Here is a 288,358-nt window from a genome sequence, read left to right on the forward strand (position 1 = left end):
TTAACCTCTACCTAGAACTTCTATGTGTGATTCTCAGAAACTCTGGGATTCTTTTCCACCTCTGTGCTGACAACACTCAAATATACTTGAACACTCTTCCCCGGAAGACGTTGACATGCTTTCAAAACTCTCTTACAGAATCAAAACTGGATGTCCAACCACCATTTAAAACTCAACCCAACTAAAACAGAATTTCTTTTGGTCTCACCTCTGAAAGCAAAAACGCCAGTACAAGAATAGATGGCTAACCTTCCTGCCCTCGATGGTTTCCCCACCATGGTCCAGAGTGCCAGATAACTCAGCATCACCCTTGATAATCATCTCAATCTTCACAGCCACATCGCAGTCATGGCCAACAGCGCATGACTCCAACTTAGGCAGCTTTGAGGCATCAGGCAATTGATTCTCGAACAAGACCTGAAAACAGTGGTGAAGTCACTTAATTCCTCTAGACTAGACTATAGAATTGCCCTTCTTTCATGCATTCTCAAAGTTCACCTAGGCCCAGTGAGAGCAACTTTGCATGCTGCAGCATGCTTCGTTTTGGGTCTCAAGAAATTTGACAACATTTTCCCAGCCCTGCTAACCCTCCACTGGCTCCCCATTTAAGTGTGGGCCCAATTCAAAATCGCTTGCATTACACACAGACCCCTGCACTCCTGCTCGCCCTTCTATCTTTACGAGAAACTGAAAATCTCCAGAGCAAATTGGTTCTAGAAATGGCCAAGCCCTGCTACCGGAACCCCCCCACCTTCAGATGAGAATGATACATGAACAAGTCTTTATCTGGAAGTGCCACTAGAATCTGGAACTCTTTACCTCCCTCCATCTGTCTAACCACCTGCCCAGTAACCTTCATAAAGGACCTCACTCTCCTCCTTTTTGACATACATCTTGGTTAATTTACCCTCGACCAAACTTATGTACTCTCTCCACGACATTCTGACCTGCCTTCGTTAGTCGACCCCACTATCTAAACTGATGCCGTAACTGTGTATTTTCCTCTGCACAATTGCTGTAGAATTTTCTTGTGGGTACTTCTGCATACACCCACTGAATTAATCATGTTAGTTTAATTAACAGTAATGTAACCCGCTGTTACCATTACATCATGCTAGTTGTAAAGTACTCTGATGCCTTCAGGCATGGCCACACTATATATAACTGCAAAAATAAAAATAAATATTACAAAATTCAAAAGTAAAGCAATACAGAGTCAATGCTGTGAAGGTTAACAAATGCATAGTTGGACAGAGAATGCAAAATCAGAAATTATTCCAAGTCTCAAATGGGCAGCTAAATCAGTAGGAAAATGGACAGCATTCCGAGCAGCATCTAAGTCTCCAGAAAAATCTTCTAAATATCTGGCTCAGCCCCAAAATCAAGGGTTTTTATACATTATTCTCCCATATCAAATCGAAATTTATGCAGATTCTCATGGTGTGAGTGACTGTATCTTTTCTTCAGTAAATCAGAGCACATGCAAATTAAACGTCATATTGTCTTAAAACCTAAGCACTAAACCACTACATGAATAATTTATTCAGCTCCTTTTATGCTAATGTCATCCGGAGATGCTCAAACAGACTAAGACACATTAACAACAACATGTATCAATGAATAGACCTCATAAACCAACACAAATAATGAAACCTGTTGCAAATTACAGCTGAACTGAGTGATAGCTTCTCGCGAGCAACAATCAAGCAATGAAGACAAGAGATACATATAAATATCCAAAGTTACACCCATTCAAGCAATTAGTAACTCTAAAAAGATTTTAAAACTGCTGCAAAGAACCCAGGAAGAATGCATGGAAATATCACACATAAGCACCCAAGCCAGAAAGCATGAAAATGCCACACATATGCATCCAGGACAGAAAGCACAGTAATGTCATACATAAGCACCTAAGCCAGAAAGCATAGACATGTCACACATAAGCACCCAGGGCAGAAACAGCATAAATGTCACACATAAGCATCCAGGACAGAAAGCATGGAAATGTCACACATAAGTACCCAGACCAGAAAGCATGAAAGTACCACACATATGCACCCAGGCAAGAATGCATGGAAATGTCTCACATATGCACTCAAACCAGAAAGCATGAAACTATGTCACACATAAGGAGGACACAGGCCACAAAGCATGCCACAGCATGAAAATACCACACATATGCATCCAGGCCAGAAAGCATGGAAATATCACACATAAGCACTCAAGCCAGAAAGATTAGACATGTCACACATAAATGCACAGGGCAGAAACAGCATAAATGTCACACATAAGCAACTAGGCCAGAAAGCATGGAAATGTCACATATAATCACCCAGGCTAGAAAGCATGGAGACGTCACACATAAGCACCCAGGCCAGATACTGTGGAAATGTCACACATAAGGAACCCAGGCCAAAAACTGTGGCCATGTCACACCGACATGATACACAAAGAGTCCGCCCAGGGTCTCCATATGGGACCCGACAAACCAAACTGAAACAGGATGTGAGAAAGGCGTCAGTAAAGATCTGAGCTTGCTAATAAATTATGATAACTACTAGTCACGACAGCCTGATAGACTGACTCAGTGGCTGCTCAGCCGTTCGCACTTTGTTTGCAAATGTATTAATTTGTCAACACTGTGCAATCTGAAATACAGATGTACAATAGTAAAATCAAAACCAAAGGGATTCCTTTGTTATCATTTGGAAAATGGAAATAATTGTATTATGTTTGGAGACTGTGCTTTTTTTTCACCAGACATGTGGACTCTGTTTGGTGATGACGTGATGTTTATGTTCCACCATTTCTGCTCATACCTCAACTGAACAAGAAGTGGGGGCAAGTGGGTTGTGTTTTTCATTCATGTGAGCCCCAGTGAAGGGTTATGCAAGTGTGTAAGTTCATGTTAGTGATCCAGCGCGGAAACCTGGGTATCGAGAATCAAGACAAAACTCCGTACCTAAAATATCCTCCCTTCGTCACATACCAAATATCACATTAACACATTCACTCGTACAATCATTGGTGGGGCCCATAACAACAACATTCACACTGCGCTTCTCATTGGCCTGTTCTTACGGGAGGAATAACTGTTTCCAAGCGCTGACATGAAAGGAATACCTTATAACCTATAGAGAGAAAACTTATTTACACTTCTATACACTAATACCTTTTTTTTTTACTGCACATCATTAAGATACTCCTCCCACGTAAATCGATGGATCAATTTAGTTGGATTGAGTTTGATGATTTAGTCCAGTTTAAACATACTCAAAATTCCTGATCTACTGCCCTTCAATAAACGACTAAACACATTTTCTTGTTAATCAATAATTTGTTTATCTAAATAATACAAGAATTTAGTTCCATCTAGTAAATTTATTAATCATTACGAAAATCACAGAACACCATATTTACCTATTCTGGCTATCGGTCGTCCTCTAAGTCATCAAATGTAGTCGTCAGCAAGCTACAGTCCCAAAGATCGGGTCAAGGACCAGAGACGTGCAAGTATCGATCAGTGCCCATAGAATTTTCAATAGTTCGTAGTTCATCAAGAAATTGGCCAGCAATTCAGTCTGTCAAAGATTCAGGAGCACAGCCGTCACGTAGCGTCACCGTCGTCTCCGTCAGCAAAGTGGAACCGGAACAGCAAGCTTTTTCTCTCTATTCTAACATCATTTTATATAATAAAAATAAGGACCAAAGTAACAATATCGAGAATTTGGGCTAATCTCATTGGTCGGTTGGAATCGTCCGGTGTAGTTTCGCACTGTCCATGATGTCATATTGTCAGGCATGATCCATCCGGTTTCTTGCATAAGTCCTTTGTTTGAACATCTGGCAAGTGTCCCGTCAAGACCTTGCTAAGGCTCATCGTGTTTGGGTTCAGGCTGAGGCTACTGGTACGGGTGCTTGGCGCATGCGCACTTGGTCTGAAACGTCATGGAATGGTAGCCGTCGCATCATGTGTGTCAGGCGGCATCTTGCTTTTAGGCCCAAAGGATAACTTAAGCAAAACAAACACTAAAAGTAATTAAAACATAGAAATAACGAGTAAAATGTTAAACCCTCACTAATTCCCCTATGTGCTTGTAATTATCCAGCATATGGCGACATTTAAAGCGTTCATATTCACCCAGTGATGTCATCTGGTGCAACATACGATAACGTCACGAAAGCAACATATATCATGCGATATTCTATTTCTCTAGTATTAGTATGCGTACATAAGTTAATTACAAATTATTTTAGCCATGCAAAATGCAAATCCCACGTATGTTTCATACATTAATAATGTTGATTACATTTCACACAAACACATTAATAATATTATAATTAATAGATTATTCTAATTAGTATGAACATGCAGAATGGGGGGGTATACAACACTTTGTACTACCCGCTCCATCAATCCCCCCTTTGGTGATTATATCACCACACCATTAAAATTTTGTATTTCTTTTTATGGAATCGGAAGCGATTCCTTGCTTTTATTCATAACTAAGTTTCCCCTGTGTCTTCTCTTTTCGCTGTCTTAAACATATTCTCCTTGAATTCTTCTCATTCTATTTCTTCAAATTCCCTCTCTTGTTTCTTATCTTTTCTCCTTAAATTTTCTCTTCTTAACTTTTTCTGAATTGTATTCTTTTTATGACAAATACACCCTAATATTATTATTAGTACTATGAAAATCACACATGTTAATGGAAATAAGATCTTACCTAAAAAGGTACTACCTAGGTTGACTAAGAAATCCTTAACAGCAGATATCTTCTTTCCAATCTTTTCCCAAACACCTTCAACCTCCAGTGGTGCAATTTCGTCATGCAGTTCAGTTATATTTTTAATATAAATTTTCAAATCTTTACTTTCGTCTGGAATATAAGTACAACAATGTTGAACTTTCAGCATTCCACAGACTCCACTTTTGAATCTTTTCTATATTGGTTTTGTTTTCACTATGTCCTTCTATTGTATCTATTGTAACCTTAAATGAGATCGTGAGAGCAAGTATGCTCCACAGAAGCATTAGTAATCCTGTACAACAACAACACATTTTACACCATCTTTTTAAAAATATACATCTACCTTTTCTACCATCTGTGTTTGCCATTTTGGTTAAAATGGACAGTGTCTTTTGACTTAGCCTCTTCTACTTCACAACTAGTTTGTCTAACCCAAGGCTCTAAGCACCTACTTGGTTCTACCAGTTTTTATCTTTTTCCATATTTTATTGTCTTTCCATTAGCAGCTTTCTTGTCTCATTCAGTTTGGCATCTCATCATCTTTCACTTTTCCTTTGTGATCTGAATGCAGAATGTCCTGAACATCCGCTTCTTCTCCAATATCGGACAAGATAACTCTCAGGATTTCCGATTCTTCGTCCTCCTCAACCACTTCCGGTACAATCACCTCTGGATTTCCTTGGCTATCCGCCTCTTCTTTTACTTCAGGCAGGGCCACATACGTCCATTCTGGCGACTTATACTTCTGGTTAGGTTTCCTCGTTCTTTTGCTTTCTTTAATTACAACTATTTCTTCGTCTTTTGATATCTCCTGACTCGACACTTCATTCACTTGTTCAGCTCTTGGTGAATTTACTCGTGTCAGTCGATATCTCAATCTTTTTATTTTATGTGGCCAAACGTCGTCTTTTGCTGCTCTTTTCAATTTACTTCCTTTATCATTCTTTTCAGTTCTCCAAGCTCTCTTCCTTAGAACTCGACCTTCAGGTACCTCGTATTCGCTTTCCTCTGACTCTGTTTCAACTTGCTTTTTACTTTCAACAGCTTCTTTTTCCACCACTTCTTTTGTTTTCCCTACTTCTGTCCCTCCTTGAATCTCCGGCACGCAATCTTCCTGCTGACTACTTGTCCCTACTTCTAACTGGATGTTGGAATTCCCTACACCTCCTCTGGGGTCTTCCGCAGAAATCTTTCCCTCTCTCTCTGTATCTGGCACCTGTCCATCTAAATGAGTTATTTCAGGTGGAATTTCTCTCAATCTTTCATCCGGAACTTCTCTTTCGGTAATTTCTTTAATTGTCTCTCCACTGTCTTTTTCTTGGTCTTTTCCTAGAACATTGAGTTCCTTGTTCAGTCTCTGAGTCTGAGCTGGTATCAGAAATCTGTAACCTTCTTCTCAGGGAAATACTTCTGGGGACGAAAGTTAGATTTGGCTCTGATTCCCCCCTTTCAGGATTTTCTTTTGTTTTTGTCTCTTCGTCATCAGATTCAGTAGTAGATTCTGAATCGTCAAAATACTCCTTTTCTGTGCTATCCACTGGATTTGAGATTCTGAATGTGTGACTTGCATGAATCCAGTTTTTCAGTCCAGCACACTTCACAGCTGTTGTGGTCAAGATAACTTGTCGTGGTTTTCCCCACCTTGGAACAAAACAGTTTCTTCTTCTGTGTACTTTTATTCTCACCCAGTCTCCTGGGTTCAGATCATGGGCTTGCTTCTTTTCAAGGGTGGTGGCACCCGCTCCAACCTGATGAAACACAGAATGAACTGTGTCAGCCAGGCTTTTACAGTAATCTGAGAAAATAAAAATTAAATGATCGCGTTCCCGGTTCTGTCCCCTCGCACACTTTCCTTTCTCTGCTGCTCCAAAACAATTCTATACAGCATCCATTTTAGATACAGCATCCATTTTAGAATTCACTTCAGCTTGCCCAGGATCAGCCAGTTCACGTATCTCCTCAGGTTGCACAAGTTCTTGGTCAGTTACACCCACACATTTTTGTGGTTAAGCCAATTCTGAAAAAGGGCCCACCAGCCTTCTCTTTTCAGAGAAAAAAGGCTTATCTAGTATCTCTTCGAAGCCAGCTGCCCTAGCATTCACTGAGGCCTGCAGATTGTCACATATTTCAGCTCCCTCCAAGGTTGTCTGTTCATAACCTACGCACCAGCTCCCCCACCCTCTGATAAACAAAAACCCAAGCTGTTTCCTTGAAAAGTACGTGTCTATCTGTGTTTTGCTTATATGCCTTGAGCAATGCTAAATTGCAACATCTTTCTGCTAGGAACTAGGAGGGCTCTTCCCAATGACTTGCAATATATCGTGAAATGTATAATGTGAAATGTATAAAAACTGTATTCAGTGAATAAAGTGTCAGACCACTCCTGAACCTGCTGAGGTGATAGAGCTCTCCCTTAACTCGAGTTAATGAATAAAGGCCCATTTAACTCTTACACCACGGACTCCTCAGTTCATTATTTCATTTATATTGATAATTTATAGAAATTCAGACCTGGTAATTAATTTATTTACCACAAATCCAACACCATGTCATCAGTTATAGGTAACAGCTTGTTGACTGGTATGAACACATGCCGCATCGCTCTTCCCATGATGATTTCATGGGGGCTCAAACCTGTAGTTCTGTCTGGTATTGATCAAATAGTCATGAGTACTAGAGGCAAGACATCAGGCCATGTCATACCTGTGGCTAAACACATTTTCCCTATCCTGTTTTTGACAGCACCATTCATCTGTTCTACCACACCAGAAGCCTCTGGGCGATAGGCACAATGCAGTTTTTGCTGTACATTCAATGCTTCACAAATCAATTTTATGATCTCATTATGGAAATGTCTTCCTCGGTCTGATTCAATTGTTACTGGAAATCCAAATCTAGGGATAAATTCCCTCAAAAGTAATTTTGCCACTGTTATTCCATCATTTCTCCTTGTTGGGAATGCTTCCACCCATCTAGAAAACAAACAGACCATAACTAGAACATACCTCAACTTGTTACAGGGAGGCATCTCAATGAAATCCACTTGCATTCTGGTAAAATACCCTCCTTCTCGACCTATTGTTCCTAAGCTCACCACTGTCTTTCTTCCAGGGTTGTATTGCTGACATATAAGGCATCTTTGACAAAGACTTTCTGCTACAAGTCTAAATGTTGCATTGTACCAGGTCTGCTTAAATTACCTGATCATGGCATCTCTCCCTATGTGTTCCTGACCATGATACATCCGTGCCATGGCAGACATCATGCTATCAGGCATAACTGGTCTTCCATCTCGATAGACCCACACATGATCCTTTTCTCTTGGTGCACATCCTGATTTTACCCACTGTTTCATTTCCTCATCACATGCTTCTTCCTGCAATTGCCTCACTTCCTCCCAGGTACCTACAGTGTTAGTAAACATCAAAGAGCAAGAAATCACCTCTTTCTCCTTTGCCCTGTTTATTGAATTCTGATTACGTGCACAGTATTGAGCCATATCGTTGGCGTACTTATTGCCGATGGCGATGTAATTACCACTCTGACTTTGGGCAGCACACTTCAGAACAGCCAATTGCCTAGGCAGCTGTATCGCCTCAAGCAATTTCCCCACCACCTCAGCATTCTTAATGGGAGTTCCACTCAATGTCAAAAACCCTCTCTGCAGCCATATTTGACCGAAGTCGTGTACAACTCCAAATCCGTACTGGCTGTCAGTTATCACAGTCACTCTCACACTCTTCTCAATCTTGCATGCTCTAGTCAAAGCGACCAGTTCAGCTCCTTGGGCCGATTTTACTCCCTTCAGGTAGGATGCTTCCATTACTGCTGCAACTGTGCATACTGCATAGGCTGCACTCAACATTCCATCATCTGCTCTCAAACAAGACCCATCTACAAACATCACAAAATCACTCTCTGGTAATGGCACATCTTTTATTTCAGGACGTTGTTTGGTACAGAAATCAAGTACATCCAGACAATCATGATCTGCTTCATCTCTGACTTCCACATTCTCAGCATCAGGCAACAACGTTGAAGGTTTCACATTCAAGCATCTTACAAGACTTACATTCGTTGCATCTAATATGACTTTCTCATACTTAGTCAGCCGACTATGTGTCATATACTGAGTGCGACTCCTTGTTAAAAGGATTGCCACGTCATGAGCTACAAACACTTTCACAGGATATCCCATCACAATTCCTTCACTCTGTTCCAAACTCCGACAGGTAGCAGCCACTGCTTTCAAGCACCCAGGTAAGGCTACCGCTACTGGGTCTAACATTGATGAGAAGAAGTATGCAATTGGTCTCCTCAGTTTTCCATGCTTTTGTATTAGAACATAGAGTGCACATCCATTTCTCTCACTGCAATACAACTCAAACTCTTTTTCATAATCAGGCATACCTAATGCAGGTGCTTCACACAACCCATCTCTCAATCGCTTAAAAGCTGCCAATTCCTCTTTGTTCAAAGCAATGGGATCTCTCACATCCCTTCTTGTCAAACGTACCAAAGGCTTTGCAATCAAAGAGAAATTGCTAATCCATTGACGACAGTATCCAACCATTCCAAGAAACATTCTCACCTCTCTTTGGGTCATGGGGGCTCTCATTCCTTTTATGATCCTGATTCTGTCTATTGTTATCTTTCTCAGTCCTTTTTCGATATTATGGCCTAAATATTGTACTTCTTTCTTGCAGAATTGTAATTTTGATGGCGACACTTTAAGTCCTACATCAGCCAGATGATTCAGCAAGGCTATAGTGTCTATTTCACATGCTTCATGGGTTTTCGACGCCACAAGAAGGTCGTCGATGTATTGGACTAACACTAAATTTTCGGGCATTTCTAGACTCTCCAAGGAATTCTTCAATATCTGATTAAATATTGAGGGGCTTTCTGTATACCCCTGTGGAATTCGGCACCATGCCAAAATACGCTCGCCAAAACGAAATGCAAAAATCTGCTGACTGTCATGGTGCAATGGGATGGAAAAGAAAGCATGGCATAGATCAATCACTGTATACCATTCTGCATCATGGGGAATCTGATACAAAATCACAGATGGATTTGGTACAATGGGCCAGCAAGATACAACAATTTTGTTTACCTTTCTCAGATCTTGCACTATCCTGAACTTTCCTTTGGGCTTTTTCAGTCCCATAATCGGGGAATTACATGGACTACTCATTATTTCTCTCAGAATGCCTTGTTTTATCATCTTTTCAATCACAGGAGTAACTCCTTCAATTATTTCAGGTGTCAATTTATATTGAGGGACATTTGGATAGCTTACTCCTTCCTTTACTGTTATTTTTACTGGATCTACATTTCTCATTAGTCCCACATCTTCTCCTGTGAAATCTCAAACTTCTGCTTTCACGGACTGTTTCCATTCTTTAGGTAATTCATCAGGATTAAATACAGCATAAGCATCAGTAACCTCATTCTCTCTGTTTGCCATAGTCATTTTATACAACACATCTTCATCAGGGGTCTCAAATGCTATCCCATTAGGGGTACAGAATATAGTGCAATTCATTTTACACAGCAAATCCCTACCTAACAGATTCACAGGACTTGTATCACACACGACAAAGCGGTGCATTTCTGGAAACTTCCCTATGCTAACTTTCACTGGTTCTGTAAGATAAGTTTTAATCTGTCTGTTGGATACACCAACTACTTGGATCGTTTCATCCGAGAGAGGAAGGTTCTTAACATCAGCTGACCTGACAGTTGATCGAGTAGCACAAGTATCGACTAGAAAAGTAATACTTTCATTGTTTATCTTCCCATCCACAAATGGGCCTGTCTGGTCTACTTCTAGAGTTGCGCCAAGTACGCACTCTTCTTCCTCCCTTCGGCACCGTCAATAACCCTCTTCCGAATCGCTCTCATCGCGTTGTAGCCAATACTGCGAAACAGCGCTAGCATGCGGCAGCTTAGTTACCTGTTCTTCGTTGTAGAATCCTGTCTCATTACTGTATTTCTGTGAGTTTTTGCTCTGTGGAAAGGCGGTTTTGGCACCTGATTCTGTTTGGTAACAACCTGCTGCTGTCGCTGCGGTTGACCACTCACCTCATTCTGCACTTGTGGATTCAATTATGTATTTTCATTCTTAGTACTTGTGGAAATTTACACTCGGATTTCCAATGCCCTACTCTACCGCAATTATGACACAGGAATTTCTTTTTAGCTTCTTCTATATTAAAATTTCCCTTACCTTTCCCAGGAATACATTTTTGTCTAGGGCCTGTATTATTCGCTTGTTCCGCTAACTGAGCTTCCTGCCTCTCTGCTATCTTTACTTGTGCCCACATGGCCTTCTCTTTTAATTTTCGCTGTTTTGCTTCAATCTCATCACCGAAATATTTTGCATGTCTCAATACTTCATCTATTTTCTTATTCTGCCAATCTACAGTATGCTGTTTGATCATCTCACCAATCTCTGGACTTAGACCATATACAAATCTGTATACAAAATGACTTAAATCCTTCTCACTCAAATTTTCATCACCGCTGAACTGTTTAAAGGCCAAAATCAGCCTTTCATAATATGCATGTACCGACTCCTTGCTTTCCTGATGGGTTCTGTCAATTTTCACCCAATCTGTCTCTTTAGGAGGTACTTTATTTTTCAGAAAGGCAATAACCTGTTCATATTTCTTCATTACCTCGGGGTCTGGAGCTCCCGTCTTTGGATCCCTAGGGTATTCTTGTGTAGGCCAATTTATCATTAATTTACACTCTGTCCATAAATCTGCTGGCACTATTATGTCAAACAGGCGGTTTAGGTCAATCCATAATACTTTAGACAATTTCACAAATCTGTCCACTTGCCTATACCACTCGACAGACTTTTCGCATAGTCGAGGGAAATCATTTGTAAATGACAAAATATCTTGTCTAGTCCATGTAACATGTACATATCCTCCTCCTGGAATTTCTCTCATGGGGCACTCTGTCACTACCTTTTCTTTTTCTCTCACCGGAAATGCTGCAAATGTTTTATCTGAGGCATCATCTCGTTTTCGGTACCACCTGCTTCTCCATTTATCTACTTCTCCCCATTTTCTCAAAAAAATAATTATCTCCTTAATCTGACTTATCCGTCCTATGGTGTTCAAATTTTCAATATCTTTTTCAGTGAAATCTATTTGATATGGTTTTTGTAAAGCCTTTACTTTTTCAATATCTATACCCATTTCATTTGCTACTTCTTCTAGTCTTTCATGCAGATCTTTCGCTCTCCATGTTACACTTTTGCACAAAAATAGTAATTCCTCATCCTGATAAGTTTTTAATTTCTCTGTGGGGATAGTTCCTACTATTAACTCTCCCAGTACCATTCATAATTTGGCCACATCTATTGATTGGGATTCTTTGTCTTTTCTCTGCAAGCTTCTCAACCATTCACTCAATTCTTCTGAAGATGGACCTACTGGTTTCTCTACATTACTTTGTTCTAAATCCTTTTGTGTCTCTTGTATTGACTCCATTGTCATTGTATGTCTTTCTGCTATATTTGGGCCTATAAATGGGTTACTCAAAACATTTGGTTCGGTCATACTTATTGTCTGTCTCCATGGATTTTCATTTAGACTGTTTTGGCTTCTCAATCTGTTTATTGCTATTATAAGGAACTGTTAAACAATGTTCACTATCTTTCTGTTTATCAAAAATAGGCATCACAGGGCCTATAGTCACTGGAACAGTTACAGCTTCTAGATTCTTTGTCAATTCTCTTATCTTTTCAGGTAATTCTAAAGTTGTTTTTGCTAGTTCTGCCGAATTTTCACCATTTACCTTATTATCTGATTTTCTCTCTACCTCTCTAATGGAATTATTTTTCTCTAAATCTTGGGACACTGGTTCTGACTTAATGATTCGTAAAGTTTCTCTCATTGGGGCACTTGGTGTCAACATTTCTGATTTTGGTTGATACGGAGGTGGATTTTTATAAAACATGTCATCAAGAACATCATTCTCCGATTCATTCACTCCATACCCTCTTAATTCAACATTATGTCTCTTTTCCGTACATTTTCTACCTCCAACTTCTTCAGCAGTTCTTACAGGAAACAGACCTTCAGTCATACTCGCATTCGGCCACCTTCTCATTCTGTCATCATGAGTGTCATGCCCATATCTTCGAAACATGTACTTATCCCTTCCGCCACTCCTCTGTCTCTCTCTATCATGCATTTCATCTTCCCATTCGGTCAGTGCTTCAAACTGTGTCGGTCTAGGTCTTGGTTCTAGATTCATCATTCTTTCTCTCAAATTTCTCAAAACTGCTAAATTAAATGAACCATGCTCTGGAAATGCTAAAACTCCGTCGTCTCTAGTGTATTTTACCCATTTGTCTAACCAAATACAAGTATGATATCCGTATTTCGCAACCATAAAGGATGCAGGGGTTTTCGGTGGAGGAAGTAACTGTCCTTCCCTAGTCACAATCGGTTTGTCCTTTTTAAACCACTTCTTAATTTTCCCAAACCAGGACTTTTTCTCCTTTTCTGGTGGATCGTAATACATCTTTTCTGTCTTCCGTGTATCGCTAGCCTCTCCTTACGACTGCATTGTTGTTCTTGACCAATCGTAGCGCGACCCACACTAACGCACCAATCCGGAGCGTCTACGTCACTTCTGCAATTCTCCAATCCCAGCGCAACTCACACTAAGGCACCAATCCGGAGTGTCTACGTCACCCTGTAATTCTCCACTCCTAGCGCGGCGTACACTAACGCACGAATCAGGAGCGTCTACGTCTCTAGCTGACTAGCCAATCCCAGTGCGGTCTTTCTGACGTCAGCAGCCGCTGCCGCAGCTCCTGCTCCTGTTGACCCCTCCTTTACAAAACTCTCTCTGTAAGCTTTTTCCGTTTTTCCGTTTCATAAATCTGTTAGTAACAATATAAAAACGCCACCATTGTCCGCTTTGCTAACCAAAGAACAGTCAATGACCTTTCTCACAAGAATTCCGTCTTTCCCGAGAGCAGCGCTTACCTCTGCCCTACTACGGAATCGTTACTTCCGTTGATAAAGTAGCACATCCCTCTACCTTACCCTTCTAACAAGCATCAGCTAACCGTTTCTCCAGAACTAAGACACTTAGTTGGAGACCCAATGCTCCTGAGAAATAAAACCAGAGTTTCACAATTAACCTGAATGCCTTTCCATTCACGTACTTTCACACGGAAAAATGTAGTACATTCACACAGAATTCTGTCTTTCCCGAGAACAGCGAACAGTCTGTCCTACTACAGAATTATGGCAATCGTTAACAAAGTAGCACTTCCCTCTACTTTATCCTTCTAGCAAGCTAAGGGAAACACCTATTACCTTTCCAGTGATAAGCGTTATCAGAGTACCTTCTGGACTCCTGGTACCTAAGACCAAAATTTCACAGGTGACCTTCGCTACCATACATTTCTTTCATACAAGAGATATTTCTGATGGCAACACACGACAATGTCACCGAACCGAATCTAGACAATGCGTCGTGCAACTTCTCTCGTTACACGTTTTCCCCATTTGCCTACAACAACAACAACAATCCCGTCTTTCCCGAGAGCAGCGCATACCTCTGCTCTACTACGGAACCATTAAAAACTTCCGACTTCCTACCTCCCAGAAGCAATGCAAACAACATAGAACGCAACGTGACTCAACATAGAGTGTTAATACATAAACCAATACCAATCAATAATCAATAAGCTATTTACAAGCAATAATCACCAAACCAAAACAATAAAAACCATAACTCTGCTATCAGAAAAACTGATCCAGCGCGGAAACCTGGGTATCGAGAATCAAGACAAAACTCCGTACCTAATATATCCTCCCTTCGTCACAGACCAAATATCACATTAACACATTCACTCATACAATCATTGGTGGGGTCCATAACACCAACATTCACACTTCGCTTCTCACTGGCCTGTTCTTACGGGAGGAATAACTTTTTCCAAGCGCTGACATGAAAGGAATACCTTATAACCTATAGAGAGAAAACTTATTTACACTTCTATACACTAATACCTTTTTTTTTTTTACTGCAAATCATTAAGATACTCCTCCCACGTAAATCGATGGATCAATTTAGTTGGATTGAGTTTGATGATTTAGTCCAGTTTAAACATACTCAAGATTCCTGATCTACTCCCCTTCAATAAACGACGAAACACATTTTCTTGTTAATCAATAATTTGTTTATCTAAATAATGCAAGAATTTAGTTCCATCTAGTAAATTTATTAATCATTACGAAAATCACAGAACACCATATTTACCTATTCTGGCTATCTGTCGTCCTCTAAGTCATCAAATTTAGTCGTCAGCACGCTACAGTCCCAAAGATCGGGTCAAGGACCAGAGACGTGTAAGTATCGATCAGTGCCCATAGAATTTTCAATAGTTCGTAGTTCATCAAGAAATTGAGCAGCAATTCAGTCTGTCAAAGATTTAGGAGCACAGCCGTCACGTAGCGTCACCGTCGTCTCCGTCAGCAAAGTAGAACCGGAACAGCAAGCTTTTTCTCTCTCTTCTAACATCGTTTATATAATAAAAATAAGGACCAAAGTAACAATATTGAGAATTTGGGCTAATCCCATTGGTCGGTTGGAATCATCCGGTGTAGTTTCGCACTGTCCATGATGTCATATTGTCAGGCATGATCCATCCGGTTTCTTGCATAAATCCTTTGTTTGAACATTTGGCATGTGTCCCGTTGTGACCTTGCTAAGGCTCATTGTGTTTGGGGTCAGGCTGAGGCTACTGGTACGGGTGCTTGGCGCATGCACGCTTGGTCTGAAACCTCGTGGAATGGTAGCCGTCGCGTCGTGTGTGTCAGGTGGCCATCTTGCTTTTAGGCCCAAAGGATAACTTAAGCAAAACAAACACAAAAAGTAATTAAAACATAGAAATAACGAATAAAATGTTAAACCCTCACTAATTCCCCTATGTGCTTGTAATTATCTAGCATATGGCGACATTTAAAGCGTTCATATTCACCCAGTGATGTCATCTGGTGCAACATACGATAACGTCACGAAAGCAACATATATCATGCGATATTCTATTTCTCTAGTATTAGTATGCATACATAGGTTAATTACAAATTATTTTAGCCATGCAAAATGCAAATCCCACGTATGTTTTATACATTAATAATGTTGATTAAATTTCATACAAACACATTAATAATATTATCATTAATAGATTATTCTAATTAGTATGAACATGCAGAATGGGGGGGTATACAAAATGTTGTACTACCCGCTCCATCATTAGCACTGACCCCTCCAGGGAACATCAGCAGACCCAGACGGAGCATACCCTGTGTGGTCTTGTTCACATGGGCAGTGCAGGCAGTGTTTACAAACACAGCTCTCTTTCCAAGGCCTCGGCTGAAAAAGTCAAGTAAACTATCAGGTCACAGAAGTTCCATTGAGGTTAAGGTCAGACTTTACAGCATTGTTTTTTAACTAACCTAACTTGAGTTCCTTTTAAAGTTGGACCGGCACTGGGCCTAGTGGCGGCAGCTCACTCAACCCAACATGGCTTAGTGCTGCCATGCAAATGTGTGACTATAGACCACGCTCTAAAACTGCTGAGCAGACAGACATGGCAGTGAGATGAAGAATGATCATGACCGGGTGATAAAAGCAAATTTTATTAAGCATTAGCAGCATTATAAGTAAAACTAGGAAAGTAATCAGTCCAGGCACTTTCTTCTTTGCAGCGAGCGAGGTGACGAGCACCAATTCAGTACGCAACTACTAGTAGCCGGAACAACACTCAGACTCTCTCCCACCACCAGCCCCATGGCAATGGAATGCCTGAAGCCGGAATGATTGATGATTTGAAGGGCTGGTGTGTGCTCCAGGCAGCTCCAGCCGCACTGTGCCAGCTGTGCTGCCAAGATTGCCGCCAACAGCCAGAAGTGAAATATTCTCATGCCACACACTCGTGCCATGGACGACAGGACTGACCCACCTATGATTGCGTGTGTCTGGCAACTCAAATCCTGCAAAACCAAAGGGGATGATGGACGGAGTGTTGAACATTGCAAGCACTCACTCACTCACCAGAAACAAGCATCCTGGGACCAGTTTCAGACCAGTTGACTGGGGATGAGTGCTTGCAATGTTCAACACGCTGTCCATCATCCCCTTTGGTTTTGCTTTCTTCGCCCTAAGTTGGCAGGGTATGCCCAGAGGTGGGTCCCTTTCTCACTTTGCCACTGGATTCATGCTAGCCTGGCTGATGACGGCTGATTAGCCAGAAACCGGTCCCAGGATGCTTGTTTCCGGTCCAGGGAAGACATTGCTTGGCAGTCTGGGCTGGACTGTTCCCATGAGGCACAGGGTCAGACTGATTTGCATATGACCATGTCTGAACTGGGGTGGCGGAGTGCGCTAAAGAATGATGATGGATTAAACCCAGATCAGTTGACTGGGGGTGAGTGCTTGCAATGTTCAACACTTCGTCCGTCATCCCCTTTGGTTTTGCTTTGATCGCCCTAAGTTGGCAGTGTATGCCCAGACGTGTGTCCCTTGCTCACTTTGCCACTGGATTCAAGCTAGCCTGGCTGATGAAGGCTGATTAGCCAGAAACCGCTCCCAGGATGCTTGTTTCCGGTCCAGGGAAGACATTGCTTGGCAGTTCGGGCTGGACTGTTGCCATGAGGCACAGGTTCAAACTGATTTGCATATGGCCATGTCTGAACTGGGGTGGTGGAGTCAGCTAAAGAATGATGATGGATTAAACTCAGATCAGTTGACTGGCAGTGAGTGCTTGCAATGTTCAACACTCTGTCCATCATCCCCTTTGGTTTTGCTTTGTTCGCCCTAAGTTGGCAGGGTATGCCCAGACGTGGGTCCCTTGCTCACTTTTCCACTGGATTCAAGCTAGCCTGGCTGATGATGGCTGATTAGCCAGAAACCGGTCCCAGGATGCTTGTTTCCGGTCCAGGGTTGGCTTGGCAGTTCGGGCTGGACTGTTCCCATGAGGCACAGGGTCAGACTGATTTGCATATGGCCATGTCTGAACTGGGGTGGCAGAGTGAGCTAAAGAATGATGATGGATTAAACCCAGATCAGTTGATTGGGGGTGAGTGCTTGCAATGTTCAACACTCCGTCCATCATCCCCTTTGGTTTAACTCATATCCTGACCACACTGTCTCCGTAGTAGCTATTGGGCACTGACTCCTCTGACATCAGTTGTAATGCTGCGGTGTCAGATTAATCCATTTATCAAGTGGTACATTGTAGCTGCAAGCAGCTGAGCCAGCCTTGAAGCCTGCCGGGACCAGCGCAGCCACCACCCTGACTGTTCACTATCACTCAACAGCTTAAATTCAGTCAGTGAAAGGTGCATTAGCAGCACACTCGCTTTGAAAGCTGAGGAGGCACTATAATGTGTGACTTTGCATTTCAGTGCTGTGATGTGGACCACCATACTGAAATGCGTTACTCTAACAAGCCTGATGCGTGGTACTTGCCAGGGCTGTGCACTGCAGAGCTGGTGCATTTATATAGCGCTTACTACCCCTGACAAGGCATTGAAGCGCTTTTTCGGCTAGTAGCACCCTACTCGGAACCCATAAAGGATTAGTGTTGAATTGGTATAGTGAAATATGAAAGTAATTTGAGTGCTGGAAATGTTAGTCACTTATTTGGATTCAGAAGTATAGCGGAGGGATAGCAGAGAGAAAAAGATTTGCATTTATATAGCGCTTATTACCCCTGATGGGGTGTTGAAGCGCTTTTTTGGCGAATAGCACGCTACTTTGGAACCCATAAAGGATTAGTGGTGAATTAGTATAGTGAAATATGAAAGTAATTTGAGTGGTGGATATTAGTGAGTTATTTGGATTGAGAAGGATAGCGGAGGGATAGAAGAGGGAAAAAGGTTTGCATTTACAGTGCTTGTTACCCCTGGTGGAGTGTTGAATCGCTTTTTCGGCAAGTAGCACACTACTCCAGAACCTATAAAGGATTAGTGTTGAATTAGTATAGTGAAATATGAAAGTAATTTGAGTGGTGGAAATTAGTCAGTTATTTGGATTGAGAAGGATAGTGGCGGGACGGAAGAGAGAAAACAGGTTTGCATTTATATAGGGCTTTTTACCCCTGATGGGGTTTTGAAGCATTTTTTTGGCAAGTAGCACGCTACTCTAGAGCCTATAAAAGATTAGTGGTGAGTTAGTATAGTAAAATATGAAACTCATTTGAGTGGTGGATATGTTAGTCAGTTATTTGGATTGAGAAGGGTAGCGTAGGGAAAGACGAGGGAAAAGGTTTGCATTTATATAGCGCTTGCTACCCCTCATGAGGTGTTGAAGCGCTCTTTCGGCGAGCAGCACCCTACTCTGGAACCTATACAGGATAAGTATAGTGAAATATGGGTGGACATGTTAGTCTGTTATTTGGATTGAAAAGGATAGTGGAGGGATAGAAGGGGAAGGATTTAGACTTTTTTGTTTGTTTTGGAGGTCATAGCAGTAGGAGGAGGCATGGGATGAGTAAAAGGGAAATGGAGGGGAAGAGTCAGATGGAAGGGTTTATAAAGGTTTGTTTTGGGTAATCGGTATAGTAAAAGAGGTATGAGATGCTGCAAGGAGGGGTAGAGTAGGGAAGGGTTATTTTGGGGATCATAGTAGTGGTATGGGGTTTGGGATGAATGAGAGAGTAGAGGTAGAAGATATATTGAGAGAGGTATAGGGTGAGAAATAGGGTAGTGCATTGGATATGCTGAATTTGAAGAAAAGTAATAAATATATAGATCCATAAGTAAATGGAAAGTATATAGATGCATAAAGGAAGTAAGTAGATGTAGATTAAAGATATTGATAGAGGTATAGGGTGAGAAATAGGGTAGTGCCTTGGAAAGAACAGTAGAAAGAGGTTTGAGAGGAGTCACAGAGTTGAGGTAGAGGATATATTGAGAGAGGTATAGGGTGAGAAATAGGGAAGTGCACTGGATATGCTGAATTAGCAGAAAAGTAATAAATATATAGATCCAAATACATGGAAGATATATAGATGCATAAAAGAAGTAGGACATGTAGATTGAAGTTAAAGATGCATTAAATAAATTCCGGCTATCAAGTGAGTAAGTAAGTAAGTAAGTAATGTTTATTATTTAGTTAATTAAAACCATAATAATCTAAAACAGGTAGCAAAAGCACAAAATTACAGTGAAAAGTTAAAAGCAACATTTTAGTATAAAATCATTTTGTTTCTTAAAAGTTCAATGCAGAAAATTAAACATCATTTGCCCAACTTCCGACCCTTTTTAGCAATGCTTTTTGAAGGCTTTAAGAAATTTAATCAGTCTACTATGCAATGGAGGGTCTGAGGGGCTTAGGCATGCCATTATTGCGGCTCTACAGGATCTAAGTCTTCTTTCGTTGAAACTTGTCTTTAGAAAGATTACACGTTCAACCCGCAATTTTTTACATGTGCAGATTATATGAATAAAGTCTTCTTTATGATGATTGCACAGCCGACACAATATAGGGCCTGTGTGCCGCCAAGCTGGCTGTTCAGCCTGAGATGGTAGTGTTCCAAAACGCAGTGCCATAATTTGTTTTTTTATGTTAATTGAGTAAGTTTCACATAAATAAGCTGCCGGTGCGAGGGACTTATAGTGGTTTATCACCATCCAGGCTTGCGACCTTGATCTTAGAATATTTTTGTCCAGTAGCAATGAATGAGTTTTTGAAGCTTTATTTACGACTTGTTTGAACGATTGGTATGGTAAGTTTTTGTTCCATATTTCCGTCGTACATGTGGCCGAAAGGGATTTACAAAGGTATTGATTAAAAGGAGAAGATGTATCTTGATTTAGTTCAGTCCAGATGGCCTTGTTGATTTTTGATGTTACAGCATTTAGCTTGAAGCGGTACCAGGTTTTCACCGTCTCGTACATTCTGCCAAGGACTTCATTTGTGAGACCGAATTCCAGCCGTACCTGAGCTGGGGAAGCTGACCTTGGAATCTGGAATACTTTTTTGTAGATGGAAGCTATTAGTTGGTTTAGGAGCTCTCCATCCTCGCCATGGAACGCCGCGCTGGCATATGTTAGAGTTGGCAGGATTTTTGCCTTCATTACGGTGAGCAAAGGTTTGTAAGAGGGGCCCTTCAGCTTTTTGGCTAATAGGCTAAACGCAAATATTAGTGCACTTGATCTCTGAGACATATATTTTTTGTGCTCCGTAAGATTTCTTGAGTTGTCGATATAAAAGCCTAAGTATTTGTATTTTTTTACCTCCTCGAGTTGGACTCCGTTAAGCCAGATTGTCTGTTTTCTTAACTGTTATTTCCCAATCACCATAGTTTTTGTCTTAGTTGTATTTATTTCAAGTTTGTTTTCTGAAATGTAGACTGACATTTCATTCAGGCATCTTTGCAGGCCGATCTTAGTTTGGCTCATTAGAACCACATCATCCGCGTATGAAAGATGCGAAAGTCTCCGTTCGCCAAGCTTTGGTGGGTGGGAATTGGTACAATCTAGCCTTGGAGAGAGGTCGGATAAAAATAAATTAAAAAGGTGAGAGGCCAGAACACACCCTTGTTTCAAGCCTCTGGTGGTTGTCAGCTTCCTTGAGAGTCTGGACCCACCACCTATCTTAATCCTTAGCCAGGTGTTTGAATAAAATAACAAGATGCCTTTTAAAAGCCTCTCGGGGATACCCCAGGCTCGCAGCTTTTTCCACAGAAGATGGCGCTCAACGCTGTCGAAGGCAGCTTTTAGGTCTATGAAGCAGAGGTAAAGATGCAGTTTCCTCTGCTTACACTTGTTTGTAATTAGCGAGAGACCTAAAATGTTTGTCATCGTACCAAGGCCTTGTCTGAAGCCCGTCTGGTTTCCCGGAATTAGGTTAAGGTCATCAGACCATGCCTTAAGCTCTTCAAGTACCAGGGAGGCATAATATTTGGCCTCTACGTCCAGCAGGGCTATCAATCTGTAGTGCGCTGGGTTTGCTCTGTCTCCTCCTTTAAATATAGGTGTAAAAATCGAACCTTGCCAGTTTACTAGTATGATGTTTAGTTTCTCTATTTCTTGGTATAAGTTGAGAAGGTGTTTGCCCCAAAACGGAATATCATATTTAAAAATTGCTTGGGGGATTCCGTTGGGGCTGGGTGCACCGTCGTTTCTACCTTTCTTAATTATTCTTCTAACTCCTTCAATTGAAGTGGACGAGTAACTTATGGCTGGGATCAGAGAGACATTTTCCTCCAGTGGATTTATGACCACGTTCAGTTGCTCCTTCTGTTTTGAAGTTGCCACGTCAACTGGGCTGGTGCTTTCCAATAACCCAGTGGGCTTTGCATGAACTGCCCCTTGATCGTAGGTGTTTCCCACGGATAGTTCTAACAAGGGAGCTTCCCAAAATCTCCTGGATAGAAATTCCACCCACTCAAATTCTTGTATATTTGAGGATAACACTGTAACTGGTCGATTCAGGGTATTTATGATGGTCCAAAACTGTTTTGAGTTGGATTTGTTTGAGCTACAGAGGAGTTCGGCCCAGAATTTGTCATTGCTCTTTCTTTTTTCTTCCCACATGTCTTTTTTATAACATTTCCTGAGCTGTCTCACACTGTCCCATGCTGCTGTGTCAGGAGTTGTTCTTTTTAGCATCCTTATGCATTTTTTGAGTTTACGTTTCAGGATTCGCAGACCTAACGTTGTCGTTTTTTCCTGGGCGATGGGCTGTTTTTGTCCTGACGCCATTAATGATTTTAGCTCAGCTGTGAAGCTTTCCCATGCTTGTATTTAATCCTGGGCTCCAATTTTGCTAATAATTAACACATTTTTTATTTTTAGCTGTAATGTTTCAATTGTGTCGTTTGACCATTTTAGACGTTTTAGGTCCACTGTGTGTATGTTGCCATCGATAGTTGTATTTACTTGATGTTTGGTAATTTTTGACCTAAAGTGTATCAGCTGGTATGAATGGTCACTCCTGGTTGTAAACTCTATCGAGAAGTGCGATAGGGATGGTATCAGCGAAGCTGAGATTGCTGTATAGTCCAGTCTTGACCTTGTCTTCCCCCCGTGGAATGTAAACTTAGGGGGGAAGTCATCTGGAGTTCTACCGTTCAATACTCTAAGCCCAAGAAACTCTAGGGCATTAACCAACCCTTGACCTATGCGGTCCACTTTTGGCCTCGTTGGCTGGAATTGATGTGGGACGGACCAATATATGTTGTCTGCTGAGATAGATTCGTCCTCGTCCGGGGTATGAATTAGGTTTGAATTAAAGTCCCCTGTGAGTATCAAGTCCCACATGGGAAAGGTGCTCCAGATGTTAGTGATGATTTCGATTAGTTGTTTGTTATGGGCCAATTTTTTCCTGGCCGAAGGATGTGTGTATGTATTTATCAAGAGGACGATTTGTAATCTATTAGCAGGCCCTAATGACAGTTTGATTAATTGAATATTTGGTCCTTCTGAATCCAGTGTTCACTCTCAATCTTTAACTCCGAAGAGATATAGACTGCCAAACCCCTTTAGGACGACCAAAGGTTTTGGTTTTGGTTGCTGGAACTGTATAGTGGATGTAATTTGCCAGTGGAAGTGCTTCTAGAGCCCAGGTTTCCTGCAAGGCTATTATATCATAATTTTCCCATTTTCTTGGGGGTTCTCCATTCTCCAACCATTTTTTTGCCCCCGCGATGTTCCACGAGAGCACCTGTATGTTGCTTGAGTCTTGAGTTGATCATTTATTTTCTGTTGGTCAGGGACATGCTTTCGAAGTTAGCACTCCAGGCAACCATCCCCAGTTGTCCTTAGTCCTGTCCATTCTATTTGCCCGGTCATTTTGTTGCCCCTCTTTCTGTGTTATAGAGAGGTTGCCGCCAATTGCCCCTTTGAGTAATGTTTGAATGTTAGGTGTGTTATCATTTCGCCTTTGAACTTTTCCTTTACTACGGTTAAGAGCGTTGTTTAGGGGGCCGGGATAGCGGGGGGTCGTTGGTTTTAGCAATTTAATTCCCCAAGCTTCAAATTGAACCTTGGAATCCATGATGTGCTGCGCGTCTTCTTCAGTCAGCCAGGTGGTCAGTGTTTGTTCCTTACTCTTTTGGTGTTCCATTCCTATGAATTCTACTGCCAGTAGATTCACTGATGTTAAGTATTTTAATGCCGGAATGTTTGATGTTAACTGCAAGATGTTCCCTCTATTCAATATATCGTGGGGCCCTTTTGAATCGTATTCCGGGATTAGCAACAATTGCCGTTCTGTTGGTGCATTGCAATAGCCTGCCAGGGGCGTTGGGTGTTCTTCCTTATTTCCAAATGTAATTTGCTTTAAGTCACCTGTAATTTTGACTTTTATATTGACCCGGTGGGACTTGAGATCCATCGCCGGTTGCTCAACCAGAGGGTCGTCCACCCAACGTCCGGCGCTCGAGGTGGTTTCTGCTTCCTGTGCCGTACTCCTTAAAATTGTGTCGAATTCTTGTATTGGTTGTGGTCTCTTTTGGTTTACCACCAATCCGTTGGTTCCCCCTAGTCTAAGCATTTGGAACTTTTGAATGACCGTTTTCAGGGTAACTTTCGTGCTGTCACCGTGTTTTTCGTTCCCCATGTTTGGAGTTTCTTGGTTTTCACCATGTTTTTCGTTCCCCATGTTTGGAGTTTCTTGGTTGACAGGGAGTTTCCATGTTTCTCTTTGTCCATCTACAAAATCTCTATTGATGTCATGGACCGATTCTGATTTATGTTGACCTTGATTAATTGCAGCTTTGTTTCTACTGCATTTTTCTTCAGGGCAATTTTGAGCTGACAAGTTACTAATCGTAGCTCGTTGTTCGCCGTCACTTCTCGCATCTTCAATGATGGTTTCCATTCCTTTCCCTTTTTTTTTATTTTTTGAGCTTTTCTTCTTTGTTGTTTGTTGGGTTCCAGTAAAGACTCCAACTCGGGTCTCCTCTTTGTTAGGGCCTTGTTTTTTTTTTTTCCTCCCGTTCCTTCTGCTTGTTTTTCAGTTTCTGCCGGGTCTAAGCAAGCTCGGGTCACCTCTTTATTTGGGCCTTGTTTATTATCACCCATTCCTTCTGCTTGTTTTTCAATTGCTCCCAGATCTAAGCAAATAACACTATCGGTGAGGTCATCTGATGAACTAACCGAGGCTGTTGTTGTAAAACCAATCTCTGGTAAGCGAAACATTGGATAGATCTTTGTTGTATGCTGCTCTAGAGGCAGAGACAATTTGTTCCGTGCTTTCCTGTCGCGTTTTTTTTGTTTGCGTGATAATTTTGGATCTTTGATGCTAGATCTGTCCTGATTGTCTGTCTGTTTGTCTGCTTTTATGTCATTGTGGTGCTCTGGGCTTGAAAGAGCTTTATCGTTTTCTGCTTTTATCTTTGTCAATTCCTTTTCTTTTGTTATGCCCTTCTCGCCCAAGGAGGATTTATTGAATTGAATTATCTGATCTAGGAGTGTTGGCAACAAGCTTAGTTTGTCTATTATTGGACTGCATGCGCACTGAACGGAATATTTTGCCTGGGCTCTGGAAATAAGATTGTTCATACTCTCCAGTTTAGTATTGATCCCTACTATTTGTGTTGCTATAATGTTCATCAGATCTATTTGGATGTCCATCTTATCGTTTTGCATGTTGAACGCTGTTATTGTTGTCTGTAGTGTGTTCAATAAAGATTTAGATGTCTCCGAAAAGAAACTATGGTTATTAGCTGTTTCTCCTTGTTTCAACTGTGATTTTAAATTTTTGGTCTCCTTTGAGTCTTGATCTTGGTTAAGCTGATGAATATTATCGTCCCTGCTGAAGCTATTGTTGGAGTACCTTTGATAGCTATTTGATCCCAGGGCGGTTTCCTGTGGCGTTATATTATTTTGGGAATTAGCATGATGCATTCCGCCCGCTTTAGCAGGCATTTCAGACACAGTTAATTGCATGGTGTCTTTGTTTGGTGGTGACATTCTTAGAATTTGACGGCCGTTGTCAGTACTTTCTTGGTCGTCTTGGTCCGGCTGGTGCACCTGAGCGGCTATATGAAGCCTTGTTGATCTGGCGTTGTTTATTAAAGGCTTCGGGGTGGACGATGACATTTCCCCTCTGGTTGTTTTGAGTGTTGTTATTGGCGAGTAGGATTTTTCACAGAGACTTAGCGCCCTTTGGTCGGAGATTGTTAAGCCTACTGTCTGATTCATGCGGACTGTGGGGTTCATTAGTTCTGTGTTGTATTCAGTGATATTGTGTATGGTGCCCTTGTTGTTTAACCTGTATGCCTGTGCTATGTCAGAGCACAGACTCAAAACTTCTTTAGGTGCCGTTCCAATGCTGGTACCATTCATCAGCTCCTCCCTTTCTGTCGCTGACAGAACGATCTTTTCCTCTTCCAGGCTTGGTTTCCGTAGAAGCCACTGTTTGATGGTACGGGCTGAGTTATGTCCCGCTTCCTTTTGAGGCTTATATTTTCCATTCCAAGGCAAAGAAAGTGTCTGAGGAGCTAGAGGAGTCATAAGGCCTGGGATCTCCGCTGTAGTTGAGAAAATGGCTGCACCAGGATCTTTCAGCAATAGCAGTCTGGCGCCATCCTTTGGGTTTCTAAACATTGTTGGAATCGGTGATATTAAAGGGCTTTTTTGCTTGATGATACAGCTTTCTGCTTCTGTTTTTGAGCCTTGTTTTTTTTTTCTTACTCTGCCTGTCGATCTTAATTTTCTGAGTGGGGGTCTGTCTAACTCTCCGCGATCTCATCTCCCTGAGTTGTCTGACCTCTAGGTTTTTTTCTCGAAAATAGCAGGTTGGAACTTGACTGGTTGACTGCTTATGAAGTTATACAGTCAAACTCCTAGTTGGTGCGCCCTGAATTCTCAGAGTAGCTGATATTGATTGTTTATCAACTCTGTTGGATTAATCAGGCCACTACGATTTTTTGCCGTTTTTCCTGCAGTTTATCTATACTTTTCCTTGCTTTTCTGAGGCTCCTGTTGACTGCAAGGGCAGGATGCACTAAGAAGGGGCGTAGGTGATGAACCTCCGGACAGTGTCTCTGAGGCTGGCCAGAGATGTGAATGTGGCGTGGATGAAAAGGGGGCAGTCTGAAATCCTATACCCCCACAGAGCCTCTGCCTTCGCTTCGCCTCTCGATTCACCTCTCCTCACCCCTCTTTCAACCCGTCATGGTCTCAGGGTTATTCGGCGTCTGACCCTTACAGCGGTGTCTCAGCACGGCTCACTACTCCTCACCCCGTCTTTGGCTGCCGTCAACCCTCCTGCTTGGCTTAAATCACTTAAGTCACTTAAATCACACTTAAATCACACTTACTCTGGCAGGCTGGTAGGTCCTTGTGATTTCACGATATATACAGTGGATTTGCCGCTGCCCCCTTATTCTCAGGGATCACCGTCTTGCGGCTCTCCCAGACCAGGCTTGTCCCCGTGGGCTCTTCACGACGTCCACATCACGACGTCCACGTTCTCTGCTGCTCACTGCTGCTGCAGCTGCTCTGCTGCACTATCAGCAGATCCTGCAGTTCCTGCTGTTTTTTTTGGGGGGGGGAGACTCTCGTGGCTCCTGCTGCTGCGAGGGCACTGGCGCGGCACCTGCCACTGCGGAGGCAAAAACGCGGCTTCCACTGTGAGGGGGAGACTCACGCGGCTCCTACCGCTATGGCACTGACGCGGCTCCTGCCGCTTCTGGGACACTCGTGCGGTTTCAGGGCTCCGAGGAGAGGTCCTCGCACCACAGCGACTCCTCGCAGCCACAGGCAACCCCGCACCACCCCCGCTCCAGTCCCGCTACCACTCGGCGGCGGCAAAGAACCGCGGGCCGGCAACGAAAAGCAGGGAAACCGCAGCGGCACCGGCAGCCACTAACAGCTTCTGGCTCCAACTGGGAACAGCTGACCGGAATTCTCGTGATACCTAGACAAGCCTCTTGCTGAAGGGGGCTATCAAGTGATGTTGTACTTAAACATTTATTTTATTAATTAATTTTAAAACATAATTATTCTACACGTTTACACAGAGCAATACACACATATAAGTACATATCTATAGTACAACTAAATACTTATATACAGAGGGATATGCTGTATTTTTCTGTTTGCGTATGGGGCCTATGTGGGGAAGAGCTAATTATTGAGTAGTTTTCTGAAGATAAGGTAGTTGTCCGTGGATCTTATGTTGGGGGGTTAGGAGTTCCATCGTTTGGCTGCTTGAACAGAAAAGGATGTGACACCCATGGCTTTTATTCTAGTATCTTGAAAATTTGAGGCAAGGTGCCACTCTAGAGCGGAGGTTCCTTTGTGGAATGTGTTTGGTAATTTTATTCCTGATGTATCCATGTATAGCTTTGTGGGTGATACAAAGCAGCTTGAACGTGGATCTTCTGGCAACTGGTAACCAATGCAGGGCGTTCAAGGCAGGGGAGTTGAGGTCTTGCGGTTTGATACGTAGTAGTCTGACACCCGAGTTCTGAATCCGTTTTAGTATTTTCATGGTCATTAAAGGTGATCCATGGTAGAAGCTCTTGGTGTAATTGAGTTTCAACAGAAGAAGGGAGATGGTAGCTTGGACCTTGTGTGGAAATCCCAAATGGGGGAAGATTTGTTGCAGAGTTTTTATAGTAACAAAGCTTGATCTTGCTAGTCTGTCCACTTGGGCATCGATCGATAGCTTGGAGTTCATGGTCCAATGTTTCTCATTTCCTTCGATACTTTAGGCGGTGATCCCAGTTCATCAGGCCAGGCGGCGAGCAAGTCATGTTCCCAATCGCCACACGTGAGTATTTCCATTTTGGAGTCATTCAATTTGAGATGGCTTCACGTCATCCATTGATCAACGGCTCTGAGACAACTGAAAATTGGCTAGTTTCCAATGTCTTTGGGGCATTCCAGTTGAAGGAGTATTTGCTTGTCATCTGCATAGTTATGTGCACTGAATAAGTGACAGAGATGACTTCCATCTTGGGCAAAGTGGCATTTTGCACAGAAATGTGGCCTAGTTAACAAACATTAGAAAAACACACTTTTACTTATACGAAATTTGTTTTAAAACCAATCACAATATATGTCTGTACATATGAAATCGTGTTTTTAAATGCATGCATCATTCTGTTAATATTGCCAAAAAGATACAACTACTAAGAATCTTTAATAACTAGGACTCTCACATGGTATGAAGGCTAGATCGCCATCTGTGATGCTGAAAATATGGTGCTGGAAACCAAAGTTCGAGACTTGGGGTCATGTCCACATCACTTAATCTACCCGTGCCGGAATGTGTCGTAACCGATGCTCATGAAAAGTGCTGCAATACTTAATTAAATGAAAAAAAATCAGCGAGAGATTAATTTCTCAGGCTGAATGAGACCTGTCACCGCTTCTACGAAGTGTAATCACATTTTTTCTATTTGTAAATCGCAGTTTAAAATTAGCAGTCATCACAAGAAGAGAACTGTTTAAAGTTTAAAAAAATATATATATTATTAAGGTTGGATCTTCTTTGAAAGTCATAGTAACCTATGGAACTTTTCCTTTCTAAAATGGTCGCCAGCAGATTATATAGACATATGGACGTTGAGCGGTTCGCTTCAACGCGTGTCCTTCTTCTTTGTTTACTGCACTGTTCACTTCCTACTGTGACTTCCTGAATCCGGCTGCCGCGTCATATACACAGAGAGCTTGTGAATGAGGAAGTGAAACCAACAATAACAACCATAACAAGTCCCAGCAACAGGCGCGTGCACGGCGCTCACAAACCGCAGGGATGCTGCGGGGTCTGGGCAGCTGGCTCGGTCTGGAAGCGGAGGAGCACCCTGCCCAAAGTCAGGGTCAAGTAGAGTCTAATAGTGGGGTAGACATTCCTGAGCAGCGGCGGCAGCAGCCCGAGGAGGAGGGGAGCGGAGACCCTCAGCGGCCGAACGACCCCGATGACCAGGAGGCGCTGCTGAGCCAAGCCAAAGGGCTGGGGAGTAAGTGTCACAGTGTCCTCTGTTATTGTGGTAAACTTCGGGAGCGGCAGATCAGCACGCTTATTTTGGGGGTATATACCGGGGGCCGGTGGGGAGGTGCATTGGATCCGGGGCTTTAAGTGGGCCGGGTCCTGTCGGTGCTAACAGCAGGTGCTTAGACGGGTCGCTATCGGGCTGTCCGTTTTTACCCTTATCCTCAGGATGAAAACAAATAAATATGAATTCTGCAGCAGTACGACCCTTCGCTGCCTTAGATGTAACTTCAAAGAGCCTTCTTATAGTTTTTTTACAATCTAAATATTTCAGTACGAACGTATATTCAATATGCTCTACAACGTAGCCATGGTTGTTGCTTATTTATCTTATCTTATGTAACAAACAACCATTTGCAAAACCAATAGTCCTGGCTTGTTACTTGTATTATATATTTGGGTGCGATAATAGAAGCATCAGAATACCAGTCGGGCTGCACACTATGCTAAGCACAGATTTTCAGTTTACGTATTTCTAAGCCACGTCCTTAATTACATAGGCCACACCCCTGTGAGAGACCCCCCCTCCCCCCACCTTAGTGTATTTCATCCTACTTGAAGCCCTGAACTGGTTCAAACATAGTGGAACCACGCATTTCACGCAACTGACCCCCGGCCCTTTCAGCCGATGTCATCTTCAATTTACTTTTTTGCATCCTCCACATAAGCTAGTTGCTTCCCTTAGATTTAAGCTGGGTACTTTTAGTTGGTTACACGTTTTCCTTCCTCACACTCCCAGAAATGAGTGATCTCCCACTATTTCCAGTAGATTATCTCCCTCAGAAACACTTAACCCCTCTCTCCTTCGAGTCCTAGAAGGTGGAGTGTGAGGGATCTACACGGACGCATTTCGAATCTTCTGTTTGATTGCTGTGATCAGACATTTTTTCTGTTCAGTTGATGCGATCTCTTGTTCGCAAACGTCTTGGACAGGAATAGAAAGAATGCACACACCCTTTCTTTTTGCCGTTGTAGGCGGATCTACTGTCTCTGAGAGGTGTTTTACTGTTTGTGTATCCTAAACATGTACGAGCTTTTCAATGTTATACGACGCAGATTTTACTGTTCCAACGTGCCTCTAGGCTTTTAGTATTCTGTATTGCTTATCTACACGGTTGGTTATGAACAGAGATTATTTAAAGGGCAATCTGCGTACACATTATTCCCTTACCAATTGCATAGGGCGCTCGAATACATAAAGGTCAATTCCAGATTAGGACCTTCTTCCATCAGCACAGCCCATGCTATTTATATTATGCATTGTAGTTGTACAGTTTGTTCCTTTTAGGCCACCGCTGTACTATGAAGTAAAACGTCTTGTAGGGCTTGACGAACCGTCTTGAATGACTGTTTTTACACACATTAAGGACTGACACAAGAAAGAGACAGTTATGAAAACAGAACATTAAATGTACCAAATATTCTTAACCACACACATAATTAGTGTTGGGCTGGGATTTTAAGGTTCACAACACTTATTGCATGCACAATAGTCAGTAGATCTCGCCTACAACAAACTTTAGTTGTTAGTTGTTGCAAATACCTAATGCGTTCTGTACCAGAATTTACAGTGGGCGTCCAGCTAGCACATTGCTTACCATTGGTTGGATTTCTTTTTAATCTCATTGCTTGCTTCTTGTTTGACGGCTTTCTTTCCTCCTGTTGTGCTCATCCTTCCACTGGAGCATAGCCGCTTTACCACATTTTTAGGTCTCGCCTGATCCAGCGCTTGCGCTGATCTGGCCAAGACATTTTGTATACAGGCTTTTCAAAGTGCTGCCGTGGCCTAAAGCTTCAGTGCACGTGAACGTGCACGCGCGCAGCGCCATGTGTCTTTCCTGCGTAGCACGCGATCGTAATCGCGATCACTTTAACTTTCGCGGCCGCGTTGCCAAAGCTTGTGTATGTTAATGCTTTTGTTATTTAAAATGCAATAGGCCTCGCCTTTTATTAAGTTAAAGCCATTTGCTTTGCTAATAGCAAAGGAAATGGCTTTAACTTAATAAAAGGCGAGGCTTATTGCATTTTCAATGCTTGTCTTGTGTTGTTACTCAGTATCTTTTATTTAGTCTGTGAGCACTGTTTTCTTGAATGATTTCTCTTATTCCACCCACAATACGAGATCTGGACCTGGAAATCCTTAGGCAGCATTCTAAATTGGTCGGCTATAAATAGCACAAATCCATGTTTTCATTAAGCTCAGCCACATTCTTTCAGCGCTTTGTATTATACATACATTTCACGTTACTGTTGTCTTACCCGTTTTTACGTCAGCGGAGGCGAGGTCTTTATGTGCAACGTAGAATGTCACTTTCTCTTATTTGATTGTGCCTGAACATATACTACTGGTGGTACCTTAATGCAACACGTTTTCTTCTGAAATCTTCCCACCTGCCCGTCTTAAAAAAGGAGTTACAGAATCCATCTTATGAACACAGACCCGGCAATTTCTATTCTTAAACAGTTTTTTTTATTTACATTAACAACACAGATGCACACAACAATGCCATCTGCCTCCCGCAGCCCCCTCCCGCCTCTGTGCTTTAGGTTTCAGCACGGCACCCTATTTAAATTAACAACCCAGGTGCACACAACAATGGCGAGCTTTAGGTTTCAGCACGGCGCCCGTCTGAACATTTGTTCAAGCAACTCGCATGGTGACTTTCACTTCGCCAAACACGGGCCTGTAACCGGGGCCCGTAACTGAGGCCCACTACTACAGCCCGCAGCTCCTTCTGCTGCTTTGGACTGCTATGGGCCAGAGTGCCGCACAGCACCACTCCACAGCGCCTCAAGTCATCATTATGCACAGCGCTGCTTCCGTTAATGTCTCATGTACTGGCTGGCGTTACCAGTTCTACTATTAGCCTTGCCCATATCCACATTCATACAAGCATTTGCAATGCAGTAGGTCTCGCATTTTGAAAACTTTGACCTACTGGCATTAAAATAACAAGGCTTTTTATCATGTGCACTTTGTACTTATATGCCTGCAGGTTTTCAGAAGACATAAATAAAAGTAAGTCATTTACAATGCCAATAGCTCAAATTTAAGCAAATGCGAGACCTATTGCATTGCAAATGCTTGTTGTTTGTTTGAGTTGTATTCTTCCACTGTTTTAATTCTTGGAAACTACTTGTTTCCTCTTGCCTTTAGCACTCCATGGGGGTGTAAGGGTTTTCTTTCTCCTGCCCCCTCGCTAATGTGTGTTGCTTTCTCCTACTCACCCACACCTCCTGTGTTCTCCCTTTTCTTTTCCTCTCATCAATTTCTTCCTGTTGCTACAGGGACCCTCTTTTCTAAAAGAGTGCTGTTATGCACATTTTATTAATTTTTAAGTCAGACTTGACAAGGCAGGTGTCTGTAAGACCTATTGTTACCAATTATCGAATATACTCCGAGTGGACTTAGGCTGTACCCCAGAAGTGTCCTCTCTCATTTCATGCTTCTAGCTGTTTGGTGCATCATTCCACCTTCTCATCCATCACACATTCCATTCTCTGGGATACATTCATTGTACACATAAAGCCCTCTGTTTCTGTTATTTTATCACTGCAGTAGGCATTTTTAGGTCTGACGTTAGCTAAGACCATGTTATTTTACTAAAATGATATGTATAATATACTTAAATGGGGAGTGCTTTCACCCGAATTTACACATTGAATTAGTGTTATCTTTGTCTGTTTTGAGTTTTATAATTTTGCTCCCCTAGGCCATTTTAGTATCGAAACAAGCATTTGTGATTCAGATCATATAAATCTACACATTCTTAAGTTTGCACTGTTAATTAACACATTGCCTTCTTCTTGATAGTAAGCTCCATGGCCCTGTTTATTGAAATCAAATCCTTTTCTCAAATGTACAGCCAGTATTTGTTCCGGCCTTTGTTGGCATGCAGGCCTGGGACGCTTTAAAGGCATATTTGGCCTCTCACTCGGGTGTGTAATTTAATAAAATATCTACTTGTCCATGGGGTAGGTTGCTTCATAAATCTACTTGTGCTGTAACAAAATTCACTTCCCCCCCCCTTGGTGCCATGTAGTGCAGCGACAAATTATGGCAGCAATATCATTATATAAGAGCTCTGATATAGCCTCTCCGATTATGCCAGGGCTCATACCATAGTAGTGTTTGAATACTTGTAATCCCCTTATGTTGCCACGTTTCCACGAATCTACGTACTGGGGCTGAAGGTAGTGGTAAGCAATAGTTCCAGGGTTAGAATACCCTTTTGAGTCTTTGCAAACCTGCTAACTTGCATGTTTTAAGGGTTTTCAACAACTCTTCTCAAATCTTTTCCCATACTGAGAAGTGTTGGAAATTTACTACTGATAATGGCAGACGTAAACCTTCTTCCAGAGTTGGGGGAAAAAATTGGTTGGAGGGAAAGTGAACTTGCAAACACTCAGGTTTTTGCATGAGCAAATTTACACATTCATATTTGCTCATGTTAAAATGCAGTTCCCAAATATTTTCTAGGAGTACTATTTCTTGTCCTACTTCTGTAACTTCTTGGGAATTCACGAAATCCTTATAGCTGCACTTAATGCAAGGACATATACCATGGGTGCACTGTTTAGACTTTCTTTTATAATTGGGCCCCTAATTTGGTTTGGCGTTGACTTTCACCCGTGTGTGTTTGTTAAAATTATGTGTCTCTCTGTTTTACAAAAACCATGCCAAAACAAGTAACACATTGACAAAAGTAAAAAGCTGACCATCAATTTCAGACCTACTGGCTTTGCCAATGCTTGTTTATTTTTGTTTCCAACCTTATTGAAACTGGTTACACTGATTTTCCATTATGAATATTTTGGGGCAATACTAGCATGCATCAACACGTTACTAAATGATGCTGCAAAGAAATGGTACCTGAAATTTTACAGCAGTTTAGCAAAATGTTTTTTTTTTCCTGCTTTCATTTTTTTAAATTATCATTTTATTTTGAAAGCAAAGAATCATCAGTCTTGCTTCCACGTTTCTGCAAATATTTGCATCAAATCAGAGCATTCTGTTAGCATTATACATAGCCTCATATTGCTAAATTTTGAAAACGTGTGTACACATTTTTATATTGGAACCACTGGCAGTAGTGCAGTCGGAGCTTACATTTACTTAGAGCACTCACTCTAATAAATAAGCATTGAAAATGCAATAGGTCTCGCCCTCGTTTATGTTAAAGCAGTCCTGTTTGTAATTAGGCGGCTTTTTAGATTCGCTTTTATTAGTGTTTTTCAAACGTTCATGTACATAACATGCATATGTATGCATATATGTATATGTATGCATGCAAATATTTGTATTTATGAGAGGTAGAGATAGTAGAGAGTGAGCAGAAGTAGAGAGTGAGCAGAAGTAGAGTGAGCAGTAGTAGAGAGTGAGTAGTAGAGAGTGAGTAGAGAGCATAGATATGTATGTTTGTATATGTATATTTGCATCTTTATAGATATTAAGATGTATATTTATGTTTATATCAATAAACAGTAGCTGAATTTGTAGTTCAAAATTTGTTTATTACAATTGCATGTGTAGCATTTTTATTTATTGTAGTATCTTTCCAGCGCCAGTCGAACGTAATACGGTTCTTTCACGCTGAACTGGAACTTTGACTTTCATAGAGGGGAAAGGTGTGTCTAAAGCGTGAAGTATAAACGACGTGGAGTTTGTTTCCTGTGCCAGGAGCAAGCAGTTGAGAGATCTTTAGAGCTGCGCCGAGATTTCCCAGTAGACTAGAGTTTTGAAAGCCCGAGAGGATTGGGGAAGCCTCAACTCAAGCCTGGCCGGAGTATCTCTTTAAAATGTCTGTCTGCACGTTTTGTTTCTGAAGAGAAGTTGGTTATTTTTTTGTGGATTGGTAGATCATAACGTTTTTCAAATTATTGTGCCCTTTTGAAACAGTCTTGGGCAATGTGCTTAAGAAACACTCAGGGAAGCTCTTCACAGAAAGGGCGGTGAAGAGTTGAAGGAAGCCGGCGTGAGAGAGTAAATTGTCCACATCAACAAACGTCCCCAAAACCTACAAGCAGGGGATGTGAAGCCCCATCCCACATACACACAGTGCAAACAACCCCACACCCGATACACACAGTGCACACAACCCCACACCCTGCATACACACAGTGCACTGAACCCCACACCACGCATACACCCAGTGCATTGAACCCCACATACACACAGTGCATAGAACCCCACAGCCCGGATACACACAGAGCACACCTCACTGTCAGCGTACATGCTGTGTAGACATGAAAGAACACACGCAAAAGTATTCGATCTACCCATGTGTCCCTCATCTATGCACTCAGACTGCCTTTCGCATTATCTACGTATCTGTCTGTCGGCCTGCGTGGCGGCTTCCTGCCCACTATCGTGCCGGTGTAACACTTTGCAAAGGGAAGGCCGCGGGCTGGAAGTATGACTTCAGGGGCCAGTGATTTAGGGCCCTGCGTCGTGGAAGCATTAATAACCCTATTTGCAAGGAGCCTCAACAAAGACTGAAGCCCTGACCCCATGCAGCTAAGTGAAGGTCTCATTAGCAAAACAATGCACAGCTGATGCGAGCGCCTCTTCCCCCCGCGGACATCTGAGGTAATGCTGGACACGAGCAGGCGTCGAGGAGGCCAAGAACTGCAGGGGTAACGCAGAGTTCAAGTCCGAGGCTTGAAAACTGGGGTCACCTTTCCACAAGCTAGTATGCGTGGTTTAATATCGGACACAACATTCAGCCACATAATACCATCAGACATATGTACACTCGAGGGCCACGTGTTCAGCTTTATAATTTAAATAACCATAAACCAATTTACAGTTCCCGTTAATATTTGTAATCAGATGTGCACGTAAAGTATTGCATTTCGTACAGACATCTAGGCTGTAAATTGTTGCGCGCCGGCTTCCTTCAACTCTGGGTTGCACTGTTTAAAGTGAAAGCACGCCGGAGCCAGAGTTGAAGGAAGCCGGCATGAAAAAGATGGCGGTGGACTGTCCACTGTCCCAAGGACCCGCGCATGCTGTCTGCTTTGGACAGATGGCGAGAGCAACCATCTTTGTCCATGCAGGCGCGTGCATGAGCACACGGGGAGAACTAATTAGAAAAGGTCCTCTCTGGCGAGGGCAGCGCTTGCGCTGCTTTTGCCAGGCGAGACCTAAAAAGGACATTTACTTGCAAGCAGGTTAGGCCATGAAAGGTACAGGCTGTGCAGAGATTTACTGTCAGCCCTTCAGGTAAATAGTATTGATCTTTTACAGCCTGGGTTGCGTCATGGATTTCCCTCACGTCATCAAACCATTCTCTAAACTGTAAACAAGGGGGGTGGGAAAGCTGAAAGGAGCAATGGCAGGGTGTCTGTGGAATCTATGAGCAGCACATCACAAAAATCTTCATAGTGGCCAGAGCGGAAAAGCCAGGGACTCCTGGCAACACAGTGGGCTCTTTCGTCCCTCCTAACCTACTGACAGAGGTGAACAGGGCTATCATATTATTAACAGACTCTGTGGTACCTATGTTATCTACCTCAAAACGATGAAAGCAGGGCACAAGTCCTAAAAAAAGAAGTGGGGGGACGCTGATGTCACAACAGGAAGTGATGTCACGAAAGGTGGCTTGCACCATCCGACTCATTGCTTCCCATCGCTCACTCCTTAGATGCGATTGCATCAGAGAAGCCAGCGCATGAGCAGCCTTCTGAATGAGCTCCGATGTCCACCGCGTGGTACCCCGAATCGAGCCCTGGATGAAAGGCTAAATTGGCTTCACTCCCTCCACGTTAATCACACTTTGTTGAAGCAGGCACTCAACCTACTTATTATGCAACCAACTGCATGGCTGTCAAAGAGCTCATGTCTTGTGAGACACCGGCATTTCTGTCTTTTCAGTCAGTGGTAAATTGCACTCTGGAATTTGGAGTTTCTCTTTGTAACACTGGGGAAAGTGTTGGAAAATGCAAGCTGCAAAGTGCTTTTTGGCTAATAGATCAAGAATGGCGGGAAATGACCAACATGGCCTGCGTCCCTTAGCAGCTATGTAAATACTACATAGTTGCTACCTCTGAACTTCTACAAAACACTATTCTTTCTAGCCCTCGCTTTTTCTTTTCTTATATAAATCCTTTTTCTAAAGTTCATTCATCCAAGCAGCTCAATTAAAACCCACCCGAAGTCTACAGTTCCCAGAAAGCATTAAAATGCCAAGCTAAAGTTCAACACGGAAACCATACTGTCTCTGCGGACATGGAATAGGGTGAAATCAAAAAAGCACTTCAAAGAGGGTGAGCAAGCCTAATCCTTAGTTGCAACCGTGTCACATGAAAGATAACAATCATTACATGCTTCCTTTTGTAGAATACCTTTTTAAAACTCCTCATGCAAGACCGGGAAACATCAAGTTTAGGTAAAAGATGCAAAACGCGGGAACAATCGAATGAGGGAGTATAGTAGCACAGAGGAGGGTTTTTAGACAAACACCGCTGCTCATAAACTATTCCAACAGAGACAGCTTCAATCTTCCCCCACATTCGTTGCCCAATACAGGTCAGAACATCATGAATACGTACCCTGATTTTGCAAGCAGGACAACGAGCGCACATTTTTTTTCAACCGTAGCAGAATTCGATTTCCCAAAAACATGAGAAATTAAAAAAGCATTGGCATAGCCAATAGGTCTCGCCGTTGGGACATTATAAGTGGTTAGTTATGCAGCGAGGGTAGGAGACAACTGGGGCTGTGCGCTCAGGTACTCTACTCGGGGAGGGTAGGGTACACTGCTGCTTCTGTGCGTAATTTTTTCTGTCAGGGGAGCTTATTGTGTGGACGCCCTCAGTGAGTGCGGAAAACGTCTTCAGCTGCTATCATTTGGTCGTGTGTAAAATTTTAAAACATAACTGCCTGGGGCCTGCATTTCACGTGTGCCCCCTTCAGTCTGAGATGTATGTTTGACCATAATGTCTGCGTTAAAAGCGACACTAAAGCCCCAATAATGCAACATGCTACTGGCTGAGAAGTAGGAATGCCGATGGCCCATCTCATGCTTTGAGCTGGTTGGCAGTAGTATAAAATCAAAGCAAACTAAACCTCTGGGACGTACAAAGTCTGTATTTAAGAGAAAGCTGGTGACATTTGCAGCAAATGGAACACGTCGGGGTCTGTGCTCGTTCCGAGCCGGTGTAATACTTCTCATGTTATTTGTTTATGGCTCCGGCAGAGGAAAGGCACAAGGCATTTTACTTTTTTTATTGAGAACATATGGAGAGCGTTTATCACCATTTGCTGTGGGGGAGGGGCTAAACGGTTTTATGAACTAATTTGTAACTCTAAACTTTTTTAATCAAGCGCACGCTGCGCATTGTACGGCGTTATTATCGCCCACGGGCCCCTCTGGCTAGCGGAGGCTGAACTCTTATTGTCCCATAAAAGATAGCTGTGGGGAGAGGGAGTAAGTGTGGGAGGGGGGAGGGATGGAACAGCCCTTTGAATATGTTTGAGCTGGGTTTGAGGGCCCTGAGAACTGGCGCGTGCTCTTTGGGCTGCAATTTACTGCAGAGAGAAGGAGGTGGAAATATCACTGTATATCGTGAACTTCCGAACCTCCCCCGCCTTTCCCTGGCTAGCATGCTAGAGCCAGTCTCCTGCCGTCATTTATTAAAAAAAAGAAATGCATTCTGGGAAGTGTAGTGTCTTCGATTCATTTGAATGAAAACCAATGTGACCAGTGGCCGCTGCTGTGTGTGTCACAGCATTATTTGAGCGGGGGTGAGTGAGCGCAGCGTACGCGCTAATTAGAGGAGGGCGGGACATAGCCTTTCAGATTGTATTGCAGACGCACTCAAGGCACGAACAAGTACGCTCCCCTGAAACAAAGACGGGTTTCAAAGAAAACTCTCATGCACAGAAAAACCATGTGTGATATGGGACAGAGATCCGCCTGAAAACACCGCCAACCCCAATCCTGTGATGAGACTGTTTAGCAAACACAGCAGCATGCAGTCTCGAGGAACACGAGAAACAATAAACCAACGAGCGGCCAGACTCACAGACAAGGGGGCCTTTCTGAGCCCCCCTCCTCTCTAGCTTTAGAGTGGTAAGGTGTTGTCGCACTTTCAAATTAGGGGATTGGAGGGGTCCTCACTAGTTGAGCCACGTGAAAGATACACTGCTCTGGTTAATGTCTTGTCCCTGAACACAGAGAGCTGGAGTGTGCATCGCTTTGTAGCTGGTTTCTGTGAGCTAGGCAGTCTGCTTCTGTGCTGAAGATGTGTTACTTTACACATATTTACTGAAAGAAATACCGCTTCTTGAGTTCCTCGCTCACTGCTAGCGCTGCAGCAATACCAGAAAGAACATACACGGCCAGGAAGCAAGGAGGGGCAGGAAGCAGGAAAAAGAGAAGGCGCAAGAGTGGGGGCGAGTGAGCGCGGCACATATTTACTGACATGTTGGAGGTGGTCGTGATAGATACAATATTTCTTACTAGACATTAGCGGTTTTCGCCATGTTTGGATCTCATCCTCCTATTGATGTTTTATGTTGCTAGCAGCTGACCTAATGCAAACTTTTCACTGCCTTCAAACGTACCCGTGCTGCCTTCTAGTGGCAAAGAAGCGACGGGAGCGCTCCCCCCGACGGCGCTGTGTGGTGACGCCTCCAGTGAAGGTCTCCCTTAAAGGAGAAGTGCTCAAAACGCAGCCCTGGATTTATTGTGGTAAATAGATACCAAACAAGCGGGCATGTACAGCACGTTGGCCTTGCCGGAGCGAGCAGCAAGGCCCGTTAAAAGCTACCATATGGCGCCACTCACTCTCGCAAGGCAATCGCCAAACGTGCATGCGTTGCCTTTGCAAGCAATGCAATGCGTGCACGTTTTGGCCTAAAAAGCGTATCGATTTCAAGAAGTCTCATCCTATGCAGGACATGCGTGCTGCATAGGCAAGACCTAAAAAGGCTTTCAATGAATGCACCATACATACAAGTTTGAGCAGCATTAACATTTGAGGCAAAAATATTACATGAACTGCAGACAGTGCCCTTCCCCGATCAATAATGTGGTACTGCAATCTGGCAGCCAAAGGGTTTGTGCTGCAGGGGGTTGGGCCTACTTGTCCCAAGGACAAAATTCACATAAAAATGTGTTGCCATTTACCCCAAACAATATGTCTTGGGAGTCGGGCTATAGGAATTCAACATCCCTGCTCACTGTAAGGTCTTCTCCTTGGCAAAAGTTGTGCTTTCTACACAAATTGAAAGGGCTGAATAATACAGCGATTAATGCTCCAGCTGCGTACCTAGGTATGGTGAGTCGTATTTTCTTGTCAAAGGATTGGGATCTCAGGTCTTTATTTATAATCTGCGGTCTGGGTCTCTGAATTATATATTGATAGGGGGTTTCAGCCAGCCCTCTTCATTGATTGTTCTCTTAGTTTGTTTTTTGCGATTTTTTTGTCACACAGTACAACATAGATTATTGAGCAATGGGTCAGCTCACTCCAGCGACTTGCTAACTTCACTTTGTGGCAGCAATCTGCCATCTCACAATCACTTGTTTGTATGTGCGTTGCTAAAAGTAAAAAAACAAAAACCCTATGACACAGATTGGGCATCTCGCATAACTTTTTTAAAAACTTTAAGCTGTGCAGCACAGCAGCTCACACCACTGTGCAACATCTAAAAAAAATTGACAAAGCCAATAGATTGTGCCTAGGCGAAATCTATTGGCCTTGCCAATACTTTTTTTTGTTAGGGGTAATAGTAACCATTGTGGTGTTTGCCTATGTCTGCGTCGGAATCGCTTGTGGGTAATACAATTTCAAAGTATATGTCTACTGTTCTGTGCTAATATGACGTAAATGTGTCAGCAATATTTCCACTGCTCTGGTAGTCAGCATTTTATAAACACTATTACCCAGGACTTAGAGCAGTCCACACGCCTTCCCGTAAAATGTGCTTGCTAAACTTATGAATTTAGTGATGGGGCAACTGTTCACTAGTGGAAACGAGGCTGGTTTAATATCCTCATAATGTGTTATTTTTTTTCCTTAGTTCACTTTGACTGGGCAGACCTAAATATGCCATTAACACAGATGCTGATAGACCTGATGGTATCCGATCGGCCCAATTCACAATGGTAAATTTAGACCAAAAGTTTAACTTTACACCTGAAGTCTAACTTTACTACTTTTCGTTACTCACAAAGGTAAGTTACTACTAGTAAGTTTACTAGTAATAAAGTTACTACTAATCAAATTACTAGTAGTTCAGTTACCACCAGTAACTTACCTTTGTGAATACCAAAAAGTAGTAAAGTTACACTTTTGGTCTAAGTTAAACTTTTGGTCTAAACTTTGACTTAGGCTGCAAAGTTAGACTTTAGGTCCGAACTTAGACTTCAGGTCTTAAGTTAGACTTTTGGTCTAACTTTACCTTTGAGAATCAGGCCATAGTATTTGGACTGCTATTTCCAATCCTTTACAATTACTCTATGAATTTTAAGTGTGTAAGCCAAGGTTGAACATACAGTCGTGGCTGCCTTTTAGGGCTCATTTCATGATAGAAAAGTCTATGTTGGGCATCAAACTGCCCATCTTGGTTCAGGCAAGCCATTTTGTATTTCTTAAAGCTACAATCCCCATCTGGCAATAAACTGGATGGCTTTCCTGCTAAATAATTTGAAAGCCTCCCTCTTTAGGGTAGTCGCGCTTTTCAGTTTGCACTATGGTAACTCCTTCAACATGTTATGCTCAGATCGCCGAACTAACTATTATCCAGAACCAGTTTAGCCAGTATTGCCTTCAGCTTGAAATGTCACATTTACACTGGCCTTACCTTGAAAAAACTGCATTCGATGTTGGTGAAGTTTCAAGTTAATGTTGTCACTCTTGATAATCCCAAAAAATCCAGCGAGAAAAAGGTTTCCAGTTACACTAAAGAATCTTCTTCTACAGATCGTCCAGGGATCTCAGATCCTACATTCCAAGTCATAATTCCTCAAGCTACACCAGGATATCTCAAATGTCTTACTTAGCTCTGTCTCCCACAGCCCTCCATGGAGAGCGGGATACCCTTCAGTTTCCCATAAAAATAAAGACATGCTTGTTTGACAGGTATTTTTGATTTAACTGATTTTACTGGACCTCTTCAAGGCTTTGTTTAGTTGCTTCTTCCCGCTTAATTCCCCTCTGTATTAGCCAGACTTTCTACCTGCATTGCTTCCATTTCTCTGGATGCCTTTTTTAAACTCCATATTCTGCACTCTGAGGTGCTTAAACAACGGCTCAAGTGCATTTTCATGCCCAATAAACATGGAAACCAAATGGGCGTGTAGCAAATGTAGGATAGGTATTTACTTGTATTTTGGAACCTACGCCAGAAAAACAAACACCAGAGACAGGTGATTAAAGAGAGGATTTCGGAAGAGATGAAATACACACTGTGAAACACAGGTTTATTATGCACAATAATACGAATATGCTGTGAAAGCCCCTCATATACTGAAAGACCTAGCATACATGATCAAAGTGGCAGGTTATTTGTTTATTTAAGGACGAAACCAAGCAAACAATATTATCTTGTATTGTAAAATTTAGTTAATTGTACCATCTGACTATATGGCATTAAACACCGTTAGGGGCTACTGTTCTATCTTACAGAGTCCTGAGACTTCTGTTGATCCAGAAGAATAAATAGCGACTTTCTAACAAGTCAGGACTCTCTAGAATTACTGACCATGGTAAGTTTGGTTTGTTGAGCCCCTTTGCAAACATGACCTGACATGGGTCATTTCATTACAGAATAAATCTAAATTCTAGGGGTGATGGAGTTCTTTAAGAATTTTATTTGGTATATAGAGAACTGATGTATCCTTTTATTTTAAAAAATGTCAGTCAGATAGCTATCCATTTGTCCGTGTCGTAACATGCACTTGTTGCGTTTTTGCTATCACATAATCAGCCAGCATTGCTAATCACGCTGACTCCCCTCTTTGCATTGAAATTCTGAGTGTGATATTGTTAGAAAGGTTGCAGGGTATTATCAAACAAGAAAGGCTATCATGTAGTGACCCAAACACCTCTTTTTAGATCGAGGTTTAATTTTTTAGGTGAAGGAATGCTTCAAAGTGGAACTTCACAATAATTTCTATCAAAATGGATTGAAAAGGAATCCAGACCTCTCACTTTTTAAACATTTTAAAGGTCATTGGTTAATAGTTGGAGTTAATGCTCATGCTGTTTTGAGGTAGATGGTCACCTTACTGGTGTACTTAACGTACCCGTTTTATTTTTGTGAAACCCTCAACAAGATTAAAGACTGTGTTATATGTCAGGACTGAATTCCAATTGAGACTAATGCCATCCCATCAGGAGACTCTCATTACTTTAACAAATAGACCAAGCTACTTGGGAATTAGAAAATTTGCCATGTAGACTCACAGTCAGCTAAAAAAAGAACTCGCTGTGATTTCCTCTTTGATTTACGTACATAGCAAATTTGAGTAAAATGATTGCTCTGCAACTACTGCCCCGTTCTAGTACATACTTTTGAAAATGTCAGTGAAATATTTTAAAGACCTAGTTAAAGTTGTTGGCAGATTGATTTGTGCGATCAAGGGCCCATGTGTTTTGTGCAACAGGGCAATGCAAATGATCAATATGCTAGCTTAGGTATAACAAGCATTGGCAAAGCCAGTAGGTCTCACCTACAAGAGCTATTGACAATGCTATACAGCATCTGGCTGCTTGTGCAGCATGGTTTAAAAAAAGAATCCATGATATGATGATCGGGATGCCACGTCATTTTGTAGTTTCGCCCATGGTAAAAGTGGTCTTTTAAAGCGTTGCATGAAAGCGCTTTTTAGTTTAAAAAAAAATAATAATAATTTAACTGATGTGAGGGTGGTGGTTGAAGCAGCAGGGGTGATGAGGCAGAAGCGACACAGTGAGTGTAGGCACCACAGTGGGTCTGGGAAGAAGCAAGATGAGGGAGAGAGAGCAGTGTGGATAGTAGGGGGAGAAGCACATGGACGAGAGAGAACTACATGAGTGCCAGTGGGGGAGAGAAGTACATGGATGAGAGAGAGCAACAGGTAAGGGTAGAAAAGTACATGAGGGAGACCGCCGGAAGTCATATGAACTCTCATGAATTGCTTACAAAGTTTCCTAAAAGCAAACCGAGGAAGCATTGAGGTTAGCCAGTCAAAGAAATGGTAAAGAGGCTATGCTCGAGGGGAGGGACAAACACAAGATGGACATGCTGAAACAAGGAAAACCATCTGGTAGAAAGCAAGCACATAAGAGTGACAGTAAAACCAAACAGTGATAAGCAACGGGCAGGTTGCAAGCCCCTGTATGTTCTTAGTAAGCCCACAAAAATCCCCTTCACAAACATACAGCTTACGCAGTATGGTAAGCTCGATGTTAACAAAAGAGAGCATAATAGCTCCTTGGGATATTACAGAATACTTCCTAAGATACTAAAGGAGTTTGAGGAAGTGGCCAGCTCTGCCAAGAGCCTGCTTATTTGCTTGTCAGACGGATATTTCCGCACACCTGAATGAGGCAAATGGGCAAATGTTCCACTTCACAAAAGGGGAAGTAGGACGACGGATAGCAGCTTTGTCTGTTCAGTGTGATTTTAATTAGGAGAACGTCTATGGAATGCATTGCAGACAAATGCAGAGAGGTAGTGGAAGCAATATGAGGCAACTTAAAAAGAAGGGGGAAAAAACCAAACACTTTAGAGTGCAGATATTCGGAGCAACAGTTCTAAATGGTAAGTGGGGTCTGAAAGGTCACCAAGAGTGATCACGGATTTATTGTATTTAAGGACTTTAAAGTGACCGTTGTGAAGAGAACAAATGAAAACCAGACGAGGACCAGAGAAGTTTTTACAGCTGCACCAGACAGACCATTGGTAATATCTCACCTGGAATGTTCTGTCCTAATCTGGAGGCCACCTGCGTAGAAGCAAAATACCTGGTGGAGACAATCTGGGTAAAAGCCATAACCTGATGTATCTTGTAAACTGGTGTTTTATCAGAAGAACACGAGCCCACTAATGTGTATGTGAGCACAGAAAAAATAGCCTTCAGAGGATTATAAAGCTACTACTTTTTGTAAAGGAAATTAGCGTTGGATAATCATTATTATTGCTAAAAACCAGAGGTCGCAATATTGACCTGGAAAGCGGAGTGGTGTATCAAAACAAAAGTAGAACACAGCCCTGTAACGGAAAAGGCATTGTGTAGTCTATTCGCAGAACTGACAGAAAATAAATAGCAATCAAACGAACAAAAATTCTATTTGTATATTCTTGTCCCTTAGAAGACCAGTTCAAGATAATGCACTTTAGTTGGGTAGTGTAATCCCTTGTTTGAGCTGCTTAGTTTCAGCATGTAGCTTTTCTTTTTGTAAAGCACTCTCGGAGCCATAGGGTTTTGCTTGCACAGTAGCAAACAGCAACAAAAAAAGTTTCTCTTTGCAGCTTTTGGCGATGATGAACTTTTGGGCAGCGTGGGGGAAGCAACCATTTTTAAATGATGGGCCAAATTGTGTGTTTTGCTGTACAATGTACAAATACATTGGGAAAAATATCCAGAAGTTCTAATGGGGCACTGTTGACATTTTCCTGTACTGAACCATACCCTCCATAAACATGTTTGAAATTTCACCCTGCTGAAGAAAACATTGGACATTTTTGGCAAAATAGTTCATTTTTCATAACATTGTCCCAAAAATGTTACTGCAGAGCTACAGGGTATAGTTCAAGAAATTTGGGTCTTCAATTTTACACCACGTATCATTTCTCAAAACGTGTTTGCTTACTTTTTTTCACATCAATATTCCACTTCCTTTCTTTTTTCTACCTTTTTCGGTCCAAGTGGGTTCTCAGTCATGTTTTATGACTGAGAATCTAATTTGAAGGTGAATGGTGAGTAAATCAAGTCACACCAGTCACATAATCGCAGGCCATAGACATCTGTGCTAGACACAGCTTGGAGACTTATGCAACAGTGCTGCCACTTAATTTACAGAGAACTTGCAGGATCAGTAATTATAATTACAGTTAAACTTTATCAATATAGACTATTAAATGGTATTGCACAATTAAGAAAATAACATTAATTTCAGTATGAGTCCTCTGATACTAAGGGGCAAGATCCGCAGAGAGCCGTTCAAAGACTTTCGCTCATGTCAGTTTTTAATTCATATCAGTTTCAAATATATTTAAAAATGCAACCCATGTGGTCCCCAGACATCAATTTGTCATTTTCTGAAAGTACACACACATTCTGTTATTGAATGCATTTTCTCATTGATGTTAAATAAACGGAATGCCCCTAACGTTTTTCATGCTCGCTTATAAAAACACTGTCTGTCCAGAAATGCCAGTGTAAGAAATTGCATTATTATTTGAGATGTGTGGCTACCCACCTCAAGGAAAAATCGCAACCTGTGTCAGGGTGAACTCCCCCAGGTCACTAAATGTATCTGAGATCAACCCCCTGGTAGCTATGGCACAGAGCACACAAACCCAACTTAGGTCAATGCATAAAAGTATTTATGCTCTACAAAAACAATAATAAAGGCAAAATACAAAACAATAAAAAATCCCAAACCAAAATTAGAAATGAGTAAAATCTAATAAAATAGTTTTAAAATGACTAAAATAAACAATAAGGGTACCCATAGGTATGTTTTTAGGTCTCGCTGAGCCCAGCGCATGCGCTGGCCCGGAGAGACATTTTGGAGGTGAGTTTTCAAAGTGCTGCTGGCTGGCCTAGCGCTTGCGTTCACGCGAGTGGGCACGCGCGAACCGCTAGCCTTCAGTAGCACTTTGAAAACTCGTGCTTTAGCGCATCATCGCGATCACTCGCTTTCAGAGCGATCGCAATGACTTTCGCTTTTACGGCCATGCGGTGTTACTTTTACTGCCACGCGGCCAATGCTTGTTATATGTTGGTGACTGTGCAAACCAAATGGCAGGTTTATGTACGTCTTCTGCTGTTTGCCTTGTTTCTTTGTGTATTTTCTGTTGACTGTAGCTTAATCGGTGGCTGATTTTCTGATTTGAAGTGCTTGCTCCACTTTCAAGCAGACCCATCCTTTTCCGCTCACAATCAAAGTAACGAAAAGGGCCACCTCCGTTTCTCAGAATCCTTGCCTGATGCAGCGAGATTCTGATGTTAATAGCAGTGTGAGGCCTACTTTTTACAGCCCTGGTTGATTGGCAGTACCTGTCCATCGGAAGGTGACTGGTATCAAATTCGTGTTTAAATGAAGGGATCAAAGCAGGTTAGTTGTTCAGACACAAGACAGGATTTCAAGATTGAAAAAATAATCGAAGCTGCCTTTTCCTGGAAGCTGCAGGCTCTGCCTGGCAGTCCTGACACTGCACCAACCGGTGGTTTGGAGCCTCGAAAACAAAGGGGAATTGAGGACGTAGTGCTCGATTGTGGTAATACATACAAATAATGATTAAGACAGAAGAAGATGCAAGTGCAGGCACTAGACATCCTTACTGCGCTTTCATTAACATGGTGACCACTCGCGTGTGATGGTTGATTCAGCTTTCTGGCGGGGTGCTAGTTTTATCATTCTTGGTCTCCCTACAGAGCGCATGACCCGAACAAACTAGTTGAGCGGAACACCTAGCGCAAAGTGCGTGGAAGCCCCTCTTAGTCCTTTTCACAAACACCATACATTTTGATCCACACGCCCGATTGTGTAGGAATCCGGCTGTATTTTGTACCTTATTGATCTGCTTGCTGGCTGATCTTCCCCGTGCCTTAACTTTGCCCTGGTGTAGATTGGTTGCATTTTTATGCTTTGCGGATGGCATAGGCCTGCTTTGTGGACCTGCAGAGAAGTGTCAACCACCCATCATCACAATCAGCCACTAATAAACTGTTGGTCAACTCCACTGTGACAAAGTGAATGGTGTTTGTAGGTCACAAGAGATAATGGGACAGAGATTTGAGAAGAGTTTGCTTGGAATTAGTTACAAGATGTACGTAACTGACTGATCATTGATGAGTTACTTAAATAGAAGCATCATTTTACTTGATGTCGTAGACAGAAGAATAGAGCATCAATTCAATAGGAAATAAAGAGGCTGCCATTTCAGAGAATTTAAAGTGCCTTACGTACACATCATAACCAATCCCATTGAAGACCAAAGCATCCCCAGTATGGAGGCATGTTTAGAAATTTGATATAGATCTTTAGGAGGGACCATTTGGAGAGATGTAGCCTTGCGGCTAAAGCGGTCGACCTCGAAGCTGGGGAACTGGGTTTGAGTCTCGGCAACCGACGCTCAACTTTCTGTGATCCTGGGCAAATCAGTTAATCTCCTCGTGCCTAACAAATATGAATGTATCCTTTTGTAACGAAACTGGTGCTATGTAAAGCGCTCCTATACCCAATGTCTCTGGTCTAGTTCGCGTTATATAAAACAAAAACAAAAAATGAACCAAATTTATGAGGTTCCCGGCCATTAGAGTCAATCTGCTTTGAGGGTGGCACATTCAGCAGCAACAGAGTGTATCTTGATGAAGTGGTGTGAGCTGAAATGGATGCTTCGAGTCCCTAATTAGCTTGGTGGCAAAGATAAAGAATTAAAGGATTTAAAATTGGATGGGGAAATCTGAGACTCCCGTCAGTGAATGCCCATTTTGTTCTTGGTGTATTGTTGCAATATTACAAAATACCATTTGAAGACACTAGTGAGACCATCACTGCTGATAAGGAGCAAGGAGACTGACCTTGAACATCTAGCCAGACTCCCCTCCTATGACACTAATTGTACATCATTGTCACAAGGGTTTAAGTAGCCTGTCTTTGGCTGACACTTCACTTATTGAAGGTAAATGAATATTCCAATTCTTCAGAATTGTCTGTCACTGTAATAAGTCTGATGGAGGAGAGCTTGTACAGGTTTAAGCTCTCTGTCACTTGTATGAGGACTACACCAACCCTCTTCATTCCTATTTATTTGTGTCTTCTTTTGTTAAATGAAAGTAAAAGGTTCCACTGATGGCAGCTGAAGTTGTAGGGCTAAATATGAATACGCTGTATGATCTTGAACATTTGGACATTTTTAAACGTAGACTTACCAGTATTTGTTTTTATTTTTATTTGCCTCTTATTTTATATATTGTAATGTTTCCATTAAACCAAAATAAGTGCTACATTTAAGCCGGTGAACAGTTGGTGGGCACTGACACTTAATTTTCATCAACTGTCTTTGACCTAGAGCAAGAGAGAACCAGCATTGGCATAGCCAATAGGTCTCGCCTTTGGGACCTTATAAGTGTTTAGCCATGCAACACTTGATGTTGTTGCACCAAGGATATTGTGCTGCATAACTAAATACTTATAAGGTCCCAAAGGCGAGACCTATTGGCTATGCCAATGCTTGTTTTTTTTAAACGTTTTAAGTAGAAATGGAGCCAAAGCACACAAAGGGCTAATGATAGTTGTCATTGTAGAATGGGACATAGGTACAATATGAGGTCGACCTCTGATACACTAACCAGGTTTATCTTGGTCAAACAGTTTACGTTCTGAGTTAGTCCTTTAAGTCCCAATACAATACAAGAATACACTTCTAAAGCCCCATAGCACCTCAGGGAAGGCATATGTATCAAGCCCTTTTCCCATTCGCAAACGGGCCGATTCTTAGAATCGGCCCGTTTGCGAACGGGAAAAGGCCTTTTGGGATGTATCATCCCAAAAGGGCATTGCAAATTAGAGAATCACAAAATTTGCGATTCTCTATTTTGCGATTTCATGTAAGGAATCGCAAATTGCGATTCCTTAAATGCAATGTATGAAGCACAGAAAAAGTGCAATTTGGCCGTAAGGAATCGCAAATTACCACCAACTTCAAGTTGGTGGTAATTTGCGATTTCTTTGAAAAATGCACTTTTTGACATTTTTCAAAGTGCCTTGTGATGCACAGACATGCCCTTAGGGCATGTATGTGCGCCACATGTGCACACATACATATTTCAGGGGTGCAACAGGGTTTACTTTATAGCATGTTATACCAACGGCGGTAAACCCGGATAACAAATGTATGTACTATGTATAGAAAACTTATTTAAAAAAATAAAAATAAATGCAGAACAAGTACCAGAATGCAACATGAGGAATACTTGAGCTGCTCCCACCTTGGGTTAATCCCACAGTTAAGTTGTGTAGCACATCTCCACTAAATTCTTTTGAAGGACCATTTGGCTGTGTATGTTGTAGATATGTCTCTCTTACTTTACCACCCTTTTTAACTCCTCCCATTGTTCAGCCCCAGCGACAGCTGAAAATTCTCCAGCTAAATGTGTGATCGTTGGTTAAACACCACTTAAAAATCCATGACTTAGTCATGGAGGAATCTCCAGATGTATTCTTCCTGACTGAGACCTGGCTTAATGAGGATATGGTGGTTGAACCGAATCTAGCATTACCCGCTGGGTATTCTATCTGCATGGTTAATAGGGAATCTAGGGGTGGTGGCATTGCGGTGATTTTTAAATCCTGTTACTCATGTGTTTTTGTGAGAGACGTTATTGAGGGCTGCGAGTGTGCTCGTTTTAGCATCACCGTGAGTACACATCTGACCCTATCTGGCCTGCTGGTCTATCGTCCACCAGGGACTGCCTCTAAGTTTAAAACTGCCCTGCTGGAGGCAGTCTGCACGCTCGCTATGGGCACTGCCAATTTTAGTATTTTGTGTGATTTCAATCTGCACTTTGATTTATTGCAAGATAACGAGATCTGTAGCTTGCTTGCGGACCTGGCTGCCTACCAACTTAACCAACTGGTCCCCGACCCCACCCATTCTGCTGGCCATTTGCTGGACCCTATTTTCTCGAATATTATGTCTGCAACTGTGGAGACCTCTAAACCCATGGGTTGGACTGACCATTCGCTGGTAACAATGTTTCTTCCGACCTTGGGACCCCTTAACAAAGCTACTCAATTGCCTGTTTTCAAACGCCCGTGGCGTAAATTGAGGTTGGAGGATTTTCATGCATTTCTCGGCATGAATTCTCTGGGACCTCTTAATAATGCTGAAATGGGCTATAGTTTGTTTTGCGATTGGATCACCCATGGGCTTGACTCTCTTATTCCGGCTAAGTGGTCTAGGGGCCGTACCTCTGACACTAGTCCCTGGTATAATGATTCATTGACCACCTTAAGGAAGGCCTGTAAGAGATCAGAGCATGAGTGGAGAAAGGACTATGACCCCAGGAAAGAGTATGTTATCTGGCTCAGATTAAACAATATCACAGAACTATCTGCAAGGTTCGAGCGGCCTATTATGCCAATGAAATCAAGCTCAGCCCTAACCCAGCTAAATGTATTTTTATGATCCTTAAACACCTTAGGGCTAGAAAAAGCTCGGCATCCGCTATTTCATCTGAACAGCAGTGTGATGACTTGGGCACTTTCTTTGTTGAGAAAGTTCGTACCATCTACCTGTCCTTCCCACAAGTGATCTCTTCTTCTCCTACCGCTCTTCCTAGATCCCTGCCACAACCTTCTTTAACAGCCATCCCTAGTATCTCACAGGATGAGTTCATTCGGTTGAGCCGGAAAGTTAAATCTGGCTCTCCGGCCGACCCTTTAAGGCCGGTTCAGTTTAGGGAGTCATTCTCTCTTTTTTTGACCCCGTTATGCCAGATTGTCAATTTTTCCTTTTCTTCAGCTACTGTTCCCGTGTTGTGGAAGCAGGCATGGGTATCCCCCATTCTCAAAAAACCATTACTTAACCCAGCTAAGCTTGAACATTTTCAGCCTATATCTCTCCTCCCTTGGGTGGCTAAGATTGCAGAGGCGCATGTTAACAACATACTAACAAACTTTTTGAGTACCAATAACATCATGGATCCTTCTCAGAATGGGTTCCGCCCGGGCCATAGTACGGAAACTGCTCCTTTGGCCATGACTGAACACCTGCGGACCATTCTTGATTCCGGTCAGACGGCGGCATTGATCCTGCTGGATCTTAGTGCCGCCTTTGATATGGTCTTGCATGGCATTCTGCTACTGCGGCTGGAGGAGGCGGGTGTGGCTGGCCTGGCTTTGGAATGGTTTAGATCTTTTCTAACCGATAGATCTTTCCGAGTGTCAGCCCCCCCTTTCCTTTCTCAGGCTCATTCCATCGATCAGGGAGTGCCCCAGGGCTCGGCGCTTAGTCTGTCATTGTTCAATCTGTATGTCCAGCCTCTTGCAGCGGTCGCCAGGCTGTGGGACCTCACCATGGTCTCCTATGCGGATGATACGCAGCTGGTGGTGGCCCTGGCAGAAGGTTCCACACTGAATGCTTCTAGGTTTAGAGGCGGCCTGGCAGCTGTTGCAGATTGGATGACCACTAATCGCTTACAGCTGAACGCTAGCAAAACTGAGGTTTTGTTAGTAGGGAAGAACTCAAGCCTGTGGAGTGAGCGATGGTGGCCGAGTGTCCTGGGTAGTACTCCTAATCCCAAGGCAGTGGTTAAGAACCTGGGGGTCTGGAGGGATTCCTCCCTCAATTTTCAAGACCATACCAAAAAAGTTGCCGGCACATGCTTTGGAATCCTATGGGGTCTTAAGCCTCTTCTGAAGTTTCTCGATCCACCAACACGCCAGTTGATTGTCCAGTCAGCTATTTTATCTCGCCTGGACTATGCTAGTTCTCTTCTATTAGGGGCAAACCAAGCTGAAATAACTCGGTTGCAGCGTGTTCAAAATGCCGCAGCTGGAGCCCTGTTAGGGCTCCCGCGGCTATGCTTCTCTGCTGGTTCCATTCGAAGACTTCATTGTCTTCCCATGGCGGAGCACATTCAATTTAAGACGCTGTGTCTTTCTTTTAAGGTTCTGAAGCTGGCTACACCAAGCTTGCTTGGTAACCTGCTTATTCCATATGTTCCCCCGCATCAGCTGCACTCCTTGGGGCAGCATCTGGTTATTGTCCCCCGCGTAAAATGCCTTCGCACTGCGGGACGGTCTTTTCGCTGCTTGGCAGCCAAGTTATGGAACTCCCTGCCTGTCCAGATTCGTAGGATGAACTGCTTGTTTGCCTTCAGGAAAGGGATTAAAACTTTTCTTTTTCCCCCAATTTAGTCTTCTTGATCATCCTTCTATTTTTGATGTCCTCTGCTTTAGTGTTTGGTTCCGCTCTCTGATGCTGCAGCACCGGGACGCCCCTTTGCAGGGGCAGCTGTGCGCTATAGAAATCCGAATAACATAACACCTGACAGGGACAGGTTTAGAAGCCCTTCAAGTCCCCATTCTTAGTTGTTAAAAGAGCTGAAATACGACTCCCCTACCCACACCAGTATCCCTCCTCTACATGTAAAGAGCGATCGGTTTACCTGTTGTGTGAAAATATGCACCTTCCCATCACATCTGGATGCACACACCCGTCTTCGGCAGAGCTCCCATTCTCCATGGCCACTGATCCACATCGAAGACACAAGAAATGTGCCCTTTAAAAGCACAAGCATCAGAGCGGACACGTGGAAGACCAGGGTGCCCCATGAGTTTATTTTATTTAGTAAAAAGCGATAATTCTGTAATTGCACCTTCCACGTTTCTTTTCCATAAAAAGCTGTACCTTCATACAGCAAAATAACATTTCCCAGCAGCAAAGTGGCCCTCAGAGGCCTGTAAATCTAGGCTCAAAGCTGTCAAATAGTTGGTCGTGCGATTGTCCAAAAGCTTGGTGTATGACTGACTCTCCCCCAGCACCACCAACCTCACCACGATACAGGATGTATCTGCTGTGTTTTCAATAGTCGTATGTGTATATGCCTGAGATAACTGGCTCAATCCCATTCCTAACAGCCTGACATCTGAATCAGTCCTTTGAGTAAATGTCGGCAAAACTTTATAGACTTGCTTCTGACTGCTCCGGTGCTATGATACTTTTGGAGACACCTGCTCTGCCCCCAGCCCATAGCAACATATCAAAATTAAATGATGGACGGAGTGTTAAAACTTTTCAAACACACACCCCCAGCCGTAGATCTTGGTTTAAGCCATGGTTATCTTGCTCGCCACGTCACCCCAGTTTGGGCCCAGTCCAATGCAAATCAGTCTTGACCCTGCTCCCTATGGGAACAGTCTAGCCCGAACTGCCAAGCCAGGTCCTTCCAGGAGGAGAAACAAGCATCCGAGGACCAGTTTCGGGTTATCACTCCTCATCAGCCAGGTTAGCTTGAATCCAGTGGCTCAGCGAGTAGGGGAACCATGTTCGGGCAGCCCAACCAGCCTTACAGCGGGTAGGGTCTGAGCTGTATTTGGCATTGCTCCAGGCTTCCAGAGGCGCAAATCATTTATCCAATCTTTTGGGCTAGACTCCAGCCGGCCGCGTGCCTGACAGAGCGCATTCCTCCATGTCCCACTTTACACTTCACAGATTTAGCTGTCTGACTTTTGATATGCAGCCTTTCAGACTCCAGCTCGAGGTGTGACAGTTCTACCTGGCTTCAAGTGTTTTGACTTAAGAGGGAGTAACTTTTCCCAGAGATGGGTCTGTCAAAACAACTGCTTGTCTATAGTCTCCCAAGTGCATGGCATCTGACCGATTCCGACTCAGCCTTATTAAATTTTCTCAAGTGTTCACGTCTATTCTGCTTTACAGAAACTTAAAATACTCGTTAGGCACTACTTCAGCATTAGCGCATCACCACCTCAGCACCAGTGCAGCACCATCTCCGAACAAGCACATCACCACCTCACCACCAACCACCTCAGTGTTGCTCAGCACAAGTGCAGCACCAGCTCAACACCAGCACAGCATCAGTTCAGCTCCACCTCCTCATCAGTGCAGCACCACCTGGGCACCACAGCACCATCTCTGCATCAACACAGTACCACCTCCTCATCAGTGCACCACCACCAGTGCAGCACCAGCACACTGCCACTAGTGCGGCACCAGCGCAGCACCACCTCAGCACCACTTCAGCATCAGTGCACCACCACCAGCACAGCCCCTCTTCAGCACCACTTCAGCATCAGCACAGCATCTCTTCAGCCCAGCACCACCTGAGCACCAGCGCCTCAGCATCACTGGGCAACACCTCAGCATCACTGGGCAACACCTCAGCATCACTGGGCAACACCTCAGCATCACTGGGCAACACCTCAGCATCACTGGGCAACACCTCAGCATCACTGGGCAACACCTCAGCATCACTGGGCAACACCTCAGCATCACTGGGCAACACCTCAGCATCACTGGGCAACACCTCAGCATCACTGGGCAACGCCTCCGCATCACTGGGCATCGCCTCCGCATCACTGGGCATCGCCTCAGCATCACCTCGGCATCACTGGGCATCACCTCGGTGTGAGAAGTTGGCCTGGCATATGCTGGTCACTAGTTATAGTGGCCACCTTGCACCAGTCCAATTCGACTCTTGGTAGATAGGTTTAAAGACAACCTTTTAAAGAAAGCTATCCTAGTGGTAGCCATGGAGAGCAGCCTTCAGGCTAAGTCTCTGAGGAATGTAAAGCAGCTTGTTTTACCTTATAATCTCTTGAATTACCAAATGAAAAGACACCACACAGGTATATATATCAAATATATATGTATTTATTTCTAAATATACTCTACTAATCTCTTTATGAGATTAGAGCCAGGTAAACATTCAAAAGATCAACAGTTCTCAATAAATTAAGCACAAATATGGCGGTAGCCCTAGGGACGTACCAGACCATATACTAAAATAGTGGTTTAACAAACTCGACTTGCAATATGAAGAGGCCTAGGGCCTTGGGAATCGCTGGGGCTTCACTTCTGCAGTGTTAGCAGGTAAGTAATCAGCCCACAGGAGGCGTGTGCAGTGTCTAAACACACACGCGGGTTTCTCATAGGTTTCAATGGCAAATGTTGCGGTTTGTATTTCACAGTTCTAGGGCACTTCGGAGTGGACAACAAGCAAACAACTTACAGGGTAAGTATTTCGAGAGCCAATACACACTTGGGCACCGTAATGCAAGAGTTACCTCACCCAGGGAAGCCGGGTGCATACGTGTCCTTTGGTGTCGGGTCGCGATGCTGTTTTCAATGGAGATCACTGAAGACTTGCTGCTTGTGTCGTCGGGAGAAGTGTTCGCTGGAATCCGAAGCTGGATTGGAGTTGCAGAAGACCTAGAAATTGAGGGCACAGAGTTCAAAGTCACTTGCCAGTGACCGGTGGCCAGCAAGATGGATGACGACAGCTGTCGCGTCTCTTCAGGTCGCTGATGTCGTTTTGTCTCTTCGCTCACGAGGTCCAGGAGGGATCGATGAAGACCAGCAGCTGGATTCGGAGGGTCCCACGACGTCTGCAGCTGTTGACGGTATCGGCACTCAGTTTGGAGCCAACAAGCCTTGGCAACTGCAAGTCTCGTGTGGATGGAAGATTGTCGATGAAGCAGACCAGCAAGGTCTGATGGACTTACCCAGCGAGGGTAAGTGAGGGCAGGCCCAGAGCAACCAGGCGAGCCCTTGAAGATGATGTGGAAGTCTTCTGGAGAGTTACTAGCCAACGGGCAAGCAACCGCGAAGACGCCTTTGCAGGAAATGTTTACCAACAGCCCACGGTCACTCGGGACGGGGTAGGCCGCTGATCTTCGGTACTAGACCTGCTCGGGACTTGGACAACAAGTGGTCCAAAGCACAACTTCGTTGGACGTAGTTTAGGGCTTGCACTCGATCAGTGCACGGTTCCCTGGTATTGCTGTTCCTCGTCACTCATGGGGTCCAGATGCCACAGCTTCGCTGGGGCCTCAAAATGGCCGTCGAGAGGTCAGGAAATCCGCTTCAGGGGACGCAGGGACTTCGGGCTCCGGCGGGAGCGATAAAGTTTGCAACCGTAGTTCAATAGTTTTGGTGCCTGCCAAGCAGGGGAGTCACTCCTTGACTCCAAGGGAGATCCTTCCCTGGTATTGCTGTTCCTCGTCACTCATGGGGTCCAGATGCCACAGCTTCGCTGGGGCCTCAAAATGGCCGTCGAGAGGTCAGGAAATCCGCTTCAGGGGACGCAGGGACTTTCGGGCTCTGGCGGGAGCGATAAAGTTTGCAACCGTAGTTCAATAGTTTTGGTGCCTGCCAAGCAGGGGAGTCACTCCTTGACTCCAAGGGAGATCCTTCGGTCTTCTAGAGATAGTAGAAAGTTGAAGGGCCAGGATTCTTCTTCGTAGAGCGTCGTCCAGGTGTAATCTAAATTGCATTGGCAATGTGTGGTATCTTATAGTGAAAAGATGGGAGGGACTAGCTCTATGACCACTCCTCTAGGAGGGTCAGGATAGTGGGTGGTTTCACCCACTTCCCTTTGTCCAGTTTCGTGCCAGAGCAGGGGCAGGTAGCCCCTGAACCGGTTTGAGCTGGCATATGCACAGAGGAGCCTACTGCTCCCCCAGTGCAGGACTTCAAAGCACTCTAAGAGTGCACCCACCCAGCCCCAATACTCTAAATCCTGTCTGGGAGGTGGTGACACCTCCCTGTGACAGGAAACACTTTGTCGGGCTCCCTCCACTGCGAGTTTCGGTCAGCAGCAGGAGGGCAGCTTGGTGTCTGTGTCTGTGCTGGTGGCATCCATTTTGTGATGCCAGGGCTCTAGATGATTTCTACCGTGTAGTACAGTGTGTACATGTCGTCCCCTCTAGAAGGGTGGGATCCTACTCCCACACCAGTTACTGGTGTGGGGGTAGGATTCCAAGTTGTTTGACACCAAACACAACATGTTTTGATGCAGTCATTCCAAAGTTAGCATTTACCGCGAGGTTATAATGCACTTAAGAGTATATGGTTTAACCGCATCCACAAACAGCAGCAGAGAATAGACTCTGCCAGCTGCAGAGGGGTCCTGCTCAGGCAGAAGCACCCCCTCACATAGTAAACCAAGCATCCTGCCCTTGGGATTGATAGGGCCTACCATAGGTTTATATGTGTGTGTATGGTGAGATATAGGAACCTATACCTCAGTGAGGAGTGCTAACACTACCTCACACAGGCTGCAGTAGCACGCCTGTGGTGTCAGATTGTGAATGCTTCCCAGGGGTGGCATAATACATGCTGCAGCCCCTAGTAGGCCTGTGAAGTACCAATGCCCTAGGTACCTAAGGTACCATATACTAGGGGCTCATAAGGCACCACAGTATCCAATCACTAGTGCATCTAATATGCACACCAATCATTTAAGGGAGTAAGCAGATAGGCTGGGGTCCTGGATAGCAGGATCCCAGCCAGACTAGTCAAAAACCATCCAAACACCAGGAAAAAAGTGGGGGCAACCATATAGTCAGATACCACTTTCCTACACTCGGCATCACCTCGGCATCACTCGCCACCACCTCGGCATCACTCGCCACCACCTCGGCATCACTCGCCACCACCTCGGCATCACTCGCCACCACCTCGCCACCCCCTCGGCATCACTCTGCACCAGTGCGGCACCACCTCAGCATCAACACAGCACCATCAGCACAGCTTCATCTACGCTTCAACACAGCAGCACCACCTCATCAGTGCACCACCACTAGTGCGGCACCAGCGCAGCCCCACCTCTGCACCGGCGCAGCCCCACCTCTGCACCGGCACAGCCCCACCTCTGCACCGGCACAGCCCCACCTCTGCACCGGCACAGCCCCACCTCTGCACCGGCACAGCCCCACCTCTGCACCGGCACAGCCCCACCTCTGCACCGGCACAGCCCCACCTCTGCACCGGCACAGCCCCACCTCTGCACCGGCACAGCCCCACCTCTGCACCGGCACAGCCCCACCTCTGCACCGGCACAGCCCCACCTCTGCACCGGCACAGCCCCACCTCTGCACCGGCACAGCCCCACCTCTGCACCGGCACAGCCCCACCTCTGCACCGGCACAGCCCCACCTCTGCACCGGCACAGCCCCACCTCTGCACCGGCACAGCCCCACCTCTGCACCGGCACAGCCCCACCTCTGCACCGGCACAGCCCCACCTCTGCACCGGCACAGCCCCACCTCTGCACCGGCACAGCCCCACCTCTGCACCGGCACAGCCCCACCTCTGCACCGGCACAGCCCCACCTCTGCACCGGCACAGCCCCACCTCTGCACCGGCACAGCCCCACCTCTGCACCGGCACAGCCCCACCTCTGCACCGGCACAGCCCCACCTCCGCACCGGCACAGCCCCACCTCCGCACCGGCACAGCCCCACCTCCGCACCGGCACAGCCCCACCTCCGCACCGGCACAGCCCCACCTCCGCACCGGCACAGCCCCACCTCAACATCGGCACAGCCCCACCTCAACATCAGTGCACCACCACCATCACAGCCCCACTTCAGCACCAACGCAGCACCACTTCAGCATCAGCACATCATCCAACTCAGCCAGCACCACCTGAGCACCAGCGCAGCACCACTACCTCAACATCAGCTCAGCCCCACCTCCGCATCAGTGCACCTGCACCAGCGCAGGCCCACCTCTGCACCTGCACAGCCTCACCTTACAGCAGTTCAGCATCAGCACAGCTCCACTTCAGCATCAGCACAGCTCCACTTCAGCATCAGCGCAGCTCCACTTCAGCACAGCACCACCTCAGTACAGCACCAACTCCGCACCACCCGAGCACCAGTGCACCACCGCCACCTCAGCTTGACTCTGCACCACAGCAGGTGCTGCTTCATGGGTGTGTGGCTTCCTATGCCTGTTTCTTCACTGGCGGATCAAGTTAGAATAGTATCCAAAAGTGCTGCACGCAGTAGGTGGTTTGGTTATTTGCTTGCTTGTGTCCCTAGAATAGTGTATAGAATAATCTATAGTCCATAGCCTGCAGCCTGATTCCCTAACTTGTTTTCACTGTTGTTCCTCATGCTAACTCAAAAACTCTTTCTCAGGACTACTCATGTTAGAAGTTCTTCCTAAAGGTGGAACCTGAATGGGAAGACTTCAAACAAGTCATTCCTGCCAGGGAAGTTCCATCATCTTTGTGATATGTGTTCTTATAGGCTACCTACATGTTACACCCATAGTCTATAATGCCAACAGGTTCCAAAAGGACTGCCAAGGTTTATTCATCTTGCATGACCACTCTAGAGAGGCTTCTACAGACACAATAGTCATAGCAAACCACGTAATGCAGCCCTTTATAAGAGTTCAATCAATAACACCGCACCATTGCCCCCAGTAAGCTCCTGGGAAACACCACTAGGTAAATTATGGATGCAGCTACCCGTATTACAACAATGTTTGTGTTAGCCAGCTTCTTCCTCCGTGATCGTACCCAAAAGGACTATCTTTCCTATTTAGGAATGCCCACGATAGTGGTCATGACATCATCATATTTTATGAGGGCAACCTTATATTTGTTATATCGTCAAATATGCTCCCAGTATGTCCAGGATCAGCATAATTATGCCTGGAATAGGTGCAATTTGTCAGCTATGCTCACAGTATATCAATGAGAATACTATTAGGCCAGTACATTATGGCAAGGGTAACCGGAGTTGTGTAATAATGCGCACAGTATTTTAAGGATGGAGCCAGTTGGCACATGGCCACTGTTATTTCTGCTTACTATTATGCTACGACATGCACAAATATGCCCAAAATGCCCCGAAGATCTTAAGGATCTTATTCATTCCTGCCTGAAGCCAATGTTAAGCCTGTCTTCCCCACCGCAAGCACACATTCATTCACATTTAGACATGCATGTGTGCGGGCATGTATACACGACAGAAAAGCATGCATGTTTTCAGACACAGAAGCTACCCCTAGCTTATCTTGCTACAGGGCGGACCGCTGTCTTCATATGCTTCTGACTGTGCTCTCCCTCTGCAGTCAGCACAGAAGTAGAAACAAGTAAATGCTGGAAAGTATAATTGCTTTGAGTTGACCTCACAGTTCGACTGTACTCTACCCAGTCAGAACCTGGAATAGAGCTGGAGGAATCCCTTTATCTCTGTTTCATTCTCCCACCATTTCTGGTTTGTCTCCGTGCAACAGCTGTTAACTGGTGGAGCAGTCTTTTTGGATGCATTAGTTGGGGGGTGCCCCACGCGTCCAGAAACAGGATTTAGGTGCACATTAGCAGGATCAGATTGGGACAGAAAACGGGCACTGGCACCAAAATAAATGTGGCCCCCATTAACAAATTAAATAAAAAGTGTCTCATGTTTGTAGATTGGAGCAGTTTTGAACTTGTAAAGACACTCTCTCTCTCTAAGTGTTTTGCAAGATATGGAACACTGCATGGATTTGAGTTTGTTGCAGGAAATGCTTGTTTTAATATCAGGGAAATCAACAGTAAAAACCACCCAGCAGACTATAAAACAGGTCCACAAACAGACAAAATACCTTGATCTGTCAGACCAGCCCATCTGGCACTGCCTGATTGCCCTATAGGCCAGTCCGACACTACGCGTTAGCCACAGTGCTTTAATAACAGGAGCCTGGGCAGCTCTGTAAGAATGCAATGGCTTTCTTCTGGAGCATTTTACCCCAAGGTAGGCTATCACCTGTAACTGAATTTCAAGTTTGTTTTGAGCAAATGAGTGGTTGAGATAAATTTTTCTGGCAGCGGGTTTGTGCTGAGGGATCTGTTAGTGGTTCAGGTTTGACGCTTGGGTTTACACTAACATATTGGCTCAGAGTTTTGTAGATTAAATTTTTTAGTCCAAATTGTGTTGTGTTGTCCTGAGGGGCACACTGTACTCTGATGCGCATTGTCTTGCCTTTGAAAGAAGGTGCTTCAGATGCGTTGTGTGTCGCAGACCAGTCGAAGATAACACAGGAGAGTGGGAACTGTAGGATGCAGCTGTCCTCCAAGGGATATGGCATTTTACTTTGGAACATGAGTTCTTCAGCAGCTAGGGATACTTACTGATGACTCTTGACTCCTAGTGGAGAATTAGAGTGTCTTGCTTGTTAAAGCTGCTGATACATGTTCATATTTGTTTTTATATTTGTTGTATGTGAGGCATCTTGCTTTAAGTTTGCAAGTGACTCTTGTTCAGTTATGATGACCAACAATAAATAAGTTTGTGCAGGAAGCATTCTGTCTGGACCACTGATTTGCCTGCTTCCGATTCCATGAAGTGTTGGATTGTATGAGGTTGGTGGGTAAATGAAAGATTTCTGCTCAAAAAAAGGTCTGTATGTGGTCTGGCATAATATGTGTACTTTAACTTGTGAAACCTCACTTGTAAGTAATCATATGCGAGTAACACTTTCTTCTGCAACTACAGTCCTTTGGTAAACATTTTCCAACTGCAAATGTGGGAGTGTATACTATGCATACCCAGTCACGAGACCATAATGTCGGATGAGTGTCCTAAAATCAAGTGCATATTACTGCTGTAAGATCATCCACTTTGTTAAATATCTGTCAAGATCACTGATGTGTTGCAACTCTCAGGTTGCCTCAGGAAGTGACTGCTAAGGCATGCAGTCATGCCGCATACCACTTAGGTTTTGTGTTCCAAGTTAAATATGCCTTAAACTGTTTGAGAATTCAGTGAGAGAATGTCACTAGACTGTTTAGATGTATCCATAAATGTAAATCGGGCCTCTGGCATGCAAAGAGCCCAGGTTAGAGACCAAAATCATATATTTATTTATTTTGAATCAAAGTTTTAATTGTGTTTTCAATTATTTTACTTTAAAATAGTCTATCTAGCACAGTGTACTGTGACGTCGGATTTTTTTTTAAATGGCTTTCCTTTCTTTAGTGCTGGGTAATGCTGTAAATGTAGAAGGTAATGCTGTAAGAGTAGAAGAGGAGCTTGCTGGGCGGTCCTTGTGTAGGATCCCTTAGTTATTAACAATGCTCGCTGCATGATATCTGGTTTTGACACCACAGGGCAACCTTTAGCGAAGAAGAAAGGTCGAGCTTTCACAAGTTTATTTATAAGAAGCCCATATTAGTGAATTGAGATCTGCTGTGTGGTGTGATCTGATGTCCATTTAGTGATTAATTGTAAAAAGTACTCTGCATATATAATATAAAGCCCGCAATTCTCTTTCTTCCACTTAATGCTACTTCTCTGAAGTCTTTGTTAAAGAGTTTTAGTTAAGTCCACTAGAGAGCTTTAAAATTGCCTAAAAGGTTGATGGCTGGATACCACCATCGAGTCCTTCTACAACCTCTTTTTCAGAGGCCTGCTTCCCTCACATTAGAAAGTGTGGAAGGGGCGATATCTCTGACTTCATTTTTTGAGGTGGGTCTTCTCATTTGGCAGAGAATTAGCATGCTAAGAAAGTGCCGATCTAATGAGGTCAAACAGAATTATATGCATGTGGCACAGTTAATTGCACAGCATAATTTGCAGTTTCATATGACCTCCAGCTACATATCTGGCTGAGTGACAACATGGAGATATTACACAAGGCTAACACTTACAATCAGTAATATATCTTTATTCCATTTCTAATAAAATCATTAAAGAGACCAGCAATACATCACATAAATGGAACAGCTTTAAAATCTATAACCATAACCGCACAAGAACAGATTATCAAAATTAAGTGAATGCAGTAGTTACAGCAGCAATACAGATAGCAAAACCAACACTCCTGGACATAGAGTGCATAATTCACGTTCGAAGCCATTTCAACAATCAGTTCTTCCTTAGGAAATCCTATGGAGTCACGCAATACTTGAGAGGAGAGCGATAATCACATAAATAGAACTGCTTTAAAATCTATTCCTATCACAACACAAGAACAGGTTATCAAAATAAAATACAATTGTTACATCGCTTTCATGACAGATATTTTCCGATAGATGAAGAAGAGGAGTGTATGTCTGAATAGCACAGATGTACTGTGATTGTCAGTCTTCTAGATCGCTCCCTCTCTTTAACAGAGAAATACAACTTTTGTATTTGGTTAAACTCTCACCATTATGTTGCTAAGATGGATTTTTCTGGCTTTCTCAGATCGGCACCTGTATAAACCATATCTGGGTTTAGGTTCTGTTCTGCCTAGAATGCTGAAGCGTTATCTCTGTCATGGCACAGATGAAAAGTTATCAAGATCCGCAGGATATACAGTCAATCCGCAAGACTGCCTCAACCTATAGAAATCACCAACCATTACTCTGGTCTTGAGAGAACTCTCCGGATCAGCAGAGAATCAAATGATCAAAATCAAGGTGCATAGTACTGTAGACAAAGACTTTGGGAGTAATGGCCCGATCACCTGCAGACGTTGGTACAACCTTTGTTTGAAAGGACAAACAAACACCCAAACCAGAGTCAACCAAAAGAAGCATAGTGGCAAAACCATCTGAGGGTTGGGTCCTACATTCAGAAACACTGTTGTCTCACATCTGAACAATAAAACCGGTCTGCCGACCTTCATGAGAGCCCTGAACACAAGCCTCTTTAAGTAATCCTTCTTTATTTACCAAGGTAACTCTGGGAACGTGACGCTCTTCCAGAACGGAGTATGCTCCTTCAACAATCGAGCTCTGGGTGGTTGCATGTAACCATTTTCTGAACAACTGGCGCCATTATCCTTCTTGGCTGCTATCCAGAGATTCCTCGCTTCAAGCGTGTAAGACTGGGCGGCTGCTCTTTCTCTCAGCTGGCGGCTCTAGCTTGGAACGCGCTGCCATTGACTTTGAGGGGCATTAAAGATCCTGTTATTTTTAAAAAGCATCTGAAGACCCTCCTGTTTTTGTCTCCTTTCTTGGCTGTGTTATCCTTGTTGGGTTCGCGCCAGGACACTCCTTGGAGTATCTGTGCGCGCTACAAGTGCATATAACATAACATAACATCCACGTAGCCAGCTCGTGACTGAAGGCCCCATGAAGGTCTATACACTTTTCATCTTTTGAATAAGGAGTGTTCATTTAAATTACTTCACAAAACTCCTTTTATATAGTCCGTGGTGGTAGGGTGCTTGTTAGCTATAAGCAGTGCACTCGAGGGTAGTTTGTGGCACCATATCCTGCTGACAGTCTCTGCTACAAACCTAGAGGTCTGCTCAATGGCAGCCCCATCATAGAAGCACGTGTTCAATGTGCAATAGAATCCAGATAGACCAGTTGTTCTGTTAGATAGAAACAAAATGGCTTCCGATCAGGTCTAATATTTAGATCTTGACACTGATTCAAGGAGCTGCTTCCGTTAGTGCTTGTTTATTTCACTTTTGCATCATTTTCCTGTCATCCAGCCTTCTGTCTTCAATGCAAACATCTAAATCTACTTACTTCCCCTTCTTGCTGTCTATGAAATACCCACTTTAACAAAAATAGTAGCCAATAAGTGAACAGATGATGCTTTCTTGCCAAATCATATTTGGAGTATGCAACTAAAGATTGCAACACTTGCTTGATTAATGCCATAGCTACTCTACTTTGCCAAGCCTTGTGTTGACTTTTTTTCCATTCAACTATATACAGCACTCCCTAGCTGGTAGCCAGTTTTGAAAATGTCCTTAGGCTCTAGAAGGCTGCTGCTGTTTTCTATCAAGCATTTCAAGCAGGCCGTGGATTAATTGTTCCAGAAATACCCACATTTCACGTGTCTAGTAGTTGCATTTTTTAAAAACTCTTAAGAGATGTGATTAATTGCTGCTTCGTGTTGCATTTCTTGTCTTTGTTTAACTAAATAATTGTATGTTGCTGAGTACTCCCACTGTTGTTTACCTGCTACACCTGACATCTAATGAGCATAAGCAATATCAGATACGCTTTGAGATATACTCCTGCAACACACAAAGCCACATCTTTGTGGTGAGCTATTAGGGAGGCAAGCAACCTTCACTGTCTTTGCCATCTCCATTGTTGGGTGAGATAAAGGTTCCAATGAAGAAGCTCAGCAAATTTGACATTTCAGCGTGTTGGAGTTGGAGGAGGAACTAAACCTGTCTCCTGAAGGAGGGTTACTCTACTGCCCCCTCTTTTAAGAGGGTTGACCCTAGACTGACACATACACATCCCTCACAAGTGTCACCAGTCGGGTGACTGTTAATAAAAGAGGAGCTGGACGTATGCACATGTGCCCTTATGCACCTTTGCTCTCTTACCCTGGGAAACATTTCAAGAATTATACATACAGGGCCTTCCCTTCATCGACCTGGAACCGTTCTACCCTCAGATGATGTATTTTTCTCTTGGTTTTAAGCTTTACCATTCAGCAGCTGCAGTGGTGCAAGGGAGCCTGCATTGTGATACAAAACTCCCAAATAAATGTTTTATTGTAAAAAGGGTTGAGGTCTGCACGAATTTAAATGTGGTTAACTAAATTCGAATAGGCATTAGTAGCCCAGTTACAGTAATTGAGATAATGTGTTTATTGAGTACTTTGCTGTTTACTTTAGTACATTTTCACTAAACTCAATTAATTGTTTTGTTTGTTTTTATTAAAAAAGGTTATCTATTCAACTTTGCCTCTGTTGCAACAAAGAAAATATCGGAGTCTGTTGCTGAAACTGCACACACCATTAAGAAATCGGTAGAAGAGGGGAAAATTGATGGTATCATCGATAAGGTAATAGGCGATTACCTTTTTTTCTTGAAGTCTTTTTCTGCAATGCTGTGAACTGTTCTGTTTGGAATGTAACTCTGAAATTAGCAGAACCAGATCGATAACTGGTCTTGGCATTCGAGGTATGACAGCAAAGCAGTGTAACCAAATATACTTTAAAAAGTAATGGACTCTTTTAACAAAAGAAACCGAAATAAAAATGATAAATCTTCATTTCGAAATGGACTCAAAAAAGTCTTTGAGACATTTAGTTTTCGGGTTATGGGTTTGGCAAAAACATGCATGCTATTGCCAGGACAAACAATATCGTGGTAACATTTCTGTGTGTGTTTTACTTTATTTGTATCCTGAAAGATGTTTCTAGCCTTAGCCAAGACTTTTTGTTTTTACTAGAATAATACAGTGTACCTACAGGGGATTTCAGCAAGCCTCTTCATCTGTTGATATGTTGTTGTGTCCTTTACATTTTCTTCCTCCTGTCACTGCATACAGCAAGGAACTCTTGGTCAGCCCACTTAGTCATTGGATATTTTCACGGTGAGTGATGGCGTTCCTCTCTTTCACAATAAGCACGTCCACACACCATGTAGGTTCCTCCATTGCCAAGGGCTTCCATGGCAATGTGTGCTTTTTGAGACCAAGAACAATTTTGGGTTTAGATGATGTTTATTTCTTTTTATATATTGGAGACGGCCTGGCAGATCCCCCTCAAATACGTTTTACAAAAGTCCAGCAAAACAAATCAAGCCTGATCTAAGCCCAAAGGGTGGAACCTGAATGCCGACCTATTTGCTTTGCAAATGCTTGTTTTTTTATGAAGTGCTCTTTGTCATGGCTATTGTTAATACAATACAGTCAACACGCTGCAAGAGCCCAGGAAAGATTAGATTCTATCTTCATTTTTACCAGGTTGCCTGCGAGGTTATTTAAATAATGCAAGAAGTATGATGTGGGCAATCATTAAGTTAGAGTAGATATCCAAGCTATACCTATAATCATTCTTAGGTTTCACCTGAACACTTGCCATGCACGGAGACGACGCCTTTTGGCAGAGTTGTCATTACATTAAGCCTCTGATATTAGATTCTCAGTTTACACCATGCCTCGTAGTTTGTGTTCCAGCAAAGCTCTGATATTTCCACCTTTCTGATTCTACTGTACTTACCAGAACTCTGTGTTTCCGGTTGCTGAATATTCAGTCCCTGCATATGCAGATGCTCTGTTATGCCAGCTTAATATTCACTCTAGAGCTCTGCATATGCCAGCACTTCCATCCGACCAGCGTTATAATTATAACTGAGTTAAGGCTATACAAGTCTTACAATTGTACCATTGCACTCTTTCTCACTTTCCGAGGAAGCATTTTATGATTTGTTTTGGTAGTTTTGCTTCTTTTAGGCATGCACTCGGTTTCATAAAATGTTACTGTAAATAAACCCAGATTACACTTGCGGTATAGTGCCTGTGTTGCCAACTGATGACCCTTTAAATACTGACTTTTTTCACATAATCACGCTGTTAATTCTTGGACATATCACTTCATCTCACTGCCTGCCAGTACTCAGGTTTGCCATAATGATGAGCATATAAAAAGCACTAGATTAATGTCTGGACATTTGTATTTTTATAATAGATGACCTCTGCAAAGTCTTTTGAGATTCAGATTAGTATAGGCGCTATTTACAAAGCATTTACAAGTGTAAGTTTAGCTCACATGTGCAAATCTTGGTTTGGCTTTCTTAAAATGATTTACTCTCACAGAGATTTTCATATGACCAAATATACGCTCAGGGCCTAAAAGTGGACAGAAGTGGTACTTTCAAGGCTAGAATGCCCTATGAGTTTGTGAACTCTCCTAACTTAAGATGTTAATAGGTAATATCCACCTCTTCTCAAACTCATTTTTAGGTCTCGTCTTGGCAGCGCATGCGCTGTCTCAGCGAGACCAAAAGTAATCTCTATATGTTGGCAAGCAGCCGGTAGTTTCTCCTGCTGCTTGCCATTGGCTTAGTGTTGACTTAGTGTTTCTTACCTTTGTTTTCAGTGGCCCAACTGACTTCTGTGCAGTCCGGAAGCAGCGGCCACCAACTACAGTTGTAGTCCGCACTGTTTGGACTTTTTGTTTGTCTTGCGCATCGCTGCCTGACCTAAACATGGCAGCGGTGCATGCGCAAGGAGCCGGTGTGCGTGAGGGGTGGGCAGCACATGCTGCTTGTTTCACTTACACCCATATTTTGTTTGCTCTCCGTGCTTCCGCTCTCTATCTCAGATAGGAAGTTCGGATGGGGCACATTGAGGCTAATGGACGGCAGGGAACGTTCGGGATGAAAGAGCCACTCGTGTTTTAGGCTGGTAAGTTGCCTTTTCTCTCTCCACCGCCCACCACATATCGCATCTCGCGGCTGCTCGCGGCCAATGTTCGTAATCCAAGTTTCCCACTGTTTGCCCCTACCCCCCCATCTCCCTTTTACCCACTCTACCGTACACCCATGTAATTGCATCCTTTTACCCCGCAGCTGCCTATGCACAACGCCATAAGCACTAAATATGTTACCAATAACTATTACAAAATGGCCATCCCATACTTACAATATTTCCCCAAATCCGGTCCCCGCACTTCTGGCTCACAAGCTGCAGAATGCTCCGTATCGATATACCACAAGCCTGCCCATCAAAATCCACCGTGAACCTTCACTGCAACAGGTAGCCCCCCTGCTCTCAAACAGCGGTAGCCTAGCCGACTCCCCCACCAGGCCTCCCATCTGATGGCGAACTCTTGCTGTTTTCCACCTCACTCACGCAGTCCAAGCCGCTGCACTAATTAACGGCACAATGTATGTACGTATGTATGTATTATATTCTTATTGAGCGCGACTGCCACCCCAAGGGTATCCTGGCGCTTGACCTTCAATGGTTCATCAGATCTAATACACTACATTGCTCTAGGAAAGAGAAAGGTCTTCAACTCTTTTTTAAAGGAATTTAGATCTTGCTTGCTCCTTAGCGACAGCGGAAGGGTATTCCACCACTTAGCTGCTGCAAAGCCAAAAGCGCGGCCGCCCATCCTCACTCTGACAAATTTAGGAACATTTATCAGGAACGCCGAGGAGGATCTTAGGGGTCTAGCAGCCTGATACCAAGAAAAAAGGTTTTGAAGTGGCAGAGGTCCCATTCCATGCAATGCCCTGAAAACAATGCATGCGGCCTTAAAAAGAATACGCTGCTGGACAGGCAGCCAATGAAGGTCGGATAATGCTGCTGAGGATGACGCGGAGCGTGGTCGGGCTAGGGCCAGTTTGGCTGCCATGTTTTGAACCCTCTGCAGCCTAGCTACCAAAAACTTGGGAGCCCCCAGAAGCAGTGCGTTACAGTAGTCTAGTCTACTGAGTATCGTACTACGCACCACCTCTGCTCGAGCTCCCCAAGGGAGCAATGGCAGGATTTTGCGTAGTGCTCGAAGTAAGCCCATACAAGTTGCTGTGGTCTTATTTACAGAGGTGTCAAGCTGCAGACTAGATTCAAACATGACCCCCAAATTGCGAGCCGACTCAGCAGCTGTCACAGTGCCCAAAATAGAAGCCGGCTAGAAATCCCCTGGCAACGGGCGAGAGGGCCGGTCCAAGGAGCAATGAAGCACCTCGGTTTTTGCCCCATTAAATTGGAGCGAGTTAAACCGAAGCCATTCTGCAGTTTCCAACATACACTGATGAAAAGTGTCCCTCGAGACCGCCTCCTTACCCTCAAAAGAAAAAATCAGTTGCGTGTCATCGGCGTAGTTGATAACTGAGATGCCAAATGATTTTATCAAACTGATTAGGGGTCGAAGGTAAATATTAAAAAGGATCGGGCTGATCGCGGATCCCTGTGGTACACCCTGCTTCATCTGACGTATGGCTGAACGAAAAGGTGGTAATGCAACCGCTTGTTGCCTATTATCAAGATAGGATTTTAGCCAGCCCAACGCCAAACCAGCAACACCCGCTCTCTGAAGGCGGTCCAAAAGGACAGCATGATCCACCGTGTCGAACGCGGCCGACATGTCCAGCAACACTAAAAATGCTGCCTTACCTATGTCGACACGCGTTCGCAGATCATCCAACACGGTGATCAAGGCGGTCTTTGTCCCATGCGCTGGTCTAAATCCAAATTGGACTGCGTCCAGACATGAGTTGGATTCCAGGAAATTAGATAGAGTTCTTGTGACCAGCCTCTCCAAGATTTTTATAGGAAATGGTAGCAACGAGATGGGCCTATAGCTAGCTGGACATAATGGGTCCAAAGAAGGCTTTTTTAACAAAGGTGTCACTATAGCCAACTTCCAACTGTCAGGGACCGAAGCTGTAGCCAATGACTGGCAGCAGATGGTATGTAGCGGGGGTAGCAGTTCTGTCTGGAGAGCCTTCCATATCTTGTGTGGCAAAGGGTCAAGTGGGGAACCCGAGGACACACCATTAGCTAGTGTATAAAATTCCTCCAAGGAAGGGGTAGGAAAGCAAGATAGTTGCTGTTGCTCCCCTTTAACCTCCTCATCACTTGGGGAATGGAGAGATTCTAATGGAGAAAGCTTTCCCGAATCCACGTGGCCCGAGGTCGAGAGGCCACTCAAAATTAACTTAATTTTTTCCTCAAACGCAGAGGCCAAGGAGTCACACAGTTCCTGAGATGCTACAGTAACTGGTGCTGCGCAGGCAGGATTGGCCAGGTTATTTACCAGTTTAAAAAGGGTCTGTGATTTATTAGTGGCTTTGGTCAAAGAATCTTCCAAGAACTTCGCCTTGGCCATCCTTAAGTGGACTTTGTATTCCCGCAAAGCCTGCCTATACGCCACACGATCCGGTTCCCCGTAACCTCTCCTCCAAGCACGCTCCGCCTGTTTACAGCGGAGTTTCTGTTGACTAAGATCACTAGCAAACCAGGCGTTGGCTCTCAGAGGTTTGTTCTTTACCCTCTTTAGAGGGATCAATTCGTCTAGTGATGTCATAATTTGTTGACTAAGAGCAGCATAGCTTTTATCCACGGTTTCCTCCACCGCAAATGTTGTGGGCAGTAGTGAGGGTAAACTTGACCCCCTTAGCAAACGAGACCACTGCCTACTAAATTTATGCCTAACCATGCCATCTCCACTACGCTGTTCTCCTGACACAAAGATAGACATAAGGACCAAAGCTTGATCTGTCCAGCATTGATCCATGACCTCATTAATAACAACCAACTTCTTGTCCGCAAAGACCAGGTCCAGGGTATGCCACTTCACATGAGTAGAACACTGCACAAGCTGCTCTAGCTGTATATTGCTACATGCTTGGCAGATCTCTCTGAAGGCTAGTTCTTGTGAGCCTGAGGGTCGCAGATTGAAGTCGCCCAACACTAAGAACTTAGAATGTGAGTTAGATAGGTCATAAACAAGGTCAATAAATTGCTGGAAAGAAGAAGTAATTCCGGAGGGTGGTCTATAACAAAGAAGACCTGCTAATACTATGCCACCCTGGGCCATCAGGGAGAAGCCCAAGAGTTCAAATCCTGTCACTTGTTTAACTGCGAGCTGTGAGAGGGAGAGTGTGTCCCTACAAATAAATCCCACTCCACCACCCCTCCCCGTAGTTCGAGGAATATGTCTTATAAAATAGCCCGGAGGGCAAGCCCAACCCAGCTCCGCTCCACTATCTATTCTAGTCCAGGTCTCTGTTAGAAACAAAATGTCCAGTTTAGCAGACTCAACTAATAAAGCAATTTCGACATGGTGCTTTACAAGGGAACGGACATTACGAAGACCGCAAGATATAGTGGGCTGGATAGATGACCACGTGGTAAATCGTTTAATTGGGACCTTATGATGGTTCAGGGCACACAATTCTTCTCGGGAGTATACTAAGTGTGGAGTAGTCGGCCCTGTAATACCGGAAGCACCCAGGACGCGAACGGGCGCAAACGGGCTTACCTCTGGCGCACCTCTGGAGCGCCCACGGCGCGCCCGCTGCGCGCGAACGCTGCGCGCCCGTTCCTCCATTCTTATTAATAGTATTACGCCACGCGGGTTCCGCCTAGTATGGCGTCTGACCCACCCAATATGGCGCCTAGAATGGCCAAAGCCTTCCCTCGCCCACCCCAAGATGGCGGTCAAGCGCCGCAAACCAGGAGCCCCCGCTAACTTAGTCCCGCCGAATGCGGGTGAACACAACAATTAACGTGCAGGTAAGCCTGACTGTTTCCCCAGTTTACAGGCGGCAAGGCAGCGTGGCAGCGAACTTAAAAGCAGATTCCTATAAAGGTTATTTTAAAAAAGTACAATGCGCGTGATGACAGGTCTACCTTACCGTGTCAGAAGAGCAGTTTATATAGCTCTCCAATGCGTGGGTTCCGCCTAGTATGGCGTCTGACCCACCCAATATGGCGCCTAGAATGGCCAAAGCCTTCCCTCGCCCACCCCAAGATGGCGGTCAAGCGCCGCAAACCAGGAGCCCCCGCTAACTAAGTCCCGCCGAATGCGGGTGAACACAACAATTAACGTGCAGGTAAGCCTGACTGTTTCCCCAGTTTACAGGCGGCAAGGCAGCGTGGCAGCGAACTTAAAAGCAGATTCCTATAAAGGTTATTTTTAAAAAGTACAATGCGCGTGATGACAGGTCATCAAGTGTATAAAACGCTCAGCAACACCGCTTCCGCAAGCACAGGAAAAAGGACTCAGCTGCACATTAAGCACAGGTCCCAAAACTCTGCCCGCCATGCAGCCAAACACTCACTTTCCATCACTTTGCAGGGCCTTACCTCGTAAACTGCTGCTCCGATGCTAAACAACTCCCCGCTATGCGCGAACACTTCTGCTCACCTCCCGTCCAGTTATAAAACTACAAGCTGCCCATCATATCCCACGTGTGCCCCCTATACACTCTCAGTCGACCGCCACCCACCAAAGCTTGCCAAGAAAATCACATGTGCCAAATGCAACACAACACCCCCGGGAATCTGTTAGCCCTAGCACATTTTTCATATGCTCACACCAGGCCCCCTCTCACCCCCCACTGGCTCCCTACTACCCGTGCAACTGCCAATAACCTCATCAGCCCCTGCAGAGCCTCTCCAGTGGTTTCACAAAGTCTCCTCCTCACTCTAGCCGTGGCTGCCCGCCCCTCTCGGGCCACATTACGCATGCATCTCATCCTAAACTCACCGGCATACCAAGACACCAGCCTCTGAAGACAACCGGATAGAGCCAATCTAGGCCCCACATCGCTATCAAAATGTTACTATTTATTGCTATAAGTGGCAGTCACTAAATAAGCCCAACAGTCACCTATCGTACTATTTAACATACAGTTTTTTATGAGAAAGCCTATTAATGTTGTACTCTGTATGTATAGCAGTTATTGCACAGATTCTGTAAGGTATTTATAAGCAAAAAAATGTGCCCTATCATGTTTAAAAGTACATATAGAAAGCCAATGTGTATCTAGGGAATGCCTACTACCACTTCTATATATCATTACAACCATTCAACCCCACACACAGTAGTAATATAAACAAGCATTGGCATAGCCAATAGGTCTCACCTTTGGGACCTTATAAGTGTTTAGCCATGCAACAGTTGATGTTGTTGCACCAAGGATATTGCGCTGCTTAACTAAATACTTATAAGGTCCCAAAAGCGAGACCGATTGGCTGTGCCAATGCTTGTTCCCTTTGAAAAGATCAGGGTTGCTCCTGACATCTTCGGTGTAAAACATTTTCCACGGTCGGAAGGGACTCCCCACCCAAGTAAAGTTGGGTTGGAGGGATTAGAGTTTCTCTACTAATATTGTCCCCTTGAGAAAAAGATCTTAAAAAAACTCCAGCAAGTAAATTTGCACTTGCTTTGGCATATTTTCACATGAGCAAAAATATGACTGTATTTGCTCATGCAGAAAAGAAATGTGCAAATATTTGCTTTAAGTACGCCTGGAAACTTGTAACTGTTTCAGCTTTGCAGGGCTACTTCTGTTAACTCGTTTGAATGTCTGAGATTCGTAATGCTGCACCCATGCAAGATCGCAGATCGGCCTGTGCAATATGTGGCTTTCTTTAAGAATCAGTTCATTTATTTTTTTAATACAAGTTGCCCATACTTGCTTTAAAGTTATTCTGATTCTTATAAATTTTTTGTAATGTGTAGGACGATCCAACGTGTTTTATTGAAGAGAAACGGATAGGTAGTAGTGGTTCCTATAAGGGAAAATTACCGCACAATCAAAATGAACTATGAATTTTACACCTTACCACAATAAAGTGTGAACAAATCTGTCACTAAAGTTTGACCGGGGTGCTAAAGTAGCTTAATACACCTACTACCCAGAGGTGCTAATAGCACTGTAAAAATTAACATGCATACAATTGAACACAAGAAAAAAGCTGTTGCAGCACAGCCATTAATACATATGATGATCCAAATACAGTATTTGATAAGTAATGAACAAGGTATGATTCCAAATGGAGTCCTTAACAGGAGTTCACAAGAAAAATCTAATAGGACAACAGGTGTACAGAACATGGAAGCAGTCCTGCTTCCATGTTCTGTACACCTGTTGTCCTATTAGATTGTTCTTGTGAACTCCTGTTAAGTATTCATGCCTAATAGTTTACGCTGATAAAATCGCTTCCTTGCTCTCGCTCTTTTTTAAGCTGCTAATATTTTATTTTGAAGGATAACAATCACAAATCTCCTTCCGTTAGTCGGCATATATTTTCATATCGGCATGGAACATTCTGGGTACATTGTAAATGGCTGCAAATGGTTACGTTATGGAAACATGTACCCTCTTTATACGAACCACTGTCAGTAAGGCAAGCTAATTTACAGGTGAGTATATTTTCCATGAGTGCTCTCTCTTAACAGTAAGGGCTTTGTGGTATTGAGCCATATATATGGATGCATACCTTCTCTTAGTAGCAGACAGTCCTCTTATCACAACTATACTGTGGCACTGTAAACTGACAGCTGAAGGGTTTGTGCTGCGGGGAGTTGAGCGGACTTGCCCAGTGGACAAAATAACTGTGCAGACGTATTTGTCACGTTCCACTGCGACTCCTTTGGTCTTGAACGATGCACAAAGGGTTCCACCTCCAGATGTCCCCGACTCTGGAATCAACCAACACAGAGTACTAGGGCTATCAGGTGAGGGAAAGGAATTAGGAAGGGAACAGCGGGGAGGAGGATACCTGCACCAAAAGAGTACATAAAGAACAACAGCAAAATATCATCGCTACTCTCTTTAGGTCTCACTAAATATACCTTACTAAATGTGTCTATACATACACACCACCTAACATGCTCCAACTCCAGGTATCGATGCCTTTCACCCCAAGAAGGACATCCAGAGCCCTGTACCATCAAGCAGCTACCGAACAGCCATACAATTCCTCCCCGTCCCTGTTCCAAATTATAAAGGAACTCTGCTGTTCATTCCAGCAGTTTTCAGAGCTTTAAGATCCCCGTGTTGCTCTGCATTAATAAAGTAGCCGCACCAGCATTATCCCCATGCTAGCTCTGTAACCAGCTATAAGTCACGAAACCTGAGGCATGTGCAAACCTAAATGGCTCTGCCTTAATGAAGTAGCCGTACCAGCATTAACCCCAGGCTGCCTCAGGAACCGGCTATAAGTCACGAAACCTAAGGTATGAGCAAACATAAAGTGTATCCCAAGGCCTCCAGATAGTACACCACTAACTGTGAAACAAGTCTCGCTGGGGACAGCCTCCCCTTCCGCTTGCACTTGGCTAGTCGATATGATTATTTCCCCGTAATATACAGCATGTACTGTGCCTCTTACTGTACAGGGCAAGCTTCGCTCCTCCGTTCAGGAAGGCTTCGATCCCAGCATCCAGGAAATGTGCAACGGCGCTAACACAGCGCCCGTGGTGGTCTTCCTCCTCGCGGGAACCACAATGCAGCTTTAAGGCCGCCAAACGTCTCACAGTCGACTCCCGTGAGTAACGAAGGCAGAGTTCCTCGGTTGGCGCAGAGGCGCTTACTTCAGCGCTTCACCGCGGTCTCCCGTGACTCGGGAACCGCAACGTCCTGCCTGTTCAATAGGCGTTCGCCGTTAGCGTGGAGTCCTCCGTCGCTTCCGGGTTCAATGAGCAGAAATACGCGCGCCTTTCGGCTCGCGTCTCCGATATTTGAGCCCTTGGCCCCGCCCCCTTGTCTCCGGGTGTTGTGGTTGACGTAGTCCCGGGCCCAGCGTGAGACAGGGTAGGCGCCCAAGCTCAGCGCCTGACAGTATTGCCTTCGATGCCAAACAATATATACGGGGTGTCAGGGTGATAGAAATTCCCAACTCCTGCATAGCATTGATTTAGAGAGACTGGAAAGTTCATTGGGGCCATGGACCTGTGGCTCTGTTGTGCTTTATAGGCTTGGGAAGAGTGGTTGCATTAATCCCAAAAAAGAATTATATTATATTTTGTACATTTTTCTAAACTTTATAAAATATTTTCAATTGTATAGTATCACCAGTTGATATACTTAAGGTACATAATCTATTTAGAACGTCAAATGAAACTCTTAATCAGTTGTATTTTTTGGGGGGGCTTTCCTGACATTTCTTTCCAATTCCAAGATTTATTATGCCATTTTGATTGAAAGAAGCCAGCTGATCTTCCATTTTCAGTAGCTTGGGCTTTATTATAAGAAAGATTTGAGGCAGCAACAGACTTTTGGAAGCATAGCACATGCTTGAGAGTACATAGCACATGGTTGAGAGTAACAAAAATATGGTTAACATACAATTTGCTTAAATTCATAGAAAGGGAATTGCAGTGCTTTATTGTAGGTATTTACAGGAAGAAATGTTTTGTGGTTAAGGACTCTGAAGTGATTGTGGTAACATGGTAGAAGATGTATTGGATATTTGTATAGTAGGAGTGAGTTGACACAGGTTTGGGGACTCTTTTGGTGTTGACTGAACAGATTGGAAGATATTGTATTGTACTTGTTCGGCACTGTAATTTTCGCAATGGTATTTATGTAGATGGAATTGAATTATAATAATGTTAGCAACTGATGTGCTTTGTACTCCTCTTTGCACAAGTCTAGAAAAAAAGATAAACAATAGTTAAGGAAGGTTTGTAATCACATCCTATCAAAGCCTTTCCTCCCGACAAAGTGTCGGTCCACCATTAATTTATGCAAAGAGCTGCCTGTCAACATAGAGTGTCAGTCGCAGTAGGGGAAGAGGAGAGTGTTGCGATGAACAATGGTAGAAAAGTTTTTAGACCACAGCAAAGACTCACTCAGTTGCCTCTATGATCCACTATATATGTTAAAGGGCAAGTGCATCAAACTCCATCGTGGTCCACACTGCCAAAACGAGCTGATCAGCAGGGCATCAGATGAGGGCCGCCTCCTGATAAAGAAAGGAAATGTATTGATGCTGCAGGGAAAAGGATGGAAAAACAACAGTTGATGGACAGAATGCAGAACAATGTCATACATCCACCCCAGTACAGAGATCTGGGCCTAAATCCGTCGTTTTTTTGCTCACCATGCCATTCCAGTTTGAAGCCAGCCATTTGCAAATCGGTCTTGACCCTGTGCCTCATGGGAACAGTCCAGCCTGAACTGCCAAGCCAGGTCCTCCCTGGACTGGAAACCAGCATCCTAGGACCGGTTTTGGGGTTTCACCTCTCTTCAACCAGGATAGCTTGATTCCAGTGGCATTGAGAGCATTCCGTCCAATTGTGTGTCTTTTGCTTTCTTGCCCTAAGTGCGCCAGGTATGCCCAGACATGGGTCCTGGGCTCACTGTGCCACTGGAATCAAGCTATCCTGGCTGAAGAGTGGTGAAACCCTGAAACCAGTCCTAGGATGCTTGTTTCTGGTCCAGGGAGGACCTGGCTTGGAAGTTCGGGCTGCCAAGACGATGCTTAGGACACATCCAACTAACAGTATATTTGCCTGACAAACTACAGTTTCCCCTTGCTGTGAAAAATACCACATCCATATTTTCCTATAAGCAATATGGTATGATTCAGGCACAATTCTATCACACAGAAAAGAGTGTGCCTTGGTTTGAGAGAATGATTCATCTCCACCATTCATCACAGTTTCTGGCAATAAGGATACTTATGAAGTTAATGGGAATGATGACATGAAATACTGTATTGCTTCCTTATTTCTGCGTGTATATATGTTCTTTAAAGGAGTGTCTAGCAAGAACGTTGTTGTCACCCAGTGTAAGACATAGATTGGTATGGTTAAGCAGGCAACATGTCTTGGTGGACTGACAATTTGCAAACCCTCAGCTGCAATAGACTATTGCAACGGATGCATCTGTCACTGGATGGGAATGCCTAGTAGTTCAGAGCAGCTGAATCAGCCCAAGAAAGCAGCAGCACATCTACGAGTTGGTGTTAAATGCAGTGTTGCTGGCAATGGACGTTTCTTTAGACGACTCTCCATAAAAAGGTAGGCCTCATTCAAGCAGACAGTATGACAATATAGTTCACTCAGTAGCAGCGGGGCACACACTCATTCTAGCTGTCCAGGCATGTGCAAATGATTTAGCACTGGACACTAGGCAGAGAGATCTATCTTCTGACAGAACACCCATGGGAGGCAAACAACAACAACATTGGACATCACCTGAGCATAGAGAGTCAGAAAATATACAAGTGTGAGCTGTAGACAGACGTGTTACAGAAAATGCCAAAGCTTCATGTCAAGATATCCACACCGCTAGTCCTAGGGGAATGCCCGGTGGAAACATTTGTTTGTGTTTCCATCTCTCCCACTCTTTTCATTTGTAGTAAAGAAAATACGCCAGGCGGCCATGACGCGAATTGTCGTTGCTTCTATGTGGGCAAGACAAGCTTGGTTTACTCAACTTCATTATCTGCTCCTTCAGCCACAATGCAAGCGGTCACTTCACCCAGATTTGCTCAGTCAACGAGGTCAGGTTTGTCATCTCAGTCCACAAGCACTCAATTTAGGACTTGGCTATTTAGGTCTTGAAGATGGTTATCTGCAGTTTCCTCGAGTGAAAGATGATTTTAAGGGAGGCAAGACTCCCAACTGCTAGAACTTGCTTTTGCTCCTAAATGGAAACGTTTTACCACTTATTGTGCCTCATTCTCCAGTGATCGATTGAAAGGTGTACCCGAGTGACATTGTGAAATTACTACTTTCTTTACCACAATGTGAATTGGCCTATAGCTCTATTAGCGTTCATCTAGCAGTAATAGCTGCTTACTTACAAAATAAACAAGCATTTGCAATGCAACAGGTTTCGCATTTACGTGAGTTTGAGCTATTGGCATTGTAAATGACAATACCTTTTATTTATTTTTGGTTTTTGAAACCTAAATAAAATGCATTGTCATTTACAATGCCAATAGTTTAAACTTACATAAATGCTTGAAGTACGGCCAAAGGTATTAAGTTGCCAAGAGATGCAACAACTGGTTTATATCGCTCCACTGTTAAATGTTGGTAGTGGGTATGTGGAAGCCTTAACGACGCCTGCCTCCCCCTTCGGTCTGTGGTTGCTGTTATTAGTCCGTTGCCCCCACGATGGGGTTCTTCTCAGCACAATAAGTATATATTTCATAGTAAATATTTGCATGTAAAAAAAAAAAAAGGCTCTGGCCATCAAACCCTGGAAGGCAACAACTGTGATCTTTGTGCATGCTGAATGAAGGATGGCCTATCTCAGTAATCCGGCCGTGCTGTTACCAGGATATCTGCGCAACCCGGACCCCTCTCGTGAGCTTCTTTGTACCGCACATCCAGAACGCTCGCCTTTGATTATTATGCTTGACGGTACCATTAACCAAATCAGTGACGTCACATCTGCGAACTCGGGCTTACGCTTTACAAATACACATGATTTGTTAAAACCGCAGAGTACGTTCCTATGAAGTATGCAGTAATAAGGGCTCTGCACATGAGCACCCACGGAGACACGCATGACAAGTACATGTAATACAACGGCAGGAGAATCTATCTGTAACACCAATTCTGGGGAAATACTAGTGTAATGCGTGCAGGCACTTATTACAAGCGTTAGTATTCGAGGGGCGCTAGAACCCCAAGAGCAAGCTGGGCTGACTGCACCCAAATAAACGCTGCTGGTGACAGCCCCGTGTGTGTGTGTGTGTGACTGGAGACGCAGGGGTGACGCTGACAGCAGAGCCCTGCTGCTCATCTCTCCTCCTACACATTCCTCCTGACCCTCCTGTTTTGGAAACCCAACTTCCTCTCGCTGCCCTGACCCCCGTGATCCCTCGGGGTGCACTTTGTTTATACCAATGCGGTGAGATGTCAAAACTCATCCAGTCTCACTGTGAGGGCTAGTGCCACTCAGCGAGAAACAAGAGCGTGCAGCGTCCCTCCCCCTCACACCTTCAACTGAGGGATTACTGCAGGACTGACTGCCCTCCCACTCAGGGAGATGCCAATAGAAGAGCAACGCAAGGCTAACCCAAAATGACTGAACACACTTCGGACCCGAGAGAGAAATCCAGCAGCGGCCCAGGACCCGGAAATGAGGACAGTTACAGCCTCGTGGGCTGACCGGATATAAAGCCACTAAGCTGTCCAAGCACGGGCCGCAAGAATTATCTGGCAACCAAGGGCCATATGACCCTCCTACCTTAACTAAATTATGCGGCAAGAAAAGGCAATTTATACCGCACAATGCCACACGATCTGTAGCAGCATTATTCTGCTATTATGACACGCACGCACAGTAAATCCGTCTGAGCAAATGTTTTTATCTCTGACAGTACCCGTTCTGAAAATCAGAAAAGGAAAGGTTACCAGTACCAGTCAATCTTTGCTCAGCATGCGACATATAATTTGTATCTGAGAAAATCTGGTTGTAAATGGTGGATTATGCGGCAAGTGCGGACAATCCATATTAAAGCAAAAATAACTTTTACATATGTAGATGTTAGCACGCACTTTTGGAACAGTTACGGAGTCAATCAAAGTATACACATCCTTCTCTGCAGGCCTCGTTTCTGCGTATGAAACGGGGCCTGGAAGTGCTTTGTGAACATGATTCTCCCTCTCCATTCATCCCTGGCTCGCATTCACCCCACGAATAAAGCTAGTCTCGGAAGAAGATTCCTTCTCCGTCCAGGTGTCTGGGTGTAAATGTACTCTTGCATTAGTAATGTAATGGTAGTCTATCATATAGTGTATTTTTAGAGGACCGTGGCAGATGTAGATTTAAACAAAGTAAACACACGCCCTCGGCACAGCTGACATTTGATCGCATGAACAGCAAATGTGACGAGATAAGAATTGCGGTCCTGTTTAAAGCTCTGAAGAGTGAAAACACCGAGCGCTTTCTTGAGTGAACTGCATTTAGACAACTAAAAAAGAAAATTATGGGAGGAGGGGCCATCGTGCGCTGTGGCTGTGCGAGGAGCTCTTACGTCACGGGAAAAAACATCGTGTCGGCCTGTCCAGTTGGGCCGTCCTAAAAGTGGACAAGGAGGTAACCCAAAAGCCCGCTTTCCAATCACGCGCCATTGTTTAACATAAACAATGCAAGCCAATGGAAAAGAGGGGTGGGGCTAAAAGTACACTTCTGGAATAGTATCGATTACAAAAGGCCCTCTCATGGCGAGACAGCGCATGCGTGCTGCTAACGCCTGGCGAGACCTAAAAACACTTCTTGTAGCGCAACTTTTATAGAGGACTTAAAAGTATGATACCACCAAGAACTGTCCATTCATGCTCTTTGGTGCTAAATTTTGTCTTGAATGCAGTATGGGACTACCTTTAAAATATTTACATCCAGGTACTTTGCAGGCATTAACTTGGAAGGCCCGATTCCTGTTGCAATTAGTTCTTCAGAGTCTAAGTGTTGAGCACTATATGCAAAGAAGCCATACATTAAATTGTATGAAGACCAGGTGGTTTTTTGCAACAAACATAGTTTCTTACATGAAATTGTATCACCTTTTTAGGCTAAGCAGGCTATGAAATTCCCTGAATTCTTACAAAACGTGTGAGATTAGGCAGAGTTGGCCTTGTACTCCCTAGCTGTATGAAGGATATTAATTAATTGTATTGACAGAATAAAACAAGAAGATAAAACATTTATTTGCATCAATTACACATGCATGCATAGGAAAACCTATTTCAAAATCAGGAAATTCAAGTTGGATTGTCAGATGTTTACAAAATGTGTTATTCAAGCACAGTACACATATTGAGTAGGAGACCTCATGCTCCACTCCACATACAAGAAGGGGGTACTGATTGTGTTTGTGAAAGATCCCCTTAACAGAATAAAAAAGAATTGGAAACTCCTTAGTGTGACAGAAACAATTATAACATGAGAACCTTTTAGCTGAAATTATATATTGTTTTATTACAAAAAAAATTCAGAAACCTGTATAGTAAAAATCCTACTACAAAAAATATATTTTAAATATGTAGAATCCAAAGTTAATGTAACTGCAGAAGTATTCTGAAAAGTGACACAAACATAGTCAAAATACTTTAAGTATGTGTAATCCAAATTGAGCATAGTCACAGAAATATAGCTGATTTAATCATAAATAACCAACATGCTTCTGAGCCAAAGACTGCCTTTTCAAGGCAGAAACATTCAATTACACATACTTTAACATAAAGCAGTAAGATTCCTCCTCTGATTTGAAGGGATCATAATCAATAAGAGTTCCGTTGAAAACACGGTGCATGTGTATATAGGTGCATAAATAAAAACCTGAAAAATATATGTATATTGTTGCAAATTGAGTCTCTCGTTGGCAGAGGTGAGGATTCTGTCCCAAGTAGGGACCACGATCCTAGTCAGGGAAAGACGGATGCACATAAAAATTATCCACACCACGTTAGAAAATAGAGCTTCATTTAATGAACAAAACAAGACCAAAACAACAAACATCCAACAAGTAGAACCAGCGTTATGAAGTTTTTTTGATTTCAAAAGAATTTATTTTTTAAAAGATTAGATACAAACATAATATACAGGCAAGAATGATACAATTGATAACAGCTAAAATATGTAAAATGTTAGGTTGATAATAACCAATAAAAATATATCTAAACATTCATTATTCTGAAAGTATCAGAGACATACGTCAATTGAGGAGGAAGCAATGAAAAACCGGGAGAAGTAATTATCAAAAGTATCATCATTAGATATTAAACTGGGGATAAGAGGAAAGAAAGGAAAAAAGCAAAGATAGAGAAGAGACAGGATAGAGAAGAGGAGAGACAAGATAAAGGGAGAGAAAAGAGAGGGATTTCCAAAGGATTCACCGAACACTCAAGACAACATTAAATAGACAAATCAAAGGGATATTGATCCACCAATCCCTCTGAGGCCAATTGCATGTACGTATCTAGCGCCAACCACACACCAGAAGATATAGACGGAGAAAGATGAGCATGCTCAACTAAAGTATGAGCACTACGTAGGAAAGAAACCCATGCCCACCAAGTATGATAAGAGACTGAAGAAAAAGATTTCCACTCCATGAGAATTACTTTGACTGCAACGGTTAGTAAAAGATCCAGCAGTTGTACCTCCATGGAGTCTAGAGGCAATGGGACCGAGGCCGCCAGCGGGCCTAAAAGGACTAACGGAAATGAAAGTTGAAACTTAATATTAAAGATAAGCATGAGGTGTTTATGAATTAAACCCCAAAAGGGTTGGAGAAGAGAACAATCAAAGAACATATGCTGAAAATCGCCTGGTGCAAGACCACAACTCCAACATAAATTATCTTCCTTAAGATTTAACGAATACAAACGAGTGGGAGTCCAGTGAAGAAGATTAATAGAGAAAAACTTAGACTGCATTAAAGAAGGGGCAATTTTATTACGAAGAGAAAGCCTACCAATATCCTGCCAAGTGTCTGAAGAGATATGATCGGTAACATCATGTTCAAAATTATGAAGCCATTTTTGCTGTGTAACAGTTTGAGAGGGAAGTGTCGAGGACGATAAAAATTTATAAATCCTAGATGCTACATGACCAGATCTAACCCATAACTGAAAAAGCGTAATCGTAGGGGAAGAAGGATGCAGATGTACTTTAGCAAGTGCTACTTTTATCTTAAGGAAGGTATAGAAATCTATATTAGATAAAGAGAAATGTTGAGCCAGGGAAGAGAAAGGGAGAGGATCATTGTTGGAATCATATAAATGTTTAACAAGTGAGATACCTTTCCCCGACCAATAAGACACCAAGTCTGGATCGATAGTAATTTTAATTTTGGAATTCCGCCAAATAGATGACCATCTAGTTTTATGTAATGGAATCGCCACTCTCTTATCAACCTTGCGAACCGCAGCAATAGTGTCTAGAATAATAGATCTAGAAAATGGAATAGAAAGGGTATTTGTGGTTAAGAAAGAGGCAGTCGGAAGAGGAGAGGCCAATTCCTGTTCTATTAGCAACCAAGCCGGAACATGCATAGAGGGAGAGGAAAACCAGAGCGCCCCCTGGGAGGCCAAAAAAGCAGACTGATATTTCCCCCAATCAGGAAGGTTACAACCTCCCATATCATAGGATTTTCTCAAGAATTTATAGGCAATTCTAGCCCTTTTGTCATTCCATAAGAATTTGGAAGTAATTAAATCAAGTTCATGAAAGAAGGCATCAGAGAGCTGAACTGGAAGCATAGAGGAAACAAAATTAATAATAGGTGTTATCATCATTTTAAGAGTTTGGAGTCGGCCCCACCAAGAAATATGTTTCGGAGACCAATTTTCTAGAAGATGTCGTACCTTAAGAATAGTTTGAGATTCATTAAATGTAACAGTGGCATAAAGAGTGGAACAAAAATAAATACCCAAATATTTTAATTGCTTAGATTGCCACTTAAAACCAGCCGAACCCATATGAGAGGAGAAACAATAAGCATTTAATGGGAACATCTCGGTCTTATCCTTGTTCAGGGTATACCCTGAAACCGTTGAGAAAATAGAAATTGTATCAGAAATAGCAGGGATGGCGCGTGCAATATCTTCTGAAAAAATGAGAACGTCATCAGCATAAGCAGCTGTTTTAATCTGATGAGATCCAAAAGAAAAACCCCTAATGTCTGGATGAACATCAATCATTCTGAGAAGAGGATCAATGGACAGCAAAAATAAAAGAGGGGACAAAGGGCAACCTTGTCTCGTACCCTGGCGGAGGTTAAAAAAGGATGACGTAGCTCCATTCACTCTTATGTTAGCTCGAGACATAACCATACGGATAAAGGAATCACCAAGGTTGTGTGCACATAAAACGGCTCGTAAAAAAGGCCACAAAACCTTATCAAAGGCCTTTTCAGCGTCAAGAGCCAAGGCCGCTGCTGGAAGATTAGATCGCTTGGCGGCCCCGAGAATGTGACAGAAAGTACGAATATTATCACGTGCAAGACGGCCCTTCACAAAACCTGTCTGGGAAGGATGAACCAATTGAGGGATAAAGGATTCTAAGCGTTTAGCCAAAATTTTAGCAAAAATCTTAGCTTCCATGTTAAGAAGGGAAATAGGGCGAAAATTTTTGGGGTCTGAATGATCTTTCCCTTCTTTGGGGATTACTACAATAGTAGCATCAGCAGCAGAACCAGACACCGAGCCATCCTTAATAAAAGCATCAAAGACCAGTTGAAGTTTCGGAACAAGCACGGAGAGAAAAGTCTTATAAAACAAAATAGGATAGCCATCAGGGCCCGGAGCCTTACCAGAACGAGTAGCTTTAATCGCGGAAATGATCTCATCAGAGGTAATCGGGCAATTCAAAGAATTATTATCTTCCTCCGAAACAGCTTTCAAAGGAACCGTCTTCAAGAATTCCTGACAACGTTCAAAAGAAGCCTGAGTAGAGGGCGTATATAAATTATTATAGAAGTCGCGAAAGACCTCAAGAATTTCTGCAGTCTGGAATTTTTTCGTACCAAGATGGTCAGTAATAGAAGAGATTTGGGAGGATTTATAAGAAGATTCCTGGAACTTCAATGTAGCTGCAAGAATCTTACCCGCACGATTTTTTAACAACAACTTCTTAGATTTTTGAGCCTGAAGGCCAATATGAGCTCTCTTAGTAACTATGGTATTGTACGTGTATTTTAAGTTTTTAATAGATTGTAAATATGACTTATCTTTAGAATTGCGAAAAAGAGATTCCTGACGTTTAATCTCATCTGCTAAATCCGTGAGTTCCTTCTTAATGGCAGCATTCCTCCTTGACATACACTGAATGACCTGACCACGGAAAGTGCATTTGAAAGAATCCCAGAGAACCACAGGGGAACTAACTGAACCAACATTCTCAAGGAAAAACGTCTCAATCTCATTAGAAAATTCTCGAATCAGGGAGTCATCATGTAGAATTTCTGTATTTAGTCTCCAAGATCGAGACCTTGCTCTGGGGGCAAAAGACATAAGCGTGAACGTCACCGCAGCATGGTCTGAAACTAAAATAGGATGGATAAGCGGGGAAGAGGCAGATTGAACAAGCGAGGAGTGAACCAAAAGGTAATCAATGCGTGAAAAGGACGAATGAGGGGACGAAAAAAAGGAGAAATCACTGCCAGTGGGATTATGAAGACGCCACACGTCCTGGAGATGTGTCAGAGAGCACATATTAATCAGTTGTTTATGTGCTTGAGGGGGACGAAAGGTAAAGGCAGAATTCCTATCCAAAATAGGATCCATTGGTAAATTAAAGTCTCCCCCTACAACAAGATTGCCAGAGTGAGGAGTATTATTTAGCTTTTTGGAGATTACTTTCCAGAAAGATGGATCATCTTTGTTAGGGGCATAAATGTTCATAACAAAGAGAACAGCATTACCATCGGATATCTTAGAAAGTAGCCAACGACCCTCTGTATCCTGTTCAGAGGAAACAATAGATAATCCAGATCGTTTAGAAACTAAAGTAATTACCCCATTACGTTTACCACACGCATCTGAACACGCAACATCAGAAACCCATTCTTTCTTTAGAAACGACGCCTCCTTGACAGAGACCTTTGTCTCTTGAAAAAGGACAATATCCGAAGACAGGGATTTGCAGTAGTCTAAAATTTTTGACCTCTTGACTGGGTGATTTAATCCTTTAACATTAAGGGAGAGTATATTCAAACCAGACATAGAGCTAGCCTCAGGAAACAAGGATATGGCATATATAATATATGAAGTACAACTTCCAAAAAGACACGCCTCCAGACACTAGACAACAACACGAAACAAGGAGAATCCAAGGAGGAAATCCGAAAAGAAAAGGAAAAAGAAGAGGAAAAAGAAAGCAAGAAAATAGATAAAGCAGGAGAGATAAGAGCCCAAAAGGAAGGTCTGAAAAAGACCAAATTCATATCAGGGGGAGCATGGGAAAAAGAGCAAGGAAACCAACAGGAGGAATAAAACTCATCAGCATATATAACCCCAGACCAATACATAGCTGATTATGTGTAATTAAAAAGAGGAACCATCTAAAGGAGATAAACAGCACTTCATAATAATAAACTAAAAATACAATTCAATAAGAGCTAGTGAAAAATGAATCAAAACGACACTATAATTATAACCAAGCCAGAGTAGACATCATCAAGAGCAGAAAAGAAAAAAGAAAAAGAAATACAATACGAAGAATATTATATAGTACTTTATGAAAAGAAGATAAAAAAGAGAAAAGTGAAACATAGTAGAGAACGGAATGTAGTAAAGATAAGTATAACAGTCAATGAAGCTCTATGGCAAATAATTAAGATAAACGAGATTATATATCAGTATGTAAACTCTATAAATAAGCTTGTAAATAACTGACCACTGAAACATAGAATCCGTTACAACTAATGTAACTAAGAAAGGCGATAATGTCGTAGATATATGAGCATGAAAATAAAGAAGCATGAGCCCAACCAACACAGTACAACACTATACCTCCAATCTAGTGGAAGAAAACAATTAATAATAATTCTTAAACAGTCAATGATATAACAATAAGAAATATATAGACACTAATTATACAGAAAGAAAGATTATCTCTAATAACAGCAATTAATACTTATCTAAAAAGAATACTATGACTCAAATACATAACCAAGCAAAATGCCAAAACACTAATAAACAATGGCGTACTCCAGATAAACGAAACAACCGAAGACGAAGATCAGACAGAAAGACCATAAACGAAAAAAAGAAGACCAAATCATACACACAAATTTGAAGAAAATTAAGAAGCCCTACAATGGGCGAAGAAACGGACCCGGACCAATATAGAAATGCACATTGGGGATGAGAAGAGTAATAAGGACGACAAGTGAACATAAGTGAAATAGAACCATCAAGAAATACTACCACAAAAAATTGGACGAATCATACAGTAGGACTAACGACAATAAAAGGCCACTACATTATAACGATAGGAATGAAAAACATAAGACAACAACAGCACGTCCAGAACATTGGACATTAGGACCACCACGCAGATCTAAGAGAGGGTAAACCTAATAGACCTGGCAAAGACAAAAACTCATTGCATTATGTATAGTCATATCAGGTGCCAGAGGAGCCAGGATCCAGCGAGGCCACCATTTGAAGTTCCATCTGCGATTCCAACTGATTATCCAGAAACGAGGCCAAATCAGCAGGTTCATCAAAGATTCTGGAGCGCCCTTTGAAAGTAATACGGAATTTTGAAGGGCCAGCAAAAGAGAAGGGAATATTCATCTCGGCTAAACGCTTCCGGAGATTAAGAAAGCCCTTTCTCCTAATGACGGTGTCTCTGGCAAAGTCTTGAGAAATTGAAATGCGATGGCCATTCCAAGAGACAACTCTAACCTTCCGCATATGAGCCAGAATTAGCTCAGTGTGTTGATGGCGCAGTGGCTTGAAAATGATCGCTCTAGGTTGCGTAGCAGACTTAGGACGAAATGTGGGAACACGGTGTGCACGTTCCAGTTCAAAATCCCTTTGGAAAGAAATTTGCAGTGTGGAAGGAATCCATTGATAAAGGAAATCAATCATAGAAGATGCATCTTTCTCAACATCCTCCGGAAGACCAAAAATGCGCAGATTAGACCTGCGGTTACGATCTTCTTGCTCAGTAAGGTCTTTCCGCAAAGCTGCCATTGAACGCTCTAACTGTGAGAGAGATCTAGATTGCTTTTGCATGGAGTCCTCTGCGCCACTAATACGTGCTTCTGTGTCCGAAACACGAAGAGAAAGGGCCTTGAAGTCATTCCTGATGGCTAGCACCTCTACTTGCAGTAAATCTGTGTTAGTCTTGGTAGATTGCGCAATTTCATAGACCTCATTAAGGCGCGTCAGGATAGACTCAAGAGTGGCGCTAGGGTCCTTTTGCGCAGATTCAGGTGTAGGGGATAACTGTTTGGACCTTTTAAGAGACGCTTTAGAGTCTTTTGCGTCCTTAGCATTTGGTGACGGGCCCATATTCGCAGCCATAGAGCAAAAAAAAAAAAGGAAACAAGCAAAAATAGAGAGCGCGCTCACATCAAGAGAACGATAATAATGGCGTCTTCCAGGGCAGAGAAAGGAACCACCTCACAAAAATATCATGCCCTACAGATATCAAAAACGGCACCTTCCAACAACCAGAAACAGCCACGAAGTATGGAAATATCAGTCAACGAGACCTCCTAAGAGGGCGATGGCGGTGCGCTGACTAGAAATATGACAGTAGGAAACCAAACAATATGGTCATAACAGGCAGCAAAGCAGCAGGAGGAAATAATAAAAAACAGTATAAATGTAGGAAATGTGAGCAACTTCACCAGTTCTTGTCAGTCCTTATTCATGGCAAATCCGTAGCAGTGACGGCGTCGTGCTGAGGAGAGAAAACATCCCACTCTTGAGAGAAACAAAATGGCGGCCGCTCGCAAAAACACCGAGCGCCACCTAAAAACGCCCGAAATATGGTCACCGGCAGCCTCAAAGATCAGGAAACATCTCTCATTACATGCTTGGCAGCTTCATATCCATGAGGCCACCTTCACAAATGACCGGGGCAATCCGAGGCGACAGCAAACCTCCGTCGGCTCTTGCTCCAGCGCAGAGCTCAAGCACAAACCGCCATCTCGCAGCGGCGTGCAAGCCACGCCCCCAGCGTTATGAAGTTTTAAAGAATATCTGCAAATATGAGCTTAAAAGCATAAACGCACCAACCAGGGACATCTGGTCGTGCTTGACCAGGGTAAAGCCAAATGTTCAGGCCGACTGCGATGGAGTGTGGGTCGGATACAAGGACCAGCCTTGTTCTGTTGAAAAAAGTACCTTTGGATGGAGGAATCATTGTTGTGGAAGACCCGATGCGAGTAGCAGAGAAGGTGATGCATCCTCGTTGGTCCGGCTGGATGTAGGCGATGCATCGGTTCCGATCCTCACAGTTGGAGATGCATCATTGGTGAACCCCTTACTATAGGGATGATACCTGATCGTCTAGCCACGCAGCCGGGGATACAATATCTTTCTCCGTAGCAGTGATGCGCTGTGGTAAGATGTGTCCTTTCCGACTGGCGCAATGATGGCGCTGTGTGGTTTTTGCAGGAAAACAGAAAGAAAACCCACTTCAAAGGGCCCATGGCTGGATTGCCACGATTTGGCAGGGCTGGGCTCACAGTTGGCTTAGTTCATAGGCTGTAGAAGGGTTGTTGGAAGTCTCTGATGTCCCTGAGACTTCGGAACAGGAGGTAAGCCAGCAATCTCTTAGGAGTCACTTTGGTACTGGAAGTGTAGAGATGCAGGTCCATTCCTTCTCACGACACTCCCAGGCAAGGACGGCAGCAGCAAAGCTGGAGTCCAACAAAGTCCAGCAGAGTGACAGTCTTTTCAGAAGGACAGCATTCCTTCTACCGTGCAGAATATCCTCGGATCCAGAAGTGTACTGAAGTTTTGGTGTCTGAGGTCCGGTACTTATACCCAGTTGTGCCTATGGAGTGGGGAAGATTTAAAAGAGAGGCCTTTGAAGTGTACAAGGTCCCTGGCCTTCCTGCCCTAGCTCCAGATTCCCTACAGGGGGGTCTGCAGCTCTTTGTGTGGAGACAAGCACAGTCCTATTCAGGTGCAAGTGTCGGCTCCTCCCTTCCATCATGCCTATAAGTCTGGTGCTGGACCATCAGGATGTGAATGGCCCACCAGGCACTCCTAAGCTCTCTTTTTGTATGTCTGTGTGTCTGTCTAGAGGTAATGCACAAAGCCCAGCTGTCACCCACCACAGACTTGCATTCAGAGACATGCAGAAGGCACCAAATGGCTAAAGTAAGGAAAGGCCCACTTTCAAAAAGGGGCATTTTCAGACTTGCAACCTAAAATCCAACTTTACCATTAGTTGTGATCTAAAATTGTGAGTCCAAAAGAAACACCAAACTCAAACTATCTATCTTTTCCCTTGGGAAATTGCACGTATAAAATGTCCTAAGGTAATCCCAATGTTCACCTATGGGAAAGAGAGGTCTTTCAGTAGTGGAAAACAAATTTAAGAGTTGTTCACTACCTGGATATGTTAAAGTACATGTTCAACCTTTTAAATACACTGCACCCTGCCCTTAGGGCTGTCCAGGGCCTACCTTAAGGAGGATTTATATGTATTATAAAGGAAGGTTTGGGCCTGGAAAGAGGGCTAACTTGCCAGGTTATATGGCATTTTAAAATTGGACACACGGGCTCTGCAATGGCAGGCATGAGGCATGTTTAAAGGGCTCTAAAGTGGGTGGCACCATCAGTGCTGCCAGCCCACTAGTAGCATTAAATGTAATGGCCTTGGGCACATGTAGTGCTCTTTACTAGGGACTCATAAGTAAATTAAATATGCCAGTTGTGGATAAGCCACATGTTTCCATATTTTAGAGAAAGAGCACATGCACTTTAGCACTGGTCAGCAGTGGTAAAGTGCCCAGCATCCTAAAGTAAGCAAAAATGAAGTCTGCAAAATGAGAGGTCAGAGGGCAAAAAGCCATGGGAACTACGCCAAGGATGCCAGGTCTTAACATAAATGCAAGCAGCAGCAAGTGTTCTGCAGTTTTATATAGCCGGGAAAGAGAGAAGAATCGGTAGAAAAAAAGCTCATATCAGTAACAAAAAAATAATTTTAGAAGTGCAGGTAAAAGTGACAAAAAAAGAAGGCAATAATGAAACTGGCAGCATTAGAATTATCGGAACAATGAATAGAAAAATTGTGTGTTGCACAGGTAAAAACACATACTTAAAATTAACATATTTTGTAAAGGGCAATAACATTTTCAGTGTCATAGAAGACAACGAAAAGATATTATAAGTCAAAATAATGGATACTGTGATGATCTAATAGAACATATAAAATATCCCAGTTATGGGAAATCGCCAGTAGCACTACCAAAAGAAAGAAAAAAGTTTGGTAAAAAACGCCAAAAAGCTCTTGCCTCAAAAAGGGTTATCTTGAATCAGTTCTAGTATAGATTACCTCTTCCAGACTTTCATGTCTCTTCTGACAGCTGGATGGTGTTGCCATATTGTGAATGACATGACATGCATTTCTTACCAAACACGAGGCTTCATGCTGCTTCCTTTGTGTTGTGCTCCCAATTCTTTTACCTTTGAAAGAACAAGCGTTCGCCGACTGCAGCTTCAAGTGTATGTTTTTTTATGTTTTTTAAAGGAAAACAGAGCATTGCAGCAATACAGAGAACTCCCTTCTGTTCCTAATCACTAATTCAGAGGATGCCAAAAATGTATTTTATCTGCCATATGTCATGGAATGATTCAGAACAGTAAACGGAACCTATGGTGCTAACCCCTGGAGAGCATGCACCTAAAACATCCAGTGGCTGAGCAGGGCTGAACCACAGCCTCTTTAGGTCTCGCTAGAGTCAGCGCATGCGCTGCTCTTGCGAGAAATTTTGTAGGTGGTTTAAATGTGCTACCCACGCCGGCCACCAGCTTGCTATTACGCACATAAGCGCGCGCGTGTGCACAATTCGCGTCACCACTCGCGTTTGTTTTCAATTTCATTTCGCAGCCGCGCGGCGTTACTTTTACGGCCGCGTGGCCAATGCTTGTGTTATGTGCTTGTAGTTATACAGTTGATGACGTAACAGTGTGAGAAATTGGGAAGATTAACTTTTTCTGTTTACATATTTTGTGCCTTGTAATCTACAGCTTACATATATGTTAAGTCGTGTTATGTTGTCAGCTTTTGTGTAGCGCTTCCCTGTCGTGTGTAAGGCCTCACAGCACACATACTGAAGAAAAAAATCTGGTGACGAGTTGCTTGTTTCTGACGTGCTTCCTGAATGCTAAATGGAAACGGATCCTTTGCTGTCAACGGAAACCCATGCAAAATGCAGCACTAGCTGCCTCCTCGCAGTTCGCATGTTGTCTACGTGAACAGTGGCATCCATGTTATCCATAGGAACGCTGTGCCCTGCGCCGACGGCATGGCACAGTCCATTATTATTCTTTTTAGGAATGCCCCGAAATTCATTCAAGCTGGATGGGTACATTTTGAGTGCTATTTTAGGAAACCTTTTAACCATCACGCATATTCTCAGCTGTAGAGTAGACGTACAGCCACGAGACCTCTGCATGCTGGTATGTTTGTATAATATTGTGTGCATAATATTGTTGTGTGTTGTATAATGTAGCACTGTATCACCAGAAGGCCGAGTTTAAAAAAAAAGTTCATTCTTAATTTATCACGGGTCCATATAAGTCACAAAGATCGATGAAACCACCATGGTTACGTAATACGAAATGGTGCCTCACCCTATTCCCCCCCCTCCACCCCCTCTCCCACTCTCTCTCACAGACTCTCTCTCCCACTCTCTCTCACAGACTCTCTCTCCCACTCTCTCTCACAGACTCACTCTCCCACTCTCTCTCACAGACTCACTCTCCCACTCTCTCTCACTGAGTGACTCTCTCACTGAGTGACTCTCTCACTGAGTGACTCTCTCACTGAGTGACTCTCTCACTGAGTGACTCTCTCACTGAGTGACTCACTCTCTCTCACTGAGTGACGATCTCTCTCTCACTGACTGACTCTCTCTCTCTTTCACTGACTGACTCACTCTCTCTCACTGACTGACTCTCTCTCTCTTTCACTGACTGACTCACTCTCTCTCACTGACTGACTCACAGACTCTGACTCACAGACTCTGACTCACAGACTCTGACTCACAGACTCTGACTCACAGACTCTGACTCACAGACACTCTCTCACAGACTCTCACAGACACTCTCTCAGACACTCTCACTCCCTCTCACAGACACTCTCCCAGACTCTGTCACTCTCACTCCCTCTCACAGACTCACTCTCCCACTCTCTCTTACTGAGTGACTCTCTCACTGAGTGACTCTCTCACTGAGTGACTCTCTCACTGAGTGACTCACTCAGTGAGTGACTCTCACTGAGTGACTCTCTCACTGAGTGACTCAGTGAGTGACTCACTCTCACTGAGTGACACTCTCACTGAGTGACTCACTCTCTCTCACTGACTGACTCTCTCTCTCTCTCACTGACTGACTCTCTCTTTCACTGACTGACTCACTCTCTCTCTCACGGACTCTCTCTCACGGACTCTCTCTCACGGACTCTCTCACGGACTCTCTCATTGACTGACTCTCTCACGGACTCTCTCATTGACGGACTCTCTCATTGACGGACTCTCTCATTGACTGACTCTCATTGACTGACTCTCTCATTGACTGACTCTCTCATTGACTGACTCTCTCATTGACTGACTCTCTCATTGACTGACTGACGCTCTCTCATTGACTGACTGACGCTCTCTCACTGACTGACGCTCTCTCACTGACTGACGCTCTCTCACTGACTGACGCTCTCTCACTGACTGACGCTCTCTCACTGACTGACTCTTTTCACTGACTGACTCTTTTCACTGACTGACGCTCTCTCACTGACTGACGCTCTCTCACTGACTGACGCTCTCTCACTGACTGACTCTTTTCACTCACTGACACTCTCTCGCTCAAAGACTGCCTCTCGCTCAAAGACTGCCTCTCGCTCAAAGACTGCCTCTCGCTCAAAGACTGCCTCTCGCTCAAAGACTGCCTCTCGCTCAAAGACTGCCTCTCGCTCAAAGACTGCCTCTCGCTCAAAGACTGCCTCTCGCTCAAAGACTGCCTCTCGCTCAAAGACTGCCTCTCGCTCAAAGACTGCCTCTCGCTCAAAGACTGCCTCTCGCTCAAAGACTGCCTCTCGCTCAAAGACTGCCTCTCGCTCAAAGACTGCCTCTCGCTAAAAGACTGCCTCTCGCTAAAAGACTGCCTCTCGCTCAAAGACTGCCTCTCGCTCAAAGACTGCCTCTCGCTCAAAGACTGCCTCTCGCTCAAAGACTGCCTCTCGCTCAAAGACTGCCTCTCGCTCAAAGACTGCCTCTCGCTCAAAGACTGCCTCTCGCTCAAAGACTGCCTCTCGCTCAAAGACTGCCTCTCGCTCAAAGACTGCCTCTCGCTCAAAGACTGCCTCTCGCTCAAAGACTGCCTCTCGCTCAAAGACTGCCTCTCGCTCAAAGACTGCCTCTCGCTCAAAGACTGCCTCTCGCTCAAAGACTGCCTCTCGCTCAAAGACTGCCTCTCGCTCAAAGACTGCCTCTCGCTCAAAGACTGCCTCTCGCTCAAAGACTGCCTCTCGCTCAAAGACTGCCTCTCGCTCAAAGACTGCCTCTCGCTCAAAGACTGCCTCTCGCTCAAAGACTGCCTCTCGCTCAAAGACTGCCTCTCGCTCAAAGACTGCCTCTCGCTCAAAGACTGCCTCTCGCTCAAAGACTGCCTCTCGCTCAAAGACTGCCTCTCGCTCAAAGACTGCCTCTCGCTCAAAGACTGCCTCTCGCTCAAAGACTGCCTCTCGCTCAAAGACTGCCTCTCGCTCAAAGACTGCCTCTCGCTAAAAGACTGCCTCTCGCTAAAAGACTGCCTCTCGCTAAAAGACTGCCTCTCGCTAAAAGACTGCCTCTCGCTAAAAGACTGCCTCTCGCTAAAAGACTGCCTCTCGCTTAAAGACTGCCTCTCGCTTAAAGACTGCCTCTCGCTTAAAGACTGCCTCTCGCTTAAAGACTGCCTCTCGCTTAAAGACTGCCTCTCGCTTAAAGACTGACTCTCTTTCACTGACTGACTGACTCACTCTCATTAACTCTCACTGACTGACTCTCTCACTGACTGACCTTCACACTCCTGTTATTTATGCCCCCCATAACAAAAAAAAACACAACAAGCAACCACTGGGACAGGCAGATACAAGTTGCCAGCATTGAAAGGACAAAAAAAACCTCAAGACATTATTTTTAATACTTTATTAATCTGGCCGTTTAGTTGTACATAATGCTTTTTTGGTCATATCTAAGGTAACAAAAATGCTTCTGACACTTCTTTATTATAACTTTTCAGCATGCTGCAAACTTATGTACAACACAGCTTAAAGACATAGGTAAAGTAAATATCTCTGGCTAAACACTTATAAGTTCCCAAAGGCGAGACCTATTGGCTATGCCAATGCTTGTTATGTATGCTATATGGTGTGGAGGTATATATGAGCTGTGCCAGCAATAGGCCTTTTCAGACAACTATAACCATAGTCAGACCAAAAAAGGAGGTAAACACATAAGGCCCAAATCCGATCTTGTTCAGAAAGCATACCGACTGAATCTGTTCAGGAATGCTTTCTGTATGACTCTGATCAGGAAAGTCCGACCAAATGAGTACAATGCATCTGCATGCATCCGTATACGATTCGGTCAAACTCCCATTGACTTCAATGGGAGCCTGTGCTCCGAACGTGAACACAGGCTCCCATTAAAGAAAGGGGTGGGTGGGGAAAACCTTGCACCCTGTCGCGGGCACCCATGGTGCCTGCCACACTGTGCATGGTTGAAAAGGGGGTCCCATGGGCCCAATTTGGAGGGCCCTGGGTGAAGGTGGGCCTGCTACGGGCCCCCAAAGACCGATTCTGGCAGCCGTTACGTTCCGGGCTAACCGATTCGGAAAGGCTGTCCAAATCGGTCATTGTACTCACTCGTTCGGAAACTAAGTCCATAGAACTGTATGAATTGACTCTAGAAAGGCTCGACCTGTCCGAATGCCTTTCGGAACTGTTCAGTCAGCCCGAACGGTTTCCAGGCATCGTACTTGGTCGTTCGGAACTGGGAACGAGTGGGTCGGAAACAAGGGCTCAGGGTCGGTTTTGGCAAACCCTAATCCGTTTCGGATCTGACCGACATCGGAATCGACCCCATAGTGTGCTACTTTTGCAAGAACATACAATCCATTGTAATTTGCAAGAACACTGCAGGCTGATTTAAACTCGCTATTCGGTTTTAATCATGCATACCTACGGGTCTTACTGCCGGAGCTGTTGGTAGTTGGCCACACCAGCCAGGCAGTTGGGCCTTCACAGGAATCCCAGTGATGTGTATGGTGCTCTTGGGTTTTTGCAAATTAGATTCAGCTCTAAGGAGAGACGGTAATGCCACTCATTACTATGCAGCCAGTCAACCTACCTGTTGTGTGTAAATCTAGTCTGATGGCAAAAGCAAGAGAGACCTTCCATTACAAGAAATGAAATCTGGATTGGCTCACTTGGGTTCAATTGTGTAACTATTCCGATCCTTTAAAGAGAAAACACTTGGTATTGTAAATAGCTTTCAACAAGGTACATAGTTGCATAAATGAAAATTAATTTCCAAGTTAGCTGTTCTTGTTGTTGGAAAAGTCTTCTGTGAATAGATAATGGATTTTAAATTGTGAAAGTTAATATTTTAATTTCTTGTTTTAGACCATCCTTGGAGATTTTCAAAAAGAGCAAGAGAAGTTTGTACAAGAACAGCACACCAAGAAGTCAGGTATTCTCCATGTTTGCATGAACAAGTACTGACTTTTCTAGTCCAAATTTGTCAGTAGTGTTTATTTGCGTGTTTTGTGCTTGGATATTAACAAGAAAACTGATTTTGCTTCACCCTTTTAGTTTTGCCGTACCCACGTGTGCTTGGAGCACTAAATCGGTTTTATTCTAATTTTGTAGGGGAGACTAGAATTGGTAATCTAAACAAAAGGGGTCTGCTCCAGTGTTTGTCTTTCTGGGCTGTTTTTTAGTTGTTAATGTGGTGACTTTTTACACGTCTTCAAAGAGTCTGCCATAAAAAGATCCATGTGTAGATGTTTAAATAAGGCGAATCAGCACTATTTTGATGGACAGTCTTGATATGTACAAAGAGAGGAGGTGATGTCATGTAAGCAAGCGGCATAAGACCAATCCCCTGGCCCCATTCCCAATCGCTCTTCTTATGTCAACCACATCAGAGTTACTGTGTACATTGTATATTGATGTTTGACATGTGCTGTAGCTGTGGTAAAAGAGCTGCAGTGTATGCTGGGTACATGCTAGCCACATTGTTAAAAAATAGCTGATGTGCCTTTGGCCAATAACAGTGCTTAATTTGTGCTGGTGTTTTCTGAAGTTCGGCACTGGCACTTATGTGTAAACACTGTTAGGTACCCTCACATGGTGGCTCTGGGGCCTGAGTACTCTTATGCAGCGTTTATTAGAACAGCATCACCTAAGCAGTGTGACTTTGAAAAAATTGGTAAAACTTGAACTTAAAACCTGTAGTCAAAAAATTAGTTGGGTTATGCAAGCGGCAAGGGGACTAGTGAATAATACCTTGGGCCCTGGTGCTTAATATTTTACAAATTAAGCAATGGACCGTGATACAGATTCCACCATAATAAACATAGTGAATGTGAATGTCTTCCTCTGAAGCAGTGAAGGAGTGTGCTGCTAAGGGTTTGTAGCTTCATCTCTGCACCCAGCTCTAGTCTTAACTTAGGCAGGCGTTGTTTAATTGGACAGACTTTAAATCTTCAAGCTGTAACAGAGGACATGCATAGCGCAGTCGTCACCCTCAAGGAGCAAACGTTTTCACAGTGCTTTCTGGGAGCTGCCTCCTGGTTGAAGCTATGTGACCTGACCGCCCTACATGAGCTTCCAAAGTCTGAAGTGTGATGGGCTTCTACTTTACTGTCACAGTTCAACCACAGTGGCTGCACTCAAATCTATTCTGACCTGCGTGTGTTACAGTCTTATACCACCTGCATGTTTTAGTGTCTTCCCCAGCCCAGAACCATGTGAATGAAGTAAAGTACAAACAACATTAACATCATGTTTCCTCAGTGCTCCGTTGAGGCACTAGCACTGGTCGGTCAGATCGGGTGGTATGGGATATCTCGGTTACACCTTGATAGTGCACAGATGACATATGCTCAGAGGCTTGATCCGGACATTCAGGTGGGGTCACCTCTCTCAAGAGCTGACAAACACTGAGGCAGATGTTTGAAGTGTGACCAGTCCTGTGTGATGGACTGTCTGGAACAATGGGCTGTCTGCATGTGTCCTGTGTACGTCACAACCCTCTATGGTCGACAGCAAACAGAGTGTCCATTTTCCTCTTCTGGTTCTGTTTGACCAGTACCCAATTCCTTTTGTTGAAGACTGTTTCTTGGGAGCGAGCACCGGCGCTGATCAGCATATAAGCTTCATTTTGCTCTTTTGGGAAGTATCTGTGACACGAACCCTTTTGGCATTCATCAATTGGTCTGCTGTCCATTGTGGTAGTTTGGTACTTATGGCTTTCCTAAATGGCAAACTGGCAGGACTCTCTTCAGTTGCGAAGTGAGTAGTTGATCGATAGGCACAAACGGCTTGTTACATGGCTTGTTTTAGATCGATTCCCTCCATCAATGTTTGCTGAATTACCCTCTTGAGGTTACCCATAAATCGTTCAATAACACCATTGTCTTGGGGCCAAAGAGGTGTGCTCTTTTGATGATGCTTGCACATGGAGTCATACAAGACACGTCCTTGCCCCACGCTGCAAAGATGTCATCAAGCCGCTCAATGACTTTGTCATGGGCTGTTGATAGTTCTTCCACCAAAGAAAAAAGCGAATATTCATCAGTGACTGCCATGATATTATGTCCATTTCCTAGAGGCCCAAAGAATTCAACTGCAACTCTATCTCAGGCATGCGCAGGAAGGTCAGACAGTGTCAAAAGGTGATGTGTCACCGTGGGGGATAAACAGTTACAACGGTGGCATATTTTCAGTTCTTTCTCAATTCTTTCATCTAGGCGAGGGAACCACACTCTATCTTTTAGGGCTCTTTTGGTGACTACAATGCCACAAAGCCATGGGGTTGTTTAATGACTTGCTGTCTTAGGCTCCCGGGTATGATGATTCTCTAGCCTCTCAATGTGATACACTCATGAGCGATGGATAGCTCATCATGTACACAATTGCATAGGCCACAATGTGTTTCTGAACATTTGGATAGCCACTGTGTTGACCAGGAATCACTCTTATCCCCACCAAACTTGCATCTACTGTGAATTCAGTGCGTAACTTGGGGGTCAAAATAGGCCATTTTGATTGTATTCTCAATCACATGTTTTATGTCCTTAAAACTTTGGTCCAGGAGACCACTGTATTGGGACATTCTCCTTTGTTAAGTCTCAATGGGGCACTCACTGTAGCAAAGTCATGACTGTACCTTAACTTTAGCAATAACTGCCCATGCCTAAGAAGGATCACTGCAGGGTTAAATCTTGGGGGGGGGGGGGGGGCAAGTAGATGACAGTGTTCGCACCTTAGCCAGGTTAGGAGTCATTCCCCCATTGGAGAATATGTGCCTAAGAATCGTAAGTTTGGTCTTGTGAAACTAATTATTTGCTGCATTCAGAGTGATACACGCATCAGCAAGTAGCTAGCACACCTTATCATGCTCCTTTTTGTGTTGTCCCAAATACCAGTATGCCGTCACTGTAGGTTAAAGCGCGTGTAACAGGTTGAATTACTCGGTGAATGACATCCTGAAATATCTCCGCAGCCAGAGATACTCCAAAACTCAGTCTTTTGTATCTGAACAAACCAACATGAGTTGAAAACGTAGTAATGTACCTACAGTTCTCTTCCAGCTGAAGTTAATGTTATCCTTCGTTCAGGTCAAGACGGTAGGAGATTTGGCTCTGTTCAGCTGCATGATCATATCCGCTGTGTGAGGACCAGGATGTCTTTCTCTCTCGATTGTTTGTTGGCCTGGTGCATATCAACACAAATGTGCATTGCACCGCCACTGTCCTTCTTTGGCACCACAACTATGGACTAAACCCACGGAGTAGGACGGGTAAAACATTCAATGATGTCATGCCTTATCAACATTTATAGTTCTTTCTAAATGGCTTCTTGTAAGTGAAAGGCAACTCTGTGGTGCCTTTGGGCAACCAGGTAAATGTCCTCATTCATATGAAGTAGCACCTTCATTTTCTTGAGTGTTCCTAGGCCATGAAACCACAACAGGAACTGATTTGCGATTCCAGACTGGGCAAAGAGGTTGTATGTTATGTTATGTTATGTTAAAATATTTATACCGCGCACTTTCACCATCGGTTTCTTGGCGCTAAATGACAAATAACAGAAAGCCAGGATGAGATAATTAGCCGTATACAGATTGGAAGAGCGAGGTTTTCAGAAGTCTGCGGAAGCAGATGCGAAGAGCTAATGGCAGAGCGTTCCAGGTAGAAGGGGCCAAAACAGAAAAGGAGAGGCCACCATGCTTTTTCCTTTTATACTTGGGAATCTCAAGAAGGTTAAGAGAGGAGGATCGAAGGGTTCTGGAAGGGGTATAACGGGACAGGTTAGAGGAGATGAAGGCCGGGGCAGCCTGTGAGAGGGCCTTGAAGGTAGAACATGCCATCTTGAAAATACATCGTTTGGAAATAGGAAGCCAATGAAGACTGTGAAGGAGGGGAGTGACATGTTGGAATTTCGGCTGGTGAAAAATCAGGCGGGCAGCTTGATTCTGCACCAGCTGTAAACGGTGAAGATGACAAGCCGGGAGACCGGCATATAGTAAGTTGGCGTAGTCAAGCCTGGAAGTGATGAGTGCCATAACAACTAAGGTCAGGGCTTCTTTAGTAAGAAACCTACTGATCTTACGAACCCGCCTAAGATGGAAAAAGCAGGCTGAGGTGACCGCGTTGATTTGTGGCTTCATTGAAAGATCATCAGAGATGATCACCCCCAGGCTTTTGACTGAGCGCACAGGGACCGGAGCGGTCCCCAGGGATAGAGGCCAAAATGAGGAGTTCCAAGGATGGTTGGAGCTGCCAACCAAGACAAGCTCAGTCTTAGTAGGGTTCAGCTTCAAGTGACTATGATACATCCATTCCGCAATGGACAACATAGTCGACTGAAAATTAAGACAGGAGGACGGGGAGGAGTCAATAGGGAAAATCAACTGAAGGTCGTCAGCATAGTTGAAACTAGTAACTGGCGAATCACGGAGGGAAACTAGGAGAGGTTGGAGATACAGATTAAAGAGGAGAGGGGATAATGCAGAGCCCTGTGGGACGCCGCAAGGGAGAGAGGTGTAAGGGGCAGAGAAAGAGGAGAGATGGACGGACTGTGATCGCTGATGAAGAAAGGATCTGAGCCAGTCAAGGGCCACTCCCTGAATGCCGGCATTGTGGACACGGTCGATCAGAATGGTATGATCGACCGTGTCAAAAGCCGCCGAGAGGTCCAACAGGACAAGGGCCTGAGAGGTGTTATTGTCGGCACCCTTCCTGAGGGTGTCCATGACTGCTACTATGACCGCCTCGGTGGAGTGGAGGGGTCTGAAGCCCGCCTGCTGAGAGTCCAAGAAACCAGATTCCTCAATGAATGAGCTCAAACAGCGGGTGACATAGGTCTCCAAAATTTTTCCCAAGTAGGGAAGAAGGGAGATGGGTCTGTAATTGCTGAGTGTAAGGGGATCAGTGTTAGGTTTTTTGTAATTGAGAGAGTTCAGTCCCATCTCCGCAGCAGTGGCAAATGTAAGTAGGCATACACTCTAAGTTCCCTGAAGGACGCCAGTCGGCGCTTGCACTGATGTTGTGTTGTGTTTCATGGTTGCTGCTAATGACCCTTTCTACTGGCATGATATTAATTGATGCACCACTGTCTATAATGAAGGTCATAGGGCACCGGTTCAATTTTAATGTAATTTTAGGACAGCGTCCAAATGAATTTTGTCACTCCGTTTGGTGATGGTTCGTTGACTTTTGCACTTTTTTGCACACAGCTAGTCCTACATGTGCATGCCGTTCTTTGGATGACATCATCAACGCACATCCGTCGTTATCGCTGGTGCCTGATGATGACATTGACAAGACTTTCTATGACGAATGTTAGACTTGGCTTTTTCAGTGGGTTTAGCGCCAGACCTTTACGTTTCTACCTTGTTTTAATGTCTCTGCGCACTTTCTCACTTCTATTCAGTGTTGAAGTGCAAGTGCTCCTACTATAAAGTGTGTCATGATTGGTTTTCCATGATTGGAATATTTTGATTCACTGGTAAGTTCTTAGTACAGTGCACAGTGTCTCTGCGCACTTTCTCACTGCTATTCAGTGAGAAAGTGCGCAGAGACATTGTGCACTGAAGTGTAAGTGCTCCTACTATAAAGTGTGTTATGATTGATTTTCCATGATTGGAATATTTTGATTCACTGGTAAGTTCTTAGTACAATGCACAGTGTGTGCCCATGGCTTGTAAATCAAATTCTGCCCATGGGCTTGCAGCACTGGTTGTGCCATCCACACAGGTAGCCTTTCAAAGGTGTCTTAGACCTGCCACTGCAGTGTCTGCGTGCAGTTTTTACTGCCATGTCGACCTGGCAAGTGCATCCACTTGCCATGTCCTAACCTTCCCTTTTTTCACATATAAGACACCCCTAAGGTAGGCCCAAGATGCCCCTATAGGTGCAGTGTGTGAAAGTTGGGACCTGTACTAGTGTGTGTTATATGTCCTCATAGTGAAATACTGTGCATTTCGTTTTCACTGTTGCAAGGCTATCTATCTCCTAGGCTAACATGGGAGTTTCTTTGTACCATCTTACAAGCATAACATTCCATAGGGACAAGCTAGAGAAATGGAGTTTAAGCTTCCTGAACTCAAAATTTATAAATACATCTTTGAGTAAAGATTACTTTTGTATTGTGTGTTTGAAAATGCCCCTTTTAGAAAGTGAAAGACACACATATGATGGACTGAATGCAGAGCACATCAAACTTTCAGCCCCACTCAAGAGATCTGGGTTAAATCCATTGTTCTTTTGCTCACCATGCCACCCCAGTTTAGACCCAGCCATATGCAAATCAGTCTTGACTCTGTGCTTCATGGGAACAGTCCAGCCCTGGACCGGAAACGAGCAACCTGGGACTGGTTTCGGGGCATTACCCCTCATCAGCTAACTTGAATACAGTGGCACACTGAGCCCGGGACACACGTCTGGGCATAGTCGGCTTTTAGAAAGGAGGCATTTCTTTGCTAAACGATCCTGTGTGCCTCTGCCATTTGTATATTTCTTGTATGGTTTTGGATCGATAGGCCTGGAGATGTGCATTCACACTAGACAGACCCAAAGGAGGTTTGAGGTGTCTCCTGCCTTTCCTGAGTGACTCATTGCCAGGCTGAATAGACCTGGCTGCATTGAGAGTAGTGGGAGGAGTTGTCGCTTGAACCTGAATGGACTATCTTCACTCACAAAGCTGTCGCCACCTCCTGTGGTAAACCTGGCCTGAGCCATTCTGAGCTGGTTTATGTGTGCCTGAGAAACTTTGTTTGTACCAACTTCAAAGGAAAATGTGGTATAAATGTTGAGGCCCTGACCCAAGGACATAAGAACTTTTTTGGATCAATAAACGTGCCAAGAAGAAGAGCTGGAGAAGCTGTGATGAGAGACTACCACTTTGCTGTGTGCTCTGCTGTGTTGCCTGCAGTGGCTGCCTCTGTCTTGGGCACTGAAAGCACTAGTCTAGCCTTTCTGCATCTGTTTTCCCTGAGTTTCTCCAAGGGCTTGAGATAGAGCTTGCCCCCTGTTCAAGAAGTCACAGGAACAGCAAAGACTTCAGGTTCATGTGCTACCAGCACTGGGAACTGCGTGTTTTATGCTGCAACAGAAGAAAAAACACCTGACTTTGTCAACGACGCCGCTGCCCCATCCGTAACCCGAGGGAACCACTGCACTTTGCACCACAACCCTGGTCTCTCTAAGGCTGCTGTTTGCCGCCACAGAGCTGATGCTTGCACTGTGACCTGTGGGCGCCGCACTCTGCACCACCTCACTTCACACCGCCGCCCTGGTATCCCAGACGTTGCTGCCTGCACCATGACTTGTAGACACCATTTGCGGAGAACGTGGAGCACCGTCCCACTTCGCACCACAGCCCTGTTCTCGCCGACGCCGCTGCTCAAAGCTGAAGTTGACGCCACTGCCTGCACTGTGATTTGGGGGCATTGCTCATATGTTACATGATGCAATGCCCGTCCCACACAGTAGTCTTGGCCCACCGACATTTGCGACATCGACTCCAGTACGTTAGCCGACGACAGTGCTTCAGCAACGACGCCACCACTACCTGCACCGTGACCTGCTAGCACTGCAACGAGCACCCCCCCACTTCGCCCGTAGCCCTGATCTCACTAATTCCGCTGGAAACAGTCACGCTGCCTGCACCGTGACCTGAGGGCACCGCACGCTGCATCGCTTTTTTCGCACCCCAGCCCCAACGTCCGTTGTCGCTTCTTACTTCAATCACACGGCGTTCAACCTGCAACATGATGACTCCTGTACCGACGCCAGCTCATTGGAGCTCATCGCAAGTTCCTCGTCGTCCTGCATTTCAAAATGTACTGTTTTGCGGATAGTTCCAACACCGTAGCTGGCCCCCGATGCTGCGGTCAGCCAGAACTATCTGATTTGTTTGTTCATGATGCCGTGATAGCCCCGGACGGAGCTATGGACTTCAAGGAACTGTTTTTAAAGTCTATTTTTGCTTTGAGTATTTTGAATCACTGTATGTTGGATTTTTATAGTTTTGGTCTTGTTTTACACAGATAAATATTGGCTATTATTCTAAAACTGGTGTGGTGTCCTTTTGTCGTGTTTTCACTGTATTACTGTTGGTTATGTGCTATTGCTTTACACACTGCCTCTGAGAAAAAGCCTGACTGTGCCAAGCTACCAAGGGGGTGCGCAGGGCTTTTTTTAGAACTGTAACTCCCTTATCCTGAGTATCAAGAAGGATCCCTACTTGGACAGGGTGACAACCTGCCAACTAGAGACCCCAGTTCTAACAACAAACCAGACGACAATCAACTTTCTTTGGTTTCTACTTGTCATACCTGATGTTGCCTTTTGGCCATGTGGGTGTGATGACAATGCTTCTGGAACCTTCTGGCGTCCATTTTCACTTCTCGCTGTGACACATTTAGTTTCTCTTTCACTCTGCAGACAATTTTGAAGTGGTTTTCATTCCAGCAGCCTTTGCATATTTGTCCTATGGCTGGACATTACCCTTATGGGGAAATGAAAACCACATCGGCAGCATAACCTTCTCTTCTTCGGAGAGGTCACCTGCTGTGCATCTACTTTTGTGTTTGCTTTTCATGCTCAACGCTGATCCGTTATGCGCTGTTCCTGTCTCTCTCAACATGCGTCTCCTGAAGAAATCTGAAAGACAACCATCAATTACACTGAGGCGCATGGCTTCTTCCTCATTGACTTACAGTGTTTGATAAGTGCTTCAGGTGTTTCAACTAACTCATCCATCCTTTCACTAGACTTTTGTCGTGCATGGTTGATGATGTGCCTTTCATAGTCCACATTCAGCATCGGATTGAACTTGGTTTCTAAAGCTTCTTATATCTTTTGGTATGATGTTGCATCAGTTTGTGAGACTTTCTTTAGGACTTCTTTGACTCCATCACCATTTAGGTTTTTCAAATATTTAATGAATTTCTTACTAGCGCATCTATGAAGTCATCAAATGTTTCTATCCATGCAGTCCACCTGACACTGATGTTTCTTCGTGGTGTCAAGCTGTGGTGGTGGTGGCGGCGGCGGCGGCATCAGGAATTGTATCTCGTGCTTCACTCTGCTGCATTTGGGATTATGTGCTGCTCAGGCAGCATATGTTGGACGGGATGCCACCTGCAACTTCTGCATGCATCAGCCTAGCACCTGAGCCTGGGATATCGCATCCACTTTGAGGTCGTGTGGCGCTTTGATCGCCTGAGTCGGCAATTAGGTCTCTGTTTTTCATACCTGCTCGTCACTGCCTTTAGCATTTGCTTTGTACCGATGATGGCTATCTGTTATGGAGTGACGCAGTATCTCTTCTTTCAGCCTTACCACCGGGTTCTGGCGAGCTTTTCTTAGGCTGCTGGATCTTGAACTTCTTCGATGGCTGTGTATGGGCTGGAGCGGAGCTTTGAATCCACATGCACCAACTGCAGACTACATTGCATCTACTCTGGGTGCACGTGTACCCTTGCAAACTCTCAAAGAGAGCAGCCTTTTTCCTTTGGGGCATGTATTCTCTACTTATCGCCTGTTGTAGCGTCTCCCCCATGCCCACACACGGAGCTCTATACAGACATCTTTATTCTTCATCATAACCATCCATTGCACGCATTGCGTCATAACTTTTATAACCGCACCTTCACACATTCCAGCAATTGTTTTGTGAGAGCAGAGGCATGAGGCAGCAAACCAAAAGTGTTGGCCAAGGCGGCAGTGGGGGCCTGGCCCCTTTGTCTCATTACTGTTTGTTGGATAGGGCAGTTGAGTCATATTTCTAACTGACTAAGCAAAAGACTCCCCTTAAAAAGGTAATCTCAGTGTCAGCACTTGCAAAAAAAAGGGCAGACAAAAAATGGGATACTCATGTGGGGGGGGGGGGGGGGGGGGGTTCTCTCCCTGATGTAGTTTGGTTCCCTTCCTGCCTAGCATTCTGCATGCTTATGAAGTATTGTGGGTGCAATGCATGGATGACTGTAGAAAAAAGATATTGTTTATAATGCAACAGTGCAAAGTGAATTACCATTATGTGTGGCTCCATGTTATCATATCAAATCCATTAATCACCCTAAAATTTATCTCGAGGGATTACTAACGAAGTGATTAATTTGGGGATCCTCTGTTTTCTTTTTTTTGAAAAAAAGATTGCCTCACAAATATCGATATTATTTTAACTCTTTAATCAGTAGATGGCAGATAATGCTTCAGCTACAATTTTTGTACTGCGGAAACACCCCACTATCCCGAACCACTTCACTTATTTTTCTTTCCTCTTGCTCTTTTGAGTTGGGCATAGCCCCGCATTCCCACCTTTACTTAATTATTTGCCTTCTTATATATGTACCTATCTCTCAGAGTGTGTGGTGTGTACACATATACACACAATAGATTAATATATCTGTATCCTCATAGGAATTTAGATATAAATATATATGTATACTTGCCTATCGCTTCATTATTTGGCCCAAACTTTTACTTATCTTACATGTTTTTGTAATTACAATGTTCCCCGTTTTTTTTAGTGAGATAATGATTTACTCAAGGTCACAGAGTTTTAGTTAAGTAAGGATGCTGGTATTAGCCGCAGTGTCTCCCGTTTAAGAAGGACCAGAGGACCTCCATGAACTTGCAACATGATTGGCAACACTCCATCTCTGTTTAACCATCGTACACCTATATAGAGAGGAAGCATATGGGAAGAAAACCTGGACCACTAGAAATGCTGTACTAAAAGCATGTAAAAGCACTACATGGATTTGTTTGCCTCCGAATATGTATTGCTGTATAGAACTGTACAGGAGGTCAGATATCAGAAAAATATTCAGCTTGTTGCTGTGACTGTTTTTTTTTCAGCAGCCGTCTCCTTTGTTTTGTAAAGGAGTCTGTAATTGTCCTTGGCTGCGGTCTTTCACTTCAGACTGTAAAATAGGTTTTGTAGTGAAGTCATGGAGACTAATTAGGCCTCTCGATGATGTGAGCATCCTTTTGGGGTTTGTGTGACATGGGTAACAAACCTTCATCCACTACAAGATCCTTGGGGAATCGGTGCAAGTCATCTTCAAGGTATCCTGGAAACAATGTCTGTTTTCTGCTCCTTGTGCTCCCTTGAAACCGCGATAAGTCACAAATTCCAATTGCTAATATTTTATGTTAAAATTATGTATTATATTTTGTTATTTTAATGGGGATGCAAATACACGTTAAAACATACTGGCGCTAGGGTTGAACTGGTAAGAGTAAATTGACCCTGATTACGTAGGTAAAAGCTGTGTTTATGCAGTTCCTAAAAGAAGGGTTACCTACGATGTAATAATGTGGCGTTAATTCTTCTTGACCTATCTGCAACTTTCGAAATGGTCAACCACTCACTTCTTATTAATCGGCTTGAGACTAACTGGATTATGGACGCAGCGCTTGCACTTCTTAGTTCCTTCCTGCTAAACAAAGAGCAAGTGGTCACACTTGGAGACTTTGTCTCCGATCCCTTTTTCCTCCCGTGTGGGGTGCCCCAAGGGTCTTCCCATAGCCCTAAACGTAAGTTTTATGTCACCCCTCTGGTCAACCTAATCTGCAACTATGTGTTTTCCGTAATCTCCTACGTGGACAACACACAAATTGTGGTGCCGATATCATCAAAGGTCGAGGAGGTGGACAAAATGTAACAACTGCATGGTGCATCTTGTGAGCTCGATGCAGAAAAACTGTTTGAAACCAAACTCAAATAAAACTGAGGTACTGCTCTTTGGAAATGGGACTACCTCCTGGAATACCTCTTGGTGGCCTTCCAATTTAGGGCCACTCTCTTCTCCAGTGAACAAAGGACAATGAACTATGTATTTCTGATCAAATTAATTAAATCACCTCATGCTTTTTTTGTGCCCAGAATACTAAAGAAAACTATGCCCTTCATTCTTTTGGATTCACAGAAGACTGTCATTGTTTCATTCGTTATCACAAAGATTGACTATTGTAATGTCCTGTGTATGGTTTCCCAGATGTGTTTGCTGCGTAAGCTTCAACCGCTCCAAAATGCAGCAGCCAGGCTGCTGTTGAAAATTTCCCAAATTCACATCGGTTTTTCAGTCTTGGCAGAGTCTGCACTGGTTACCAGTCAGTGTAAGGGTTAATTTTAAAGTACTATGCTTAGTGCACAAAGCCCATCATCTGACAGAACCTGAGTATTTAAGAAATAAAAATTCTGGCATATACCTGACTGTACACTTAGATCCGGTTCAGTCAAACTAGTGGCCGTCCTCAGGATAAATAAAGCTAGATGGAGCGACAGGAGTTTTTCTTTCTGTGTTTGTAAACTCTAGAACTCTTTGCCTCTAAATATGAGATTTTAATCTGATCTGTTGCATTTCAGTAAAATGTTAAAATCCTGTCTCTTGTCACGTTTTTAAATAATGATATCTGTTGGTCAGTCTTCTTCCTTGGAACATCAGCGCCAAGACAACACGGGTAACAAATTTCACAACTTGACCACCAAGAACAAGGAGGAGCGCTGTCCAAATAGAGTGCAGCTGATCTTGGGGTTCCTTAGAAGACGAGCAGAAGAAGAACGAAGGGAACAGACAGTAAACATAGCTCTGATAAATTCTGGACTGCGGCCATACAGTTATTTGACACACACATTTATTTGAATGTGGATCACTTGGCTGCAGAGAGCCAGTGAAGGGTGCAAAGGTGCTAGACATCAGGGCTCAATGAAGACCAAGCAGCAGGTGAGTAGCTGAATTCTGAATAAGCTTTATACCTATTAATTTGGTATGAAGGAGTCTCAGGATACAGGGCACTGATTTTGTTAAAATGCGATCCCACAGTCACTCTTATCAGTAGAGCCATGTTCAAATTGCGAACAGGAAAGACTGTTCCTAAGGGCTATCTGGCACAGGAGACCAGAGCAAGTAACTTTGTTGACCTGGGAGGATCAAGCTAAGTCTTGATCAAATAAAAATCTTTAATTTCACCCACAGCATACTGGAACAGAACAAGAACCCAGTTTCGACAAACACTAATTGGAGGATTACATAGAGAGTCAATATGAACCAGACTAGAGACTTTCCTCCGACACTGGTCTCATGCAGAATGGAAATCAGGACTTCTTGGGACGCCGTATTCAAGGCTGCATAAAGTTCTAAAATGATCAATGCACCCATGTGGTCCAGATTTAGGGGCTGTTTTACAGATCTATTTAGTGAAGCACTAGGCATTAGTGGCTTTTCCGTACCACAGATTGCTTCTTCAAAGTGAGTAACAAGAGGCATGGTGTTCATAGTAGGGCAACTACCCAGAAGTTGCATGAATCCAGTACTTTGTTACATGATACAAGAACCTTACATTCAGCAAGCAGAAAAAGGGACAAGTGTGCTTTTGATGGAATGTAGCAAGTGGATGCCTTATTAAGCTATAGTAGCCCTAATGTGCAATACAAATGGTTTTGAATTCTGCTGTTAACTCCTGAATCGGATGCAAGGAGGATTAGAAACTGTATTGATCTGGGTCCCGGATGTCAAATTAGAGAATAACATTTTGCCTAGATATCTTCTTACAGAAGCAGAACAGGGGCTAATTGAGACTGAGAGATTTAAGAATATTTTAGGTACTGCGATCTGAGTAGTTAAGATTGGAGTAGCTCGAGAAATTTCAAGTGTATGTCATAACAGGCATGGACCTATTGTCTCTTTTTGTAAAAACAGTTATTAGCTATTGATCCTAGATGCTGGTGGGGCACATGGTTTACGGTTGGTGATGTCCCTTCTTTTCCAAAGAAAGTGATGAGAGCTTTTGGCTATTTTGTTTAAGTGAAATTAAAGAAGCCCTGGGATGGACTGTCTCAAAAGTTCTATACTCCGGATTGTGGAAGCGGTTGCAGTATGTATAGAATCTTTCATTTTCAAAGAGTGATGCTCTATCTAGCCTGTGCATGTTGCACTAATACAGTAAGAAAATATCAAGGAGTAACTGATATGTATTGAGTTTTTCGAACGTGGGAGCCTGATTCGGGCAGAAACCTGCCCAGGAATGGGATCTTCTATACAAAGTAGTTCAAAAAGGTGATGGCTGGAATGCTTGGATTAATCTCAGCCACTGGAAATTACACGGGCTGCATCCCAGTCCATCATTGTTGTACACAACATGCCACCTCAGTTTGGACTCAGCCATGTGCAAATCTTTCTTCACTCTGCTCCAATGTGAACAGTTCAGCCTGAACTCTCAGGCCATTACTTTGTTGCTGTTGCAGTTTACGCCCTAAGTACGACGGGTATGACTGAAATGCAGACCAAGTGATTGCCAGTGGCAGAGATTAATTTAAGCATTCAATCCATCCCCTTGTTGCAGTTTATGCCCCAAGTGCGACGGGTGTGCCAAGACATGGGCCCGTGCTCACTGTGCCATAGGACTTCAAACTGTTCCTACTGATAAGATTTAAGTAGATCAAAACCGGTCTGAGATTACTTGTGGAGGAGCCTCTCCTGGAAGTTCGGGACGGACTGTTTCAATGGGGAACAGAATGGGTACTGATTTTCGTAAGAGGGACCTTTGTATAGCGTGGCATCTTTAGTGAAAAACGATGGACTGGACTACGGCCCGAGCGATTGCGTGTGGCTGAGATTAGTTCAAGCATTCCATCCCTCACCCTGTTGTGGCTTCTTCTTTACTAAGGGCAGTAAGCAAAACTCAAAAGTATGTAAAATGCTATGTAAATTTATTTGGCAGCAAGGCTACATAATTCAACAAATACTGTGATTTGGAGATGCCAGTATGAGTTGGGAGCCAGCAAGGCTAAAGTCCTAGCCAAAACTGAGTTTCTTGTTGATGTAGTAGGTTGTCCTTTGTGTGAATTACATGTACCTGGCGATCATTCATTTGTGACTGTGATAGAGCTGTTGTCAGGAAAATATGTTAATGTACTGAGTGATGGTGCTGAAGTAAACTTATATTACCCAAACTGCTTATGCAGGCAACACAGCTATCGAAGTAAATAACTTTTGTAACCTTAAAAGGTGCAGTGTCCTTAGAACTATACTGCTTCATTGGTTCTAACGTGTATTATGGCAGTTGTGCAGGACTGAACATTTGTTTGGCCAATACACAAGTTTTAGTAAATAGATTCTTCGAAACCAACAATGCAAAATGACTGCATTCTTAACCTGGTCTTGTGCTGCCCCAAATTCACATCTAACTTAATAGGTTTGTGTTCTTTTTTTAGTTCATGGAGGTTTAAGACTGGTCTCCTAGATGTTGAAACCTAGTCATGTCAAATAGTGAGTGAAGGAGGTATGATAGCAGGAAATGATACAACTTTTATGAAAACCTGTACCGAGCTTGCAAATGATTTAATAATTATTTAAATTTTTTGTGCAGATGCAGCTGTTCCACCTTGGGTTGGATATAACGAGGAAGAAACAATTCAACAACAGATTTTAGCCTTATCCGCAGTATGTATTTTAAAAAATGTATTTCAAGCTCTGCTGTTCGTGTGTTTTGTGTGTAGTCACAGAAATCTTACTAAGCCTACTTGCAGTTTTGAGCTACGCAAATTTAATAAAGCAAATACTTGGGCTTAAATATTAATAAAGTGTCTTCTTTGAGTATTCACATGGCACTTCATTTTGAGACCTTCTAAAAAGTAGGTGCTGTAATGTATCTGAGAAATATATATTTTGTACCTAGGAAATGTTTGGTAGGTTTTGATAATTTTGGTATGCTGAAAGGCCCAGATGTATGAAATAAAGAACCACCTTCTCTCTCAAATACAGAACTGGAATCCCAGTGGGCAAAGCAGAGAATCCTTCTGGATTGAAGTATACTACTTTATCCCGAGCTTAAGTAAGGCGTCATTAGTAGAGACATTAAGCATCTGAGGTATCTAAATCATACCGTATCTCTAATTGGCAGCTAATCTAGTACCCAGATGATTAGGTAGACGAACACGTGGTACGATGTATTGATCAGTCTAACTAGGGTTCTGGATGATCATCAAGCATTATCACAGTTTATCTATAATACCCACTTAAGACAATGCACAGTACTTTAGTTTTAGCAGCATGCAATGTCACCTGTCCAAGCACAGGTACTCACTAACATCCTGATAATCTGTAGTATGTTTAACTTGATATGAAGGGAAATGAACTGAAAATCAAATTTATAAAGCATGCTAATTCCCAAAGGCATCTGGGCACTGAAATAAACCTATTGGAGGAAGTGGCAGGAAGAGAAACATCCAAGCAAGTGTATAAGGCAGAATCTATTGGCTAAAAAAGCCATGTTTTAAGCGCTTTCCTAAAAGGAAGCAAGCCTGTCCATTTTTTTTAGGTGAGATCGAAGAGTGTTCCAGAGTTTGGATGTGCAGGTCACAAACCCTTTGCCACCCCAGTTTACTAATCTGAATCGCGGGACTACTACATGGTTAGCTGTGGATGATTATAAGAATCTTGACGGGGCATACCACTGGAACCTACATTTAAGATAGTTTGGACCAGCGCCATGAAGTACCCCGAACGCGATGCACAAAGCCTTGAAATCAATACTCTTCCTTATGGGAACCCTGTGTAGTTGGGTCAGAGCTTGCGTGACAGACTGATGTTTAGGGATCCCTGATAAGAGTCTGGTACTGTGTTCTATAAGATCTGTGAATTGTTCAGACATTTTTTTCTGCAGGTTGAGGAAGAGAGCATTACAGTAGTCCAATTTAGACAGAACAACTGTTACCACTGTTTTCTGCAGCTCATGCGGAATGAAAAGGAAAACTTTACTGAGTCATTTCAGGGTGAAGAAGGAGGAGGAAGTGATATCATTGATCTGATTTTTGAATGAGAGATTAGTGTTGAATAAAATCAGTAAATTCTTGACCTTTGAAACTGGTGTGGGTAAAGTACCCAATTCTTGAGGCCACCAGCTAGGGGACCAGAAAGACGTGCTCTTTACAAAGTAACACAAGAAAGCTGGCAGCACATTAAACCAACCACTACAGCCATACAACCAATGGCCACTACCCACATTTTTATGTTTTTCTTGCAAGCAGTATCACAGTTTATAATGCCCACTTACGACAATGCACAGTGCTTTCGTTTTAGCAGCCTATAATGCCACCTATTCAACCTCAGGTGCTCACTAACATCCTGATCTTCTGTAGTATGTTTACACGATATGAAGTAACACCAGAAAGATGGCATCACATTAAACCAATGGCCACTACATGCATACAATATTCTATTCTCCAAATGTGTATGTTTTTCTTGCATTGAGATTTTAGCAGTCCTCTGTAAAGCCTCTCTCTAACAGTAAATATAACTATATATTATTAAACCCATTGTTTCAGTTAGCAGCACATTAGCCTAAATGTGGCCTACCTCTTTTTTCCCCTGCCCATCCAAGCAATGTTTTTTAAATTATGATGACCCTGGAAGTCAGTGTGATGTTAATCTGTGTTTTCACGCTATAGTGCTTCAGGAAATAGAACATTCTGCACAAATAGCCCTGCACTGTTGAATAAATTGATATTGCTCGTCCCACTCAGAGCTAACCCAGCCATTCATCCTTTCAGTGTCTGTGTAATGAGTATCATTGGGTAATATAAAAATCTATTTGCAGTACTGTAAAACCCCAAGACTGCTCCAGCAAGCACTGCAAGGTTTATTAAAATGCTGTATGATGTTATCTGTTCATAAAAATAACTATTTTGTTTAGCCAATGACTTTTTGTAAAGTGTTCTTATTTTTTGCGTGCTGCTCCTGAAATGTGCACAACTTGCAGAATCATAAGATGGATTCCTTTTATTTCAAGGGGGATGGAGACACTACATTTCTGCTGGGGGCTGGGGGCAGGGACAGCTTTGGGAAGAAGTGAGCCAAGTGTCTGGCATGGTTCTAAGGGCCAAAGCACTAGCCACACCATCAAAAGATGTAAATCAGGAAACAAATATCATGACAAATTAATGTAAATACTTTAAAATAAAAAAATCAGATGTTCAACATTTATCAGTGTCTCATTTAAGTATATGATATGTCACTGAATTAGGTGGTATTTTTTAAAGTTCTAATTTTGTAAACCTTCAAAGAATAACCTATGACAATGACAGTGCCTCTCAATAACCAAAATAAGTTGGTTCTCATGTCATCCATTTATATAGCCTATATTCATATTAAATATGTCACAAGATTATTTTATATTGACCATATACAAGTGAGGCTTTTGTATAGAGAAGATCCAATCCTGAATTAGTTCAGTATTCTCTCAAACTGGGTGGTTAAGTAGAATGATACATAGTGAATTAGTGCAGTGGACCATTTATCAAACAACTTTGTCACGGGGGAAGCTGGATGAATGAATGATTGTTATGCAACTATTGTTAGCATGTAGAGTTCAATAAATATATTCCTCATGCTTTAAATCAAATATATATATAATAGTCCTAGTATTTAAAGGTGTGCTTTTCTGTTCGGAATGTGTTAACAGACACTGAAGATCAAATACAGTAACCGAACACGCCCTTCTGAAATCTTGCTGCTCGTCACAAGCATCTTTATGAAGAGCTGTAACCTAAAGACCAAACACTGTTGGGGTTTTGAGACCTGTTTCTTTTGGCTACATATTTAATTCAGTGGTAGAGGTGTTCAGCCTTTCTTCTAACATCAATATTTTTCTCAAGTTGGCCACGCTAGCAGTAATATCAAAATAAAATATCTTCTACTGCCTTCCTAAGTAAGCCTCGCTTGACAAACAGATCTATTTCAGGGAAGATCCAAGACCTCGATGTCCACAATTAAATAACTCCCAAAACAAGAGGTTTTGAATCCCCACAGAATTTGCTCATTAGATTACAGCCCTTCAATGAGACCTAGCTGATAAACGACATGGCTTCAGAAGAATATGTTTGGTCTGCCACTCTTATCTTTAGTTTCCACTTCAAAATATTGAAGGAAAATCTTGGGGGGATAAATCCCCCCTCTTCCCTATGGTTCATATACACATGCATTTATCACTCAAAGGTCAATTGAGTAAAATTTTGCTGCTAAGAAGCATTATGTTTAGCATGTTTTGGCATGTGTAGCTGAAGATACACATCCCCTGCATACTCCTGCCATCTAGTGTTGGGCTCAAACGTATGCTAGTTTTTCTTTGAAGAAGTCTTTTGGCTCACGTGGTATAGTGACCCCACTCATTACTGGTAATGTGCATGGGTTTCAGCTCCATTGTTAGATTTTTTCTCCACCGTCGGGTTTAGACATGTTCCTTCGAGCTTCGGTTCGACGGTGTGTGAGGTTATCACAGGGCCTGTTCAGATCCTTTCTTACTCCTCAAACTAACAACACTCTGAAACTCCACGTTGGTTCCAAGTGTCAGTTGCCCTTGCTTCAGTTCTATGGTCAAACAATTTTGATTCCATGTATGGGGCCTAGCCCCTTGAGGGCTCCGTTCATTCATCTGCACCAGAGAATGTACACGTATTAGAGATTACTTCATTCAGGTACTGCCCGAAGTGCCGAGCGAAGTACCCAAGGACAGACCTCTATCAGGTGCGTAACCGTGGTCTGTCCCCAAACCATCAAGTAGACTCCTGCTCGGCATTCCTTGCCTTCAGGAACAAGAAAACTCTGATACAGTCTTTATTGTTGCATCTCATCAGCGTCTCTGGTACACCATGGATTAGAGTATACTCTGGACCTGTTTGGCGAACAGGGGACCGTGAGCAAGCGGCAAACACAGGCTTCCGGTGCAGACAGTCGGGTACTGGAGACAGAGGAGGACTCTGGCTATGACATAGAAATGGATTAGCCTCCCCCTACACAGTGCCCACCTCCAAAGAAGACCGCAGTAAGTAGCAACACCACTTGGAAGCTGAGCATCGCCCTCAATCGAGTCAGGAGTCGAACTCGCAGACCAGTCATCCGGTCTGCCACTGCTGCAAGTCAGTGGTCTGCACCAGACAGGCGAGTTGGAGCCGATGCACACAGAACTGTCGGTGTCAGAGCCTACCGCCAAGTCATGCCCTTTGAGTTGCTTCTCAAGGCTCAAGTCATCATGCCTAGGGCCAACCAGAAGTAAAAAGCTTCTCCTTCTGACCCTCCCTACATTGGGGGAGAACTACCCCCTGACTCCCTAGTTTCCCACACTGCACGGAAGCGGGCACATTCCCAGGGCACAGGGGATGCCCCTCTTCCCAACCAGGAGAGTAAGAAAATGAACACAGCAGGGAAACCTGTAGTGGTCCAGTCTTCGGCATACTGGCGTATCACCAGTTCTGTGAGGGTTACTCACCTGGTTTGAGCGTGCCCACTGGGACGAAATGAAGGAGTTGCTCCAACACCTCCCAGACCAGTACAAAAAAGGGCCAGGAGTAAATCGTCCATGGGAAAAATTATTTCCAACACTAATATTAGATATGCCCTAGGCCGCAAACACTAATGCTGGGGTTTGGGGGTAAATACCAGCATCCTTTTTCGCATACATACCAGCAGCACCTGGTTAACTTGCCTTTTGATGGAGAGTGTCTGTTCGTCCGCAAGTGGAAAAAATAAAGAAGGATACTGAGATGGCTAAAGCTGTGGGTGCCTTACAGCTCCCATTTGCCCGTGGTTCCATTCGCCATACACAATAGAGGGGCTAAAACCACCATCCGAGGCATCTCACTCTCTTTCCCAGGCAACAGCAGTAGCAAATACCCTCTCAGGGTTACTACAGGAGAGGGTATAACGCCTGAGGCAGGGGCAAAGTAGCATCCCTCCAAAGGGTCGGCACTGGCCAGGCAGGGACTCCCTTTTCCTTCTCTCTCACCATCTACACTTGTTGGGGGAAAATTATGAGGGTTTGTGTCCCGCGGGACAGAGATCACTTCAGACTAGTGGGTTCTCCGTGTCATAGCAGAGGGGTACTGTCTACAACTCATTCAGACACTACCAGACATCCCCTTGCGAATACAAACTCTCCTAGGAACTTCAGCATCCACTTCAAGGGGGGATGCATACACTACTCAGTAAAGGAGCCATAGAACACTTTGGCAAGTGGCTATACTCCCTCATTCCCAAGAAGGATTGGTCACTATGGCCCATTCTCAACCTCTGGCCTTTCACCAAGTACATCCTGTCAGAACACTTGCACATGGTGACACTCCAGGATGTAATTCCTCTACTACAGCAAGGCGGCTTCATGACAGCCTTTGACCTGATGGATGACTACTTCCACATCCCTATTCACCTAGCACATCGCCAGCTCCTCCCGTTTGTGTCAAGTGGTCAGCATTATCAGTTCAAAGTGCTGCCCTTCGGAGTGACCATAGCTCCAAGGGTGTTTACAAAGTGTCTTGCTGTGGTACCCCCTCACATCAGAAGGAATGGTGTCCATGTCTTCCCATACCTAGACGATTGACTGATGTTCACAGTAATACATCAATGCCTAGTGCCCACACAAGCCACCGTACATCTTTCACAGCCTGGATTTTACCATCAGTGACACCAAATCTCATTCCCAGCTCCTTCAGGTAGAGTTCTTCTTTTGGGACGTACTTGACTCTCGCTTAAGGAAAGCATACCCCAGGCCTGCAGGGGTTCAAGCTTTCCAAGCGCTGCTCCCTCTTTTTTAGCCAGATCGTCCGGTAATGGTCAGAAAGGTCATATGGCTCCTAGGCACAATGGCCTCCTGCATTGCTGTTGTCTCACCCTTTGCATTAGAGCATAACAGCAACCTGGTCACAAGCGGAGGGTTATTAGGAGGATCTTGTGTTGATCTGCGGCATATTTCTTCTTTTGATGTTTCTAAATTAGGCTGAGAAGAATTGCTCAATATTCAGTATTTGTTTTCTTTGGAGCCATTTAATTTGGTTCTGTAGCTCAGCAACGAATAAGAGCGCAAAACTTCCCTAACGTTACACGGCTGTCGATGAGACAACTGACATATATGTTTTATATGCCATACTTCCGATAGCAGATTACACAGCTCTCAGTAATGTCTTCCTTCAGGTGTACGCTCTTCATAATGCTTGTTTAACACATTGTTTTCTCTTACTGGAGAACTCTCCACATCGGCCTCTGACTCTAAAATGTTCTTTTGTTGACCCAGGCCTATTTGTTTTGTCAGTTTGTTCAGTGTGCTTGCATGGAAATACCTGGTCTGGTTTATTTATTATCCATAGGTATAATTTTGATGTACTTTTGTATGTCTACATACCACATGAGGTAAAAAAAAAATAGATATGAATAATGTTTCCCTACTTTCCACCCCATTGATATACAGGATCGGCGAAACTTTCTGCGTGACCCACCTGCAGGAGTTCATTTTCAATTTGACTTTGATCAGATGTATCCTGTTGCCTTGGTAATGTTACAGGAAGATGAGCTCCTGAACAGAATGAGATTTGATCTTGTTCCAAAGCAGTAAGCAGTTTATTTTCAATTTGTTTTTCTTGCTGGTGTATAGAGTTTGGCTGCTTATATTTGGAGAAACTGAAGAAATTACTGTTTCGCTATTTTATTTTTAGGGGAGTTGACATTATACAAAATCATCATCCCACCTAAGCTCCTCTATGTAGTACAGAATGCTCGCTTTTGAGTGGGAGAAAATATTTTCCTTGGGCTTGGTGCCATAGTGCACACCTTTGTCTGGGTTCCAGAGAATTTCTCTTGCCTCCCTCTCCAATGGAATCTATGATGGCATTGCCTTCCATGTTAACAAAAGATATCATTAGGCCTCTCAGCTTGGTAGTTTTGAACAATCTGTGCTTTTTTGGTTCAGCTGAAGCCATCTCTCCTTGAGGATAGGCTTTGAACAATATGTGGTATCCCATAGCCATGTATGGTGGTAGAGCCTCTGCTTGCTTACCCATCCTGACAGAGACTGTGGTCTGATCCTGGAAGGCTGCAATGGCGGAGAGTGGTTACCCTGGAGACGCCACCTTTGGAATCTATTCTAATGCACGTCTGAGTCCAGAATAGGTTTGAGAGATTGGGACCTGATTATGATTTCTAAGATCTGGTATTTGTGGGCTGCGAATGCTATTAGTCTTTTGCCATTTTCTGTAAGTTTGCTTCACACTACCCAATACTTTAAATACCTTCAACTGAGTCATAGCCTCCAGAAATACAAGTTAATTCTCTCGTAACTTAGGTAGGAAGGCTGTATCGTAAATTTTCAAGACCTTGATCAGTCACACCACTGGAGCTTTTTCTAAGCTTGAACATAGATGGCAGGTTGCTTTGGGACATTTGTGAGGAAAAGTGGGATAACGCGATGATCTAACAACGGAAAATTGCTATACATGCAGTCTTTCAACTTGTCCAGTTAAAGCGGATTCACGGGGTCTATTGCCCCTCCACTCTTGGCAAATTAGAAAGTTGTAGCTGACTCCCGGTTTACGGGCTTTAGTAAAAAGGGTATTGTAACAAATTGGATTATTAGTTCCGGGTGGCAGATACTCACCTCAAGTAATGATCCGTCCTTTTAGGATAAACCCTCAAAGTACTAAATTGACCTGAGCTCATCCTCCTAGTGGCCATGGCCTAGAGCAAACAGGCTTAACTTGGAGGCAATGTGTAAGGCATTTATGCGTAACTGAAACAGGAATAAAGTCGAAATTCAGACCAAAATAAGATGACAAAACAAATTAGAAAAATAGAGTAGAGTGAAATAAACAAAATGCCTCCAAATTGATAAATCCAATAAGGTAACCCGGAAATATAAATGTTAAAGGTTTTAGTAGAAATGGCACCATAAGCACAAAGTCCCAATAATAGTCCATGGTTGCAATAGAGCAGGACCTAGCCGCAATTTGGCACTGACTGCTGGTCGGATACTCTAACTAGGTTTGTTCTGGTCGAAGATTGTACCTTCCGACACCAGTCATTTAAGTCCCATTCTACCACAGGAGTACACTTCTCAAGCCCCCATGACCTCAGGGGTGGCATTTACAGACTCACAAGGTGGCAGGCAGAGGCCAACATGAGGGTCCAGTCCAAGTTCTGTAGCCACTGATCAGTTGGGGGTTGCAGGAAAAGTCCTCTTGTAGTTTGTTGTGCTCAGTCCACTTCCGATCTTCCACTGATCCAGGGATGTTTTAAAGTGGGTGCCTGGAGATGCCGCATTTATGACTGGCACGAGCTAGTGGGTGGGAATGACTGCTGGGGACACCATAAACAGTGGAATTAAGGTTCCCAATGCTAACCCTACCCACTCTGTATATTTTTAAAATGGCTGATGTTTTCTGCCACACTAAACATAGGCTTTGAGGGCTGGTGTGTGTGGTAATCCAAGGGTCCTTGTATTAGAACAAAGGTATGCAGTTACTAGGAAATAATGAAGGGGAGAGTAGAGGACTGGTCGGTATATATTGATGTCCAAAAGGGGGAGGAGGTGTCTCCCACTTAAGGAACTGGGGCCCTCACATACCTCTGAGCTGGTGGCGCGTGGTTAAGTCGAACGGCTAGTGAGCCGCAGCCCAACCGACGTTAAGAAACCCTTAATGTGTTGGAGAGGGGTGAACTCCCACGGACCATGGCCCAGGGCAAAATCTGTATGATTCTCAAACCGGGGGGTGATACGTATGACCCGTCGTCCTACCGCCCGATCACCATGTTGAATACGGACGTAAAAATCCTAACGAAATTGTTGGCCACCAGGCTGGCTCCCCATATGGCACATTTAGTGCACCAGGACCAATGTGGGTTTATCCCGAAGAGGAATACGGCGATGAATCTCCGACGCCTGAACCACATACAGCATGAAGTGAGGAGTCGGGAAGATCGGACGGTGTTGGTCTCTATTGATCTAGCTAAGGCGTTTGATACCATTTATTGGGCATACTTACAGGAGGTCCTTCGGAGGGTGGGCCTTAGGCCCAACTTTCGTCGGTGGATACAGATTTTATATAGCGCCCCGAGGGCAAGGGTGCGCCTGGGTGCTGCGCGATCGGAGGAGTGGCGGCTGGGACGGGGCACGAGACAGGGATGCCCCCTCTCGCCGCTACTTTTTGCGTTGGCGATTGAGCCGTTCGCTGTCACGATTAGGGCGGAAATGGAGCAATGGGGAATCCAGGTGGGGGATACGCGGAATGTGATATCGCTCTATGCAGATGACGCCTTGTTTTATCTGAGGGCACTGACGGAGGCACTTCCGGTCCTGCTGCATCACCTGGACCGTTTTGGGGAGGCGTCGGGCCTGAGAATTAACCGCAGTAAATCTCTTTTATTCCCGCTTTCGGGCTTTGATGCAACGCCCTGCGAGGCCCTGCCGGAGCTGGGGTTGCGCTGGGAACGTGCTAGTTTCCGGTATTTGGGTATTCAGGTGGCCGCCACGGAGGGATTGGCGCTCGCACGGAACATGGATCGGGTACCTGCCTCACTGCGGCAGTCTGTGACGTTTTGGAACGCCCTGCCGCTGTCCCTAATGGGACGCCTGTCTGTAGCCAAGATGGTAATGCTGCCACGGACCTTGTACATCCTGCAGAATACGCTATGCCCTCTCCCTCCTAGGGTTTTCCGGACCCTCAATTCACTGCTGACCTCCTTGCTTTGGGCGGGGGGACGCAGTAGGGTGGCCCTCAGGACGGTCGTGCGCGCCTATGAAGAGGGGGGATTGGAGGCCCCACGTTTCGATTTATATTATTATGCAGCGCAGCTCCTCCCGGCAGCCAGATGGTTTGCAGACACGGATGTGTGGGAGACGCGATTGCTGGCGGGCAGGGCCACGGCGACGGACCTTCAATTGCCCTTGATGCGGGGGTCGGGGGCGGACGCGGCGCTCCCCTACGTGGTGACACGGCACGGGTATGGCAGCGGTTTGTCGAGCGGGTCTTGGGTGCGGCACCCTTCCATAGGGATTTACCAATTTGGATCCTGGCCCCCATGGTGGAACTAGAGCGCCAGGTGTCATACCGGGACTGGAAAGAGGGGGGTTGTGAAGTGTTGGCAGACCTGTACCCCTCGGAGACCTTCCTGTCATTCGAGCAAGCGGAGGAATTTTACGGCCTTCGGGGGGGGACAATACCTACATTATCAAGGGCTGCGGGCGGTGGTGCGTTCGGTCTGGCCGCAGTGCCCGAAGATGCCCCCGATGACGCAGACTCTTAATGTAATCCTGACGTGCGGCCGGGGCCGTAGATTATTTGCATTGTTATACGTGGTGATAAAACGCGATTCGGCTCCCCCGGAGCCTCCGGCGTGGGCGGCCTGGGAAGCGGATTTGGGAGAGCCTTTAGAGCAAGGGCAACGAACGCGAATCGGAGCCTTGACGAGGAAAGTATCCTGTAACGCGCGGTTTAAGCTCACCTATTTTAATTTCATGCATCGCACCTACCTTACCCGGAAGGCGCTGAGTAGGTTTGAAACGGGCAGGGGGGACGACTGCCCTCGGTGCGGCGCAGCAGGGGCGGGATTTTTACACCTGGCCTGGGACTGCCCGCTGGTAGAGACGTTCTGGGTAGGAGTGGTGGGCCGCGTTGCGGCCGCCACTGGCCTCCGAATCCAACGGACACCCCTACACTGCCTGTTAGCCCTGGTTCCCAAACCGAGGAAACGGAGACTTGCCTATAAATTGCTGCAGTTAATGTTGGTTTTGGCGAGGCGTAGGGTCGCGATTACCTGGATGGGTCGGAAGGCCCCGGAGCTCGATACGTGGCTCAGGGATGTGAGGGAATGGTCGCTGGTGGAAGAAACACATATGCAGAGCTCTAGGAGGGACGAGAAGTTGCAGGGGGACCTTCTGGCGTGGCGAGTTCTGTGTATGGAGGGGTTGGCGGAGGAGGGGCAATCGCCACAGAGTGAATCGGAGGGAATGAGTGGGGAGCTGTATTCCCTGCTACCTTCGGAGGGGGAGGGGGGAGGTGATGATGGCGAGGCTGATCCTGTGCGGCACTGAGCGGGGCTGGCCCGGATACTCTCACGTTATAGCCGGTGGCCTGCCTCACTCCAAGGTATTCCATATGTATATGTTTGCTGATTGGACCTGTATGTACTGCTTATTTCTGATGTCGGGGGGAGGGGGGAGAAATCTGATTGTTTGTATTAAAACGAAAAATAAAGTTTAAAAAAAAAAAAAAAAAAAAAGAAACCCTTAATGTTCCCTCTACCAGCAATCAATGCAGCTGGTGAGCCACCCAGGATGGGTTGGTTTTTATTACAATATACCTCACTGCTAGGTCATTTGTTTGTTTGGGTTTCCCTGGATACTAATTAGGAACCAACCACTGTGTAGATAAGTATTTTATGTTTGGTCCTGAAGAATTGCAATTTGATCTTGTGACAACCTAGGCAAGAAACATGTTGACCTATAAATACTGTAGCCACCGCTGAACATTACATCAGCGGTGTGCCATTCTCATTTTTAACTGGGACAAGTGGACTCCTGATTAAAATTAACTTTGAGTACCACTGTGTCCTATTTTATAATCCCCCTCACTTCTCACCCTCACCCTTGAAACTCTACACCAGAATGCCCTATTCGCGCACCGCAGCTTACGGCTTGGTAATAAAAGATCTCTGTCAGAGCCCCTTATAGGGTGCCAGTCGGGCATTGCCATGCCGGCCTGACGAGGAGCATGCCCTATGATGAAGCATGACACCCAGCCGGGTGTGTGAGGGCTCCACTTCCTAAAGTGGTAGAAACCCCTCCCCCTTTTGGACACCCATCTATACCGACCAGTCCTCTACTCTCCCCTTAATTATTTCCTAGGAACTGCATACCTTTGTTATAATATATATACACTAGGGGCATGTATGCTGGACATATTGCTGCCCTCAGTGCCCCCTTTTATTTGATAAAGCCTAGGGTTCTCCCACATTTAAGAATAAAATCTAGTTTTAGGCAGTCCCTGTACCCTCCACAAACTCAGAGCCTGATATCTGGTAGAACAAAGCTGAGATTTCAGCTATCAGACAGTGGATGCACAATTTTGTTTTCGTCATTCTGTTTCCCCTTCTTTGAAGTCTGAAAAATTCCAGCAGACTGTCAAGCAGGTCTTAAAACTCCAGTAGGATCTGACATGGTGATGTCAACAAGAGGCCCACTGTAATGGAGGCCTGTGTGGATGAGGACGGGGACAAAAGAATGGTGCAGGCCTTGGTGTTAGTCACATAAGCTTGTGACAGGGTAGGCTGCTTTGAAGTTAGTCGAGTCCTTGGGCCCAGGTCACAGGCCCTGTCAAGGACACAACTCTTCCTCCCCACACCCGCTGCCTCTTATCCCTGATACTGGAGAAAATGATAACATAACAGCAGTAAATTCTCAACATTTGGCACATATTTAAAGTGACTCACAACATCAGCAATATTAGTAACAGTCAATATGTGCAACAATGAACTAGAGTCATCTGCCCATGTATTGATGGGTACAGTTAGTCAACATCACTTAGCAAGCTTTTAGTTGCTCTTGGTAGTGGTTCCCAATATCAGCATATACTTATCTTACCCCGAAAACTTGAGAGGATACTGGGAGGGTAATATTTGATAACCAAAATGGGAGGGATAATCCTCGCCTCCCTGTCAATGGAATTGAAACTTTCCTTCACTATAGCTAGGAAATGTTATATTCTATGTGAGGACCGGAGGCTCAGATTATGCTAGTTTAAAGCTGGTTGACAACCAGTGAAGCCATGGCAGTGATTGGTTTAAAATAAAATGGATTCTGAAGAGCTATCGGCTGCTCTGAGAGTATTCTCTAGGCAGCTCCCCAGTGAGAACACCTTCGAGGCCATAGCACCTCTGGAGGCGTGTGCCCCGAAGGCAGAGGCATCGATGCAGTATTCATCTCACAAAATGGGCAATAGTCGTCATCGAGACTGGGTTGAAAGGCTTCTTGGGGGAAATAAACAGTTGAGCAGTTCATGGTTGTCTCTATTTCTCCATCATAGACTTGTATGCCCTCAGACAGCATACCACGTACAATTGTGGATGACCCGGGAAATCAGGGTAGTGAACCAACCTGGTATTGGATTTGGTGCGCTGAGAAATAGTGAATGATGCCCCCTCTGGAGTGAACATATGTGCTGTGATATCTAAGGCACGGATGTCACATATGAGAAATGACAGCACTGCCAACTTACCTGATAGTTCCTTATGGGACAGTTGGGGGTTATCCTGCCATGATTGTTGCAGTTGAAGTCCCACATTTACATCCCAAAGTGTACTTTGGCCTTGGAGGGAAAGACAACCTGGTTTCCCTCAGGAGCCTACAGACTAATGGGTGTTCCTCTACCGGAATGTCATGGTTAGGGACATGACCTGCCAAAATTGCTGATCTGCCTGCATTAACAGTGCGACAAGCTAACCCTTTGTCCACCAATTCTGACAGAAAATTGACAATATGCACTAAATTAGCCCCCACGGGTTCCAAGCCCTGTCGTAAACGTCATAGTGACCATCTTCTCCACTCCGAGCCATGTCTCTTGACAGTAGAATCTGCCCAGGGTCTTCTGATGAGGAAGGTACCCCTTGACGAAAGGCCTGTGACATTCCAACGTCCCCTGTAATCTTCAACTCCATGAGTCGGAGAGTCCCTTCCTAACCAGTTGGTACAAGTTGCCTCAGGGTCCTTCAGTAGGAAAGGAGTCAGGGGAAGTAGGATTGGAAAATCCGTAGAATGTTCCAGAAGAACTGGACACCATACTTACGATTTCCAAAACTGTGTCACCAAGATTACTTCCCTCTTCTGACATCTGATCAATGCCGGGAGCCTGGCTATCATCGAGAATGTGGAAACGCATACACCAGAAACTGGCTCCCATCCTGTAGGAAAGCATCCGTCGCTTCCACAAGAGGGTCGGGCGCCAGCTGAAAAACCATGGAAGCTGATGATTGAGACGTGATGCAAAAAGGTCCACTTGGCATGGCCCCTAATGTGCCATCATTCTCTGAAATAGAGAGGGATCCAGCTTCCAGGTGCTGTAATCCATTAGGTGTCTGGACTGCCAGTCCGCAGGCTGATTGAATTTCTCCGGCGGAATATTCCACCATCACTGACAACTTGTGATCTGGGCAATAATTCCAAAAGTCCCTGGCCAAAACTTCCACTACCTTGGATCTTGTGCCTCCTAGTCGATTAATATATTTCACCGCTGAAATGTTGTCCACCTTCAACAAGATGGCGCAGGACAATTTGTTGGCCTCTAGGCTCTGAACCGCAAAGGATCTGGCGAGGGGCTCCAGACAATTGATGTGGAGAGACTTCTCTTGCCCTGATTGTTGTCGGCCTGTGGTAGTATCCCCACAGTGGGCACCCCAACCTTGAAGACTGACATCTGATCCGGGGCCTATCAGAAAATGGCTCTGCCGTTCCGGGCCTACATATGCTTGAGCCACCACCAAAGTTCCATTCGAGCTTCTGGGGAAAGAAACATTTCTTGCGTGTTCGTCAGGCCCCTCCTGAGGTGTTGCGGCTTCAGGCATTGGGAGGCCCGGTACTGCATTTGACCTGAAAAGATCGCTTGGATCAAAGAGGACAGAAGGCCCACAATACGGGCCAGATGCAATAGGGAAAATTTTCTTTCTCAGCGAGGTTTTGCTCAACTCCAGGCAAGTCAGGAGCATCTTCTTCTGGGGCAACCAGAGGCACTGGCGTACTGTGTCAACCACGAACCCCAGAAAGTTCTTCTGCTGTGCCAGCACGCAGTCCGACTTCTGTTCGTTCAGTATAAATTCTTAATCTTGTAACAGAGACTGAGTCATCCGAAGTTGAGAGAGTAAAGCGGGTTTCCCTGGTACATCAGAAGGATGTCATCCATGTATACTGTTAGCTGCACACCCTACACACGTAGTATTCCATAACCGGCCTCAACACCTTGGTGAAGCACTAAGGCGACAGGCAAGTGAATTCGAAAATCTAGTAGTCTCACTCCTGAATTGTAGAATCTGGATGGTGAGGTAGGTGTTCTTCAGATCGAACTGTACCAACCAGTCGGTGACAACACATCTCTAAGGGGATCGATGCCCTACATTTTGAAATGATAGTATACCACCCATCGATTGGACTCTCTAGGTTTTATGACTGGTCTGAACCCCTTGTTCTTTCTCGACCAGAAAAATAGTTGCTAAGGATCCCCTGGGGTGAAAAACTGACTATGTAATAGCCCCTTTCTCAAGAAGGTCTCTCATTTCTCTGTTTACCACCTGTGTCCCTTCTTGTGAGAAGACTACAGGACAGTGTCGGGAGTGTTGTTGGGGTGTACCGTGGAATTCTATGTGAAAGCCCCTCCAGGTGGGAAGCACCCATGCTTTCTCTGTTATGGACGCCTATTTGTGACTGAACCATTGTAATCTGTCCCCCACCCTGATAGGGAAAAAGGGATATCATTTCCAGATGGTACCACCTGGCACGTTGCTGGCTCCACAGAAGTTTGCTTTTCCGCCACGACCTCTCGAGGTGCAGAACCCTCCCAATTTATTGTGGTCATGCGCCTTGTTTGGAGCTTATGGGGGTTGGAGTTGTACGAGCGGTTGGAGGAGCGCCCCTACCTCTTCCGAACCCTCAAAAAATGTGCTGGCTGAAGACCTTCTTGATAGACTGTTGGACCTTGTCCAGAAATCTAGTAATGAGAAGGTATCGACAAAGTGTGACCACTCCTTGATGAAAGGTTCTCCAAAGATACCCCCATTTGCCACCGGGCCTGCTTCAGTGTTGGCCAGTTCTCCTAACCTGGGCTCAATTTTGATCAACAAGGAGTGGCAACGCTCCGTCGATAATGCGCAGTTCGCATTACCTAAGAAGCATAGGGCACTCTGAGCCCATCCTGAGCTAATCGAGGGATGAATCATATGGCCTGACTCCCTGGCATCTTTCGCCATATCAAGTATTTTAGTCAGTGGCCCCAGCACATCAAAAACCTTATCCTGACAGGAACGGCCCAGGCCCTTCTAAGGGTATTTTTACAAACTTGGTGATGTATGTCACCATTCTGGCGTCGATGTCTGGGGTACTTGCCACCTTATTGGCCAGGGAGGGCCTGGGGCATTTCGCTCGCCGGTGACCACGGACCTCCTGGTCCATGGGTTTTCTGATACGGCTTACCACATAGCTTGCTACTTTTGGCGCCGGGACCCAGTCTCTGGAACGGGAATGATAAATGTCTTTTGGGTTCAGCATGCCCTTTATCTTCGCAGAGTCTTGGTCATCTGAATCCTCCAGCCTGGGTTTGATGGTGCCACCCTCCGGTCGCCAAGGTCTACTCTGGCCTGGTTCCTCAACTGAATTCACATCAGGGGTATCTGAGTCCTCCCCTGTATTGTCATCTGCTGCCTGATGGTGGCAGGAATCGTCCTCGGGGATATAAACCCAGCTGGGAATCCTCCTGTGAGTCTAGGCGCTTTTTTAGGAAGGCCTGGCGCAGTCTCTCAAAGGTATCAGATGTGGTAGCGGTTGCTCTAATATTCACATTTTGGTCTGGCCTTGCCCTTAGAGGCCTCCTTTGCGGTAGCTGGAGGCTCAAGCCTCCAGCCTTCCCCAGTTGAGGATAAAACACTGTGCCTCACTGTTAATTAATTAGTTCGCCGGATCAGGGGTTCCACAGCCGATGAAACCACCCTCTCTAGTAATGCATCTGTGGCATCCACTAACTTCTCATGGATGGGGAGCAGCATCTGCTCCTCCTCCACAGGCTCCCAATAGGCCTCAAGCTCATCTGCCATGGCTAATCGGGTGAAAGCTAGAGGTCAATGTTGTAGGAATTTAGGGCAAAAACACTGATAAAAACTCCCTAACCATGCTGGGTAAATTTGCACTAGCCAATGCTTATTGTTCACTTAGACTATATTCTGCCTCTAAATACACTGGTCTTGGGTCGAAGAAACACTCCACGGGCAAATCGCTTATCTGGAGCAATTAAATTGTTAGGGAATTAGTTAGGGATGTAGTCCTCGTTGCCTCTGGCACGCTTATTCAAATGACAGCCCCTTTTAACCAGCGGAAAGAGAAACTGTCAGGAACGTCCCAACGTGCACTGATGAAGGCAAGGACTGCTAGGGAGGGGCGCGCCTCCTATAGAGAGACACGTGCTCTCCACGCCCCCTTATGGGCCTGTGATTTCACTTTGCGTCTCGTTGATACGAGACATGCTACATGCGTCTTGATGCTGCAAAGCTAGTCAGTTTCTGAGGGGGCCGCGCCAATCTAAGAATACTGCCCCACTGTCTTCCTCCAGCCCAGAAAGATGTGTCTGATCTACTAGGAAAGCCTCATACTCTCAAGGGTCGCATTCTGTATGAAGGCCTCGAGGACAGGACCAGATAGTACACCGCAACCACTAATTACTATTAAAATATGCTAATAAATATGTAACACTGCGCAAAAAGGATAGTAATACGGCCCACATTAATAAGACCCACAGTGGGGTGAAAAAACAGTAAGCAAGGTTATGGAAAATAACTCATCTGTCTGCTAAGCATCGAAGAATAGGAAGTGCTGTTCCGTGATATTGTTTATATGGGGCTTACTCGGTGGTTATACTGTTGATTTATTGCAAACGCTCATGGGATTTGTAGACTTCGAATACAAATGTGTTGTTTAAGGCTTCTGAGCGGAATAAATGATAAGAGTTAAGCATAATCTGAGCCTCACATAGAATCTGAGGGAATGCAGTAATCCTGGGTGTTTTCCAAAGGGCATATGAGTCAGTGTGTCTTCTGACCATATATGCTATTGTTATTTGCCTGAGTTAGGCCCTTGTAGCTACGCTGCACATTTTCTTACATTTTTCTCTTTCTGCATGATAATATTTTTGCTTTGAGCTTTTGTACATACTTGCGTGCGTGGCAATGTTGGATTAGTTTCCCTTAAACTACATTGCTTACACATCTGGCTTCGCTCAACATTATCTGATGCCTAGAATACTGAGTACATGGTCTTTTGCACACGATATCCAAATGTCGTTCTATCTTCATCCATGGGGCGACAGGTCTATCTGCATATCCATAACAATGCTAATCTGCGTATACATCGCAAGGATGCTTTTTATTATAAATACGGAAGTATTTTCGGGAGTTAGTAAATGAGACACTTCAGCTGACATTTAGGGGTCCCTGCATGCTGAAAATACACTCGCCTTATAATACCACACTCAAAATAACTAGTAGGTCCTAGATGTCGGACAAGACTAGGGCATAAAATGTTCCTTTGTGAGGACAATTTATGCAGACCCTCATGTCTTAAGTAAAACAATTGTAGAAAATCTGACCAATGTCTTGTTCAGTGCTATCTCCCAGCTGGCCAATCAGCGTGAGGGAGATCTGGCACCTAGTGATAGGGGGATTAGTAAATTAAATGAAAAGTGTAAGTTGTGTAGGATGAGTAAAGGGCAGCAAATAATGTGTACAAGCATGAATGTGGACACTAAGAATTCCAAAATCAGGTTTACTCTCTATTTGGTTCCGAGCCTTTGTGTGCAAAAATAGTATTGCAATGTCAGTGCCCTAATATTTTTGTTAATTAGATTTCTCTGATTACATAGTGTTTTAACACTTTATAATACCTCCTGTAGTGTCAAAGAAGATGTATTCTGGAGAAATTATTTTTATCGAGTCTCCCTCATCAGGCAGTCAGCACAGCTCACTGCACTAGCAGCTCAGCAGCATGCTGTGGAGAAGGACGCTAAGAATGGATCCAAACCGGAGAATGAGTTACCAGGTACTTTATTGACCCCTGACTTACAATTTTGTGGTTTACAGTTGGACTGTGAGGGGGAAGAACAATGAAGCAAGAGTTTTGTGTCGCTGTGTGGTGTAAATATTGGACAGGCTGCTGCACCAGCATAGGACCAGAGAGAGGAAGAGTGATTGACCCCTTCTCTCTCCCATCGGCAGTCACTGACATAGGCATATACACACACACTGTTGCTCCAGTGGCCAAAATGGACTTGCAGAGCAACACATTGGGCATCCAGTAGTACCTGTAAGGGGTTGTACTTGTGTCCTGGGTAAACCTTTTACAAAGACACTGGCATGGCATGCGGAAAGAAACTAGCACTGGGATAGGGCAAAACACACACCATGAGACCAGGAGAATCCATTTCAATAAAAAAGTCACAATTGAGATATGTTCTAGTACATTAACAGTATGCTCCCAAGGAGGTATTGGCCATATTTGCTAAAACTGTAGGGATTTGTGCTTGTTTTTTAAAGATTATTTTTTCCAACCTCGCCATAGATGCTGTTCAGCAGAGATATTTCACGGTTGTATACGATAAAACAACAGAAACAGCTAAGTTGTTTCCTTTTGTGTTGGTTTTAATTCTTTTTGTATCTCAGTCCGTGAGACATTAACTTACTTTATAAAATGTCCTTGTCAGTGTGTTATCCTCCAGAAATTCTTTCATTTTAATGTAATCCTTGGTAACAAATTACCTAGCTTTAAGTTGTTGAATTTCCATGGGGGGTGGGGGGGGGGGGGGGGTGTTTGGCCTTCAATAGCCCACCTACATCGGTTTTTGCACAATACCTGCCCCATCTGTTGACCGCCGCAATGCTCGGTGAGGCACCCAGACTTGGAGTGATGATACAGCTCGCTGGCCCCTCGATGGAAGCCTAACTGCTGGGGCAAGTCGTGGTTGGTGGGTCCCTGCGGCCTAGCATGTCCCTCGGAGGCCCCACAGCGACAAGGGCCGTGGGTGAGCCTGAGGGTTTGAGGCTACAGATACCCGCTGAGCTGTGTGTGTGCCCTTCTGGGACCTGACTCCTCTTTTTGCTACCCCATTCCAAACCCGTATGAGCCATGGAGGTGCGGCATTCTGGGTCTGGGCGCGGGTCCCTACGGCACTGACTACCTTGCGGCCAGTGCTGCTGGCTTGCTTCACCAGCACCACCACCACCTACCGCCGCCCTGATCGTAGATATTAGCCTGACGGGGTGCCCTCTTTGTCTGCAAGGACTGCATACATGCATCTACTACCAATCTGAGCTCCTTACTGCATCAGCGTGCTACTTTCCTTTTTTCCATCCAGTGGCTGCTGGACGCCTGTTGCGTCCACCACCAAAGTCTCAGTGGGGCCCCTTCAGCCTTGCTAAGGTTTTTAGCACGGTGCTCTGTTGTGCTCTTTGACCAAGGCCCGACTTTTCAGTACTGCAATGACATTGGTGCCTTGTCCCCTACCGCCGCGTGAGTCTGAGTGGCCCCTGCACCTTCCACCCATGACACAGGACTTTACTCACAGGAAGCACTTCAGTGGGCCTGCTGTTTTGATCGCTACATGGGGCTGATCCACAGCCTTGCGCCTTCTTACCTGCCAATCCAACTCCATGCTGCTTTGCCTTCCGCTTTACAGCTTGGCCTGCTGCACTTCCAGTGACTACAGGCCCACTTCCTGTTCTAGTCTGACGTTGTGGTGACCCAAGGCAGAGGAAACTCAAATTTGAGCAACCCAAGACGCCAAGTCACCAGCAGCTCCCCTCGGACTCTGATAAAGCCTCACCTGTGGACATGTTGTTGGCTCCCCTACGTGGTGCGGCAACAATCATGTCTGAACTTATAGCTGGTTTCAGATCCCTTGATGCCCATTTCAACAGCCTTACTAGTCGCCTGGATCATGTGGGAGAGCACTTAGATTGTCGTGCTGCCCAGCTGTATGGTGCTGAATGGCAGATTTCTGAAATTGAAGATGACACTACTATGATGAATCAGCTGGAGAGGGCGGAGAAATTGCTTAAGCTAACAGCTGCCAAGAATGAAGACTTCGAAGCGCGCTCACGCTGTAATAACCTTCGGATCATGGGGGTCGCCGAATCTACGAACATGGGTCATCCTGATACCTTTGTTGACAGCCTGCTTACCGAACTTTTTACCAGGCAAGACTTCACCAACACCTTCGCGGTTGAGAGGGCCCACAGATCGCTGGGCCACCAGCCGTCACCTGTTTCGCCGCCCCGCCCGTTAGTAGCTAGCTTATTAAATTATAAGGACAGGGACACGGCTAATCGATTTGCAAGGGAACGCCCCCCCCCCATTGCAATTTCAGGGCTCTACCATCTCCATATTTCCGGACTTCAGAGTCGCTATGGATGAGGCTCGCAAGCAAATTCTCCGATGTCAAAAACACTCTTAGGAAACAAGGACTTAAGTATAGTATGCTGTTCCCTGCTTACCTTTGTGTCGAAATCAACAGGCGGTCCTGCATTTTTTCCATCCCTTCTGATGCCGTTGCATTCTGCGAACAGCGTGGATACGGAGGTTCCTCCTCTCACCATTCGACCCCTATCCGCTCTCTATCCTTTGCTGCTGATGCAACCATCCATGTTTTACCAAACTGATCCACATCCAACCCTGGAGTCTTATCTCACTGACTCTGACTTTTTCCCTTACTTAGCTGTTGATCTACTCCTTGCTTCTTCTTGTTATCTCACCTGGTACATGAATTCCTCATGTTCAAACCTATCATTGCAAGTTTTCAGCACCATCCTGCATAATGGGCGCCGACTACTGTGGCGTTACCACACCTCCGTGGTGTACACTGTTATGATTCTAGTAGTTTTGTCTCTCAGTGTTTGGGTTTCACCAGTTGTTTGCTTCAATGGTGTGGGTGGGGGGGTTTAGGTTTTCTTTATCGTGTTTTGGTTTTTATTGGTTTAACTGCAAATGTTCTTCTTGATGTAATTTTGTAGCACTTATGATTGCACTCCCCGCTTTCTCCCTCTCAGATGTCTTCCCAACCTAGTAGGCCAGGGGTGGTGGAGCTGACCTGTTTGTCCTGGATCATTTGTGGTCTCAACAACCCCCGCAAGGGTAAAAAGTGCTTTCTTATTCGGCTCGCCATGGCATTAAGCTTGCGTTTCTACAGAAGATTCACCTCTCCCCCAGGCACACATGCAACTATGCTTACACATGGGGGAGACAGTCTTTATTTTGCCTATTACAGCTCATACTCCCGGGGGTTCTGTACCCTCATTCACATAAGCATTCCCTTTACACGCTGCAACAGCTTTGTAGACTGGGAGGGCTGATACGTGGTGGTCTCGGGCATCAAGGCGGGGACATTTTCCCTGCTAGTTAAAGTTTATGCACCCAAACTAGACGCGCCCTGCTTTTATCATGCTCTTTCAGCTCTTATGGGTCTCTTGGAGGTGGATTGAATACTGCTGGCTGGTGATTTAGACGTGGCATACAACTCTATTCTGGATTCTTTGGGCTTTAATATCTGTGGCAAGCCTGGGGAGTCTTTCAGGACCTTGTTGACACGTTTCAACTAACCGATGCATGTCGTTTGCGTAATACCACTGTGCTGTCTGGACTCATATCAATTTATGGTTAGTGTCCAAGGACGCATATCTCTGGATGACGGATATAGCCCACCTACCCTGCACATTGTCTGATCATGCACCAGTCCGGATGGTTTTTCAGATCCCGTACGAGGGAGGGATGCCTCGGCAATGGAGATAACCTGCCAATGCCCTTCTTGACGTGGTTTTCCACTTGGAATTCTGCAATTCCGTACTGGAATACTTTACTCTTAACATCTGTTCAGTTGATGAACAGTCTACCCTTTGGGAGGCCTTTAAGGCTTATATCTGCAGTGTCTGCATCGCCAAAAATGCCAGGATTCTTGGAACCATTAGCCATGACCGCATTGAACTCTACTTGCTCACTATAGACCGTGAGTCAGTGATGCGGGGCGATGCTGGCCTCCTTCACCGCCTGTTGCTCTTATTGGAAGAGTTTAAGGAACTCTGTGTACGGGAGGTGTCTTATCTGGGGGCGTATGACCTGGCATGCAGGTATGGTGAAGGGGAGCAACCAGGGTGTACACTGGTGCGCCTACTGTGCCCCGATCCACATGGTAATCATATTGTTGAGCTCCTGACTGCTGAGGGCGACATGGCTGTTGACAACGACCGTATCACCAAGATGGTTTTTGTGATATTTCCAGCGCTCTGTACCTTGGGTGTAACTGTAGATGCGTCTGGAATCGAGGACTTGTGATGGTCTGGCTGACAGAGGGACAGCAGCAATTTCTGGCTGCCTCTATCACCTACAAAGAAATAATCCAGGTAATAGACGTGCTCATTGGCTCCAGGGCCCCTGGTCCGGATGGCCTAATGTGCAGCTTTTATAAGGCCTACAAACTCTTGCTGGCACCCATCTTCTTGAAGACTATGCAGATTCCTTTGACACTGGCCTTCTTCCACCTATTCTACGCTAAGCTGTCCTAACGCTGCTCCTTAAGCTTTGTAAGGCTTCCCATCTCTGTACCTCTTACAGACCCCTTTCCCTTCTTAATCATGCTAATAAAATCCTTGCCAAAATAACTGCAACGCGCCTGGTGCACTTAATGGAGCAAATTGTATCGCCAGTGCACATTGCTCCACCACACTGAATCTTAGGACCATTTTTGCTGTGCTGAACAAAATCTCTATGGATATCCCCACGGCAGTCACCCTTCTTGATGCTGAAAATCATTCGACTCGCTTCAGTGGGCCATTACTCAAATTGGGTCTCCCACGAGCGTTTCTGGACCAGATCATGCTACTCTATTCTAAACCCATATGCGTTTATGATTCAATTACTGCTCTGTTCTCAGTGTCACGTGGGACACGTTAGGGCTGCCCCCATCACCTTTGCTATTTTTAATCTCCCTGGACCTGCTTGTCCGGTATCTGCAAGAGAGGCACTTAAACCGTGGTCTACGGTTCCGGCATGGACCCCTCCTGATCTCCCTGTATGTGGATGATGTTCTGCTGTTCGTCCATGACCCCTCCTCTAATCTTGCCCCTTACGTTTCAGGTGACACTCGACAGATATTTAGACGTTGCCTACTATGAGTTGGGCCTGGGCAAAACTTAGTTGATATTTTGGAGGTGGATTACTCTACTCCACAGCATTACTTCTTATTCATAATCCGTGACTACCTTAAACCCAGGAAAAACTTGTTCAACGCTCCCTGCAGAGTCTATCCCTACATACACTGGGGGATCTTATCCTGACTACCTTAAACCCAGGAAAAACTTGTTCAACGCTCCCTGCAGAGTCTATCCCTACATACACTGGGGGATCTTATCCTGACTACCTTAAACCCAGGAAAAACTTGTTCAACGCTCCCTGCAGAGTCTATCCCTACATACACTGGGGGATCTTATCCCAGATGGGCATGTCATCACACACAGCACACTTACTACTTCTGGAATCTCCACACCCATGGACCATTTTATATTCTGCCGCTTACAGAATACATTGCATGTCCGGGTTCCCTCGTATCCAGTGGCACCGTACAAATTCCCCCACTGACTCTTATAATCATAGTCACCGAGATGTCCTGCATGATCGCCAGGCTTTATCATGCTCGCTTAGCTCTAAAACCCAATGTGGTTCAGGCTCGCTCGGCATGGGAAAACAACCTAGGTAGTCCCCTCCCTGACCAGACTTGGCACTACTGCTGCCCACAAACTAAACTTATCTCCCCCAATCATAGACGTAAGCTCCTACATTATAAATCCTTCATCGTGCCTATACCACCCCGCCAGGCCTTGACAAAATCGATCCTATTGGGTCCGATCACTGCCCGAAGAGCAGTTCTCCCTATGACGATTTCCTACATCTTGAGTGGAATTGCCCACAAATTCAGTCCTATAGGCTCCAAATCCTGGCCTTATTTCCACCATTATTGAATTCCAGTTGGAGGCTGACCCCTTAATGGCCCTGCTGGGTTACGTTAAGCCTCTCTCATCCACTTACCAACGTTTTGCTGCTATGGTGCTAATGCTGGCTCAACGCCCTATTGCCGTCTGTTGGGGCAGTAGTCGCTGCCCCACCCCGGATGAGTGTCTGAAGGATATGACCTATAGTGATAACACCAGCAACATCTATGCTGCACTTCAACCTCTTGACCTTAAAATATTTGGCAACCATTACACGACTACCTGCTCACTTTGGATACTGATGTTTGTCGATACGATACTGACTGAAACTCATCCTGTATATACCACATTGACATTACTTGAGATCCTCCATACTACCAGATGACACTTGTTCGCAACCTCCTCCTTCCTATTCTCCCCTCTACTTATGGCCTCCAGTTTTTGCTCTTTGTTGTACTCCATGTGCCTTTTGATATCCATTTATCTTTTATTTTCTTTGTGCTTGCTGTAGCGCTCGAAATATGGCTCATACCCAGTTGTGTTTTCTCATGCCTGTGTTCTGTCTTTGAAAAGCTTCACAAATAAAGTTTTAAAAATAATAAGTTATAGAATTCACTGTGTAAATCAGCTAGAAATTATTCTGGCCGAGGCTAGTGTTTAAAAAAAAAAAAAAAAAATTATGACTGCTTATTTGTTTCAGCTGTTATGGCAATGTCCTCAAAGCACCATTGATGAATGACTGTAGTGCAAATCACTTGTGTTTCAGAGTGATTTCCTTATTATTTAAGTATGACTCCTCATTTGGAATGGTCATTACAAACGTGAAACATACCTGTGTGATTCCGCGAAGCTCTGCATGTTGTTGTTGTGTGGTTTCATTTCAAATGAAAGGTATCACAACCCACAACACATTTTTATGGGAACATCGCTGATGCATCCAAACCATTTGGCTGTATTTAGGAGAGCATAGAGTTTCTCTCAGTAGCCTTCATAAGGAAGAGGACGTTACCATGTAGTATTTCTGATCATGGAAATTACAATGTGCCCTGTCTTAATATGAGGAATGATAGATCTGAAATAAGCAGTGCCATTTGTTTAGCCTTGTAAACGTTCCCAAATATATGCTTTTAACATTGCTTATGAAAGGTCAAAGTTTGAAATATTTTATTTTGAGGAATGGGTGTAGTTTGTCGAAGTTTCTGAAGTGGGGAAACTAATAATGTTTGCTTAACAGAGGGACCGTGGTCCACCATCTTCCTATTCACCCACCCACTTTTCTTTGTTATTATAGAAACAGTACGTCCGAAAACACCACCTGTTGCGGTGAAATCAAAAGGAAAATCCCACGAGGTGAGAAGATATTTTTGTTTGTTAACATTACAAGATGCTCTAATTATAAAAAGGTGTTTTACATTATTAGAGGATGACCTAAACCAGCCAAAGAATGTTCTTGAGGTCATGTTTTTCACTAAACGGTGATAAATCATAACTTAGACATATTTAGTGTCCTGTAAGGGCCCTGCTCCAGTGTAAAATACTTTTAAGGACATCCTCAGTATCTCATGTAAAAGAAACCAGCATTAAAAATGTAATAGGACTCGCCTTTGATTAAGTTAAAGCCATTTGCTTTGCTAATGGTATTGTATAGCAAAGCAAATGGCTTTAACTTAATCAAAGGCGAGACCTATTGCATTTTCAATGCTTGTTGGTGATTGTGATGTTCCTGGAGAGCAAACAGCTCGAATGTATCTTTACAAAGCCATTTCCTCTTGCCTACCTGAGTTTGTGTACATGATTTTAAATGTGCCTTTCTTTTCCCTTCCATACATAATACAGGGTTATTCATTAGTAATTGAGCAAATGTCCTTATTCATATGTGTTTTCTGTTATACCATTGGAATTGTGTATCACAGCACGTTGACAGTATGCTTCTTCTGTTTGCAAAGATATATAATGCACTGTATTTGAGATGTAACCAAACCTTCTTCGGTGTACTTAGAGAGCAGACTCCTCGTTAATCTGTGTATTTTCTCCGTACTAATATTGTAGGAGAATGCTTACCATATTCATTGAAGGCAGGCTTCATGACAATCTTTATAGTGATTTATACTTATAATAATTTCAGAGTATTTTTAGAGGCAATCTTTATGATTGTATAATTATTTTACTATTGACTGAGGATTAATTTAATTGACTGACCATTTGCCTTTTTGCTTGCTGTAATGATTTCTACATTTTAAATAAACCTTCATGGTTTGTAAATGAATCTTGTCCTGTACTTTTCACTCTTTAAATCTAAACTGCAGTCACTACAGCACATCTAAAACTAATTTAATGCAAGCTGATCTGGGACTTTTTAGACGAACTATAAACAATAAAAGTGACAGTTTGACCAAAGACAACTACTGATGTAAAATATTACGTGGCCAAATGATGTGAATACAAAGTAGCCCAGATGACGCACCACCGCTAAAACACAACTATAGCAGAAGTTGATGCAGATAACAAATAGCAATAATGCCCATAATTTATGTACTTAAATGCAACATATTTGTATTTTAATAATTTTGATGTGATGCGGAAGTGTGAGTCCTTGTAAGATTCATATGTAAAATAAATCATAGTTTAGCCTTATTCAGACACTTTTGTAAAACATTATGAGTGCAAAATATGCCATCGCAAATAAGCACTACCAGGCTTCACCCAATCCTAATACAGCACAAAAAAAGGGCAGGAGGGTGACAACACCACATCTGCACAATTTAGAGCAGATAAATGATGTATGCTCCCACCCGAGCAACATTTATGCAGTCTATTCCTTTGTGCTCTGCACTTTGCCAATTATTTCAGAAGCAAGAGTTATTGGTGTCTGACGGCTCCATTCTGGGGGTCCCTGTTATCACGTGGGCATTGCATTCAGAAGGAAGGTCCCTGAAGCCCGTGTGGTCCCACAACACAACAGATGGCCTTTGAGAGGTGCTGCGGTGTAAGCCGGTCACGTGCCAACTATTCCAGTGACCTCTGGCTCCACCTGGGACCTACCAAGGCAGCAAATCACGGGCCCTGTGCTCTGCTTTGAGACATGCTGCATATGAATTAAAAACCTATGCCAAACCAGGAATTCACATTAGTATGTGGTGCGTGTTCTAGCTATGTTTCTTTTGTTTCAGTGGGCTAAATTTCGAAAATTTAAAGTAATATCTTTACAAAGTGGCAAGCATAACTACAAATCACTTGGAAATTGCTCGAGCAGAATGTGTAAAAAAAAGTGCAGAAGGACAAGCTACATCCTGTCAAAAAGGTAAAAGTGCAAATAAATATGCTAGACCCTTTCCGTAGGCCCATGGGAAACACATAGGCCCGGATTCACAAAGCTGTTTATGGCGAAAATGTCTCCATTTACACCTCATTGCTATACACCAAGGGATACCTATCAGGTGGAATTTTTTTTTACTACTGTTTACTTTTCTGGGACCAGTCCGCAGAATGGCAGATTTAAAACAAATCAGGTGACTTTCTCAAAAGTAATCCTGAAACACTGTGCCAGCTTTCATACCACTGCTGACTTTCATAAAGAAGGGGAAATTGCAAACCAGCAATCACCCCCAGCCCCCTCTCCCGAACAAGCAGTAGAACTTCTCTGACTCTTTTTCCAGCATGATCGGATTAAAGAGAGGCCAGAAGAAGCTGAGGTGGGTTGTGACGGTGAAGACACCCACCTTTTATGTATAGTCATTAAACATGCTTATTCACGTCTTACTGAAACCTATGCTGCCGTTAAAACAAATAAATGCACAAGTAGCCATGTTGTGTTTTCACACTATTTACGGGATTGCAGATTCAATTTCCAGGCAATAGTGACAGCTCGTAAGCAGGTTGGGTAAGGATTGGAAAAACGTAGCCCTTTAACATCGATGCAGTAAACTGGTATTGACTACAGAGGCCCAGCGGAGTAACCGGCATCAACGCAGTTTTAGTAATCTGTTTCTGTAACCGTATGTAGCGACCCTCTCTTACTCTCCCAGAGTGTTCCTCCTAACGTCGAGCAACTGTCACAATAATGGCCGACTACCTATACCCGCACTTAAAGGGGCAGAGTGCATTATTACAGTTGCACATATCGAAGGCTTATTTGGCCACTGTAGGTAATGATGGATTGTGTGTTGGCGCAAAGTGGAGAAAAACACTTTTTCTGCTTGCAGCCCTATGATGCTGTTTAATAAGCATTCGGTGCTGTGGGAACGAGAATTAAAGGAGCAGTGCGCGCGAGGTCCCACTAGCTTCAATGTTACCGGAGTCAACGTCCGGTCGAAGAGGTTTCTGTGCGTGGCATTGTTTTTCCCCCTATGCGCGATTCCCCCTCCCCCCACACATACACAAGCCCCCACATACACAGGGGACCGATGTTTAACATTACGCCCTTAATCCCCTTTCCCAGGGTCCTGTGACAGCCCAGGTCCAAACAGAAGGAGCCCTTTGTGTAAATGCTGCAATTTACAGAAGAAACTTGGCAATCTCCAGTGCAGTTGGAAAACAATATGCCCGATAAGCTAAAATCCAATACCGTCATGCACTAATTAAATGGGCTCCCACCAGGACAACAAGCGCGGTACCTGCAAAGTCAGCCGCGTGTTTACTTTCGCATCCCGCTTTCACCTTAAGTGAAAGCGGGATGTGAAAATAAACACGCGGCTAACTTTACCAAAGCTGACTGAGAAGAATTAGTGCCTGGGGACTAATGGAGAAGAGTGTTTCACGCCGCCGGTAAAAGATCAAATTCCCGGTGGACGTGGCCAAAAGGAGACAAGGCGGCAACAAGGAGGGACTAATAAGCCTCCTTTAGAATCAGAAGCAAGCGTTTCAAATACAAGATGACGCGAACCAATTAAAAAGATGGGCGGGGCTTCAACTCCGCCTCCGAGAGCTTCGAAATCTGTATCGATTCCAAGAAGCCCTCGAATGCTGAGCGCAGCGCATGCGCTGCTTTCGACAGCCGAGACCTAAAAAAGGGTGGATGGATTCCAGTGCTTCAGAGAGAAAGCGGATTCTGCACTATATGTATTATTGTTCAAAAGAATTTAACTGGGTGATATGTGCCAACATATTTTTGTATTTGTATTTCTAGTCAAACGCTTACATATTACGTACATTTCGGCCCTGAACAGCATCTAAATTGCTGAGCACCAGCAGCAGTTTCTACTGGCAACTTGTAGAATGGCACCTTGTAGACATACAACTGAACATGAATCATAGTGGCATGCTTGCACAGTGCTGATGGACTTGGCCCTTCGTGGCAGGTTCACCCCTGAACTTTTTGCCTTAAGCTCTGACATGGTGGTAGTGATTTTAGGACCATGGGCACTTTAGCACTGTGGCCCAGTGTAAATTGCGTGCACGCTCTGAGTGCGCGTGGTGAGATTGGCCTGCCCTCCCATAGGAATGCATGGGGGATATGTGTGTCCATGGTAATTCCTGGTATGAGAGGAGTGCAGGGGCGAGTTTAGTATGTGCGGACTTATGAGAATAAATGCTGCGCAATGGTGTGCGCAGATTTATGGTGATTGGTGGAGAAGTGCCACTTTTAGAAGTTGGCATTTGTGTGCCTGCCTGCCTGATGTGAATGGCATGTCTGGCTTGTGATTGACAGGAGCTGAGAGGGCTGGGGAATTCCAGGAGCCAGGGTGAGTCTGCTCAGTGGTGAATGGAGAGATCTGCATGCAGATGGGAGGGAGGAGTTGCACCTGGGACCTGAATAGGGCTGTGCCTTTCCTCCACAATGCTGGCACCGCCCCCTGTGGTGCGTCTGAGCACCTAGCCCCCACCTGACAAAGGAGAGAGGAGCTGGGCACAACAAAGTGCTCCAAAGCTCACCAAAACCAGTTCTGACTGGTACCCCAAGCCCTGTGCTGTGTTACAAAGGAAAAGGGCATATAAATATAGGGGCTGTGACCCCATGAAAGTTGTTCAGTTCCTGTTCTGTTCCTGACGGAGGGGGGCTTGCTGCCGGTGGGGCCCAGGAGGGACCGCCATGGGGGCTGCCTCCCTGCTGATGGACCCTGTGTGCTGGTCCCTGCATGGCCTCTTGATGCCTAAAGGACTATTGGGACCTTTTGCTGTCCTAGCGCCCTGGGAGTGCTTTATTTCCATTGCAGCAAAGCGCTTTAATTGTCCTAAAGAGGAGCGCTTCTTCCTCCCCTTGCAGCGCTGGGGATTCCCCTGCGTTGGCTGACTTCCTGCGGGTGCCCACCCCGCTTATTTCTTTATACGCAAATGGCGTGTGCCCACCCCGCGTTTCTCATTGATGGCGGGTGCCCACCCCGCTTATGTGGATATTTAGATAGTGGGTGCCCACCCCACATGGTGCCTTATGCTTATCTGAAAGCGGGTGCCCACCCCGCGCTTTACCGAAGGAAGAATCCCCACCGTCGACCCGGGCTGGAAGTCAGGCAGCGTCATGCCTGTTGTGGGGCAGGACATCCGCCTTTCCGAGGGAAGCTCACGGGTTTGCTGGGAGACGAAGTGGTTCGGCGGGGACCCCATGTCAAAGGGAGAGCCCGCAGTGGCGGCCGAAGTGAAGAGGAGTCCCGGGTCCCAGGAGGGGGCCCAGGTGAAGAGAAGTGCAGACGGATCCCCAGCGAGGCTCTCATGAGCGAGAGAGCCCCGCCTGCTGCCCGCCGTGTCCGAAGTGAAGAGGAGCGCCTCCCCAGACCAGTCTGGTGAGTGGGGGCTCCAGGGGGCACATTGTCGGTGCCGATCGCGGCACCATGACAGTAGAAGTACAGAGTCGGAGCGACCCCGGATAGCAGCGGGCCGCTCCAACAAAGAGGGGCATGTTTCTTTCCCAGAGCCTGTGGGGCTCCAACGTTGGGGGCAAGTTCTTTTTTTAGTTGGCGCATGATTATTTCAGGAGCCAGTGTGCTCCATGGTGGCATGTTTATTTTTAGAGCCTGTGCATGGCTCCAACCTGGGGGCAAAGTTATTTAAAAGCCCCTTTTGCCGCTATACTCACAGCTGCCCCGCTAGTCAGTGGGCAGCTGCAACGATGGGGCCATAGTGGTTAGAGAGCCCCAGAGTGCCAGGGACCCTTGCTCCTTTTCCAGCTGCCCTGCGAGAGCGCAGGCAGCTGCAGCGTTCTGCACAGAAGTAGTCTATAGTCCCTGAGAGGGACAGAAGAGGCACAGTGAGTGCCCGGCCTTTTTATTGTTGTTCACAGCTGCCCAGCAAGTAGTGGGCAGCTGCATCGTTTAGGCCTCAGTGCTTTGGGGGGCATGTCTTTTTGAAGTTAGGAGTGAGACGCACTCCTTCGCCCCCATACATTCCCAGCTGCGCAGCACTTAGTGCCTGCTACAACGTTTAGGCCTGCGCAAAGTGCGCACCCTAGACTTTCGCTGCTTTGGCAGCACGCCCTGACTTTTGGGACTATTAGGTTAATAGGGCACCAGGCCCTAATGTGAGTTATGCTTAGGAGGTTATTGTCTAATGCATTTAGACTTATGAGAGAATTGCATAATGTATTTATGCTGGTGAGGTTGGCGCAGAATGTAATTCGTGCCTGATGTGATACCGTGCACAATGTAGTTTGCTACAGGCTGATGCTAAGTACAGTGATTACCAATGGTTACTGGTTGTACGTTTATGATCTGTTTTACTTTTACTAAGTTCGCTTTGTGATGGTTCTGACTGTGGTCCAGTGGGCCCTGTCAGGTGTATATAATCCCTTGTAGATATGATCTAGTGCCAGGTGGCACCATGTACAATATGTATTTACTATTCTAATGTGTTATGAGAATACAAAGGCTATTTTTGATATAACCTTGTGTGGAGTTCCTTTTGTAGTGTGCCTGGGATGTTGTTGCTGTGTGCGTGCGCAAATGCTTTACACATGGCCTCCGGGATAAGCCTGACTGCTTGTGCCAAGCTACCAAGGGGGTGAGCAGGGGTTATCTTTGGCGTCTAACTCCCTTGCCTTGACTAGAGTGGTGGTCTCTGCCTGGCTTTGGCGCAAGCCTTAGACAACCAGAGATCCCATTTCTAACAGGTGCCATCATATCCAATCATACCCCTAACCAGTGAAACACAATAAGATGGATTTTCAAGTGAGACTAGCACAAGGTCATTTCTCATTTTGCCATTGTTGTCCTTACTAAATGGATTAAGGGTCACTGTGAATCTGTTGGTGCTTGTCTACAATAGCACATTTCCATTGGAGGATCAAGGTGGGAGACAAATTCTAGATATCACAATACACAGTTGATGCTACCAGTACCTCCTGTGCCTCCCACACACATTCCATCTAAACTGAGGTAGCCAATCCATCTTTTTAAATTCTGTGCCAAACTCACAGGAGCAGTTATTTCCGATTACTGCAGAAAGTCAGTGGATTTTTGTTTGAATTTTTTTTGTTTCCTTCACTCATGGGTTATTGCTTTATCAGATATGGAGGTCGCAGAGGCATGGCCACAACCGCCGCCGAGATGGCTGCTATCTTGTGATAAATCAATGCCATCATTGCCTTCTGCTCTGAGTGATCGACTTGACCCTGCTCCCGAAGACTTGAGCCCCCTGAGTCTGACTTTAGGCGGGGTTTGTGCGCGTTGGCTGCCGCCTCAGTGGCTGGCGGCCTCTGCAGCCTGGCATAGCCTCAGAGGCCTTGCAGCGACAGGGGCCCGTGGGCAAGCCTAAGGCAGAGATCACCCAATCTCGCCGGTGCTGTGCGTCACGCCCTGCCTTCTGTGCGGTCAGGGCAAGGCATTTGGGGACACCGCTGTGTGCGTGGAGCCCTGGGCCACCCTGCTCTTGAGGCGTGTGGGCTGGATCCCAGACCGTCTTTGCTGGAGTGGCACCTGACCAGTGCCCCCAGCGCGGTGGAGCTGCGCCGCTGCTGGGCATGCCAGCTGCGGCCTGGGCCTTCTGCTGTGGGTGTGCTGGGGCAGCTTCCTTGTTCCTGGCTGTCAGCTGCCTCCTTGGCTGCCTTGCGCAGGCGTGGCACCGGGCCTGCTGAGACCTGCCTGGTGGGCCTAGCTGCAGCCTTCGATTGATGCAGTAGATGCTCCTCTGCTCTTTGGGTCCTGTCCCAGGCTCTATCGCCTCTGCCGGCCCGGGAGTGACAGATGCTATTTTGTAACACCCTAAACTGTCCCTGGATTGGCTGGCTTTTTGGCACTCCTGGATCTTGTTGTCCTGGGACTGCTGCTGACTGGAGGGTTAGCCCCTGGGCCCCTGGATCTCTGTTGTTCTGCTCACGGCCTGCCTCATCCCTCTGCTAGATGTCACTTTAATTTGCACTGTACATATAAGGCAAATCCGACGTGTACCTGCTTTTTGTGGTTGGTGGACTGGGAACGCTCTACATTAATACACTTGACTGAAGAACATTATTCACAATTTTTTTGCACGCTCCACCTTACTGTTTATTAACTTCCCTCACGCTTTGGGTGTTCTTCTGTTGTCTGCTACATTCATTAGACATTTTGTAGCCCGATCGGAGAATCTCCTTGCAACTCAGGTATTGATCTTCCATATTGGCACTATTATCATCTCATCTCAACTACGTCCCTGGTGAGCGATCTGCAGTGCACCTACTATAACCATAGCTTAGCTCCATTTATACTGTCTACCTCTGTTATTGCTTTACATCCCACTATAATGGGCAGCACAGACCCTAAACACCGCAAGCTACCTTGGACAAGACAAAACCACCTAGGGGCCATGGCTCTCATTCTGATGTGGATAAAGCCACAGGCTGTTATCCAGATATGTCTGACAGTAGCGGTATGTCCGCCATCATGGTTGAGCTCAAGGCGGGCTTCCAAGCAATGGGCGCTCGTGTTGATACCCTTGCCGGCCGCGTTGATAGAATGGGGAAACGGCTGGACCACTTGGGGACATAAATTGACGGGACGGAGGAGAGGTTATTCAGACTGCAGAATGTTGTTACTACCTTGCATAAAAGGCTGGAGAAAATGGAATGTGTTGAAACAAGTTGCAATTAAAAATGAAGACCTTGAAGCGAGGCTCCGTAGGAACAATATACACATTTATGGTATTGCGAAAATCACCAACATGGGTTGCCGTGACGCATTTGTGGAGCAGCTTCTTTTTATTTTTTTTTAAACAACTTTTATTTGCCGATTGCATACATATCACAGAACCCTGTATATCGGAGTCATCAGCGAAGTCCTATTGCATCGTGTTACAAAAGCAATCTACTTTTATACATGTCATCCAAGAATGTAATAAAAATACACAACAAAGTACTACTAACCGCCCCCCTCCCTCTCCCCACGCGTTGCACCATATCCATACGGTCTCTACTACAGCCTTAATACCCTGCAACAAAGTCCTAGCACAATAACACACATTCATTGGTGCCCCCCCCAACCCGACTAACCTCAAGAATCATCCCAGTGGATGAGCCTCTACATCCACTGGCGGCTCCAACCACATCCCCCGGTAATCCGCCCATCTTTTCCATATTTTATAGTGTTTGCGTGGGAGCAGCTTCTTATTGACCTTTTCGACCGGTCCAGCTTTCCTACAACCTTCGTTGTAGAGCAAGCCCATCACTCTCTGGGCCCTAGGGCCCCTGAGGGCACCCCGCCTCACTGCATCATAGCACGACTTCTGAACTACAAAAACCGGGTTAGCGCCCTTTGCTCGTGAAAGTGGCCTGCTTCAGTATCACAGTGCCAGAATCTCACTTTATCCAGATTTCACACCCATGGTACAGGAGGCCCGCTTGAAGTTCAGTGATGCTGAAAACTCTCTTTGTAAACTGGACCTTCGATACGCAATGCTTTATCCGGCCAGACTCCGCGTGGAACATAATGGGAAAACTTGCATCTTTGATATTCCTGAGGATGTGATTGCCTATTGCAAAAAAATGCCAGCTAGACCATCCCCCTCCTAGACAGACATCACCGCAACATATCAGTGCAGGTGCATCTCAGCGTTCGTCCTAGCCTGATTACACTGGCTCAAAGTAACTGTTATACTTCTGTCTCTGGGCAGATCCTTTAGGATAGAACTATCATGTTCTCCATTTCTTGTATTGCTTATCATTTAACCATACTATTTGTGCATGCTACTATTGTATAATTGCTGTTGTTTATCTCCTTTGCATGCTTCTTTTCACACATAGGCCGCCGCTTGCTGGGTTGTCACCGTGCCCTAAGGTGAACGGCAACTCTTTCACAATGGGATTATTTTTTGTTTTGTCTTTAAATCCTGGCATTCGCTGGATGTCTTATTATCTGGTGGGGATCCTAATGGTCTGTTCTTGTTGATGTCTAGTTGTTATATGTTTGCACGCTGTGACACATCACACACTTTATACAGCATCACCTCTTGCATGTCCACTTCCGTTCTTTTTTCCCCATCTGATATGCCGCCCCCAATATGAACAGGTCACTTGATCTCTTTCTGATTTCATGGAACATACGTGGAATAAATAACCCACGCAAATGGAAACTAGTATTGTCTTATCTAAATCTGCATTTTATTGAGATTGCTTTTCTCCAGGAGACACACCTACCCACCCAGCACTGACCATGCGTATGCCAAGACATGGGGAACTCATAGTTTTGCAGCAGGAATCCTTTTCTCTATTCACATGCTGTGCATTACTCCTCCATCTAGTGGTTGGTGTCTGGGATTGTCTCTGTTACTCTTTTTGGTGCTAGGTCCTTCCCTTGTGTGACTTCAGACGGTGCCTCGCAAGTTCCTGTGCAAGGTACCCATCTACAGATTCTTTTTTCCGCCACTGAGTCTGGAAGCAAGGGAAGAGACTCTGAAGTTTTGGACAAAATCCCCCAAACATTTTGGGGAATTTAGGAGAAAAAAATCGTTCTACATCGATCAAGAAGGCACTGGAGAAGGAGAGACACCTCTGGCCACCTTTCCCCATCACGGGACCCCATTGGAGCAACGACGACCGAGATGAGTCGAAATGAGGCAAGGTGTGGGCGATAGAAAATACCCCTTTCAAATTTTGCCCTAATTGCCACCACAAATATGCGCAATGCGATCCACACAACGTCTGTAACCTCTGCCTGGCTAGGGATCACAAGGATAAGGACTGCGAGGCCTGCGCTGTATTCGTGGCAAAAACTCTCAAGGCCCTTAGAAAGCAGAGGGAGGAGCACCAGCAGCTATGCTTGTTGGTCAGAAACAGCAGGTATCGCTGAGGGACTTGGGCCTCTCAAGTGATGAAGACAAGCGGGGTGACCACAGAATCAACTCATGGAGGATCGGACATTGCGATCCTCGAAGGGGATACTGAGAAGAGGCATACCACGAAATGGGTGACCAAGGACTTCGAGAAGAAAGTGGAGAGTGTAACTAAAACCCCTCACCCGTCAGTTACTAAGGGCCTTAAAAAGAAGGCACAAAAGGCAGCCCAGGCATCAAAGAAAACATCGACCGATGGTCAGCTGTGGCCGAAAGAAACCCACTTATCTCATGCCAGGAATACCAATGAAGGGAAAATGTCTAAATTGATTAGGACAAGTGGTAGGCAAGTGGGTTTCTGTTGTCTTAACCCCCCTCACACACTTTTTGCCAGATTTCTTATGCACTTTGACTTGATGTGCCCTGGGACCCTGTCAATCAGGTTCCCAGGGCCTGTGTTCTTTCCCTAAACTGTACCTTTGTACCCCCAATTGGCACCTCTTTGGCCACATGTAAGTCCCTTGTAAAAGGTACCATGGGTACCAAGTGCACTGTAACCAGTGAAGGCCTCAGAGCACATATTGTGCCACCCTTAGAGGTCCTGCTCCTTAACACACTCACTGCCACTGCAGTCTGCGTGTGGTATAGGTAAGACACTCCTCTATCTGGGTGCACTATACCATTAATGAAGGTACAGTTGCATGATCGCTGTCCACTTACAGTGTTGAAGTCCATTCTTAGACATTGTAAGGGCAGTAAAGCCATAAAGAGTATATGGTCTGGGAGTTTGTCATTACGAACTCCACAGCACCGTGATGGCTTTACCGAATTCTAGGAAGTTTAGTAGCAAACTTCTCAGCATAATAAACCCACACTGATGCCAGTGTGGGATTTATTAGACCATGCACTCAGAGGGCATCCTGGATATGTCCCCTGAAAAACGACCAGCCTCTGGTGGGTTCCCTGACTGGTAAACACCAGCCTGCCACCACAAGACTTGTTTCAGGCCCCCCATGGGTGGGAGCCTTCGCTCCCTTGGCCCAGAAACAAAGCCTTTCCTGGGCGGAGGTGGGCACACACCTTCCTCAGGTCAGGGAGAGCCATCTGTGGCAGGGGAGCTTCAAAGGCCTTGCCGCCTTTGTAACGCGACCCTCAGTCTCTCCTGTTATTAGGAGTAGGATCCCCTTCCTGTCTCACCCCCTTTTCGGCGGGAGTACAGGCCGTAAAAATAAGAACAGCCCAGAAGGTGTGCCCACCTCTGCCAACCCCAACCCTTAGGTGGGGGAGGCGAGGAGAAGCCCACTCTTCAGTGGCCGCAATCTTGCAGATGACAGGCACACTCCAATCAGGATTTGGGATTGTGCCCACTCCCCCACGTGAGGTGAGCTCACGAAGGGTGTAGTCACCCTAAGTTCAGTAGCCCATTGGCTACTGACCTCATGACCCCTAAAACGCCCTCTAAATACAATATTTAGGGGGCAGTCCTGAACCAAGAAGGCAGATTCCCGCAACCTACGAAGAAGGACCAAAGAAGATGCCTAGCAGAGGAGACTGCAGAGAACTACTGACTTGGTCCCAGCCCTACCGGCCCGTCTGCAGTTTTGAGAGATCCTGTGCCAAAAATCACATAGCCCTGCAGCCAGCGACCACCAGATCCCCTTGGAGGACTGACTGCCATCAACCAAGACCGGATCGCCTGTGAACAGCAGCTCGGTTCAAAATAATGACCAAAGAAAGTCTCATATTCTGCTGAGGACAAAGAAATCTGACACCTGGAATCACCATTGTACCCGGCGCCTACTGCCTGAGTCAGAGGGGCCACCGGTACCAGCGAGGTCCCCCAGCACTCCAGAGTCCGAGTCCACCGTGGGTTGATGTCTCCAGGACTCCCCGATGTCGCCTGCAGCCTCTGCGCGGAGACACCCCCCGCCAACCGCGGGTGACCCGGTAAGGGGAAATCCGACCTCAAGAGGCACCCCTGCATCCGGCCGCTCTGCAGAAGAGGACCTGAGATGCACCTACGTCCCTGAGCCCTACAACTTACCTGCCCAGCTGTTGGTTCCTACCGGAAGACTTCCTGGGCCGAGCCTTAAACCAAAATCCAAAACCGGCAACTCCCATTGAAAACAACAGGGCACCCAACGCCAAATCAGCATTCAGCACTCTATGCTTTTGTGGGTGCACTTTGTCTGCTAACTCTGATCCCTCTTTGCCAAAAGCAAAATCGTAGGAGCTTTGCTCCCACATCCAAGTGGCGTGCCCGTGAGCAGCCACCAACCGGAGGCCCCCTCTACCCCATTGGATAACATTGGGCCTCAGCACTCTGCACCTGGCCGCCCTAGTGCTGCAGGGGGAGCTCTTGAAGTGCATCCTTGACCATGGGGGAACCCTTGTTCTAACCCCAGAAACTCAACCCTCAAGACTGTTTATTGCAAAACTATAATCCCATTTTCCTCCATAGGATTGCATTGACTGATTGCTTCTGAAAAACTTCTAAGCGTGGAGGGTGTTTTGTATGGAAACCTAAGAAATTGTGTTTTGACAACTGTTTTACTCACCTTTTATCGAGGAAATGTCCCAGTGTGATAGCTAAACATATCACACTGAGTAGAAAAAGTAATCTGAAAAGTAACTTAGAAAAAGTAATCTGAAAAGTAACTTAAAAAGTAATTTCAAAGTAACTGAAAAGTAAGTTCAACCTTTTCTGAACATTTGTTCTACCTGAATCTACATTCAACTGCATTCAACTGTATTATCATCAATGTACTATTTTTACTTATCTGCACCAAGTTTGGCTTGGTTCTAAAAATAAAATACAACAAAGAAATATTTGTATACAAAACAATTGGTCAGAGTTTTGTCTTTGAGTGTGTGAAATCATTTCTTGTGTACAATAAATGCTTAACACTACCCTCTGATAAAGCCTTACTGCTCGCCCACACTACCACAAATAGAGAGTATGGTATTATCTACGTTTACCTCTGCCTACCTTTGGGGATCCACTGGACTCTTCACACTATACCTTACTTTGGTATAGTATATACAGAGCCAGCTTCCTACACAAGTGCCGAACGAGACTGTGAAGGATAAGATCATCCCTTCAGAGCCAGAATCCACCACACCTAAGAAGAGTATTTCCCCGGCTTCAGAGGCCGAAAGGGCCCTCAATGTGGAAAAGAAACTAGGCCAAGAGGCAGAATGGCGGCACTCCTTCAAAGAAAGACAAGGTGCTAAAGGAATTCAGAATTCCTGCGAAACCCTCCACTATCGTAGAGGCCGAGGAAGAAGAGGATACCCTCGAAGCTCTGGCAACCCTCAAAGCTCACGAAGAGGACATCGAAGAATTCAACATTCCAGAAGAGGAGGAATATACAGGAACTTTCAAGGAAGAGTGGAATTACCTTGTAACAGAGAGCCCTAAAGAAGAGGTCCTTCGACCACCAGACGACATAGCCTTTTACAACTCCCTCATCAAAAGAGCAGCTGATACTTTCAGGGTCCCCTTAGAGGAGGAGAAAGGAGACTTATGTTTCCTCCTAGTAACATTAACACTATCCACTGAAGGTACATAACACGTTTCAATGCTTCCAGGTGTGCTGGATCAGGGCAAGGAGACTTTCAAGGAGCCTGCCTCAGCAAAGGGAGTGACCGTAAGGATCTAAAAGAAGTACAAACCCTCCACAAAGGGCCCTAAATACATTCAAAGGGTACAGGGTGGATGACTCCATAATTGCTACTACAGCAAGGATGAGGAGCAACTCTCAATCCTCCACTTGTCCACCTCCAGAAAAAGAAAGTAAGAGAATAGACATGGTGGGTAGGAAGATGGAAAGGGAGGCATCAACGCAATTGTGCGTTTATAATTCTAATGCCCTCCTCAATAGGTTTGGCCATCAACGATGGAATGACATCGAGGATGTAATGAACAAACTCCCCGAAGAGGATAGGAAAAGAGCCGTATCAATAATACAGGAGAGCAAAAACATAGCATACCCTGAAATCGGCTCCAGATACAGCTGATACAGCCAGTAGACATATGTGCTTGGGTACAACTTAAAAAGCCATGCCTGGTTCAGGATATCTGTTTTCAAACAAGAAATGCAAAGGAGATGCAAAGTTTGGACGTGAAGTAGATGAGTCCCTACAAAAAATAGAAAAGGCCATTGAAGTGGCAAAGGCTATGGGAGCCTTGCAAGACAGGTGTACCTTCAAAAGGGGAGGTTTTAACCTCGTAAGACCCACAGGAAGGGGGGGGGGGTCTTCTCAACAGGGCAGTAACAACAGATGCAAGTCAGCGGACAACATTCTAGCCAACAGTCAGGATACCAACCCTGGCAGCAACAACCAAAGCAGCCATTTCGTGGCAGAGGAAGAAGCAGGGGGCAACCCTCAAGAGGGGCAGGACCAACTCCAAGTGACTGGCCCACAAAAAAGGACCCCCACACAACACCAGTGGAAGGCAAAATAGTGCATTACCCACAACAATGGGAAAATATAACTACAGACAAATTGATTTTAAAAGTGGTACGCCACGTCTATTATATAGAACTAACAAACCTCCTCCAAATCCCCCAAAGAAGAAAAAGTTCCAAAGAACAAAACTTTTCAAATTACAGGAGGAAATAAAGAAACCTCTCGAAAAACAAGCAATAGAGAAAGGACCAACAAGGCAGCACAACAAAGGAAACTACTCACTGTTTTTTTTGGTACCAAAACAGGATCTCACGTTGAGACCTGTCATATATCTCAGATTCATAAACAGATTCATTTGCACGCAGTTGTACAAAATGACAACCCTACAAGAAGTAATCCAGTAGCTACAAAAAGGGGACTACATCGCAACGGTAGACCTGAAGGACGCCTGTGTGCTCATCCCCATGAATTAAGCGGTACAAAAGGGGGTGGTGATGGACGGAGTATCAGAACCAATCAAACACTCACACCCAGTCAACAGATCTGGGTTTGATCCATCACCGTTCTTTAGCCCACTCTGCCACCCCAGTTCAGACATGGCCATATGCAAATCAGTCTGACCGTATGCCTCATGAGAACAGTCCAGCCCGAACTGCCAAGCCATGCCTTCCCTGGACCGGAAACAAGCTTCCTAGAACCGGTTTCTGGCATTTCAGCCGTCTTCAGCCAGGCTTGCTTGAATCCAGTGGCAAAGTGAGCAAGGGACTCACGTCTGAGCATACCCTGCCAACTTATGGCGAACAAAGCGGTACAAAAGGGGGTGGTGATCGACGGAGTATCAGAACCAATCAAACACTCACACCCAGTCAACAGATCTGGGTTTGATCCATCACCGTTCTTTAGCCCACTCTGCCACCCCAGTTCAGACATGGCCATATGCAAATCAGTCTGACCCTGTGCCTCATGGGAACAGTCCAGCCCGAACTGCCAAGCCATGTCTTCCCTGGACCGGAAAGTTAATCAAGTTAAAAAAAGGAGTACAGATGATAATGGACTGACGCCATTCAAGACCGAAACGTCATCATCCATTTCCATAATTTCCAATATATTCAATTGATTATTATTCTCATTAGGAGATATGTCATTGTCTTTCTCATTGGAATAGATGTCTTTTCATGAAATGTGGGATACATTTAAGATTTCCTCATTCATGATTTATTGCTGAATTTTCTGTTCATCTCTACTCCTTTTTTAAACTTGATTTATACATATAAAAAATTTCTATATACTTCATACAAGATATTCCTGTGTTTGTGCCTTTTTATAGATTTACTAATTCTTTTGATTTAATCGATTGATATTGTGGTGGTTGTTCTAAGTAGACTCGACTTTAGAGAAACTCCTTGACGAATAATAGGATACTTCATTTTGAAACAAAATCCCTTGTAGGTACCTTAACCTGTTATTGCTTGCCCAAACCTCCAAGGGTATATTGGGTTTCCCTATGTTTTATAACATAGCAGCAGTAGCAGCATCACAAAGAAGGAGGGGACTCCGCGTACATCCCTATCTAGACGACTGGTTGGGGAAGACCAATTCAAAACAAAGATGTCACACACACATTCAGCAGGTGATCGCAATGCTACAAGGATTAGGTTTTTCCATAAACTACACAAAATCCTCAGCTAAACCAGAGCAGGAAAAGATCTTCCAAGGAGCAAGATTGAACTCCAGAATGGCAATGGGAACCCAACCCAAAGGGGGATACAGGCAATCAAGAGCAAACTCGCCTCTACCAGAAGGGGCATTCTCTGACAGTGAGGACAGTTATGAAACTAATGGGCATCATGCATCCCCCTCATTACCCATGCACGGCTGAGCATGCGCTCTATATAGAAATGGCTATGCAACAGTGGGTAACAAATGACAGGCAGTTGTAAGGATCTAGTGGTTGTAACAGAGAGGGTACAGAAAGAGATACAATGTTGGGCATCCAAGAACATAGCACTAGGCAGACCATTCAAACCACCAACTCCATCAGTGACCTTCACAACAGATGCGTCCCACAGGGGTTGGGGAGCGCACTCGGAAAACATAAAGATACAGGGTCAATGGAGTGATACAGACGCCATAAAATATATCCACTTCCTAGAGATGAGGACTGTGTGGCTGGCACTGAAAGCATTCCAAGCCCACATTGCAGGAAAGACTGCATTGATCCAAATGGACAATAGTACAACAATGCTTTACCTCAACAAACAGGAAGGAACAAAACGATGTACCCTAAGCAAGCTAGTTTAGGAGCTATACCAAGAAGAATCCGTCTGCAGACAATTCACCGGCCAGGGACGGACAACACAGGAGCAGATCAGCTTAGCAGGCAGAAGAGCAGCTCACACGAATGGGAAACAAAGCAAAGGAGTCTGCAAAAGGTGTTCAACCTCTGGGGGACACCACGGATAGACCTATTTGCAACAGCAGAGAACAAAAAATGCCAATTCTTCGCCCCCAGGTTTCAGCACCACCTATCAAAGGGGAATGCCCTGTCTCTAAACTGGTCAGGGACATTTGCATATGCTTTTCCTCCAACCCCTCTACTGCAAAAGGTACTAGAGAAGGCCAGACAACCAGGAACAAACCTAATTCTCATAACCCCTCAAAAGGCAAAGCAAACCTGGTACTCCAGCCTACTCGAACTGTCTAAGGGGCAGATGATTAGATTGAAGGCAGAAAAGGACCTTCTGACAATGCAGAGGAATCGGATATTTCACCTGGAACCATGCGTCTGAGTACATAGTTTGGACATTTGAACTTAGCATATTGAACAATGTAGATACTAAAGGAAGCTAGGAAACCAACCACAAGACCGTGCTATGCAGCCAAGTGGAAACGGGACCTTATATGGTGTACAGAGAACAATACCCTAAATTCAATATCTATACAGGCATCCATGCTAATGTATCTTACCCACTTGCTAGACAGTTAAATCAACTATTCAAGCCTCGAGTTGCACTTGGCAGCAATTGTAGCCTACACCAGGGTAGCATCATGTAAAAGGTTTTGACATCCCCAGTCATCAAAAGGTTCCTAGAAGGTTCCAAAAGAATTGCACCTCCAAGGAAGGCTCCAGCCCCTATGTGGAAGTTAAACACAGTTCTAATACAGCTGATGACATAACTGTTCAGACCCAAGCACAAAGCAGATATATCACAATAAAAACTGCATTCTTAATTGCAATAACACCACTAGTGAGAGCAAGTGAACTACAACCATTAACCATTGAGGAACCATATATGCCAATCCACAAGGACAGGATTATCCTAAGGACCAACTCTTAGTTGCTACCCAAGGTAGTAAGCAAATTACACATGAATCAAAAAATTCAGCTATCAGTTTTCTTCAAAAACTCACAAACACGACTAGAAAGAAGCCTTCATACCCTGGATGTGAGAAGAACCTTACTATGCTATCTACAGGAGGCAAAACAATTCCGTAAAGGGAATAAATTGTTCATCTCTTACTCTAATTCCAACAAGGGTGCACCTGTGACAAAGGGGACAATTGCACTTTGGATTGTAGAAGCAATTCAGGTATGCTAATTCCACAGCATGAATAAAAATTAAATGCTAGACCACGATAGCACTCAACAAGAAAAAAGAGGCAACCCTAGTCTTTATGGCCAATGTGCCAATAGACACTATGTGCAGCCACTACATGGGCATCTCCATACACCTTTACCAAGCATTATTGTGTGGATATACAGATGACAAAGGAAGCTCAGGTGGGACAAAAAGTACCTGTTTGCAAGGTCTTCCACATCTCACCCCAACCATACAAAGGAAGGGGTAACTGCTACATAATCTAATGCACAGCATGTGAATCCAGAAAAGCCCATGTGAATCCAGAAAACGATTTGTGCTGAAAAACGAAATGGTTACTTACCAGTAGAAGTAGTTTTGCAGCTTAGAGTTTTCTGGATTCACATGCGACCCACCCACCTCCCCAGAGATGAGAAAAGAAAACAGGTGAGAGAATGAATCACGTAAAAGGAAAAAGAAAGACTTAAAACAAGAAGAGTGCAGAGACGTCCTTATTTACAAGGGAAAGGAGAAAAAAGAATCCGATGATGGTTACCACGCACAGGATCTTCTGGGGCGCCGTCTGACGTCACACATGGGATGGACCTAGCACCAAGTGGTGGTCGACGCACACGACGAGAAAAAAAAAGGAAACAGACAATTCCAGACCCAACCACTAGATGCACAGTATGTCAATACAGAAAACTCTTCAATCTGCAAAACTACTCCTTCTGTTAAGTAACTGCTTCTTTATTATTCTTGTTACAGCTCGTCTTTCCATGGCACCTGCATTCTTATCCACAAAAGTGTCCTCTTCATTCTCCATACCTGTTATTCAGATCCAAATGGTTGGTGTATTTTCCTACAGGGCGCAATTGCAGACAAGAGTGTTGTAGTATTCAAAGTTTTTACTCCATATGTGGACGACCCTGACTTCTTTCAGGACCTATTTTCCCTTATGGGATGAGTGGATGCTGATCATGTGATACTGGGTAGTGACTTTAATATGCCACAATGTTTACACATTGACACACCAGCATACAACCTACTGATAACCCTGAGCCAGGGGTGTACTTAGACACATCATTGGCACCTATGTACTGCGAGATGCTTGGCGCACCCGATATTCGTCGGCACCTGAGTTTAAATTCTATGATGCTCCCCATTCTGTTTGGACCAGATTTCAATATTGGTTTATCTTGCCTAATGTATATCCGTGGGTATCAGAGATCACTGTCCTTCCGCGGACTCTGTCTGACCACAGCTATGGATCCCCTGTGGTTGTTGTCTGGAAGGCACCTGACTGTTCCATAGTGGAACCCTCCATGACCCAGTGTTCCATAGTGTAGTCCTTGACTCGGTAATCAAATATTTCGCATTGATCACTGGCACTGTCTCTATGAAGACCTATGGAGGCCTTTAAAGCTTATATTCGCAGGGTGTGCATTTCTAAACATACTGGCATCCTTCCAGGTATCCATACTCAACTGCAGTAGGTTGAAGCAGAGTTGTGAGATCTGGACAGCACCGCCGTTGCCGATGGTGGTTCTCATTTACATCAATGTTCCGTACTGTTGGCAGAGTTTCGCGATCTTGCTGAAAGGTGGAATGCTTATTTGGGAAAGCATGCTCGAGCCCGTCGCTACTGCAAGGGGGATCGCCCTGGTTGTAACCTTGCAAGACTCTCGCAGCCAAACCTCCTACATAAATGCGTCATTGAGTTGTGGTCGAACTCTGGATCTTGAATTGTAGGCGGTGAGGGAATACTAGATGAGTTTCAACAGTATTACTGGCGGCTCTATGCCTCCTGTCTGCCGGACATCCCTTCTGAGATCTCTTCTTATTTGGAGGAGGTTGCGATGGTCTGACCCACAGATGGTGAGCAACAGTGTCTTAGTGAACCTGTTACTTTGGAAAAAGTGACCCAGGATATTGATGCACTTGATGGCTATAAGGGGCCGGATTTAAATGGTCTAACTGGGGCCTTCTATAAGGCCTTCAATCAGCAGTTGACTCCCCATCTTTTGGCATTGTATAACAAATCCTTGACCGCTGGTGCTTTACCTCTTTCTCTGTCCGAGGCAGTCCTTACAATGTTGTTAAAACCTGTCAAAGATCCTTGCCGGTGTGCTTCCTATAGACCCCTCTTCCTAGTCAATCTCGACAATAAAATCTTAGCTAAACTCCCAGCTACCAGAGTGTTCTTGCTGATGAAGCAGATCGTTTCACCCGTTCAATCTGGATTTGTTCCTCATCGGTCTAGTTCTTTTAATTTACATAACATTTTTGCTGTACTCAATAAGGTATCCCCAGCCACACTTGCAGTTGTAGCTTTGGTGGATGCTAAGAAAGCATTTTACTTCCTTGAGTGGCCCTTCCTGAAAATGGTTCTAGGTAAACTTGGCATCCCTTCTTATTTCACATATTTAATAATGCTTTTGTATCCTCATCCGGTCGCCCGTATAAGAATCAATGGTTCATTTATTGAGGCATTCCCTATAATGCGGGAGACTAGGCAGGGTTGCCCCCTGTCTCCCCTACTTTTCATTATTGCAATGACCCCCTTGGTCCGTTCCTTACAGGACCGCCATGCACACAGCGGACTGCACTCACGACCCCGTATTGCTTTCTTTATATGCTGATGATATTTTGTTATTTATGCGCTGTCCAGTGGATAACCTCTCCCCTATTATGCAGGAGATCGTCCGATATGGAAATCTTCCCGGGCTTTAAACTAATTTGGCCAAGTCTGAACTTTTCCATTTAACAGACTCTGCCCAGCCACCACCAGCAGAGTATCCCTTCAAATTTGCTTTGGATGGTACTAAGTATCTTGTTATCATACCCCACAGAGAAAAGTACCAAATTATACAGCTCAACTTGGCTGATCTGGCCACCCAGGTGGCCTGCTGGGTGAAGCTGCCTATTTCTATGGCTGGGTGAGTGTCCATGATTAAAATGGTTGTACTACTCCGCCCCCGTTTCTTATACCTTTTCTTAAATATCCCTATCACAGGCTTTCTTTCTTACTGTACGCAGTCTCCTTTTGTGTCTGCTTTGGTCCTGGGCTCTCCCCGAAGTCCATTCGGACATGTTTACCCTCCCTTATGACCGTGGTGGTCTCGGGGTCCCTGATCTTTATACTGTCTGGCAGCCCATTGCCTATACACGCTTATTTGGTATCACCCGAATGCTCACATTCCATTCTTTAAACGTGAGTGGAATCAACTGGGTGGTGTCTCGCATTTTAATATATTGCCGAAGGGCATCCCATTGGACTCCACTGATGTCCATACCGTGTCCACGACCTACTGGACATGGTGTAGGCTGCGACAGATGCTGGACCGGCAATCCCCTTTACTCCGCTGCACTGCCACCCCATGATAATCTGTGGCTCCCATTCATGCTGTAAAAATTGGTGCAAAGTATGCTCCATCGTCGTAACCGGTCTACTATGGAAGAACTATTTCATGATAGCCATGTTATACAACCATTGGTTGACCCCTATCTACACAACATGTCCTATTTGGATCTCTTCATCTTCTGGAGACTGCATAATACTTCATGGTCTCTACTTCTCTCATATTCATTACCACCTGAGGTCTTCCCTCCCTTGACACTTATAATATCCGATGTGGATAGTGACCGTATGACCTCTAAACTGTACCGCCTGTCTCTTACAATGAAAACTGATACTACTGTACGTGTACAGGTATATGGACTGAATAACTGGGAATTCCTCTTGCAGACTAGATATGGTCATATTGCTGTGCACATATTCAGCATATTTCGATTAATCATAGGCATACACTTTTGCATTTTAAATTCCTCCACAGTGTTTATCCCCATCCGACACTGTTAAATTTGACTAGGACTGACTGCTTCCAGGGCTGCTGTTTTTACACATGTCTCTGCCTATCAGACAAAGTGTTTTCACCACATCCCTTACTCGCACGTCTGGGATATACTGTGGACCTATCACGTTCCGCATGCAGGCTCCATTCATTGGCCATTTTGTATGCTAAAAGGGATATGGCTCTCCACTGGGGAAGCAGCAGATCACCCACCCCCTCCCTCTGGCTTGAAAGTATGTCATCTTGTCACAGCCAGTGAGGACTATGCTCTACTTCTACCCCCTACATCCCAGCCTAGGGATATTTGGCAGCACTTTTGTGAATACCTTCGCACTCTGGAGCATGATACTACTGATTATTGTTTCACCCCAGCTTCATATCACTATTGACACTCTACCCGTATGTTCCATATATATACACTGTGGTTGTATATGATATTGTATTACTACTCACTGTGATGTTTCATATTGCCTCTTTGTAAAGGTCGCACTCTAGAGGTTTTATGGAGGGAAATAACTCTCTATTGTAGATATTTATGGGTGTGATTCTTTATATAAAGTACCATCCACCTTCATTTCAAATAGAAACTATGGCTCCAGTATAACTTGCCAAGATGTTTGTGGGGGAGGATTGTACATAATAGAAAACACTGACTCAACGTGCAATGTGCTGCAAATTCCAGTCTGATTGCCATATCCTGTATGTTGGACACATTTCTCAGGATAATGGAATTCAACTGTTTATGTAAAACAAACAGTTCATCCCTCTATAGATTCTTATTGCCTTCTGATACTGTTATGACTGTCTGAACTACCACCAGGAATTGGGTGACAGTGGCAGCCTATAAAAGGCTGGGAAGAGAGGCGGCTCAACACCAGAACAGTTCTCCCTGAGTCAGATGGACCAGACCTTAACATATAGTATGAACACTTTCACTTTCAATGTCTGTTTTTCATTCATTTTTTTTCTAAATAGAGTAAATTTTTCTAGCGAACCATCTGATCTCAAGCTACACACCAGCCTTATTGTACTTTGCTTTGTGACTATGCTATGTTTTTAACTTAGATTTTCCATCTACCTATCCTTTAATTATAGTACGATTTGTTTTTCTAACATGAGAACACAGTGTTAGAAAACTAAATTCCCTGTTGGATGGTCCTAAATGTTAAAGTAAACCACTGAATGGTTAATTTTCTCAGGATGCCTTCTTAAAACTAAACTTAAAGAAAAAACTTGATACCTAAGAAATTGAAGTCTTTGTGAGCTCAGAGCCTTCACCCGTGATTATGTTACTTGTTATAGTAATGTGTGTTTCTGCCTTGTAGGATCTTCATTGATAGTCATGAACCTTGAATAATTCTGTGCTGCCTGCGTGGACCCTGGAACACTTTCTTCAACAAATATTTAGAATCCAGGAAAATATCTGCATAGTGTTCCCCAATTGAAGTCCTTTTCCATATCGTTTTCGGTGTAGACTGTCACAGATGTATTCTCCCGGAGACTGCTGTAGGAGAGTAGCAGGATATATCTACTGGAAAGAAGTCCCTTTCAATGTTTGCAACACATAGCCATTGAAAAAAGGCTGCTTTTGAGAGAAACCGCATAAAGGAAAAAACAGCCTGATAGGCTAAAAGTGAAAGCCTGAATAATATATAGCCTGTAGCTTTAAGGACCCTACAGAGACACTATCCCATAATGCACTGCAGTGGCAGTTGGCCTGTGAAAGTCAGTTCTGTTTTCGGCTCCTTCAGGCAGGATCTCGGAACACCTCTGGTGTTTTTTTCATCTAATTATATTGGAAGAAAACTTCTCAGCGTTTTTAAAGCTAGTTTGCTTGACATTGTATCATCCTTATTGTTGAGTAAAACATTTTTTCTAGAATTCTGAAGAGAATTGTAGGTCAAAATGCCTGCTCTCTTCAGAAAGTGCCCTTCATGTGGCAGAAGGAAAGCTTCCTTGGATGCCCATAAGATTTGTGTGGTGTGCTTATCTTCTCAGCACCTCATAAAGGTATGTGACATTTGCAGAAAAATGTCAAAAACAAACCTTAAAAACAAAGAAGGTATCTGGCTGCGTGGCTGGAGGGAAGACCTGAAGGCATACCAAGAGAGGAAGAAAAGGAAGAAATTGGAGAGTTCTTCCTCCCACCATTCTCCAGAAAAATGGCAAAGAACAGGTACAGACTCCCACAAAGGGAGATTTTAATCCAAAATGTCTCCCTCTCGATACCGGCACTGTCGTCATTCGCATCGCTGCCATGCGCCAACGTCAAAGTCCTCGCCATTGAGAGGTCTGCTTGCATCCTGTTCGCCTTTGAAGTAAGGCTTCACGTCGACAGCACGCCTATATCGTCACCGTTCATCATCAAGATCAGTGACAGGACCTTCCTCTATGCCGAAAACAGCCATGGCACCGCCGTCGCACTCCCGATCACCGTCAACATCACTTTATTCGATGTCATGATCTCACAGGTCGACATCAAAATCACGTCTCTCAGTGGCGAGATCAGAACATTTGGTATCAAAGTCTCAATTGTCGATGTAGATGCCAAAGATGCAGTCCCACTCTGCTTCGAAGAGGCATATCGCTCTGCTGAGGACTCTGGCTATTCCTAAGAGATCGTGTATGATGTCGATAACAACGTCGACAGTCATTCTGATGGAGTTTTCTTCTTCTTGCGCACATTGGTCAGGATCATCTCAATGTTGGAACCTCCATCACCTGAACAAGAGGTATGTATCCCTCAAGACCACATTATTATCCCATCTAATAATCCTGTACAGGTTCCTTTGCAACCATTGAACATAACTCCTGTGCAAAAGCACACCAGAGCGACCTCTATGTCAGCAATTCGCTACTTGAAGGCTCCATCAAAAGTCAAATCACCACCTCCAAGGGCTCAGTCACCCCAAAACTCATTAACTCAGTCGACAAGATCAGGGACAAGGTCTCTGGATACGACGTCAAAATCTTACACACCGACTTCTCCAGCACACTCCGTATCTGTTGTTTCACCTGTGATATTATCACATTCCAAGATGCACTGGTTAGAGGGGCTTCTAAACTTAACATCCAAGTTGACACTTCACAGTCTTCAGTGTCTGTGATACTAGAAACTCTGCAACCTAGAGGTACTCCGAGGCCTCTCTTACCTCTGCTTCTAGGCCTCATAGATATCGTTCAAGAAAAATTCCTTAAACCTGCCACCGTAAAATTTGCAACACCGAGAAAAAATACAAACGTCCGCGACAAGATCCAGACTTTCTCAAAACTGATCCTAAACCGGGTTCTATAATTGTTAAAGCATTGCGAATAAGATGTCCCTCGTTCCGGAAACCACAGCACCGCCAGACCGAGAAAGCAAAAGCATGGATGCAATTGGGAAAAAGATGCGTGGCATAGCATCTACACATTTACACAATGCCAATTCAGCAGCATTGTTGGGCAGATACCATCGGAAGATTTGAGAGGGCATGAAATTATTCATGGCTAATCTGCAAGATCACAGGTAACAAGACTATCTAGAGATAGTTAAAGAGTGCTCCCTAATCTTGAATCAGTCCATCAGCACTGCAGTGGACTCCATGGAGCTTTCGGCCACTGCCTTTTCACATTGCATTTCATTGTGGCGTACATCTTGGTTAAGACTTGAATCTTTAAAACCAGATACCCAACTAAAATTTGCCAACTTGCCTTTTTCTGAATCCTCCTTCTTCGCACAATACACAGAGGAAAATATGCTTTGAATGAAGAATGAAGCTGAAACACTCAAGGGAGTTGGCTTAGAACAACAAAATAAGTTTTTTTTTTTTTTAAACCGTTCAAGCTCCGGGACAAACACAACTTCTACCATAGGCTTCAAACCTGTCAATATCAACAGCAGCAAAGACCGGCTCAAAGACCATTTCAGAGCCGATACCAGAGGAGAAGAGCATCTCCACCAAAGCCCTCGCAGACCAAGAAAAAAATTCTCAATCAAAACAATAAATCACACACCCGCTCCACAGTTACCCACTCCGATGGAGGAGCGGTAACATTTTATCCAGAAGAGTGGAAGAACATAATAGAGAAATGGGTCCTAAACATCATTCAGAACAGCTACTCACTCCGTTTCGCATGCACTTCACCACCAATTCCTCCAAAACAAGTCACGACGGCCCATTTACACAATCTTAAATAAGAAACCTCTCTCCTACTGCAGAAAAGAGCAATACAAAAGGTTCCTCAACATCAAAAGTACCAAGGAGCTTACTCAAGGTATTTCCTCATTAAAAAGAAAAAGCAACTCAATCCATTCCGACCAATTGTGGACCTCGGGTCCTTCAACAAATTCATAATGAAAGAAAAATTCAAAATGCTATCACTTCACCAAATTTACCCACACAGAAGGAAAAACTATTGGCTCTGTGCAGTAGACCTCCAGGACGCGTACTTTCACATTCCTATAATACCGCATCACAGGCAGTCTCTGAGGCTTGTGGTAGGGTTGCACCACTATCTGTACGCGGTTCTGCCTTTTGGCCTAAAGTCAGCTCCTCAAACCTTTTCCCAAGTGCATTACAGTGATAGCGGCACAACTAAGAAAACCCCCCGCTATTTTCTATATCCATACCTGGAAGACTGGCTCATAAGAGCAGATTCTTCTCACAAAGCAAGAGAAGACTATGTCACCACAGGATCTCTTTTGGCAAAACTGGGTCTTCAGGTCAATACAGAAAAGTCAATTTCCCCACCAGTACAGCGCCTCACTTTCCTGGGAGCGACACTAGACACTTGGAGAAAAGAGTGTTATCAATTCAAATGAATTGTGCGCAAGAAGCAGACTAGCCCAACGGTTCGCAACGTAGCATCTCTTCTAGAATCAATAACATCTTGCATCACCATTGTCCTGAAAGCGATCCTTTATAAGACGACCTCCTAGAAGATCAGTGGTCACAAAAGACAAATCTCTGGGAGGATCAATTCTCTTTACAATCCATGCTCTTCAATTTCTCTCATGGTGGGTCAACCCTCACGATCTTCTGGCGGGAGTTCCTTTCCGGAAAATAACACTGTCTCAAGCTATCACCACAGACACCTCTCTGAATAGATGGGGTGGCAATATGAATGATCTGGCTATTTAAGGTCTGTGTTCCCCAAAAGAAAAATGGTGTCATATAAAACTGTTGAAACTGAAAGCTGTTCATCTGGCTCACAAAGCTTTCCTTCTGTCGCTACAATCAGAGGACCTTATGATTCAAACAGGCAGCACCACTACCATGTTTTGCATAAACCAGGTGGAACAAGGTCAAGATGACTATCTTGCCAAGCTCAATCATAATGGCATTGGACTCTAGTCAGAGGGCTTTCAATCCCAGCATTTCATATTTCAGGAGTTGAAAGCATGGTAGTGGATTTCCTCATCATTTCCGTGATTAAAATCATAAATGGGTCATCAACGACAAGGAAGTGATATTCATCCTCAAAGAATGAGGCACTCCAACATTAGACCGGTTTACCACCGCCCAAAACAAAAAATGCTGGGACTTTACATCAAGGGCTCTAGAACCAAAGCCTCTGGGCAGTGCCCTTTTGATAGACTGGTCGACCCCATTTTTGTACGCCTTTCCACCAACTCCGTGAGTGATTCAGAAGCTAATGAGATCACGGATCACAATGATACTCATAGCTGTGGGTTGGCCGCGAGAGTGGTGGTACACAGATCTCCTCCACTGGTCCATAGCCCATCGCAAGCGTCTGCCACTCAGACCACATCTTCTCTCCAAACATAGAGCCAAATTCTTCACCCAACGATCCAATCATTGAATTTGGCAGCATGGCTTCTGAGGTCACCCAGTATGGGCACTTAAATCTCCTAGAAGACTGCACAAACATTTTGACAAAAGCTAAGCGGCCTTCCACAAGAGCATGCTATGCTTTTAAGTGGGAACGCTTCTGCATATGGTGTCATGCAAAGAACTATGATCCTATCACAGTACAGGAGAATATCATCCTAACTTACTTATAGCATCTCGCCAAGTCAGGCGTTCAATTGTCTTCTATCAGAGTTCACTTAGTAGCTATTACTGCATATCGCAAATCACCATTGCAACAGTCTTTTTTTCAAAATCCCAGTTGTTAGACACTTTTCTAAAAGGCCTGAAGAAGGTTCTTCCTCCACTAAGAAAACATTCCACTCCTTGGAAATTACCTTGTGTTGCCGAAATGGATGGGTTGTTCTTTCGCTCCAATCGATAAAGTGACACTGCTAAATTTATCATGGAAAACTTTTTTTATTGCAATTACTACAGCTCGTAGAGTCACTGAATTGCAGGCTCTAACCTCTGTAGACCCTTCATGATTTACCATCACAATAGGGTTGCCTTACGCACACATCCCTCGTTCTTGCCCAAAGTGGTATCAGAGTTTCTTATCAACGATTCTATCACTCTACCTACTTTTTTCCAAATCCTATCCAGTATTTTTGGCGTAAAAAAGAACTGACTCTCACGGGCCAACTGCCACTGCATTCCATTGTGGGATAGGGTCTCCCCAGGGTCCTTCGAGATACAGGCTATATATTTTTCAGGGTTTTAGTGTTTGCCTATTAGGTGGTTTTTTGCTTCATGCTGTTACTCTTGAGAGCAGCTCTCATTGCAAACATTGAAAGGGACTTCTTTCCAGTAGATAGGTGTCCTGCTACTCTTCAACAGCAATCTCTAGGAAAATACATCTCTGGCAGTCTACACTTAAAATGATATGGAAAATGACTTCCAGTGATGAACACTATGCAGATATATTCGTGGGTTCTAAATGTATGTTGAAGAAGGTGTTCTGGGGTCCGCGCAGGCAGCACAGAATTACTCCAGGTTTATGACTTCAACGAAGATTCCTTTGAAGCAGAACTATGTCTACAAGTAAGTAACTTTTCCTTTCATGTGATTTTTAAATGTGAAATTCGATTTATTTTTTAATGTGAGTTGGTTACTGTTTATTGTATAATCATATCTTACAACTCAAAAATATTTTAGGAAGATGACGAGATTTCCACAAGTCCAGGTGTGTCCGAGTTTGTGAGTGATGCCTTTGATGCACGAGACTTGAATCAAGAAGTTCTCAGAGAAGGTATGGAGCAACTTGTGCTTGACAAAAAAGATGAACTATGCACAACGGAAGGTATGAAAAATGCACTTTAGCATCATTTTAAACAAATGTCCATGAAAAGTGTTTTCAGTCTTAAAGTTGTATTTCAGGACCTGAGTAAAAGGCTAAAATAATTCATAGTTTCCTGTTAATAGTTAAGCTAGCATTGAAACATCTTATGAAAGTTGAATTGAAATGGCATTTATATAGAGCTTACTGCCTGTGATGAGACGTTGAAATGCTTTACTGTGAGTAGCATGCTACCAGTGAGTGAAAAGTTAATGTTCAATCCATTGGTTATTGGCGTTAGTCTTGCATGCTACACGGAACCATTCCATGCATTCGTTTATTTGTGGTGCATTAGTGACATTGTTGTGATTATTAGAGGGGGAATGTGGGAACTGTAGGAAGCTAGCTCTGTATATACTAAAGTAAGGTATAGTGTGCACAGAGTTCAGTGGATCCCCATAGGCCTTACAGAGGCGAAAGGAGATCATACTAATGCTCTGTTTTGTGGTAGTGTGGGCAAGCAATTAGGCTTATCAAGAGGGCAGTGCTAAGCATTTGTTGTATACACACAGGCAAGAATTACACACACTCAATGACTAAATCCAAGACCAATGGTTTGTAAAAATATTACTTTTAGCAAATTTATTGTTATAGAACCAAAGATACTTTATTCCATTAAAATACGTTTTGCAATATCACTGTTTTTCAATACCAAAGTGGACACTTAGTGCTTTTATCAATCAATACAATGTTATCCTATAGGAGGAAACACAATGAGCAATTTGCAGGTAAGTAAACAAATTACAAAAGTGAGCTTTTAAATGAAGAATCCGTACCAGGCAAGGTTCAGGTAAGTGACCTCAGTGCACTACCAGCGGCACAGGGGCGGCCGGGTGCAGAGTGCCAACACAGCATCGGTCGCCCAATGCAAACCAATGGGGAATTTCGAACTTGGACAAATGATACAGGCTCAGGCTAGGAAGTCGATCACTGGAAACCTACAGCTGCTCATGCGAGTTGGGATGTGCTGGAACGTCAGGACACAGTCGGTAGATCTCCCCAAGGACCAGGGGTTCAGGGTGTCCTTTGACGTCAGCGCACCATTGCGGCCGCGGTTGGGGGGCAGAAGGGGGGGTCGGCGTTCAGAGGCTGCAGGTGTCGATGCGGAGTCCGGGGCAGGGTCAACCTACGAGTGACTCTTGCTCAAGATCGCTGGGATCTTTTTCTGGACCAGTGGGCCTCTTGGACCTGAATCGTGGACGTCGCGTGCAGAGGTGGTAGAGTTTGCAGTTCCACAGGCAGAGCTCTTGGTCCTTAAAGTTGCTTTTCTTCTGGACAGGTCCAGGAGATTATGAATCTTTTTAGAAGGCAGGCAGTCCTCCTTAGTTCTGGAGGTAGCTGGGCTGCGGGTCGAATAGCTCTTCAGTAGTAGGGTCTTTGAGGGTTGCAGAGAGACCGGAAGGGCTGGGGCCAAGTTAGTTGGTGTCTTCAGTCTTCTCTGCTGCACTGATCATCTTTGTTCTAATCATCATATGTTGTTGGTAATCTGAAGATTAATTTTCAGGAGTGCCCCTAAATACTCAATTTAGAGGCATTACGGGGGTTAGAAGGTAGTAGTCAAATGGGCTACTTACCTTTAGGGTGCCTACACTCTTTGTATGTCAACTCCCTCTGGGGAGGGGGCATTTCCTAACCCTATTGCTCCAAAACTCCTTCCATTCATTTACTTTTTACTTTTATCAGAAGTATGGGGAGGCTATTACAGCAATAACACATTTCTCATGCAGTTGCCTAATACAGTATTTTAGAGTGTGACCTAACCAGTTTGCATTCGTGCACGGTAAGAAGGAAAACTTTTACCTGGGGTAGTGGAGAGAAAATAACAGAGCAAGAAATTAACTTTCAGATAATTTGCTTTCAACAGGTCTTACAGAATACATTAAATAGATGATGTTTTGAACTTTTGCAAAATGAACCCCAAAGGTTGCGGTGCTTACTAAGTGTTCTAAAGCTTTAGAGGCATAACAGGAGAGCCTGATTTGAATTGTGGTTATCACTTTTGGGTATTTTAACAAGCAGGCATTTTGTTTCTCTACGAGCATGACCCACCGGTGGTGACTTTTAAAATAAAGGGAAGTAAAATTTCTTGTGATTAAGTAAACTAATAAGTGAAAAACTAATTTGAGATGTGACTAAGGCTTTGGGTAATTTGGCAATAAGAAATTGCCCTCTTTGAGTCATTGACATGCATACCCTAATGGACATTTGAATGAATGAAAAATCATTTATATAGCGTGCAGCTGCTTCTCCAGAAGGGTCTTGGTGCTCAAAGCTTGTAAAGTGGAAAGATTATTTGAACTCTCTAAAGAGATGAGTTTTTAACTAAGCTTTAAAGGCTTTTCTGTATCCCAATCTCGGAGTGCTTTAGGAAAGAAGTTCAATTTGTTTGCTGTCAAATAAACAAAGTAGCGTCCCCCCAACCTCTCCTTGTGTAGCTTAAGGATACATACTAAGCCCTGGTTGGACGAATGTTAATTTCTATTAGGGACATACTGTTTGAATCTCCTTTGTAAATAGAGAGGGCCAAAAAGATGTAAGGCTCAGTAGGGAATAGTGAAAGCTTTGAACAGAAACCTCTGTTTAATCGGAAGCCAGTGTAGGGTCTTCAAGTTTTGCATAGAGGATGGTCTTTTTGGACATTTCAAAACGAGACAGACAACAGCATTTTGGCTTAATTGTAGTTCATTAAGAACTCCTCTAGGTAATCCTCGATACAGTGAATATGCACTATCTAGTTTAGCCGTGTTCATAGCATGGATTACAGTCTTGCTAGACTGGTCTGGCAAAATTATTAGGGTGTTCTTTAAAGATTTAAAAAGAAGAAAGCATGCAGCTGTGATCTTTCTCACTTGAGGCTTAAAATATAATTTATTATTGAAGTTACACCAAGGTTCCTAACCACTTATTTGGGAAAGGGAGGAGAATCTAAATCATCTAGCCACGAGGTGTTCTCCGCATAGAGCCCAAGGCTCCAAAGAGCAGAATTTCAGATTTATTTGAATTTAGCTTCAGATAACTCTGTTTGATCCACTTCACAATGGCAGTCAGATTGCTCTGAGCACTTCCCACCAGCTCGTTGTCCATTTGTTGTAAAGAGAGCACCCACTGTGTGTCGTCAGCGTAGGATGCTAAATTAAAACCAAAGTTCTCCACTAACTTGCCCAGAGAAGCTTTATTAAAGAACGTGGGTCTTCGAGCAGAACCCTGTGTTACCCCCACAACACATTTTCAAAAATCCGAAGAGAACTGAAGTAGTTTTACAGCTTGCTCCCTGACTGATATTAAAGATTTAAGCCATTTGTTGGCCATCTTGTTAATGCCAGTATCTCTCAACTGCTCCAACAGAATCTCTTGGGAGACAGTGTTGCACGCGGCTGAGAGATTCAGCAAGATGACTACTGCTTGTTTGCCTAAATCTCGATTTACTGTGACAAATTCTGCCACCTCGGGAAGTGCAACCTTTGTACTAATTCCTTTACAAAGCCAGATTGGAAGGGATGCAGTGAATAATTTGATTAGATAAAATGTCAGATCTGGCTGTTGACGGAGTGTTCTAACAGTTTGCCCAGAGCCGGCAGGAGGAAGGGTCATAGCCTTTTTCCATAATTTAGGAAAGATGTCCAATTTTAGTGATTGATTATGTAACATATTGATATGTTTGCAGAGTACTCTAAATGTTAACCTTAAGATACCAGGCAGGCATGGGTCTAAAGGAGACCCCTCCCTCACTGAAGCTAGAACCCTTCCTGTGTCTTCCAAAGAGATGTACTCAAATTCTGACTGTGTGGGTCTGTCTGCATAGAAAGACATCTATTGATATAGCTCAGGACCGAGTGACGCATTATCAGATCCAGGGGTCTTTTTGTCTGAATCCAGAGTAGAGTAGATAATAATCTTTTCCTGAAACAAAAATGGAGAGATTATCACATAGGCACTGAGAAGCCACAACATTTTGATTAGTACTAGCTGGAGAGAGAGAAAGGAATTTGCAATCCGAAAAACAGCTTTGGGCGCATGTCCCTCTTTTACAGCTTTATCAATTAGCTTTGAGATGGCAAATGATCTAGCTAAAAATGTTTCTTTTGGAAAAAAGGTTTTTATGAGCAGCTTTATAAATGACCTTATCCTTTTGATCATATTCTTTCTGTCATTTTCTCTCCAGGCGTCTGCAAAGTCTTTTTTTCATTAGGCAGAAACAAAAAGGCTGAGTGAGATTTCGTTTTGAGGTATTAAGTTTAGTCAGAGCCACTTAATCCAGAGCTTCCAAAAAGAGGTAATAAAGTGATTGACCTTTGCTTCTAGGTCAGGTTCTGTCTCCCACCTAGCCTTATTAAGCATGTAGACTAGTTTATCTCTAGTAATTTTATATCAGGGATGTGTGACCAAAAGTGGCACAACTCCTAGATCTCGTTCACGGTCTCCGTCGAGAGGATGGTCCTGGCGCTGCTCCAGGAGGCCCAAGGCCTCTTCCTCCCTCTCCAAATAATCGGGACACTCCAGTAAGAAGCACAAGAGATGAAAGCATGCTTTGACTTCTCCCCGTCCGTCGGCCAACGTGACGGAGGATCCCAAGCGTTCTAAGCCTCGTTCTTTGGATCCTGCGCCTTTCATATTTTCCGGACACCAGAGCGAACCCCGCCCAACTTCAAGAGTTTTATGAGGCCATGCGCCTGATTTTTAGACAGCATGACCATACCGACCCACTTTCAGGCCCTGGTGGGTCAGAGGGGCCTCCATCAGGTTTTGCGCTGGCGGCTCCGACCCGATGCCGTTGGCCCCCGATGGATCCAGCACCGGTCGTGCCATTGCGACCTTCCCTGACGCTGGCCCTGACACTGATGCTCCCGGTGCTGCTGGTGTCCCTGATCTCCCCCGCCCTCCCCCCCCTCTGCTGCGACTGCCAGCCCTATTCTGATCCCCAATGACCCAGAGCTGGTACCACATCGGCCAACGCCGATACCGGTGCCAATGGAATCTCCAGGTCGTTTCCTGAGCCCTATTCTGAGGGGCTAGGAGTGGGAGAAGATCGGGAGCGGTCCCTGAGTCCTTTAAAAGACCTGCCTTTTCAGGAAATTGACTAGTATGAGGAATTGGGTGAGGCCAGTGGACTGGAAACCTCTTTTAATTCTGGCATGCTTTCACCCCCTACCATAGGTATGGAGGAGGGAGCGTGATTTGATTTGGTGGTGCAAAGGGCAGCAGCTGAGGTCCTGGGCCTTCAGCTCCCTTCCATGGTGATCAAAACTAATATCTTGACGGTGGTCCTGCAGTCTGGTGTCTCTTCTTTGTAACCCTTCTGCCCTTTAATGAGGCCCTTACAAATGTACTGCTGGGAGCCTGGTCCAAGCCCAGCACAGGGGCTCCTGTGAAACGACAATTGCCTGCACCCACCGCCCTTCTGTGGGCGACCTAAGCTTCCGCACAACCCGCCCCCCCCTCCCCCCACCCGCACCACATTGAGATTGGTGGTCCAAGCCTCTACCTCCCAGGGTGCGTTCCCTTTTTCTCCCCAGACAGGGAGTCCAAGAGCCTGGATAGTTGAGGTAAAAAAACGTTTTCTTCCACCAGCCTTGCATTGAGGTCGGTGAACACCGCATGCTTATTGGGCCCGTTATTCCCACTCCCTGTGGGAAACGGTTGCCCAAGTGCTGCCACAGCTCCCGGAGGAGGTCCGGGCCATCCTCTCCCAAGCAGAGTCAAATAGGAGAGATGCACCAAAGTTTGCCATCCGTTGTGGTCTTGACACAATCGACTCGCTAGGTTGAGTGATTTAATTGATGGTGGTTGTTCGACGCCTCGCCTGGTTGAGAACTTCTGGCTTTTGGGGGATGTCCAGGTCCCTCTCATGGACATGCCCTTTGATGGCCCCGTCTCTTCGGAGACAAGGCAGACATGGTGCTGGTGCACTTTAAGGACTCATGGGCTAAGGCTACGTCCTTGGGACTCTCAATCGCCACACTTCCACAGTCTGCCTTTCTTGGCTATGGAAGGGTCTTTCAGCCACGCCAACCATATCCCAGTCACAAGGCTGCACAGGTTTCCCAACCTCAGTGCGGCTGAGGGCACGGCTCGTTCCGACCCCGTGGATATTTCGGCCAGAGGTCTGGTCAGTCCACCACCACCCCCTGCAGGCTCAGCCTACAAACCCTCCTAGTCTAGCCCTTTTAGATCATGGGTGGCCAGTTGGTGGCAGGTTGTGCCATCACCTCCACCACTGCGCACCTTCACATCAGGCAGGTGGGTCATCCAGCTAGTCGGGATGGTAGTGTTGGACTTGCAGAACGCCGATTTCCACATTCCTGTCCTGCCTGCTCATCTGTGCTACCTGTGGTTTACAGTAGACCATGAGCATTTTCAGTTCACTGTGCTCCCCTTTGGCCTTACCAACGCCCCCTCAGGTGTTCACCAAGGTGATTGCGGTGGCAGCTCATCTACGCAGGGCAGGGGTGTCAGTCTTCCCCTATCTCGAAGACTAGCTGTTGAAGACTGGCTCGCCCAAGGCTGTCATCTCCCACCTTAAGACTACAGCATACCTCCTGCTATCGCAGGGTTTCACTATCAACATGCCGGAGTCGCACCTGACTCCCTCTCAGACACTCCCTTTCATCTAAGCTCTTCTGGACACAGTACAGTTTCGGACGTATACACCTGGGTGGCGAGTCCATGATATTCAAGCTATGATACCGATATTTTAGCGTTTATCCTGGATTTCGGCGAGTGACTCTGAGGCTGCTGGGCCTCATGACCTCCTTCATCGTGTTAGTGACACATGCCGGATGGAATACGCGGGCTGTGCAGTGGGACTTGAAGTTCCAGTGGGCGTAGCATCAGGGGAATCTCTCTGACATGGTTCATATCTCGGAGGGAACTGCACAAGAATTGCAGTGGTGGCTGATAAACTACGATTGGGGCAGACTACTCTCCCTTCCCCATCCGGATAGACAGATGCGTCACTTCTGGGATGGGGCGGCCATCTGGGAGAGGTGGAGCTTGAGGACTCTGGTCTCCGGCGGCATATGGACTCCACATCAACTGGCTGGAGCTCTGATCGATTCACTTAGCATTGAAAGCCTTCCTTCCTTCCATCAAGGGGAAGCTAGTACAAGTGTTCACGGACAACACCGCCACCATGTGGTACTGCAACCAACCGGGCGTGATGGGGTCATGTCAGGAGGCCCTGCATTCCTGGATTTGGCTGGAACAGCAGGGCAGATCTCTGGTGGTTCAACACCTGGCAGGTTCGCTAGATGCCTGGGTGGACAAACTCAGCCGTCAATGACTTGCTGATCACAAATGGCATCTCAATCCAGAGGTGGGGCAAGGTCTCTCTCAGCAGTGGGGAAAGCCTTTGATAGATCTGTTCACCTCTGCCGGGAAGGCGCAATGTCAGCAGTTTTGCACGTTGGAGTTTCCAAGGCTGGTCTCGCTCAGAGATGCTTTTCCTCTCAAGTGGAGTTCCGCCTCCTGTATGCCTTTCTGCCCATACCATTCTTGCCCAGAGTTCTCAAGAAGATCAGGAACGACTGGGCCCAAGTCATTCTTTTGGCTCCGTACTGGGCACGGAGAGTCTGGTATCCCGAATTTCTCCAACTGAGCATCGATCCTCCCCTCAGGCTGTACCTTCAGGAAGATCTTCTGTTGCAGCATCAGGGGAGGGTCCTCCACCCGAACCGGTCAACTTTTCGCCTTCTTGCGTGAAGATTGAGCAGCGGTAGTTGATTACATTCAACCTTCCTTCCGAAGTCTGTAATGTTATTTTGGCAGCCAGGCTTCCCTCCACCAAGGCAGTATACACCTGCCAATGGAACACATTTGTATTGTACAGAAATGCCTATTGACCCTCTTTCTGATTCCCTCTCTGATCCTTGCCCAGCAGGGCTCTGCCTTGGGCACTCTAAGAGAGTACATTTCGGTCCTGTCTGCCTTTCTGCGGCTGCCAGACCAACTCTCATTTTTTAAATCTCCTATTGTAAATAGATTCCTCAGAGGCCTTGTACATATGTTTCCACCTTCCGCTTTCATTATGCCTCAATGGGACCATAATTTGGTTCGTACCTTCCTGATGTGTGCTCTGTTCGAACCTCTGTACAACTTCCCCCTCTGCTGCTTACCATCACAAAACCGCTTTTTTAGTGGCAAGCACTTCTGCCAGGAGGGTGAGCGAATTGCAGGTTTTGTCATCTAAGCCTCCTTATCTGACAATATTCCCTGATAAATTGGTGCTTCACACTAGGGCCTCTTTTCTTCCGGAAGTGGTGACACCATTCCATGTGGGGCAATCTGTCACCTTGGTCACCTTCTATACTCCACTGCATCCCTCCAAGAAAAAGAAGCTACTCCTCCGCCTGGATCTAAAAAGAGAGATGCTGTTCAACTTGACCGTAAAAAAGAATTCCGGGTGGACAACTAACTCTTCGTGGGGTATGTTGGGGCAAAGAAAAGTTGTGCAGTGCAGAAAAGGACCATCTCATGATAGAGCATCCTTTGCATCAAGATTTGCTACACTCTGGCAGAGAAACAGCCTCCTGAAGGCCTAAGTGTTAATTTCACGAAAGCTAAGGCTGCTACCAGAGCTTTGCAACTTGGAGTTCCAGTCCTCGACATTTGTCAGGCAACCACAGGGGCATCCCTGCACACATTTACCAAGCATTACTTGTTCAACGGTTAGGTCCGCAGGGAAGGCCTGTTTGGCCGGACTTTCTGGTCTAAACTTGTCTGCAGTCCCTCTGGGGATGGTATTGCTTGGCTATCTAGTCAAAGGTAAGGAATCTGCAGCTAGATGTCTTTATCATGATTTAGCCGCAGATTCCTTACTGACCCACCCATCTTCCCTGCACTGCAGACAGGTTTCTAGATCAGGGCTGATCACTTTTTTAGGGCCCTAGTTTTTCAAAACACACAAATGTCAGTGCACTTCATGTCTTCGCGCTTCTGGCATGAAAAGTCGTGAAAAGTAACTGACGCGCAGGGGTATTGCTTGAAGAAAAATCTTCTGGATCCAGTCTTATGCCTGGGAAATTAAAAGGCATTACCAAAGGTAACTTGTTCTTTAGTGCAGTAACACTGTAAGGTTCGTGAATTGACTTTCGCTGTCTGTGGGCTTCTCACATCTCCAATCTGGCTCCAGAAGTGCAGCTTTCAGCTATCTCACATATCAATGCAGGGAGATCAAAAGAAATTCCAATTCCCTTTAACCAAGCAGTGTGAGGTTATTGTCAGATCATGTGCAGTAAGCCAATCGCCTTTCACATTCTTGCCTCACAGTCAAGGTTGGAGACTTGTGTTCTAGGATCCGGATCTCTCTTAAAGATGTATCTGAAAACTTTAGGTTTTTTTTAAATCAAGATTTGAACACTTAGTGATCCTCCCTGATATCCCTATTACATAGGGACACCTTCGTTTCATGGGGCTTCCTTACTAGAGGCTTTTGGGAACCAACATATTTCACTCTGTTGGTAAGCTCACTGGCTCTGGGTCAAGGGTCATTAGTGGAGAAGTACAGGAGTCAAGAGGGTTGGGAGAAGGATGATTAAGGGAAATTAAATATTTTTGCTTATTGCTAATGCTGGTTTTGCAGCATAAATCCTTTTCTGGGTCCACATGCTGAGCATTATTCCGCCATCTAGTGGTTGGATCTGGAATTGTCTCTGTTTCTTTTTTTTTTCTTTGAGGGCATTGTCAGAAGTTGCTCTGCATGGTAGACATCTTCAGGTACATTTTTTTCTGCAGCTGAGTCCAGAAGGAAAAGGAGAAGCTCTGAAGCTTTGAAGAAGATTGCCAAAAATGTAGGCCTTCTGGGGAAAGAAATTGCCGAAGTACAGGCGGGTACCAGAGAAGGAAGCGGACCTTTGTGTGCAAAAGACCCCCCGCACCCCTCCCCCCCCCCCCCACGGGGCATCCCATTGGAATTACACATGTGGCTGGTGAATGAAGCAGGGTAGGGGTCATGGAAAATTCCCCCTTTACATTTTGGCCAAACTGCCACCACAAGTTTGCACAACGTGACCAGCACAAAGTTTGTAATCTCTGCCTACCAATTGACAACAAGGACTGCGAGGCCTGCGCCGTGTTTGTGCCAAAAACTCTCAAGGCCTGCCGAAAGCAGAGGAGAGGAACATAACGCAACAGTGTACAGCAGGCAGAAGCAACAGTATTGCTGAAAGATTTGTGCCTCAATCACTGAAGAGTAACATGTTGGGACCACAGAGTCAGCCCACGGAGGCTCGGATAGCAAAATCCTTGAGAGGGAAGCAGATAGGAAACATGTCTCGAAGAAGGCGACAAAGAACGCTGAGGAAAGACCTGAAAAAGTAAACAAAACCCCCAAACTACCTCTGATACCATGGGCAGCGAGAAAAAAGTGCACAAGGCAGCCCAGGCCTCAAAGAAAATGACGACCTAAGGTCAGGTGCAACCAAAAGAGTCCCACGGATCCCAATCCTGGGATATCGACGAAGACTAGCTCGCAGAAGAGACCCCAAAGGAAAACACCAACCCTTTCGGAGGCAGAAACCACAACACCATGGAAGAGAGCATCTCCAATGCATGAAGTTGAAAGACCCTCTGTGTGGAAAAGAAGAGAAGGAGATTAAAGACAGCAATGGCGGCACTCCGTCAGGTGGAGAAAAATGTAGACCTTCTTCAAAGGACCCGAAGTAGATAAAGGGGAACATAGTGGCAGATTCTATCATCGTCACCACAGCAAGAAGTACCATCGCTCTCTCTTCCTCAAGCCCACCTCCTGAGAGAGAAAGCAAAAGTCTTGATATGGTGGGGCGGAAGATGGAGAGCGAGGCGGCAACACACTGGCATATTGCCAATTTAAATGCTGTCCTCAATAGACATGGCCATCAACAGTGGGACGAGATCGAGGAGCTAAGGAATATGCTCCCAGAGGATGACAAAAGAAGTGACTAAGAAACGAAAATGGACCCCGCAATAACACCAGTGGGAGGCAGAATAGCGGAGTGCCCACAAGAATGGGAAAGGATCGCCACTGACGATTTGGTTTTAAACGTGGTGCGCCACGGCTATTGTATAGAACTAACAAGCCTTCCTCCACCAAAACCTCCAAAAAAGAAGAGGTTTGAAAAAACAGAGCTGTTAAAAGTTAAGGGAAGAGGTAAAGGAACTCTTACAGAAACATGCAGTGGAAAAAGTACCAACAAGGGAGCCAACAAAGTGAACTACTCACCTTACTTCTTGGTACCAAAGCAATACCCCACTCTAAGACCAATTCTGGATCTCAGATTCATGAACAAATTCATCCACACAAAACACTTCAAGATGACCACGCCACAAGAAGTAATCCCACCCCTCCAAAAGGGGGACTACATGGCAACCATAGACTTAAAGGACGCCTACCTGCAAGTACCCATAAATCAAACTCACAAAAGGTACCTCGGTTTCGTGCACAAATATTCACTCTACCAATTCAGGGTCTTACCCTTCGGAATAAATCTGTTCCAAGAGTTTTTACAAAATGCCTAGCTTCACTGGCAGCATTCCTAAGAAAGAAAGGAATTCATGTCTATCCTTACCTAGACAACTGAATACTGAAGGCGAGGTCAAAACAAAAATGTCAGACATCCAAACAGTGATCACAACTCTCCAGAGGTTTGGGTTCTCCATAAACCTAAACAAATAATCGGCAGATTCAAAACAGGAAGCAAAACTGAATTCCAAGGTAGCACAAGAGTGTCCGACCCAAAAAAGGATTCAAGCAATCAGGGAGCAGACTCTCCTCTACCAGAAGGGTCAGTCTCTGACAGTGAGGACAGTCATGAAACTGATGGGCATGATGGCATCATGCATCCCCCTCGTTACACATGGATGGTTACACATGCACCCACTAAAAGAATAGCTATGCAACAGCTGATCACAAACCAACAGGAGTTGGGAAGATCTAGTGAATGCAGCAGAAAAAGTACAGAAGGAGACAAAATGGTGGGCATCCAAGAGCATAACCTTAGGGAAACCTTTCAAAATGACAACTCCTTCAGTGACCATCCCAACAGATGCGCATATAGAAAACTTAAGAATTCTGGGTCAGTGGAGCAACTCAGCCTCCATAAAACACATCAACTTCCTAGAGATGAAGACAGTGCTAGTACCACTGAAAGCCTTTCAAGTGCACATTACAGGGATGAAACTATTAATTCAAACGGACAATGCAGCAACTATGTTTTGCTCAGTCAAGCAGAGAGGAACAAAGTCATTCACCCTAAAAAAAAAAAACTAGCACAAAGGATATGGCAATGGGCAATACCACGGAGTATCAACCTGCAAACAGTCCACCTACCGGGAAAGGACAACACGGAAGCAGCTCGACTCAGCAGATGGAACAGCAGGTCATACGAATGATAAGACAAAAGAGCCTAGACAAAATTTTCAGGCTCTGGGACACACCAACAAAAGACCTATTCGCAACAGCAAAGAACAGAAAATACTAACTCTTTGCTTTCATGTTTCAACAATACCAGTCAGAAAGGAATGCCCTGTCACTAAATTGATCAGGGAGATTTGCCTATGCCTTTCCCCCTATCCTTCTACTACAGAGTACTGGAAAAAGCCAGGCAACCAGAAACAAACTTAATCCTCAAAGCCTCTCAATGGGCGAGACAAACCTGGTATTCAAACATGTTCGAGCTGTCCAAGGGACAGATGAGCAAGATCAAGGAGGAGCAAGAGCTTACGATGGAAGAAGGACAACACTGAACCAGCACCACTCAGGCTAACAGCCTCGTGCCTGAGTACATAGAATTTGAGCACCTAAACTTACCCCAAAGAACAATGGCGGTACTAAGGGAGACAAGAAAACCAACAACAAAACAATGCTACTCAGCAAAATAGAGAAGGTATCTCCTGTGATGAAAAGTCAACAATGCCCTAGATTCAATGTCTACACAGGAGACAGGAAAGCATCATGTAAAAGTTATTTCACATCACCAGTCATCAAATAATTCCTAGAAGGTACCAAAAGAATGGCTCCTCCAAGGAAGGCTCCAGCCCATATGTGGAGATTAAACACTGTACTTGCACAACTAATGACAAAACCATTCGAGCCTATGCATAAAGCAAAACTACGGCATATCACACTAAAGACTGCCTTCTTAATAGCAATAACATTACTACGAAGAGTAAGTGAACTCCATGTGTTACCTATTGAGTAACCATATATGCAAATTCACAAAGACAAAATAGTTCTTAGAACTAATCCTCAATATCTACCCAAGGTGGTGAACAAATTTAATCTGAATCAAAGCATTCAGTTACCAGTTTTCTTTATGAACCCACAAATACAGCAGAAGAGCTTGCATACCCTTGACTTAAGAAGAGCATTACTATATTATCCACAGGAGACAAAACAGTTTGGTGAAGGGAACCAGTTGTTCGTCGCACACGTTAAGTCCAGCAAGAGTTCACTGGTTACAAAGGAAACAATCGCACAATGGATTGTAAAGATAATTTAAACATGCTACTCCTCAGCAGGTAAAACTCTAGCTTTACGCCCAGAAGCGCATTCAACAAGGAAAAAGGGTGCAACCCTAGTCTTTATGGCACATGTGCCAATAGACACTGTATACACAGCTGCAACATCGATATTCCCCACATACTTTTACCTAACAATATTGTGCGGATATACAAATGACAAAAGAACCTCAGGTGGGACAGAACGTACTTCAACACTGGTTAGCAAACTCTTCCTCATCTCACCCCTACCATCCCAAGGAGTGGGAAACTGGCACATAATCTAATGCACAGCATGTGAATCCAGAAAAGGATTCATGCTACAAAACAAATTGGTTACTTACCAGTACGAGTAGTTTTGCAGCTTGAAGAGTTTTCTGGATTCATATGCGACCCACCCACCACCCCGGAAATGAGTTAAGGAAATAGGTGGGAAAGAGGTCACATATAAGGAGGAGAAAAGACATAAGATAAAAGAATCAAAAGAACATCCTTGGGGAGTGGGGGGGGGCAGGGGGGGGGGGGTCAATGAGAAAAGAATCTGAAGATGGGTACCAGGCACATGAACTTCCGTGGGCTGTCTGATGTCACACAGGGGACGGACCTAACATCAAATGGTAGTTTACTACGCCAACGAAAAAGAAACAAACCATTGCGGACCCAACAACTGAATAGCGGAATAATGCACAGCATGTTAATCCAGAAAACTCTTCAAGCTGCAAAACTACTCCTACTGGTAAGTAACCATTTCCTTTTCTACTGTTAGATTGTTAATTACAGTTTATTGAATATGCTTATGTAATTTAAAAGGCTTGTCATTAATGTGTACCTCAGTACAGTGACCGTCAGAGACAGTTCATCCAAAAAAACATTCATTTTTAACGTTAAATGAAGAGTAAGTAAAGTACTATGCACTGTGACATGGTTCCGTATTAAAACATTGGATACTGACACCTCATTCTTGGAATCCTAATACGGAGACTGGCTTTTGACCACATATTTCTTGGTACAGTTGGGAACCCTGTTTTGATGTTATCTACCCTGGTTTAGGATTGAGTTTGAAGTGTGGTAAGATGTTACTTTGTTTGCGAAATGCTACATACCTTTGCTAATTTTGTTTCATCCTCTTCCATAAAATAGTTAAGGTTTTCGTAGTGTTGGGTTTTACATTTGAGCTGTAGTCCCATATTAAATGTTGCGGTTTAATATTAGATGTTAAGCAACAATGAATACGTTAATTTCTGTTTGATTTAAATGATGGCCAACGGTTTGCACTAAGTGATGTTGAAGTCCTTAAGTATAACAGAATAGGCCACCACATGCCTTAGGAAATCCCGCAAGAGACTTTTTTATATTTGCACATGTATTTACAGTGTCACTAAATGGGGGCATGTTTTTCACATACTGATAATCTTGAATGTGTATCACCTGGTAAAGCTGAAGCAAAAGTATTCTAAAGAATATTTCCCCTTCCTTGTAGATGACTCAGCAGATTGGGAAAAGGAACTACAGCAAGAACTCCAGGAGTATGAGGTTGTTTCAGAATCAGAAAGGCGAGATGACAACTGGGACAAAGAAATTGAGGACATGTTGCAAGATAATTAACAACCCTCCTGAAGAGAGATTTGCGTAGACAGTTGATACTGGGATTTGTTTTAACTTTCAACAGCTGGAGATGATTCGGAAGGAAGCGAAGGAAGTCTGAGGACTTCACCGGTGTTTGTGCTCTGGCACGTGCAAACAGGAACTTGTTCGCAGTTACGTCATCCAAGTTGCTCACCCTCTAATCATTCAAATGAAACAAAATTTGTATTTTGAAACGGGATATTTTATTTACACATGATTGTTAACCTTACACATTTTTCGGGGTTACCAAGGGAATTCTATATGAAGTTACGACATTTGTAAATAAGCTATAGCTGCAGTTCACGGACCTAAGCACTAAATGGAGAATTATCCTGCTTGTATATATTTAAGAATCTTAATTGCAGTTAATATATATCTCTTGGGGTTTATGCAGGTAATTTTATATTTTAGGTTCATTATATAGGCCTCTCTTCCTAACACAGTGTACATGGTCGAGTGATTTTAGACGGAGATTGTGTTCATTAGGCCAGTGGATGCTTTGTTTGCTTTAGGCAGTGTGACTGTGTCAATCCAGATGGTAATTACTATACAGTGCTGCTTCTGAAGTGGTTTTGGGAGGGCTACAGGTGTCCATTCCTATTCAAAATGGTTTAGTGTCTTGACATAGGGCATTATTACCAGCACTTGAAGTGGCGGTCCGACCACCGCTAGCTACACTGTGGGCCTGCCCGCAGTATTACGATTGGGGTGGTTGGTCGCGCATCGGTCAGGTGAAGGAATATGCTGACAGTGTTGCTGTGGCATTACCAAGCATATTCTGAGTTGCCCTCTCACCACCCTTTTCATGGCAGTAAGCCCACCATGAAAAAGGTGTTGGAGAGGCAACAAAGGGGGCCCTAACAGGGCCCTGTAACGCCTCTGGGTGTGGGGGCTACATGCAGGGGGACACGTGCCCCCCTGGAATTGCACCTGTATTTCTGCACTGCATGGTGTGGCATACATGCTACACCGTGAAGGAACGTGCTGCAGGCGCTGTCACAGCAGCATGTTGCATGTTAGGCTCTCCTATGATGCCGTGAGACCGCCGCGGTCCCGCTCGACCAAGATTAAACTCCTAATCGGGTAGGCGGGTGAACCACAGCTTTGGCAGTTCTCCAGTGGACGGCACAGTGGCAGCGCCGGTTGAAGACCGCTAAAGTCGTAATAAGGCCCTTAGTGTTTTATTATTTTTCAAGCAGTTGATATTTTGGTTGCATGTCCTCCTGGATTCCAACTAAATAGTGCTTTCATTTAATCAAATCATCGGTTGGTCACACTGCGCACTAAACAAAGGATGGTACGCCCAGGTGAACTTTTTTTTCTAAAAGTATATTGTGCCAATGATTGTTACAGGTTATTACTTCTAGGTCCTGGCTCTTTCCCTGTCTCAATATGTGGGCAGCATGCCACTTGTCTTTTTGGTCAGAGATGGCTTTAAATGCTGTTAAATCAGAGTTTTGAATGTTATGCAGGCATACGCTGCAAACCCCCATACATGGCTTGTATAGTCTCACCCATTTCTTTTTTTCTCCGCCAGATAGGGTGGTTAGATAATTGCATCTCAATTTTCAAATCCAAACTCTGGCCCAAGCCCACAGTTTTTTGAGGATTTATTGACCCCCCACCCTCTTTACTTTTTACACAACAGTTCGTGGAATGTTACCACTTGTATCATTTTATTCTTATTAACCACATGTACCTATTTTGCTCCTTTACATTGAAATTTCGGCAGTGTAGCCCATCTGACTCAAACATGTTGCTGCTCTGTAGCTATTTTTCAGATTTCGACTCAGTTCTGTGTTTTTTACCAATATAATCCATTAGTTTCTGGCCTTGCATACCTTATACCTGTTGTCCTGACTCTGCTTGGTTAGAAGCAGTAAACATATCCTCGTATTTGATTTATTGTAATCCGAACCTGTTCCTCCAGCAGTCCTCTTGCTATTCTCATTCATCACTGCTCCCCTTAACCGATAGTTTGGTGTATGTTAATTGTGTACCTCTGTGTGTTAATTGTGTACCTCTGTGTGTTAATCGTGTACCTCTGCATCAGAACATCACACCAATGTCTCACAAATATAGGCCCTTTGGCAGTGCTGCTGCTCAAACAGTACCGAGCCTTTGAAGCAATATAGAACACCGTTTTTAGGGCTAGGAGGACATTTAAATTAGCCTATGGTGGTCAAACCAATATCCGCTGTGGCTGGAGGGAGTGATCACTTCTACAAAATAGAGTAAGTACATTTGCACTACTGCACATGATCGTTTCGGTAAGACCTATTCTCTGCTAGCACAGGTGATATTTTGTGAAAATCACTGCAGGACGACATTAGGTATGGATTTTGAATTGTGCGATTGACATACAAAAATCACGGAATAAACCCTATTGACTGCAATTAATCATACATAGATTCATTAATGAGGTCGTTGACTAGCAGGCATAGCTTTTATTGCATTATTTGTGTTTTTAGTACTTAACAGTCTTATTTCTATTGACTGGTCCTTTTTATATGTAAACTAAGTATTTTTCTTTATAGCACTTTGAGATATTTCTTAAATGGAGTATCTGAATGGGAAAGGGCCATTTTTCTACAATCGGTTTAAAACTCCTTCTAATCCCACTTTAGGTAAAAATGCTGTGAAGGGCCTAAACATTTATCTATTGGGGCTTATGACATTGGATATATTTTCTAGCCGTGTATTACCAAATTAGCAAAATGCTTAAGATGTCTGGTTACATTTTCAAACACTTACAATTATCGACTTATTAAAATAATTTAATGTAAACACCGACAACCTACATCCATAGTGATTTTATGAAAGATAAAAATGTCTGATGTAAAGAATTTCTGTTCTACTCTGTGTGATGACAGCTTTTAGATATAACCATGATTTACATTTGCTATTTGAAATATGATTTAGTAAATGATTTGTCAAATATTATGATAGTTTTCATAAAATACTCACTAAAATCTTAATAGTACTTTACCACATTTCGACAAAATAAATTTGTAGTAAGCATTTCCATGTTCTATTGTATCTCACATCTCAAAGAAGCCAGAATTCGTATAAGTACTCAAATAAATGGATGCAATTGTTGAAGGTAGAAAGCAAAATAACCAAATTAGGTTGTGTGGGTAGTGTGCACTCCTTTGCTAACCTTACAGGTTTTATTAACAGCAGTACAGTCGCACAACATCCACAGTGAACTGTCCACAGTTTTAGCTTGTAGCAGGCTTTTCTTTTTTTTTTGCTAAACTTTTTATGTCTCGCATAGACAGCTTAGGTATTTAATAGCTTTTGTTTCTGAACAGTGAACTGAGAGACTTCCCTTTGTTTGGCTTCCTTGTCAGTCTCATTTGGTTCCTTCTTATTGGTCAGCTGCCATAGGCTTCTTTCCTCTTAGTGCGTTTGTTGCTCCCCGGAAGCATAGGTGCATTTCTTCTGTTCTTCCACTGCTGTTTTTAGGTGCTGCTTTCGTCTTTGTGTTTGCACCCTAGGAGAGTCTGTTTGACAGCTATCTCCCTTGTGTACTTCTCTGTCTGATTGCTCCCAGACCCTCCCTCTCTCTGATGTTCCTCTGTTTGTCCCCACCCTCCTCCTCTCACTTTTTGTGTGCTTTCCCCCAGCACCTTCTTCCCACTTTCCATTGTCTATTTGCTTGCTCACAGCACCTCCCTCTTTTCCTCCATTGTCCATATATCTGCTTCTGCTTGCTCACAGCCTCTGCCTCCCTCTGTGGTCTGTTGCCGTAGATTTTAAAAAACAAAAGCGATGTGGCGTAGCCAGCTTTGGAAGCATCATAGCCTTTTTTTCCCCACTCCCACCCTTTTTCTTGTTGTCCCACACACACCCTTCCTCTCTTTGTATTGCCTTGTGCCCCACCCTCCCTACTGCCATCAATAAAAAAGATATAAGTGCTATGACATGTCCAGTGCTGGCCACGTCATAGCCTTTTTCTTTTCTTTTATTATTTCTAAACATGCATTGGTAAAAAGCATTGACAAAAACAATAGCTCTTGTATGCAGAGGTCTAAGTGGGTGGGATTTGGAGAGGCATGACCTGCCCATACTATTTTGATTTATGGAAAGCCAACCCCCTACTTTTCGTAAAAAGACAGCCGTCCTGGGGCGGTTAATTCCGATAGTTCAAATGCTTCAGTGGAAGTGTCATTAAAGGAGTCCCCTGTGCTGTGAAACCGAAGCTGGGAGACCGCTAAACAAGCCTTCCTGCCAGGGTGCCTGCTTGCCTCAAAGAATTGCAAACCTGTTCAATGAGTTAATCTGCAAATGTAAAGGGTAATCTGCAAATCTAAAGGATGGTTGTGAGCCGGTACTGGCTTTAATTGATCGAATCACTGGAAGCTTTGTGATGACAAAGATTTACTAAGTGCAAAAAGTTAGCAAGTGACCTGTGAAGTGTGTGCTTTTAATTGTATTCATATAGCGCTAACTACCCCATATGAGGTGTTGAAGGGGCAGTTGTGTATGTCATTACATACTGTATTTATCTTAAACCTTTTGGGCATTTTGTAGCACTCTATTGTATACTGTGTCCAATGCAAGTTTAAAATAATAAGTTTCAGATTCACAGTGCTTTCTGTAATAGGCCGGAACCTCGTAGCACCAAAAAATACAAAAGTTGCTATTCGCTACTGCGTCAACCAAGATTTAATTCTGTGGCTCTCTGATTACACACAGACCTCTGCAGTGCATTATCTAGTAGTAGAGGTTTCGTAATATACTATAGTGCATTATGAACGACAACTTTTTCAATGTATTTTTCATTTAAGCTGCGCATTGTTTTATATGTAGCTACCGGAGGGTGAAAAAACAAAAAACTTGAATATTTAGTTTTTTAAGCCACACCTTTAACCACGCCCCAACGCTCACTGACTCCGCCCGGATTGGGTCCCGCATCACAGTGCCCATACTGTTTATAATGCACCTCGACCGCAGCTTGTAGGCGAGAGCTATTGACTTTGCCAATGCTTGTTAACCCAAGAGTCGTGTAATCGATGAGGGCATGATCTGGGCTTTGGCTAAAAAAGATAAATTTGTGAAAAGAACGCTAGATAAAAGGAACATATTTGAAGTTTGAACCAGTTTTTTTTTAATATATATTCTGGAGTTGTCAGAACAGGCAGATAACTAGCGAAGGCGTGTGCATTCTCTACACAAACAGTTGTGTGGCTAGCTTAGGAAATGTACATTCTAAACGTGTTGCTTGGCGCACACAAGATGCGCAAGTGGGACTGCATTTCGTGTTCTGTTTTCGTGCAGGCTTGAGTGCTCCCGGTTAGTGACCTCACCGTGACCGATTTATAATGCTCCGGTTGATGGACTCCATGCTTTTCGCTTCTGCCGTATCACACGGGGTGGTCGTCGGCAGTCCTCGGTGGATGTGTTTTGTTGTCTGTACTGGCACCAGGCACATCGGCTACAGCGTTCAAGCACTGGTCTGGTCAGAAATGATCTGCGCGCTCGTTTGTGAGCGCTTCAGTTTTTGCATCAATGTTCAGAATACACTTAAATTCAGTCGATAATGTGGAATTAATTGAGCAGGTATTCCCTCCTATCTTGGTTCAATGTCATGCGTAGTCCAGGCATTGAGAACTTCGTATCTGATGCAGGGTGTTCGAAACAGGCTAACATTTAAGAGAGCGTCGTAAATGTGGAATTGGGTCATCCTGAAATGAAAGTAAACTACATCTAGTTAGGCGTGTTGCCCGTTTCCGTGAGTCATATAAACTAGTTTATGTAGCGCAGTTTAAATACATTTACCGTAAGTAGGCCCTGTGCAAGTGTAGTGTGAGAAACTGCTGTAGAAGGCTGAAGTGTAGTGTACCCAGGTACTGCAAACCTGATGTACCCTTACCCTGCAAGTATAACATACTCGCATACTGCCATCAGAGCATGCACACCTCATGCCATCAGTTTACTGGTAGATTGCATGTCAAGGCTATGCAGCCCTCGTGCCCCTATTTCGTAATCAGAATGCACTCACAGACTCCAAGCATTGCGACCCCCCCCAGACTGCAAGCATAGCTTCCCTATGTTCTGCAAATATGGTGCACCTGGAGTCTGCAAGTATAATCAACTCGCATAACACTACCACAGTATGCCCACATAATGCCATCAGTTTATCCATAGATTGTAAGGCAAGCCTCTGCGACCATCATGTACCCATTGTGTATTCAAAATACTCAGACTGCAAGCATTGTGTACTCACAGTCTGCAAACAGCCTACCTATAAACTGAAAACACGGTGCACCTAGCGCCTGCAAGTAAAACATACTCCTACTACCACCACAGCACGCCCATATAATGCCACCAGTTTACCCATAGACCGTAAACCAAGCCTATGCAACCATCATGTACCCATAGTGTCATCAAAATACAGACTGCAAGCGTAGCTTAGCTACGCACTGCATACACGGTGCACCTAGATCAGAGTCACTGGAATAATGTAACTTGTGGTAGTGGTGTTTTCTGCGTGATTATGAATTTGCCAGATAATCCATCATCTGCTGCATAATCTTCAGACTTTAACCCAAAAAAATAATAGTTTCTAGCTCAAATGAGCCTAGAGTTACTGAAAACCAGGCAACGTGTTGCTGCTCAGTGGAGGACCCTTCGCAAAAATTCACTGGTTATATTTATGTTGCTTAATGCAGTTTTTGGGTGTCAGACTGGAACTTAGTGTTAACGTGTAAAAATGGCAAAATAATGATGTAATACTATCACATAATGTGCCGTGTTTTGCCTCGTAATTTGCCTTTTCTTGCTGCATAACTTAGTAAACCCTGCCACATAATTTGATCTTCCCCTGCTGTATAATTGCAGAGACCCTGACCTAGCTCTTGCAGTTATAACACACATACGGACACCACAGCACTCCCACATAATGGCACAGGTTTTCCCCCATACTGAAAGTCATAGTGTACCATTGTAGTAATCGGAGTGTACTAGCAGAGAGCAAGGATTGTGTACCCCCAGACTGCAAGTATTACATACTCACTGCCACCATAGCACACCCACTAAATTTCACCAGTTTGCCCGCAGTCTTCAAGCCTATGCAGCCACAGCATACTCCGTGTAATTGGAGTGTGCCCATGTACTACACGTATTTTGTATCCACAGGCTGCAAGCGCAACATTCCAGCATTTTTCTATCACAGTCTACCTGTTGACTGCAAGCATATCGTCAAACACTGCAAGCAGTGTCTGTCTGACTGCAAGCATTTTATCAAGTTTTTACCTAGTGCGTACAAGGCAAAATACCTTCAGCATGCTTTACAGGGGTAACTGTGCATACAAAAGGCAGTAAAGCCTTCTAGACTAAACAGAGATCACTCCCCGGAGGTATAAAATATGAAAGAGCTAGTCCTACGTTTTAGAAATATAAAATATGCGGTATCAGCACAATTCAAACGAATCCAGAGATAATCGGAGGCCAATGTTAATGTCATCTTTTAAGGTGTGCATACAACCGGAGGTTACTTGGCGCTAAAGCAGTAAAGGAACTCCAAATAACAGGTGTCCTAGAGACTGAAATCCTGCTTGAATAGTCGGGTCTTTAAGACTTTCCTGGGGAAACATCCTTAACCACGAAGGCTTTTCTACGCGTTACGTTTACAACGGTACACTTACCACGTAAACTTCTTTACCACGCGTACGCCTTCCACGACCGTCTTTACCACGCAAGCTTCACTGGAACCAGTTCATCTTCCTCAGGTTCAGTCCGTTTTTGATGTCGGCGGAGAAGATGTGGTCAAAGGAAAAAAAAGAAAAGGGGGGCTTGGGGGTTCTCCCCACAAAAATAAAAAATAAAATACATGTGGAAAAAAAGGGGGCTTGGGGGGTATCCCCCCCCCCCCCCCCCCCAAAAAGAAATTGTAAAAACGAAGGAAAGTGGTGACAATCGGCGTCGTTGTAGAGGAAACGGAATGACGCTTCCTCTGTACGACGAAGGACGTAATCGAAGAAGATCGAGAAGAGGTGAAGAGGTAAGGAGAATAAAAGTATTAAAAATATATATACAGTTTAAGGGTAACAGGCAGGGGTAATAATAATGATTGGGTGGTCACATAAGGGTAAAGGGGAGGGTTATAACCTTTACCAAGAGTATTCCATTACCGTGCAATTATGCATGGTAAAGGAATATTCGTGGAAAAGGTTGTGCGAGGGAATGGTATTCCGTTGTAACGCATGGGTGGTAAAGGCATGCATTGCAACGGAATGCGTTGTAACGACATACAACCCTTTCCTGAATAGCATTAAACTCGCAGCGGACGGAATTTCAGATGGGAGAGCGTGCCATTTCTTAGGAGCCACAGTTGGAAAAGTACAGCCACCAGTCCTCGAGTTAATGACTCTTGAGACCGCTAATACATTTCTGGTGGCTGAGCGAAGAGTTCTCCTGGGAGTATATGTCCCAATCCGCTGACCCCAGAAATCAGAAGCAAGACCATGCAATGACTTAAAGGTTAGATACCGGGTTTTAAATGTGATTCCTTGTTTAACTGGTAGCCAATGTAGTTTCTTCAAGAGCTGGGTACAGTGAGTTCTGGACTCGAATCAAGTTTGCATTCTGTATAACTTGAAGTCTGTTCAAATCGCGGCCAGGAAGGCCTAAGAAGATTCTGTTAGTATGGTTCACTTTTGCTGCATCAAAATGTGAGAAATGGTTAGATTTTCTTAATGGTTTGCAGAATGAAAATGCATTTTGAGACCACTGAGCTAATATGTGGATGCAGCCATAGGCTCTGGTCTATTAGTACTGCTAAGCTTTTATCCACTGCTCTATGTGCCGGTAAGGCACCCATCTCAGAAGGCCAGAAATGGTTGGACCAAAGCGAGAGGTTTTGGTTCAGTACCACAATCTCAGTTTTGTCAGCATTCTCACATCATATTCGCAAAAATAGACCTGGGCCAGAATCGAAATCTCCAACCGTAGCAGGGTCTGGTAGTCATCTGCATACTTAAAAATCTTATATCCTTGTGTTCAGCAAGTGCAACAACTGTCAAAGCTCCTTACCGAGAGGTCACTATAAATGGTAAGTAAGTAAGCAGGGCAGGGAAGAATAAAAGCAAAAAGTGCAGAATCACAATATATCAATATAAAAAACCAAAGTGATCGAAGCTTGTGTACCGGTTGTTGCTTATACAGAGACTAAATATTCACCAGGATCTCCTAGTAAAACTGAGTTTAGCAACCAAACCGCTAAGTTAGACTCTATCAAACACCCCAATCAATTCAACGCGAAACAGAATTGGCAAAGCCGTCTTGCCTATAGAAGATCTATTGTTTTTTCTTTTTTTTGTTTTCTAGCTATGTTGCACAGGAGCGTGGCTGCTGTGCTCCATGGCTAAAAGTAAAACACAAAAACGCTATGACTGAGTCAATGCTGGATGTCTCATAGGGTTACTGCCCTACACCGTAGCTTAAAAAACATTGAAGCAAAAATACAAAAATAGACTTATTTTGCCATGTGGTCCAGCAGTGTGGCTGCTGTGCATCAGAGGTGAGATGCACCAGAAAAACTTGTGTTTAATGTAGGTCTTAGAGGTGGAAAAGCAGTGTGTCAAACATTAAAAATGAGGTGCATCGGAAGAGCTCTCTGTGGACCTTAGAGCTGGATCGCACACATCAGAATTGAAGTGCATTGACAGAGCTGTGTGTGGGACTTTGTATTTCCACGCAGCAGTGGCGTTGCAGGTCAGAAAAACTGCATCAGCAGAGCTGTGTGGAATAGAAAATGTGTTGCACATCACAAATGAGGTACATCAACAGAATTTTGTGAGTCTCTGCGCTGGAACAGAAGATGAGCAGCACATTACACATGAGGTGCATCAGGTGGAGCTGTGTGAGAGGCAGAGCTGCCATCACCCATGGGGTTCATCGGCAGAGCTGTGTGAGAGTCTCAGCACTGGAACAGAAGTTAAGCGGCACATGAGCATCGGCTGAGCTATGGGAGAGTCTCTGCGCTAAAACAGCAGATGAGAGGCACATCACAAATGAGGTGTATCAGCGGAGCTTTGAGAGTCTCAGTCCTGGAACAGAAGGTAAAAGGCACATCACACCTGAGGTGCATAGGCGTAGCTGTATGAGTCTCCGCACTGGAACAGAAGATGAGTGGCATAAAACACTGGTGCATTGGCAGAGCTGAGAGTCTCAGCGCTGGAAATATGGTTTGGTGTGTCCCGTTTTAAAAGTTTGAATTCTTGGATTATTGCTTGATGCGGACTACGGGTTGAAGTTCCCAACCGTAATTAGTAGAAAGAATGAAAGATTGCTCTGGAATAGTAAACAGTTATGCTCCTTATCTGAAGATATTACTCTCTTCTGCCTCGCACTGCTGAAGGTAGGTGTGGTGATGACAGATGACCCTGCCCCATTCCTCTGCCGAGGATGGATGGCGAGAAAAGGAACGTAAACATTGACAAGATAATAGATCTTGCATAGGTGAGACCTCTTAGCTTTGCCAATGCTTTTTGTTATGTGACGAATCTAAAGGTGAAACCAAAATACATCCAAAAACACCTGTAGCGAGCAAGACCACCAAAATGAAACCAGCTGCTGCTGACCATTAAAACGAGAAATGAGAATGCATGCTGCTGCTGACCAATGAATGCAAAGGAAATGAGTTACGAGAAAGCCTACTAAGTAATAGGCGTACTCTAATCCCTTTTAGCTTTTGTTATTTTTTATTTAGGACTATTGGAAAGGTGGGAGCTCCATAGAAAGCAATGGAGTGCTCAGTACTTCTAGTGGCAAGTAGAATCCCGGAGTTCGAACATTCCAATGTTGTCCTTCACAACTGTGGCTGTGAACAAAGGCATCATGGAGCCTGAGGGGATTTCAATCCCCTCGTGCTTCGTGAGGCCTTTGTTTTATTTGTTAGAACATTTTGCCGTCTAGTGGCGGAATGTTCTTATTGCCATCCGTAGCTGGAATATAAAGGCATTGAAGTTCCGCTCCCTTGTTAAAGGCCTATAAGGCTATAATAGATTCTACCTTGTCTTGTAGAGTTGCTAACGCAACATGGACATATCACACTTTTCTAGTGAAAAATGACCCTTTTTTCGCAATGTGCCTATCTGTGTATTTTGGACCCTAGCTCAGCTGGCACATGGGGAAACCTAGCAAACCTGTACATTTCTGAAAACTAGACATCCAGGGTGGGGTGACTTGTGTGGCTCTCTTCAGGCTCTGTTACACAGAATCCCTTCCAAACCTCAAACTTTGTAAAAAACAAAACAAACACATTTTCCTCACATTTCTTTGATGGAATGTTCTGGAGTCTGCAGGGAACTTCCACCCACCCAGCATTCCCCCACGTCTCCTGATAAAAACGGTACCTCACTTGTGTGGGTAGGTCTAGTGCCCGTGTCAGGAAACGGCCCAAAATGCAACGTGGGCACATCACATTTTCCCAGTGAAAACTGACCCTTTTTCGCAATGTGCTTAGCTATGGATTTTGGACCCTAGTTCAGCTGGCACATGGGGAAACCTAGCAAACCTGTACATTTTTTAAAACTAGACATCCTGAGGAATCCAGGATGGGGCGACTTGTGTGGCTCTCACCAGGTTCTGATACCCAAAACCCCCTGGAAACAAACTTTGGAAAAAGAAAAAGCACATTTTCTCCACATTTCTGTGAAGGTAAGTTCTGGAATCTGCGGGGAGCCACTAACTTCCACCCACCCAGAATTCCCCTACGTGTCCCGATAAAATTGTACCTCACTTGTGTGGGTAGGCCTAGTGCCCACAACAGGAAACTGCCCAGAACGCAACGTAGGGACATCACATTTGTCCAGTGAAAACGGATCATTTTTTGCAATGTGTTTAGCTATGGATTTTGAATCCTCGCTAAGCTGGCACCTAGGGATACCTAGCAAATTTGCCCAGTTTTTTAAAAACAATACACCCAGGGGAATCCAGGATGGGGTGACTTGTGTGGCTCTTACCAGGTTCTGTTACTCAGAATCCCTTGCAAACCTCAAACTTCGTCAAAAAACTTACATTTTCTTAAATTTTCTCTGATAGAAAGTTCTGGAATCTGTGGGGAGCCACAAACCTCCACCCACCCAGCATTCCCCCAAGTCTCCTGATAAAAATGGTACCTCACTTGTGTGGGTAGGCCTAGTGTCCGTGACAGGAAACACCCCAAAAAGTACTATGGAGACTTCAAAATTATCCATCGCAAAACGACCTGGTTTTGCGAGGTAGTCACCTGCGATTTTGGTTCCGGGCTCAACGGACATCTAGGGAAACCTATCAAACCAAAACATTTCTGAAAACTAGACACCAAGTAAAGTCCAGGGAGGTGAAGCTTGCATGGATCTCCCAAAATCTCCTACCCAGAACCCCCTGCAAACCTCAAATTTAGCTTAAAAAACATGTTTTCCTCACTTGGAAAGCTGTAGGATCACCGGGCCGCCATAAATTTCCTATCACCAAGTATTCCCCCAATGTTTCCCAGAAGTGTGAGGAAAATTTAACTTTGTAAGTAAATTTCTGGTTTGCGGGGGATTTGGGGTAAGAAAACGCTGGGGGGATCCATGCAAGCCACACCACCTACCAAGAGTCAGTACATGCACACCACTATTGCCCCATCTGCCTCCTGGGTGGGGCAGAAAGACTGACATTTTGGGGGGAGGCGGTGGCATTGGTATGTCCTTTTTAGGCAGCCCCCATCCCTATAAACATAAAAACGAAATCCCCTGTGCCTAGTGTGCTCTCTGCCCCATGGGAGCAGATCGGGGGCTATTGCCCCCAGGCAGAAAGACTGGCAATTTGTTTGGGGGTGGAGGCATTGGCATGCCCATTTTGGGCAGGTCCCACGCGTACATATAAAAATAAATAATCCCTGGTGCCTATTCAGCTTTCTGCCCCCATCTGCCTCCTGTGGGGACAAAAAACTGGAATTTCTTTTGGGGGGTGTGGTCATTGGTATGCCCATTTTGGGCAGCCCCCACCCCTATATACATACAAGAATTCCCTGGTGCCTAGTGTGCTTTCTACAATTGCTTAGTTAATTAGCAACCCGCACTCCTTTTGTTCAATGTTCTATTCAGTTTAATCCTTTTTAGGGTGCAATCCTGGAGAGTGCCCTGTCCCTTGGCACCGAAAAATGTAACGTAATGCTGATGCACAACTGTGTATCAGTCCCAGGATGCGACACCTGCATTCTAGATGAGAAAATCATCGTTCAACCAAAGTTCGTTCATTTTAGACACATTTTATTCGAATCTTTTGGCTTATGAAATTGATCATTTCGATTTTCAAGTGCATGTATTATGCTCAGAGGCCTTAATTACAGCATGTCGAAAGAATCCAATATAGCCAATAGTCATGATGAGATTTAACCCAATGCATTTCGGGCTTTCCGCCCTTCGTCAGGGGTAACTGTAAAACATGGAAAAGACCACATATCAGAAAAGCCTCAAGAAGGCCCGATTCAAGTAGTTTTAAACCATTAACAACAACACAAAGCGGTTCAGTCAAGGAAACACTATGATGAATGTCATGTCAGAATAAGAAACGTCCCATCTGTTCATAAAGCAAATACTACCCCCCATGATAAAAGAAAAACTCACAATAAACTCATGTTGTGACTTGATTATAAATCAAAGTGCAATACACACAAAACCTGCAAAATGCCGCTCTCGGCGTTGCCTACCTCAAACATCTTAATTAGTTGTATACTAAGTCCTTGTAAACACATAAAATACAATGCGTTTATGTTAACTCCCTTTCTACAATTGCCCCATCTGCCACCTAGGTGGGACAGACAGACTGTTGAATATTTTTGTGGGGTAGGGGGCTAGGACATTGGATGCCCATTTTGGGCAGCCCCCACCCCTATATACTATTAAAAAAGCCCTGGCGCCTAGTGTGCTTTCTGCCCCCCAACCCCATCTGCCTCCCAGGAGGGGCAGAAAGACTGGAATTTGTTTGGGTGGTGGGGGCATTGGCATGCCCATTTTGGGCAGCCCCCGCCCTATAGATTTAAAACCAAATCCCTGGTGCCTAGTGTGCTTTCTTCTGGGGCTATTGCCCCAATCTGCCTCTGGGCAGGGGGGGCAGAAAGACTGATATTTGGGGAAACGGGGAGGGGGGAGCAAAATCCCTTCCACAAGGGGTCACTCCCCCCTCCCTGGTGCCTAGTGGGTGGATGTCTGCTTGGGGATCGCCCTCCTGAGGCGATCGGCAAGCAGGGGTTCACTAGTGAGGGGTACCATTGGTAAGGGGAGATTCTCTGCTTTCCAATTTTACCTCTCCTGCCTGCCTGGCTCCCTGAGCACCGAGGCAGTGATACTGAAACGAGCTGACCGGCTCATTTCAGTTTCTCTGAAATGACTTCAGCTTGACATGCGTGCTGATAGTCATTTTAGAGAAACAATTAGAACAGCCTTGGGAGCTGGAGAAGCTACTCCCCAGATCCTGATGCTGTTTTGATTTAAAGGAAATCCCTCTGGTGCCCGCATCAGAGGGATTTTCTGTGCAATGTTAGCGGACGGCCGGGAGCCATCCGACGCACATGTGCACTGTTGCTTCGGACGGCTCCCGGCCATCCGTCGCACCGAATGGGTTAAGTTCTCATTGTGAGAGGGGATCCTGTGGATAGCAAGCTTTACGGCATTCCAGATTTTAGAAGCACAACTCGAGATGGATTTGTTTAGAGTGTGTTTCTTGCTGAGAACAGGGGTTTCGAGGAGGAGTGAATCTAAGCTACTGTGCTGGCAAGAGTCCCCAGAAATCTTGCACTGTTATTGTCAGGTGCATAGCAACTTACTACAAGCATGATGTGTGTACATACTGTGAGCAAAGCATGTCCGCATGCCACAAACACTTTACCTGTTGCCTGTAAGCACAGCATTCCCACATGCTTCAATAATAGTGTAACCAGAGGCTGCCCACCAACTACACAAATATTGTACCCATAGAGGGTAACTTAGCATACCCACATACTGCATGCATTGCATGGCAACATACTGTAAGCATGGTGCACCAACATACTCCATGCATGTTGTGTCCGTAGACAGTAAGTGTAGGCCATGATGTTCCACTTACTGCAAACATAAGTTACCACTATACTGCAGGCAAGGTGCATGTAACTTTTGCATGTGCCCACATGCTGAATGCATTGCATGCCAATATACTGCAAGCTTTGTGTGCCATCATACTGCATGCATGTTGTGCCTGGTGGCAGTATGCTAAGGCGTACCGGGATACTGCAACCATACTGTAGCACTATACTTCAAGCAAAGTGCGTGTGCCTGTTGCCCTGCGTACTGAGTGCTATTCACATACCTTGTTAATGTTGCAGTGTGGCTGTTGAAATTCTGAGCTTTTTTTTAATGAAGTGGATGTTTCTTTTAAATGGCCAAAAAGTGTATTGTGTCCACACGTGAAAATTAATTGCAACCGCTACAGAATTAAGAAATTACAATTTAAATGTGTTTAAGTCGAGCCTGCCAGACAATGCATGCTCCCTGGTTGCAAATTACATATTCTGTTTAGTGGACTTAAAGTCCAGGATGCTTTTTTCCGGTCCAGGGAAGGCTTGGCTTGGCAGTTTGGGCTGGACTGTTCCCATGAGGCACAGGGTCAAGACTGATTTGCATATGGCTGGGTCTGAACTGGGTGGCGAAGTGAGTTAAAGAATGATGATGGATTTAACCCAGATCTGTGACTGGGGGTGAGTGTCTGAAAAGTTTCAGCGCTCTGCCCATCATCATCTTGTGCAGCTATTGCTTTCCATCAGCTGGCTTTGTTGTTACTTTCACTTACCTGCTTCTTATTTGATAACTTCATTGTCCATTTTGTGTTTGTCCTGCCCCCGAAGCATATCCTCCTTATTTGTGCCCATCCAGTGCTCACTTTTATGGAACTACTTTCCACAAGAATTCATGTGTATTCTAGCGGTCTCCCTTGTGTGCTTCTCATGCCCCTCCTGCTCTGTGTAGCTCTCTTTAATTTGTGTGCTTATATCATTTATGCTGCTCTCCCTCGTCAGGGTGCTTCCCTCCCTCCATTCTGTGCTCCATGTTGCATTTTTAATTGACTTAAGCGCTAAAAAGAATATCAAATTGTTTATATACAGATCCAAGGGGCATCTGCCATCTTGGATCAGTAAATAAAAAAATGAAAGCAAATGGCGCCATGTTATTCCCTAGCACACGCATGCTTTCTGATGCATACATGCGCCAGTTGAATGATGTGGCCAACAGTGCGCCTGTTTTTTTTATTATGATGGACAGCGTTCTAACAACACTGTACATCACAGCCAAAAAAACAATTGCAAAGCTGATGGTTCCCTAAGGCGAGAACTATTGGCTTTGCCAATGCTTGTTGAAGTAGCTATTTCATAATGTTAACAATGAGCTATGAACAGTAGCTCTGTATCAATAGGGCGGGTTTGTCCCTCGGTGCATAGGACAGGTATTCACAAACTACGCTAAGAAATATTTTACCACCTGATATTTTGGAGGCCATGCAGGTGTTCTCCATCCAGTTGAGTCCACATGCAACTTCTACTGTATTCTTTCTGACGGATTCAGTCTCAATTGTTCTTCACTCACTATAAATCGTACTCTTCCTTTCATTACTTAATTCTTGCATAATGGGATCTTCTCCGGTTCGATGGGCTTTCAGTAACTGATGTACCATCCGTCTTGAACCCGAGACACTTTTTGTAAAGTAAAATAATTATTGTTTTGCAGCGTGAATCTTTCTGGATTCACTATGCTGTGCATTATTCCGCGATCTTGTGGTTGGGTCCGGATTCGTAGTCTTTTCTTTGTTTTTTTTTGTTTTTTTTGTAGCCCAGGTGGGCGTCGACGTCCACCATTTGGTGCACCTCCCGTGACGTCGTCGTGCTTCCTGCGGAAGTCCCACCTTTGGGGCGCCATCTTCAGATTCTTTTTTCCGCCGTTGGGTCTGGATCGACATCGGGAAGCTCCAGAAATTCACTCGGAGGAAGAAGGAAGAAAAGCGAGTTTCATCGATAGAATCAAGAGAAGACATCAGGAATTGAACAGATTTCATCAGGAGCGCTAAGAAAGAGGACCAGCGAGCCTTTTTCTTCGACAGCCCTGGAGAATGCACGCTCAGAGACCCTGAGCGAAATGGACAAGACGCCATTCAAGTTCTGCCCAAACTGCCACCACAAGTTCGCGCAGAGAGACCAGCATCCGGTCTGCAACCTCTGCCTACCGGTCGATCACCAGAGTATCGACTGCAACGCCTGCTCAGCCTTCGCGCCGAAGACACTCAGGGTGAGAGAGCGGCAGAGAAGGGCCAACGCCAACATGGACGGCAAGGGGAAGCCCCCGACGCTCTACGCTCTGGGCCTCTCCTCAGACGACGAGGACAACGTCGCCGAGACAGCCGAAAACTTCACGGTCGTAGAGACCGACAAGAAAAAAGAAGACGAGGTAAGAGAATCGTCGAGCGCAAAACAAAAAGTACCTCGACAACACGAGGGTGACTCGAGAAAAACTGAGTCAAAGTCCACGAAGGGAGCCCCGGCGCCGAAAACTTCGACGTCCAAGGGGGGAACTTCGGACAAAAGGCCCAGCGGATCCTTACAAAAGGACTCCCAGGTGCAGAAAGACGCCGAAAGGCAAGGGTCGTCGAAATCATCCCATGAAACGGGCCGATCGACGCAGAAAGAACGTTCGACGTCGACGCAAGTTTCATCGAAAAGACCCGCGGTCGACGCCGAAAGCATCTCCGAAATGGAGAAAAAGAAGAGGCGGCTCGAGGCCGAAATGGAGAACATCCTTCAAAGGAAGAAGGAGTTCGACGCCAGGATGAAGGAATTCAAGATTCCAACAGTTTCATCGGCGGACGTCGTCGAGGTCGAAGAGGAGTTCGACGCCGAAGGGCTGACAAGGGATCTCGAAGAAGAGGAGGAGCCCTATTATGAGGAAGAAGCCGAGGAAGAAGACCAACAGTCGTTCTTCGAATCGGCGGCATCTACCAGCAACGACGTCGAATGGCACGATCTCGACACCGAAAACCCGGAGGAGCCCGTGGAAACGTACCCCTCGAGGCCTTCGCCACCCGACGACATCGGGGTATACAATATGGTGGTGAAGAGCGCAGCACTGGCCTTCGGCGTCAAACTCGACGAGGAGAGGCCGAAAGCCGATTTTCTCGTCGAAACACTGCTCCCCATCCAGACTAGGAGTCAGTTCCTCCCCATGCTACAAAGCGTGATGAACCAGGGGAGAGAAGCCTTCAAGGAGCCTGCCACCTGCCGGTCGATCACGCCCAGGACGGAGAAGAAATATAAGCACTCCTCCCTGGACCCACCTTACATCAAGGGTAGCGTCACAGCAGACTCCATCATAGCCTCCACGGCCAGGAGAAGGGCCAACGTTCCAGCAACTTCGGGCCCACCTCCGGATAAAGAGAGCAGGAGGATCGACCTCACAGGCAGAAAGGTCGAGAGGAACGCTGCAATGCACTGGCGCATGGCGAATTCGAATGCACTCCTCAATAGACACCAATACCAACACTGGGATGAGATGGGGGAGCTTGTAAAGCACCTCCCCGAAGAATACCGCCAGAGAGCCTCTCACCTGGTGGATGAAGGAAAGAACATCGCCAACTCCTGTATAAAGACGGCGTTGGATGGGGCAGAGACTTCAGCAAGACTCATGGCCATAGGGGTCACAGAGAGGAGGCATGCATGGCTAAGAATCTCGGGATTCAAACCGGAAGTGCAGAACAACATCCTTGGCACCCCCTTCAACGGAGAGACACTGTTCGGAGCAACGGTGGACGAAAAGCTCACCCAGCTCAAGAAGGAAAACGAGACAGCGAGGTCCATGGGGGCCCTACAGCTGAGGGGAATGAGACGAGGTAATACCTCGAGGAGACCCTACGGTAGGGGTGCAAGCCAACAAGGGACATCGCACCAGGCGTTCCAACAAGGTCAGCAGGGCGAAGGTCACGGTCAAGGTCAGCAGAAGCAAAGCTGGCAATATCAACCTCGGGGCCAGTCCTTTCGCGGGAGAGGGAACGGACGTGGCCAAAGGAGGAGAGGGGGCGATCAGCCCTCCTCGAAGTGACTCAGCACGCAAGAAGACGCCTACCCTCGTCAAGTCCCCAAGGGTGAGGCGCAGAAAAGTGTCATCAGGGGGAAGAGAAGATTCAAGAGCCTACGAGCATACGTCACCAGTAGGCGGAAGGCTGAGGTTCTACCTTCAGGAGTGGCGGCGCATAACCACAGACAAGTGGATACGGAACATCGTGCAGTACGGATACTGCGTAGACTTGGAGAAAAGACCTCCAAACAGGAAACCGAAAGGAAGACAGAGATCTGCCCAAGAACTGGCAATACTCAGAGAGGAAACGCGGAAACTCCTACAAAAGGGAGCCATAGAGGCAGTGCCGTTCGGGGAACGCAACAAAGGGGTCTACTCAAACTACTTCGTGGTTCCGAAGGTAGACGGAGACCTCAGGCCCATACTGGACCTCCGTTACCTAAACAAGTTCATAAGAACGCAAAGGTTCAAAATGACTTCACTGCAGGAGGTACTGCCACAGATAAGAGAAGGGGACTTCATGGTCACCGTGGACCTCAAGGATGCCTACCTTCACATCCCAATAAACAGAAGGCACAAGGGCCTTCTAAGATTCAACATCGAACAGGAACACTACCAGTTCACAACCCTGGCCTTCGGATTAAAATCGGCGCCAAGGGTCTTTACAAAATGCCTGTCGGCGGTAGCGGCACACCTACGAAAGCAGGGCATACACGTATACCCATACTTGGACGACTGGCTGGTCAAGGCAAACTCACGCGAGAAGTGCGAGAGGCACGCAAAACGCGTAACGGACACCCTCACAAATCTGGGATTTTCCATCCACTGGGGAAAATCATCGCTGGAACCGGAACAGGTAAAGATTTTCCTGGGGGCACAGATCAACTCCCTCAACAGTACAGTAGTGCCCAGCGACAGGAGGACAGATGCCCTACTGAAGGAGACGCAGCTCTACCAGAAGGGGCGAGCTCTGACAGTGAGGGCGGTGAGCAAGATGATGGGGATGATGGCGTCCTGTATCCAGCTGGTGCCGAATGTACGCCTGCACATGAGACCATTCCAGGAATGGCTGCAGCAGCAATGGTCACAAGCAAACGGAAGTTGGGAGGATCTAGTGGTTGTTACGCACGCAGTGCAGGAGGAGATAACTTGGTGGAACAGAGACAACATAACAACAGGGAGAAGCCTGACACCACCAAGCCCAACAGTGACCATTACCACGGACGCATCGCAGATGGGATGGGGAGCGCACATGGACAACCTCAGAGTGAGGGGTCTATGGGCTCCGGCAGACGCGGTCCGCCACATCAACTACCTCGAGTTGAAAACGATACTGCTAGCCCTGAAGGCATTCCAGAAACACCTGTGCGGGCAGAGGGTGTTGGTACAGACAGACAACACCACGGCGATGTTCTACATCAACAAACAAGGGGGGACACAGTCGTTTCCCCTCTCAGCCCTAGCTCAGGAGATTTGGAGATGGGCCATACCTCTCAGGATAGATCTGCTGGCAATTCACCTACCGGGGAAGGACAATGTGGAGGCAGACTGGCTAAGCAGGCAGACCTCAGCATCACACGAGTGGGAGCTCAATGGCCAGGAAACGGAGAAACTCTTCCGGAGATGGGGGACTCCCACAATAGACCTTTTTGCAACACGCCACAATGCAAAATGCCAAAGCTTCGCGTCCAGGCAACCAGATCAGCAATCCAAGGGAAATGCCCTATGGATAAGCTGGTCGAGGACATTTGCCTACGCCTTTCCACCGATACCCCTGTTGCACAGAGTGCTCGACAAGTGCAGAACCAGCAACATGACTCTGATCCTGGTGGCCCCACAGTGGGCGAGGCAAACATGGTTCTCACAGATTCAAGAAATGGCGCAAGGCAATCCGTACAAGTTCGAGAGAAGAAAAGACCTGCTCTCAATGCAAAACGGGGAGGTCCTGCACCCAGAGCCAGAGACCCTCAACCTAGCAGCATGGCTCCTGAAGACCTAGAGTTCGCACACCTAAGGTTACCTCAGAGCACTATGCGAGTGCTACGGGAGGCAAGGAAACCTACTACAAGAAAGTGCTACAGCGCAAAGTGGAAGAGATTCACGGTGTGGTGCAGGAAGAAGGGCCTGCACAACAGAATGACAAGAGACTCAACTGTGCTGAGGTACCTCACACACCTTCTGAAGAGTAACCTCTGCTCGAGCTCCCTAAGGGTGCACCTAGCAGCGATCGTTGCCTACACCAGAGGTGAGAAGGGTGGAAGTTTCTTCAGCTTGCAGGTGGTGAAGAGATTCATGGAGGGAGCCAAAAGAATGGCACCCCCGAAAAGGTTGCCGCCGCCGGCATGGAATTTAAACGTGGTTCTGACAGAGCTCATGAAGGCGCCGTTTGAACCCATTCACAAGGCCAATCTACAAATGTTGACGATGAAGACTGCCTTTCTAGTGGCCATAACATCACTACGCAGAGTGAGCGAGCTTCAAGCACTAACGCTACAGGAGCCCTACATTCAAATTCACAAGGACAGGGTAGTCCTGAGGACGGACCCACACTTCATGCCCAAGGTGGTGTCGGCGTTCCACATGAATCAGAGTATCCAGATACCGAGTTTCTTCCAAAACCCGACTACAAACGCAGAAAAGGCCCTGCACACCCTCGATGCCAGAAGAGCGGTGATGCACTACATTGAAAGAACCAAGGAACTCAGGAAGTCGAAGCAGCTGTTTGTGTCCTTTGCTACTAGCTTCATGGGTAGACCAGTGACCAAGGGCACCATCGCTAGGTGGATTGCCCTCACTATTCAATTCTGTCACAAACAGGCTGGACAGGAGCTAACGGAGGGGCCACAAGCTCACTCCACAAGGAAGAAGGGGGCCACAGTTGCCTTCCTGGCAAACACGCCCATCCAAGACATTTGTCTCGCAGCAACTTGGGCATCTGTGCACACGTTCACAAAGCACTACTGCGTGGACATTCAAATGAATAAGGAAGCACAGGTCGGACAGAAGGTGCTACAACACATTTTCAACGACCAGCGATCATCTTCCACCCAGCCACCACAAAAATAGGAAAACCGCTACAAAGTCTATGCACAGCATAGTGAATCCAGAAAGATTCACGCTGCAAAACGAAAAGTTTCTTACCTGTCGGTGTAGTTTTGCAGCTTGAAGATCTTTCTGGATTCACTAGCGAACCCACCCACCTCCGCCAGGAAGATGAGGCTGGAGGAAGAGGGGGTGAAATGGATAGGATCAAATAGGTGGATACGTACAGAAATATGGACAAAAGGATTAATCAATCGCCTAGGGTTAAAAAAAAAAAAAAAAAAAACAGGGAAAAAAGAACCCGAAGATGGCGCCCCAAAGGTGGGACTTCCGCAGGAAGCACGACGACGTCACGGGAGGTGCACCAAATGGTGGACGTCGACGCCCACCTGGGCTACAAAAAAAAAAAAAAAAAACAAAGAAAAGACTACGAATCCGGACCCAACCACAAGATCGCGGAATAATGCACAGCATAGTGAATCCAGAAAGATCTTCAAGCTGCAAAACTACACCGACAGGTAAGAAACTTTTCGTTATCTATTTTTATTTATATATTGAATTATTTAAATCTTCCTTCTTTGAAATATTCCCTGTGTCCGATTGAGGTGGGTCCCATAAAGTTGGCCTCCAACACAGCACTCGTAATGAACTTATATATTGAATTATTTAAATCTTCCTTCTTTGAAATATTCCCTGTATCAGATAGAGGTGGGTCCCATAAAGTCAGCCTCCAACACAGCACTCGTAATGAACTTTTCTGCATCTTCATGCTAGGAGTTTTTTCGTTAGTTGCTTATTTTATCTCTTTTGAGTGTTCTCTGATCTTTTTGTGTCTATACTATATAGTTTTTTATGTGACGTTCACAAAAATAGTTTTTTTCTTACAGGTAAGTTCACTAACCGTTTTCTCTGACTCCTGTGACGATAGCTCCATCTTTCAATTTCCCTCTTGAATTCAGCATATTAGCATTTGCGGAGCTTGTACGTCATTATAACGTGTTGCTTTAGCACACTTTTTTACAACGTAAATAATGACATGCATACCATTACAACACAGTTGTCATCTACCACGCAAAAAAGTTGCATGCAGTCATTCACCACGCAAACTATAAAATTTGGCTTTACAGTTGTAACCTAATAAGATTGTACTTTTAAGATCTATTTTCTTCCCATAATCTGCAACCGATAAACATTCAACCTGTAATGGATTTTTTGTGACACTGCACATGTCTAATATCAAAAGCATGGTTGCTTAAAACTAGAGTCAAACTTCGTTGGGGGGAGTGGCCTAATAACAATTTCAGGGGTGGGGGGGGGGCTAATTCTTCCAGCAATAGGCAGAGTGGAGCTGCAGGGGCTCTTAGAAAGAATGAAAAAACAACAAAGCCCTGTAACAAGTAAATGGTCTTTTAAAGACCCGTGAAGTACTCGGGTGCGGCTGCAATAAGATGGACACCAGATCAGCCAGCCCACAGCAGCTCAAACAAGCATTGGCATAGCCAGTGGGTCTCGCCTTTGGGACCTTAGAAGTGTTTAGTTATCCAGCACAATATCCTTGGTGCAACAACATCAAGTGTTGCATGGCCAAACACTTATAAGGTTCCAAAGGCGAGACCTATTGGCTATGCCAGTGCTTGGCATATTAACAGTAATAACTGCATTTTAACGGACCCATTGCGACAGTGTGAGGTGGCGGTGAAGGGCCTTCAATTTTATTCAGAGGCTGACAGAGGAAGTTTGTTTCTGCACACAGCACATGTAACTTTGGGAATATTCAAGAGAACTGCTAGTCAGAAGTTCAGTTCTGGGTTTCTCAGTAAACATTTTCCAGATATTTGATCCTTGATATAGATGAGAAGCACATTTGTAAATAACACTTGCTAACTAGCATAAGTGATGTAGTAAATGCAAACCTGTGCCATACAGGTGTGGACTGGGAACCAAAAGCTGTTCTGGTAAAAATGCTCAACACCAGCCTGATCCTTGTTACTCTTGCTCTGTCTTTCCCTCCATTCTGTGTCTCTATGGTCTTTCTCCATCACCTCTCTCTGCTTATGCCCCTTCCTGAAATAAACTGTAGGGAGCTGGATAAAGAATAAACGAAGCGCTAGCCTCCAATGGCTCTACCCACCCTGAGATACACTCCACCCCTCTCCATCCCCTATCAAATAGTCAATGAGCTAAATGGACATGTCCTGACATCTTATATACATGTATAAAATGCTCACTCTAAGCCAAATTGTCTAAGTGACAAGGGAGGCACTGATGCTGCAGGACACCTTCAACTGAAGTTTGCTACAACGCGGACTGCTAGCTCGAAATACTGAATGTATTTTCCTCAGCTTTACAGAATAAGAGTGTGCTTTAAACTTCAAGGGGAAGAGCAATGGTCAATTTAAGGGCGAAATAAAAATAATCTTTGAACGTCTTGCAATCTGAATTTGCAGTTGGGCTCCTAGATGAGAGCCAGGCAGCTGGATCTCAAAATCTGGTTCGAAATGTAGGAAAAATAATAAACGTATCTGCAAAAGTTTTGGGGCGGTCGTTAGGCAAAAAGTCACTGCATACTACAAAGGAAAAAAAATAATTTAAAGCAAGCTGTGCAAAATACGTAACAAGCATATTTGTAACGGGCAGTTTACCCGGTGTTGAATGGCAGATGTTAATTGTTACCCAATTCAGTGGTACTCCTGTTGTCCTCCTTATAAGGGAAAAGGGCTGACTAGAGCAGCTGGGATGTGAACCTCTGGCCATGAGGATCCCTGAAGAAGAATAAACTGATACTAAATCACAAGACCCATCGACGAAAACTTAATACATGCTGTAATACAATGTGGTTGTTTACAGAGTAAAGAGTTTTTTGTGTTTTTTAGATTAACTCTATACTAAACAAAAACAATATAAACGACCACTGTTTCTTAGTGGTCTACTCAGGATAGCTGCTTTCACACTTTTTTAAGAGACGGAAATTAATTACAGTAGAGGACAAACACCTCCTTTTTAAAAAAAAAAAAAAATTAAATATTTTTATTATCATTTTTACAACAAACAAAAGCCACAGCTCATCTAATTACACTTATGTAATCGACAGAAGTTATGCTGTCAAGTTGTAGGATATGCATCCTGTCCTCCGAGGGGGTATCTGTTGTTACAATCCATATATCTTCTCTGTACTGTGATGCCGGGGAGGAACCGGGGGGAATAAAAACTGGGGATGCTTTATGGGGGGGAAGCCAGGATGTGAGACATGAGTATGGTGTCTGGGTCAGTTTAGTTGTAGTATGCAGCTGGTAGGACGTTGTTTGTGGGCAGGTGCCAGGACAGCTGAATCCGCGGCAGTGGGTAGTGTAGTGCACCGAGGGGTATTGTGTTTCTCACCCGCTAGCTGGGGAGATGGGGGCAGTGTCATGTGCGCTCACGTTCGAGGTACTTGCTTCTAAGTCGGTGGTGGTAAGTTGAGATGTGCCTGTATCAGCGCGCGATTGTAAGTGTTGGAACTGGTGTGATAATATGGTGTGATAATATGGCCCATTCCGTAGATATGGGATGCTTTCGCAGTCCTTTCACCTCCTCCTCCCGGAGTGATTCTTCTTCCGCTGCCGCCCATTTTTTCACCGCCCCCACCCATGCCTCTACAGGGGGGCCTAATGGGGCTCGCCAGTTCATGGCGATGCTTCTTTTTGCTAGTAGCGTTGCTAGGGTGACAAAGCGGATGGTCACTTTGAGAGTTTTGGGTCTACGGAATATTCCGAGAGCGACCGCCTCCCAGGTGTGTATATCCGGAAGGCCTGTAAGTTTTGTAAGGGGTACGAGGACTACTGACCATAACTGTCGTAGGGTGGGGCAGCTCCAGAACATGTGGTGAAAGTGTGTGTCTGACCAGTGACATCTGGGGCATACGAATAGAGTGTCCGGGTAGAACCACTGTAGGTGCGCTGGTGTTAAATACGCTCTATGTAAGACATAATACTGAATATTTTTAAAACGTGCGTTCCTCGATACTTTTTTAGGGAACTCTAGGGCTCTCTCCCACTCCCTGTCGTGTAGCTGACGTTCAAGTTCGTCCTCCCATGTGAAAGGACAAACACCTCCTTTAGGAGAGCAGTTGCATGAAGTTTATAAAACTATTCTTATAAAAACGGAAGGAGTCTGCACTCCACGAGAATATTTTAGTTGCTGCTACTTGTTTGCACCAATCCACATAATTTGGCTTTACAATTCATTGACTTTCAATAATAAATCACATCATATGCTTTGGAAAGTGATCGAACAGTTTAAAAACATGTTTTGTAAGCACCAAGAAGCACAAATTAGAAAACGCAGACCAGGTGTGTTCTTTTACTACTGATTCCACTTAAACCTCTAAGGAAACGAAGATCTTGTCAACAAGCCAAGCTCTGAAAATGTATCAATGCAACAGATTAATTTGTTCATAATCTGTGCATTCCCTGGCAGATCAGCGAGCAGAGGCTTGTTGTGCAGCATACTAAATAAATAGTTACATAATACACATCGATCACACTGACTTTAGAGAGAACTGGAAAGTGGTAAAGCTGACAAGAGGGACATAGATTACATCCTACTCTGACATAAAGTGTAAGCAGAGACGATTGCCGCCATGTTCTTTAGTGAAATAATAGCCTCATGCATGTTTCGTCATGCCTGCAGTCCGTTAAAAAAACAATGGTGAGAAAGACAACACGGGAAGGCGCACGAGAGACGCAACGATCGAGGCACAATGCAAGGACTGATACTTTACTGCCACGCTGTTTATTGAATAATTGCCCCATGCACGTCCCTCCTGCCTGCAGGCTGTTACATAAACGACGAGGAAGAAGAAACTGGATGGGGCAGCAGAGAAGCAACAATTTTGGCAAGATGGAACAACATGAAAAAATACAAATTGAGAAATACGCCTCTATGACCGACAGCAGTTTCCCATGGTACTGATATCAGGAGAGACCTCCACGTTCACTGTAGAGCGTGCGAGCAACAGGATGCAGCTTACAGGATTTGGCGTGGGCGCAGCACGACACCGCGACAGGACATTTAAATAGCTTTTTAAGGCTAACTAACCAAAACAGTAATACTGATTTAAGGAGAACCTCCATGTTCACTGTAGAGCGTGCGAGGAGCAGGATGCAGCTGACAGGACTTGGTGCACACGCAGCACGACAACGCGACGGGCGACATTTACATCGCTTTTGAAGTTTAAATAACCAGAAGAGTAGTTCAAACAAGCGCGGCCCGGCGAGCCTCACATACAGGAAGGGGAGTGGCCACGTGAAGAGAGAGGGGGAGCAGGAGGTGAGCCCACAAGTGGTGCGCTTGCTTGGGAGGGCTCACAGCTCATTTTCAAGCAGTGCACTCGTGCTTGTGGCGCGCCCCTGCTCGCTCCCGCAAGGTGGATGACGCCACTAGCACGAGTGTGTGCTTCAAAATTAGCAGAGCGATGACTAAAGGCCCTCTTATACAGCGCATGCGCGCTGCGTAGGTGAGACCTAAAAACTGGGCGTGTGTGTGCGACCGGCAAGCTGTCTCAGCTGAACGGTTAATGGTGACCTTGAGGTGTCTCTCATTGAAATCGTAGGGAGGGGATTTTCTGTACTATGAGGGCTAAATAACAAGTCTTCTTGATCGGGAGCCTACTACCTGAAAGACCTGTAATTGTGTGCTATTGGTTAATCATTAAATCTGAAGGTTGCTTGAGAGACGCCATGCTACTTTAATTGATGGACTCATTTGAAGCTTCACAAAGACAAATATTTATTCTTTTAGATAGTAGGTAATGTAAAAGAGTCACTATCCGAGGTCTAATTTGCATCCTTCTGATTAGAAACATAATAAAAGGTTTGCACTAGGTGCCATCTGACTGCCTATTACTAAAAAATATTTATTTTGTAAGCACTTGTTTTAACAAACGCTGAGTCTTTTGCACAATTTCCATTCTTATACTGTGTGTAACGCGTAGCACTACAAATACACATCAGAACTTGCCACTGCTGCAAAAGGGATTCAACTCTAGGGGCCCAAGTACGAATCTGGTCTCCTGACTGCTCTAATACGAATTGGGGAGATCGGACCGCCACAGCCTTGCCGCAGCCGCCAGGGAACCGCTGTTCCTTTGCAGTGTTACGGCAGTCAAGAGGCCATTGTTAGAAATGGGGGCCTCTAGTTGGCAATGGCTGGCCACTGTCCAAGTAGGGACCCTTCTTCCTAAGTCAGAGTAAGCGGGCTACACCCTTTGATAACCCCTGCTCAACCCTGTGGTAACGTAGCACGAGCAGCTAGGCTTATCTCAGAGGCAGTGTGTGAAGCATTTATGACCATACACAGTAACACAGTGAAGAACACTACAAAGGGACACCACACAAGTAGTTATAAAAAATAAGTATCTTTATATATAGACTTAACACAAGACCAATAACAGTAAAAATCCACAATACTAGGAAAATAGGGTTACTCTTAAAATGCTGCAAAAATAGTTCAAAGTGTGCAAAGAGGAGTTCAGTTCAAGGCAGTGGTCTCTGCGACCCTTTTACTCACAAACTACCTGGATTCTGTAGCAAAGCAACCAAAATGTCGCTAAGGAGTTGTAGCGATGATTTTCCTCACGCGTGACCAGCGATGCGTTGAATCCTTGCCGCAAGGGAGGATGATGCGCTGATCTGTGTGCAGGACAAAGCGACAAACTTCTCCACGCTAAGCCGGCGATGCGTTGAAATCCTTGCCGCGAAGGGAGGATGATGCACCGAGCCTGTTGCGTGTGCGATCTTGTTCCGATGAAAAGAAATGGTGCCCCGCGAGGGAGCGACGGTCCTGATGCGATGCGATGAAAATGGCGAACGCTCGACGTCTGCGCTGAGATGTCGTGAAGCGATGATCTCGATGCGATGATCTTTGCTTAGCGAGCACTTGGAGGCCCGCAAACAGGCAATGCGATAATGTTCGGGTTAGCGAGCATTTGGCAGCCCGCAAACGTGTGATGCGATGATCTCCGGTAGTGAGCACTCAGCGGCAGCCGAGTGATGATTTTCCTTACGCTCTTCAGCTGCGGCGGCTCGTTAGCGACGATTTTCAGCGCTCTCTTCTCCACAGTAGAACTAGAGGCCCTGGACCTCACAGGAGCCTCCCCTGCAGATAGAAATCCTCGCTGGGAGGAAACAGGAGGCTGGTGGTGGAGTCTGATGTGCCTGAGACTCCAGCAGGAGGCTAGCTCTCTTCTAGCCCTTGGGTGATTGCTGTAGCAAGATACAATAAAAGTTCCTTCAAAGTCCTTTTCCTCTCCTTCCAAGTCCAGTAGTAACCACTGCAGGCCAGTCCAAGAAACAGCACACAAGCACAAGGACAGTCCTCTCCTGCAGATTCCTTCAGTTACACTGACAGAGGATCTTCTTGTTGTCCAGGAGCAATACCAATTGTATGGGTTTCAGCACAGATATTTATACCCCAAAAGTCCTTGTTCTCAGAAGCTACAAGTCACTGAACCCAGCCAGAACCAGTTCTGCCCAGCCCTGGAGCACTTTGTTTACCAGTCTGCATCCTGCCATCAGATGCACAGTGGGAGGTGGAGCCAGCATTCACTTTGCCAGGCACAGCCCTATTCAGGTCCAGGAGCTTCCCCTCCCCAAACTCCAATGCAGATCTCTCTATTCAACCCAGGTCTGACTCAGCCTGCCCTGTCCCTCCAAAACCAGACAGCCAATACACATAACAGCAGAGCACACTGGAAGGCTTAGGCAAGAAAATACCTACTTTATAAAAGTGGTATTTTCAAACACAGAATATAAAAATAGACTTCACTAAAAGATGTATTTTAATATTCTGAGCTCAGGCATACTAAATTTGTTTTTCTACCATGTTCTGTGGGTCAGTTAGGACTATAGAATGTAATAGCCAAACCTCCCATTCTTGCCTATGGAGAAAAGGTAGCCTTACAGTGGCGAAAAACGAAATTGGGTGTAATTCACTACCAGGACATGCTACATACATCAGAGCATGTCCTACCTTACACATACAATGCACCCTACCATAGGGGTGGCTTACATGATGCCAAGGGAAGGTTCAGGGGCTGGGAAGTGGGTGCACTTCACAGCCAAGATGGCAGTTCTAGACTGCACACAGACACTGCAGTGGCAGGTCTGAGACACACTTTACAAGCTGCTTCTGTGGGTGGCTCAAACCAGCGCTGCAGGCCCACCAGCAGCATTTGGTTTACCAGCCCTGGGCACACACAGGCCACGCTACTAGGGACTAACAGCCAAACCAAATAAGCCAATCATGGATATACCAATTCACATGTCATCTTTACACAGGGAGCATTCGCGCTGTGGCAGTAAATGGCAGGGGCACAGTGCCCAGAGCATCTATTACCAGCAAAAACAGAGGAGACAACAGCGAAAAATGGAAGGGAGACCCACGCCAATGGTGCCAGGTCTACCAGCCACAATATGCTTGGTGGGAGCCCCATGGTCCCTCCAAGCATATTACAAGTTTCTTTTACCCCAGCAGTGGTATAGAGGTTCTTGCTCCATAAATACTATGGAAGAGAGGAAACAAAGGGGGCCCTGTAGGGCTCTCTATGTCTCCTCAGCATGTGGATGTACACCCCTGTGTGAATGCACACCTGTTTCTGCACAGCATGGACTTTTGAGTCCATGCTGTGCAGAAACGTGCTGTGGAACGTGGTGAAAAAAAGCACGCCAGACAGGAGGAATCTATGAATCTGGTGGAAGGTCAGACCTAGGCTTTGGCAGTTTGGACCCAGGGCCGTACCACCAAAGTTGTAATCAGGCCCTAACTGTCTGGTTAAACCAACATATATCTGCTGTGATTACAATAACTTGCACCTTTTTTTATTTAAGGTGTATGTATTTTATTTTAAATGCAATTACCTGTAGATGAAAGGTCAACTAAATAGATGCAGGATATTTTTAGACACACCTCTGGCTCCTCCCCCACTCACACCCGCCCCCATTGCATGCAGGAGAATCACATTTCCGATACATTTTTTTACGCACTTCTTCCACTGACCACAGTTGAAAGGAGTGGCCCACCCTAAGGACGCTTTGCAGGTTGTAAGCCTAAAGCCTCACTTGAGAGAAAACCTTCCAGGGTTTATTTTGAGGTTAGTAGGAAATTCACTTTAAAAAGCAAACTAAGGTGGGATTGCCATGCATAACTCTGAGGGTAAACCCCAGCTCACTTCTATATAAAAAAAAAAAACCTGCATCTCCTGTATATGGTTCTTGCTTGACATGGAGGAGTCGAACAACATCAACCGCCATTTCTGCACCTATTGTGACATCAACTGCCCTGACGCTGAGGGACCACTTGACATCACAAAAAATATCTGGCAAGTGCAGCGATCCGCACTCATTATGGAACGGACACTTGTCCCCGTAGACATGGAGAGTGTTGATTCTCAGGCAACATTAGTCTTTTATATCTGCAACAAAATGTAGTGTTCCCCACGATACAGAAGACTACAAGTAACCTAGAACCAGGACCAGTAATTGGTACCTAGGACCCTCACAAGTGGATCTCCATTATGATTACTGAGAAGTGTATGCATTGGGTTTGCAAAACGTTCGCCTCCCGGTGACGTAGTCTTATTGTGGAGCTCAGGGTAAATGGTTCAGTCCACCATTTGATACTTTTGCTGATAGTTTAGTTGTGGTGACGGTTAAACAACAGGTCTTCTCCAGTGTCTTGTTCTACAGCTCCTCTTGATAAAGTGATGAACAGAATTTAAACCTTTGTAAAGGTCTACCTGTGTTGGGCAAAACCAAAGAGATCAGCTAATGCAGCATTGACATGGGGCCAGGGGGTCCAAAGTACTAAATAATCTGCATATTGGAAGGAGAGGAAAACACACATGCACACTTTGAACAATCTAATTAGAACAACTGCAGGAGTGGTCAATCTTGCAGTAATGGATACTACTAGATGCAGTTCAAAGCAACAAAATAAGGTTTTCAGTCTACAAATATATTTGTCATAAAATGTGGGAAGAATTTGAAATCTGCAGACTTGATGGTATAAAATGGACTTTCAAATCTCTCAATTTCATACATTATCATGCATTGTCAAACCAATAGGTCTGGTCTTGGCAAGTAGGAGCCTTTATTACCTTTGTTTCCATTTGTATAGCATGTGTATGCACAAGAATATAATAAAATTATAGCACAATCTGAAATTGGCAGCTTAATGCTGCCAATTTCCAAACAAAAACAAAACAAAACAGTGGCATACCATTTTAACAGTATGGGTCCTTCTTGGTAGGATGGTATAAGTAGGGCAGCTGCGGAAACCGTATTTAGTTTTAATGCACATCACAGGAAAAAGTGATTCTTATTAGCACAAAAAATACTATTGGCTTTCTATTACTATAATCTGAAAAATTACTTAACTGCACGAGGAAGGATACATAATAAAAAAACAAGGATAACAAATAGAAATAAAAAAAGACAAATTTAATTATTGGCCTACTAGCTCTGGCTCAATTCAATTCAAACAAGCTTTATTCTATTTAAAAGAATAAATCATAAAAGCACATTGTGGCACATGGTATTAACATTATATAAAGTTATTAAAAGAATACTATAACTGCCATACTTTAAAAACCAATTCATATTTCACATTATTTTCCTGTATCTAATCACACATCTCAAGTACTTGGTTGAAGGGCTAGTAAAAAGTTCAGACTGTAATAGCTCTGGCTCAAAAATGCATTTCTTTTTCGGCAAACAAGCATCTGATTGGGCACAAATCCTTCATTCACAATGTAAGAGAGCTCTGGGATGAACCATTGCCTCCTGCTGTATCCTTTGTCTGCTGAATCAACATTTGTTCTACATTAATATCTGAATGACAGTTGAAGAGACCAATGAATGAGGTTGACTCAAGCAAGCCCATCAATGTATGCAATATTTTATTTTTGAATGTTTTTCCTTACATGAGGCTCGAGACAGTTAATCTGTCTCTAGGCGAGATTTAGCAACAAACCTTGCCAAAGTCAATAGGCCTGCCATTGTCAAGCTGATGCAAAGTTTATTGGGGTGTTTTTTACGCATAGGCCACAAAAACAAAAAGGGAAATAAGAGAAAATATGACATCACCTAAAAGTGACTACTTTCTACTTAAAAAAAAAAAAATCAACAATCTGCTATGTTACTAATGCTGCTTTTTAAATAGCAAGCCTTTTTCAGTTGTGCCTTGCATTTTATTACCATTATTTCTGAAAAACGCAAGAATAAATCACCACCTAACCAAGCACACTAAATGATGGCAGTTCAAACGTTACAATGCCACTTAAGCAATATATAACAAACTTTGAAAAGCAATCCAGCTAAAAGTTCTTGAGTAAAGAGCGCAAATCCCTGTGTTTCCTTACTCTGCGCAAGGGAGGCATTCCATGGGTGTTGTGGTGGGTGTACACACTCAACTCCCCTGGTTTTTGAGGCATTCCCAGATTTACAATGACTCGAAAACCTGGGACTGCACCAAAATCGTACGCTTCCCCGGGAGAAGCGCAATGAGAAGAAATATCCTTATTTCTCCTCATGTTTTTTTCTGGTTACATACAGACATGCTAGCCCTCGCTGTCAATGGCATGCATATTCCCTCTATTGGCAGGCCAATCAGCAGCGAATCAGTACTTGTCCTTCAATGTTGCACACACCTGGCGTGAGACTGACAGCTTTTCCTCAGTGCACCGGTACTTTCCCTGGTCAAGACGAAGATCTGGTACTATGAGTGGGCATTCAGAAATGCTGGCGCTCAGTAGCAGGGAATACAAGTCTATTTACCATGCTGATCATCGACAGAGCACTCCACAAAACCAAAGAGGCTTAAATGGTGCCTCTAGACATAATATCGGTGGGGACCAAATGCCAAGTGTCTGCAACATTGAAATCAAAGAAAGGGAACATAGTAGACGAAAAGCTATTTTTAAAACAACTTTATGCATCAGATAGGAGGCTGCTTTACTTCTAAACCAAGTAAAACAGTATGTTGAACCACTAGCACTTATGCCAATTGGCATACATTCAAACCAATTTAACAAAAATGCATTTTCTGTGAAATGTACCTTTTGAAGATGCTGCTGAGACCAATGATCTGCAACGGGTGCCAGGAAAACAACAGGCACTGGATCCACATGATGCCTGCCAGGCACTTGCTATTTGTTTATGTATTTAAGTCCACTCCTTTTCGAATAGGCCGACCGCCACCGGATCCCATCCACGCGAGAGTTCCCAGAAAGGCTGGGCCACTGCTATTTTAGAAATATGCCTTGAAATAATCTGCATTAAATTAAATAATATAATTTCAAAGACCCTCCAGGATATCGCAATTTTGCTATTCACAAAAATTCTCGCAATATTTCTGAAGTTTAGCTATGGCCGCATAATTAATCTAACTGGCCTTGAAAAATGGAAACGGCAAGCCTTTGCTCCTGTGTTGCTCTTTCCCATCTTTTGTATTATAAGAACTGATGTCTTGTCACTGGCTTTCATATACTGCACGGCATTGCATGCCTTCAGTGAGGCCCTGTGATGCTGGCTTGAGAGTGGGCTTTTCTGTAGCTGCAGCCTTTGGCCACTGCCTGCACAGGGTCGGGTGAAGGGCAGTAATGTCAGATCTATGCTGCTGTCGGAAAGAGACTTCCACACTATAGGAACTGCTTTAAAGAGCGCTTGTGGACTCCTGCCTGACTTGCTAATTATTAGTTCACTTTTATCTGTTGTTGACTGGGATATGCAAGGCTTATACAACTAAACATTTTGGCCCAAATGTATCCCTACTTCACGCAACTTAGCTAGGCATCTTGCAGTCAAAAGGAAAGGGCAGGCTGTGCCGTATTTAACATTGTGCAATGCATTCCTGTCCTTTCCTTGTGCTAGTGCACAACGTGCTGCTATGTGCCAACACAGGCACCTTTGCCTCATGGAGCAAGCGTACCTGTGTTGCAGGCAGGATTGTTTTTGTGCAGAAGGGGATAACTTCTTGCACAAAAAGACAATCCTTAGAGACCTTTCCCTCTCTCTATGAATGCTGCAGAATGCAACTCACGTAGGGAAGTTTTTGCCTTTTGACGCATTCCCAGGTCTACCACTAATGGTAAATCTGGGAATGCACCAAATTCCTTAGTGGATGCATGGGAACACCCACGCTCCAAACATGGACCACCCCAATGGGGCAGAGTAATGCAAAGCAGTGATTTACTCTGCCTTGTGTTACTCCAAACTTATCAAACCAGGCAGGGCCACACAAGGTGGCCTTGCGTGTCTTGATATATTTGACTTTAGGGTTGTGTCGCCCTTGCACCCCCTTGAGTGGCACAAGACGACAACAAACAATAATAAATCTGGCCCTTGGTGCATAAATCTGACAAGCACTGACAATTTAATTATTTTAAAAGCAGAACTCCTACTTAAATGCTTAAATCGTCTTCACATTTCTGAATAAAGGAGTGTGTATTTTTGATTAGTAGAGTAGCTCAGTTTCAGGTACCAGCAAAAACCTAGAGGAACTGTTGGATTGGCTGGTATGTGGGTTAGGTGAGCTTTTACATGCGGAGCCAAGCTAAATATAAATTTACGATATATGTCTGCAGTTGAAAATGTGCATATTTGTAACACTACTAAAAATATAAACAATGCCTACCTTATCCTGATTTAAAAAATTTCCCCGTACCTCTCAGGGTCTGCACATAACAGGCACGCTCTGAGCACTGGCCAAACGGTGCAGATAATGCAAATGATGAACTAATGCTGGTGTTTTTTTTTTTAGCTGGTACTCATTGTGCCCCACATGCTGAAGTAAAATCCAGGAAAGTATACAAGAATGTTTGAATTAATATCAGTCACTGGAAATCACAGCTGCCCAATCCATCGTTATTTTGCACATTTGGGAACAGGACAACCTGATATGGGTAAAAAAGTATTAAAAGTTCAGCAAAAAACACAATTTTATTCTGTAAAAAATCTATTTTTGGTGGCGTAAAATGTGTCAATCCATGATGCAATATCCTGGGGCGGTCTGATGAATGTGCGCGCAGATCGCTGAATAAACACTGATGGAATGTGGTGAATTCTCCCTGGCGCCACTAGATGGCAGTATAATATTGTAGACGCTGAAATAATTATTAAAATGAGGCTTGATGACTGCGAGCCTTAGAACACACTACGCAGAAATTAAATGGTGAAGGTTGCACCGAATAGTGTGCATGACCAACTTTTGTTATTAATTATTCCTGCAGCATTGGAGCCTCTCATGATTCCAGACTGTGTCCAGCAGTTCTGTAAATGTAAAACGCGTTAGTCTAACCCGTGTTGAGTGGTACTTGGCCGGTCTGTTTACATGCGGGGACATTTCAGACACTGGTCTCTCGAATGTGTAGTGTTACTGATTACATATTGGAACATTATAATCATAGCATACTGAGCATACAGAACTTTTAGACATTAAGGCTGTGTGGGTGTATTGTCTTCCCCAGATTGGGTACCAGCTAATAACTACGGCACACACGGAACTTAGTATTACACGCCTTTATTTGTGTGCATGCAACTGCGAACTCCACATTCTAAAGCAAGCTTTCATTGTGTTTCGCTTTGACACCTACGTCACAGCTCTACGGAGTCCGTTCTGAGCCAAAAGGGATCCAATGAAAGAACTCACAAGACACTACATCTCCCCTCAGTTAAATTTGTAAAAAACTTTTTTTGCAAATCAGAATATATATATATATATATATATATATATATATATATATATATAGACTTGTAAGGTTTAATACAATACCGTTTTTAAACTGAGCCTCTCAAAGTACTGCTCTCTTTAGCGTACTCATAAAACGCTCAGCAGGTCCGTTGGCCTGCGGCCATAAATATGTACTCTTCTGATGCTTTATGTTCAAATGCACCAGCAAATGCCCCCTCATTGGGAGAAAGCTAGCATTCTTGATATGAAAGATGTTGATGTACGCATATGCTTGATGGAATGTAGTGAGTAAATATTATTCGTAAAAATGAGATTAAAAACGCACCTTTGAGAATGTTTGACTCTTGATTCTATTGGATCAGTGGAGTTATCCCTAAATAACTGTGTGGAGTTACACCCAATTAAAGCATTTTGGTTTATTTTTTTACTCAGCGTGGTTCTTTACATACTCCGACATTTAAGACTCTGCCCAGGCATGGTGCTTTACATACTGTGGTAGTCTGGATACTGTCCAGGCAAGGTGCTTGAAATGCTGTGACACTGAGGAAAATTGTGTAGAATTGTGAGTGCACATGCTTTTGCATACTCGTATATTGTAGAAACTGGCTTGCCTATGGAGCTATGCAAACTAGCCTGGCTGCTGTCACCTTACATACAGGGGTACATGAATAATGTATGCACTGTACTTCAGGACCACCTGTAAAATCTATTGCTTTATAGCCAATCTAGTTCATAAAGTGTACTGTAAAATGATTGCTGGTTTTTTCAATACGTTCGTTGGCTTTAAGCCCCCAACATAACGCAGGGCCCACTCATTGCATTTTGGGACTCCCATTAAAAGCAACCCAAGGCTGCTGTGCATTCTCAGTCCTTGTAATCTGGTGCTTGTAGTTTTATTTTCACATTATACATGAAAGACTACAAATACTGTGAACTGCACTTGTTGGGCTGCCTGAGCTTCTCACGCTTGGCAAGGGACAACTTCAGAGCTCTGCATCGATTCAGAATTGTTTTTTTTATCCTTATTAATTCTGGGGATTACTTAGCAACACCACAGAGAGCTGTTTCAACATAGTGCTGCAAGGTTTGTGACATAGGCAAAGTATAAAAAAAGCAAGGTATTTATGGAAAAATATGAATAAATAGTCCAGTTGCGGCAGCTCTTGCGAAGCAATAGTGGGGCGAAAAGGGGAAGGGGAGAAAAAATGAATAAAAAAAGATCACTCACCTGCCGGCCAGCCGGCTGGCTGGGCACCGCCTTTCTTCCATCATCTCTGTCATGTTCCTGGCTTCTGTTGCAACAGGAAACAGGATAGGCTTCTTGTTGGAAGGCGGTCCCCGGGGAGGTTGCGGAATACGTTCCCGACCACCCGGAGGCCCACCTTTCCCAGAGTTAGGCCGAGCAAGAGCGGGGAGGCCCTTCCTGGAAGGGTCTCGTACCTAGGATCGCACACGCTACACGCACTCTCTTCGGATCGAGGGACACCACACAGGAATTCTTTATAAGATAATAATCTTTATCGTTGGTTGTCAGGGATCTTTATGATCCGGAAGGCAGGTGCAGAATTAGTGCCACCAGCGGCAGCGATCTCGGGATGAGGGGTAAGGGGTAGCGGGACAGTCTTTGAATCAGTGTCTCTGCGGAGTATCCGGCGCACAGCTCTCAATCCTCGAGCTGAGGGGATGTTGCTTCTTTCGGCGATCCCTGCCGATTCTCTTGGAGGAGCGGGCCGCGAGTCACTCAGCAGGCACCGGAGGTTTGTAGTTCGGGGAGCCGCGATGGCGTCAGCAGGGCTCAGATGGTTCAGAGTTCGGGGAGCCGCGACAGCAGGGCTCAGATGGTTCAGAGTTCAGGGAGCCGCGACAGCGTCAGCAGGGCTCAGATGGTTCAGAGTTCGGGGAGCCGCGACAGCGTCAGCAGGGCTCAGATGGTTCAGAGTTCGGGGAGCCGCGACAGCGTCAGCAGGGCTCAGATGGTTCAGAGTTCATGGAGCCGCGACAGCGTCAGCAGGGCTCAGATGGTTCAGAGTTCTTCCGTCGGGGAGCGATCGAGCCGCGACCAGGTCAGCAGGCTCTCGTCAGTCCAGGTCTTCTCTGCCTCCCGTCCCTTCAGCACCCCTTATTATACTTCCCCTCCTCTTTGAAGTCCGGAGTCCTCACGGAGAGGGGTCTGGTGCCTGGGGGCGGTGTGTCGGGACTTCCTGTCGCTCGGCCCTTTGATCTGTTCAGGTGGGTCTGGGAGGGACTCCAGACACCCAGCAGGTGAGGCGGCCGCTCACCGTGGGCCTGGGGGTCGATCGAAACCTCCCTCGGGGAAGAGACCAGAGGTGTGACAGGGCCGGTGCCTCTCGGTCTGGTTTGGGGGGGTTTCGCTCTCCCTCGGCTGGGCATGCATGTAGGGGATCTGGCCGGCCCTCGGGATGTTGGGCCATGGGGGCCGGAAGTCTGTGACATCGAGGATCGGTGTGGTTGCAGGGTAGCTTGCTGGTCGGGAGGGCCCACGCCACGAGGCCGGTCTCATACGTGCCCCCCCCAGCTGAAAGGCGGGGAGAACTACCCATCCACTTGGGGGTTCTCCTCGCTGAAGCGGAAGAATCGGGACAGGCCGTCCGCGTTGGCGTGGTCCATCCCGGGGCGATGTTCCACAGTAAAATCCATTCCCTGGAGGGAGATGGACCAGCGTAGCAGCTTGGGGTTTTCCCCTCGCATCTGCATCAACCACCGCAAGGGTCGGTGATCGGTTTGTACTCGGAAGTGTGTTCCGAACAGGTAGGGCCGTAGCTTTTTGAGGGCCCAGACTACTGCGAAGGTCTCTCTTTCAATAGTGCTCCACCGCTGTTCTCGGGGCAGCAACCTTCGGCTGATGAAGGCTATGGGCTGATCTATGCCTTTGTCGTCGAACTGTGAGAGGACTGCCCCGATGCCGTGTTCCGAGGCGTCCGTCTGGACCACAAACTCCTGGGCGTAGTCGGGGGCTTTAAGCACTGGAGCCGTACACACAGCGGCTTTTAGGGCGTCAAACGCTTTCTGGCAGGGGGGAGTCCATTGTACTTTCTTGGGGTGTCTTTTGGAGGTCAGCTCTGTGAGGGGGCCTGCGATGCTGCCATAGTTCTTAATAAACCTCCGGTAGTAACCGGTGAGGCCCAGGAAGGCCCGGACTTCCGTTTGGGTCGTGGGGGGTTCCCAGGACAAGATGGCGTCGATCTTTGGCTGGAGGGGGGCGACCTGTCCGCTTCCCACCTGGTGCCCCAGATAGGTTACGGAGCCGTGCCCAATTTGACATTTGCTGGCTTTGATGGTGAGTCCGGCCTGGCGCAGAGCCAGCAGGACTTGTCGGAGGTGCTCGGTCCATTGGGAGCTGAATACCGCTATATCGTCGAGGTATGCCGCGCTGAACCCCTCTAGTCCGCCAGGACCCTGTTCACCAGCCGCTGGAAGGTGGCCGGGGCATTCTTCATTCCAAACGGCATCACCCTAAAGCGGTAGAGCCCATCCGGGGTGAAGGCGGAGCGCTCCTTGGCGCCCTCGGTGAGGGCAATCTGCCAGTATCCACAGGTTAGGTCGAAGGTGCTGAGGTAGCGAGCGGCCCGAGGCGGTCAATGAGCTCGTCTGCGCGGGGGATCGGGTGAGCATCTGCTCGGGTGACCGCATTGAGTCCTCGGTAGTCCACGCAAAACCTCAGCTCGGGGGCGATACCCGGGGTAGTCGCTTTCGGAACCAGGACTACCGGGCTGGCCCAGGGGCTGTCGCAGGGTTCAATCACCCCGAGGGCCAGCATCTTTGCTACCTCGGCCTGGATGCAGGTTCGGACCCGATCAGGGACCCGGTAGGCCCGGTGTCTCACGGGCGGGCTGTCGCCGGTGTTCACGTCGTGGACACACCAGTTGGTGACCCCAGGGGTTAGGGAGAAGAGGTCCGCGAACTGCCTTAGTAGCTGGCGACAGTCATCGGACTGTTGGGCTGTGAGGGCGGTTGATAATCTCACCCCCTCCACGGAACCATCGGTCTCTTTCGCCCCCAGGGGGTCTGGAAGGGGCTCGGTGTCTTCTTCGGCCCCATCGTCGGTGGCCAGGAGTAAACTCAACTCCGTCCTTACAAAGTGGGGTTTGAGGCGGTTCACGTGGAGAACCCGGAGGTGGTTCCGCGGGGACTGCAAATCGATGAGATAGGTGACTTGGCTCTTCCGCTCGACCACCTTGAAGGGTCCAGTCCATTTATCTTGGAGAGCGCAGGGTTTCACCGGGGCCATGACCCAGACTTGTTGGCCCGGCTGAAACTCGACCAGCGTAGCATTCTGGTCATACCAGCGCTTCATGTCTTCCTGGCTAGCCTCGAGGTTCGCCTCTGCGAGTTCTCGGAATTTCCGGGTCTGGTTGCGGAGCGCCAAGATGTATCGGAACACATCCGGAGGGGTCCCCCGGAGAGTCGTTTCCCAACCCTCCTTGACCAGGGTCAGGGGTCCCCGTACGGGGTGTCCATATAGCAGTTCGAATGGGCTGAACCCCAGGGATTTTTGTGGAACCTCCCGGTATGCGAACAGGAGGCATGGGAGGAGGACGTCCCATCGCCGGCATAGGGGTTCTTTGAGGCCCATGATCATTCCTTTCAGTGTCCTGTTAAAGCGCTCGACTAGGCCTTTCCCTTGGGGGTGGTACGGGGTGGTGAACTTGTACGATACTCCGCACTGCTGCCAGAGGGACCTCATGTATCTGGAGATAAAGTTCGTACCTCGATCACTCACGGCTTCGCGGGGGAACCCCACGCGGGAGAAGATCCCCATCAAGGCCCGGCCCACCACGGGGGCCGTCACGGTGCGGAGGGGGATGGCTTCGGGGTAGCGGGTGGCGTGGTCCACCAGGACGAAGATGAACCGGTGGCCCTGGGCGGTCTTGGGGTCCAGCGGTCCCACGATGTCGATTCCTACCTGCTCAAAAGGAGTACTGACGACGGGGAAGGGTTGTAGCGGAGCCTTGCGCTTCCCCCCCACTCTTTCCGCTGGCCTGGCACGTGAGGCAGGACTTGCAGTGGGCCTCCACATTCGCTCGCATCTTGGGCCAATAGAAGTGGGTGACGAGTCGCTGGTAGGTCTTATCTTGGCCTAAGTGTCCGGCCAGGGGTACATCATGGGCCAGGCCCAGGAGGAGACTTCGGAAGCGCCGGGGTACCACCAGTACTCGGGCCGATCCCAACTCGGCCGACTTCTGTTCGCTGTACAGGAGGCCGTTTTCCCAGTATACCCAGTGGTTGCCGGTCCGGTCGCCTGCTGCTTGGGCCTCGGCCTGTTGTCGGGGTCCAATGAGGGAAGGGCAGGTGGATTGTTCTTGGCAGAATTCTTCTCGGGAGGGGCCTCCTTCGCAGTGCCACTGGGCCATTTCCGGCAGGTCCCCGAGCTCGGTCAGGGGTTCGGGATCGGGAGGCACGGACCCCTCGTCAGGAACGGTCGCTTCATCCGGAAGGGGGTCGTTGGCCCCTGGTGGCGAATTCTGGACCTCAGGGATGGTGGCGGTGCTCAGCGGCATGGCCTCCCCCCCCCTCGGAGGAAGGCACTCTGAGAGTCATCGAGCGCGTGGTGGCGCATACCCATTCGGGTAGGCCCATCATCTCGAGATGGTCTCTTCGTTCCACTTGTCCCCACGGGGAATTCTCCAGGTCGTTGCCCAGGAGACAGTCCACGGGCTGGGAGGTTCGGACCGCCACTTTTAACTTGCCAGTGACTCCCCCCATTCGAAGGGAACTAGGGCCATCCGGCAGAGGCTCTCGGAATTGTCTGATGATACGACGGGACAAAAGGCGCCGGGCAGGATCTGATCTTCGGAGACCAGGTGACAATGAACCGCCGTGACACTCGCCCCCGTGTCCCGGAGGCCCTCGACGCGGTGACCATTGACCGTCACCTGCTGTCGGTACTTCTTCGTGTTGGCGGGTAGGGACGTTCCGGGGACCATCTCCTGGTCCCCTAGGGAGACCAAGGCCATGGCTGCTGGTTCCCATTCTTCGGAGTCTTCCATCTCTTCCCCCAGGGCTACGGAGGCCATTTGTCGAGCCGGCGGGGTGGTTGTGGCGGTTCGCTGGTACATGGGACATTGAGGGTCGCTGGCGTAGTGTCCGGTCTGTTGGCAGCGGAAACAGGTGATCCTCACTCAGGGCCCCGGCCTCCCCGGTGGCCCGGTGCTGGCCGGAGGTGAAGCTGGAAAGGGCGGAGGTTGTCCTCTGGGGGGGCTGAGCGGGGATCCCCCCGGGAGTTCCCTTGGCCGGCCTTGATTCCCTCCGCCCCTCTGGCGGGGGGGTCCCTGACTGTGGCGACCGTAGTCTCCCACGGGACCCCGGGAGGCCCGGGTGTTGACCCACCGGTCAGCCTCGACGGCCAGTTTTCGAGGGTCTGTGAGTTTGCTGTCCAGGAGGTGCTGGCGCAGTTCTACAAAGCAATTAGCGGACAAGTGTTCCCATGCGATTAGGTCGAACAGCTCCTCAAAGGTGGAGACCTTGCTGCCCTTGATCCACCCGTCCAAGGCCCGGCTGTAAAAGTTCACGTACTCCACCCAGGTGGTACCGGGTATCTTCTTGCAGTCTCTAAACCGTTGCCGGTACATTTCAGGGGTGAGCCCATATCTGGCTACTAGGGCCTCTTTCATGTGACTGTAGGAGTTCATCACCGTGGAGGGCAGGTCCAGCAGGGTATCTCTCCCCTGGCTCAGGAACCGGCCCCACAGCCCAGCCCCCCAGTCTTTCTGCGGGACTCGGTGGGAGGTCATGGCGACTTCGTAGGCTTTGAACCATTGCTGGATGTCGTCGTTCTTATAGTATTCCTTCTCCACATCCTTGGGGATTTGGACCTTTGGTTCCACGGTGGAGGAGATGGGTTGGTTTTCTGAGGATCTGGCCTCCGCATTCTTAGCCTTGAGCTCGATCTCCTTCAGGCTACGTTCGTGCTCCAGTTGGAGTTTACTTTCTTCGTGTTCTCTTTGTCGTTTCTTTTCCTCAAGTTCTCCTTGTAGGCGTAACTGTTCTACCGCCAGCTTTTTTTCGGCCAGTTTTAGTTCTCCTTCGATTTTTAATTTTGCTAGTTCTAGTTCGTGGTTGCGACCTCTCTCTTGGTCCGCTAGTTCCTCTGGGGATAGGCCCCCCTCGGGGGCGCCGTTCCTCCCCGGGGTGCTTCGTGGTTCGTTAGGAGGCTCTCCTTCTGTTTGTGTCCGGGGAGTCACCGCCTCGACCCAGGTTTTTAATGCTCCCTGGAAGTCCTCTTTCGTGCTTAGTCCAGTGGTAGCGATTCCAAGGTCTTTGCAAAATTGTTTCAGTTCTCGGTGCGTATAAGATTCCAACTGGTCCTCTCGGAATGTCGTGCTCGGGTCGGTGCCTGCGGCACCTAGGGAGGTTTCTCCTTCCATTTCTTCTTGGTAGTGCGTTAGCCGTCTATTGCACGATCTCTAGGTGTTGGCTCGGATCCCGTCGCCTGCCACCAAATGTTGGAAGGCGGTCCCCGGTGAGGTTGCGGAATACGTTCCCGACCACCCGGAGGCCCACCTTTCCCAGAGTTAGGCCGAGCAAGAGCGGGGAGGCCCTTCCTGGAAGGGTCTCGTACCTAGGATCGCACACGCTGCACTCACTCTCTTCGGATCGAGGGACACCACACAGGAATTCTTTATAAGATAACAATCTTTATCGTTGGTTGTCAGGGATCTTTATGATCCGGAAGGCAGGTGCAGAATTAGTGCCACCAGCGGCAGCGATCTCGGGATGAGGGGTAAGGGGTAGCGGAACAGTCTTTGAATCAGTGTCTCTGCGGAGTATCCGGCGCACAGCTCTCAATCCTCGAGCTGAGGGGATGTTGCTTCTTTCGGCGATCCCTGCCGATTCTCTTGGAGGAGCGGGCCGCGAGTCACTCAGCAGGCACCGGAGGTTCGTAGTTCGGGGAGCCGCGACGGCGTCAGCAGGGCTCAGATGGTTCAGAGTTCGGGGAGCCGCGACAGCGTCAGCAGGGCTCAGATGGTTCAGAGTTCGGGGAGCCGCGACAGCGTCAGCAGGGCTCAGATGGTTCAGAGTATGGGGAGCCGCGACAGCGTCAGCAGGGCTCAGATGGTTCAGAGTTCGTGGAGCCGCGACAGCGTCAGCAGGGCTCAGATGGTTCAGAGTTCTTCCGTCGGGGAGCGATCGAGCCGCGACCAGGTCAGCAGGCTCTCGTCAGTCCAGGTCTTCTCTGCCTCCCGTCCCTTCAGCACCCCTTGTTATACTTCCCCTCCTCTTTGAAGTCCGGAGTCCTCGCGGAGAGGGGTCTGGTGCCTGGGGGCGGTGTGTCGGGACTTCCTGTCGCTCGGCCCTTTGATCTGTTGAGGTGGGTCTGGGAGGGACTCCAGACACCCAGCAGGTGAGGCGGCCGCTCACCGGGGGCCTGGGGGTCGATCGAAACCTCCCTCGGGGAAGAGACCAGAGGTGTGACAGGGTCGGCGCCTCTCGGTCTGGTTTGGGGGGTTTCGCTCTCCCTCGGCTGGGCATGCGTGTAGGGGATCTGGCCGGCCCTCGGGATGTTGGGCCATGGGGGCCGGAAGTCTGTGACATCGAGGATCGGTGTGGTTGCAGGGTAGCTTGCTGGTCGGGAGGGCCCACGCCACGAGGCCGGTCTCACACTCCTCAAAGCCAATCACAATTCTGCAATGCAGTGTTGTGATTGGTCTGAGAGCCCTGGTTTGGCGCTTAGATGTGGAATGGGAGCCTTGGCATGTTCTCCACCCAGGCTATAAAGCAGTCTGGGTGGAGATTATGCAAAGTGCGCATGAATGTTTGGCAAACCCCAGAGGGCCGGGCAAACATTCATGCACACTTAGGAGGGTGCCACCACTCCTACCCAATGCCCAGCCTAGCCTTCTCCACAAAAGTGCCCCAGCGCAGAAAAATAAAATGATAATAACATTGCGTTATCATTTTATTTTTCCTTTTTTGCCGTGCTGAAAGGCAGTGGGGCAACGCTTCTCTGCCTTAGTGGATGAGCCGCCCCTGATATAATTTGTGATATGGTATCTAGGAATCGAAGCAGCCAAGTACAACTTGTTAATTTTCAGTATTTTAACTCAGGAATAGATATAGAACTGGAGGTACGATCACCACTCACTTCCAGGTCAATACGGACAGTGCTCCCAGTCCTGGACTTACTTGTGATAAACCATTGCATGGCGGGTTTTTCAGTATTGTCTTTGCTTCATTGAACTAATTATACTAACATACCTGAAAACAATGATTGGTAGTTGAAAAGCTTTTGAAGTATTGTGTGTAGTTCTGTCGTGGACTTCTCGTGAGTGATAAGGACCAGCAGGATGCACTCTAGAAATGTGTAACTGCAACAAATGATGGACGGAATGCTAAGTGGTTCAAACATTATCCCCCAGTCAAGAGATCTGGGTTAAATCCATCGTTCTTTTGCCCACTGCGCCACCCCAGTTTGGACTCAGCCATATGCAAATCAATCTTGACCACGTGCCTCATGGCAACAGTCCAGACCAAACTGCCAAGCCAGATCCTTCCTGGACTGGAAATGAGCATCCAGGGAGCAGTTTTGGGGTATGTCACCCTTCATCAGCCAGGCTAGTTTGAATCCAGGTGCACAGTGAGCAAGGGACCCACTTCTGGGCATACCCATCCCACTTAGGGCAAAAGTGTAACTGCAACAAATGATGAACGGAATGCTAAATGATTCAAACACTCTCCCCCAGTCAAAAGATCTGGGTTAAATCCATCGTACTTTTGCCCACTACGCCACCCCAGTTGGAAACAGCCATATACAAATCAGTCTTGACCCTGTGCCTCATGGCAACAGTCCAGACCAAACTGCCAAGCCAGGTTCTCCCTGGACCGAAAACGAGCATCCTGGGACTGGTTTCGGGGTATGTCACCCTTCATCAGCCAGGCTTGCTTGGCAGTTCAGGCTGGGCTGTTACCATGAGGCACAGGGTCAAGACTGATTTGCATATAGCTTTGTCTGAACTGGGGTGGCGAGGTGAACAAAAGAATGATGACGGATTCAACCCAGATCTGTAACTGGGGGTGAGTGTCTGAAAAGGTTCAGCGCTCCGTCCATCATCTCCTTGTGTTTGCTTTGTTCGCCCTAAGTTGCCAGGGTATGCTCAGACGTGGGTCCCTTGCTCACATTGCCACTGGATTCAAGCTAGCCTGGCTAATGAGGGGTGTTACTCTGAAACCGGTCCCAGTATGCTTGTTTCCGGTCCAATGAAGACATGGCTTGACAGCTCGGGCTGGACTGTTCCCATGAGGCACAGGGTCAAGACTGATTTGCATATAGCTATGTCTGAACTGGGGTGGTGAAGTGAGCTAAAGAATGATGATGGATTCAACCCAGATCTGTGACTGGGGGTGAGTGTCTGAAAAGTTTCAGCGCTCCATCCATCATCTCCTTGTGTTTGCTTTGTTCGCCCTAAGTTGGCAGGGTATGCCCAGACGTGGGTCGCTTGCTCACTTTGCCACATGATTCAAGCTAGCCTGGATGATGAGAGGTGTTACCTCGAAACCGGTCTCAGAATGATTGTTTCCGATCCAGGGAAGATATGGCTTGGCAGTTCGGGCTGGACTGTTCCCATGAGGCACAGGGTCAAGACTGATTTGCATATAGCTATGTATGAACTGGGGTGGCGAAGTGAGCTAAAGAATGATGATGGATTCATCCCAGATCTGTGACTGGGTGTGAGTGTCTGAAAGGTTTCAGCACTTTCGTCCATCATCTCCTTGTGTTTGCTTTGTTTGCCCTAAGTTGGCAAGGTGTGTCCAGACATGGGTCCTTTGCTCACTTTGCCACTGGATTCAAGCTAGCCTGGCTAATGAGGGGTGTTACTCTGAAACCGGTCCCAGTATGCTTGTTTCCGGTCCAATGAAGACATGGCTTGACAGCTCGGGCTGGACTGTTCCCATGAGGCACAGGGTCAAGACTGATTTGCATATAGCTATGTCTGAACTGGGGTGGTGAAGTGAGCTAAAGAATGATGATGGATTCAACCCAGATCTGTGACTGGGTGTGAGTGTCTGAAAGGTTTCAGCGCTTTCGTCCATCATCTCCTTGTGTTTGCTTTGTTTGCCCTAAGTTGGCAGGGTGTGCCCCGACGTGGGTCCTTTGCTCACTTTGCCACTGTATTCAAGATAGCCTGGCTGATACAATACAATACAATACAATACAATACAGATGCATTTGTAAAGCGCGCTACATATCCGTGATGGTCTTAAGGCGCTGGGGGGGGGCTGCTACTGATCGAAGAACCAGGTCTTAAGGAGTCTTCTGAAGGCCAGCAGGTCCTGGGTCTGTCGTAGGTTGGTAGGGATAGTGTTCCAGGTCTTGGCGGCGAGGAAGGAGAAGGATCTGCCGCCGGCGGTGGTTTTTCGTGTGCGAGGTACTGTGGCGAGGGCGACGTTGGCAGAGCGCAAGCTGCAGGTGGGGGTGTGGAAGTTGAGTCGGTGGTTGAGGTATACTGGTCCGGTGTTGTGGAGGGCCTTGTGTGCGTGGAGGAGAAGTTTGAAGGTGATGCTCTTGTTGACGGGGAGCCAATGCAGGTCTCTCAGGTGGGGTGTGATGTCGTTGCGTCGTGGGATGTCGAGGATCAGTCATGCCGAGGCGTTCTGGATTCGTTGCAGCCGTTTCAGGAGCTTTGTTGTAGTTCCTGCATAGAGGGCGTTCCCGTAGTCCAGTCTGCTGGTGATGGGTGCATGAGTGACGGTCTTTCTGGTGTCGGGGGGATCCATTTGAAGATTCTGCAGAGCATATGGAGGGTGTTGAAGCAGGATGCAGAAACTGCGTTGACTTGCTTGGTCATGGAGAGGGCGGAGTCTAGGATGATCCCCAGGTTGGTGCGTGGTTGGTGGGTTTTGGGGCTGCTCCTAGCGATGTTGGCCACCAGGAGTCGCCCCAGGCGGAGGGGGAGGAGCCGAGGATGAGGACCTCTGTCTTGTCTGAGTTCAGCTTCAATTTGCTGTGCTTCATCCATTCGGCGTCAGCCTTCATTCCTCTGTGGAGGTTGGCTTTGGCGGTGTGGGGGTCTCCGGTGAGGGATATGATCAGCTGGGTGTCGTCGGCCTAGGAGATGATGTTGAGGCTGTGTTGTCGTGCGACGTGGGCAAGTGGTGTCATGTAGATGTTGAACAGCGTCGGGCTGAGGGAGGATCCCTGTGGGACACCGCAGATGATCTCGGTGGTCTTGGAGCGGAAGGGTGGGAGGCGGACGCTCTGGGTTCTGCCGGTGAGGAAGGAAGTGGTCCAGGCTAGGGCCTTCTCTTGGATTCCGGCGTCATGGAGGCATGCTGCTAGAGTGCGGTGGCAGACCGTGTCGAAGGCTGCTGATAGGTCTAGAAGGATGAGGGCGGCTGTTTCTCCTTTGTCCATCAGGATCCTGACGTCGTCGGTGGTGGCGATGAGGGCGGTCTCGGTGCTGTGGTTGCAGCGGAAGCCTGACTGAGATGGGTCCAGGATGTTGTCGTCTTCGAGGTAGCGGGTCAGCTGTCTGTTGACAATCTTCTCCGTGACTTTCGCCGGGAAGGGGAGCAGGGAGATGGGCCGGAAGTTCTTGAGGTCCTTGGGAACCGCCTTGGGTTTCTTTAGTAGGGCGTTGATCTCGGCATGCTTCCAGCTTTCCGGGAAGGTTGCTGTCTCGAAGGAGGAGTTGATTATTTTCCGGAGCTGGGGTGCAATGGTTGTGCTGGCTTTGTTGAAGACGTGGTGGGGGCATGGGTCAGATGGGGATCCAGAGTGTATGGAGTTCATGGTCTTGATGGTGTCTTCGTCGCTGACGTTGGTCCAGGCGGTCAGGCGGCTGGTGGAGGTCGCAGGACTGGTTGTCTCGGCGGTGGGTGTGGGGGTGTCAGAGTTGAAGCTGTCGTGGATGTCGGTGATCTTGTGGTGAAAGAAGGTGGCCAGTGAGTCGCACAGGTCCTGTGAAGGTGGGATGTCGTTGGTGTTGGATCTGGGGTTGGAGATTTCTGTCACGATGCTGAAGAGCTCTTTGGAGTTGTGTGCGTTGTTGTCTAAGCGGTCCTTGAAGGCGGTCCTCTTGGCGGTCCTGATAAGTTGGTGGTGTTTGCGGGTGGCGTTCTTGTGGGCTGTGTAGCTGTCTGGTGCACGGTCGCGGAGCCATTTCTTCTCCAGCTTCCGACAGGTGTGCTTGGAGGTCTGGAGGTCTTCGGTGAACCACACAGCTTTCTTGTTGGTGTGATTGGTTGCGGAGGTCTTGAGTGGGGCGAGGGAGTCGGCGCAGTTGTTGATCCACTGATTCAGGTTGGTAGCCGTGGTGTCGGGGTCGGTGGGTTCGGCGGGTGGTCTCAGGGCGAGGGTGGTGGTCAGTTGGTCCTTGGTGACTTTGCCCCAGCAGCGGCGTGGCAACTGTTGGGTTCGGTGGTGTGTGGTGGGTTTCCTGAAGGTGAAGTGGACGCATCTGTGGTCGGTCCAGTGGGGTTCGGTGGTGTGGCTGAAGGAGACGTGGGGACTTGCTGAGAAGATGGGGTCCAATGTGTGTCCGGCGGCGTGGGTGGATGATGTCACGAGCTGTTTGAGTCTGAGGTTGGCGAGGTTGTCGATCAGGGCGGTGGAGTTGGCGTCGTTGTTGTTTTCGAGGTGGAAGTTCAGGTCCCCGAGGAGGATGTAGTCTGTGGAGGCGATGGCATGGGTGCTGATGAGGTCGGCAATGGTGTCGCTGAAGTGTGGTCGGGGTCCGGGTGGTCTGTAGATGAGTGTTCCTCTGAGGGTGGGGTTGGGGTCGGTGTGGATCTGGAAGTGCATGTGCTCGGCGGTGGTGAGGGTGTCCTCGGTGTTGGTCGAGACTCTGAGGGTGTCTTTGTGGATGATGGCGATTCCTCCTCCCACTCCGTTGGTGCGGTCTCTGCAGGCGATCTTGTAGCCTTCTGGGATGGCTATGGCGACGTCTGGTGCCGAGGTGGTGTTCAGCCAGGTCTCCGTCAGGAAAGTGACGTCTGGGTTGGTTGAGTCTAGGAGGTCCCAGAGTTCGATGGCATGCTTGCGGGCGGATCGGGTGTTGAGGAGGATGCAACGGAGGTGGTTGGGTTGTCTGGTTGAAGGTTTCGCGGGCCGGATGCTGGTGAGGCTGCAGTTCCGGCAGGTGAAGGGCCCTTGGGTGTGCTTCGGGGTGGCTGATGAGGGGTGTTACCCCGAAACCGGTCCCTGGATGCTTGTTTACGGTCCAGGGAAGACATGGCTTGGCACTTCGGGCTGGACTATTCCCATGAGGCACAGGGTCAAGAATGATTTGCATATGGCTATGTCTGAACTGGGGTGACGAAGTGAGCTAAAGAATGATGATGGATTCAACCCATATCTGTGACTAGGGGGAGTGTCTGAAAAGTTCCAGTCCTCCGTCCATCATCTCCTTGTGTTTGCTGCATTCTAGAAATGGGCATTGAAAATTATACTTATCTTGCAAGATTGATAGAATATAAACATATATGCATTCTATGGAAGAAAGAAGTGTGGTGCGAACCAGACATTTTCATTCCTGACAAGAAATGCTGCATTTTATAGAAAACAAGTACTATGAGAGATAGCAATGAGACAGTAGGAAATGAGTAGGGATTTAGGGGCAACAGAAAATGTTATTTTCATATGGTTGGGGCAGAAAAGTCCTCTGCGTGGTAAGAAATGTGTACCCTACCCATAGTGCATAACTGTACAGTTGTCTGGATCCCTAATACTGATTTTTGCTGTCATAGGCAAACTCAGATTGTGTGTGTGTGCCATGACAGAGGCCTGCCTCACGGATTGCGGTGTTGTTGGACCAGGAGGGGTGCCCAAAGCGCACCGTCATAGTAATGAAAGGCCACTTCCTTCACCAAGAGCTAAGCAGCACGAGCACAGTGATGGCAGTATGCCCTCTAGTGATCAGTAGGAGTGAACAGGTCCTTTTAACAATGTGTCACTGGAATAAGGCCTACAGGAACACTAACCTTTCTACAGTTCCTCTGATGTGTGCTTGACTCACCCTCGATCTACATCAGGTAGATGTAGAGTTCAGCACAGTACAGGGGTAGTGACTCTGCTATGGAAGTATGTATGTCTGGGAAGGGTACAGTACAGGGATAGAGCAGTACTGTGCAGTCAGGGCTTTAAGTGGGCCAGGACCTGCCAGTGCACAGCACCAGCAGTTTTTAAAAGCAGGTGCCGAGACGAGTCCCTATCGAGTGCTCCATTTTTACCCTCAGGGAGGAAAAACAAAATTAACTCTGCAATAGGACACCCGTCACTGCCTTTGATGTAACTTTAAAGAGACTAATTTTTCAGTTATATATAGCGCAAAATTGGAGCGTTTTACATGACCATCAGTTACATTACACAAGGGCATATTCATTTTTTGAATCACAGGACGTCAGACTCGAACCTGTTTTCTCAGCTCGAAGGTCGGCTGCTCTAGCCTTAGCCACAACCTCGCCCACCAGAGCGAGTAGCATTTTCAATATTATTTACAATGAAGTGATAATTGCTGCGTATTTATCTTATGCAACTCACAATCATTGACAAAGCCAATAGTCCTGGCTTGCTGTAGGTGTAATGTTACTTGTTGTGTTATATATCTGGATGAATGGACAAAAGCAGCAAAATACCAGTGGGCCAGCACACTGTTAAACACAGATTTTTAGCTAAAGTGTTATAAGCCACACTCTTACAGTGCCCCTATGAGAGACCCCCTGTTTTTAATCCCTCTTAAAGCCTTGTGTGTAGTACATGTCAGGATAGTTCATGTTCCGAGGGTATGTATGTCTGAGAGGAATACATGTGCAGTGCACACAAAGTGATTGTGTGTACTAGATGTGTGTGCTTCAAGGTGGCACAAAACATGGATATGACAGTACTGGACAGTATGAGTGTGGGTATGTACACTGAGGGCAAGTGGGCCTTCAAGGGTACATTTTTGGAAGCCCAGGCCAGCCTGGTGAATACACAAAGAGCAGAGGAATTCCCACACATATTTGTGTATTGCTGCATTCCTGTAAGCTGGGTGGGACACACTGGAGGAAGGGTAGAGAGAGACTCCGCCTTTACACTTGAAAAGGGTGCTCATTGACTTAGTGATATATCACAAGGAAAGGTTTGGACAGATATCAGGAAGGAGAAGGGGCTGATAAGGGAATCATAAAGAGTGGGGCCGGGAGCCCGTGATTAGGCTTTTGATGTACATATCACATGTCCAGGTATGAACTCTAGTCAAACCCATTTTTTTTTTTTTAAACAGACTTTATTAGGGCACAGAACAAAATGCAGTCAACCCCCTTCCCCAGTACTCCGCCCTCCAGCCAAATCAGGACGTAGTGCAGTGATCACCCCACCAAACTGATCACAAGACTCTAGTCAAACCCATGCCACTATTATGAACTATGAGCTTCAGAGTCTCTCCTGCTGTGACAGACCGCATTTCAACAGGAAAGAAGAGAGAGAATAGTGTACTCTTCAAAAGAAGCAGAACCGCAACATAAAACTTCAAAGACTCAGACCCTTAATCACTTTTGTGTCTGGAAATGGAGTATAAAAAGCGTAGGTTGAGATCCCTAAATATGTCCTCTGCCAAGCTGCTAGATGACTGTGTGAGAAGGTGAAGCTCTGTAAGACTTCTGCCTGTGACCAGGACAGGGGGCTAAGGCCTGCAAGTCACCCAGCTGGGTAAGTGGACATCCCTCAGGGAAACCAAAATCCAGCTTGCCTGCTTGCCATGACCAATGTCCCCTATGCGGAAGAGGAGAGCATTGAGAGGAGCGAGGTTTAGTGGGGATCCCTACCGAGAGGACACCCTGTGTGAGGTATGAGGATACAGCTGTTCTCTGATTGGTTAATTTCCCAATTTAATTATTTTGGCGAACCTCAGTGCAGGACAGGGCCGCCCTGGCTGCCTTGGCCGCCTTGGATGGAGTCGTGCATCGAATGCTGTGAGTAGAGCGCTAACCCTGTACCACCTCATTGCAGTGAACCCATATGCCAAAGGGGGCTACTGGGTGAAGTGATTGTGCCGATAGGTGCATCAAGCCTTATGAGTGTTTTATGGTGACCCCGTGTTTCAGTAGGGACTGCCGTGGTGTGTGTAATTGCATTGGAGGAGCCCGTGCTTTCCCTTCAAGTACCACAGCAAACCCATATGCCAGGAGAGGCTGCCGGTACTGAGCTGCCAAAAGTTCGGTCTATTGCCCATGAAAAAGAGAAGTTGAGATCTGCAGGTAGAGCCCATACATTGAGATGTGCCCCAGACCAACCCGAGAACTTTGGGAGGACATCGAGTAGGACGTCTTGCCATGGCTGGGCTCCGGTTAGGAGCTGTAGATCCTCCCTCCCCCATGAGGGGAAGACTGACTTACAGTGTCTAAGAAGGTTAGGAGCATCTGCGATCACTGGGTATGGCCGGAAGAGCAACATGGGAAACAGCCTGTGCCTGCTGGGTATCAGGCGAGCAGCCCGACTTCCCGAACAGAGCGAGAACTTGCAGGTGCCTACGGTTGGGGCACCCGCCAAAACACTGAACGCTTCCATGCTGCAGGAGTAGGTAAGACTTGAACTGGGTCTGTTAGGCCCCGGGGGACTCGCTACCGAAGGTGCTGCAGCACCATAGACACTTTTGACAATTTCTAAGTGTTGAAAATGACCCTTTTTGCACGGTCACCTCCAAACCTTTTGCCGTTGTCCTCTTACTTTTTGCTGAATTCCTTTTTGTTGGCTTTGGGACTCTGGGCACTTTAACACTGCTAAGTGGTGCTAAAGTGCATGTGCTTTCTCCTTAAGACATGGTAACATTAGCTTATACCCAACTGGCATATTTAAATTACTTATAAGTCCCTGGTAAAATGAACTACATATGCCCAGGCCCTGTATTTAAGTGTTACTAGTGAGCCTGCAGCACTGATTGTGCCACCCACTTAAGTAGCCCTCTAAATATATCTCAAGCCTACCATTGCAGAGCCTGTGTGTGCAGTTTAAATTGCCAATTTGTCTTGAAAAAATAAACCTTTTGCCAGGCCCAAACCTTCCTTTTTTTATGCATATAATTCACCCTTAGGTCAGGCCCTGCTGAGTGCAATGTACTTTAAAAGTTGGACACGTACTTTTAAGTTTTACATGTCCCAGTAGTTGTTTTGCTACTGCAAGGCCTATGCCTATCTCTCCAATAGGAGAACAATGGGATTACCTTGCTACATTTTATAAGTGTAATTTCCAGATGGAAGAGAAAATTGGTTCAAGTTTAGTGTCTCTGGAATCCTAATTTTAGATTGTAACTTATGGTGAAGTTGGATCTTAAATTACAAATCTGAAAATGCTCCTTTCAGAAAGTTGGCATTTTCTTGCCTTAGCCATTTGGTGCCTGCAGCCGTTCTCCAGTCACATGACCGGAGGTAGTAAGCAGTTGGGCTTTGCGTATTTCTCCTAGACAGCCACACAATGGGAGCTTAGGTGTGTCTGAATGGGCCATCACTGGCAGGATGGGAGGGAGGACCTGGGGACAGACTCGCACATTAATAGGCTGTGTCCCGTCTCCACACAAAGGGCTGCATACCCCCTGCATTTAGTCTAGAGTCAGGGCAGGGAGGGCAAGGCATCTGTGCACTTCATAGGCATGCCTCTAGAAGCTTCTCCCCACTTCAAAGGCACAATTGTGTCTAAAAGAAGGACCTCAGACACCACCACTTCAGTACACTTCTGGGCCTGTGGATATTCTGCCAGGAAGGACTGTAGTGCTGCTGAAGGACTGCCACTCTGCTGGACTGCACTCTCCTTGACTCCTGTTTTGCTGTGCTAACCTGCTGCCTTCTTGCCTGGATGAGGAGGACTGCACCTGCATCACTTGAACCCAGAGCCCAGGGTGACTCCAAGGGCTAGCCCTTTCAGCGGGATTCTCCATATGCAACAGGACCTCACACTGCAGCCTCTCTGCATTCTGGGACCGACGCATCGATTGGGCTGCATGGCAATCTTCGACTTGGATCCATGCAACGCTCTACAACCAGGATTTAAGGTACTCTGTTTAGCGGGCCTAAGTGGGTCCCTGTAGCTGGCCTATGCTTAGGCTGTCCGGTTTTAGGTTTAAACCTACAAAAACCTGATAAAACCCCACTGAAAGAGAAATAGCCCTCACCAGTGAAAACATATAAACACTGAAAAAACACCTGCACAACCACAAACTAAATGCTATTCAAAGAAAGGAGATAGAGTCATTTTTTTCTTCCTGAAGGGGTCAATACAATGTAACTGTGTTATCCCAGAAGCAGATAGAAAGTCTGGGCTAACACTGTTCTGCTTGAGTTTTGTTGTTTAGGGATGCCACTAAAATATTGTTTCTTCTTCCTTTTGTTTTTTTTTCAGTTTTGTGGTCTTTGGTCTAAAGATGCAGGGTTTGGAAGCATGTTTTAGGTATTGTTTAAATATTTTATAAACTGTAGAGAATCCGGAAATATCAAAACCATATTTGATATTTTAGCTGCATTTGATTCTTTCACTGATAGGTAAAATGGCTGGTTTCATAAGAATCTTTTCTAATATGTGTCATCACATTCACCCACAGAGAATGGGTAAAAATCCTTGATACATCAGCCCCCAGTTTCTAGTGAGTCAGTATTGATAGTAGGCGAATTGCCAACATCTCAAGCTTCAAACATTCAATGCAAGGTATAGTGACAAGTATATGTGAAAAGAGCGCTATCACAAAGCATCTGGGATTGTGGTTAAACATGGCACCAGACTTTTGGAAAACATGGAATGCAGTGCCACTTGGAATGCTCTGCAAAAAAGGTTCTTTCCAAGTTCAACAAAGATTGGAGTGAAATTGTTTGTATTTGCAGTGATTCAGCTATGTTTATGAAAATGTTGTGTGATGACCTGTCAAAATCAATATCTGAGCTGAAGGGCTTGCCTGGAAGAGATCCTTGCCACTCGTTAGATGGTATGCTGAAAGCATCTTTACAATCTTCAGAGTTAATGAGGAATGCTATTGACTTTTTAGTCCATTCTGTTGCACTGTTTTCTTATGCACAGGAGCTAAAACGTAAATATTTATCATTTTGTGCTTTGTGTGGCATTAACCCCTTCCCTGCTCATGACGGAACCGTTCCGTCATGAGCCACGGTTGGCGTGTGCTCATGACGGAACGGTTCCGTCATGACAATCCTGTTGGCGGCCGCTCCGCCTGCGCGGCGCTGTTTCCCCGCCTGTGCGAGGGGACAACGCAAATGGGCGGAGTCATGACGGAACCGTTCCGTCATGAGCACAGCTCAACTGTGGCTCATGACGGAGCGGCTCCGTCATGAGCACAGGCCCGCCGCGCTGCCCCCCTGCCCCCCCCAGCGCTGCAGCGGAATGTCCGCAGCAGCGAAGGGGTTAAAGAAAGAGTCATCCCAACTGTGTCCCTTGATGGTTCTAAGTCCAAGGGGCTATGAATGCTGTATTAACCATGTGGCAACTGTTTACAGAATTGTTGCAGAGTGATGATGCCAAAGGCAAGAAATGTAAGGATCTATGGTCACATATTGATAGTGATGTGAAAAAAAGTACACTCTACTGCATTCTTAGATTTTTACAGGAAAACATAACTGCTACAGTGAACATAATAGAGTCTGAAAACACCTTTGTCTGCCATGTTTTCAGCACAATTGGTGTAGCTGTATAACATCTCCTTGAGAGTAGGGTGGGTGACACCTTTAGTGACTTTGGCACTGCAACATTTTCCATGTTAGAGTGCTTGCCACTTGGTAAGCAAAGCAATGGTAAAGAGCAATTCACAAACTTTTATTATACAATGTATGAGAAACGGCTTGCAATGATGCATAGAAATGTCCCTTTCACAGCCAATGGCATTTGAAGTCAATGAAACCTCACTGTGGTACTCTGTTCTAAATCCCTTCGATAAAGGGGAATTTCCTCCATAGTTTCAAAAGTGCTGCTTCATTTTTCACCGCTTCAGTAACTCTGAGGGCATAGGCGCAAAGATCAGCAAAAATGTTGCAGAACCTACCCTGAGAATCGCAATCTTCAAGTGAACCAGTATTGTCATGGAACGCTTTCTCAGTGGCCAGAGTTAACAAATTGTGTACTGGCCGTTTTGGCATTGCTCATCTCAAGTGCCGATGTTGAGAGGGCCTTTTCACAAACGTTTACATGGGAAGGAAAGAGCGAGCGCACATGGGCAAAGACTCACTGAAGAAGTATTGTATGGTGTACTACAATAAGTTTAATTTGCAAAAATCAATTTGGACCTCATATACACTATACTTACACTGTCTATATACCATGTGCTATACGTGCAGAAAGTAAGCAATAATAAAAGCAAAATGTTCCATGAACACCAGAAACACACTGTTTCTGTAGATTTTAATGACGCGAAAATGTGTAATCACTGATAACCACTGTTTTTTTAAGGTATTGAAATCACTTGAAAACACTGACAAAACCCCACCAGAATTTACCAAAAATAGAAACTGAAAACAGGAAAGCCTACCTATGCTCCATAGCAGTCATCCTGAACTTGTGACATTGTTCCGCCTAGCACGGCCAGATATCTCCAATGGTGCTTTGTGCTTTTTGCCACTATTTTTCACAATAAACTTTAAAATTTGATATCTCTAGTTATACTAATTGGATTATTGTAATTTCGGTCTTGTTTTATTTATTAAAAACTCCTCTATTTTATATATCTGTTGTGGGCTCCTTTCATAGTGTTTTCACTGTTCTGTTGTTTGAAGTGTTGCACAAATACTTTACACATTGCCTCAAAGTTATGCCTGACTGCTCTGTGCTAAGCTACCAAGGGGGTGAGAAGAAGTTTTTTTGGGGTTTGATTGTGCCTAACCCTGACAAGGCTTGCGGTTGATGCTTGACCAGGGCTTACACCCCAGTCAACCAACAACTGAATTTCTTACACTGAGTCAAAGGAGAACTCTTGAGTAAGGTCTGCTAATGAGCATTTGCTGGATGCTGCCAACATTAAATGATGAATAACGTCGACCATATTGCAAGGACAAGGGTGGGACAGGGATTTGCCAGAGAAACACTAGAGCCCCGACCTCAACAGGATTCTGTTGTTGCTCACGAAGGTAGTTATTTCTTTGAAAATGTAGAATTAAAAATAAAATACTTATTTTTCATACTAGAATTAGTATTTGGCTGGACACTTATTTATTCACATTGATGATTGCCGTTTGAGTTATGAGTCTTGTTCACTAACATGTATCTACACTCCCTTCCCCCTCCCCCAAGGGAGTCTTTGACTGCTCGTCCACAGCTACCTCTAAGACTCAAGTGCAACAAGCATTGGCATAGCCAATAGGTCTCGCCTTTGGGACCCTATACGTTTTTAGCTATGCAACAGTTGCATAACTAAATACTTATAAGGTCCCAAAAGCAAGACCTATTGCCTATGCAAAGCGGCCCTGCGGCTGCGAAAGTGAAAGTGATCAAACATCAAAGAGGCCGTGCGGCCGTGAAAGTGAAAGTAATCGCGGTAAAGCGCGGCGCGCGCACATGCACTGTAGCTCTAGGCTGGCCTGGTACCACTTTTTGGAGCCCTCTCAATAGGTCTCGCCAGACCAGCGCATGCGCTGGGTCAGGCGAGACCTAAAAAGGGTACTTGCCTCTGTTACTCAGGATCCATAGAAGTTCAGGCCCCATGGACATAAGGAGTAAAAGTCCTTAAGCACCACTGTTAGGCCCAGTAGCCCCTGCATGCCCTGTGGCCCTCTGAGATCGGTTTTGACATATAGAAATGCAAATATTGGATGGCTTCCCTTAGTAGTGTCGGGGAAAATACAGCATGCTCATTAAATCTAAATACCTGGAATAAATGCTTAGGACCGGAACTTATAATGTGGGTAAGTGAAATTGAAGCAAACCTGAATATCATGTAGTGTTAGCATGGAATGCTAGCAGTAGGTAGGGGAGTAGCAGGGCCAGCCCTAAATCGAACTGACGGGGACAGCGCCCTAGGCAGAAAGCAGATTTGGTGTTTGTTGTGGAGGAGGGGAGGGGGTCATTTTGGTGTGCCAGCAGGAGGTATGAGGAATATGGGAGGAGGGCAGGGGGTTGATGGGGTGCAAACAACTATGCTGAGATACATTAAGGGCTGTTTACAAAGTCGTTAACTGGACTCGATTGAAACCAAGTGGGATGGACGAGCTGCCCATCGTAATATTTGGCACCCCGGTCTGGGCGCACCTCACAGGCGCGTAGCTAGGGGGGGGGCGGTGGGGGCGGACCGCCCCAGGCGGCACTATATTTAGGGCGGCGGCCTTTATAATTTATTTAGGGACACAGTGTCAATAAATAAATTATAAAGTCCGCCGCGGCCGGGCAGCCCAGTTTGAGTGCAGCAAGCAGCGCGCTGCGCACTGCGCGCACTGACCTTGGTTGTAGTGCTGAGTGCTCCAGTGCGTCAGCGCCTGCTGTTGCAATTGCCACCATAATGTTTTAGACCCTTAATCTGCCCGCGCGGCGCCGCCCACGTATACTGGTCGCAATGACGTCGCATCCTAGCCTGCTGCGTGCTCCAGGGCCGTCAATCTTGGAGAGCGCGCGCCAGCACTACCAATGATGGCCCTGGGCTACATTTTTGCCCGGCCCTCGCGATGAGAACGTAGCGGTGCCGCGTCACGCGCTTCACCACTACGCACTCTCGTGAGGACCTTGTGGCCTGGGGCAGTCTGCTTTGCTGCGTCCGTGGATAATTCGTTTTGGTGCAGTTGAAGGTAAGAGAATGTGTTTCTTTTCTTTTTAAAAATATGCGCGCAGGCCCAGCAGGACACGTTCTTCGTGTGCGCTTCATTTAAATAGTTTTTATCATGTGGAGTTTAAAGGGTTTACACGCAGTCTAATGACACACTTCACGCAATAGCCGTGACACTTACCTGTTGAGCAGCGCTGCAGGCGGGGGCGCTGCTCTGCCTGCCCTCTGATGCCTGCTGTCCTGCCCTCTGCTGCCTGTCCGTTCTGCCCTCTGCTGCCTGCTGTCCTGCCCTCTGCTGCCTGCTGTCCTGCCCAGCTTCTGGCTCCCAGACATGCACGGGTGCCGTGTGCACAGCACCAGGTAATCTGTGCTTGATGGGGGGAGGGTGGGGGGTGACCCAAATGACACGCACAGGGCTGGGCCGCCCCTCCCTTCACACCAAAGGCTCTGGAAGTGAAAGGCAGCCCCGACAGGTGCCCACACCTCCTGGTGACGCCGTGCCCGCACCCTCTGCCCAAAGTACACTTCTAGCACGTGACAGTCCTTTAGGCACGGGTAGTGACAGAAGTGCTCATTTCCATATGCTTACATAAGAATGTGTGCACATGCAGATGTGCTCTCAAATTCACGTATGGAAATGCACACACGAGTCGACAGTCACTGCCACAGATACATCCGGGTCTATTGATTATCCCACTCCAGATTTCCGTCTACTGAGGAGCACAAGGCTCAGCTCTGAGCGCGGACACGCTGACTCTGCTCCTACACCGGCCGCGCCACAAACACTACTTCAGTGTCTTGTGAGTAGGGTGCAGGCCCGGTTCTAGCGGGTGGGCCAGGCCCACCAAGGCGACAAAAAAAACCTTTCTTTGACAACGGTAACCTTTGCCTACTGTTCTGCTGCGTGGATATTTCTTTTTCTATGCAGCACAGGACAAAAGAAGTTTGTTTATTCCTATTCACCTTTCCTGACCCCTGCAGCAGTTTATCACATCAGGCTGTGACCCAAAGTTTGACTAATGGAGTAGTAGGAAAGAGAATGTGTTACTATTCATTTTTCTTTTAAAAATCTGCACAGGGAAAGCAGGACACATACTTGGTGTGCGCTTCATTTAAACAGTTTTTATCATTATCATGGCCGATGCAGGACAACAATAAGACAATACAAGATGCCCCAATAACGCTGGTGATTAATGATCCGCTGGAGAGCAATCATTTGTCTGTTAGTAGTTTTTAAATGCAGATGAACTGTATTTTATGTGGAAGCTCAGTGGGTTGCTGTCTTTGTCACAGAGATCCTTGTGTTACTTGCAGTTCAGAAGTTACAATCCGATCATAGGACAGCGACCAATGAACTGTCACCAAAGAGCTGCAAACAAACATGAATGGTATAGATTTGTTTTGTGATATAGTTAGACCTTCCTCAGTCTTTCATCATTCTAATGTTGCTAAAATGAGTATGTTTGGGCAGAGATACATTTTTATCAGTAAAGCTGACCCCCATGGAATACTCTTTAAATCCTAAGGTTGTTTTTCCCCAGACCAAACCCTCTCAAAATATACTGCCCACCAGTATGGAGGACATGTGATTCATACACCTTGTAATCCTCATTGGCTTATGTGACATTCCCTGTAGACTGATTTACAAACTTGTATGATTCATTGTCTCTGTATAATGTGTTCGTGGTGTAAAGTGCTGACACACTACACTGATATGAGTAGCGCTAAACAACAAATGCATATGAGAGAGGGGCTACGGAGCGATGAGGGGCACTGGTGGAGGGTGGCAGTGAGGGAATCTGAGGAGGAGGTAGTGGGAGGGGCTGTGGAGCGATGAGGGGCACTGGTGGAGGGTGGCAGTGAGGGAATCTGAGGAGGAGGTAGTTGGAGGGGCTGTGGAGCGATGAGGTGCACTGGTGGAGGGTGACTGCAGAGCTCGAGTCGGGGTACCAGGCGGGTGGATGGCGTCCCCTCACTTATTTTAACGGGAGCTCGATTACTGGAGAAAATGTAGCCACACATTTACTCTTTGGCCTCTCTGGGGCGAGATCGGAGCTCATTCAGAACGCTGCTCACGCGCTGGCTTCTCTGATGCAATGGCATCTAAGGGGTGAGCGAGGGGAGGCAATGAGTCTGATGGTGCAAGCCACCTTTCGTGACATCACTTGTTGTTGTGACGTCAGCGTCCCCCCATTTTTTTAGGACTTGTGCCCTGGGTGACAGTGAGGGAATCCGAGGAAGAGGTCATGGTGTGGAGGGGGAGCTAGGGTGAGATGAGGAGCACTAGTGGAGGGTGGTAGTGAGGGAGTCTGAGGAGGAGGTAATGAGGGGGAGAGGCTACAGAGAGATAAGGGGCACTGGTGGATGGTGGCAGTGAGGGAGTCCAAGGAGGAGGTCATGAGGGGGAGGGGCTATGGGGAGATGAGGGGCACTTGTGGTGTGAGGTAGTGAGGGAATCTGAGGAGGAGGTCAATGGGGGGGGCATGGAGGGATGAGGGGCCCTGTTGGAAGGTGGTAGTAAAGGTATTTACGGAGAAAGAGGTTATTGGTGTGGCGCCAAAAAAGACTTTTGCATCAGCGCTAAAGCCGGCCCTGTCATGGCCTTTCTGTTTTTGTTTATTTAATTAGCAGTTGGGTCATAAGGGCTACTGTGGAACATACTTTAAAGTGCGTGCTAATTATATTTACTGCTATATTCAATGTTTTAAGTTTGAAGGTGATTTTACTAATGTTTTTACCGAAAAAAAGCAAAGTGGAGCCCGATGGTGCCTGATATGGGGCTGGGGCCCAAGGTCAGCTGTGAGATAAGGTGCACTGGAGAGAGGAGTAGTGGATAATCAAGCATGTAAGAGGGTGTGTTGCAGAGTCCGGGGTCAGGTGGAGGTAGTAATGAAGAGGGATTCTCCCTGAAGGCTCGCACAGAGGGAGCCTGTAAGGGAGTGCGTTGCAGAGTCAGGTAGAGGTAGTAATGAAGAGGGATTCTCCCTGAAGGCTCGCACAGAGGGAGCCTGTAAGGGAGTGCGTTGCAGAGTCCGGAGTCAGGTAGAGGTAGTAATGAAGAGGGATTCTCCCTGAAGGCTCGCACAGAGGGAGCCTGTAATGGAGTGCGTTGCAGAGTCCGGGGTCAGGTGGAGGTAGTAATGAAGAGGGATCCTCCATGAAGGCTCGAACAGATGGAGCCTGAGTAGTATTACTTGCCTGATACTCCAACCTCAGAAACCTCCTCTTCCCATCAAAGGAACATTACATGGAAAGTGATAATATTTAGAAAGAGATTTGGAAAAGAGTGAGTTTTACTGGTTCTTATAAGACTAAGAAGAGACAAAGGAGGGCCCTGAAGCAGGCCTGCCCAGACATATATGCGACAAATCAAGCCCGCAGTGGCCCACCCAAATACACCCTTGGCCCACCCAAACAAAAATTCCTGGAGACGGGACCGATGTGTGGCAAGAATATTTGTGCATGTTTGTTGTGTGGCATTGCTCTGTGGTGGTGACTGTTTTTAAGCTGCCTCATCCGTGTCATGTATGTGCATGTAAGTTGCATGATCAAGGTAACTATTAGCGGCGATACTACGTGTCTCTCGGACCTCTTTGAAGTGTATGCCCGCCCAACCCCCCCCCCCCCCCCCCCCACCCTGAGGGGGGGGGGGGTAATCTGAGGGATAGCCCCGGGCGCCACATGGTCTAGCTACGCCACTGGCACCTCACCGATGCCCAAGTCCGGCCCTGGGCTGTAGGGTGGCTGGTGGGTTTGGCTTGCAGATCCTTGCATTGTGAGATCGGTGTTTCTGAGCCCACCATATCAGGAACTGCCACTTATTCTTCCTCATAAGACTTTGACTCAGAGCTAGAGAGAAAATAGACAAGATAGAATGGAAAAGAACTCGCAAGAGAGACACGGTGAAAGGAGTGTATGGTGGTGGATTACAAAGGTATGAGATGGAATAAGTGCTACGCATCCTTGGCATTTGCATCCGCGATGGCGTCAGCCGTAGGCTTTTCAGAAATCTTTCGCTCTGGCACTTACTATTTTAAAAGCCCTGCTTGTCGTTCAATATGCGGAGTTGTGGTCTATATTAATATTGGGGATTCCTCAGAATAGACGTCTCCGGCTCAGGAATAGTGCGTTAGCGACATCTAGTGGTCATGACATGAACATCTAGGTGGATTTTCTCTACTAGCAGTCCTGCACGTAAGGAGCAGAGTGCTCTGGTACGATGACGTCTCTAGGCGGTCTTTGGCTGTGCTTATTCAATCAAACCTACAGCAGAAGAGTTGGGACACGTGGAAGAGAGAATACAGTTGCTCCAAATAAAAATCTCGGCATACTGTCTTCTGTTAGTGTGCGCATTCTCTTGTCTGATGATGTGCTTCAAGCATTTTTGTTCAAAGGTTTGCGCGGAGTAAGTAACTTATTTGTTTTACTTGGAGATCTGTGATCTGTAACGGACCTGGGCAGGAGGGTTGAAAGTATTTACTGCATGAGCTCCCAAAGCTTTCATTTATTAAAGAAAAAAGTCAGAGTTTTTATGCATCAAATTACAGTTTTAAATCATAAACCTTTAATGCGTAAAAGAAAGCAAAATGGATTTTTCTGTAAACAGGGATACTTTTTCAAATGATCAACATCATATGAGTAATTGGGCATGCACGAAATTTAAATTACAGTGAAGTAATTCGTATAATTTCAGGAATTTTGTATTGCGCAATTACATCCCTATGCATAATTATGCCCCATTCGCGGTAAAATTATCTTGAGGATGCGCCAACCATGGTAAAAATGACCGCAAATGCACAGAAGCAACAGAACATAAGCAACTGTTGTTTACAGTGCTTTTGTTTTTCTTGCGCTTGTTTTTTTACACCAAAGTACTCATTTACAAGCCCTTTGCGCCACCTTGTACATCACTTTTTTTGATGCACCGGCGGCGCAGTGTGCTAGCCCATATTTACAAGGCCACGCAAAGCCACCCTGCATGGCTTTTCATGGGCTTGTAAATACAGCCACTTTTCACACATCCCTTTGTGTAAAACTGGCATGCCATAGGTGTTGCTGTGGGTGTTCCCATGCAGTACCCATGGATTCTGCCGCATTCCCAGATTTATAACGTTTCATAAAGTTGGGAATGTGTCAGAATACTACTCCTCCCCAGGGGAGGCATGAGGAGGCACAATAAGAAGAAATATTTTCATTTTGCCTCGTTGTTTCCTCTTTCTATGCATGCTGCAGAAGAAAGAAGAAACTGCCATCAATGATTGTTTAATAAATCACCGACTGCATGATAATGCATTTATACTCTACTCTGGTACATATTTTTCTCAGTCTTAAAATACTCTTCTATTCCGTTATTTATCTTTTTTAATTCCTGTGCTTTCATGTTTTGTTTGAACAGTATTCATGTGGCAAGTGAGTATATATTTAGATAGGGTGGGCTTTAGTTATTGATAGTGGCTGAGTCACACACACATTATGAGTGTAGGAAGTAGTAGTACAGGAGTACTCTTTTACACACTCTTACATGTCTTTGTGAATCACCACTGAAATGTCCCACTCCTTATTAGTAAAGTGTATTGAGGGCACATCCCTTTCTATTTGTACTAACTGTGATAATTTTAGATGCTTTGTGCCCAATTGGAAATGGTATGTAAGAGTAAATAAAAAAGTACTGTAGGAGTACTAATTTATGAACACACAAATACCTTGGTGGATTGCTCTCTATGTGTGTAAATGTAATTGTATCTAACTAAAATTGCAGGATTTATTCTGTAAAAATCCAATAAGACAATTGTGAATTTAAAAAGGACAGTCTACAAGTCTGAAAAGCGAAAACAAAGAAATATCAAAGGCGAGTACATTGGAGGGGATGATTCACCAATCGTTATTCCTTTTCAGAATTGGTTCAAGATAATTCCATTTGCTCAGTTTAATTAAACGTAGCTCATTCATTGGGATTCAAACGCGGAGACAGTCCATTGTTGATTGCACAGAGACGCTTGCACAATAGTATGGGAAAATATGAGCAGGGATGGAGTTAAGCAAGAACACTTCAGAAAGTAATTTTGCCAGCTACACACTGACTGTAACTGTGTAGAGATTGAGATTCAATTTAAAACAGAGTGTCACAGAAGTTTCCTGTGTGGTTTGCTGGCAGACATAGGGAGTGGCATGAGCAGCTGATAGGACATTGAGAATAGTTAAATGCATACCCAGACATGCCAACACTTTGGAAGAGGAAAGAAAAAAAAGAATGTTTTTCCCCCAGTCTACTGAAGCAGAGGCAATTTCCGGCAAGACATAGCTGAAATAAAGCCATTGTTGCTTTACAAGTCAGAAGTCTCCCATCTGAATCAGGTCTATTTGCATGTATGCACACAGTGGTCTATTCAGCAGTATGAGCCTCCTGCCATAGCAGCATCTATACATTCTCATTTCAGAGCGCAGGAGGAGTGACCCTTCCTTGCACAAATGGGTTAAATGACTATGAACTAGCAGGACGTGGCATCATCGGTGAGAGGATCCCGCGACACACAATTAAAGTTGCTGATCCATTTCCTGAATTGTACACCGATTTCCTCGGTTCCTTCACCGCAAATTATATGCGGACGAGGATCCATTCATGTTAACGCCAATTGGACTCTTGAGGAGCCAACCGGTTCATGCAATTTTAACTCTTGTGGAGCTAACAGGTACTATACCGCAACTTTGAGGCAGGTGGCTTGCCGGGAGCTATATCTACCAACATCCTTAATAGGGTTGCTTCCACCCCCCTGTCCTGAAGAAGACCCGCAGGCTGAGATTTCAATTACCCTCCTTTGCCCCCAAGTCGGGTCGAAACGTCGACGCCTACTCCCAGCAGACCTAAATCATATGCCCCTTCCCCTATCTTGCTAAAGATGATTCATCTCTTCATATTTTTTGTGAATTATGCTGAAAAATTATCTGTGTTATGAACCATTATTGGCCAGGTCTTGGAGATTGAGTATTTGTTATCAATCACATTCATGGTTTTATTAAGTTTTGCTTCCTGATTCCGCTTGGGAATTCTTTTCCCTTCTTTCTTACTCACTTCACACCAGAGCACCCCTTTGCACGTTCCCTTTGAGCAACACCCCTTCTCTCTCCTGTAAAAAAAAAAACTATAGCAAAGTAATATAGTCAATGGTTGTTGATTTCATTTTGTGATTAATAAATACATTCTTTTTGTAAATCAATGGTTGTTGCACATCTAAATACCTTAACTAATTCAGTTCTATGTAACCGTGAGCTGAATTTTTGTATGCTCCGAGTCTTGATTAAATGATAATTGTATACAGAAAGAGTTTTGTGCGAAAAGAAAGGTCTAGGCTCATGCCTGTGAGGCCACGAGTCACAAAGGCAGCACCAGGGGTGCACGGGGCAAGCCAGTAGCCACAGCTGTGACCCATGGGAACCTCTAAATTACTTCCATGGCATGTTGCTGAATTAACTATAGTTGTTCTTCGATCATGATGGTATGTAGTGGTGAAATTCTGCCTTAATTAAGCTACTTTAATTCAGGACCAAGATGTAGTGAAAGAGTGATGTGAGCAAGGAGATAATAAAAGACACACAGATGATGGACGGAATGCAGAGCAAATCAAAATTCACCCCCGTCAATAGATCTGGGTTAAACCCATAATGTTGTTGCTCACCATGCCAACCCAGTTTCAACTCAGCGATATGCAAATCAGTCTTGACCCTGTGCCTTATGGAAACAGTCCAGCCCGAACTGCCAAGCCAGGTCCTCCCTGTTCTGGAAACGTGTATCCTGGGACCAGTTTCAGGGCATCACCTCCCACCATCCAGGCTAGCTTGAATCCAGTGACAGCGAGCCCGGGACCTATGTCTGGGCATACCTGGCACACTTAAGGCGAGAAAGCAAAAGACACACCGATGATGGATGGAATGCAGAGCAAATCAAACATTCACCTTTAGTCAATAGATCTAGGTTAAATCCATTGTTCTTTTGCACACCATGCTACTCCAGTTTCAACCCAGTCATATGCACATCACTCTTGACCCTGTGCCTCATGGGAACAGTCCAGCCCAAACTGCAAAACAAGGTCCTCCCTGGACCAAAACAAGCATCCTGGGACCAGTTTCGGGGCATCACCCCTCATCAGCCAGGCTACCTTGAATCCAGTGAGCCCGGGACCTATGTCTGGGCATACCCGGCACACTTAAGGTGAGAGAGCAAATAACACATAGACGATGGACGGATTGCAGAGCAAATAACAAATTTGCCCTAGTCAATAGATCTGGGTTAAATCTATTGTTCTTTTGCTCACCATGCCACCCCAGTTTAGACCGAGCCAAATGCAAACCAGTCTTTACCCAGTGCCCCGTGGGAACAGTCCAGCCCGAACTGCCAAGCGAGGTCCTCCCTGGACCCGAAACAAGCAACTGGGACGAGTTTCGGGGCATTACCCCCCACCAGCGAGGCTAGTTTGAATCCAGTGACACAGTGAGCCCAGGACCAACATCTGGGCATACCCGGCACACTTAGGTCAAAAAAGCAAAAGAAGCACAGATGATAGACTGAATGCAGAGCAAATCAAACATTTCCCCCCCAGTCAAAAGATCTGGGTTAAATCCATTGTTCTTCTGCTCACCATGCCACCCCAGTTTAGACCCAGCCAAATGCAAATCAGTCTTGATCCTTTGCCTCATGGGAACAGTCCAGCCCGAACTGCCAAGGCAGGTCCTCCTTGGACCGGTTTCGGGGCATCACCTCTCATCAGCCAGGCTAGCTTGAATCCAGTGACACAATGAGCCCCGTACCCACATCTGGGCATACCCGGTGCACTCAGGGCGAGAAAGCAAAAGACACACAGATGTTGAACGGAATGCAGAACAAATCAAGCCCTCACCCCCAGTCAACAGATCCAGGTTAAATCCATTGTTCTTTTGCTCACCAAGCCACCCCATTTTAGACCCGGCCAAATGCAAATCAGTCTTGACCATGAGCCTCATGGGAACAGTCCAGCCTGAACTGCCAAGCCACGTCCTCTCAGGACGTGAAACAAGCATCCTAAGACTGGTTTCAGGGCATCACCCCTCATCAGCCAAGCTAGCTTGAATCCAGTGGCACAGTGAGCCCGGGATCCACATATGGGCATACCTGGTGCACTTAGAGTGAGAAAGCAAAAGACACACAGATGATGGACGGAATGCAGAGCACATGAAACATTCACTCCCAGTCAAGAAATCTGGGCTAAATCTATGGTTCTTTTTCTCACCATGCCACCCCTGTTTACACCCAGCCATATGCAAATCAGTCTTGACCCTGTGCCTCATGGGAACAGGCCAGACCGATCTGCAAAGCCAGGTCCTCCCTGGACCGGAAACAAGCATCCTAGGACAGGTTTTGGGGCATCACCCCTTATCAGCCAGGCTAGCTTGAATCCAGTGGCACTGTGAGCCCGGGTCCCACATCTGGGGATACCCGGTGCACTTAGGGCGAGAAAGTAAAATACACACAGATGATGGACGGAATGCAGAGCAAATCAAACATTCATCCCCAGTCAAGAGATTTGGGTTAAATCCATCGTTCTTTTGCTCACCATGCCACCCCAGTTTAGACCCAGCCATATGCAAATCAGTCTTGACCCTGTGCCCCATGTTATGTTATTTAAATTTGTAAGGTGCACTGCTTCCCCGAGGGGGTTCCCGGCGCCCACCCGGTAGGGAGAAGAAGAACAAGTAGTGAGTTACTGTTTGAATAACCATGTCTTCACTTGTCTACGGAAACGACCAAGGACAGTTTTCTCTCGTATAGAGATAGGAAGAGAGTTCCACAGGGAGGTTCTCAAAAAGGAAAAGGACCTACCGCCCATCCTGGTAAGTTTGAATCTGGGGATAACAAATTTAGACTTTCCAGCAGAACGCAGAAGACAAGGAGGTGTATACAGCTTGATTGAAGATTGCAAGTATTGTGGGGCTGTTCCAGATTTAATTCTAAACATAAAGCTCAAGGCTTTAAATTTAATACGATTCTCCACTTTAAGCCAGTGTAGTTTGCGAAGAGAGTCGGAAGCTGACACCGTCCTAGGGACCCGACACAGCAGACTGGCTGCTGCGTTTTACACCACCTGCAGCCTTTGTACTATGGTTTTGTTTGAGCCTAAGTATAGAACGTTGCCGTAGTCAAGCCTAGACATAATCAGGGCCTGGACTACAGTACGTTGAACAGAGAGGGGTATCCTCCACAAAATTTTCTTTAGCCATTCCAGAATGGTAAAGAAGGTTTCAGCCACCCTAGTGATTTGTTGTTTCATTGACAGGTGGTCGTCAATGATGATACCCAGGTCGCGAACTTGATGTACCAGTTGGGGTAGGGTGCCCATTTCGGTGGGCTAGTGTTGAGATCCCCAGAGGTCTTGTTCTTTTCCTAAGATCATAACTTCAGTTTTGTCTCCATTTAGTCTGAGTAAGTTGTTTTGCATCCAGGATGCAATTTTTCTCAGACCAACCTGAAGAGCAGATAAATCAGATCCCTTGGATGAAGTAAGGGAAAAGATTATCTGCGTGTCGTCAGCATAGAAGAATAGGGACAACCCGCCTATTCGGCAATATATGCCAATGGGCAAACATAGACATTGAACAGCAAAGGACTCCGCACTGAGCCCTGGGGAACTCCATAAGGAGATCGGTGGAGATTAGAGCTTTCCGAGGTAGAGAAAGCCTGAAAAGTTTGATCAACTAAGAAAGAACAAAGCCATTGTAAGGCTGAGCCTCCAAGGCCTAAGGAATGCAAGGCTGTCAGCAGAACTGTGTGAGACACTGTGTCAAAAGTGGCACTGAGATCAAGTAAGATGAGAGCCACTGTATTGCCGTGGTCCAGATGAAGTCTCAACATTTCGGTAACACCAAGGAAAGTAGATTCCATGGAGAATCCTGCTCTGAAACCCGACCGAGAGATATGAAGAAAATTCTGAGAATCAACAATAGAAGGCAGCGGGAATTCACATGTTTTTCGAGGAGCTTGGAGAAAGCCGGGAGCAGAGAAATAGGATGGAAATTCGATGGCATAGAAGGATCCGCTTTAGGTTTCTTTAAAAGAGGGAGCACCATGGCATGCTTCCATTCTGGAGGAACAAAACCTTCCTGTAAAGAGGCATTAAGAAGGTCCATGATCAGCAAGAGCGTGGGTGCCTCTAGCTGCTTCATTACGGAGATAGGAAGAAGGTCACTTGGAGAGACTGATTTGATGCTAGCCAAGAGTCGGTTAAAAGTGCTAGGTTCTAAGAAGGACCATGGTTACAGCCTAATGATGGATTTTACATTATCATGGATCCGAGACGCCCCAGTACTGGCAATAGTAGGTGTGGTGTTAGAAGAGTATGGGGTATTTAGCAGGTTATCATAGACTAGAGCAGAATATATTTTCTCAACTTTCTCCACCAAGAAGCGAGCAAGGTTCTCATATTGTGTTCCAGTTAGGGCGCAAGGGGTGGTCTGAGTATTAGACCTAGAGAGTTCTTTAACTACCTTTGAAAGGGTTTTTGGACAGTGCTGGGCTTGAGAAATTATTATTTTTTATTTTAATTGAATTTTCATAAGAAAACAACCATAAGGTTAATCAGCATTTACACATATTTAGAAAGCACAGATTAATGATTCGATACATTCCAACAATAATCTGATGGTAAAATTCGATTACATTCAGCATTTGGATTTCAATGACAGATCTCGAACAGTACATGCAATGGCATTAGCCCTCAACCATAGTCAGCAAATAGGAAGTCAATGGATCCATATCTCACGTGGCTTAGACGCACTTGGTAATTCTTCAGCATAGCAGGTGAGTTGGTCCCTGCAATATACCATATCTTTCAGCCAATGTTTATGCTTTGGTGCAGGTCTACCGCCCCAATGAATGGAGATTCTTCGTTTCGCCAACAATAAAGCTATAGCCACCAATTTCCGATGAATGACTTTGTAACATTTCCTAATATACACACTTGCATAGTACAACCTATCATCTCTCCCACCATTTCTGTCAGCATGCGTGTGATCTATTCCCAGAACTCATAAATCTTTGGACAGGCCCATGCCAAGTGTTGGAAATATGCATTTGGCGCACCACATCGTATACAGCATGCAGAATCTCCTAACCTATATTTGTGAAGCTGTGCAGGTGTATAACACATTTGATGCAAGTATTTAAAATGTATAATTCTAAGGTGCCCATTAGCAGTTAGTTGCCCTGTTGATTTGCAGCACGTTCTCCATTCCTCCTCTGTCAGTGGCTCAGATAACACAGCATTCCATTTCTCCAGCGATCCTAGCCCACCGGGTACTGCATCTATCTGTGAAACAGTATATAAACGTGTGATAATTTTGGACCTTGTTTGCGTCATGTATATTAGCTGTAGCGCTTCTAAAGTGGGTGGCTCCTCAGGAAAGCATGCGTATAGTGCACGTAATGCTGCATGTAATCTGCTGTATATGAACATCAGCATTATAGAGCCCCCCTTTCCTCTACAAACTGCAATACTCAAATAAATGTCCCTTCATGAAATTCATCTCCCATTGTGTGTATTCATGCCTCAAGTAGGACCTTAAGTGCACCAGCCTCACTTGTTACCGAGAGTTCAGTATGGTGCAAAAGTGGCATAGCTGGCCGGTATAAAGGGAGCCGATGTGCCCTCTTCCCAAGCTCCTTCCACGCGTTGGCCGTGCATTGCACCGTATCTATTTCTCCTTTCTCAAAGATAGTGCTAGTGTTTACAATCATGGCTTGAAGTGATATTGGATGAACAGCACCAGCTTCCACTGCCACATGTGGAATGAAGGCTGGGGCCTGCTGCCAATAGTAGGCGTAATGTGCCTGAGCACAGAGATAATATAATTGTAAGTCTTGAGCTGTGAACCCACCCATTTTGTTTGGAAGTGTTAATACCTCCCACTTCACTCTTGGTTTTTTATTCCCCCATGGGAGTGTGATTAGGGAAGTGCAAAGTGTAGTGAAGAAATGCTGTGATAACCGAATGGGAATGTTCATGAATAAATTTGAAAACCTGGGGAATACGACCATCTTGATTAGCGCTATTCTGTCTGCAAACGGTAATGGTAATTTTATCCATCCAGACACTTGTTCTTCCAGAAGTGTGACTGCCCTTCCATAATTGGTTTGAATAACCACCTGTGGATCCTTATGAATCCAGACTCCCAGGTATTTTACCGGGTCTGTGCTCCATTCTAATGGATACCCAAGTTCTATACGTGGTGTGCTCTCAGTCAATGGTAGTACAACTGACTTGTTCCAGTTAATTCTGAGCCCTGAGTGCCACTCAAATCGGATATATTCCCTTATCAGTTGCTCCAGATATGCTGCCGGGTCACGTACATACAGAACCATATCGTCTGAGTACATTGTTATTACAAGGGGCCGCTGATAAAGCGCAACGCCGCCTGCGCATACCTCTGCCGCAATATACATGCTAACGGTTCCAGTGCTACTGCAAATAACAATGGTGATAATGGGCATCCTTGCCACGTGCCACGCCGTATCTGGAAAGCATCAGACATCTGCCCGTTAATGTGCACTCTCGCTATCGGATCAGTGTATAATAGCTTGACCCAATTTGTGTATACGTAAGGCACTCCCATACAGTGCAGGACTGCAAACATATATTTCCAGGAGATAGAGTCAAACGCCTTAGCGGCGTCTAGCAAGACGGCATAGGCTCTAAAATATGTAGTACTGCAAATAGCGTACCTAGGTTATGGTACGTGGATCTAGTAGGGACAAATCCCGATTGGTCAGGGAGCACTATTGTAGTGAGCAACAAACGCAGTCTGGTGGACAGTACTATTGCCAAGATTTTTACATCCGTGTTCATAATCGAAAGAAGCCAGTATGATTCACAGCTATCTGACATCTTTCCAGGCTTCAACAGTGCTATGATCAACGCTTTTCGGAGTGTGTCCGGAAGGCGTTGTTCCTCATATGCCTCCAAATACATCTCATGGAGATATGGCACCAGCAGGTCAGCATATTATTTAAAAATCTCTGCTGGTAATCTGTCCATGCCCGTAGCTTTCCCATTGGGCAACGCTGAAATGGCATCCCGAAATTTGTCTATCGTAATTTGCTGCATTAAGAAATCCTGCTGCCCGCTTGACAGCTATACGAATGCTATAGTTTTCTTCTAACCCAATTAAATTAGGAAGGAAAGTTCTGATTCAGATTCTACAGTCGATTCTTTATCAGCATCTCACAACATCCCTCCCAGCATCAGCATCTCCCGCTCCAAGCTCACAGCATCTGGACTAACTAACTAACTAAATCTACCTTAATTATACCTTTCGTTCTAGTTGTTCCACTCATTAATGTTTTAATATTGTAACAATACGAATTATGATTGGTCAGGCAAGGGGGAAGCTCCATCACACCATGCTTACATGACATCAGTATCTATTAACTATTGTTCGTAAACCCATCCCCTTCATTTTTTTATTCATAGGTTTTATTTCCCACCCGCATTCACATTTCATTTGCAGCATTTGTTAAAATCTATCACTGTAAGTGCATTCCGTTGAACTTTTCACTGCCCGGTTCCCAGGCCAGGACACTTTGTGACCTTGGCTTTAATTCAACCTCAATGTTGTCATTCCGAGTTAACTTTCAGTAGACATGTGCAGTGGTTCATGACTCAGCGCACTTCAGCCATAAACGAGGGGCCCAAATGCGCACCAATAATAAAAATCAAAAGACAAATATTAGTTTTAAGAATAAAGTGGTCACACTGTATACCACCCAACTCTACTCTATCTCATTCGATTTATTAACACTTTTCCCTGCATTAGCATTAGTAAAATAGCTTGTTTTTATTTCAGCAAAGCAGATGCCATGCACGTGAGTCTTCAAGTGGCCATGTTAGTGCCTTCTGCTCTTGCGCAAGAATTTCCCTCCAAGCGACAGCTCATCATTCTACGTAGATGCAGTTGACGCATGCGCAGTAAAGATTCCTTGTAAAAGCACTTTTAGTCCTTCGTTCATGTTAGTCACATCAGTAAACACATAAGCAAGTTTCATTAACCCGCGTGTTCATGTGGTGCACATTAGTTTTATACAAAACGAATGTAATAACTGGTTAGTGGGTTAAAGGAGCGGATTGCATACGAGCAAGTCTCTTTTCTATGAGTCCTTGCTCCATCCATTCCCTCGCAGATGGCATTTTAAAGCCATCACAAAATTACCCATCCCAAACCAGATGCAACCTTTAGCATTTCTCAACATCCTCCTCTTCTTTCTTATTCTCATCTTTGTTTTCTAGATCTCTCATCTTTTTATAAATTCTCCCTTTCATTTCCTCCATCTGAATTTCCTCATATTCCCTCTTTGTCTTCCTTCCTTTCCCATTCACTTAATATTTTCTTCCTTTGTTTCTGCAACATTTACACCAAATCATTATTGTTAAAACTATTATCGTTATTCCAACTACTGGAAGAATTATTTGACCTAAAATACTTTTCCCCAAATCAGAAAACTCAGGGGCATATTTACAAGCTGGCGATAAAAAATTATCGCCGCTTTTGCGGCCGTTTTCGGACGAAAAGCGGCGATAATTTTATCGCCTAATTAGCAAGGCCACGCTAATGCGTGAAACCTTGCTTTAGCGTCGGGATTCCTAACGCCCAGCTTTGCATCTCTAATGAGATGCAAAGTGGGCGTTCCTGACCTAACATGACAGAAGAAATGTCGCTAAGCGACATTTCTCCTATCATCAAGCCCCACGCTATGAAGCATAGCAGCAGAAAAGTAGCGATAACCCCTGTTATTGTTACTTTCCTTACGCCTGCTTCAGGACTGACTTAGCCATGAAATCCTATGGAAGATGGATATCATGGCTAAGTTTGTGAGTCCCTATCAGCAAGCTAACGCCACACTACGTTCGATTATCGCTGGGTTTCCAGCGATAATCTCACGTTAGGTAGTTAGCGCTAGGATTTTTATCGCTGAGGAGATAAGCGTTGCTAATAGTACGCTATCTCAGCGATAAAAATCCACGTTACCCGCGATAATTATCCTCACGCTAAGAGCGCTGAGCGATAACTATCGCCGGTTGTTGCTGATATGCCTCTTCGGCCTCTTCGGCAATATATGCCAATGGGCAAACATAGACATTGAACAGCAAAGGACTCCGCACTGAGCCCTGGGGAACTCCATAAGGAGATCGGTGGAGGTTAGAGCTTTCCGAGGTAGAGAAAGCCTGAAAAGTTTGATCAACTAAGAAAGAACAAAGCCATTGTAAGGCTGAGCCTCCAAGGCCTAAGGAATGCAAGGCTGTCAGCAGAACTGTGTGAGACACTGTGTCAAAAGTGGCACTGAGATCAAGTAAGATGAGAGCCACTGTATCGCCGTGGTCCAGATGAAGTCTCAACATTTCGGTAACACCAAGGAAAGTAGATTCCATGGAGAATCCTGCTCTGAAACCCGACTGAGAGATATGAAGAAAATTCTGAGAATCAACAATAGAAGGCAGCGGGAATTAACATGTTTTTCGAGGAGCTTGGAGAAAGCCGGGAGCAGAGAAATAGGATGGAAATTCGATGGCATAGAAGGATCCGCTTTAGGTTTCTTTAAAAGAGGGAGCACCATGGCATGCTTCCATTCTGGAGGAACAAAACCTTCCTGTAAAGAGGCATTAAGAAGGTCCATGATCAGCAAGAGCGTGGGTGCCTCTAGCTGCTTCATTACGGAGATAGGAAGAAGGTCACTTGGAGAGACTGATTTGATGCTAGCCAAGAGTCGGTTAAAAGTGCTAGGTTCTAAGAAGGACCATGGTTACAGCCTAATGATGGATTTTACATTATCATGGATCCGAGACGCTCCAGTACTGGCAATAGTAGGTGTGGTGTTAGAAGAGTATGGGGTATTTAGCAGGTTATCATAGACTAGAGCAGAATATATTTTCTCAACTTTCTCCACCAAGAAGCGAGCAAGGTTCTCATATTGCGTTCCAGTTAGGGCGCAAGGGGTGGTCTGAGTATTAGACCTAGAGAGTTCTTTAACTACCTTTGAAAGGGTTTTTGGACAGTGCTGGGCTTGAGAAATTATTATTTTTTATTTTTAATTGAATTTTCATAAGAAAACAACCATAAGGTTAATCAGCATTTACACATATTTAGAAAGCACAGATTAATGATTCGATACATTCCAACAATAATCTGATGGTAAAATTCGATTACATTCAGCATTTGGATTTCAATGACAGATCTCGAACAGTACATGCAATGGCATTAGCCCTCAACCATAGTCAGCAAATAGGAAGTCAATGGATCCATATCTCACGTGGCTTAGACGCACTTGGTAATTCTTCAGCATAGCAGGTGAGTTGGTCCCTGCAATATACCATATCTTTCAGCCAATGTTTATGCTTTGGTGCAGGTCTACCGCCCCAATGAATGGAGATTCTTCGTTTCGCCAACAATAAAGCTATAGCCACCAATTTCCGATGAATGACTTTGTAACATTTCCTAATATACACACTTGCATAGTACAACCTATCATCTCCCCCCACCATTTCTGTCAGCATGCGTGTGATCTATTCCCAGAACTCATAAATCTTTGGACAGGCCCATGCCAAGTGTTGGAAATATGCATTTGGCGCACCACATCGTATACAGCATGCAGAATCTCCTAACCTATATTTGTGAAGCTGTGCAGGTGTATAACACATTTGATGCAAGTATTTAAAATGTATAATTCTAAGGTGCCCATTAGCAGTTAGTTGCCCTGTTGATTTGCAGCACGTTCTCCATTCATCCTCTGTCAGTGGCTCAGATAACACAGCATTCCATTTCTCCAGCGACCCTAGCCCACCGGGTACTGCATCTATCTGTGAAACAGTATATAAACGTGTGATAATTTTGGACCTTGTTTGCGTCATGTATATTAGCTGTAGCGCTTCTAAAGTGGGTGGCTCCTCAGGAAAGCATGCGTATAGTGCACGTAATGCTGCATGTAATCTGCTGTATATGAACATCAGCATTATAGAGCCCCCCTTTCCTCTACAAACTGCAATACTCAAATAAATGTCCCTTCATGAAATTCATCTCCCATTGTGTGTATTCATGCCTCAAGTAGGACCTTAAGTGCACCAGCCTCACTTGTTACCGAGAGTTCAGTATGGTGCAAAAGTGGCATAGCTGGCCGGTATAAAGGGAGCCGATGTGCCCTCTTCCCAAGCTCCTTCCACGCGTTGGCCGTGCATTGCACCGTATCTATTTCTCCTTTCTCAAAGATAGTGCTAGTGTTTACAATCATGGCTTGAAGTGATATTGGATGAACAGCACCAGCTTCCACTGCCACATGTGGAATGAAGGCTGGGGCCTGCTGCCAATAGTAGGCGTAATGTGCCTGAGCACAGAGATAATATAATTGTAAGTCTTGAGCTGTGAACCCACCCATTTTGTTTGGAAGTGTTAATACCTCCCACTTCACTCTTGGTTTTTTATTCCCCCATGGGAGTGTGATTAGGGAAGTGCAAAGTGTAGTGAAGAAATGCTGTGATAACCGAATGGGAATGTTCATGAATAAATTTGAAAACCTGGGGAATACGACGAATCTTGATTAGCGCTATTCTGTCTGCAAACGGTAATGGTAATTTTATCCATCCAGACACTTGTTCTTCCAGAAGTGTGACTGCCCTTCCATAATTGGTTTGAATAACCACCTGTGGATCCTTATGAATCCAGACTCCCAGGTATTTTACCGGGTCTGTGCTCCATTCTAATGGATACCCAAGTTCTATACGTGGTGTGCTCTCAGTCAATGGTAGTACAACTGACTTGTTCCAGTTAATTCTGAGCCCTGAGTGCCACTCAAATCGGATATATTCCCTTATCAGTTGCTCCAGATATGCTGCCGGGTCACGTACATACAGAACCATATCGTCTGAGTACATTGTTATTACAAGGGGCCGCTGATAAAGCGCAACGCCGCCTGCGCATACCTCTGCCGCAATATACATGCTAACGGTTCCAGTGCTACTGCAAATAACAATGGTGATAATGGGCAGCCTTGCCACGTGCCACGCCGTATCTGGAAAGCATCAGACATCTGCCCGTTAATGTGCACTCTCGCTATCGGATCAGTGTATAATAGCTTGACCCAATTTGTGTATACGTAAGGCACTCCCATACAGTGCAGGACTGCAAACATATATTTCCAGGAGATAGAGTCAAACGCCTTAGCGGCGTCTAGTAAGACGGCATAGGCTCTAAAATATGTAGTACTGCAAATAGCGTACCTAGGTTATGGTACGTGGATCTAGTAGGGACAAATCCCGATTGGTCAGGGAGCACTATTGTAGTGAGCAACAAACGCAGTCTGGTGGACAGTACTATTGCCAAGATTTTTACATGTGTGTTTATAATCGAAAGAAGCCAGTATGATTCACAGCTATCTGACATCTTTCCAGGCTTCAACAGTGCTATGATCAACGCTTTTCGGAGTGTGTCCGGAAGGCGTTGTTCCTCATATGCCTCCAAATACATCTCATGGAGATATGGCACCAGCAGGTCAGCATATTATTTAAAAATTTCTGCTGGTAAGCTGTCCATGCCCGTAGCTTTCCCATTGGGCAACGCTGAAATGGCATCCCGAAATTTGTCTATCGTAATTTGCTGCATTAAGAAATCCTGCTGCCCGCTTGACAGCTATACGAATGCTATAGTTTTCTTCTAACCCAATTAAATTAGGAAGGAAAGTTCTGATTCAGATTCTACAGTCGATTCTTTATCAGCATCTCACAACATCCCTCCCAGCATCAGCATCTCCCGCTCCAAGCTCACAGCATCTGGACTAACTAACTAACTAAATCTACCTTAATTATACCTTTCGTTCTAGTTGTTCCACTCATTAATGTTTTAATATTGTAACAATACGAATTATGATTGGTCAGGCAAGGGGGAAGCTCCATCACACCATGCTTACATGACATCAGTATCTATTAACTATTGTTCGTAAACCCATCCCCTTCATTTTTTTATTCATAGGTTTTATTTCCCACCCGCATTCACATTTCATTTGCAGCATTTGTTAAAATCTATCACTGTAAGTGCATTCCGTTGAACTTTTCACTGCCCGGTTCCCAGGCCAGGACACTTTGTGACCTTGGCTTTAATTCAACCTCAATGTTGTCATTCCGAGTTAACTTTCAGTAGACATGTGCAGTGGTTCATGACTCAGCGCACTTCAGCCATAAACGAGGGGCCCAAATGCGCACCAATAATAAAAATCAAAAGACAAATATTAGTTTTAAGAATAAAGTGGTCACACTGTATACCACCCAACTCTACTCTATCTCATTCGATTTATTAACACTTTTCCCTGCATTAGCATTAGTAAAATAGCTTGTTTTTATTTCAGCAAAGCAGATGCCATGCACGTGAGTCTTCAAGCGGCCATGTTAGTGCCTTCTGCTCTTGCGCAAGAATTTCCCTCCAAGCGACAGCTCATCATTCTACGTAGATGCAGTTGACGCATGCGCAGTAAAGATTCCTTGTAAAAGCACTTTTAGTCCTTCGTTCATGTTAGTCACATCAGTAAACACATAAGCAAGTTTCATTAACCCGCGTGTTCATGTGGTGCACATTAGTTTTATACAAAACGAATGTAATAACTGGTTAGTGGGTTAAAGGAGCGGATTGCATACGAGCAAGTCTCTTTTCTATGAGTCCTTGCTCCATCCATTCCCTCGCAGATGGCATTTTAAAGCCATCACAAAATTACCCATCCCAAACCAGATGCAACCTTTAGCATTTCTCAACATCCTCCTCTTCTTTCTTATTCTCATCTTTGTTTTCTAGATCTCTCATCTTTTTATAAATTCTCCCTTTCATTTCCTCCATCTGAATTTCCTCATATTCCCTCTTTCTCTTCCTTCCTTTCCCATTCACTTAATATTTTCTTCCTTTGTTTCTGCAACATTTACACCAAATCATTATTGTTAAAACTATTATCGTTATTCCAACTACTGGAAGAATTATTTGACCTAAAATACTTTTCCCCAAATCAGAAAACTCAGGGGCATATTTACAAGCTGGCGATAAAAAATTATCGCCGCTTTTGCGGCCGTTTTCGGACGAAAAGCGGCGATAATTTTATCGCCTAATTAGCAAGGCCACGCTAATGCGTGAAACCTTGCTTTAGCGTCGGGATTCCTAACGCCCAGCTTTGCATCTCTAATGAGATGCAAAGTGGGCGTTCCTGACCTAACATGACAGAAGAAATGTCGCTAAGCGACATTTCTCCTATCATCAAGCCCCACGCTATGAAGCATAGCAGCAGAAAAGTAGCGATAACCCCTGTTATTGTTACTTTCCTTACGCCTGCTTCAGGACTGACTTAGCCATGAAATCCTATGGAAGATGGATATCATGGCTAAGTTTGTGAGTCCCTATCAGCAAGCTAACGCCACACTACGTTCGATTATCGCTGGGTTTCCAGCGATAATCTCACGTTAGGTAGTTAGCGCTAGGATTTTTATCGCTGAGGAGATAAGCGTTGCTAATAGTACGCTATCTCAGCGATAAAAATCCACGTTACCCGCGATAATTATCCTCACGCTAAGAGCGCTGAGCGATAACTATCGCCGGTTGTTGCTGATATGCCTCTTCGGCAATATATGCCAATGGGCAAACATAGACATTGAACAGCAAAGGACTCCGCACTGAGCCCTGGGGAACTCCATAAGGAGATCGGTGGAGGTTAGAGCTTTCCGAGGTAGAGAAAGCCTGAAAAGTTTGATCAACTAAGAAAGAACAAAGCCATTGTAAGGCTGAGCCTCCAAGGCCTAAGGAATGCAAGGCTGTCAGCAGAACTGTGTGAGACACTGTGTCAAAAGTGGCACTGAGATCAAGTAAGATGAGAGCCACTGTATCGCCGTGGTCCAGATGAAGTCTCAACATTTCGGTAACACCAAGGAAAGTAGATTCCATGGAGAATCCTGCTCTGAAACCCGACCGAGAGATATGAAGAAAATTCTGAGAATCAACAATAGAAGGCAGCGGGAATTAACATGTTTTTCGAGGAGCTTGGAGAAAGCCGGGAGCAGAGAAATAGGATGGAAATTCGATGGCATAGAAGGATCCGCTTTAGGTTTCTTTAAAAGAGGGAGCACCATGGCATGCTTCCATTCTGGAGGAACAAAACCTTCCTGTAAAGAGGCATTAAGAAGGTCCATGATCAGCAAGAGCGTGGGTGCCTCTAGCTGCTTCATTACGGAGATAGGAAGAAGGTCACTTGGAGAGACTGATTTGATGCTAGCCAAGAGTCGGTTAAAAGTGCTAGGTTCTAAGAAGGACCATGGTTACAGCCTAATGATGGATTTTACATTATCATGGATCCGAGACGCCCCAGTACTGGCAATAGTAGGTGTGGTGTTAGAAGAGTATGGGGTATTTAGCAGGTTATCATAGACTAGAGCAGAATATATTTTCTCAACTTTCTCCACCAAGAAGCGAGCAAGGTTCTCATATTGTGTTCCAGTTAGGGCGCAAGGGGTGGTCTGAGTATTAGACCTAGAGAGTTCTTTAACTACCTTTGAAAGGGTTTTTGGACAGTGCTGGGCTTGAGAAATTATTATTTTTTATTTTAATTGAATTTTCATAAGAAAACAACCATAAGGTTAATCAGCATTTACACATATTTAGAAAGCACAGATTAATGATTCGATACATTCCAACAATAATCTGATGGTAAAATTCGATTACATTCAGCATTTGGATTTCAATGACAGATCTCGAACAGCACATGCAATGGCATTAGCCCTCAACCATAGTCAGCAAATAGGAAGTCAATGGATCCATATCTCACGTGGCTTAGACGCACTTGGTAATTCTTCAGCATAGCAGGTGAGTTGGTCCCTGCAATATACCATATCTTTCAGCCAATGTTTATGCTTTGGTGCAGGTCTACCGCCCCAATGAATGGAGATTCTTCGTTTCGCCAACAATAAAGCTATAGCCACCAATTTCCGATGAATGACTTTGTAACATTTCCTAATATACACACTTGCATAGTACAACCTATCATCTCCCCCCACCATTTCTGTCAGCATGTGTGTGATCTATTCCCAGAACTCATAAATCTTTGGACAGGCCCATGCCAAGTGTTGGAAATATGCATTTGGCGCACCACATCGTATACAGCATGCAGAATCTCCTAACCTATATTTGTGAAGCTGTGCAGGTGTATAACACATTTGATGCAAGTATTTAAAATGTATAATTCTAAGGTGCCCATTAGCAGTTAGTTGCCCTGTTGATTTGCAGCACGTTCTCCATTCATCCTCTGTCAGTGGCTCAGATAACACAGCATTCCATTTCTCCAGCGACCCTAGCCCACCGGGTACTGCATCTATCTGTGAAACAGTATATAAACGTGTGATAATTTTGGACCTTGTTTGCGTCATGTATATTAGCTGTAGCGCTTCTAAAGTGGGTGGCTCCTCAGGAAAGCATGCGTATAGTGCACGTAATGCTGCATGTAATCTGCTGTATATGAACATCAGCATTATAGAGCCCCCCTTTCCTCTACAAACTGCAATACTCAAATAAATGTCCCTTCATGAAATTCATCTCCCATTGTGTGTATTCATGCCTCAAGTAGGACCTTAAGTGCACCAGCCTCACTTGTTACCGAGAGTTCAGTATGGTGCAAAAGTGGCATAGCTGGCCGGTATAAAGGGAGCCGATGTGCCCTCTTCCCAAGCTCCTTCCACGCGTTGGCCGTGCATTGCACCGTATCTATTTCTCCTTTCTCAAAGATAGTGCTAGTGTTTACAATCATGGCTTGAAGTGATATTGGATGAACAGCACCAGCTTCCACTGCCACATGTGGAATGAAGGCTGGGGCCTGCTGCCAATAGTAGGCGTAATGTGCCTGAGCACAGAGATAATATAATTGTAAGTCTTGAGCTGTGAACCCACCCATTTTGTTTGGAAGTGTTAATACCTCCCACTTCACTCTTGGTTTTTTATTCCCCCATGGGAGTGTGATTAGGGAAGTGCAAAGTGTAGTGAAGAAATGCTGTGATAACCGAATGGGAATGTTCATGAATAAATTTGAAAACCTGGGGAATACGACCATCTTGATTAGCGCTATTCTGTCTGCAAACGGTAATGGTAATTTTATCCATCCAGACACTTGTTCTTCCAGAAGTGTGACTGCCCTTCCATAATTGGTTTGAATAACCACCTGTGGATCCTTATGAATCCAGACTCCCAGGTATTTTACCGGGTCTGTGCTCCATTCTAATGGATACCCAAGTTCTATACGTGGTTTGCTCTCAGTCAATGGTAGTACAACTGACTTGTTCCAGTTAATTCTGAGCCCTGAGTGCCACTCAAATCGGATATATTCCCTTATCAGTTGCTCCAGATATGCTGCCGGGTCACGTACATACAGAACCATATCGTCTGAGTACATTGTTATTACAAGGGGCCGCTGATAAAGCGCAACGCCGCCTGCGCATACCTCTGCCGCAATATACATGCTAACGGTTCCAGTGCTACTGCAAATAACAATGGTGATAATGGGCAGCCTTGCCACGTGCCACGCCGTATCTGGAAAGCATCAGACATCTGCCCGTTAATGTGCACTCTCGCTATCGGATCAGTGTATAATAGCTTGACCCAATTTGTGTATACGTAAGGCACTCCCATACAGTGCAGGACTGCAAACATATATTTCCAGGAGATAGAGTCAAACGCCTTAGCGGCGTCTAGCAAGACGGCATAGGCTCTAAAATATGTAGTACTGCAAATAGCGTACCTAGGTTATGGTACGTGGATCTAGTAGGGACAAATCCCGATTGGTCAGGGAGCACTATTGTAGTGAGCAACAAACGCAGTCTGGTGGACAGTACTATTGCCAAGATTTTTACATCCGTGTTCATAATCGAAAGAAGCCAGTATGATTCACAGCTATCTGACATCTTTCCAGGCTTCAACAGTGCTATGATCAACGCTTTTCGGAGTGTGTCCGGAAGGCGTTGTTCCTCATATGCCTCCAAATACATCTCATGGAGATATGGCACCAGCAGGTCAGCATATTATTTAAAAATCTCTGCTGGTAAGCTGTCCATGCCCGTAGCTTTCCCATTGGGCAACGCTGAAATGGCATCCCGAAATTTGTCTATCGTAATTTGCTGCATTAAGAAATCCTGCTGCCCGCTTGACAGCTATACGAATGCTATAGTTTTCTTCTAACCCAATTAAATTAGGAAGGAAAGTTCTGATTCAGATTCTACAGTCGATTCTTTATCAGCATCTCACAACATCCCTCCCAGCATCAGCATCTCCCGCTCCAAGCTCACAGCATCTGGACTAACTAACTAACTAAATCTACCTTAATTATACCTTTCGTTCTAGTTGTTCCACTCATTAATGTTTTAATATTGTAACAATACGAATTATGATTGGTCAGGCAAGGGGGAAGCTCCATCACACCATGCTTACATGACATCAGTATCTATTAACTATTGTTCACAAACCCATCCCCTTCATTTTTTTATTCATAGGTTTTATTTCCCACCCGCATTCACATTTCATTTGCAGCATTTGTTAAAATCTATCACTGTAAGTGCATTCCGTTGAACTTTTCACTGCCCGGTTCCCAGGCCAGGACACTTTGTGACCTTGGCTTTAATTCAACCTCAATGTTGTCATTCCGAGTTAACTTTCAGTAGACATGTGCAGTGGTTCATGACTCAGCGCACTTCAGCCATAAACGAGGGGCCCAAATGCGCACCAATAATAAAAATCAAAAGACAAATATTAGTTTTAAGAATAAAGTGGTCACACTGTATACCACCCAACTCTACTCTATCTCATTCGATTTATTAACACTTTTCCCTGCATTAGCATTAGTAAAATAGCTTGTTTTTATTTCAGCAAAGCAGATGCCATGCACGTGAGTCTTCAAGCGGCCATGTTAGTGCCTTCTGCTCTTGCGCAAGAATTTCCCTCCAAGCGACAGCTCATCATTCTACGTAGATGCAGTTGACGCATGCGCAGTAAAGATTCCTTGTAAAAGCACTTTTAGTCCTTCGTTCATGTTAGTCACATCAGTAAACACATAAGCAAGTTTCATTAACCCGCGTGTTCATGTGGTGCACATTAGTTTTATACAAAACGAATGTAATAACTGGTTAGTGGGTTAAAGGAGCGGATTGCATACGAGCAAGTCTCTTTTCTATGAGTCCTTGCTCCATCCATTCCCTCGCAGATGGCATTTTAAAGCCATCACAAAATTACCCATCCCAAACCAGATGCAACCTTTAGCATTTCTCAACATCCTCCTCTTCTTTCTTATTCTCATCTTTGTTTTCTAGATCTCTCATCTTTTTATAAATTCTCCCTTTCATTTCCTCCATCTGAATTTCCTCATATTCCCTCTTTCTCTTCCTTCCTTTCCCATTCACTTAATATTTTCTTCCTTTGTTTCTGCAACATTTACACCAAATCATTATTGTTAAAACTATTATCGTTATTCCAACTACTGGAAGAATTATTTGACCTAAAATACTTTTCCCCAAATCAGAAAACTCAGGGGCATATTTACAAGCTGGCGATAAAAAATTATCGCCGCTTTTGCGGCCGTTTTCGGACGAAAAGCGGCGATAATTTTATCGCCTAATTAGCAAGGCCACGCTAATGCGTGAAACCTTGCTTTAGCGTCGGGATTCCTAACGCCCAGCTTTGCATCTCTAATGAGATGCAAAGTGGGCGTTCCTGACCTAACATGACAGAAGAAATGTCGCTAAGCGACATTTCTCCTATCATCAAGCCCCACGCTATGAAGCATAGCAGCAGAAAAGTAGCGATAACCCCTGTTATTGTTACTTTCCTTACGCCTGCTTCAGGACTGACTTAGCCATGAAATCCTATGGAAGATGGATATCATGGCTAAGTTTGTGAGTCCCTATCAGCAAGCTAACGCCACACTACGTTCGATTATCGCTGGGTTTCCAGCGATAATCTCACGTTAGGTAGTTAGCGCTAGGATTTTTATCGCTGAGGAGATAAGCGTTGCTAATAGTACGCTATCTCAGCGATAAAAATCCACGTTACCCGCGATAATTATCCTCACGCTAAGAGCGCTGAGCGATAACTATCGCCGGTTGTTGCTGATATGCCTCTTCGGCCTCTTCGGCAATATATGCCAATGGGCAAACATAGACATTGAACAGCAAAGGACTCCGCACTGAGCCCTGGGGAACTCCATAAGGAGATCGGTGGAGGTTAGAGCTTTCCGAGGTAGAGAAAGCCTGAAAAGTTTGATCAACTAAGAAAGAACAAAGCCATTGTAAGGCTGAGCCTCCAAGGCCTAAGGAATGCAAGGCTGTCAGCAGAACTGTGTGAGACACTGTGTCAAAAGTGGCACTGAGATCAAGTAAGATGAGAGCCACTGTATCGCCGTGGTCCAGATGAAGTCTCAACATTTCGGTAACACCAAGGAAAGTAGATTCCATGGAGAATCCTGCTCTGAAACCCGACTGAGAGATATGAAGAAAATTCTGAGAATCAACAATAGAAGGCAGCGGGAATTAACATGTTTTTCGAGGAGCTTGGAGAAAGCCGGGAGCAGAGAAATAGGATGGAAATTCGATGGCATAGAAGGATCCGCTTTAGGTTTCTTTAAAAGAGGGAGCACCATGGCATGCTTCCATTCTGGAGGAACAAAACCTTCCTGTAAAGAGGCATTAAGAAGGTCCATGATCAGCAAGAGCGTGGGTGCCTCTAGCTGCTTCATTACGGAGATAGGAAGAAGGTCACTTGGAGAGACTGATTTGATGCTAGCCAAGAGTCGGTTAAAAGTGCTAGGTTCTAAGAAGGACCATGGTTACAGCCTAATGATGGATTTTACATTATCATGGATCCGAGACGCCCCAGTACTGGCAATAGTAGGTGTGGTGTTAGAAGAGTATGGGGTATTTAGCAGGTTATCATAGACTAGAGCAGAATATATTTTCTCAACTTTCTCCACCAAGAAGCGAGCAAGGTTCTCATATTGCGTTCCAGTTAGGGCGCAAGGGGTGGTCTGAGTATTAGACCTAGAGAGTTCTTTAACTACCTTTGAAAGGGTTTTTGGACAGTGCTGGGCTTGAGAAATTATTATTTTTTATTTTAATTGAATTTTCATAAGAAAACAACCATAAGGTTAATCAGCATTTACACATATTTAGAAAGCACAGATTAATGATTCGATACATTCCAACAATAATCTGATGGTAAAATTCGATTACATTCAGCATTTGGATTTCAATGACAGATCTCGAACAGTACATGCAATGGCATTAGCCCTCAACCATAGTCAGCAAATAGGAAGTCAATGGATCCATATCTCACGTGGCTTAGACGCACTTGGTAATTCTTCAGCATAGCAGGTGAGTTGGTCCCTGCAATATACCATATCTTTCAGCCAATGTTTATGCTTTGGTGCAGGTCTACCGCCCCAATGAATGGAGATTCTTCGTTTCGCCAACAATAAAGCTATAGCCACCAATTTCCGATGAATGACTTTGTAACATTTCCTAATATACACACTTGCATAGTACAACCTATCATCTCCCCCCACCATTTCTGTCAGCATGCGTGTGATCTATTCCCAGAACTCATAAATCTTTGGACAGGCCCATGCCAAGTGTTGGAAATATGCATTTGGCGCACCACATCGTATACAGCATGCAGAATCTCCTAACCTATATTTGTGAAGCTGTGCAGGTGTATAACACATTTGATGCAAGTATTTAAAATGTATAATTCTAAGGTGCCCATTAGCAGTTAGTTGCCCTGTTGATTTGCAGCACGTTCTCCATTCATCCTCTGTCAGTGGCTCAGATAACACAGCATTCCATTTCTCCAGCGACCCTAGCCCACCGGGTACTGCATCTATCTGTGAAACAGTATATAAACGTGTGATAATTTTGGACCTTGTTTGCGTCATGTATATTAGCTGTAGCGCTTCTAAAGTGGGTGGCTCCTCAGGAAAGCATGCGTATAGTGCACGTAATGCTGCATGTAATCTGCTGTATATGAACATCAGCATTATAGAGCCCCCCTTTCCTCTACAAACTGCAATACTCAAATAAATGTCCCTTCATGAAATTCATCTCCCATTGTGTGTATTCATGCCTCAAGTAGGACCTTAAGTGCACCAGCCTCACTTGTTACCGAGAGTTCAGTATGGTGCAAAAGTGGCATAGCTGGCCGGTATAAAGGGAGCCGATGTGCCCTCTTCCCAAGCTCCTTCCACGCGTTGGCCGTGCATTGCACCGTATCTATTTCTCCTTTCTCAAAGATAGTGCTAGTGTTTACAATCATGGCTTGAAGTGATATTGGATGAACAGCACCAGCTTCCACTGCCACATGTGGAATGAAGGATGGGGCCTGCTGCCAATAGTAGGCGTAATGTGCCTGAGCACAGAGATAATATAATTGTAAGTCTTGAGCTGTGAACCCACCCATTTTGTTTGGAAGTGTTAATACCTCCCACTTCACTCTTGGTTTTTTATTCCCCCATGGGAGTGTGATTAGGGAAGTGCAAAGTGTAGTGAAGAAATGCTGTGATAACCGAATGGGAATGTTCATGAATAAATTTGAAAACCTGGGGAATACGACCATCTTGATTAGCGCTATTCTGTCTGCAAACGGTAATGGTAATTTTATCCATCCAGACACTTGTTCTTCCAGAAGTGTGACTGCCCTTCCATAATTGGTTTGAATAACCACCTGTGGATCCTTATGAATCCAGACTCCCAAGTATTTTACCGGGTCTGTGCTCCATTCTAATGGATACCCAAGTTCTATACGTGGTGTGCTCTCAGTCAATGGTAGTACAACTGACTTGTTCCAGTTAATTCTGAGCCCTGAGTGCCACTCAAATCGGATATATTCCCTTATCAGTTGCTCCAGATATGCTGCCGGGTCACGTACATACAGAACCATATCGTCTGAGTACATTGTTATTACAAGGGGCCGCTGATAAAGCGCAACGCCGCCTGCGCATACCTCTGCCGCAATATACATGCTAACGGTTCCAGTGCTACTGCAAATAACAATGGTGATAATGGGCAGCCTTGCCACGTGCCACGCTGTATCTGGAAAGCATCAGACATCTGCCCGTTAATGTGCACTCTCGCTATCGGATCAGTGTATAATAGCTTGACCCAATTTGTGTATACGTAAGGCACTCCCATACAGTGCAGGACTGCAAACATATATTTCCAGGAGATAGAGTCAAACGCCTTAGCGGCGTCTAGCAAGACGGCATAGGCTCTAAAATATGTAGTACTGCAAATAGCGTACCTAGGTTATGGTACGTGGATCTAGTAGGGACAAATCCCGATTGGTCAGGGAGCACTATTGTAGTGAGCAACAAACGCAGTCTGGTGGACAGTACTATTGCCAAGATTTTTACATGTGTGTTTATAATCGAAAGAAGCCAGTATGATTCACAGCTATCTGACATCTTTCCAGGCTTCAACAGTGCTATGATCAACGCTTTTCGGAGTGTGTCCGGAAGGCGTTGTTCCTCATATGCCTCCAAATACATCTCATGGAGATATGGCACCAGCAGGTCAGCATATTATTTAAAAATCTCTGCTGGTAAGCTGTCCATGCCCGTAGCTTTCCCATTGGGCAACGCTGAAATGGCATCCCGAAATTTGTCTATCGTAATTTGCTGCATTAAGAAATCCTGCTGCCCGCTTGACAGCTATACGAATGCTATAGTTTTCTTCTAACCCAATTAAATTAGGAAGGAAAGTTCTGATTCAGATTCTACAGTCGATTCTTTATCAGCATCTCACAACATCCCTCCCAGCATCAGCATCTCCCGCTCCAAGCTCACAGCATCTGGACTAACTAACTAACTAAATCTACCTTAATTATACCTTTCGTTCTAGTTGTTCCACTCATTAATGTTTTAATATTGTAACAATACGAATTATGATTGGTCAGGCAAGGGGGAAGCTCCATCACACCATGCTTACATGACATCAGTATCTATTAACTATTGTTCGTAAACCCATCCCCTTCATTTTTCTATTCATAGGTTTTATTTCCCACCCGCATTCACATTTCATTTGCAGCATTTGTTAAAATCTATCACTGTAAGTGCATTCCGTTGAACTTTTCACTGCCCGGTTCCCAGGCCAGGACACTTTGTGACCTTGGCTTTAATTCAACCTCAATGTTGTCATTCCGAGTTAACTTTCAGTAGACATGTGCAGTGGTTCATGACTCAGCGCACTTCAGCCATAAACGAGGGGCCCAAATGCGCACCAATAATAAAAATCAAAAGACAAATATTAGTTTTAAGAATAAAGTGGTCACACTGTATACCACCCAACTCTACTCTACCTCATTCGATTTATTAACACTTTTCCCTGCATTAGCATTAGTAAAATAGCTTGTTTTTATTTCAGCAAAGCAGATGCCATGCACGTGAGTCTTCAAGCGGCCATGTTAGTGCCTTCTGCTCTTGCGCAAGAATTTCCCTCCAAGCGACAGCTCATCATTCTACGTAGATGCAGTTGACGCATGCGCAGTAAAGATTCCTTGTAAAAGCACTTTTAGTCCTTCGTTCATGTTAGTCACATCAGTAAACACATAAGCAAGTTTCATTAACCCGCGTGTTCATGTGGTGCACATTAGTTTTATACAAAACGAATGTAATAACTGGTTAGTGGGTTAAAGGAGCGGATTGCATACGAGCAAGTCTCTTTTCTATGAGTCCTTGCTCCATCAATTCCCTCGCAGATGGCATTTTAAAGCCATCACAAAATTACCCATCCCAAACCAGATGCAACCTTTAGCATTTCTCAACATCCTCCTCTTCTTTCTTATTCTCATCTTTGTTTTCTAGATCTCTCATCTTTTTGTAAATTCTCCCTTTCATTTCCTCCATCTGAATTTCCTCATATTCCCTCTTTCTCTTCCTTCCTTTCCCATTCACTTAATATTTTCTTCCTTTGTTTCTGCAACATTTACACCAAATCATTATTGTTAAAACTATTATCGTTATTCCAACTACTGGAAGAATTATTTGACCTAAAATACTTTTCCCCAAATCAGAAAACTCAGGGGCATATTTACAAGCAGGCGATAAAAAATTATCGCCGCTTTTGCGGCCGTTTTCGGACGAAAAGCGGCGATAATTTTATCGCCTAATTAGCAAGGCCACGCTAATGCGTGAAACCTTGCTTTAGCGTCGGGATTCCTAACGCCCAGCTTTGCATCTCCAATGAGATGCAAAGTGGGCGTTCCTGACCTAACATGACAGAAGAAATGTCGCTAAGCGACATTTCTCCTATCATCAAGCCCCACGCTATGAAGCATAGCAGCAGAAAAGTAGCGATAACCCCTGTTATTGTTACTTTCCTTACGCCTGCTTCAGGACTGACTTAGCCATGAAATCCTATGGAAGATGGATATCATGGCTAAGTTTGTGAGTCCCTATCAGCAAGCTAACGCCACACTACGTTCGATTATCGCTGGGTTTCCAGCGATAATCTCACGTTAGGTAGTTAGCGCTAGGATTTTTATCACTGAGGAGATAAGCGTTGCTAATAGTACGCTATCTCAGCGATAAAAATCCACGTTACCCGCGATAATTATCCTCACGCTAAGAGCGCTGAGCGATAACTATCGCCGGTTGTTGCTGATATGCCCCCAAGTACCTATTGAAGAAATACTTTTTATTAGTCTCTCCCATACATTGTCAACTTTCACTGGTGTCAAATCTTCATGTAATCTTGTAATATTCTTAATATACCCTCTAATTTCTTTACTCTTATCAGGAATGTAAGTACAACAATGTTGCACTTTCAACATTCTACAAATTCTGCCCTCTTTTGCTAATAAGATATCAAGCGCAAGTCGATTTAGCAAATCGTAGACCTAATCGCAACCATTTCTGTATTAATCATCAAGAAACCACCAGCCGTATCAGTCGAGAGACGATCAACTACTGTCGACAATTTACAAACTCTGTGTGATTTCAGAATGACTCCCACTGAAGGTATCAATGCACCAAATATATCACCTATTATTTCTGAAAAACTAGCTCTCTTTCTTGGTGTTAGTCCATTAGTGTTTTCATCGCTTCCAGTGATTCTTTTTACATGATACATTTTTGGAAATACTATTCCAAAGTAACAGGTTCCGTACCACCGTGCAGGTAACTTATAGTATGAATTATTCCCACACACGTTGTAAACTCCAGGAAATACTGGATCTGGTCGCCCTTTTAGTCTCCAACCTCCCATAATTAGGAGGTAATGTTCACATTCACTGGAACCAATAAATACGTTATTATAATCTGTCTTTAACCCATGGAAGCAGGCTTTCCCTTTCTTCACAAAGTCTAGGGACATCGCAGCATGAGCCTTGCCAGCTGTATAAATTCCCTCTTTTTCAGCCCATGTTGGTACATGATTTTTCTGTTCAACAGCTTTCTTTTGGAAATCCTGTCTCCTTTCTTCAACTAAATTCAAAAACACTTTCTCTTCTTCACGTAATATACATGTTAAGTTATCCTTGTGTGCTTTTACTATATCTATTGATTTCATTGTTAAGAAGAATTCACCCATAAACTGTGCATCCCTGCCACTAGCTACTGGATTCATACTGTTTCGAATAGGAAGTTCTGAAAATACTACATCTAAGTTTGAATAGTAATACTGAAGTTTTCCTGTTTTGTAGAACAGACTTGCTAGTACACTACATGATACTATATGTTAAAGGTAAATGGTGATATGTAACTCCTTCTGACACTGAAGCTGGTAATTTCATACAAACATAACAATCACTAATCTACATTGTATCTACATACTTAAATAATAATTTTGTGAATGCATTTAAAGACGCCTCATTATCTAATACTGTGTGATGAAAATCTGTCTCATCTGGTGCTTCTAATTCTATTCTATCTCATTTCACTGTATCTGCCTTTTCATTAGTAACTGTTTCATTCTTGTGACCTGTCACCATTAGCAAAGGTACCACTAGTGTTAGAAACAGCCATACTAAAATCACGAATAAAATGCTACATATGCAAGCTCTACAACATCTTTGTATTTAACTTCATTTCGGTTGCTCAGTGACTTCATTTTTCGCCATTTTTTTTTAAAGAAGATTTCTCTTCTTTTCCTTTCTTCACTTAGAATGTCAAACTCATGTTTTCCTAACGTGGTCTCAATCTTCCCTCTGACTCCTCATTCAAATCTAAATTTTCAAATTCTTCTAGGATTACACAGGTTCACTCAGGGCCCTTGTATTTGTTGTTCAAAAATTCTCAGTCTTGGGCTTCTTTGTATGTTTCTTATAATTAACTTTTTAGACTGAGTTTGACTAGTGACCTCATTCACTTGCTCTGGTCTTTCTCTTGTTCTCCTCAGATAGTATCTCAATCTTTTCACTCCACCTGACCAATTGTCACCTTTTCTGACCCTTTTAACCTGAACTGCACTTTCACCCACTCTGTCTTTTTCTAGGGTCCTTTTATTTTCAATATGTCTAGGCACAATCCGTTCTTGTTCAGAATCACTCTCTGACTGTTCCTGTTCAGGTCTTATTGTTATTATTTCATCCACCTGAACCTTTTTTTCTTCCTCTATCTGGTCCTGTTCGGGTCCTATTTCAATTTGATTTTCTTCTTCTGCCCAAACTTGTTCTTCTTCTCCTAACTCGTCCTGTTTCGGCCTTACTACAATATGTTCTTCTGTCTCCTGAACGTGTTCTTCTTTTTCCTGTCTGTCCCTCTTCAGGTCTGTGAATGGATCTATTCACCTCTGCTTGAGTGTGTTCTTCTTTCCCTGTCTGGTTCTGCTCAGTAATGTTGTTGACTTCTTCCTGAGAGTGTTCTTCTACACCTATCTGGCCCTCACTACTTTCCAGTCTCTAATCTGGTTCTTCTTCTTGTTTGAATATATCAACTTCAGGTGTGTCAATCACTGGTTTCCACTCCCCCTGACATGTGCTCGGTTGTTCTTCATCTATCACTTCAGAATCTATCACTCTAGATTCTCCGACTTCACAATCTTCAGCAGTTTCAACTGGTTCAATCAGTTGCTGTTCTTCTTCGGTGGGGCCTGGAACCCTTTTGGTATGGCTCGTGTGAATCCAGTTGGGTAAACCTGCACACTTCACTGCTGTAGTAGTGACCAATATGACTTGACGTGGTTTATCACACCTGGGTGTTAAGCACGACTTTCTGGCGTGTTTCTTCACTACCACCCAGTCTCCAGGATTCAAATCATGCGCCTGCGTTGGCTGCCTGGCAACTGCGTCTTCTCCAACCTGTTGAGAGACAGAACGCACTAGGTCAGCCAATCCTTTGCAATAGTCCAATACCAAATCTTCAGTTATAGTCCTTAATTTATGTCCAGGAATGAATGCTTGTCTCATTGCCCTTTCCATGAGTATTTCGTGTGGACTCATTCCTGAATGCTTCGGAGTCCCATCAACACAAGAGGTAATGCATCTGGCCATTTCAGTGATGTGGATGCACACACCTTTCCTAATCTTTATTTGATTGTGCCATTTAATTGCTCAACCACTCCAGAAGCCTCTGGGCGGTATGCACAGTGCAGTTTCTTTTCAGTTTTGAATGCTTCACAGATTAATCAAATGATTTCATTATTAAAATGAGGTCCTCTATCTGATTCCAAAGTCACTGGAAAACCAAAACGAGGTATCATCTCCCTTAACAGTAATTTAGCAACTGTGAGGCTGTCATTTCTTCTGGTGGGATATGCCTCTACCACTCTCGAGAACAAGCACACTATGACAAGTACATATTTCAATCCCTTGCTCGGAGGTAACTCAATAAAATCCAATTGCAATCTTGTGAATGGGCCTTCTGCCTTTCCAATTTTTCCCTAACTGACCACTGTCTTCCTGCATGGATTTAGCTGCTGACAAATTAAGCATCTCTGGCAAAGACTCTCTGCGACTACCCTCAATTTTGGATTGTACCATCTCTGTCTGAATAATCTAATCATGACATCCCTACTAACATGTGTGTCCCCATGATACATTCTTGCAATTTGAGAGAGAAGGCAATCTGGCATGACTGGTCTGCCATCGATGTACACCCATACATCATCTTCTGTCCTTCTTTCACAACCTGACCTTATCCCGATTTCCTTTTCTTTTGCCTCAACCTCATCCTGCAACTGTCTAACCTTATCCCATGTTTCATGAGCCGAGAAAAGCATAAGTTGACAGCTGATTTCACTTATTTCAATCTATCGGTTAAGTGCCATTTTATTTCTTGCACAATATTGAGCAATTTGGTCTGCATATATGTTACCTGCCACCACATAGTCCTTTCCTGACTGGTGAGCAGCGCACTTAACCACTGCAATTTCTTTTGGCAATTGTATTGCTTCCAATAACTCTTTTACATTTTTGCCATTCCTGATGGGAGATCCTTAAGAAGTCAGAAATCCCCTCTGCATCCAGAGCTGGCCCAAGTCATGCACAGCCCCGAAACCATTTTGACTATCCGTAAATATGGTTATTCTCCAATTTTTCCCAATTTTGCATGCCTTTGTTAAGGCCACCAATTCGGCTACTTGTGCAGACTTGACTCCCGGTAAACCGGATGCTTCAATGACCCCCGAAACCACATACAGCATAGGCTGCACTAAGTTCTCTTTCCTCTGTTCTCAGGCAGGAGCCATCTACAAATATTTCAAGATCTGGCTCTTTCAGAGGCTCTTCTTTTATATCGGGACGGGGCTGGGTACACATCTCAGTCAAATCCAGGCAATCATGATCCACTTCATCTTTCACCTCTTCACAACATGGGTCTGGCAATAATGAAGCAGGTTTCATTATGGTACATCTTATTAGTATCACATTTTCAGCTCCCAGAATCACTCTTTCATACTTAGTCATCCGACTAGGGGTAAGGTGCTGTGTTCGAGTTCTTGTTAAAAGAATCTCAACTGAATGTGGAACATAAACTTTAACTGGATGTCCCATCACAATTGACTCACTTTGCTTCAGACTCATACAAGTAGCAGTTACTGCTTTTAAGCAGCCAGGTAACGCTGAAGTCACAGGATCCAGAGTAGCGGAAAAATATGCTACTGGACGTCGGCTTAATCCATGTCTTTGAGTCAAAACTGAAAGTGTCCAACTTTCTCTCTCACAACAGAACAGTGCAAATTCTTTATCAGGCATGCCTAAGGCAGGGGCCTCACACAATGAATTACGTAATTTCACAAATGCTTCCACACACTCATCATTCCAGACAATTGGATCTTTTGCTCTTTTCAGGGTCAGCTGAATTAATGGTTTTGCCAGCAGGAAAAATTCTAAAATCCACTGCCTACAGTACCCTACTACTCCCAGAAACATTCTCATCTCCTTTTGGGTCTGTGGTAACTGCATTTGCTTTATTATCTTTATTCTCTCTGGGGTCACTTTTCTAACTCCTCTTTCAATTTTATGCCCTAAATATTTAACTTATTGTTAACAGAACTGTAATTTCTCTGGAGACACTTTGTGTCCTCCTTCGGCCAAATGGTTCAGTAATGCAATTGTATCAGTGACACAATCTTCTCGTGACTTTGATGCCACCAGTAGGTCATCAATTTACTGAACCAGAACTGAATTCTTGGGCATGACCAATGTTTCTAAACACTTCTTCAGGATTTGATAAAAAATTGAGGGACTCTCTGTATACCGTTGAGGAACTCAGCACCATGCCAAGACACGGTCTTCGAACTTAAATGCGAATAAATACAGGCTGTCTGGGTGCAAAGGAATAGAGAAAAAGGCTTGGCACAAATCAATCACTGTAAACTAGCCTGCATTCCAGGATATCTGATAAAGAATCACTGCTGGATTTGGCACTGCTGGACACCAAGGCACTACAATTTTGTTTATTTTTTGCAAATCCTGTATTATTCTGTACTTCCCACTAGACTTTTTAAGTCCCATGATTGGCGAATTACAAGGACTACTCATTATTTCTTTCAAAATGATGCCTTGTTTAATCATTCAATCAATTCCTGCTCTCACTTCTGGACTCATTTTGTACGGTTGTGTGTTTAGATAGACTGTTCCTTCTTTCACCATTACTTTCACTGGGTCTAAATTTGACATGAGTCCAATATCTTTTCCTGTAATATCCCACACACCGGAATTCACTATGTTTCTCAATTCTTCAGGCAATTCACTTTCAGTCATTAATGAAAACATTCCTTCTACTTCTGTACCTTGCTTGTCTAATAACATTTTGTACACAATATCTTCATCAGGGGGTTGGAAAGCGACACCATCCGGTGTACAGTAGATTGTGCTGTTCATCTTGCACAGTAGGTGCATATCTTCATCAGGGGGTTGGAAAGCGACACCATCCGGTGTACAGTAGATTGTGCTGTTCATCTTGCACAGTAGGTCTCGCCCTAACCGATTTACTGGACTAGAATCACACAATATAAATCAATGCATGTCTTTAAAATTTCCAATATGTACTTCCATTGGCTTAGTGATTGGGGTTCTAATTTGCTGATTCGAAACTCTGACATCTTGGATGGACTCTCCCAAGAGGGGTAGGTTTGGGATGTCTGCTGTTCTCACAGTAGACTGGGTAGCACCAGTATTCAATAGAAAGGTGATATCATTATCTTCCACTCTCCCATCAACAAATGGACCTGACTGATCTACCGGCAAGGATGCGCCAAGCACGCACTCCTCTTCCTCTCCCCTCATGCACCATCATTGCTCATAACCCGCTTCATCATTATTATTCTGTAAAATATATTGTGAAACCACAGAATGTTTTTTACCTCTTCCTCCGTGGAATCCGGCTTCTGTACTGTATTTTTGATGGCTCACAAAGTTAGGCATAGGAGCTGATGGCACCTGATACTGTGGAGTAACTACCTGCTGCGGCTTAATCATTTTCACCTCACTCTGCGTCTGTGGATTTAAATTTTGATTTGGCCCATTATTATTCTGAATACTCTTACACTCGTTCTTCCAAAGTCCAAGCTTTCCGCACGCATGACAAGGAAATTACCACCATTTGCCACTTGATCATTCTAATTTTGCTCTTTCACCTGACTATCAGTCTGGGTATTTAATTTGTTTTCCTGCTGTTCTGCCAACTTCACTTGTGCTCACATCATTTTCTCTTTGAACTTTCTACGCCTTTCCTCAATATCATCTCCGCAATACTTCACATATTTCAATATCTCATCTATCATCTTGCTCTGCCAGCACAACATGTGCTGTTAAATCATCTGACTAATCTCTGGTCTCAAAACATACACAAACTGTCCCATATCCTTATCTCCAATGTTCTCAAAGCTACTATACTGCTTAAATACCTGTAGTAACCGTTCATAATATGCATGTACAGACTTATTGAGCTCTTGAATTGTTCTATCTATCTTTACCCAATCCGTTTCTTTAGGAGGAATTTTCCCTTTCAGGAAAGTAATCACTTGGTGACATTTCTTCATCACCTCATCTGAGGGTGCACCTGTTTTAGAATCTCTTGGATACTCTTCACTTGGCCAATCAATTGTAATCTTACATTCTGTCCACAAGTCAGCAGGTACCACAATATCAAACAGACCATCTAGATCCTTCAACAGAATTTTCGAAACTTTCACAAATCTTTCCACCTGTCTGTACCACTCAATGGGTTTTTCTCTTAACTTAGGGAAATCATTTGTAAATGACAAAATATCCTGTCTGCTCCATGGAACATGAACATATCCATCTCCAGGAGCCTCTCTCATAGGAAACAACCTTTCTGCCTGTTCTGATTCTTTTAGTAAAAATGCTGATGACACTTCCTTTGCTTGTGCTTCCTCCTTCTTTCTTGTCCATCTAGTCCTCCATTTATCAATGTCTCCCCATTTCTATAAAATGGTCATGAACTCTTTTATCTGTAGCTTTCTACCTGACACATTCATATTCTCCAAATCTTTATCAGTAAAATCCACTCTGTATGGTTTCTGCAATAATTTTGATCTCCCTATATCCACACCCATCTCTGAAGCAATCTCTGTCAATTTTTCATGAAACAGCTTTGCATTTCTGGTTAAGCTCCTACATATAAACAACAACTCTTCCTCATTGTAAAGGTTCAATCCGTCCATTCCCACATTTCTAGCTATCATCTCTTCCAATTCCACTTTCAATTTGTAAATATCTAAAATCTTTGGTACTGAACTTCATCTTTCTAATCTCTGTGCTCATCTTTCCAAATCTCTCGGAGTGACCGCAGTCGAGCTTTTAGTCCTTATAGGTACCATTGACTCTTTTTCTCTCAAATTTCGAGGTATGACTCTTTTCGGAGATTCAATTATAGGCTCCCTTACAGGATAGTCCATTAATGAAATGACTGAATCGCACTCACTAGCTTGGTCCTCAGATATTACTGTTTCTTTTCTGGGATTGCTCAAAGGAATGGTTACAGCTTGAAGTTTTGGTCAACTAATTTTATCTCCATATAATGGAATGACCGGACCTATAGTCATTGCTACTGTCAAAGCTTCAGCACTTAAATTCAGCTGATTTATTTTCTGTTTTAATTCATTCCTATTTTTATTCAATGCCTCTCTTTCTTTCTCAAGAAGCACCTTATTGACTGATGTATTGTGTAAAATTTGAGGAACTAAGGGGTTTCCCATTGCTGGTGCACTTGAGGTGACTCTACTGGGTCCTTCTTGGTACGGTGGAGGATTTTTAGTGAAAATATCCTCAATCAATTCATCATCTGACTCACCATATCCTGACCCATTCAGGTGTTTCGTTTTCTCCCTACACTTGCCTCCAGACTGTTCCTCAGCAATTAACACTGGATATAACCCCTCTGATACCATAGCTCTTCTCCATTGTTTCATCTGACCTTCACGTGACTCATACCAATACCTGGGAAAAAGTCCTCTATATCTCCCACTTTGGCATTTCTCTCATTCATATGCCTCAGTTTCCCATTCTTCCCAAGCCTCAGACTGAGTTGACCTAGGTCTCGGTTCTAAATCCTTCATTCTCATTCTCAAATTCTGAAGAATTCTCCCATTAAACATACCATGTTCAGGAAAAGCTAGCACTCCATCATCTTTCGTATATTCTATCCAATTTTCCAACCATACACAAATATGATATCCTCTTTCCATCATCATAAAGGAAGCAGGTGTTTTCGGTGGCGGAATAGGAATTCCCTCTCTAGTCAACACTGGCTTTTCTTTCATAAAGAAATTCTTAATTCTCTTTATTAACGACATTTTCCTCTTTTCTTCATACATTCTAGATGAACGATATATAAAATTGTATTCTGCAAACCCTGAAAGTCTTCTATCTGCGCGACTGACGCCAGCAGTCAAATCAGAATCCAACATATAATTTCTCCTTCGACCAATCCTATTGCGACTTCTATCTTTTCAACCAATCAGACGCAGGCTCACGCTGTTCATTTAACCAATACTGGCGCAGCCTTTTTGTGACGTCAGTATTACTCCTCACTACTGACCCCTCCTTTACAAAGCTGCTTCTGTCTCACGCCCGCTGTTTCAACCTATCCCAGCGTGGCTCTCTTTGACGTCAGAACAACTCCAGCGACTGACCCTCCCTTCACAAGGTAATATGAAAACTTATTTTCTTATTTCTTTTCATTAAATTCTTCGCTAATAACAACATAAAAACATTCGCTACTCTGCCTGTTCCACTTAACAAAGGATAGATTTCGACTTTTACTGGAGCTTCAGAATTACTCCTCTTTTACTGTGAGTAAAAACCTCTGTTTACACTTCATCCAAGCTCGGAAGAACCTGCTACTCCTTCAGTGTTACCCTTACTAGGAAAAAAGACCAAAGTTTCAGCAGCGAACTCTCTGCTATCAATCATACTCTACTTTTACACGATATAGTCCCTAATCTAACACTGCCAGCCCTA

At 45.0% G+C, this 288,358-nt stretch overlaps 1 protein-coding gene across 2 annotated transcripts; it reads left to right on the plus strand.

Annotated features, from left to right (window-relative positions):
- The first annotated feature begins 29,366 nt into the window (after window positions 1–29,366).
- On the plus strand, window positions 29,367–188,901 carry SYAP1 (synapse associated protein 1). Of its 2 annotated transcripts, none has more exons than XM_085622231.1 (9): window positions 29,367–29,721; window positions 67,075–67,193; window positions 98,927–98,993; window positions 114,415–114,488; window positions 121,282–121,421; window positions 133,502–133,647; window positions 140,872–140,930; window positions 170,604–170,748; window positions 185,735–188,901. In XM_085622231.1, the coding sequence occupies exons 1-9, from the start codon at window positions 29,517–29,519 to the stop codon at window positions 185,857–185,859; spliced, it is 1,080 nt and encodes a 359-aa protein (XP_085478357.1). In that variant the 5' UTR covers window positions 29,367–29,516; the 3' UTR covers window positions 185,860–188,901. The 2 variants fall into 2 exon arrangements, with proteins under 2 accessions (XP_085478357.1, XP_085478358.1); XM_085622232.1 differs by having other exon boundaries at window positions 29,412–29,721; window positions 170,604–170,697.
- The last annotated feature ends 99,457 nt before the right edge of the window (window positions 188,902–288,358 follow it).

This window comes from Triturus cristatus, chromosome 8, assembly GCF_964204655.1.
Source record: "Triturus cristatus chromosome 8, aTriCri1.1, whole genome shotgun sequence".
In the NCBI taxonomy this organism is placed as follows: Eukaryota; Metazoa; Chordata; class Amphibia; order Caudata; family Salamandridae; genus Triturus; species Triturus cristatus.

Coding starts and splice junctions, on each gene's coding strand:
- SYAP1 (XM_085622231.1), top strand. CDS start 29,517: ATGCTGCGGGGTCTGGGCAGCTGGCTCGGTCTGGAAGCGGAGGAGCAC. Junction 121,422..133,501: donor TTTGATCTTGTTCCAAAGCA/GTAAGCAGTTTA, acceptor TACCTCCTGTAG/TGTCAAAGAAGATGTATTCT. Junction 140,931..170,603: donor CAAAAGGAAAATCCCACGAG/GTGAGAAGATAT, acceptor AAAATATTTTAG/GAAGATGACGAGATTTCCAC.